At 53.0% G+C, this 275,495-nt stretch overlaps 15 protein-coding genes and 1 pseudogene across 32 annotated transcripts; 7 read left to right on the top strand and 9 right to left on the bottom strand.

Moving 5' to 3' along the window:
- The first annotated feature begins 19,389 nt into the window (after positions 1 to 19,389).
- On the top strand, positions 19,390 to 21,528 carry EIF1 (eukaryotic translation initiation factor 1). The gene is made up of 4 exons (XM_045781704.1): positions 19,390 to 19,564; positions 20,285 to 20,448; positions 20,595 to 20,696; positions 21,310 to 21,528. Exons 1-4 carry the CDS (start codon positions 19,534 to 19,536, stop codon positions 21,352 to 21,354), a joined length of 342 nt encoding a protein of 113 aa, XP_045637660.1. The 5' UTR covers positions 19,390 to 19,533; the 3' UTR covers positions 21,355 to 21,528.
- Positions 21,529 to 37,666: 16,138 nt separating this feature from the next.
- On the top strand, positions 37,667 to 39,431 carry GAST (gastrin). The gene is made up of 3 exons (XM_045781566.2): positions 37,667 to 37,710; positions 38,891 to 39,106; positions 39,228 to 39,431. The coding sequence occupies exons 2-3, from the start codon at positions 38,896 to 38,898 to the stop codon at positions 39,329 to 39,331; spliced, it is 315 nt and encodes a 104-aa protein (XP_045637522.1). The 5' UTR covers positions 37,667 to 37,710; positions 38,891 to 38,895; the 3' UTR covers positions 39,332 to 39,431.
- Positions 39,432 to 43,693: 4,262 nt separating this feature from the next.
- On the bottom strand, positions 43,694 to 53,030 carry HAP1 (huntingtin associated protein 1). 3 transcript variants are annotated; one of them, XM_087854394.1, is made up of 13 exons: positions 52,300 to 53,029; positions 51,222 to 51,298; positions 50,719 to 50,835; positions 50,375 to 50,595; positions 50,067 to 50,166; positions 49,702 to 49,768; positions 48,285 to 48,415; positions 47,856 to 47,930; positions 47,368 to 47,502; positions 47,126 to 47,217; positions 46,823 to 46,861; positions 45,726 to 46,084; positions 43,694 to 44,525 (listed from the first exon to the last, which is right to left on the bottom strand). In XM_087854394.1, the coding sequence occupies exons 1-13, from the start codon at positions 52,769 to 52,771 to the stop codon at positions 44,479 to 44,481; spliced, it is 1,932 nt and encodes a 643-aa protein (XP_087710520.1). In that variant the 5' UTR covers positions 52,772 to 53,029; the 3' UTR covers positions 43,694 to 44,478. The 3 variants fall into 3 exon arrangements, with proteins under 3 accessions (XP_087710520.1, XP_087710519.1, XP_087710518.1); XM_087854393.1 differs by having other exon boundaries at positions 43,694 to 44,940; positions 52,300 to 53,028; XM_087854392.1 differs by having other exon boundaries at positions 43,694 to 46,084; positions 52,300 to 53,030.
- Positions 53,031 to 64,197: 11,167 nt separating this feature from the next.
- Positions 64,198 to 87,360, bottom strand: JUP (junction plakoglobin). Of its 4 annotated transcripts, none has more exons than XM_087854390.1 (16): positions 87,084 to 87,360; positions 86,463 to 86,608; positions 76,909 to 77,121; positions 75,003 to 75,262; positions 74,549 to 74,787; positions 73,645 to 73,846; positions 72,705 to 72,849; positions 72,479 to 72,582; positions 71,038 to 71,376; positions 69,666 to 69,821; positions 69,349 to 69,468; positions 66,557 to 66,707; positions 66,325 to 66,446; positions 65,740 to 65,779; positions 65,331 to 65,495; positions 64,198 to 65,035 (listed from the first exon to the last, which is right to left on the bottom strand). In XM_087854390.1, the coding sequence occupies exons 1-15, from the start codon at positions 87,335 to 87,337 to the stop codon at positions 65,344 to 65,346; spliced, it is 2,643 nt and encodes an 880-aa protein (XP_087710516.1). In that variant the 5' UTR covers positions 87,338 to 87,360; the 3' UTR covers positions 64,198 to 65,035; positions 65,331 to 65,343. The 4 variants fall into 4 exon arrangements, with proteins under 4 accessions (XP_087710516.1, XP_087710517.1, XP_045637557.1 ...); XM_087854391.1 differs by having other exon boundaries at positions 86,514 to 86,608; XM_045781601.2 differs by lacking the exon at positions 86,463 to 86,608 and having other exon boundaries at positions 87,084 to 87,220.
- A 9,953-nt stretch (positions 87,361 to 97,313) lies between these two features.
- Positions 97,314 to 103,503, bottom strand: P3H4 (prolyl 3-hydroxylase family member 4 (inactive)). The gene is made up of 8 exons (XM_045781720.2): positions 102,974 to 103,503; positions 102,483 to 102,635; positions 102,223 to 102,394; positions 101,461 to 101,589; positions 100,401 to 100,546; positions 99,698 to 99,781; positions 98,075 to 98,219; positions 97,314 to 97,762 (listed from the first exon to the last, which is right to left on the bottom strand). Exons 1-8 carry the CDS (start codon positions 103,451 to 103,453, stop codon positions 97,740 to 97,742), a joined length of 1,332 nt encoding a protein of 443 aa, XP_045637676.1. The 5' UTR covers positions 103,454 to 103,503; the 3' UTR covers positions 97,314 to 97,739.
- Positions 103,504 to 104,568: 1,065 nt separating this feature from the next.
- Positions 104,569 to 112,555, top strand: FKBP10 (FKBP prolyl isomerase 10). Its single transcript, XM_045781712.2, has 10 exons — positions 104,569 to 104,884; positions 107,621 to 107,766; positions 108,179 to 108,368; positions 108,485 to 108,630; positions 109,007 to 109,196; positions 109,354 to 109,499; positions 110,090 to 110,282; positions 110,709 to 110,851; positions 111,048 to 111,211; positions 111,503 to 112,555. The coding sequence occupies exons 1-10, from the start codon at positions 104,634 to 104,636 to the stop codon at positions 111,686 to 111,688; spliced, it is 1,755 nt and encodes a 584-aa protein (XP_045637668.2). The 5' UTR covers positions 104,569 to 104,633; the 3' UTR covers positions 111,689 to 112,555.
- Positions 112,556 to 114,236: 1,681 nt separating this feature from the next.
- NT5C3B (5'-nucleotidase, cytosolic IIIB) lies at positions 114,237 to 123,545 on the bottom strand. Of its 4 annotated transcripts, XM_045781670.2 has the most exons (9): positions 123,412 to 123,545; positions 123,069 to 123,167; positions 122,400 to 122,469; positions 122,267 to 122,313; positions 119,711 to 119,796; positions 119,042 to 119,131; positions 116,664 to 116,826; positions 115,593 to 115,793; positions 114,237 to 114,735 (listed from the first exon to the last, which is right to left on the bottom strand). In XM_045781670.2, exons 1-9 carry the CDS (start codon positions 123,421 to 123,423, stop codon positions 114,601 to 114,603), a joined length of 903 nt encoding a protein of 300 aa, XP_045637626.1. In that variant the 5' UTR covers positions 123,424 to 123,545; the 3' UTR covers positions 114,237 to 114,600. The 4 variants fall into 4 exon arrangements, with proteins under 4 accessions (XP_045637626.1, XP_045637628.1, XP_045637627.1 ...); XM_045781672.2 differs by lacking the exon at positions 123,069 to 123,167 and having other exon boundaries at positions 122,267 to 122,332; positions 123,168 to 123,437; XM_045781671.2 differs by lacking the exon at positions 123,069 to 123,167 and having other exon boundaries at positions 123,168 to 123,436.
- Positions 123,546 to 124,313: 768 nt separating this feature from the next.
- Positions 124,314 to 130,297, top strand: KLHL10 (kelch like family member 10). The gene is made up of 5 exons (XM_087854389.1): positions 124,314 to 124,507; positions 127,316 to 127,826; positions 128,528 to 129,145; positions 129,463 to 129,612; positions 129,859 to 130,297. Exons 1-5 carry the CDS (start codon positions 124,314 to 124,316, stop codon positions 130,231 to 130,233), a joined length of 1,848 nt encoding a protein of 615 aa, XP_087710515.1. The 3' UTR covers positions 130,234 to 130,297.
- Positions 130,298 to 130,434: 137 nt separating this feature from the next.
- On the bottom strand, positions 130,435 to 140,335 carry KLHL11 (kelch like family member 11). 3 transcript variants are annotated; one of them, XR_006776834.2, is made up of 3 exons: positions 139,727 to 140,335; positions 134,194 to 135,852; positions 130,435 to 132,298 (listed from the first exon to the last, which is right to left on the bottom strand). XR_006776834.2 is itself a non-coding variant. In XM_045781663.2 (2 exons), exons 1-2 carry the CDS (start codon positions 140,269 to 140,271, stop codon positions 134,271 to 134,273), a joined length of 2,127 nt encoding a protein of 708 aa, XP_045637619.1. In that variant the 5' UTR covers positions 140,272 to 140,335; the 3' UTR covers positions 130,435 to 134,270. The 3 variants fall into 3 exon arrangements, 1 of the variants encoding a protein (XP_045637619.1); XR_015721291.1 differs by having other exon boundaries at positions 130,435 to 132,295; XM_045781663.2 differs by having other exon boundaries at positions 130,435 to 135,852.
- Positions 140,336 to 141,408: 1,073 nt separating this feature from the next.
- Positions 141,409 to 181,411, bottom strand: ACLY (ATP citrate lyase). 4 transcript variants are annotated; one of them, XM_045781515.2, is made up of 30 exons: positions 181,282 to 181,411; positions 180,695 to 180,742; positions 176,860 to 177,034; positions 175,597 to 175,719; positions 173,892 to 173,954; positions 173,228 to 173,418; positions 172,694 to 172,773; positions 170,756 to 170,886; positions 169,839 to 169,957; positions 168,875 to 169,011; positions 168,079 to 168,140; positions 166,720 to 166,837; positions 164,791 to 164,945; positions 164,113 to 164,203; positions 162,987 to 163,016; positions 160,319 to 160,460; positions 159,866 to 160,034; positions 157,275 to 157,379; positions 156,270 to 156,466; positions 154,496 to 154,577; positions 153,758 to 153,868; positions 149,750 to 149,877; positions 149,032 to 149,125; positions 147,058 to 147,212; positions 145,644 to 145,794; positions 145,309 to 145,452; positions 144,219 to 144,332; positions 143,349 to 143,431; positions 142,988 to 143,064; positions 141,409 to 142,390 (listed from the first exon to the last, which is right to left on the bottom strand). In XM_045781515.2, exons 1-30 carry the CDS (start codon positions 181,377 to 181,379, stop codon positions 142,296 to 142,298), a joined length of 3,468 nt encoding a protein of 1,155 aa, XP_045637471.1. In that variant the 5' UTR covers positions 181,380 to 181,411; the 3' UTR covers positions 141,409 to 142,295. The 4 variants fall into 4 exon arrangements, with proteins under 4 accessions (XP_045637471.1, XP_045637472.1, XP_045637468.1 ...); XM_045781516.2 differs by lacking the exon at positions 162,987 to 163,016; XM_045781512.2 differs by lacking the exon at positions 180,695 to 180,742 and having other exon boundaries at positions 176,860 to 177,040; positions 181,242 to 181,379.
- LOC148107948 (NADH dehydrogenase [ubiquinone] iron-sulfur protein 5 pseudogene) lies at positions 170,998 to 172,686 on the bottom strand (annotated as a pseudogene).
- An 8,081-nt stretch (positions 181,412 to 189,492) lies between the features above and the next one.
- On the top strand, positions 189,493 to 211,872 carry ODAD4 (outer dynein arm docking complex subunit 4). Of its 2 annotated transcripts, XM_045781644.2 has the most exons (12): positions 189,493 to 189,719; positions 191,859 to 191,990; positions 192,231 to 192,381; positions 193,076 to 193,137; positions 193,426 to 193,591; positions 194,904 to 195,128; positions 195,298 to 195,505; positions 201,081 to 201,167; positions 202,749 to 202,945; positions 205,721 to 205,821; positions 208,549 to 208,633; positions 210,094 to 211,872. In XM_045781644.2, the coding sequence occupies exons 1-12, from the start codon at positions 189,606 to 189,608 to the stop codon at positions 210,654 to 210,656; spliced, it is 2,091 nt and encodes a 696-aa protein (XP_045637600.2). In that variant the 5' UTR covers positions 189,493 to 189,605; the 3' UTR covers positions 210,657 to 211,872. The 2 variants fall into 2 exon arrangements, with proteins under 2 accessions (XP_045637600.2, XP_045637603.2); XM_045781647.2 differs by lacking the exon at positions 189,493 to 189,719 and having other exon boundaries at positions 191,977 to 192,075.
- Positions 211,873 to 212,029: 157 nt separating this feature from the next.
- On the top strand, positions 212,030 to 218,939 carry CNP (2',3'-cyclic nucleotide 3' phosphodiesterase). Of its 2 annotated transcripts, none has more exons than XM_045781561.2 (4): positions 212,030 to 212,178; positions 213,333 to 214,002; positions 216,060 to 216,199; positions 217,496 to 218,939. In XM_045781561.2, exons 1-4 carry the CDS (start codon positions 212,176 to 212,178, stop codon positions 217,943 to 217,945), a joined length of 1,263 nt encoding a protein of 420 aa, XP_045637517.1. In that variant the 5' UTR covers positions 212,030 to 212,175; the 3' UTR covers positions 217,946 to 218,939. The 2 variants fall into 2 exon arrangements, with proteins under 2 accessions (XP_045637517.1, XP_045637518.1); XM_045781562.2 differs by lacking the exon at positions 212,030 to 212,178 and adding an exon at positions 212,222 to 212,346.
- Positions 218,940 to 220,159: 1,220 nt separating this feature from the next.
- On the bottom strand, positions 220,160 to 248,515 carry DNAJC7 (DnaJ heat shock protein family (Hsp40) member C7). 3 transcript variants are annotated; one of them, XM_087854387.1, is made up of 15 exons: positions 248,363 to 248,483; positions 239,939 to 239,977; positions 236,653 to 236,741; positions 235,811 to 235,935; positions 235,317 to 235,430; positions 234,580 to 234,654; positions 229,474 to 229,592; positions 228,602 to 228,755; positions 227,897 to 228,061; positions 226,966 to 227,057; positions 223,840 to 223,913; positions 223,274 to 223,420; positions 222,933 to 223,085; positions 220,896 to 220,958; positions 220,160 to 220,501 (listed from the first exon to the last, which is right to left on the bottom strand). In XM_087854387.1, exons 1-15 carry the CDS (start codon positions 248,437 to 248,439, stop codon positions 220,464 to 220,466), a joined length of 1,524 nt encoding a protein of 507 aa, XP_087710513.1. In that variant the 5' UTR covers positions 248,440 to 248,483; the 3' UTR covers positions 220,160 to 220,463. The 3 variants fall into 3 exon arrangements, with proteins under 3 accessions (XP_087710513.1, XP_045637514.1, XP_087710514.1); XM_045781558.2 differs by lacking the exon at positions 239,939 to 239,977 and having other exon boundaries at positions 248,363 to 248,515; XM_087854388.1 differs by lacking the exons at positions 239,939 to 239,977; positions 248,363 to 248,483 and adding an exon at positions 239,779 to 239,932.
- A 2,649-nt stretch (positions 248,516 to 251,164) lies between these two features.
- Positions 251,165 to 255,315, top strand: NKIRAS2 (NFKB inhibitor interacting Ras like 2). The gene is made up of 4 exons (XM_045781659.2): positions 251,165 to 251,302; positions 252,294 to 252,401; positions 252,823 to 253,064; positions 253,653 to 255,315. Exons 2-4 carry the CDS (start codon positions 252,308 to 252,310, stop codon positions 253,890 to 253,892), a joined length of 576 nt encoding a protein of 191 aa, XP_045637615.1. The 5' UTR covers positions 251,165 to 251,302; positions 252,294 to 252,307; the 3' UTR covers positions 253,893 to 255,315.
- Positions 255,316 to 255,434: 119 nt separating this feature from the next.
- LOC123781889 (uncharacterized protein C17orf113) lies at positions 255,435 to 273,446 on the bottom strand. Its single transcript, XM_087854386.1, is given in 11 exon segments — positions 255,435 to 256,658; positions 257,151 to 257,261; positions 257,529 to 257,722; positions 258,240 to 258,533; positions 260,171 to 260,336; positions 261,926 to 262,036; positions 263,878 to 263,907; positions 263,909 to 264,027; positions 266,147 to 266,939; positions 267,977 to 268,712; positions 273,103 to 273,446. Coding segments are annotated over 10 exon segments (2,598 nt in total). The 5' UTR covers positions 268,520 to 268,712; positions 273,103 to 273,446; the 3' UTR covers positions 255,435 to 256,421.
- Between the last annotated feature and the right edge of the window lie 2,049 nt (positions 273,447 to 275,495).

The following is a 275,495-nucleotide window of genomic DNA, read 5'->3' as shown; positions in this document are numbered from 1 at the left end:
GGGCATTGTTAGATGAAAAGGACTAGGGTGTCCTTAAGAGGACAGCAAGGTCACAGCAGGGGCGTGGGTGTAAAAATGCCACCAGTATAACGCCAAGGAAGAGAGGTGACAGACACCCTTCACTGAGTGCTTCTGTGAGGAGTGGAGGAGATTCAGGGCCTAAAACTGGAAGGAGAGTGTCCCGCCCCACTCCAAGGGCTGCTGGACGCAGGGGTCCATGGAGACCCGGCTGAGTGCTCCTAATGGGGGACCCCAATTAGGACTGAGTACTTACTCTATGCCAGGCACTGGTTTGGGACTTTACCTGGACCAGGGGTGGCCCCGCCTAACAGCAAAGCATGGTTTTTACATTTTTAAGTAGCTTTAAAAAAATTAAAAAGCACAGTATTTCATGACACTGTGAAAACTGCATGAAATTCAAATTTCAGTGTCCATAAAGATTGATGGGAACATGACCACGCCCACTTGTCCAGGAGTTGTTTCACACCTCAAGGACCGAGTTGAGGACTTGCAACAGAGACCATATGGCTAGCGAAACCTAAAGTATTTGCCATCCGGCCCTTTCCAAATCAAGTTTGCCTACAAAGCTTTTAAAGCCGAGGTTAAGAACGCACAGTACGAATGAGGAAGAATGAGGGTGCCACCCGGGCCTTGCTCCCCAGCTGCGGTTTGGACCCACTCCCGGCTGACCCCGCCTCCCTCTCCCAGCTGATAAACCTGAGCGACCTCAGCCCTGCACCTGGCCGAGCAGCAGTGCCCCCTGCCGACGGTCAGGGGCCGGCCGGGGTGCGCTGAGCCCCGACTCTTATCGTCTGCCGCCATCTGGTGGTCTTCTCCGGAAATGCATCCAGGAGCAAGGCTGGCGTTGCGTCTGAGAGAAGGCGGGGCCGGTGGGTATGGCAAGGTCCCCCGACCAAGGTGCGAAGTATTCAGGCAGGGATTGGGGCCTACAAGCTAATGTCTGCTGGAATTGTTTCGCCTTGCCTCTGCTTATCTGATGGGTGAGAATACAGGTGAGCCTCTGCTTATCTGATGGGTGAGAATACAGGTGACAGTGCCCAGCAGGGTGCCTAGATGCTTATCAAATGTTTGCTGACTGTGGCTCTGAATCTCCAGGTCCTGGGGAGTTGAGCAAAGAGCAAGCTGCGGCCGCAGGGTGATAGGAGAGGACTGGGTGAACTGGGTAGACTGCTGGACGCTGGACGCTGGAGAAACAGCTGAGAACAAGACAGTGTGGTCCCTGCCACGGAGGTGCCAGTGTCATGGAAGAGACCAGTATTTTCAGTATGGCGTGACGAGGCACATTTCAGGGTAGCAGAGAAGCCTAAATGAGCAGCACTTAAGGCGACCTGACCTTGTGGGGCATCAGGAAAGGCTTCCAGTGCCTGCAGAATGGGTGAGCTTGCCAGACAGAGGGGATAGGCACGTGCAAAGGCCCAGTATGCCCAGCAAGTTGCTGAAAAAAGGCTGAGAGGCAGAAACACAGAAGGTAATGGGGGGAGTGGGGGGGGAGGAGGCTGGAGGGAGACAGGAACTGTGCCAGCAAAGCTTCAATGCAGAGTGAACGCCAAGTTCAACAGGAAGCCACTGAAACATCTGGGAAGAGGCAGGCCACTTCTGTTCCCCAGGCTCACCCATTCTATGACTGGGCATCTCTGGTTGCTGGAAAGTTCTCCCTCATTCTGGGATGAAATCAGACTCCCTGGAATCTCCCCTGCCCACAGGCTCCTGTCCTGCTGGGGGCAGGCACAGACGGAGTAGCCTCCCTGCCCCCAGCCCAGCCCCTCACCTGGCCAGCCCCAGGACAAGTGGAAGGGCTGGAACCAGGTCTTCCTGGTGCTCATCCCTTACTGGCTGTGTGGCCTTGGGCTGGTTCCTTAACCTGTCTGAACCTCGATTCTCTCCTCTGTGAAAAGAGTGGAGCATTGCTCAGGGTTCACGCCTCAGAGATGGTGCCGTCGAGAGGGACGACAGTGGGAAGTGCCCAGCCCCTCCTCCGTGCTCCCCCAGCGCCCTAGGCCGACCTCTGTCACCTGGATCATGGGAGGTGGTGACCTGGACGTGCTCCGTATTTGCCACTTTACTCGCCGTGCAGTGCCCCATACTTGGTGGGTGCCCAACAGCGTTAGCGGAATGCATGAGCGGTGACTGCGGTGATTACAGGCAAACCCACACTGGCCCCTTGGGACACCGGCCGACAATCACAGATGGTGCAATACCCACAGCTCCCCAACTTGGCCAGCAGTACCCTCCCCCCCACCGCATCCCAGGCGAACCTGCAGAGGCCCACAGCTCAGGAAGACAAATCCACTCATCCACTCGGATAAGGAGCTGGAGGAAACCCAGAACGGAGCCCTGCGCGCTCGCGGCGCCCTCTGCTGGGCGGGCTCGGCGCCGCCTCTCCCTCCCTTCCCCACCGCCACCTCCCCACCGCCCCGACGAGGAGCCCCGCCTGGGAGAGAGCCTCCATCTCCGGGCGACCCCCTTCCCCACACACCCCCTCGCCCAGGGAAGCCACCAACCATCCCCGACCCTCCATGGGCATCTCTGTCCTTCCCGTCTCCTCTCTCCTCTTCAGCAAACATGCTTCGGGCATCCCTAAATCCCCCCACCCCCCCCCACCCCCCACCCCGCTATCTCACTGGGTCTCAGAATAGTCAAATGTTGGCGCAGGAAGGGACATTTAGTATTACTTTATTATTATTATTAATTGCAGCTACCACTGACTAGGTACTTGTAATTTGCCAGGCCCTGTTACCCTGCAGCCTCCCACCTTCCAGGAAGGGCAGCCGATCCCTCTAGAGGTGGAAGGCTTTCCTCAAGGTCACAGCGCAAGAGTTTTTAGAAACCTGGTGTTATTTATCAGCCTGGATGGCGCTCATCCTGCCTCAGTAAGGGGGATAAGTTGGGCCTCGAGATGGGGGCAGGACCCTCTGGAGCCCCATGAACCTCATCTTGCCCCTCCTCTGGGCCACAGTGAATCCCAGGAAGGGAGACAAGGTGGTGAGCCCCCCATCAGTAGTGCAAACATTTGGGGAAACTGCAGGAAGTCTGGGAGAGAACAGAAAGAGAAAGCTTTATGTGCATTTGGACTCCATGATCGGCCTTTTCCTGGTACACAGACGACCCTTGCCCAAGGCTGCAATGCAGGCCCAGGACCCAGACCTGCCGACTGCCCACCCAGTGCTCCTTCCACCCCACCAGGGTCTCTCCAGGAAAAGGAATGGCAGAGTAAACCTTGGGATGGGGCCGGCTAGGAAACACGGGCACACAGTGCAAGCCCCCAGCTGGTGCCCCCCCACCTCAGAACTACGGCCCCCAGCCCTACAGAGAGGACCCTCCTCCAGCACCTCAAGAGGACCGGGTCACCTGTCGGGGCTTTGGCCCCTGGGGAGTCGGAACTCGGGGTAGCACGTCTGTCCCGAAGCCCGGTCTATGCTGCCATCTTGTGGCCACTTCAGGAAGTGCGCCTGTTCCACCCTTAATTGGAAGGCACTCTTGAGCAAAACTGGACATTGTTCTGGGACTTCGTGGGATGTAGAATGGAACGAAGCACAGCCCGTGCCCTGAAGCTCGCAGTCTGGCAGAGGAGCCTCCAAATGACGTGTCCAAAGCTGAACTCAGCGCCAGATACCCACCAGAACAGATCATGCAAAAGGTTCCAAAAGATGGAACCTAGGCCACCCTGGGGAGTATTCATTTTTCCTGGGTATCCATGAAGTATGCACGATGATCAACTTGCTTGTTTTTCTCTTGTTAACCTTTTGCTACAGGGTCTCAGCCAAGACCCTAGAAGGGTAGAGGGAAAATTATGATTTCCTCCCCTATAAGACTTTGGGAAAGAAAGCCATGCGACTATCTGGGGAGAAGCCTCCAGAACCCAAGGTGGGAGCAATTGTGGCACGTGGTAGGCCCAGCAAGGGAGCTGGTGTGGCTGGAATGGAGAGTGCAGGGTAGTGTATTGAGATGAACCGAGAAAGGTAACAAGGACGGAGACTGGGTCACAGAAGTTGGAGAAAAGTTTGAGAAGTTGCTGAGAGAAGATACGCTTTTCTGTTGACCTGGAAAATCCAATTAGAGGAATTTCTCCTAAGAAATACTGAGAGATGTGACGTCGAATTATCCACAAGGATGGTCATCCCGTGCTGGTGAGAACAGAGAACTGGAAACAGTTTAGATGTTCAACAAAAGGGGACGGGTTACGTTATTTATGCCACATCCGTAGGAAAGTTACATTGTCATCCAAAATGTTGTGGTAGAATTCTGTTTATCAGCACAGAAAGAGACTCAGAGCATGTATTTTATTATGGAAATTTGAAAACATGCACCAAAGTAGGAAAAAAATGATGTAACCTCCCCCGATGCACCCATTCACGAAGTCAATAATTATCAACTCATAGTCTTGAACTGCGCCCCCGAGCTCCCCCTCCCTTCTCCCACATCATTTTCTTTCTTTCTTTTTAAAGATTTTATTTATTTATTTATTTATTTATTTATTTATTTATTTATTTATTTGAGAGAGGGAAAGAGAGAGAGCACGAGAGGGGGAAGGGTCAGAGGGAGAAACAGACTCCCCACTGAGCAGGGAGCCGGTAGAGGGACTCGATCCTGGGACTCTAGGATCATAACCTGAGCCGACTGAGTCACCCAGGCTCCCTCACCATTTTCAAACAAATCCCAAACATCATAGCATTTCATTCATAAATATTTCGCTATGTAGCTAACAGATAAGAGCTCTTTTTCTTTTCTTTTCTTTTTTTAAAAGATTTTATTTATTTGACAGAGAGACAGCGAGAGAAGGAACACAAGCAAGGCGTGTGGGAGAGGAAGAAGCAGGCTCCCCACTGCACAGGGAGCCCGACACAGGGCTTGATCTCAGGACCCTGGGATCATGACCTGAGCCGAAGGCAGCCGCTGAACAGCTGAGCCACCAGGCGCCCCAAGAGCTCTTTTTCTTTAACATAACCACATGCAATTATCACACCCAAAATAATGAGTAATAATTTCTTAACGAAGGAAAATTATGTCTCTGCTCACAATACTTCTGACACCAAATGTGTGGATTTTCCATGCCAAGCAATTCTGATGCTATCTGATGTAGGAAAGACGATAGGGTTCAAAGCCTATGGCCAAGAAAGAATTCTTGAGACATCTTTGGTGCAAAAAGGTGATTTTATTAGAGCATGGGGACAGGACCCGTGGTGCCCTGGAGTCACAAGGAGTGGCCCATTATATACTTTCAAGTTGGGAGGGGATCAGGGATAGCCTAAGTCCCTGAAGAATTTGGAAGCAAGGTTTCCAGGACCTTGAGGGGACTAGTAATTGTTAGGAAAAGGTCATTTATTACCATCTAATAGTCTAATAAAACCTTGGTCATGAGGCCCTTCAGACTCTTGGGGGATGATCTTGGGGGGCGGTTTAGAGATAAAGGAAGCTTCCAAAGGACTTTTGATATGTTAAAGGAGACTTACAGGATCCTGGTGCGGGGGTGGGGGGGTCAGGCCAGGACTGCCTTTTGCCCTTAGTGAAGTATTAACATTGAGGCAGTCGAGTCCCTAGAGGAATGTCACTCTGCCTGTTTCAAGGACTTGTCAATGGCCTTTGCTAGGAAGGAAATTTAACAATTTTTCTTCTGCCTGTGTTTCCCACCTCACTAACTACCCAGAGTTTGCACAGACCGCACAGGCTAAGCGATCTGGTCCCACAAGTCCCACTGCCCTGCGTTGCAGACGTCGAGCCCAAGCGGTGGGTCCTAAGGTTACTGTAGCAGAGGTTACCATGGCTTTTAGGCCACAAGCTTGAGCAGAATCAGGTGAAAGGGCCCCAGCCTCGCAATGTAAACAGCTCATGAAGGGACCCAACCTCAAATAACCACAGGCCCTAACCGACCAATTACAACCAGGCACAGCTCCTAAGATTGCCGAAAAAGGGGACATTCCAAACGTCCCCATACTCCCTCGCTCTGCCCTGTAACCTTGGCCCCTCACCACCTCCTCCTCCTCCCCCTCCCCTTCCCCCCCCCCCCCCCCCGCCTCCTCCCCATCCTTCTCCTCCTCCCAGACTGTCCTTTGCTCTCCCTTGAGGTGCGTACAATACACTTCTGTCTCTTTTGTCCTGCCTTCGGTGAATTCTTTTACCACCAGCACTATTAGCCCCCACCCACTTGAAACACCCAACGTTTGGTGCCCCCCTATCCGATTGGAGTACCCCACAGTTACCCACAGTTGTCCCATCTGGATCCCTACAAATCAGGGGTTCTCACAAGCCCCTCCTAGGGTTCCATAATTTGCTATAATGGCTCGCAGAACTCAGGGACACACTTAACTATGACCAGTTTCTTCTACAGGACAGAGATGAAAAGCCAGACAAACAGGTACAGGGTGCACAATCTGGAAGTGTCCCCACACTCGGGAGTTTTTGCTCTTGTGGAGTTGGGGTACACCTCCCTCCCAGCACATGGGCATGTTCACCCACCTGCAAGCTCCCCCGAGCCCCATGGTTTAAAAAGTTTTGATGGAACAAACTGAGGACTTCAGAGGGGAGGGGGGTGGGGGAATGGGATAGACCGGTGATGGGTAGTAAGGAGGGCACGTATTGCATGGTGCACTGGGTGTTATACACAACTAATGAATCATCGAGCCTTACATCGGAAACCGGGGATGTACTGTATGGTGACTAACATAATATAATAAAAAATCATTAAAAAAAAAATAATAAAATAAAAAGTTTTGATGGAAGTTTCGCCATTGGTAGGCGTGATGGATTAGCTCATTGACCACTGGTAACTCAACCTCCAACCCTCTGCCCCTAGCACCTTTATCACTCAGGGAATGACGGGTAGTTTAGGATCTCTGTGCCAGGACCCAGGGGCAGAGATCAAATACGTATTTCTCCTAGAGCACAAAATCACACTTCGTATAATCAAATCCCTGGTCAGTGTTTACATGTCTACATCTCAAAAACGTAAATAAATAAATAAATAAATGTCTATGTCTCACAAATGACAATTTTTTTTAATGCCTGTAGGATGACATCTTTACTAGGTAATTTTATTGTACAGAACTAGAAAGATTCATATGATTTTAAAATCATGAATGCTGGTGTTTCCAATTTTGTTCCAACATGACAGAATGACTTCATTTCTTTGATTTGATTCTTTTAATTTTTTTTTCTGTCTGCTTACAGCTTGATCCTTTTTAAATTCTTTTTTCTCAAATTTTTTATTTAAATTCAATTAATTAACATATAATGTATTGTCAGTTTCAGAGGTAGCTGTCAGTGATTCGTCAGTCTTACATAACCCCCAGTGCTCATTGCAACACGTGCCCTCCTCAGTGTCCCTCACCCAGTTGCCCCATCCCCCCACTCCCCTCCCCTCCAGCAACCCTCAGTTTGTTTCCTATGATTAACAGTCTGTTATGGTTTGTCTCCCTCTCTCATTTCGTCTTGATTTATTTTTCTCTCCCTTCCCCTATGATCCTCTGTTTTATCTCTTAAATTTCACATGTGAGTGAGGTCATGTGATAATTGTGTTTCCCTGATTGACTTATTTTGCTTAGCATAGTACCCTCTAGTTCCATCCATGTTGTTGCAAATGGCAAGATTTCATTGGTTTTTTTGATGACTGAGTAATATTCCGTTATATATATATATATATATATATACCACATCTTTATCCATCATCTGTCGATGGACATCCATACTGTTTTCCATGACTGTTTTTGATGACTGAGTAATATTCCGTTATATATATATATATATATATATATATATATATACCACATCTTTATCCATTCATCTGTCGATGGACATCTGGGCTCTTCCCATAGTTTGGCTATTGTGGACATTGCTGCTATAAACATTGGGGTGCAGGTACCCCTTCAGATCACGACATCTGTATCTTTGAGGTAAATACCCAGTAGTGTATTGATGGGTCATAGGCTAGTTCTATTTTCAACTTTTTGAGGAAATTCCATACTGTTTTCCAGAGTGGCTGCACCAGTTGCATTCCCTCCAACAGTGTAAGAGGGTTCCCCTTTCTCCACATCCTCGACAACATCTGTGGTTTCCTGCCTTGTTCATTTTAGCCATTCTGACAGGTGTGAGGTGGTATCTCATTGTGGTTTTGATTTGTATTTCCCTGATGCCAAGTGATGTGGAGCATTTTTTCATATGTTTGTTGGCCAACTGGATGTCTTCTTTGGAGAAATGTCTGTTCATGTCTTCTGCCCATTTCTTGATTGGATTATTTGTTCTTTGGGTGTTGAATTTGATAAGTTCTTTATATATCTCGGATACTAGCCCTTTATCTGATGCCATTGGCAAATATGTTCTCCCATTCTGTCGGCTGTCTTTTGGTTTTGTCTACTGTCTCCTTTGCTGTGCAAAAGCTTTTTATCTTGATTCAGTCCCAATAGTTCATTCTTGCCTTTGTTTCTCTTGCCTTTGGAGATGTGTCTAGCCAGAAGTCACTGTGGCTGAGGTCACAGAGGTTGTTGCCTGTGTTCTCCTCTAGGATTTTGATGGATTCCTATCTCACATTTAGGTCTTTCATCCATTTTGAGTCTATTTTTGGGTATGGTGTAAGAAAGTGGTCCACTTTCATTCTTCTGCATGTGGCTGTCCAATTTTCCCAACACCATTTGTTGAAGAGACTGTCTTTTTTCCATTGGATATTCTTTCCTGCTTTGATAAATGACATTTTTTTTTTTAATTTGGGGTCTATCATGGGTCTTGGGATGGAACACTGCCTCGGGCTCACACTCAGCAAGGCGTCTACTAGAGATTCCCTCCCTCAGCCCCTCCCCACCTAAATCAATAAATAAATCTTTAATAAAAAATTGGGATCCACATAAAACCCACAACCCGGGGCGCCTGGGTAGCGCAGTCCTTAAGCGTCTGCCTTCGGCTCAGGGCGTGATCCTGGCGTTCCGGGATCGAGTCCCACATCAGGCTCCTCCGCTGGGAGCCTGCTTCTTCCTCTCCCACTCCCCCTGCTTGTGTTCCCTCTCTTGCTGGCTGTCTCTCTGTCACGTAAATAAATAAAATCTTAAAAAAAAAAAAAACCCACAACCCATGGTCATATGTATCTTAAGTCTTTCAAATTGTAAGTACCTCCTCCCTCTCTTTTCTTTCCCCCTCCCCATTTATTCATTGTAGAAAACATCATTTATCCTGCAGAGTTTCCCATCTGGACTTTAGGATTGCACTCCCCTGTAGAGTTTCCCATCTGGGACTGCATTCCCATGAGGTAGTTGGACATGTTCCTCTGTCCTCTGCATTGCCTGAAACTTGCTAGTTAGATCTAAAGTCTCTATCAGATTCAGGGTTTCCTCCTCCTTCCCAGCAGGGGCAATTCATAGATGGTGCCGGAGAGATGTGTTGTTTCTCCTTTGGTGGCTTTAGAGGTTGGTGATCAATGTGCAGATCCGTTCGTTGATCAGGGCTTGCAGAACGGTAGTATTCTAATTATATCACTCCCTCCTCGTTTATTACCTGGACTGCTGCTTCTATAAAAAAGGAATCTGCCCCTCCCCCCTCATCTGCAGTTTGGTTCCACTTTGCAGGAAAAGCATAGATCTTACAGGAAAGGCAAAGTGAATTTCCTATTTTTTTTTTTAGTTTGTTTGTTTGTTTATTTCTTTATTTCTTTATGTAATCTCCACACCCAGCGTGGGGCTCAAACTCACAACCCCGAGATCAAGAGTTGCACACCCTTCCAACGGAGCCAGTCAGGGGCCCCAGTGGATCCTTAGGGGGAAACTTGAAGAGATGCCAAGGGTGCCAGCGGCTAACATGGCACAAAGCAGGGGGAACACTCAGCAGTACTCAGCTTTACAAATATCCACATCAAGAGATGGAAACATGCCAAAATGGATCTTGGTCATTCTTAGGTGGTAACTGATTTAATAGGTGATTTTTTTTTTTTGGTGACTTCTGTGCTTTCAGAATTTTTACGCAATAAGAATATATCATATTTTAAAAATAATATATTCTCATTGCGTAAAAAATTTAAGTAAAAAAACAAGAATATAGTATTTTACAACAGGGGAAATATAATCATTATTTTTGAATAAAATAAAACTGAAGAAAATGAGTTCACTCAAGGCCACACCAGACCATCCCACCCTGGGCAGGGGTGTCTCCTCCCAGCTCTACGAGGGGAAGCCAGCAGTGCCTGGGGTTGAGGGGGGCCAGCATGGACAGCCCTTCAGGGCAGGGGCCCCTTCAAAGTCAAGGTCACAGGCTGGGCCCGAAGCCAACCCTACAGCTTACCAGCTGTGATCTTGCAAAAACAATGCCACCATTCTAAACTCCAGTGTCCTCATCTGTAGAAGGGAATGGCTCCTCCCGGTTGCTGGGGTGTCAGGAGGATTCAAGGAGACGATAAATATGAAGTGCTTAACGCCAGGCCCTTGGAAGCAGGTAATAAACAGAGGCTCTACAATGAGCCATGGACTCCCTATAACCTAACCAAGGCGTCCCAGTTTCTGCCACACACAGCCCAGGCCAGGGTTGAAGCAGAACCCAAAACCTCACTCTGTCCCCAGGAGAAAATGCTCTCTGCAAGAGCACCAGTGAGCAATGGCTAGGTTACTAAAGATTCTGCAGGAGCAATGTGGATGGGGTAGGTAGGTCACGGGGTGCCAGGCTTCCCCCACAAGACCCCCAGAGAGCTACCATCCCTCCCAGCCACACCACCCGCCCGAGCTTCATTTCATTGCCCCCAGCTGCCCTTGGCTGCACTTCTTGTCCCCTCAAGTCTCCCCTGGGGTCTCCATCCTCCCTCCAGCACCTTAGCTCCACCCAGCCTTTCCCCTCTGACAAAGAAGGCCCCCGGGGCACCTGCAGTTGCTCTCCTTAGAAGGTGAGTTGGGGGCTATAGTTAATAAGTCATGATACATACAGGGAAGGACACAGGCTCAGAGAGATTATGCAAGGTGCCTGAACACAGAGCAGTCAAGTAACAGGACAGCATCTCAAACAGTCCGTTGACCCAAAATCCCAATCATGCCAGCAAGGCCTCCCCGCAGGGACCGAGATCCCTCCCCTGGGCCCGGTTGGCCCCAGGAAGTTCTCTGGGGCATCTGGGAAGGAACAGGACCATACACGTATATCCACGCTCCCACTGGCTCAGATCTGCAAACACGTATAGCTCGGACACTCACCCCATCTATTCACACCACCCACACATTCGCATACTCACGCGCGTGTGCACACGTCTCTGTTCCCACAACACCCACTCCTCTTGAACCACAGTGGTCTCTGTCCATCTCCCTGACACGCCAGGGGCCAGGCATGCACCCACCTCAGCGCCGATCAGAGTGGGAGCTCAGCTGTTGTTCAGAGAACAAAATTAAGTATCCGTTTCTGAAAATCCGAGTCTGTGTGCTGCAATGGCTGCCTGTCCACAGCATCACTGGTCACCCAGACTCACTCCTCAGACATGTCCTCACACCCCCAGCTCTGGCAGAGAACTGGGTGCACTCCCAGGGGCTGGACCCCACCGAGGGACCCCACCGAGGGCTAACCCCCTTACAAGGACAGAAGCAGGTCAGACAGGAAGGCTGTTGCCACCCCAGCCAGTGTCCCTGTCCAAGCCCAGGCACCTCACCTGCAGAAGACAATGACATCTGCTTTGTCAGGACCCCATGGGACGCGAGTGGGAGATACTCAGCACATCACCCAGAATGTAGTGGGTACTCAATAAAAAAAGAAAAAAAATTTTATTACCGTCCAGAATTCCTTTCTGGAAGAGTCCTCTCTATAGATACAGAGAACAATTGCTGAGTTCTAGGGGCAAAAGTTGGGGTTGGCACCCCCACCACCCTGGAATGTTCCCAGACACCCTTGGACACTAGCCAATTGGAGGGTTAGCTTGGGCTAGGCAAGTGAGAAAGAAAGGGAAGGACGTCACCTTCTTGGTGGTAGAACTCTCCCTCCGCCCGGGAAGAGACCTAGTTTGGGTGGATGAAGGGTCATAAGGCCCTCCGGGGAGGGAAAGATCCCGGATACCCCTGGCCGGCCTCAGTAGGACGCAACCATCGCTGAGCAGAGAGCAATTTGCAAGCTCATGGCAGAGGGAACCAGAGAGGCTGGGGGAGGGAGTAAGAGACAGAGGTAAGGCTGCTGTTGGTGAGGAGAAGGCTGTGGCAAGTCGTGTGTATGAGGGTGGGTTTGCAGGTGCTGAGCCATGGACCCGCTCTGGAATTACCTAGAGCATCTGGAATTACCTAGAGCAGCGCCACCCAGTGGAAATATAGTGCATGCCATCTATATAATTTGAAATGTCCTAGTAGCCACATTTTTTAAAAAGTAAAAAGAGACAGGTGAAATTAATTTTTTTAAAGATTTTATTCATTTCTTTGAGAGAGAGAGAGACAGACAGCATGAGCGGAGAGAGGGGCAGAGGGAGAGGGAGAAGCAGACTCCCCACCAAGCAGGGAGCCCAACGCATGGCTCAATCCCAGGACCCTGAGATCATGACCTAAGCCGAAGACAGCCACTTAACCGACTGAGCCACCCAGGCACCTGCAGGCGAAATTAATTTTTAAAATATTTTTTATTTAATCCAATATGTCCAGAGTATTATTATTTCAATAAGGAGTCGAGATGAAAATTACTGAGATATTTTACAATTGTTTTTTCATGCTAAGCCTTCAAAACTCCGTGTGTGTGGAATGCAAACTGGGAGTGCAAACTTGGTGGGAATGCAGACTGGTGCAAGCTCTGGAAAACAGTATGGAGGTTCCTCAAAAAGTTGAAAATAGAGCTACCCTGCAACCCAGCAATTGCACTACTAAGCATTTATCCAAAGGACACAAACATAGTGATTCGAAGGGTCACATGCACCCCAATGTTCATAGCAGCAGTGTCCACAATAGCCAAACTATGGGAAAATCCCAAATGTCCATCAACAGATGAATGGATAAAGATGTGGTATATATGCAATGGAATATTACTCAGCCATCAAAAAGAATGAAATTTTGCCATTTGCAATGATGTGGATGGAACTAGAGGGTATTATGCTAAGGGAAATAAGTCAGAGAAAGACAAATACCATATGATTTCACTCATATATGGAATTTAAGAAGCAAAACAGATAAACATAGGGGAAAGGACAGAAAAATAAAATAAGATGAAAACAGAGAGGGGGGCAAACCATAAAAGACTCAATCATAGGAAACAAACTGAGGGTTGCCGGAGGGGAGGTGGGGGGATGGAGTAACTGGGTGATGGGCGTTAAGGAGGGCACTTGATGGAATCAGCACTGGGTGTTGTATGAAACTGATGAATTGCTGAATTCTACCTCTGAAACTAATAATTAACAGTATATGTTAATTAGTGAATTTAAATTAAAAATTTTTTAAAAACACTCCATGTGTGTTTTATACTTCTAGCACATCTGTGTTCAGACTAGCCCCATTTCCAGGGCTCACGAGCCACATGTGGCCCATGGCTGCTGTGGCCCTTTGTGAGTTGGATTTAATTTAGGGAAGGTGGGTGGGTGCAGGGGAGAGCAGAGGCCACCCAGAGTGGCCCGGGCACCTCCAGGTGACACGCGGAGGAGAGCTGGGTGTTGGGGGCAGGGCTCAGAGGTGTGGCTGAAAGGGGGCAAGTGGCGTGGAGGGGTGGGAACACCTGGTCGTGCTCTGTCAGCCCTCTCTGTGTTTCCTCCCGGATCCTCAGCACAAACCACCCGCTCTCTCCCAGTTGACAAGAGAGCTCTCCCCTTGAGAGAAGGGAAGGACTCGAGGAATCTTGCTGCCCTTCTGGAGTGGGCCCTGACGTGAGTTACATTAGCTTTAAAAATAATAAAAATAAAATAGGAGGAGGTTGGAGGAGCTCAGTGGAAGCCAGGTCTGAGCTGATTTCCATAACGACACGTCCACTGCTCTTCCCATGGTCTGGATTATTCACCCTGCCTCGCCCCCCACCCCACCTAGCGGACTCCTACTCCAGTGCCCCGTCAGAATGCAGGGCCCTCTGTGCACCTGCACCGGGCAGCACCTCCAGCATCTGAAGCCTTGCTGGGCTCTCAGCTCCATGAGGACAGGTGCCAGGTTTGGCCCGTCACTTCCTCCACGAGCCCAGGCTGCCCCTATCCTTCCCCCCAGCAGCTCCTGAGTCTGCAGTTTGGCCAGCCAGGTAGCCCTGCCCAGGAGAGGGGAACCAGGGGCTCTGGCTGTATCCCCTGCCCAAGCAAGGCCACCTCTCCCTCATCCCATCTACAGGGGACTCCCTGGAGGAGGAGAAAGAGGAGGAGGAAGAGAGAGAAGAGGGGAAAGAGCAGAAGGTGGGGTAGAGGGACGCCTGGGTGACTCTGTCAGTTAAGCGTCTGCCTTTGGCTCAGGTCATGATCCCAGGGTCCTGGGATCAAGCCCCCTGTTGGGCTCCCTGCTCAGTGGGGAGCCTGCTTCTCCCTCTGCCTGCTGTACCCCTGCTTGTGCTCTTTCTCTAATAAATAAAAATCTCATTAAAAAAAAAAAAGGCAAGGTAGAGAGGGAAGATGCTTGGGCTGGCAGAAGTGAGTCCCTGGCAAGGGCAGGAAACACAGGAGCAAGAAGGAAACCGGCCTGAACTGGGGCGGGGGGTGGGGTGCAGATTGGAGCGAAGTAAAGCAGACCTGACATATATACAAAAGCATGTTAGCTCTAAGGGTCCAGCTCGATGAGTTTTTACCACCTGGATCAAGATGGAGATCCCTTCCAGCACCCCATAATGTTCCCTCGTGTCTCTTCCCAGTCATCACCCTGGGGACAAGGGCTGGGGAGGGGAGAGAATCCCAGCCTACTCCAAGCATGCACATCTTACAGTAATCACATGCGATCCGGGTCAGAGCCGCAGCAAGCCCAGCTCTGCCTTCATTCCCAAGTGGTAACAATAGCAGACTTCATTCACTGGGGAGGGGTGAGGGGTGGACACCATCCCAGCCATTTGCGTGCGTGGGTGGTGGCTCCCCAAATAAGGAATGCAAAAAATATCGCAGTTATTTGACTTTCTTCAAATCAAGTGAAGTCCCGTGCCAGTGAACATCGCACCGAGCTGCCCGGAAAACCGATCCGGGGCGTGACCACGGCTCGCATGCCCCAGGAGTCTCACTAGGTCACGGGGTGTCCCATAGCATCAGAGCTACAGGAAGGCCCCTTGGACCAGATCATCCATCTGCCCGAGTTATTAAGCAGACACCTATTTCCCCAGATGATGTGACTCATTCTTGGTGGGAGATTCTGCTGTTTCCACTCCAAGTTTGGGGCCCTGGGGAATTCTTCTTGCGGCCGAGGGTCCCCAGCAGTCCCACACGGCCTAAGGAGATGACCGTGAAGAAGCACCCACCTCTGTCCCATCCCCATTCTGAGGGACTTGCTCCTGTCCCCTGCTGCTCTCAGGGGGTCTCTCTCTCCCCTTCTACTGCTGGGTCTCTGGCGTGAATTCTTCAGCGATTTAGTAACACTACATGTCTAGCCCGTCACACAGAGTCTCCTCTCGAAATCCTCTCAAAAGAGGGCAAGAGAAAGTCATCCTTATCCCTTTGTACAGATAAGAGAATGGAGGCTGCGCGAGAGGGAGTCGTCCCCTCCTCCCCTGCAGGAAGAGATGACAGGTCACACTCAGGTTCGGGTACTCCGTGCACTGTCCCCTGCCCCTGGCTGCCGAAGCAGGACCCGAAGTGGGAGCACAGTAACCAACAAGCCAGTGGTCACAGTAGGCACAGATGTCACTTTCAGACAAGTCTGTCCTGGCCCCATCATGACTCCCCAGGCTCCCAGGGCTGGGACAACCTCCGCACTGGACTGTGGACTCTTGCAGACCCTCCTTGGAAATGCTCCCAGCCTGGAAACACAGAGCTTCGGACTTTAGACCTGGCAAAAGCCTTAGAAATCACCCACTCCTCCTCTTATGGGGATAAAACGGAAGCCCTGAGAGGTGAACAGGATCACCCAGGACACTGGTGGTCATCAAGAACAGGGTCTCCTGCTTCCCTGACCACTCGCTCTGGGCCTGCCCTCTGCACTGCCTCCTGCCCGGGGCAAAGCCTGTGTGTGTATGTGGTGATAGCTGTTTACAGAGCACTGAGGTCAGGTCTGGCACTGGGCACCGCAGCCCTGCAAGAGAAGCTAGGGGATGTGGCTGACCTAGGATTATCCTCCCTGCCTGAGCCAGGAGGCCAGATCCGGAAGCTTTCTGTGGAGCCCAGAGTCAGACCTCTCAAAAGAATTTTTTCTCAATCCTCCACCCCAGGAATCTCTAATACGGTAGCAGAGGTTACAGCCTGGAGTCAGGGATCGGCCATTCCAAGTAACTGAGCACCTACAGCGTATGTCCACGTGTTTATTCAACAAGCATGGGGCACCCACTGTGTGCCAGGAATCTACCACACATAGACTACAGAGGAGACAGGCATGCACCCTGCTCTTTGAGCTCACAGCCCAGCAGGAGCCAAATAAGGGAAGAGGCAGAGCCAGATTCAAGGGCATGTAACCTGCATAGTCACATGGGGCCCCATGCTTGGTTTAATGCTCTGCTGTCACTGTCCTGAAATTCTTAACCATTTTTGAGCAAAGGGCCTCACATTTTTTATTTTGTACTGGGTCCAGCAAATTAAGTAGACAGTTCAAGGAGCAGGCAAGCCAAATCAGTGTGATAAATGCCAAAACAGAGGAAGTGGGGGCACAGAAAAGGCTCCAAACACAGTCTTCTCAAAGGAACTGATAATCCCAGCTGAGTCCTGACAGATGAGTGGGAGACATCACACAAAAAAGACAGAGGAATGTAGGAAGCAAAGGGAGAGCCTTTGTGCAAACACCCTGAGATGAGAAAGTTCAGGGTGCTTCACAGAACTGCAGTGGTGTGGAATGTGGGGAGTGGTGATAGGTCACAAGGCTGAAAGGGGAACTAGGACCAAGAGCCAAGGTCATTCTGAAGACGAAGAAAATGGAGGAGTTCATCCTATTGGACATCAAGACTTTTGGTAGATCTCCTATCGTGAAGGGAGTATGGCTTTGGGATAAACAGACCAGTGCAAAAGAACAAAGACTCCAAAAACAAACCCACACACAAATGGAAACATGAGTATGACAAAGAAGGCATGAATCAGTGGGGAAATTATCTGTTATTCAATAAATGGTGCTGGAGCAAGGCTATCCATGTAGGAAATAAAAATCAGATCCCTGTCTCACACCACACACACAAATCAATTCCAGGTGGCTTAAAGACCTAAAAGGTAAAAGTAGGGGCGCCTGGTGGCTCAGTCTCTTAAGCGTCTGCCTTCAGCTCTGGTCATGATCTCAGGGTCCTGGGATTGAGCCCCATGTTGTTGGGCTCCCTGCTCAGCAGGGAGTCTGCTTCTCCCTCTCCCTCTGCCCGTCCCCACCCTCATGCTCTCTCTCCCACATGCATGCTCTCTCTTTCTCTCAAATAAATAAATAAGTAAATCTTTTAAAAAATAAAATAAATGAAAGGTAAAAGTAAAGCTTTAAAACTTTCAAAGCAAACAGGAGCACCTGGGTGGCTCAGTTGGTTAAGTGTCCGAGCTTAGGTCATGATCTCAGGGTCTCGAGATCAAGCCCCATGCTGGGTGTGGAGCCTGTTTAAGATTCTTTCTCTCCCTCTCCCTCTGCCCTTCCCCCCACTCTTTCTATATATATATATATATATATATATATATATATATATATATATATATATATATACATATATAAAATAAAATAGGGGCGCCTGGGTGGCCCACTCGGTTAAGCCACTGCCTCTTGGTTTCAACTCGGGTCATGATCTCAGGGTTGTGGGATGGAGCCCTGCGTAAGGCTCCGAGCTCAGTGCAGAATCTGCTTCAGATTCTTTCTCCCTCCCCATCTGCCCCTCCCCACTCACGCTCTCTCTCTCTCAAATAAATAAAATCTATAAAAAATAATAATAAAGCTTTTGAAACAAACAACAACAAAAACAGTATCTTTATAAACTCAAATCAGAGAAAGGATTTCTCTAAAATGGTGCAGAAAGGGTCTTTTCCTAAAAGGGAAGATTGGTAAGTGAGACCATATTAATTTAAAAGTTTGTATAACAAAATACGTGCACATACTGGGAAGGCTAGCTCTGACTCATTCACAGTCTCTCTCTTCAAACCCCTTTCAAGCACAGCCACGTCTATGAGGTAGAGGTTCCCAGGTGGAGGGCAGGTTGGGATGGACATCAGAATGAGACGCCCATCACTTCTAGCTATGGTCCCCCTTCCTGGTATCAAGGAAGCCAAATTATTAATCAAAAGGTTACTTAGTAAAGATGCAATCAAAACAAACTATCAAGTACACCTAGCTTTTCTTTCCTTGGGGTTTCTCATCTGGTAGGCTCTCACCCTGCCCCACAAATGGGCTCTTTCGCACCCTCTAAGTGTCAGCTGGGGCTCATATTGCCCATCGGTACTATAGCCTCTAGTTCTCACCCCGGCCCCCTCCACACCCTGTCACATCACACTTGGCTGTCTGCATTCCTTTATCATACCCACCTGGCCCCTGGAAGCCTTCGGTGTCTAAATCCACTCTATTCACCCTTGCCACGGAGACCATTTCAATTTATATACTGAAAGAGCAAGAAAGGTTGACTGTTTTGAAGAATATATTTTGACTCCTCTCTGCGAAGGTTCTACCCCACACAATTTGGAGGACACACAGGACACCCTTCGGGTGCCTGAATTCTTCTTAGCCCCTAGAACCAGCATCACTCTCCCTTGAACCCAGGCTAATGAGCTGGGCATTCTTTCTTTAGATTCTATAAAGGATGTGTTTAAAGTAGATTAATCCATTTTTCGATTGGCTGCATCTAAATACTAACTTAATCTAAAGGGTGAAGTTAAGGCTTGGATTATATTATTCCGTGTTGATTAAATACAAGTGCTCCCCTAAATCCATAAGAAAGACTACGTGGGTAACTGGTTGAGTATGAGATGGTGGGAATTCGTCGTGTTTGGGAGTTCAGCATCTAAATCTCATTTAAGAGGTGCCGATCTATCCTACGAAAACGCTCTTTTCCAAGCAGGGAGGGCTGCAATAGCATCAAAAAGGTGGAATGTGCCACAGAACATAAGAGGCAAGGCGCTCCCAAGACCTCCGCCAGTTTTCAGCGCCACCCTGACACCTTCCTCCTGCACCGCGCAGGCGCCTAGACGGACCAACCTTTCCCTCCTCCTTCCACCTCTCCCGGAATCCAGAGGACGCCCTCCTGCAGCGCAGAGTTCCTGCGCAAGCGCCGTCCCGCCTCACCGCCCCCGGACCAATCAGAAGCGGCGGCGCCAGGGCGCGGAGGCCACGACGCCGTGGGTGGGGCCGGGACGTGAGGGCAGCGCGCTGGCGTCACAGGGGCGGCTATATAAGTGAATACAGGCACCGCCCCTCCGCCCCAGTCACTGAGCCGCCGCCGAGGACTCAGCAGCCTCCCCCTTGAGCCCCCTCGCTTCCCGACGCTCCGTCCCCCCCGCCCGCCTTCTCCCGCCGCCGCCTTCCGCAGGCCGTTTCCACCGAGGAAAAGGAATCGTATCGTATGTCCGCTATCCAGAACCTCCACTCTTTCGGTAAGCTGCGGAAAGGTCCCGTGGGGAGAAAGGCCTGGGTGGGGGGGCGAATCGCTCCAGGTCCGGAGACAGGGCCCGGAAACGTGCAAGGTGCTCCGGGCTTTCGTAAACTTAGACTGAGGGAAGGTGTCCGGGCTCGCAGGAAGCGGGGCCTCGACCCGGACCCTGGGATCGGCTCTTAAAGCGCGACCGGAAGGAGCGGGCAGGGAGGCAGCCCTTGGGCGGGCCCGGCCTCTCGGGTGGCGCATTTACTAATGGCTCCCGGGCCGCCTTGGGCCACACCCGCCCCCTCCCGCCACCCCTGCGTCACGTCCGTTACGTCACCGCGGTTGTCACGGACCCGGGAGTAAGAGGCGGCGCCAGCCCTAAGTGACAAACGTTCGCGCCAATGGGGCGGGAAGCTTGGCCCCGCCTTGGAGGTCGGGTTCCGGCCTGTTGCATCAGCCGGGTGGGGCACGGCCTGCCAGCCCAGGCTCCCCCGGCACGTGATCGGCTTCTGAGGGCGGGCCTGGGGTAGGAGGCCCAGGCTGTCCCCAGCGCCGGGGAAGCTGGCCGTCCCGGACTGACCCGTTCGCGGACAGCCAGCAAGGACAGATGTGATGTGACCTAAGCCCTGGAGATTTCAGTATTAGTTTCCGCGCATGCAAAAAGATCCGTTGGGAGGGTGGCAGTGGCACCTGAGCCCCCGCAGCTCTAAACGAGCCTGATGTTTCTTCCCAGACCCCTTTGCTGATGCAAGTAAGGGTGATGATCTGCTTCCTGCTGGCACTGAGGATTATATCCATATAAGAATTCAACAGAGAAACGGCAGGAAGACCCTTACTACTGTCCAAGGGATCGCTGATGATTACGATAAAAAGAAACTAGTGAAGGCGTTTAAGAAGGTAGGTCTTCAATGAAGTTGTAGGGAAATCACGTTTAACTTGCTCAGGTGGGGGTGTGCTGATTTGTATTGCCTCTCATTAGGGATTGTTAGTGTACTGGGACTGTTGCTTGGCCTAATTTTATTTTGCTTAATTGGTGCTTACAGAAATTTGCCTGCAATGGTACTGTAATTGAGCATCCAGAATATGGAGAAGTAATTCAGCTACAGGGTGACCAGCGCAAGAACATATGCCAGTTCCTGGTAGAGGTGAGTTCAGTCACTTCTTCATAATCCATTTGTGCCTCTATCCTGGCCACTGTCAGATCCTGCCTAGTCTGTTCAGGCTTTTCGGGGACATAGAAGTTTGTTTTGTAAAGCTAAGCAAAACAACAGTTGAGTTTTGGAATCCGTACGCTAGCATTTCTTTCTTTTTTTTAAAGGATTGTCTGTCTTAAGTCACTGTTCACGTGGATCTACTTTTTTTTACCCCCTAAGATGTTACTTAAGTAACCTCTGGTTAGACCCAACGTGGGGTCTGAACTCAAAACCCCAGGGTGGAGAGTTGTATGCTCCACAACTGAGCCAGCTAGATGCCCTGTACATGGACTTACTCTAAAGATGCCATTGTAAATTGCACACACACACTGAAATAAACAGGATGTCTGGCTGGCTGCTCCTAAGTGCTGAAATCCTCTTACATCATTGCTTCTTAACTGCATACCCTGAGTTAAGAACCATGGGCTCATAGTGGTCAAAGCCTTGGCTCTTGGACTTTTCTTGCCCGGTGTAGAAGCAAGCAGACAAAGTTGTTGCCATCGGAAATGGGGACTTGAACACCTTTCACATCCCTTATTATAACTTTGTCCTTTTTTCTTTGCAGATTGGACTGGCTAAGGACGACCAGCTGAAGGTTCATGGGTTTTAAGTGCTTTTGGCTCACTGAAGCTTAAGTGAGGATTTCCTTGCAATGAGTAGAATTTCCCTTCTGTCCCTTGTCACAAGTTTAAAAACCTCACAGCTTGTATAATGTAACCATTTGGGGTCTGCTTTTAACTTGGACTAGTGTAACTCCTTCATGCAATAAACTGAAAAGAGCCATGCTGTCTAGTCTTGAAGTCCCTCATTTAAACAGAGGTCAAGCAGTAGGCGCCTGGCAGTGTCCGGCCTGAAACCAAGCAGTAATGTGATGTTTCGGTCCAGTCCAGAGCCCCAAGATCGCAGACGGCTATGTCTGGCCAGAAGCTCCTCGGCTCTCCCTCTTCAGAGTTCCCTGCCCCAAGACAATGTCACCACCTGAACAGCCCACGGTGAAGCTGAGAGGACAGGATGGGGTAAGACAGCAACAGCAGCTGTGCTGCTACAGGGAGTCTTTGGTAGTCAAATCCCTGGTGTCTCCAACCTGACCCGGTGGGCAGAGCTTAGAGCGGCCACCTTCCCTCTAGTGAGGCGTGATAGGACGTCTGACTTGCCACCAAGGTCTTTTTGACCAGACATACCCTAGCTACGATGTCCAAACACCAGAATGTGAGGCCAACCTTCTATCTGAGTTAAACTTTTGACAAGGGAACAAACTTCAAACTGATGTATCAGTCATGTAGCTAGCTGTAGAGCTCGCAACTTACTAGCAACAGCTGCCCAATGCCATGTGAAGTAACAGACTGGTTTTTGGTTTATTTTTTCCTTCAGTTTTAATGTTATGTAATGTATTTAAACCCTTATTTAAATAAAACTTGTTTTCAGAAACACCTGACTTGCAGATTGTATTTTATGTATAATCAGTCTCGTATGTGTGAAGGAACCACAGAAATGGGCAGTGAAGGATAGTCTACAACCAGAGCTCAATTGGGGCCTCAACCTCTTGGCCTAGAAAATCTTTAGTGAGCTTGTCCCTCCCAAGTTGCCCACAGGTAGCTGTGTTGCAGGCATGGTGGACAGATTCAGAGGTGACGGGGTTGTCCCTGCTCGGTGGCTATGGAGGAACTTGCCCTGTGAGCTGGTGGAGCAGTTTGGTTGGAAACCCTTGAGTCCCCTCAGTGACGGGATCTTGGCTTAAAGGCTGTAACAAAGGGACGGACCTGGTGCAGGACTTGATCTAATCCGCACAGCCCTAAGAGGTACACAGAAGTGCCTTTTCTAGGGAATAGGTTTAGAGTGTGTGACAGTTCAATGACGAGTGTTTGGAGAAGCTGAAGTTAACTGTCCAGAGGCCATCCCTCGACAGGACAATTATGTGGAAGTCTCTTCCTGGCGCCGTTAACTGTACTGAAATTCTCCCAGCATGTGAATCTTGAATTGGTACCAATTTCAGATCATAAAATTCTCTGCAGAGAATAGTCCTGAAGAATCAACACTTGCTGTTGGCCATCCTCTTGGAGCTGGTCGGCCTCGTGAGTGAGTGTACAGAGGCCAAGCCAGAAGGCAGAGATGCGGCAGCTGCCCTGGGAGATTGTAATCTGGGAGGTAGACGTGTAACACAAGGTCCTAGGAAACATCTGTTTAGCAAACAGGAAAACTTCAATTGGCACTGAACATAACGGCCATTGTTACAACATTTGGGTGATGGTTGTAAATATAAGACCAGTAGGGCTATTCTCAGAAACTTCTAGAAGCAACCTTGGAGGCCAAACCCACAGAAGACCACAGTCAGAAAACAGAATAAAACAATAAGGGAATCATGTAGGTTGATGTGTAGGTCCTGTGCTAGCTTATTGAGAAAACTCTTGCCTTTTAAGGACTGAGGTTTTCTGGAATGAAATGATTCTGAGTTAAGCTAGCAGTATCAGTATTAAGTCAACCATGTGTAGAACCAATCAAAACAACTACCTGTGAGCCTGGCAGGACGTTTGTGAACACATTCAGTATCTCAGGCCCGAAATAAAGCATGGTTGTGCCCATTCGATAAGGGAAATTCGCAGGGCTAACCAGTGGTAGAGTTTCATCTAGAACCCAGCATCTGTCTTCTGCCCTTACCACCAGATAACCTCCACATTCACAATTTAAATAGCTCATTTTACAGAGGCTGGTATGTGCAGTGTAGAGCGTGGGGAATCACCGGGCACGCAAAAGCAATCGGGACACCCTGTGTTCAGGAAGCAGATGGTGGGGTAGCAGGGAGGACCCACACACAGCCTTGAACATGAGGCAGAAAGGAGCCAGTGCTGCCCCTGGCTTGGCCAAAGAGCTACAGGTTTGGGGTATAGGGAAATCCCCACCCCATCTACACCCAAGGGGGCCAGGAAGGCTTCATAAAAGATGTGCCATCTGGGGGCGCCTGGGTGGCTCAGTCGTTAAGCATCAGCCTTCGGCTCAGGGCGTGATCCCGGCGTTCTGGGATCAAGCCCCACATCGGGCTCCTCTGCTGGGAGCCTGCTTCCTCTCCCACTCCCCCTGCTTGTGTTCCCTCTCTCACTGGCTGTCTCTCTCTCTCTGTATAAAATAAAATCTTAAAAAAAAAAAAAAGTGCCATCTGAAGTCGGGCATTCCGGTCAGAGGAGTCAAGACCCAGAGGTGGGAGCACCCAGGGTCTACGAGGGCTGCAAGGTAGGACAGTTTGGCTGGAACAAAGGCCTTATATAGGGCAGAAATAATATAGCGTTGTCTCGGTATGTGCCAGGCCTGTGCTAAGCGCCTATAGCAGACACTGGCCTCTTTATTCAACAGTAGGGACTCAGCCCCATGGGAAAGCCGATTCCGAGAAGGGATGCAACAGAGCCAGCAAGTAGGCGATGAGAGGGGAGCAGAGGGGAAGGAGGGCTGGAAGGTTGGTGTGAGGTCGCAGCGGGCTGAGCCACAAGCTGAAAACATTCAGAGGTTAGTCCGCGTAAGAGTCACAGAGAAGAGGAGAACATGGTGAGGAGTGTCTCCCAGCTCTGGGCTGCTGGTTCCTCTCTCCCGCCCCAGTCTCCTCTCTGCCTCCTCACTCCCTCTGGCTGCCCTTCTCCCCTTCCCTTTCTTCTGTTGCCTCCTTTCTCTCCGCTCACTCTCCCTGCCCCGACCCAGGCCCACACTCTGCCACAGGGACAAGACACGGACCCAACCTTCCTTAAAATTGTGTTAGCAAGACAAAACGAATACTGGCCAGCTAAAACTGCACAGGAATCCACAAAAACTACTTTAAAGCCTATTCAAAGTTTACCTATAAATAGGACAAAGAAACACGATGTATTTGGGAACTAAACATTCTACCGACTATCTCTGGCATTGACCGGCTTCCCTATTTACCACCCTGGGTGCTGCCCCCTTGTGGCACGAGTGTCAAAACACAGTTTTCTGTTCATAAGGCTTTGAAAAGAAGAGAATTCCCTAACTTTTCAGGAGGTATGTATTGTTTCAGAATTAGCAAATAGTGTGAGGCTTTGGCCATTTCTTTGCTTGGACTCTCTGAAATCCTCCTAATTCAAATAGTCATAAAACACACTGTTCTTGGGAAGCTTGTTAAAAATTCAGATTCTAGGCCCCACCCAGGATCGTTAGACTCTGAGTGTTAGCTGAACAATTCCACCTGCTTTTCAAGGGCCTACAAAAACGTCTAGGCACTGAAAGAAATTGATCTCCAAAATTTGACCCCAAAACTACAAAACTCAGACTGGATAAGTGTTTAACACTAGAAGATATAACACTGGCTATCACTGCAATATAATTCTTGTATAACTATATGTAAATGTAATAAAAATTTCTAGAGAAAGAACAATTTTTTTTAAGTAGGCTCCATGCCCAGCGTGGAGCCCGATGCAAGGCTTGAACTCACAACCCTGAGATCAAGGCTTCAGCTGAGATGGAGTCAGATGTTTAACCGACTTAGCCACCCAGGCACCCCAATAATATATTATTTTTAACAAAACTCGGATTTATAAAATGTATACGTCTCTCTAAAAATACTACAGAAAATGTCTGTTTGGCCTGTGGATGCATTTTATTCACTTGGTATGAGGTACAACGGAGCCTCTGAGGTCAGAATGCTTGGCCCACAATGCTCCAGGAAATGCCCCACCCGCACCCCCAGAGCCAGAGACTCTGATCCAGAAAGTTTGATGTGGGTCCCAGGAACCTGTCATTTTAACCAGCATCAGCATCAGCCAATTCATATGGGAGGGCCACAAACCACACCGGGGAAACACTGCTGTAGCTAATGGGGAGCTATTGAGGAAATGTGCGTGGGAGAGAGCATTATCAGAGCTAAGCTTCAGGGAAAGCAATCAGGAGTATTGTATTTAAGATGGTTTGAGAAGGGGGTGGCCAAGGGTCAGGACTTGGTTATCAGCACATGAGAAAAACCAGCCCCTGAGGTTTCGTGTGTAACTTACATGTGGGCATTTTCTGGCAAGACTGTCCACAGCTTTTATCAGATCCTTAAAAGACCCCACTACCCAAACCAGCTAAGAATCACGGGTCTGTGGTTTCCGCCCCAGGCTTACAAAGCCCCAGGACTAACAAAGTTTTTCCAGGCACAGCCCTGCAAGCAGAAACGTGCCTATTCCGATATCGACTTGGAAAATGAATAACTATTTAAAGATATTTGTAAACAGCTCCAGAACTGAGTGTGTGTTGGGAAGAAGGTACACACAGCAGCCAGACCACAGCCTCAGAAGGCCGTGCATGACTCACTCGCTCCCTAGCCGCTGTCGCCAGCCACCTCCCGGCCTCAGCTGCCCAGGCCGTTGCCCAGTTTAAATTGTCTTTAATCTTAGTCCTTGATGGTCAATTTATACCCAGAATGGACAATTGGCTAAAAACAGGAAGCACGGGGAGCACGGAGGTTGAAAGCATTAATGTGGAGCGTTAACGCAACCGTCATTCTATGTGTGTCAAATCATTGATTCTCCATTTCTGTGCAACAGGAGAAAACAAGCCCAAGGACGAGGTCAGTGCAGAGAGCTGTGACCTACCTAGGTTCCATAGTCCACCTTAGGGACAGAACTATAGACTCTTGCTGCTCAGTATCCCCTGAGAGCTCGTTGGAAGGACAGAAATTCGAGCCCGACCCCGAACCTCCTGAACCCACCTTCATTTTAACAATGGGCATTTAACAAAGCTTGAGAAGCACCGGTTTGAACCATAACACGAGCAGACCTCACATTGTGCTCTGCAAGCTGGTTAAAAAAGGACAGTAACGTTATGACTTTTATTTTTTTTTTTTTTTTTAGATTTTATTTATTTATGTGACAGAGAGACAGCCAGTGAGAGAGGGAACACAGCAGGGGAGTGAGAGAGGAAGAAGCAGGCTCCCAGCGGAGGAGCCCGATGTGGGACTCGATCCCGGAACGCCGGGATCACGCCCTGAGCCAAAGGCAGACGCTTTAACGACTGCGCTACCCAGGCGCCCCTATGACTTTTATTTTTTAAGATATGATTTTTAAGTCATCTCTACACCCAACATGGGGCTTGAACTCACAGCCCCGAGATCAAGAGTCACATACTCCACCGACTGAGCCAGCTGGGCGCCCCATGACTTTTAATTTTTATAAGTGCATTTTCCATTATGGTTTCAGATGTGCATTTAAAACACAAAAAAATTGTCGAGGTGTGGAAAGCAAGAGTTATGAGCTGAATATGGACTGAGTTCATTGCTAAGAGGTGCAGAAACCTTGCTGTCACGGGGATCAGCTGGGGGGGCCCTTCAGTGGTACCAAGCCTGGGCTTAGGCCCCAGAGTCTCAGGACAGAACCACTGGGGGTGGCCCATGAGTGATGATGGTCTAGCCATTCACCCCCATCGAAGCCCACCATCCATTAAGAGGTCTCCAGGATGTCAGGGCGCCTGGGTGGCTTAGTTGGTTAAGCGTCTGCCTTCGACTTAGGTCATGATCCCAGGGTCCTGGCCTGGAATCAAGCCCCGCGTCCTCGGGGAGTCTGCTTCTCCCTCTCCCTCTCTCCCTCTGCCCCTTCCCCTGCTCATGCTCTCCTCATGCTCTCTCGAATAAATAAATAAATAAAATATTAAAAAAAAAAAGAGGTCTCCAGGATGTCAAAAACAACGCTGAAGGAGAAAATACAGTGCTTCTAGAACTAATTTGACTTTTCCTTCATCGGAACCAAAGACAGCCTACATCTCGCAAGTGCATTTGCAACATGCCTGCGTGTGAGTAGCCTGAAACTCTCTTCTATCGCCCCCTAGGAAAAATAATACAAAAGCTATAGCAAACCTAAGGGGGTCCCAATGAACATCGGGTTGTTTTTAAGCACATAACGAAATCTAAAGCTGCATTTTAATAGACATCTGTTCTCAGAACCAAACACGATGCAATACCCCTTTTTAATTTATCTGAAGTCCTGCTTTTCCTTCTAATTAAATCTAAACAGTGTTTTGTCATTTTTTTACTGGGGAAAGTCGAAAGGTGTCTTTGAACGATATGATTATTACAGATTATATTTTAAGCTGAACTTTAAAGGAACCGATCTTCATATACCAACTTCAAATTATTTTTTACTTAAAATGCCGGGCATACAGCTGGCATATGATGTAAAGATCAAATTTCCCAAGTCGGTCCTCTAGATTATTGATATGACAGGGATTTTGAATCCAAAAGAGTCAAGACTCACTGAGACAGAGCTCAGTTGCTCTGCTGTTGGATACAGGACAGAAGACATTCACATGGGCAGCTTCACGAAGAGCTTGCCCAGGCTTATGACAACTCCCAGTGGGTTAGGAGGCTTCACTTAGCACTATTAATATTCGGGCCCAGATAATTATGTGTTGGGGAGGAGGGGCTGACCTGTGTATCATAGGGTGTTCAGCAGTATCTCAGACCTCCACCCACTACTTACTTGGTCGTAGCACTCCTTCCCATGCACGCCCGACAACCAAAATTATCTCCAGACATTGTCAAATGCCCCTGGGAGGCAAAACCACATCCCCCTTTCGAGAACCACTGGTGTAATTCATCTTTCCCCCCCTGCTCTGCCAAGCAGAAACGCAAAGGAAGGAGAGCAAATCATGATGTTACAAAACCCAAGGCTGGTAATTTTATTTATTTTTTTTAAGATTTTTTATTTACTTATTGGACAGAGAGAGAGACAGCCAGCGAGAGAGGGAACACAAGCAGCAGGGGTGGGAGAGGAAGAAGCAGGCTCCCAGCAGAGGAGCCCGATGCGGGGCTCGATCCCAGGACCCTGGGATCAGGCCCTGAGCCGAAGGCAGATGCTTAACGACTGAGCCACCCAGGCGCCCCAAAGGCTGGTAATTTTAAACTTCTGATAGCATGCACCATTCATTCATTCACTAAACCTTTATTCAGCATTTCACACGTGCCGGCCACCCTTTGAGGCGCTGGGATGTGGCACCGAACAGAGATCCCTGCCCGTATGGACGCTACGTTCCAATAGGGGAAGACGGACAGGCCCTTGGATGTCCTCGTGTCCTACAATTGTTTCCTGTGGCACTGGGCACCATACTCCAGCCCTCTCTGCTTCTCAGAGAAGGTCTCCTACTTGCCACCCTATGACCTCTCCACCTGCTTGGAGCTTCCTTCCCTCCATTCTCCAAGAGTAGGAGTTCCAAAGGGAGGAAGACAGTCTTGGCCTTTGGTGCCTCTCCCATGGTGGCCTGACCCTGGGTCACAACTGATTATGCCTTCAGTGTTCATGATCCTAACACTGTTTCCAGCCTCAACTTCTCTTTCAAGCCCAGAGTCCCCTGCCAACTCTTCGCCGTGTTCACTCATCCTTTCGCATTTCTGGAGGACTCCCTCAGTACAGGTCAGCAACGAACAAGGCAAAGCCCGCCTTCTTCCTCCTGGACTCTATCCTCCAGCTGGGGACTCAGATGCTAAACCAACCAGTACAAACCCCTAAATCACTTCAGCCATGCTTAGGCAAGGGGTCACACTCAGCCTGTGACAGGGAGCGCCTGGACAAGTCTACAATTTATCTTTGCTTTTGACCATCTTCTCCCATCTCTTAGAATTCTCGTGGCTGTAATGTTCTAGTACCCTGTGGTTCGGGCTTCCTTTCTGCATGCTATTTGAGAGAGCAGCTTTAAATTTCGAACAGTCAATGAGGAGGGAGTTCCTCGTTAGGAGATCGTGGTGCTGCCAGCTCCCCGAACAGTTACTGGCAAACCTCTCTTCCATTTCCTAGTCATTCCCTGGGGAGGGATAGGGAGGAATGAGAAGTGACTGCAAATGGGTATGGTTTTTCCTTTTGGGCTGATGCAAATATTCTGGAACTAGATAAAGGCCATGGTTGTGCCACTTTGTGGACGTGCTGAAAGCCACGGGCTTGTGTACTTTGAAACAGTGGATAGTGTGAAAAAAAGAAAAGAGTGAACTGAACTATTCAGACGCCCCTTAGGTATGTAGTTTTAATTGTATCATGTCAGAGCTGGCTGGGTGGGCAAATTATGAGCAGGGGTTTCGCCCTTACCGCATGGAAGTACCACTCTGGGCTGGTGAACAGAAATGTCCTTACCCCTGCCAGGGAGAGTTCGGAATTAGGCAGGTTTATAAACCAGAAAGAACTTCAATAAAGCCTAAAGAAATGCACCACCCCTTCTCCCCTCACTGAAACAGCTTTTTACACTAGCCAAGCAAGATTACAGGTGAAATCAGCTGCCGAAACCTTCCTCATTTCCCTGGCCTGAGTCTGCCACTCCAACCCAGCCGTTCACTGACTCCACAGATTCCGGAGTGCAGGGAAGAGAAGGTTCACTGTAGAGGAAGCAGGACAGCAGCAAGGAAAGGCTTTTCTTCATGCTTACAGAATCCAGCTGTCTAGGTTCAAGCCTCAACTAAGCGTCTGATGGGCTCTGTGTCCCAAGCTAGTCACTGGGTTGAGTCTGGGGTTTTGACTTTACCCTACTCACAAGCAGATAAGCTATCCTATTACTCTTTCATCAATGAGGGCAGAAGACACACGACTCGTGGATCAGACACAAATAACATTATTATTCACAACCCAGCTAGCTGTATACCTTGCATCCATCCCCCTTGGCCCCCAAGTTCCTTGGTGTAACACGATACGGATCTACACGGAGGCTACACGGGTCATAGCTGGGAGGCAGCTGAGGACACGGAGGCTGGGGAGCTCCTGCCTCTGCAGGAAGAAGTAAGCAAGGCTGCTCTACGTCCCCTAGGGAGACATGACCCCATCCCTCAAGGTCACTCACTGCAAACACAACCCTGAGAAATGGCCCCAGGAAAGAGTGGCATACTCAGCAAGAAGACTCAGGGATGCTTGAAGCCCCTGGTGAACTGCTTCATTGCTTCACCAATTTCTCTGTGCCTCAGTTTCCTCAGCTAAACTAGGGGCAATAGAATTACCCTACTCGTGCGGTTGTGGTAAGGACTCCAAGACCTAATGCCCGGGGCGCCTGGGTGGCTCAGTCAGTTAAGCATCTGCCTTCGGCCCAGGTCTGATCTCGGGGGTCTTGGGATCGAGCCCTGAGTCAGGCTCTCTGCTCAGTGGAGAGTCTGCTTCCCCTCTCCCTTTGCCCCTCCCCCCTCTCATGCTCTCTCTAGCGCTCTCTCTCAAATAAATAAATAAAATCTTTAAAAAAAAAAAGACAAAAAAGACATAATGCCGGTAAAGTGCTTAGCAGGGAGGCCTGGCCATGGAAGGGCTCCCTAAATTTTAACCATCATTATTAGGGGAAGAGGGAGGTGAAAACGTGTTAGAGACATCAGAAAATTTGCATTTAAGAGAGCTTCAAGGGCCCGGGGCGGGGGAAGCCTTCCCCATCCACTTCCTCCCTCCCCCAACCATCCATGGTACCTTAAGCTCATCGTCACACTGTCTCTCCCCAAGAGAAAGGGAACAAAGACCGTCTTGATCAACATTGCGTTCCCAGGGTCAGCCCAGCGCCTGGCACAAAGTGGGCACTTAGGAATGAATGAACGACTGCATGAAAAGGGAAGGTGTTAGGTCTCTGAGCAGGCAGGAGGGTCTGGGACGGAGGGCCGTCATTGACGGGCTGACCTTGACAGGGCTACATACCCTCCAGCGATGCAGGAAAGGAGAAAAGAGCAGAAGGCTGACCCAGACCTCTGTGGTCCCAGCGGGGAGAACGCGGCTGACTCACTACGTTGCCAGGCAACCATCCAGCTGCAGAATATTAATTTGCAATTGAATCAGCTGGCCACTTTCAGGAACTTTCCTGTTTGCAGGGATGGAGAGGTGGGAGCTGAGGAAGGGGTGATGGCTGGGGACTAGCCTGGCAGGTTCTGAAGCAGGACAGGAGCAGCGATCTAGGTGCATAGCCCATAAATGAAGTAAAAAAAACAAAAAAAAAAAAAAAAAAAAAAAAAAAAAAAAAAACCATGGGGCCAGGCTGGGGAGGGAGGAAAGTGAGAGCAGGAGGGGTAGGTGGGTTGTGAGAACCAAGGCAGGTGGGGGAACTGGCAGTCACAGCAAAGGCAAATTCAGCAGGAGCAGGGCTTCCGGAGAGAGGGTGGGACAGAGGCTGTGGCCCAGGAGAGGCGGCAGCACACGGAGTCCAGAGAGGACCGGCCAGGCTCACAGCTCCACTGCCTCACCTGCCCCGCATGGGCAGCAGCTTCACCTGGCCGACCCTCAACTCTGAAATGCCCCTGAGTAAAGACTGCCCTCACATTGGTGCTTTTAGGATCCTCTTCCCTCTTAAAACCACTTACAGAACTAAACAAAATACTTTCTAATATTGTATCATAAAAATGTTCAAATAGGGACGCCTGGGTGGCTCAGTCGGTTGGGCATCTGCCTTCGGCTCAGGTTGTGATCCCAGGGTCCTGGAATCGAGTCCTGTGTCCAGCTCCTTGCTCGGTGGGAAGCCTGCTTCTCCCTCTGCCTGCCACTCCCCCTGCTTGTGCTCTCTCTCTCTCTCTCTGAGACAAATAGATGAATGAAATCTTTAAAAAATAAGAAAAATTTTGGGGCGCCTGGGTGGCTCAGTCGTTAAGCGTCTGCCTTTGGCTCAGGGCGTGATCCTGGAGTCCTGGGATCGAGCCCCACGTCAGGCTCCTCTGCTGGGAGCCTGCTTCTCCCTCTCCCACTCCCCCTGCTTGTGTTCCCTCTCTCGCTGGCTGTCTCTCTCTGTCAAATAAATAAATAAAATCCTAAAAAATATAAAAATAAAAAATAAGAAAAATTTTAAAAATAAGAAAATAAAAAAAAATTTTTAATGTTCAAATACACAGAGAAGTTGAATTTTAAAGTGAAGACTCATATACCTACCACCTAGAGTCTATGATTTTATTATTGTCCATCTCCTATCTATCCATCTTCTTTTTATGCATTTCAAAATGAATACGATACACTTCGCCCTAAATACTTTATTAACTAGAGTTTGACTTTATTACGATTCTTTTTTTTAAATAGAATATATGTACAATGAAATGCACAATCCTAAGTGCGCCCTCAATGGGTTTTGACAAAAGTGTGCATTCAAGGAGTGTTGACAGTCTGCAAACAGGGTTCTGGGCTTGATTTTGATTGTTAAGTGAGATAATAGGCTATGTCAGCACTCATGCAACCTTGGAAGGTGTTGCTGTTAAGATATGGGAGGCAAAACAATCCCCAGGGGGAAGCCAGGCTGAGGGAGGCAGAAGGTGGGTGGACCTGAGGAGCTAGGGGGAGGCCTGCATGGAGGAGGTAGCATTAACCTGTGAGGAAAGACTCCAGGGACTATTATAGGAAAGAGTGGAGAAGAAAATATTCAAGGAAAGCGGGGTAGAATATTCTGGAAGTCAGCAGGATGCAGCAACATGGATGAGGGGCACGTAAGGCTGTGGTGCTGAAAATACCAGTGATAGCAGCAGACCCTTAGGGAGAACTCAGCATGCTGCAGAGACCAGGTGAATGCTGCAGGTGTCTCATCTACCCCTCACGGAGGTCCCCCCGGGCAAGTACGGGAGCGTGCTAAGTCTGCAACTTGCCTGGGATCACAGCTAGGAAGTGCCAAAGCTGGGCTTCGGCCCAGGGTGGCAGAGCCTCCTTGTCCTGGCCTTCCACGTCCACAAACCAGTCCCGCACACAGACTCCAGCCACCCCCTGGTCTCACCCCCACTTCTGACTGGAGAAGACTTCCGATTAGCGCCCAGCTATGGGGGTGGGTTTAGAGCCCCACAGCTGATCCTAAGGCCAGGTGTGGGTTGAGAGCCGCTGATCAAAGGCACAGGTGGGCATCAGATGAGAAGGGGAGAGAGGGGGCCAGGGAGAGGAGGCCAAGGCTGGAACACGGGGGTCCCCTCTGCTCTCCTTCCAAGGCAGCCGGGCAGGTCACCTGGCCCCTGAGCTCACCCCAGGGCACCCTCTCCAGCTCCGCCTGAGAGCAGCCTGCGGGCTGTCCTCTTGGTCCTGCTCCCTGATCGCCCTGGAGAGCAGGTAAAGCCGAAGTCGTGAACCCACTTCTTCCTCTGCAGCCCCCCACCCGGGGAGGGACCACGGATGCCCACACTGACAGAGCACCTCCCAGGTGTCACTGTTCCCCACCACCACCTTCACCCCTCCACAGGCTGCATTGCCTGGGGCAGAGAGGGCCTCCTTAGCCTCTCCCCCAATAAACCATGAGGAGGCCGGCGGCCTCTGACAGCAGTTTGCAGCTCCCCAATTCGTCTGCTTGCCTGGGCCAGCCCTGGCCGATGGGAGTGTGGTCAGGCGTGCAGAGTTGCCCCCGGGGAGTCCCCCTTCCCAGGGAACATCCTCCCCATGTTGTTATGATGTCTATTTTTTGTGCCCCTCGCCTGGACTCTACGTGCCAGCGAGCCATGAAAGGGCCCATCACATTCACCTCTTACCCCGGGGCCTCGCCCTACCCCTGGCTTCCGGCAGGCGCTACTTACCGGAAGGAAAATGGAACGGATGAACGCCCGGTATCTGACGAACACCCTCCTTACCTGTATTTGAAAAATCACATGCAAATTCCCGCAGGGCCAGTTCTCACCGACAGAGCCCTTCCTGAGGCCAGAACCCCTTGCATCTGTGTTCTGCTGCAGCCAAGATAAATGACCACAGACTGCAGAAGCTTAAGACCCCGCCGACTCATGCCCCGACGGTTCCGTAGGCCAGGAGTCCCGGCGACAGCGTGGGTCCCTGGGCCAAAATGAAGGCGTCCCCAGGCCTGCGCTCCTTTCTAAGGGCTCTGGGAATGAACCCGCTTCCAAGCTCACCCAGACTGTGGGCTGAATTCAGTTCTTTGCGGTCCGGGGCCTCAGCTGGGGGCCTCTCTGAGCTGCTGAAGGCCACCTGCTCCCCTCAGCTGCTGCCCTCCGTCTCCCATCTTCAAACCAGCAAGGGCAGGTGGAATCCTCCTCATTCTTCAAATCTCTGATTCATCCTTCGGCCACATCACTTCTGCCTTTAGCCAAAGGACATTTTAGCCAAAGAATGTTTTCTTTATTTTGTTTTATTTTTTTTTTATTTGTTAGAGAGAGAGAGAGAGAGAAAGCACACAGCAGGGACAGAAGCAGAGGCAGAGGGAGAAGCAGGCTCCCTGCTGAGCAAGGAGCCCAACTCAACTCGGGACTTGATCCCAGGACCCCGGGATCATGACCTGAACCGAACGCAGACGCTCAGCAGACTGAGCCACCCAGGCGTCCCGCCAAAGAACGTTTTAAGGGCTCATCTGATTAAATGGGGCCCATTCAGATAATCCAGAATAAGCTCTCTACTTAGAAGTCTATAATTACATCTGCAAAGTCCCTTTTGCCATGTAACCTCAGATATTCACAGGACCCAGGAATTGGGGTATGGACATCTTTGGGGCACCAGTATTCACACCCCTCCTGGGAGGAGAAAGATCCCAGAATCAGGATTTCAGATCCAGGTCTCCTTGGTCCTGTAAACTCAGGACAGGGATTGCTCACCTGTGCGAGCCTCAGTTTCCTCATCTGTGGAATAGGAACACACTAGGACTTACGTCCAAGGACCACGATGAAGAGCAGCAACATTTATTCATGCAAAGAGCCTGGCACTCAGTGTTGTCACTATTGTGAGAACAAGCACAGGGGCCACAGAGAGAGGGAGGGGGCGGGCCCCAGGGACTGGGATCTCGTCTTCAATTTGGTAGACTCAGAAACTGGATTTTCTGGTCACCCTGCGAGTCAGTGTTGGAGCCAGGAGTCTATCCTGGCCTCACCAGTTCCCAGATCCTCTGTACGGCCATCGGTGCTGGCCTCTGAGAGGTCCAGCCTCCTTAGGCTCCATCCCTGCCACCTCTTTCAGTGGCAACCCAGGACAAGTGTCCCTCTGAGTTATGGCCAGCAGGAGGGAGAACCTTAGATTCACAGATGATGCTTTTTAGGGAATTGCCCTCCTAAGTCTTGGGAAAGGAGAAACTTTCCAATGTGTGCAAAGTGCGTGCACAGACCTTGTTACATTTCCCCTTCACAGCAGCCCAATGAAGTAGGAATGAATGATTCCCATTTCACAGATGAGGTTAACTGAGGCCTGAAGAGGATAAGGGAGAAGGTGCAAACAAATTAGGTACTTGCGATGTTCTGGACACTGCGCATGGTGTTTTATGTACATCACCTTCACAAGACTCCCCCCCGACCCAAGTTATTTTCCTCATTTCTTGAAGAATAGCTCAGAGAGGAGGAGAGATCTGCCTAAAGTTCAACCTCTGGAAAAGGGCAGGGCCCGGAAACCCTTCCCTTTCCCAATGGACGAGGTTCCCCTGAGAGCAAATCATGCAGGTTCGTGACTGTGAGCACCTTGGGAGGACTGCTGTCTCCCGACTCTGAGCAGAGCCCTCCCTGCATGCCCACCGGTGCCCGCAGTCTGTAGGGACCCACCATCACCTGTTGAGTGGGTACCCGCTTCTGTTTGCTGCTGTCACCAGCCCTGGTGTGACCAGCCTGCCAAGAACAGCGGGGCAGCTGGGGTGGGGGTGCATAACCCCCTCCATAGCAGAAATCTTGGCTTCTGGTACAGCTAAGGCTCCGCAGAAAGCTTATCGTTTCCCGTCACCATGGTAACGCGAACATCTCTATTCCTCCAGCATGTGCACAGAGCTGCTCCCCACACCACCGTCCCCCAAACCCCCTTCCATCTCTAAGATTCTGGATTCAGTTCATTATCCCCAGTGCCTGCACTGCTTTTGTCGTTTTCACTCAATTCCATCTGCTGAGTCACCGAGCACTGCCCTGGATTAGAGTGGTTATTCACCAGAACATTCGGCTGTGGGTTGCCATGGACACCTCGCTGCCTGCTCCATCACCTGTTAATTCTCAGCAGGCTGGCTGTAAGCGTGGGTACCACTGCCCCTTATCCAGGGCCCAAGGAGCATCAAGACTCCCCCAGACAAGGAGGGGCCCTGATGAAGCGTGAACAAGAGCAAAACCTCTAATGCAAACCGTGGAAAAACCAGAAGCAGCCTAGAGCTAGTTACATCCGTCCAAACCAGGTCGGGGGGAGGCAATTTATCAAATAAGTCAACAAGCACACTCTTTGGTTTTTCTGGCACATCTTGGGCAAACCCTTTAGTCTCCTTGTTAACCACTTGAAGATGTATTTTTATATTGAAAAGTGGTGAATGTGTGGCACAGATTGCTATCTCCCCTTGAAAACAAAAAGAGGGAGCCTCCAACTGCAGGAGGAATTGGCCCTGGGTGGAGGGTTTGCAAGAGGCAGGGAGTAAAGGGCGGACCTGATGTGGAGGGGAGCTGCAAGCCAACCCCAGCTGGCACAGAGGGCACAAGGAGGGGGAGACGCTCGGGGTTTTCCAGGCAGGGGAGGTGAGGAGGTAACCAGGCTGCAGCCCCCAGGCAGAGAGAGCGGGGCCATCAGCCCACGGCCCATTGCCCCCGATAACCACCTCGCGTCCTGTTTGCAGAGCCGGGCAGAGGGGACAGGGGATCGATACTGCCCTCCACATCCACACACTCCCTGCTCTTCAAACACCAGTGTGCGGTGAAATACACCTCCTCTGAATCCAAGGTCATTCGGTGCATCCGCTTCCCCTGCCCCGCAGTGGGGACATAGTCAGAGGGCTGATGCACACCAGGACTCTGACCCCAGGGACTGGGTGGGGGGCACTGTTCCTGACCCCAGGGAGCCTGTCTCCTGCCTGCCCTCATGCCCAGCTGAAGACCTGCCCCGACCCCGCCCCTGCCCCTCACTGAAGGTCAACTTCCTTCCCTCCCCCATGTGGGTGACTGACTGAATGAATGGCAGGGCAGGGTAGGGCAGGGCAGGGCAGGGGTGATACACCTGTACCCGCCCCCTTTTGTCTTGCTGTGGTGGAGGCTGGCCCCATGGGCGTTTGGGAGGGGCGTTGAGGGCTTTATAAGGCAGGGCCGGGGCACCAAGCGGTGCAGGGACTGGAAAGGCACCAGGCCGGCTACAGCATCACCCACCTCCCAGCTCTGCAGGTGAGAGTACCCAGGAGGGCAGAGGCAGGGGAAGAGGGTTGATGGGGCGACCCCCTGCATCAAGGTACCAGGCTCACACCTCGGTATCTCCAGGGCTGCCCCCCTTCTCTTAGCTCAGGGCCAGACTAGGTCTCAGCTCTAGAACCCACCCTGGCACTCCCAACCCTCTCCTTTGAGCCAACCTGCTGCTTCAACCCTCTTACTCCATGCTCACCCCAGTCCTGCGAGGTGAGAAAGACAAAGGCTGTTCTCCCATCCCTTGGGTGAACAAACTGAGGCCCAGAAGAATGTGATTTGCCCAAAGTCCCACAAATTATTGGGAAGGGCTGGAACTGGAACCCAGGGATCTGGGTTCTGGATCCCATCTCAAGCTCTTTCCTGGACCAGCGCTGTCTGAGAGAACTTTCCATGATGATGGGGTCTGTATCTGCACCGTCCAATATGGTAGCCACCAGCCACAGATGCACTGGAAAGGTGGCTAGCCTGGGGGAAGAATTTTTAATTTTAATTAATTTAAATGTGAAGGACCACATGTGGCTAGCAGCTACCACATTGGACAAGCCATGCGGCTCGTACGGGCCAGCATAGCTCTAAATCACTGGTTTTTCTACCTTGTTTCTTTAGTACCAAGAACCCTTTCTCTTCCAAAGGAACGCTAACGGAGAATCCCACTAGGGAAAACAGATAAGAGTAGTATTTTATTCATATAAGTGTGTTCCTGGAAGGTAAAGCCAATCAGAATAATGAGGCTGGAAGAACACCAATGCTGAGACTAGAATTTTAGATTTGAATTTTAGATTCATTTGAGTATCCAGTTTATTTCTGTGTTATGGCTTCCCCAAACTCAGGTCCCCCGACACACAGGTGCAAATGGTAACAGCTTCATTTTTAACTACTTAACTACAATCACAGGATGTTCCCCAGTTAAGCAAAAATGGCAGGAGAAGCTTGACTCCATGGGTGACGCAGAAACAGGGGGACCCAACCACATAGTGAAAACGCTGGCGGTCTCCACAGAGATACCGGGCTGTCTCTACTGTGCCCTTTGGTATTCCTACTGAAAAGCTCACTTTGAATTACCTGCCTGCAGGGAGGGATCCAGAGTCCATCCGGTCCGGGCCCCTGCCTCTGGGTGCCTGGACCGCGACGTCTTTCAGCTCTGCCCCTCTTTCCTTTGCAGACAAGATGCAGCGACTGTGTGTGTACGTGCTGGTCCTGGCACTGGCTCTGGCCACCTTCTCTGAAGCTTCTTGGAAGCCCCACTCCCAGCTGCAGGATGCACCCTCGGGTGCAGGGGCAAATAGGGGCCTGGAGCCACACTGGCTGGACCGGCTGGGCGCAGCCCCTCACCAGCGAAGGCAGCTAGGGCTCCAGGGTCCCCCACAGCCGGTGGCAGGTAGGAGCTGTGACAGCCATCCCTGCTTGTCTCACCCAGCCAGGCTTGGCCCCGGCCTTGGTTTCCAGCGGCTAGAGGTCCTTCCCATAGCCTCACATCCTCTCCGCCCTCTGCCCCTCAGACCTGTCCAAGAAGCAGGGACCGTGGCTGGAGGAGGAAGAAGCAGCATATGGATGGATGGACTTCGGCCGCCGCAGCGCTGAGGAAGGGGACCGACGTCCCTAGCACAGAGCTTCAGCGCCCAGCCATCTCTCAGCCCACCCCAGCCCCATGACAAACCACTCCAAATAAACTAGCTTCCAGTGGATCCCATTGTGTTGAGTGTGGGGCAGGAGAGGGGAGCTGGTGGGGACAGGGTTGAGGCAGCGGGGAGAACGGAGCACTCTCCTGGGGGCAGGGACCATGACTCCATCTTCTGGGTGTCCCTGGAGCCTCACATGGACCCCGAATCCACTCGTGCAGGTGGAAAGTGGTGGTGGGGTCACAACCAGAGTCCACTTTCTAAAAGATAAATCAAATTGTGCCACTTCAGGTTCTAACCCTCCAATGCTTCCTGTCACACTTAGAATAAGACCTAAACTCCTGGCCAAAGCCCTAAGCCCGCCCTGCTGTCCTCCCTCCTGGCAGGTGTCACGTTCCTTCCTCCCCTTTCCTTACACTAACGCGCTGTGCTTGGTCCTGCTCAGAACATTTGTCCTCGCCGTTCCTGTGCCCCGAAGGCTTTTCCCAGGCACACACATGGCTGGCTCCCCTTTTTCTCCTTGGGGTCCTGGTTGACATGCCTCTTCTGAGAGACCCACAGGTTTTGCTCCTCCTGCTTCGTATGCGGTGCCCAGTACTCTCTAACGGCCCCCGAGGGCCCCAGAGTCCCTGGCACTGCTCCCTGTCCTTGTCTCATTAACTAGCTTATTGCCCGCCTCCCCAGTTAGAAGGGCACCTCTGTAAGAGTGGGGACCACATGTTCCTCTTCCCTGTGCTGTGTCCCCGGTTCCAAGAACAGGAGGTATCCAAAAATATTCGTCAGATGGGCGGGTGAGTGGCCGGCACAGGCTCTGCTGATGTTTCACCCATATTCCCTCATAGCTCTCTGCCTGTCAGCAGCATCCTCCCACAAGCACGTGCTACCGTTCCCCAGGGGGTTCCGAGTGCAAGGCAGGCTGCACACGCTGCAGTTAGTGCCTCCAGAAGCAGCTCTGAGTCCGTGACAGGTGAGACCAGGAGCATCACTACCCCAGCTCCCTCACCCTAGGGCGGGGTAATGCTGAGGTGTTCAGCTCTGTCTCCCAGAATTCCCCGGCAGGACTGAGACCCCCTTCCCCACAGCAGGAACCTGCTCGAGGACATCCTTTGGTGACGGGCCTCCCTACCCTGTGTCGCACACTCACGCTCCCACTGGTGTTCCTTGGGATCACCACCCAAATAAACTACTTGCACTCAAATCCTTATTTCCAAGTCTGCCTCTGGGCAGGGAGACTCATCTGAAAACACTTGGTCCTAGAAGGGTTGTAGAAAGCAACACTGCCATCTTGGGATTCTGGAATTTGACCCTTCACTAGCCAGACAATTGCTAGTATTAAGCAGGGTGCTGATAACCCCTGGAGTGTTGTGGCCACAGCCTTCCTAAGATTCTCATCGCTGGTGCACCGGCATGGGGTACGCGGATGTAGCCAACGGCCTCAGCATCTGAGACAGAAGAGCTATGATGATGCTGGCTGCGGTGTTCGTTGGCTACCACTAATCATCAGAGAATCTCTGAAGGAAGAAAATGTTAGGCTCAGGTCAGCCAACCATTAACTCAAGCCCAAGATCCCCAAATGTAAGTGGTGAGATAACAAAGGAAGCTGATTGGAACCCCAGCAAGTCTCCTCCGGTCAGAGTCCTAGAATGAAAAGCATGGGACCATGACACCTTGCGTGGGACATTTGAGAAGATGCCCTAAAGAATTTTGAACTCCCAGGTTTCCAGGAACTTTCTGGGCTGGAGGAAGTGCCTCCCCCTTGCCAGAAGAAAGCAGCTTCCCCTTCCCTGGAGACCGTGCCAGGATCTCCTTGAGGCACAGGCCTTGCAAAGTGATGCTTCTCAAGATCTCCCCCACCTCCCTTCGGGGCTTCCACGCCAAAAACTAGGGTCCAGTCTTGGGGTGTGCAGAAGCACCGTCCCAGGGGCGCCTGGGTAGCGCAGTGGTTGAGCGTCTGCCTTCGGCTCAGGGCGTGATCCCAGCGTTCTGGGATCGAGCCCCACATCAGGCTCCTCCACTAGGAGCCTGCTTCTTCCTCTCCCACTCCCCCTGCTTGTGTTCCCTCTCACTGGCTGTCACTCTCTGTCAAATAAATAAATAAAATCTTAAAAAAAAAAAAAAAAGAACCATCCCAAACATGGGGGGAAGGGATTATTCACCCAGAATACTGCAGGACCTGAATAAGCCAGGAAAGAGCCGGAACCAGGAGAGCACCCACAGGAGGGGATTTTCGAGGCCAGCAGACCAGGGAGGCGGGCTAGAGAACGGCGGAGCAACCAGATAGGCAGTTTGTTGATAGGGGAGAGGAGGACAGTCTCCCACAACTCAGGCTTTCGGCTCCTGGCAAGGACATGTGGAGCCGGTCCTAACGCCTTGCTGGGAGTGACTCCCTGAAAGTCCATAGCAGGTGAAGGCAAGCGCCCGAACCACCCCAGCAGAGGACCGAGGAAGGAGCCAGAAGACGGGTAGGCACGTTAGAACGAACTGCCGTGTGAGACAGAGCCACCACCACATGATCACGGTCCCTGCAAGCGTCCAAAGAACAGTCCTTTCCCGGAGGACGGAAGGAACGTGTTAGTGAGGACAAGGAAGCGGGCCGGGGTGATGTAGGAGATGCTGCTATGGGCCCAGGCTACTGAGTGTCGGTGGGGATGACAGCACTGCAGGACAGAGGGGACCAGGTGGCAGCACTTAACCATCAGAGGCAAGGTGGACCTAATTAGCAGGGTTTGCAGGATTGGTGGCCGCGGCTCAGGCCATGGTGCTCCCAAACTCGAGATCTATGGGTGGCCAAGAAGGGCACTGTTTGCCTTATGCAAGGAGAACGGATCAAGAGCAAAGGAGCCCAAGGCTGATGTCCGCTGCCAAAATGGAAAACCATGATCCGTTGCCTGGTTTACAAACTGCACCAGTTCTCAGAAGCTGCCATTTATCATTGTAATTGCACACTGGGGAAGGAGGTACACCCAGATGTTTCAAAAGCTGTTGTGTGCAGGGCCTGAGCCGCCGCACCAGAGGACCCCAAAGGCCATCACGCCTCCACCCACGTAAAAGAGACAGTGCATGGCGGCTCAGTCAGTAGAGCAGGCGACTCTTGATCTCCACGTCGTGAGTTCGAGCCCCACACTGGGCTCCGTGCTGGGCATGGACGCTACTACATACATACACACATGAAGTGTAACCACTTAAAAATATCTATTCCAGCATGTGCTGTCCGTGCTCCACTAGAACCCTCCATGTTCTTGGGGCGCCTGGGTGGCTCAGTCGGTTAGGCATCTGACTCTTGGTTTCCGCTGTCATCAGACTCTGCCCTCAGCAGGGAGTCTGCTTCTCTCTCTCTCTCTGCCCCTCCCCCTGCTCTCTCTCTCTCTCTCTCTCTAAAATAAATAAATAAATTTTTTAAAAAAGAGTTCTCTGCCAGGAGGCTTTTCCTTACCCACGCACGGGGCACAGAGTGCAACGTTAATGCCCAAGGCTGTCAGTGACAAATGTCAGCGGGGCAATGCGTGCCCAGCTTCCCCACCCCCTGGGTGGCATAACTGAGATGGGCTCCATCTCACTGGGTCCCGAACTTTACCATGCATGTGCAGTCCCCGGGGTCCTGTGACCACACAGGTCCTGACTCTATAGGTCTGGGGCGGGACCTGAGAATCTGCATTTCTGACAAGCTCCCAGGAGATGTCAATGATGCTGGTCCACAGACCAGCCAAGTTGCAAAGGGCTACACTTCTTCCCAGAGTTCCCCAGTAAGATTAAACCTCAGTGCCTAGCACACCCTTTAGCTTCCTTCCTTCTCAATTCCCCACCTCCCCCAGGAGTGCTTCCTGGACCAGCTTCAGAACAACTTGTTTTCAAATGCTGTTGCAGATCTGACCCCAGGTCTGAGGGACCTCTGCCTAAGACAGTGGGTGACTCTAGCCCGTGCCTTACCCTTTGCAGCCAGGGCTCCGGGCCAGAATCCCTGGAGCAGACAAATAGGGAAGGGAGTCTGTCTGAGCATGGCTCTGGAGGCCCGAGGGCTTGGGTTCACATCCCAGTTCTGCAGCTAGCTCTTAGACCCTTGGGAGGGTCACTTAACCTGCCTGGGCCTGTTTCACCCTCCAACAACCCTTTATCAGGTCACCCACCACTCCACGGGGTTTGAATGTGACTACGTGATGTATTAACCAAAAGCCTGTGGCACGTGATTCAGTATTGGAGCCCATCGTCTCTCCACAACCTTGCCCCAGCAAAGCTGCATGCATGAGCACGCACGCACGCACACACGCACACACACACCTGTGTGCATACACACACACACACATACACGCACGTGCACACACTCGCAGAGAAAGACGCGGGAGTCCGGGCCAGGTAGCACACACGTCCTTTATTTTCTGCAGCGACAGGTGTACGGGCTGACACGCAACAGAAGAACAGAAGAGAGAGCAGCAGAGCAGGGAGCAGGCCCAGGCCGACGGGGGTCCTGAGCCCCAGACTCCGGCTGTTTAGGAGTAAAGAGTGGGGAAGGGCAGAACAGCCAGAATGAAGAAACGAGGGGCGCTGCAGGGAGGACAGCAGGGAGGGAGTGACTTAGGCGGAGAGCCTGGATACTCAAGGGCCGCAGGCGGGGCGGTAGGGAGGAGGCCCCCAGTGGACAGAGGGACCCCTCACCCACCCATAGAGACACTCCTGGTTACCAACAGTAGTGAGGGACCGAGAAGAAAGGGCCAAGAATGGAGGAAGAGGGCCAGGTCCCTAAAAGTCAGCAAGGACTCGGGGGTCACCTTTAACTTGGGGGTCAGGGGATGTTGTTAGGAGGGTCATCAGAACACCTTCCCTCACCAAGGCCCGAGCCCCAGCCCCAGCCCAGCTCAGAGCCAGGTCTGGCCGCTGACAGGCCTCCCCTGGGGCTTCCACCACCCCCTGGGCTAGCACGTGACTCCGGGCCCAGCTGCCGCAGCTTTTGCCCCAGCTGCAGAGCCAAGGCCAGGGTCCCCTATCTCAGAAAAGCGTGGAGGCTTGGGTCTTCAAGCCCCAGCCCAGGTTCATCAGGACAGAAGGTGGCTGGTGACACCGGAGGGTCCTGTTTGGAAGGATGGGAAGGAGGTTTCTGGGGCAGGTGGGACTTGGTCAGGCAGCTGAAGGAGGGGCCTCAGGCTGTCTGTGGGGCCTCTGCAGGCTGCTGGGACACAGCAAAGCCTGGAAGAGAAGGGGAGTGGATGTGAACTCCGGGCCTGGACAGTGGGCAGGGGCTGAGGCCTTGTCGGCTATATCAGAAAGATGGCCACGACTGACTGCTGTGCAGGCTGCCCTGGCCGGCCACAGAGGTCACTGTTCAGTATACAAACTGCACAACCTTCCATGGCAACCCTGATGAGGCTGCGGGTGACCAAAGGGCCATCAGAATGGGGGCAGGCCACTTATGACGGTGAGACTAGCAACGGGCTCTAACTTTCACAGCTGAGAGCAGGCGAGGCAGGCACCAGGACAGGGTCAGACGTGAGCGATAGGCCAGGAACGTCATTATGGCGTAGTAGTGAACAGGCTCAGATCCGCGGCCGCTGAGTTACTTTAGCTCTGTTCTCACCTAACAAAGGGGCGTAGGAACTCCTCCCTATGGGGTGTGAGAATTAAAGGAAACAATGCGAGTCACTAAACCACCTTTGGTATCCCTGGGAGCTCCTTGAAGGCAGGACTCACACACTAAGCAGGTGTAGCTCCCCAAACCTGGGGGTTTCTAGCTAGGGAGAGGAGACCTTGACCCACCCCCCCACTCTGCAGGAGACCCTAGCCCATCTTCAGACTCACCCAGGGGACTGGTCCGACTATAACCCTTGCTGGCAGAGGCCTTTGTCCCAATGGCCTGGAGGGCCCCAGAACACCCCCCTCTCCCTCCCAGGCCCTGGGAGGGTGGTTGGCCCTGTCCTCCTCCAGTCTCTGAAAGTCCTGGGTCAGCACCCCAGGCTGCTGCTCTCTGATCCCGCCCCCCACATTGTTTTGGCCTGCTATTGCCACTGCTGTAGGGTTGGGGAGGCTTGGGGATGGGGGAGGTGGAGTGGGGAGAGGGGAAGGGGGCAGCAGAGAGAGGCAGCTAAGGCGCAATGGAGGGCGGCAGTCTTAACTCCCAGCCCAGCCCTCCAGAACAGGGGGGTAGAGCTCTGGAATCTTATGCAAATTCCACATAAATGAACACCGGGGCCACAGTTCCTGCTTGAGGGATCCCAGAGATGCCTATGCAAATGATATGCAAAGCCCATGCAAATCAGCACACTGGGTGGGGCCAGGGTGAGGTAAGCGAGCACTTGGGGGGCTCAACTACCCTCACATTTCATTGGCTTGATGATCTGCAGCTTGTCCTCCTCCGGCTGGCCAGAGGGAGGCCCCCGCGGGAGCACGCACCTTTCTGGAGCGTCTTCTGCCTCAGCTGCCGCCTGTACCCCGAGTCCTGCCAGTTAGCCAGCTGCTGGAGGACACGCTTCATGCTTAGGTGAGAGGGGCCCGCGCCGCCGGCCTCCAGGGTTGAGGGCACTGCGTTCGTCTGCGTCGCCTCCTCCAGCTCCGGCTCCACCTCCTCCCGGGCCTCAGCCTCCTCTGCCTCTTCTGTCAACCCCTCCTCGGATGGCACCCCCTCTTCTGTGGCCCCCAACTCCTCCGAAGGCACAAAATGTTCTGCCACAAAATCCTCTGCCGTCATTAACCCCTTCTCAGCCTCGAACCCGCGGTCCTGCTCTCGGGCCTCATTGCAGCACAGCTTGTACCTGGGCAGGGAGACAGGAGAGTCTTTCTGTGCCCTGAAAGCCAGCCCCAGCCAGAGCGCCCAGCCCCCTCCTTCGCTCCCCTGGGACTTCTCCAGCCACCAGGGCTGAGCAGCTCTCCTGCTCTCTGCCCCAGTCTACCCACAAGGCCCGACGGCTACTCCCCGCGTCAGTGCCATCCAGGCGAAAGGGAAGCTGGGTACCAGCCTCAAGGCTTCACACACCCAGCCCAGCCCGGGCACCAGGTAAGAAGGAGGGAGAATGGTCACCCACACTGCACAAGCCCCGCCTTCCCCTGGTACGCCCCCCCCCCCGCCCCATGCACAACCCAGAGCAGCAAGGATAATATTCCTCCCCTTATTTAACCTTCACAGCCCTGCCCACAACTAGTTGCTATTTTAGTAAGGCTCAGACAGGTCAAATGACTTGCCCAAGGACACACAGCCAATAAAGGGATCAAGCAGGAACTCAAGTCCCGGACGTTCCCAGCTCCTGGGCCAGTGCCCATTCTCCTCTCAGTCCCTGGTGAGGTGAAGGGAAGGCTTCAGCCCCCACCTGAACAGCCTAAGTCAGATGGCCAACTATGCGGCAAGTCGGAAGGAAAAAGGGGCAGCCCCTTCCCGGAACACCTCAACCCAGCCAGCCCAGAGAGCAGAGCCTTCTCCAGGGTGATAGGGTCATGGGTGGTTGTCTGGCTGCTAAAAGTTACGCTTGGTGACGGGGAGCCCCCGGCCAGCTTACCCCAGATGTGACATCTCCTCTGTAGTCGTTCTGTGATTCCTTCAACAGAGAAAAAGGCCATCATTGTCCCAAGGCAACATTAGCCGAAACTGCAAAGTCCCTGGGGCCCCAACATGGAAAAAATCCCAGGGAGAAATGAGGGGCTCATACACCGTGTGGACAGTGAAAAGGGCGGTGAGGGGGAGGGACCAGGGCAGCTAACAAGGGGTGCTGTGAGTGAAGGAAAGTCAGAAGTAAACCCCCTCCATACTCCGGGAAGGTGAGTGTGGGTCAGGCAAGGGCCTGGGGGTCCCAGCAGCGTACCTTTCCATAAAAAACACAGGGTCTGAGATAATCCTCCTCATAGACATTCTGAGCTCCTCCGCCAGGGTCTCCTGGAAACCAGGAAGGGCCTCCTGGGTGGAGAGGCGGATATTAGCAGGGGATCCCCACAGAACTCCAGCCCCTACTTCCAGGGACAGAGAAGGACGGGGGATGGAAATCAGCCAGCAGCACTGAGGCACGGGCACACAGAGGGCAGAAGGCGGGCGGCCGGGGGTCCTCACCAGGGGTACAGTGTATGTGTAGTGGGTGACCGGGCCAGTGGACACCGGGGTTCGCCGGCGGAGGGTCTCCACCTCCTCCTGGGCCTCGGTCAGCTCGCCCCCACACTCTGTGAACTTCTCCCGCAGGTCCTGCAGCTGGGAAGCCACCTGCAGGTTCTGTGGGGACCCAGGCACACCCGCCCGGCACACCTTGCCCACCCTCTCCCCTGTGCTGGGAAGCCTGGGCTAAGAGGCACACGGCCTAGGCTCTCGACCCACATAATGACATGCAGCGTGCCCCCGGGCAGGTCCCTGGACTCTACTCCACTCAGACCCCAAATGAACTGCCACCTGCCAGGCCCCAAGCCAGACACCAAGGCTGTGCAAAGGGACAGACCCAGAGCCTGCTCAAGGAGCTCGCCCTCCCAGGTCAGCCAGCTGAGTGAGGGCCTTGAGTTCCGGGCTCTGCGCCAAGCTCTCTCCCGGGCAGGAGCCAGGGGGGGCTTCACCTCATCCTGGAGCCGAATCTGGATTTCCTTCTCCGACGCCAGCTGCTGCTGCAACTTCTCCGTCTCGGCTCCATACTGAAAGGACCGAGACCCGAGACTGGTCAGCCCCAGCCGAGGCCTCCCCACCACCACCGGCAAGTCTTCCCAGGCCCACGGCTGAGCCTCTGGCAACTCTTGAAGCAAGAGGTCACATGGCATGAGGCGTCCTAGAACACTCCATGACCCTCTCTGGGCCTGGGTCCCCTCCCTGGGACAACGAGGGGGCAGAACGGGTGCTCTCTGAGATCTCCTCTCTGCCTCCACCGCACAGAGGGGCCGGGGCGTGGCCCAGCCCAGGGCTCCTTGAGGCGAGGGCAGGGAGGAGGGGGCTCGGGGTCCGTGGGGCCGGGACCAGAGGAGGGAGCCCTGCACACACTTCGAGGGACGCACCGTCTGGCAGCACCGCTGCAGTGTCAGGACCTGGGTCCTCAGCTGGGTGACCTCCCTCCGCTGCTGGTCGTGGGTCTCCATCCTGAGCGCCAGCACCTCCGACAGCTCGGCCATCTGCTGGCTGGCCTCGGCTGGGGGGAAGCGGGGCAAGTCAGCGCTGGCTGCCCTGGCCTTCGGGGACCAGTCTGGCCCTCCCGATGCCTCTGTCCGCCCCACCCCTCAGCTCGTGCAGGGGACCCTGGACTTCGTGTTCCTCCCTGGGTCTTCATGCCAATAAATGTTTGCAAGGCCCTGGGTGAGCGGTCTACAAGACCTGGTCTGGGCACACACAGAGCTCACGTCTAGCAGGGACGCTGATAAGCAAGGAAATCTCACCGGGGACGCTGATGGGCAAGGAAATCCCACCAGAGCCTACTCTGGGCTAGGACGAACCGTATAAAGGGCGCACTGGGAGTGACAGCGGCAGCACCTGGTCCTGCCTTACACGGTCTGCAAAGCTAGGACCTCTGCAGGGCAAGTGGGACTCGGCCAGGCCAAGAAGGCAAACGAGGCCCAGACAGGACATGGAGGGGCCCAGAGCCAATCACAAGACCCTGCAGGGAGGACTCAGGATCTTGGCAGCGCCCAGATCACAGGGGCTGGGGTGGGGGGCTGAGGTTTCCCTTTGGCCCATGGGAAGCTCGGGCTTTTAGGCAGAGGATGACATGGTCAGATTTGGTTTTAGAAAACTTATTTGGGCTGTGTGCAGAAGGACCTGAAAAGACAGCAGTACAGGGAGGGAGACCAGCTAAGACCCGGCCTGGGCTCAAGACAGGGGCGTGAGGAGGAGGAAAGAGACTTGAGCCTTTCTTAGGAGGTGGAAGTGACCGAATTTGTGGACCAGCTCCTACGCCAGGGGCCTGGCCCTTCGGGGAGCTGGGGAGCCCAGAGGGAAGGAAGGTCAGACCTGTGGGGCGGGGGCAGCAGGAGCTCAGCGGCTGCCAGCTTGCGCCTGCCTGTGGCAGGGAGACTTGAGCTTCTCAGAGACAAACACCGTGCCTCCCTCGTCTTCATAAACACACGGTACCCACACTGCCACTGCCCCAGCCCCGGCGCCTCGCCCGGTGTCTGGCAGCTCAGGGCTCCTTCTCTTCCTTGCTTCCAGGCCCCTCCTTCCCACGCCCCAAATGACAAAAGGAAACAGGCTTAGAGGGGCCCCACGGCTTCTGCACAGCTCTTCACAGCATGCAGGGAGCACGGTCCGCTGCGCTCTGGAGAGCTCTGCATCCCGTTCTAAAGATGAAGTTTCAGAGAGGTCAAGGAACTCGTCCAAGCTCATACAGCTAGGAAGTGCCAGAGCTGGGACTTGAACTCAGGTCTCCAGACTGTGAGTTCTGAGTTCTCCCCTCGGCTCCCCCCAGGTTACAGCTTCACGTACAAAACTGCTCCACGCAATCCAGGATGAGCATCTGCTCCTCTTCCTCCAGGGCGTCCAGGTGAGAGGCCTGCAGGGAGGGGGGAGGAAGTGGCAGGTGAGAGGCCTGCGGGGAGGGGGGAGGAAGTGGCAGGTGAGAGGCCTGCGGGGAGGGGGGAGGAAGTGGCAGGTGAGAGGCCTGCGGGGAGGGGGGAGGAAGCGTCAGGGGAGAGGCCTGCGGGGAGGGAGAGAGGAAGCATCCAGGTGAGAGGCCTGCAGGGAGGGGGGGAGGAAGCAACCAGGTGAGAGGCCTGCAGGGAGCGGGGGAGGAAGTGGCAGGGGAGCCAACAGCCCCTGCCTGTGGCCGTCCCCTCTTGCCACAGCCTCACCTCCTCTCTCAGCTGCTCGTTCTCTGCCTGCAGCCGCCGCAGCTGCTCCTGCAGGGTTTCCAGCTGCAGGCACTGGTGCCGCGACTCCCACACAGAAGTCCTAGCGGCGGGAGCAAGGAGCGTCAGGGCGCAGGGGTGGGGAACCCGGGTCCCAGCCCACCCAGGGTTTGCCCACCTGGGCTCAGTGGGGTGTTCTCATTGAGCCCCAGCAACCCTGCTGGCAGGTGCACCAGGTGTGTCGCAGTTTGCAAACAGGGAAACTGAGGCACAGAGCAGGGATGGCCCCGGTGAAAAGGCAGGACACTCACGGCTCAGAGGCTCCATAGAGATGATCACGCTGCCACTCCTCCTCTCCATCCTCCTCCTCCTCCTCCTCCTCCTCCTCCTCCTCCTCCTCCTCATCCTCTTCCTCTTCCTCTTCCTCCTCCTCCTCCTCTTCCACTTCCTCCTCCTCTTCCTCCTCATCCGAGTCGGAGTAGAGCTGGAGGAGATCATCTCGCAAGCTCACCTGGTGTCTGAGGTGTAAAATCTGCCGGTGGGGGGAGAGGATCCCTGTGGGAAGGCAGGCAGGGGCAGGCACAGGTCCTGGCACGAGGGGGACGGAGGTAGGTCTGAGATGGCGCACCCCCCACCCCTCGTCCCAGCCGGTTACCTCCTCCCTGGCTGAGCCCAGCATGGCTTCCAGCTTGCTGTTCTCCTCCATCAGAACACTGTTCCGTTTCGCCAGGGACTGGCCAATGCGAGCCGCCGTATGTAGGTCCCGCTCTCTCTGCAGAAGGACCCCCGTCCACGGGGAATACTTTCCTGTTTTCTGGGATCTCCCAGACAGATGGGAGAAGCTAGAGAGTACACAGGGCTCCAAGGGAAGCTAGGCCACTAAGGGAAACCCTTCCACACCCTAGTTTTCCAGGCTACTAGAAAAGAGTCTGCCATCAACCCACTGTGGGGCCTGACTCAGTTTCGTGCTCAGGAAAGAGGAAAACTGGCTCTAAGAGCAGTTTCAGCCTGGACATCCCACATATACCTGCCTTCCATAAAAGAGACCCCCAGCCTGACCCCCAGGGAAACAGTCAAGCCGGGAACAGACAGGACTCCTACCCCTCTGGGCAGAATTCAAACAGAGGCTCAAGCTGGCCCCAGGAAGGCAGTACACACCTCCTCTAGTAGCTTTAACATCAGTTTGACATCTTCTTGGGTGATCTTGACTGGCGGGGGTCGGTCAGGGCACAGCGCTGCAAAAGCAGGTAGTGCGACAGAATCAGGAAAAGGGGGGCATATTCCACCCCACATCCCACTGTTTCCTGCCCTGTCCCCAGTTCTCCCTCAGCAACAAGAGTCGGCGACAAGGGAGGAGAAGACTGAGCTCCCTTCCTGCCCCCAATACCCTCTCCACACACACCCCAGTACAGCACTCCATTCCCTGCTCCCAGGGCCAACTAGACTCTTTTTTTGTTCTGGAGGGGCCTGGGTGAGGTGAAGGATCCCAGTCCTCCAAGCTCAGGTGGAACTGAGTTCTCGGCCGTCTGGGTCCCTGGCGCCTAGGAGAAGGGAGGCGGCTAGATATTGACTCCACGCCTTACCCAGAGGGCAGCCTTGGCCTGGCCGACTCATGGGAGCCTTGTGGGTCATAAAACAGACACAGTCACCCACCCCGCACCTGTTGCGTGTGGAGGGAAGGAAGAGACTTTTCCAGCACTGCAGTAGGGGGGCCCGTGAGCTCTAGACCCAATCCCGAGATCTCGCGCTACCCAGGAGAGGCTACTAGGGGAAGAAACCTGAGGCCCCGCCCATCCCTAGGCTGGGGAAAAGCACCGCCTTGACGCCCGCAGCCAAAAGGTTGACCAAATCAACCCCTCCGCCCACCCACCTCCCCGGCGCGGGCGCTGCGGGCCAGCGCCGTCGCCGCGGGCCAGTGCAGGCTCGGGGCAGCGCCCTCTCGCAGCACCCCGCCCCTCTCCTGGCTCTGCGGTAGCCTGGGGACGGGTGCCCCGAGAGTGCGCAAATCTGCGGAGCAACGGGCGCTGAGAGCCCCTGGACCTGACCCCCCCGACAACGATCAGGAGACGACAGGCAAGAGGGGACCGGAGAGGCACCGCAGACAGTGACATCGCAAGTGGATAGAGCGAGAAGATTGAACGCCAATGGGAGCGGGGCGCCCGGAGCCGACTGGGCCCCCTTCTCCACGGAAATGTCTACGTCCCACCCGCTCTGGGGTTCCGGGGATCCAGTTTACCTTCCTCCATCTCCCGGATAAAGGCTGCGTGCTCCGGGCCAGACACCCCAGGCCGACGGCCGATGTAGGCGGCCGGGGTCTTCCAGATGCCCGCCGCCTTTCCAGTCCCCAGGCCAGTGGCCCGGGGACCAAAGGGCCCCTGGAACATGAAGCGGGTCCATGGCGCATCCGAGTTGCCGCGCACGGACTGGGCATTCCCCTGGGCGGCTGAGAATGCGGATGCGCGTGGGGGTCCTGCCGCCGATCCAGCCTTGGAGGTCGCGCGAGCTCCGGCGGGGCGTCCCGAGACGGATGGGGATCTGGATCCTGCTCCCTGTCTGGCCGCGGGTGCCCGCGCAGGGGCGGGTGCCACCTGTGCAGAGGGCTCTGGAGTGGGATTGGCTGCGAGTGGGGGTGCGAGGCTGACTCCCGCCGGATCCCGGGGTCTGAACCGGTGCCTCACATAGCCGGGCCCCGACCCCTTAGGACGCATCTTGAGTCCGCAGTCGGCTGCAGCCGCCCGGCCTTTATAACCAGCGCCCGGAGTGGGCGCCGGCGGGCCGTACCACGCGCGGGAGTGGGCGGCCGGGAGCAGCCAGTGGGGCCCGGGACTGCGGGTCGCGTGTGAGCGGAACTCTTGGTGGAGAAGCAGAGCGCAAAAATCAGAATGAGGAGAAGAGTCGAGCGGCGGTTCCAGCCGGTTCCGTGGGCTCGGGTTCCGAGCGCAGGGCCTCTCCTCCCCTCTCCACCTCCCAAGAATGGTTCTGCCCCAAATCTCCGCTTCCCCGGAACTCGGGTACAGAGACTTCGAGGTCCCTAGCTGGGGACACCCCGTCCCTCCGCTCCCGCGGGGGTTGCCGGCTGCACACGCCGGACCGGGAGTTAGGGCCGTATTGTGCTTTCCAGGGAGCTGGGAGATGAATCCAAACCCCAGTATGGTTTCAACGCGCCGCCCAGTCTGGCGCGTCCCACACCGGTCCCTGCGCTCACACCCCCGTGCTCCAGCCGCTCAACAGCCCTCTTTCTTATTTCTTTTTTTTTTTTTTAAGATTTTATTTATTTATTCGACAGAGATAGAGACAGCCAGCGAGAGAGGGAACACAAGCAGGGGGAGTGGGAGAGGAAGAAGCAGGCTCACAGTGGAGGAGCCCGATGTGGGGCTCGATCCCATAACACCGGGATCACGCCCTGAGCTGAAGGCAGACGCTTAACAACTGAGCCACCCAGGCGCCCCCCTCTTTCTTATTTCTTACTTTGTCTTATTACCTTTCCTTGTGCTTTACCTCCAGCCCTTATTCGCTTTGCCCACCTCCTTCCACCCCGGCAGACACCTGTTCTTCCTGGAGACCGTGCTTAGAGGTCTCCCCGGGGAAGACTCCTCCGACCTCGTCCCGCGGGGCCCCAGATCATCGCTTATCCGGCGGCCGGCAGTGCTCAGAGCGTGTCTGTCTCCAAGACCAGACCTGCGCCCCTTCAGCGTAGGGAGCGTGTCCCTCAGAGGGCGCCGCGGGAGGCGGTGCCTCCGAGAGTAGCCCGAAGTCCTGAAGGAGTTGGATGGGGCGGCAGAGGAGGCCGGTGGCCATTTCTGTCCCTTTAGACTGGAAGAACCTACCGCCAGAAAGAGATGGTTGTGGCACTAATTCTTTTAAGCCTTAGAATCATTCTTGGTGCCCCAATTTTCTTCCCTTCAATAACCAATCACCTGCTTGATTTGCCTCCTAAATATTTCTCAAACGTACAGTCCCCTTCAGCCCCTCTGCTGTTGAGGCCTCACCCTCCTTTCTAGACTTTTGTGATTTCCCCCTGCCCCCCTCCGCATGAATCCATCTCTAAGGAATTCCAGGAGCCCCTTCCCCACAGCCACCAACTTAAGCCTGAGCCCAGGACAGGGGCTGTTGCCCAAGGGCTGCATCTGGGACAGAGGCTCCTAGTGCTGACAACGTGCCTTGGAGGCCAGGTGTCTGTGACACAGCATGGAACAAGAGACGCAACCCAGGAACAAGGATCAGACTGCCCTGTCCACCCGCTTTCCCACGGAGAAGCATCGTGATAAGGATGTTTCCTTCCATCTGGGTCCATTCATTCATTTGACAAATATTTATTGAATCCCTATGATATATCTATATATATCTTGTCTGATAGGTGTGTGTGGATAGATAGATAGATAGATAGATAGATAGATAGATAGACAGACACAGTCTAGTGCAGTGCCTGATATATATATATGTATACATGTACGCGTGTGTGTGTGTGTGTGTGTGTGTGTGAGGCACTGTACTAGACTCTCAGACTAGAGCAGGGAACAAGAGAAACTAGACCCCTGCTCTCCTGGAGTTTAGTTTCTAGAAAGGGAAGCAAATAAACGAGAAAACAAGTAAGACAATTACAGAACGTAGTGAATTTTTTTTTTTTTAAACAAACAAAAGGAACTATGAGAAAAATGGAAAGTACCTACCTGACAGCGCGGTCTGGGTGGGAGGGGAGGAGAAATCATTAATGGCTTAGTAGTTTGCATCTCAGGCCACACCCCCAGGCTTCCCAGCCAACTCCTACCTGTCCCCCTCAAATGGCAGCCTCTCTCCTCAGGAGCCAGTGTTTCTCATTCCTGACTGGTGAGTGAACCCTGGTGCCGATTCACCTCCCAGACACATCAAATCCTCCGAGGAGCCCCAAGCCACGATTAGCCCCACAGGGAATTCTCTGCTTGTTTATCAGAGGGGCAGTCTTCATTAGTTATTTCTAAAATGTTGGCTCCACCCAGCGCCGTCTAGGCAGGGAAGTAAGAAGTGGTTCCTTTGCGGAATCCAGACCCCTCCCAACCTTTGCCCCCTGGCTCTGGCTCCCTCTTTTCCTCCCCTCCTCCCACCCAGACTCCAATATTCTTCCAAACTATTAAGGGGGAGGGCCTCAGGCCAGAGACTTGGAATAAGAAGAGGAGGCATCAAGCTCCATAACCACCCCCTACGCTTTTCACGTGCCGCCCTGTGTTACGGTGATAATCTTGAGCAACCTTATTATGGGCTGGCTTCATTTCTTCTTTTATCTCAACTGTTCTTTTTTTTAAATTTTTTTTATTTATTTTTTTTAAAGATTTTATTTATTTATGTGACAGAGAGAGAGATAGCCAGCGAGAGAGGGAACACAAGCAGGGAGAGTGGGAGAGGAAGAAGCAGGCTCCCAGCAGAGGAGCCCTATGCGGGACTCGATCCCACGACTCTGGGATCACGCCCTGAGCCGAAGGCAGATGCTTAATGACTGAGCCACCCAGGCGCCCCTGTTCTTTTTTTTAAAAGATTTTATTTTGTTTATTTGACAGAGAGAGAGAGACAGCCAGCGAGAGAGGGAATACAAGCAGGGGGAGTGGGAGAGGAAGAAGCAGGCTCCCAGCGGAGGAGCCCAATGTGGGGCTGGATACCAGGACCCTGGGATCACGCCCTGAGCCGAAGGCAGATGCTTAACAACTGAGCCACCCAGGCGCCCCTATCTCAACTGTTCTTGTCTCCCTAAATGATCCATCATTATTCCTTCAACAAACACGTACAAAGCACCTGAAGCCGGGCAATGTGACAGGTGTTGGGGACATATCAGTGGACAGAACACACAAAGGTCTTTGCCCTCCTAGGGCCCGCATGCAGTGGGGAGCTGCAAATACAACACGAAGAAGGAAATCACACAGTGTATTAGACAGAATGAGTACTGTGGAGGAAAAAGGACCAGGAGGGGCTGCCTGGGAGCGATGGGTGGGCAGTGGGCTGCAAGTTTAATGTTGGGGGGAAGAGTCACTTCAGTCCAAAGCTGAGGGAGGGAGGGAGCAGGGGAGGACAGGCACTGAAAGAGGGTAAGAGACAAGAGCAAAAGCAAAGGCTTGAGGTAGGAGAAAGAGGTCGGAGTGGCTGAAATGAGCAGAGAGGATTGCAGGGGAGGGTCAGAAAGGGAGCAGCAGGCCCGATGGACCAGACCTCGCCTGAGGGAGTGGAGGGCTTGTCATCAGAGAGATGTCATCATAAGTTGAACAGGACGGCTGTGGCTGAGAGCAGACAGACAGGAGGTGGTGTCTGAGTCGGCTCTGACTGTTTGAACAAGATCCCATAGTCTGAGTGGCTTATAAACTGTTTCTCAGCGCTCTGGAGGCTGGAAGTCCAAGATCACGGTGCCCACAAATTGTCTGGTGAGACCTCTAATTCCTGGTCCATAGACTGCTGTCTTGTCTTCTCTTGGTCCTCACATGGTGGAAGGGCCGAGGGAGGCCCTGAGGGCTCTTCTATGAGGGCCACCAGTTCCCATTCATGGGGGTTCCCATCTCAAGACCTAATCACTTCCCAAAGGCCCCACCTCCTAACACCATCACACTGGGGATTAGCATTTCATCATGAATTGCGGAGGGACACAAACATTTAGACCATAACAACCCTATTGCTCTTAAAAAAAGGAGGGGGACACCTGGGTGGCTCAGTCAGTTAAGAGTCTGCCTTTGGCTCAGGTCCTGGTCCGAGGGTCCTGGGATCAAGTCCCACAAATGGCTCCCTGCTCAACGGGGAGTCTGCCCCTCCCCCTGCTCATGCTTGCTCTCTCTCTCCCAAATAAATAAATAAATAAATAAATAAATAAATAAATAAATAAATAAACAAACAATCTATTATTTTTTATCTATTTAATCTATTATAAAGCACAAACAGGGGAAGCAGGAGAGGGAGAAGCAGGCTCCCCGTTGAGCAGGGAGCCCGATGGGGCTTTTCATTTATTTTTTTGAGAGAGAGAGAAGGCAGACGCTTAACCAGTTGAGCCACCCAAGCACCCTGGGCATTTTATTCTTACAGCACATCTCAGTTGGGACTCGAATTCATCCTTCTCTTTATTTCCCTGAATGTAATTTGTCTTTTTCCCCCCATACTTTAATTTTTTTCTTAAAGATTTATTCATTTAAGAGAGGGGACGCACGCAGAACAGGACATACAAAAGGGGTCTATTCCATTCCTGCTGAATGGACGTTTGCTGAATTGAATTATTCCTGCCCATGAGAAAGCAGCCCTGAGCACCCTGGGAAGGTTGGGGTGCAGAAGAAGAAAGTGGAGTGGAGAAGACAGAGCTGAAGGGGACCCAGCCGGCTCCCGGTAGACTGCACCCTTAGGTCCTGGCACCGTGCAAAGCAGCTCTAGCTGCAGCCACCAGAGGGCAGTGCCAGCCCACATACCCCCTACGCTCACCCAGCCAGCCCTTACCCATGGGATCAATGACCCCACAAAAAATGCAGAGTACGGATGACTTCATTCGACAGATGGAGAAGCCAAAGCTCAGACCCCTGGTCGCTCCACAAGTAAGCATTTTGGCCGGCTGATGAGCCCATGGCAGCCCGGGAGACCCCGAGGGCCCCTCTCCAGTGGCGTCCTTAAGCCGAGTTCTCCCCACTCTGCCGCTGCTCTAACCAGAGATGTCAGCGGAACAGAAACCCTAGACCTCCTTCTTCCCTCCCAGTGTGCACCCTCTGACCCCTGCTGAACCAGAGAGAGGACAGGAAGGGGCTTGTGACCCACCACAGCCATGAACTTGGGGCCAAGCACAGTCACTCTGACCCCAGCCTCAGTGCACCCCCAGCTCAGGCCACCTCTCCTGGCCTGATCCTGGAAAATTAACCTAGGACAGGCTCCCCATGGCAAGAGCCCCTGAGGGTCAGTGCCAGGGATCCGGGCGGGGCCAGACACCAGGACCCCTCTCTGCACCTGACTGGGGAACAGGGCAGAAGGGAGTGCCCTGGGCATGGGATAGGGGAGCGGCCTCCCCACCCCCACTCCTGCTCCTCTCTGGTAGGACTCCTGGGACCCCTCATCCCTCCCCAGGAGCCTCCTCCCCACCAGTGCCCAGGCCTCCTCCCCCCACCCCACCCCGCCCCACGCCCCACAACGTAAGGCTCCTCCTCCCCAGACCCTGGCCAGACTCCGGGCGCTGAGCACTCCAAGCCTCTCCCAGGCCTGGGCTGAGGAAGCGGGGATGCTGGGGACCCAGCCCTTCAGCCTGGTGTCCTCTGGGCTTCTAGGTCCCCTGCTGGTCAGGACCGGGAAAGGAGAGAAGCAAGGAGAGAAGGCAGAGGGGAAGTACCTGGGGTGATGGTGGGGGCCGGGCTCTAGAAGGGATGGCGAGGATCCTAGGGGATGGAGATTCCCTCCACCCCAAACCCCACCACGCTTTCTCCCACCTGGGGGCTCTTGACTTGCTGGATCACCCACCACCCGCCCCCCCCACAGCCTGCAGGCTCACGCCTGATCTTCTCGGCCTCCTCCTCTGAGAAGCCCTCCTTGCTCCCAGCAGGGGTGTCTCCCTGTTCTGCCCTGTCCTGGAATCTTCCTGCCTCCCACTGTTCACAGTGTCAGAGTCTGTTACTTGTTAGATGGTTGTTTAACCAAGAGAGCAGCGTGTTTGCTCACTTCTGTATCCTTAGGGCTCTAATTAGAGTAGGCACTCAGTATCTGTCCAACGAACATGGGATGGATTCTCTGGGTGAGTCTGGTTGTGGGCGGGGGGCAGGGAGTGGCCCCCAAAGCCTCCAGAGAGGCTTGCGTGGTCAGGGCGAGACCCTAGGGCTCTGGACCCTGGACAAGGCTCCGCATTCCCCAACACAGGAGAGCCCCACCAGGAACCCTCCCAGGGCACGAGGACGGCAGACCCTCAGGGGGTGGGGGTGTTAGGGGACTCCAGTACAGGCCTCTGCCCGCTGCTCACTTAGAGTTGCTCAGCTCAGCCCTCTCCCCCTTCCTGGAGCTCTCAGCAGGTGGCAGGTCACCGCCTGCCCAGGGCCTGGGAGTGTCTGTGGGAAGCACCTGGGAGCCCGGTGGGGGGAAACCACAGCGCCCAGTGTCAGGCAGGGCAGGGCTATCAGCCATGTCTAGCCTGCTGGGCAGGCGAAGGTGGTGAGCCTGGGAGGACCTTCTCCTGCACTTGGGCCTCTCTCAGCTACCTCCAGGTTCACGGAGAAGACCAAGGAACCCTTCACTCCCTGACTCTGTCCCTCGAGCCAGCAGCTCCTTCTGAACCTTGGGTCCATGTCCAGACTCTACACCTTTCCAGGAACAATTCATGGGGTTGGGGGACAGCAAAGCGGGGAGAAACACAAATTCACTGGGCCCTATGCTTTGTATATGTTGTTTCATTTTATCATCACGGGAAGGAAGAAAAAATAGTACTATTTTATAGAGGAGAAACAGGGGTTAACACCACTGAGCGAGGACTCCTGGGATTCCAGCCATTCCCGCAGAATAGTGTCCTGGGGTTCCCTTGTCACAGGCACCCCATCGCGCCACATGCCATGGAGACCTTTCACCAGTTTTGCTTCATTTTCCAGCCTGGTGCTCGCTCTCACCCCTCCAACCCACTGTCGTTTGTCTTAACTCTGGGCTCCGTTTCCCATTCTCACGTCTTTGCAGCTCCCACTGCCAGGAAATCCCAGGTACCTTCCAGGATTTCCATCGAACCCCTCCTTATTTGCAAGGCAACTCAAAGGTCAACCACTCCCTCCAGGGGCTCCTGAACCCGCTCAGACTCCTACAGACTCTTACACGCGTGCACACTCTCCTGCTACCATTGGGTGGGGTATCTCTATCCCCAGGGCCGTACACAAAGCCTGGCAGAAAGCTAGGAGGCTTTTGCTGATTGAATGAACGAATGACCCACAAATCTAGCCCATGAAGAGTGCCCCTGTTCCTTCCAGAGACATCACACTCCTGTTCCTACAGACCAGGACTGCGTTTGGACACATTTTCCACAGCTTCATTGTACTAGTAATTATTTGGGAACTGGGGTCAACTAACTGAACTTCTCAATTCTTTCCCACGTGTCTTGGGTGTTACCAAATTTCCCCATATTCTCTATTTGTGCACAGATGTTTTTGGATCCCGCATAGGATTTAGGATTCCATCTAATTATTTCCTACCTAGTTATTTTATCTTGTTGATAGCCAACTTACATGCTTTTTAGATGAGGTTGTGTAGACATGTTTTAAAAAATCTTTTAGTGCAAGACTTTATTTTTCATTTTTTAAATCAAAAATTTTTAAGATTTTATTTCTTTATTTTTTTTTTAATTTTATTGATTTATTTGACAGAGAGAGACAGCCAGCGAGAGAGGGAACACAGGCAGGGGGAGTGGGAGAGGAAGAAGCAGGCTCCCAGCAGAAGAGGCTGATGTGGGGCTCGATCCCATAACGCCGGGATCACGCCCTGGGCCGAAGGCAGACACTTAACTACTGAGCCACCCAGGTGCCCCCCTAAAGATTTTTTTTTTTTTTAAGATTTTATTTATCTATTTGACAGAGAGAGATAGCCAGTGAGAGAGGGAACACAAGCAGGGGGGTTGGGGGAGGAAGAAGCAGGCTCATAGCGGAAGAGCCTGATGTGGGGCTCGATCCCAGAACGCCGGGATCACGCCCTGAGCCAAAGGCAGACGCTTAACGACTGTGCTACCCAGGCGCCCCTAAAGATTTTGTTTTTAAGTAATCTCTACATAGTGTCGGGCTTGAACTTAGAACCCTGCGATCAAGAGTCACATGCTCTACTGACTGGGCCAGTGAGTCACCCTGGTAATACTTTAAAAATATTTTTAGGGGCACCTGGGTGGCTTAGTCAGTTAAGCATCTGCCTTCGGCTCAGGTCAGGATCCCAGAGTCCTGGGATCAAGCCCCACATCAGGCTCCCTGCTCAGCGCAGAGCCTACTTCTCCCTCTCCCTCAGCCGCTCCCCCTGCTTGTGCTCTCTGTCTCTCTGTCAAATAAATAAGTTATTAAAAAATTTAAAAAATAGAGATTTTTAATTTTTTAATAACTTTTTAAATTGACAGACTGTATTTTTAACAGTAGTTTTAGGTTCACAAATGATAGCTTACTTTGGATTTATTTTGATAATTTGATTTTTTTTAAAGATATTATTTAAGTAATCCCTACGCCCAACGTGGAGCTCAAACTCCAAGATCAACAGAGTCGCATATCTACCGACTGAGCCAACCAGGTGCCCCCTGATAACTTGATATTGAAATCCCACTGTAAGGGCCAAGGGCAGGCCCAAGATGGGCCACTTGGGCCCAAAGATTATTTCGAAGTAAAAGTAATCAAAGTCCAGCAGATGCAGGAAAAACTCTCTGCCTCCCCTTTTCAGCTACCAAAATTTGCATTGGGAAGGAGAGCCTGTGCCAGGAAGAGAGCTGTTAACAGACTCCCCTTTACCTAAGAACCTGCAGAATTGGGCAAGCTTGTTTTTCCAAACCTCTCCTCTCATCCTCCTGCTAGGGAGCTTTCTCCCCTTTGTAGCCTCAGACCCTTCCCCTCTCCTTAGCTCAGAAAAGCTCCCCATTGCCTCATTGTCTTTGGAAGTTCATGTCCGCGTGGATTCTCCATAGGTACAGCTATTAAATTTGATTTTCCTGTTAATCTGTCTCGTGTCGATTTGATTCTAAGACCAGCTAGCAGGACGTAGGGCAGAGGAGGGTCTTCCGCCCACCACCACCCTGTTGGATTCTGCCCCTCATTCTGGCTCATGGCCATTTCTGGGGGGCGCTTGGTGCTGCCTCCCTTGTCTTCAGCATGGCACCTGCCATTGTGATAGGTGGGTATTGGTCTCCATTGGTACTGGTGATACGGAGGTAGACCTGTTGTCTGTGGTTGGTGACAGACATTGACATTCCCCCAGACCACCTCGGCTGGGCTTCCTGTTCCTTGGGCGTGGCCGCTCCCATCGGGTCTGCCCACATCACTTAAGCCAGCACCTCCCCTTCTGGGGGGCTCCTACGTGGAAACCCAGGCACTCAGAATTTCTGCTGCCTCCCTCGAATAAGCCTACCTAAGAGGAAGAGGCCAGCAGGAGGAGACTAGTTCCAAGTCACAGCAGACATGACGGGAGATCTACCCCGCCTTCCACACCTGCTTCCTTTCTTACCATCAGAACCCTGATTTTATCAAGGGGGCAATGCGTGCAATAAAATATCCTCAATTTCCCAGCCTCCCTTGCGGCAAGGTAGGGTCATGTGGCAGTTTCCTGCCAATGTCCCTGGGGGGTAGATGTCCCTTCTGGAAAACAGAAAGGCAAAACTCCTCTGGGAAAAAGCCTTTTGCCTTTTCCCCTTCCTCCTGCCTGGAATCCCTGTGCTCTCATTCCGTCTTCACGTGCAGTATGCGAAACAGGCATTATCCCCATCGTACAGAGGAAGAAACCGAGGTTGAGAGACATGAGTTGATTTTTTTCAAGGTTATGAGGCTCAGCTCCTACACGAAAACTTGAAGTGTCAACTCACTTCATGAACCAGCTTAACTTTCCCTTTTTGTCCGGGCTGCCAGGAAGCTCAGCGCCTCATGTGAAGCTCAATCGCGGCTAGTACTAACCCTTAACACCGATGCTTCACTTCCCCTCCCAACCCTTGCCTCATTGCCTCTTATGAGATTTGAGAGGACGATCCTTTCTGGCAAGAGTCCTCTTCTGCAAAGCGTGGGGTTGGTCAGCTTATCCTTCCTTGGTGCCTGTACATCCCTCCAGCCCGCTCTGGGCAACAGCGATGGAAATGGATGGGTTCTCTGGTTTCTGCTTGGGTTTGGTCCCAAGTCCTAGCCCCCAAGGTGATATTTAGAGGTGGGGCCTTTGGAATGTAATTAGGTCTTGAGGGGGCTATGAGGGTGGGGCCCTGTGATGGGATTAGCACCCCTCTAAGAGGGAGAGATCTCTCCCGGAGCTTGCACCAGAGAACTCAGTAGGAGGTGGCCGTCTACGGGCCAAGGGGCCGGCTTTTGCTGGGTGTCAATCTGCTGGGACCTTGATCTTAAGACTTCCAGCCCCCAGAACTGTGAGATAAATGCCTGATGTTTAAGCCCCCGCCTATGGTACTCTGTTACAGCAGCCCGAGCAGAATAAGACAGCCCCGGACACAGTGTGCAGAGGAAGTGCATTGTGAAAAGTCCTGGTGATCCTGAAAACTCTGCCCTGTGCCCTCCCCTCAGCAGGGCTCGGCTTGGCATCTAACATCTTGTCACCCCTTGCCTGCACCCCACACCTGCCTCTCCAGTGGGCTCCCCGCGCCTGCCCCCAGCACAACCGTCCCAGTGCCAGAGATCCTGCGAGGAGAGGCCATGGCCTCCCTCCACCACCCGACCTCAGGCAGGTGAGGAAATGGAAGCCATGGCAGGCTCACAGGTGCCACAGATCCTCAGACTTGGCAGGCCCTTGCAACTGGCCCTCCCTGGGAAGGGGGGTGGGGGCTGTGCATGGGGAACCATCATGTAAGCTGAAGTCACGACAACGGGATGGGTGGAACGATGGTGTACACAGGGCATTATGGAGCAGAGAACGGGGGCCAGCTCGGCCTGGCTGGAACAGTGGGCGGTCACAGGAAGCGCTCCGGGAGGGAGGTCTGAGTTGGATCCCAGAGAGTGAGCAGGTGAGAGCGTCCTGGGCAGAAGGAACAGCATGGACAGAGACTGGGGGCAAGAGCCAGCAAGGAGGATGCTGGCTGAGCAGACAGACGGGATGGGCAGGGGCTCAGACGCCAAGCCAGAGGCCCCAAGGAATGTTCTGCCCAAGAGAAATCCACCACGTGCACACGAAGGCTGGACGGGGCAGGGCTGGAGGCTGAGGCCGGCAAGGAGGTCACCCCTTGGACAGACACACGAGGCCTGGTGTCCCTGAAGGCGGGACTCATGCCCAGCTGTCCCTCCACCCCTCCCACCTCCTAAGGTTCCGACGTTCCAAGCTGGAGGCCTGCGAGTGTGTGTGTATTGAATTCAATCTACTCCAGATCCTTAAACATTCCTTTCTCCCTGACTCCCCTCTCTGTGTCTTTGCTACACGCAAGGTGGAGGTGGCCACGAGTGCACGTGGGACCCAGGCAAGGAGGCACCGGGCTGCTAAGCGAGCCCCCAACTCCCCACCTCCCCCCCAACACAGCCTCCTTAGATCTGTGTGTTAGTTTTATTTTCTTTGCTTTGGTCTATACAAAAAAAACCAATAACCAAAAACATAAAGCGAGAATAATAAAACTCTCTGCTGGGACCTCCCCCAGCCCCCCACACCCAGGTGCAGGAGGTGGTGGTGGGTTTGAAACAGGAAGGGGAAGAGAAAGCCCCTCACCGCACACCAGAGGGGTCAGCCAAGAGCACTTCTCAGGAGTCAGCCAGGGCGGTTGTGGGTGGGACTGGGTGGGGCGGGGCAGGCTGTGAGGGAGCCATCCCCAGAGCTCCCAGGAAGGGGCCAAAGCCGGCTGAGCGTCCTGGAGAGAGGAGCAGGGGTGTCCTGGAGTGGGGGACTCCCTCTCCGCATCTCCGTCCCATCTCTCTGGTCCGTCCCTGAACTTTTCAAAACAAGCTTTGGATTCTGGGGCTTTGGGCCTTGAACCTGGGTCCTGGACACCTAGGGGCTCGAACAGCCGGTTGGTTGGAGTTCGGTGAGAAAATCAGGCCCAGAGAAGGAACCAAAGCTCTGTGGAGTCAGGCCACCCGGGGTGGGAGTGAGGTGGGGGTGGGAGGGGTGACTGCTGGGTGGGGGAAGAGAGAGGGTGGTCGAGTCTAAAGCTTTAGGGCCGGGGCCACAGAGGTGGGGAAGGGGTGCTGGGCCCCGGACCCCACAGCCCAAGACAGAAAAGCAGGAGCAGATCACCATCCCAAGAAAGACCCTACAGAGGACCTCTGGAGGCGTGGGGTTCGGCGAGAAGTCGCGGCCCTGCTCCCCTGGGCTCAGGCACTTCTCTGTCTCGCCCCATCACCTGGACGGAGAGCCTCTCAGATGAGGAACCGCACCTGAGGGCGGGGGAGACACAGAGCGGTCAGGGCAGGCCTCCGGCCCCTAGGAGCCCCTAGGAGCCTGTCACCCACCCACTACCCACAGGAGGGGCAGGACCCCCTGCCCCCAGCAAGATAAGGGAGTAAGGCAGGCCAACAAAAGGCCCCACACTCGCTCCCCCCAGGAAAGAGCCAGGGTTTCAGAGGAAACATGACAGGGCCTCCGTGAGAAGCAGGTTCGAGAGGGGAGGAAAAGCGTGTCTCAGCAGCCCGCAGGCGTGAGGGAGGGCTGCGAAGCGGGAGGGCGCCGTACTGGACTGGGCCAGCTAGGCCAGCATGTGGTCCGCCGTGGGGTAGGGGGGCCGCAGGCCGTCGCTGTAGGTGTCGATGGGATAGTCCCCGTCCATGTCCATGTGCATGTCCAGGGGGTCCAGGGGCACGTCGCTCGAGTACATGGGGCGGTAGGTGGCATCCATGTCTGGGAAGGAGAAGGCAAGAGGACCTTCTACGGTCTGCAGACCACCCTGCCGGACCCTCTAGCTCCCGTGGGCCTGACCCCCTCTCCAAATTCCCACATCAGGGGCCCACACGTGAGGATACTACACAGGGGCCGCCACGGGGCCTCTGGCCCTGGAGACACAAAGCCTCTCCCTCGCTCACATCCACACCGACCCCACACCCCAGGCTCTCGGCGGTCCCTGAGGGACTCTGCACACACTTACCATCTGCATAGGGTTCATTGATGGGGATCATGTTCTGGGCCTAAGGAAAGGGACAGAGAAACATTGGGGGAGGGGAGAAGGGTGGAAAATGTAGGCTCTGGGCTGGGGGTGGGCAGCTAGAGAGGCTGCTAGAAAGAGGGCCAGGGAAAAGCAAAGACCCCCTCGAAGGAACAGAAAATGAAATGGGGTGACACAGTGCCCCAATGGACTCCTCTCCTCAGGCACCCCCCTAGGATGGAAGGTCCCACCATTCATGCTTGGGGACACCCACACAACTAGAGCAGTCCTGGGGACAGCAGAGCACGGGATGACTTGAGAGCAGGTACCAGGAGCTAACCACCACCACTCCCTCCCCCCCCCCGCCCCCACTAGGATCAGACAAAATAAAATTGGCATTCTGGCAGGTCAAAAACAGATACAGTTTAACCTACTACTTCCATCCGCTAGAAATTGTCATCAATGATCCAATTAAAAAATGAAAATCTATGAAGTTGATAGTGTAGTAGGAGCCCCCTTAAGAGTGCTGTCCTTGTGCAGTGTGCAACTTGCACAACCATACTTTGCAGTCCAACCCAGGATACTCACAGCCTCCCAGGCAGCTGGGTCATGCTTGAAGAGGGAGTTGGTGAGCTCCACAGACACACGCTTACGGTAATCTGGGTTCTTGTCCTCGGAGATACGGAACAGGACAGCAGCCGCGTAGGTGGCTGAGCGGAGAGGAAAGGAAAAACCAGTTCAGGCGCCTGCCTCCACCCTGGCTGGAGGACCAAGACCAGCCCTCCTCTGCCACCTCCTTGCCCACAGCACAGCCCCTCACCGGTGCCCTCATTGCGGGAGTGCAGGAGCTCCATGAGCGGGGCCGAGGCCCCCTCAGCGTCGATGGCATCAGCGGCCTCCTTATCCTGGGCCAGCTCACACAGGACCCCGGCAGCCACACGCTGGATGTTCTCCACTGAGGAGTACAGGAGCTAGGGAGAGGGTGCGTGGGGTGGGGAAGGGGTGCAGATGGGTGAGGTGTAAGGCGGCTGGGCAGCCCGCCTCCCAACCCTGTCAATCTCTGCCTCCCTTCTCTGGATTTAACACAAGCTCCTACCAGAAAGTGTGGAAAAGTCTGAGAACAGTATAAAGAAACAGGAAAGAACACCTGCCATAAGTTCCTACCCACATAAGGCCTCTGTTAATGCACTGGCATGTTCCCATCAGGTTTTGATTATAGTCATATTTTATATCATATCTCTCTATATATTTTGATTCTTGCTTTTTTTTTAAAGATTTTATTTATTTATTCGACAGAGATAGAGACAGCCAGCGAGAGAGGGAACACAAGCAGGGGGAGTGGGAGAGGAAGAAGCAGGTTCCTAGTGGAGGAGCCTGATGTGGGGCTCGATCCCATAATGCTGGGATCACGCCCTGCGCCGAAGGCAGACGCTTAACGATTGCGCCACCCAGGCGCCCTGATTCTTGCTTTTTTTAAAGCATTTTTTGGTTAAGATTTTATTTTTTAATGGGGTGCCTGGGTGGCTCAGATGGTTAAGCATCTGCCTTCGGCTCAGGTCATGATCTCTATGTCCTGGGATCGAATCCCGCATCGGACTCCCTGCTCAGCGGGGAGGAGTCTGCTTCTCTCTCTGCCTCTGCCTCTCCCCCTGCTTGTGCTCTCTCTGTCTCTGTCTCAAATGAATAAATAAAATCTTAAAAAAAGAAAAAAGATTTTATTTTTTAAGTAGGGGCACCTGGGTGGCTTAGACGGCTGAGCCCCACATTGGGCTCTGTCCTCAGCATGGAGTCTGCTTAAGACTCTCTCTGCCCCTCCCCCTACATGCTCACTCACGCTCTCTCTCTCTTAAATTAATAAATCTTTAAAAAAAATTTTTTTTTATTTTTAAGAAATCTGTACACCCTGGCGCCTGGGTGGCTCAGTCAGTCAAGCATCTGCCTTCAGCTCAGGTCATGATCCTAGGGTCCTGGGATCGAGTCCTACGTCAGGCTCCCTGCTCAGTGGAGAGCCTGCTTCTCCCTCTGTCTCTCTCTCTCTCCTTCCATCTCTCATGAATAAATAAATAAAAATCTTTAAAAAACAAAAGTCATCTGTATACCCCATGGGGCTCAAACTCACAACCCCAAGACCTGTTCCGTCAACAGAGCCAGCCCGGCACCCTGTAGCATATATTTTGATATTCTGATTCCTGTTTGGATTTTTTTTTTAACCTCATACTGTAACATAAGGCATTTTCCTACATTATTAAAAAAACTTTTCCTAGAAATCTGAGTCCATACTGGTAAGAGAAAAAGAGAGTGCTAAAAAGTCAAATAATAACAACAAGAACGAACGAACGAACGAAAGAAAGAAAGAAAGAAAGAAAGAACCCTCATTGGTCACAATTGGAGGTCCCAATGGCACCGATCCCTCACTCTGAACTCTAGTAATTAAAGGGAAAAAATTTCAAAAGCAAAAAATTCTTCCACCTCACTGTATGCAGCCATATGATAGAACAGATCATTCTTTTTTTTTTTTTTTTTTTTTACCGTTCCCTTATCATTGGCTATTCATCTTGTTTTCAATTATTGTAAGTAGCATTGTGATTGCTGGCTGGAGGCATACATTTTTGCCATATTTTAAATTATGTTAAAATTATTTCACAAGGAGAAAGTCGCAGACTTGCATGGAGCCCGACGCGGGGCTAGATCCCACGACCCTGAGATCATGACCTGAGCCAAAATCGAGAATCAGAGGTGCCCCCGGGCACCCTGGATATGAACATCTCCAAGGCTCTCCTTACAGACTGCAGAATCGTCTCCTTCTCTTCTCACTGGTGAGGTACAGGGCTGCCTATTTCATCATATCTTTGCCAGCCGAGGGCACGCCCCCCCTTTTATTCCCCATTTGACAGTGGAAAATGGGGTCTCACGGGGGGCATCCGTTTCATTTCTTTCAACTCTTAGGGTTGAACCCTGCTTGTTCATGAGTGACCTGGGGATTGCGTCTGCCTCTGCCCATCTAACCACTGGTGTCTAGTCTTGGTGAGCTCTTTTACATGAAGGATATTAAACTCTTGTCTATTGTGATACTTGCAAACATTCTCCCAGTTTGCTACTGACTTTTTCATACTTTTTTAGGCTGTTTCTGACATACAGAGGATTTTAATGCTTATGTAGTTGAATCTGGAGATATTTTTCTTATCTGTGATCTCTTTCCTTGCTTTTTTATTAAATTTCTTTTAAAGTTTTATTTATTTATTTGAGAGAGAAAGAGAGTGCACAAGCAGGGGAATGGGAGAGGAAGGAGGAGGCTCCCCGCTGAGCAGGGCGCCGACGTGGTGCTGGATCCCAAGACCCCGGGATCATGACCTGAGCTGAAGGCAGACGCTTAAACCGACTGAGCCAGCCAGGTGCCCCTCTTTCCTTGCTTTTGAGCTTGGAAAGCCATTCCCATGCAGGGATTTGCTAAGTGGTCACTCCCGGTGTGGCCACTTTTCTCCAAACTCCTCCAAAGACCTCTTGCTGCCTGGCCCAGACCCACCAAGCCCATGCCAGCCAACCGTCCCCTTTCAGCAATGGGGATAAGCAGGGGTGGGAGGGACCTCTCCTGTCCACCTGCCCCAGACTCACCTGTACGAACAGGGGAATGGTGTTGAGTCGGAAGATCTCCATGCGGTTCATGGGATCCCGGGCCAGGATGTGCAGGGCCCCGGTGCAGCCCTCCACAATCTCCTCCATCCTCACACCGTCCTGCACAAGAGGAGACACTGGGATGCAGCAACCACTGGCCCTTGGACCTGGCCACACACGCCCCCACCACGACAATCTGACAAACCTCACTGGTCCTCTGAGTTCGCCCCAGAGACAGCTTGCCTGCCCGCTTACACACACGCGCACACATACATTCACAAACAGGACAACCCCAACCAGGGGGGAGGGCTCCCTACCGTGTAGGGCTGCTGTGTGCCCGCAGCCACGTGGCGCTGGGCATCCTGGTGAGCCTTGACCAGCAACTGGACGAGGCGGGGGATGACCGCGGCCTCCTGCAGCGGGGCATGGTTTGCTGGGCACAGGGCCAGGTTCCTGATCAGGCCAATGGTTGCCTGATGAGAAAAAGGACAATGATAGGGGGACGTTTCTTGGGCATCTGAAGAATTCTAACTTCCCAGCATCGTCTCCTCCTTCCCTTGTCATCTGTCCATCCCCCAGGCCAGACACAGACATGCCGGAAGATCTCCAGACCATGAGACCACTCCCAGCCCATGTCCCTTATTCCACACGATCTGTGGGTCCTCATGTCTAACTCTAATAGCCCCTGCCAAAAATGATACCCCATTCCAGAACATTCTACCAGCCCCATGCCCTGACCCTCACCCTGTCCCTTCTCTCAACAATCCGCTCCCCCCAGACACCAGAGTCTTACTTGTTTTCCTGATAATTCCCAAACCCTGATCATCAGGGAGTCCTTGCTATGGTTGACCCCAAAGCTTCCTGCTTTAGTGATACTCATAATGCCTATCAATCTCCAGCAAGGCAGCTCTGGGAAGCAGTCTCCTCCTCAGGGCACCCCATCTCCCAGGGGCCACTCTGGCCCCCCAGGGTCCTCAGGCTCTTGCAAAGCAAGCTCTCCGCTCAGTTGACCCTCAAAACAAGAAGCCAGGAGGGCAGGGACAAAAATCCTGAGCGATGAGGATGTGGGCACAAGGTGGATGACCTTGTCATTTAGCTGCTAGGTCAAACCCTGCCCCCACCTCAGGCTTGCAGTAGGGACCAACCCCAAGGAGGGACCACATGCTCTTTTTTTTTTCTCACTATGGATTTAAAAAATTCAACGTATAACTCCTCAGAGTCACTCTTATCTGTACTGTCAAACTGTCTAAAATTTCGCCAGTGGGGGCCCCGCCAGCTGGCTCTCCTCTACCCAGGCAGCCCCCCTGCGGAGAAGGCTCCGCCCCTTCACACCCTTAACAGACACCAAATGTCCCCCCAGAACCCTTTCTACTTTTTGTCTTGTTAGTATCCGTCCTGAATTTTAGCAGGACACGTGGCCTTCTGACACACGACACTTCGCCAGCCTCGTTGTATCTAGGTGCGGCGACATGAGCAGGACCCGAAGCGTGAGCGCAAGTACGTGGCCCACGGACCAGCAACATCACCAGGGAGCCCGTCAGGGAGGCAGCGTCTCGAGCCCGCCCCAGCCGACGGGCCTCAGAGCCTCTCTGTCACAGCAGCGTTGCCTGTGCCAACACAGCCCCGAATCCCGCCCACGGGGAGCTCCTTCCCCACCCGGCCGAGCCCCCCTGCGGCCCCTGTCAGTACCTTGACCAGCGGCCACTGGTTGGGCTGGTTGAGCAGCTTGACGATGGCCGGGATGCCGTAGTTGAGGCGCACGGAGTTCTGGGCCATCTCAGCCTCGGGGTGGCGGCTGGTGAGGTGGCGCAGGGCGCAGACGGCGGGCTCCGTGATGTCGTCCTTGTCGCCGGCTCGCAGGATGGCGTGGATGAGCGCCTCCACGCCGCTGTTCTGGGTCACCAGCGTCTTGTTCTTGCTGCTGTTGCACGTCAGGTTGGACAGAGTGCCCGTGGCACAGGTGAGGACGTTGACGTCATCCACGCTCAGCTGGTTCACCAGAATCTTCAGCACGCTCTCCAGGCCCTCCTGGGGGGGGTGGGGGAGGCAGCGGAGAGTGAGGAAGGCTCCCCACTCCCAGAAGTCTTCCCAGACACGTCCGAGGGGAGCAAGAGGGCCTCGCGGGGTCTGACGCCCTCTCAGCTGAGAGTTCACGGGCCCGCGGAGCCTTCAGCCCTGCGCTTCTGCCGACGACACCCCGGGGGAAGGGGGTACTATCCCCCCGGGCAACGGCCACCAGTGGGCCAGCTGTGAACTCAGGCCTGCCTCGAAGCCTGTGCTCTTCCCTCCAACCCCCCTGCCCCTCTGCGTCCTCAGACCCGGGCAGGGCCAGGAGGGAATTGCTGAGGAGGCCACGTGCTTCAGTGGCCCAGCTGGCCTGCTCTCCCCAGCTTCTCATCTTTCTGGGCCTTCATGCTGTCCTCTCAGTGATCCCCGGACCAAATCCAGTTTCAGGGAACGTCACTGGCCCAGACACCTCCCTTCTCCCAGGGGGGGCCACGTGGGCCTTGTGCTGGAACAGGAAGACTCCAGGCTCGGGGATGACACTGCTGAGTCCCATCTCTGCCGTTTACTAGCTGTGACCAAGGGCCATTACGTAATTCCCTGGGCCCCTGCTTCTTCAGCTAGCCACCTGGGTCCCACATGCCACCTCTAGCTGTTGAAAGGGACAGGCGAGCCAACGTCCACAAGTGCCTCGCAGAGTCCAGCCTATTGATGGGGGGTGTGGGGGCCTCTTAGGAATGGTAGTCGGGTTGGAAGGAAGGACCCGGAGTCTTGTTCCAAAACCATTTTTCCTTAAACTACATTTTTAGCCACCAGAGCCCTCACGCTGTCTCTTGGTTCATTACTGCAGCTCGTCGCAGGATCTAGGGCCAAACGCTCCCCCTGGTACCCCCTGAACTCCGGCTCAGGAACATCAGCCCCTCCCGTATTTCCCTTCCTGAATCCTTAAGCTAAAGGGACGAGGGATTTCAGGGTATTTCCGGCCTCGGCCACAAAGGGGCAAGATCTAAAGGGCTCGGGCTCCCACGGCTCCTAAGGTCAGAGTCGCAGACAGGAGCCTGCATGTGGCAAAAGGGGAGGACGAGGGGGCTGGAGAGGTGGACCGAGGCCCAGTCGCCTCCCTCACCTGTTTGGTGGCCACGTCCGAGAGGTTGCGCAGGGTCCAGAGGCAGTTCTGTACGAGGCGGGGGCTGTTGCTTGTCAGGTGTTTGCCCAAGGCCTGCATCCCACCTGGGGCAAGGGACGGGGGCACGTCAGCCACAGGGAACACCGCTCACCAAGCCTGGCGGCTGGACAAGGCCCGGACCCCAACCCTCCTGGCCCCGTGGACCATCCTCACAGGCCACACTCACCGGCCTCCACAATGGCAGGCTTATTGCTGGGACACACGGACAGCACTTTGAGCACACGGCTGGTGGTCCAAAGCAGCTTCTCATAACTGTAGTTACGCATGATCTGCACGAGGGCCTGGGGTCCTCCGTTGGCCAGGATGATGAGCTGACGGGGAGACGGTGGAGAACGAGTGTAAGACAGACAGGAAGTAGGACAAGGAACCAGGAAAGGAGGGGGTGACAGAGATGTCACTACTAAACTTCAGCGAAAACCTGAATAGCTTTGGGGACTATCGAAAAAAGCCAAAAAAATTTGAAAAAAGGGTAATACACAATGCTGACAAGGATGAGGTGAAAGTGTACTCACAGACACCACCACCACCACCAACGCTGTAAGTAATACAAGCCTTCTGGAAGGCATTTGGCCATCTGGGTAAAAGCCCAGAAGTATTAAAAACCCTTAGCCCCACTGATGAAAAAATGTCTTTGGGAAAAGCTGTGTGCCCAAAGATACTCATTACAGCGTTGTTTATAAAGGCAGAAAATTGAGAGCAATCTAAATGTCCTCCCTAAGAATAACATCTGGGGGCCCCCGCTTCATGAAATGCTATTTGCCACGATAGAGGTTAATTTTGAGGACACAGAAAAAAAAAATAAAAATACACAGAAAACAGATGCAACGTTGTACATCTGCCATGGCCACAACCGCGTACAAATACACCCACAGGACGGGCCCTGCAGGAAGCACATGCAAACAGCTGTGGTTGCATGAGGATGGTGACTTTTTTTTCCTTTCCCTTATCCTCAAAATATTCGGCTCTATGATGAACGACGTGCCGCTGCGTATACTCATATATTTAACCTAAAGAGGGTAAGGAGGCCGTGGCCGGAGGCTGCAGCTGGACGGAAGGCGAGGCACTGCAGGACTGCGGGGCAGGGTTGGGGGCGGGGCGCAGCCCACCTTGCTCTCCTGGTTGCCGTAGGCCAGGAGCTGCAGGCAGTCCGTGGTGATGGCCAGGAACTTGGGGTTGTTCTTGTTCAGCAGGGGCACCATCTTCTGCAGCCCGTCTGCCAGGCGCACCGCCATCTTGGCGCCCTCCTGGTACAGCAGCAGGTTGTGCAGCGTGGTGATGGCATAGAACAGGACCGACTCCACGGGGGAGCTGGGATGGTGGGCAGGGGGTTAATGCGAGCCGGGTCCCAAGGGGTCTGGTGTGAACATGGGCTGCCTCCCCCAGGAGGCCTTCCCCATACCAACGTCCCTGTGCCAACAGCCCTTTTCTAAAGTCTCCTCATCGCTGGAGGCCAGCCCCCGCTCTCAGGCACGGAGCACACAGCGGGTACCACTCCTCTCCCCGCCGGGACCACGTCTCCTCCTGTTTCTGGGCTCATAGCCCGGGGCTGAGCACGTAGTAGGTCTCCTAAGGAACTACCACATGGGAGGCCATGTGCTCGAGAGGTCCTGTGAGGGGGTCAGGAACTCACAGCCTGGCACGGATATAAGGAGAAAGACCAATGACCCTCACAAGGCAGGGAGGCAAGGGACTCTCTGCTGTTCCCTCTGCCTGGGATATCCTTCCCTTCATGTACACGGGCCAAAGCCCACTCATCCGCCAGCACCCAGCTGTCAGAGTGCACAGCTGCTCGGAGCAATCTTGGGCAGACCGTGCCCTAGTCCATACCGTACCCTGGGAAGTGACCTGCTGGTCCCTTACGTGCCTGTCTCCCCTGCTAGGCTGTGAGGAGCTGAGCCCCGGGACTGGGCACGGGGCTGCACCTGGCACACAGTACGTCCTCAGTAACTGTTGTATGGAAGCCCAAGGGAGGGGAGTCCGCAGGATCCAACAGTGAGTAGGGGTGGGTACCTGAGCATGCGGACAAGGGCAGGGATGCCGCCTGACTTGAAGATGGCAAGAAGCCCCTCGCGGTGGTGGGACAGGTTGTGCAGGATGCTGGTGGTGCACCGGGCCGTGTCCAGGTCACTCGTGTTCTGCATGGTGCGTACCACGGCCGCCACCAGCTGGGGCGAGCCCATCAGTGCCCGCCGCGACGCCTCTTTCTTGGACAGCTGGTTCACAATCATGGCTGCCTTGGTCACTACCACCTGCGGGGGAGGCGGAGGGATGGGAAAAAGTGACCAGATGGGCCAGGCCAGCTGCCCCTGTGAGATGGAGGGGCCCGGTGACCCCCTCCACAGAGTTCAGAGGGACCCTGCTCAGACTCCCCAGCTGATGGGGCCCAGGGTAGGGCTGTCCCCTGTAGACACCTGACCTCTCCCCTCTCGGCCCCGCCCCCACCCTGGCCAGGCCCCCCACGGACCGGGTCCTCATCGTTGAGCAGTTTGGTGAGTTCAGGCAGGGCCCGGGTGGCCAGCTCGGCATCGTCCTGGTAGTTGATGAGATGCACGATGGCCGACTTGAGCAGCTGGGATGGCTCGGCCAGCCGCTGCAGGTTGGTGCTCTGGCCCTCCACCTGGGTGGCCAGAAGCAGCGAGCTGTCTTCCCCTGTCACGCCAGGACACATGGCCTCCCGCACCCGCTTGGCTCTGGCCGTCGTGGACATCTGGTACTCCAGGTCACCTGGGGGGTGGGGGCAAGGGGCAGGGACTGAGCTGCGGGAGGTGTATGGTGGGCGGGGGGGGGGGACACTGGGGACAGAGCAGGCCTTGTAGACAGCCCACCTGGGTTCTCTGGGCTGGCTCCCACCCCGACCAAGGCCCCAGCAACACCCATCACGCGGTTCTGCCTCTAACCAGGGGACGCCACCACTGCCTCAGTTACGTCAGCTGTAAAATGGGGCGCCACCTGTCCATCACAGGGAATTCTTAGCGGAATTAAATACGAGTTGTAAATCGCTCTGAAAAGAAAGGATGCAGCACGCACATCACTACAAGAGTGGTAGGGAGTGTTACTAGTCACAGGAATTGTTAACATTTTTTGAGTACTTACCATGTGCTTAGCAGTAAGTCAAATGCTTTTCTTATATTTCCTCATTTATCTCATAATAACCCTACAAGACAAGTACTATTATACTCTCCATTTTACAGATGGGGAAACTGAGGCAGCACGCTTCTAGGAGCCCAAGCTGGGGTCTGAACTCAGACAGCCTGATTCCAGAGCCCAAACCCCAACCCTACGCCCCTCCCTTAACAATCAGGTTGGGGTAGCCGGAGACAACCTAGGTCTCCTTTCAACTCTGAAATCTCAGGATTCTAATTATATCCTTATCATCTCCAAAGGAGGCAACTCTCCCATTACATAGGCAAGCAAATAGAGGCCCAGAGGGCCACCCAGTATCACACGCAGATCAGAGGGAAAGGCGGGAGTGTGGGTTTCAGAAAGCAGGGGGTGGGTTCTCAGCTCAGACTCTGGGTTCCACCCCCTGGGTGGGTCCAGGAGTCCCACAAATAGGTGTCCAAACTTCCCAGGCAGCCCTGCCCTGGCAAGTGTCCCAATGCCCTGGGGAGAGAGAGGCCGAGGTTCCACCCTCCAATTAGTGGGGAAGGAGAAGACACCCACAGAGCTTTCCCACCTGAATGCCATACTTTGAGCTACCAACACAATGCCTGGCACTGCCAAGAAGCCTCTGCCTGCCGTCAGGAAGGAGAGCCCCGGGCGCCAAGGCTGAGTTCTGCAGGGCCTCCACCTGTCACACACCCCCCCAACCCCGTACCTGTCCCAGCTCCCACAGCTCATCCTGCTCCGTGTTTGGGGCCCTGGAGGCCCCTGTAGACAGCGGTCCTCGGTCCCACATACTCCAGCCCCAGCCGGAAGCCCGAGGGCTGGGAGCCAGCAGCTGGGTCGTCAGGCCACCACTGGCCTCAGTTTATCTGTAGGTCTCCTCCTACACCCATCAGGAGTCCCACCTCCCTGTCAAACTTGAGGCTCCTGGAGCAAAAGGACCATCTTCCCCAATAATCCATGGGTCCCCTAAGGGCAAGAGTGATGCCTCAACATTATACCGTAAGTTCATCGAGGGCCAGGGCCGTGCCTTCAGACTGGCAGGAAGGGTCTCGGCGTCCCCCTCCATCTGAGAGGTTCCAGGAAGAGGAATCTGCCTCCCTCTCAGATGGGGGCAGCCTCAAGTCGCTGTGCCTCCTCCCTCAGACAGGGGCCGCCTAAAGTCTGCCTCCTTTTGCCCCGACCTCCCTCCAGGGCCCAGGCTGGTTTTCTGCTAAGTGCTTCCGTGGAACAGTTTCCACGCAACAGTCCCCAGAGACCCTGACCTTGGCTCTGGGGCACCTGCGTGTAGGTGGTGGTCTTCCTGAGTGTGTACTGGCGCCCGCAGGCCTCATCCTCTTCCATGATGCCCTTGCTGCTGACCGAGGGCACACAGGTGTTGGCACCCGAGTGGATGCCAGAGTCATAGGTGTATGTCTGCTGCCACTCAGTCACCTTGATGGGCTGTTCGACCAGGTTCATCACTTCCATGGCGGCTGCTGGGGACACAAAGGAGAGACAGGAGATCAGCGGGCTCCGGTGAGGTATCCCACGACCTGGCCCGGTCCCCAGCTTCAGCCCATCCCCAGGCCCAGGGAGGGACTGCCCACAGTGGGATCCCCAAGCGTGGGTCCTGGGCCTAGATCTCTAACCTCCAGCCCAGGGTGGAGGGAGCCCCATGGGCAGCGGGGCAGTAAAGAGTCAGATGCCCTAACCCAGCCCTGGGCTCGCCCACCTTACTGTCCCCACCCAACACTCCCAGAGCAAAAGGCACTCAGGGCCTCTAGCAGCTTCTGGGGTCCTGCAGACCCACCCCCATGCACTGGGGTTCCCTGGGAAAGTCTCTGGTGAGGCATGTACACCCCAAGCATTGGACAGGAAACTGGGCGGGGCAGGGAAGCAGTCCAACGGGTTTCTCTGGAGAGCCCCGGAGGCTGCTGGGAGCCGTCAAAGGCTCCCTTGGAGACTCCAGGATCTCAGGATCTTTCCTGAAGATGGGGCAGGGTCACAAGTGACCCCAGGGGCCCAAACCCTGAGATCCCTGTTTCTCCAGCACCCCAGCTCCTAGAAGCCTTTTCCAGAATTCTGAGCCCCACTGACCGGCTGCAGTATCAGCCACATACTACTGGGCTAGTTCACCTCTCCGCAGAGCCCAACCCTCATTTGCAAAATGGGGTAACGCCCCGTCCCTTGCAGGTTGTCGTGAAGGCTAGATTGGTAAAGGACCCAGCACGGTGACGGGCACATAGTAGGTACTCAATGTTGGTGGCCATGGCCGTGGATCAGGGCCACCTCTCCCTGGGGGGGGGGCAGTTCTCACTTCCTGTCTTCCTAGAACCCAGGCGGGGGCAGGCCTCGGGAGGGTGGTCACTGCTACTCAGGCACCCCTCCCTCTCCCTGCAGACTTGGGGGCACTTGAGGTTCATGAATTGCTGGGCCCTACTGTGGACCAGGGTGGTGAATTCTCACTTGGTCTGTTTGGCTTCCGGGTCGTGGGAGCTGACCCCCAGAGTCCGGCCCCTGGAAGGAGAGGCAAGGGAAGCGGTGCTCCAGAGAAGGCCTACCCCGTGCCAGACCGTTCACGAACGCCGTCATCCACACAAGCAGGGGCTCCCCCCTTGACGGACAGGGAAACTGAGGCTCTGCCAGGGGAGGTGGCACAGCAGAGAAATGGCAGAGCTGGGACCAGGCAGAGGCGTGAGGGACACCCCTGCCTGTGGCCTCTGCACACTCAGTGTGGCCTCAGACAGCAAACAGACCACAGCCCGGTCCACCCATGTAGGTGGACACGATGCAGCCCCTCAAATGGGACTCATGATGGGGGACCGGGTCAGGCCCAAGGTGGTTCAGCAGGCTCAGCCTGGCCCCAGCCCAGGAACCAAGATCCCAGGGCCACCCTCAAGGAGGATGAAGGAGCCTCGGGCCTTCCTGCCTTTTATGGTGACACCGGCTCCTTCCCCGCCCGTAAGCGCACCTGGAACAGGTGGAGGCAGGAGCCGGCCCGGTTGAAGCCGCCTCCTTCCTCTCCTCCCTTCACCCCAAGTGACTCAGAGTTTCGAGCTGATAAACAGAAGCAGGCCCAGAACGCTCCAGACAGCAGGCTCCGTGCCACCAGCTGCACCCAGCTGCTTCCCAGGCCCCGGCCAAGCTCAGCTATTTCAGGACGAGCCCCCCGCCCCCGCCCTCACCACACACTGGAGGTGGGAGAGAGAAAGAATAGAGAAGTTTGGAGGAGCAAGCCTCAGAGTCACAGAGCCGCCCCTGGGGAGGAGACAACCCCGGGGAGGAGGCCTTGGACATCCCAGTGCTGCAGAAGGGAGGTCAGACTCTACCAGGATACACAGCTGCTTCGACCCTGTAAATGCCACCACGCCAGGCACAGGGCTGAGCCGACATCTGGGCGCTGAGCCTTACAGGCAGATCTGCTCAGGACGGACTGGAAATCTCCAGCCCCGATCAGTAAGAACACCCCATCCAAGCCAGGAAGAGCCCCTCCCCAGCACAGACCGCCACCTACTCCTGGGACTTCTCAGCCCAGCCAGAGGGGCACAGGCCTCACCCTGAACCTTAGGGATCACCCCCCCACCCCTGGCTGGCCCCATATCCACAGGGACCACCGAGGTCAAGGCTGGCCGCAGGAGGGGCATTTTCCCAGCAGGCCCTTCACACCCCCCCCCCACCAGCCCAGGCCTGGAGCCAAGAGAAGCTGAGGGCTGGCAGCTGCCCAGGGCAAGACAGAGACCACACCGAGGTCAAAGGATCCATGGGGGAGGGGACACTCAGCTGCTTTACTGTCAAATGAATCTCACGCTTCCCTCGAAGCCGCTCTGGCCGGCATTTTATCATGCCCAACTTCCAGCTGAGAAGACTGAGACACCCTCTGAGAACAGGGCAGCGCTCTGCTCACACCCTTGCTCCACACCGGCCTCCGGCCCGCTAAACAGGGCTGCTCCCCTGGCTCCTAACAGGGAATGCCCTGCAGTCAAGGAGGGGGGTGGCCGGGGCCTGGGTAGAGCTGAGCCCCTTGCCAGAGGGTGGAGAGGCTGGAGAGGCCAAGGGCGCTCACAGTTGGAGGCAGAGCACTGGCTGCGAAATCGGGAGTCCCATGTCCTGGTCCTGGTCCCAGCTCTGCCACAAGCTTACTGGTGTCCTTAGACGATTACCTGCCCCCCTGTGCTTTGTCCATAGAAAGCGTGGCCCAGCTGATCTCAGAGGAATGTTACTATCTAAGACTCAGGCTTCCCACAACCGACCAGAGAAGGCCGAGGGTGGGCCAGGGGAGAGACAGCACACAGTTTAGAGAGGACACACACCAGAACGCTTCTCGAGGAAAGGATCCCGGGGTGAGCTCCTCCTGCAGCAGGAAGGCGAGGAGTCAGACCTCAGGCAGGACTGTCAGGCCGCCCCACCTTTCTCCTCACCGGCTCCCAGGAGAACCAGGGGAATTCTCTCACCAAGAAACAAAGTGCTGTTTTGGCAGTTCCCAGGGTGGAGGGGGCCGCACCCAGCTGGGTCTCACCCCTCTCCACCCTGGACCCGGAGCGGGACCTGCCACAATGCCCCCGGACAGGGCCAGGGTGGAAGTGGGCGAGACGGGCGCGGCCCTGCCCACGCTCCGGCCAGAGCCGGGCAGAGCAGACACGGGGCGGCTTTCCGCCTTGCACGGGGGGCCTTTGTTTCGCAGTCTGCTCTGACTGCCGGCGACACAGGAGGCCGAAGCCTGCTCGAGAGCTCACAGGGTGGGGTGGGGACAGTACCAGGGACAGGAAGAGGAGCCTGGGCCCTGGAGAAGGAATGCCAAGGGGCCTCCCCACGGAGGTCCACACTGGGTAGGAGCATGCAGGCAAGCTCTGGACATACCCTGCCCTTCATTCCCACTTCCTCCCCAGCAGGGGCACCCCAAGTCCGAGGTGTCCCGGCACAGTGTGCTCCAGTCCTGACATTCAGAATCACGGCCACCAGGGCGCCTGGCCGGGGGGTCGGAGGAGCAGGCAGCTCCTGGTGCCGGGGTTGTAGTTTCTAGCCCCACACTGGGTGCAGCAATCGCTTAAAAATAAATTTTTTTTAAAAAAACGAAATAAACCAATACAAAAACCCTGCCACCAGACCTACCTACCTCAGGCCCCTGCCCCCAGCAGCACCGCGGTCAGTGCTGGGCACAGCTGGGCCGGGCTGCAGGATGCCAAGTGTCATTGAAACACCTGGAAACAAGGACGGAATGGGCCACCCAGGAGGCCTGCTGGAAGGAGGTTTAGACACATTGCACGAGAGCTGGAAGAGTAGGCAGGGCCCTCCAGAAGCTCCTTGGGCCAGAGGACAGCACCCTGTGCAGACGCCGATCACAGGCTCAGTGACAGAGGAAGGGGGCTGTGGGCCAGGCAGGAGAGCCTGGGTGTCAGGGGATGGGACCCATCCAGCCCCGCCACTCACTGGCTGCGTGCCCTCGGGCAAGTCACCCCATTTCCTTAAGCCCCATATTCCTCATCTGGAAAATCGAGTTGATCAAGGCACTTGTTTCTTCAGACTATATATGTGGATGGCGGATCTAACACAGCCAGGGCCCTGGAAGCCCTCTGTCAACAGTAAGAGCCCAGGCGAGCTTCCCTCTATTAGCCAAGCGAAGACATGGCAGAGAAGGCAGCCAGTAGAGTCAGGCCTGGCAAGTGGCCAGCAGCCAGCCTGCTTTTTGGGACCCAGGACCACGGAGGGTGTCTGCCTCCCAGCCCCAGGCTGGAGCCCCAGGAGTGGGGTGGGGTGTGGCTGGGGAGGATTTCTGTCTGCTCCGGAGGGGAGACACTGCTCTGCCCACTGCCCTCTCCCCTCTCCCCTCTCCCCAGTCACATGTGCTGCTTCCTGCAGCCAGGGGTGGCCAGGCCGGTCAGGCCGGGACATTCCCCACATAGCAGTCCCAGGAGAGAGGCTGGGTTGAGCAGGGTCACCAGCCCCCACCCTTCCCCGCTGTCTCTGACTCCAGCAGAGATTTGGCCAGCCGTCCCAAGAACAGACAGAAACAGACCCTAGAAAAGTAGAGACAGACTTGACTGCTTCCCTTGAGAGCCCTGTCTCCCCCATCAGGCTGGGGCTTCCCAACGAGGCCTCTCCCCTGAGACTGGTGGCTCCTGGAGGAAACACCCCACAGAGGAGAGGTTCCTCGACAGATTCGGTAGTCTCTCCTTTCAGAATGGTCATTCCAAGCAGGCAGACTGAAGTGGGCACCACATATGGCCAGGGCCCTGGGGACAGGAGAAGACAAGAGGAGCCCATCCTCCTGGATGCTTCCGGAGGAAAACCCTCACTTCCGGTCTGGAGAACAGCCCAAGCTGCTGCCCAGGACTGGCTGGGGGTGGGGGAGGCTCAGGTCAGGCCGTCCCAGCTGCTGTTTGTTTTCTTCCTTCTGGGCTCCTTCCCAAAGCAAACAAACCAGGGTGGGAAAATGAAGGGGACTCGGAGGAGAGGGAAATGCAGGGCCAGGTGGCTTGACCCTGAGAAGCCCCGGGCTCCCCTGGAGAGGGCTCCAGCTGGAGCTCCCGTCGCTGCTGCTGACCCTCTGTGGGCATAAACCCAAACCCAAACCAGGGCTCCTGAGAATGGAAAAACCCTGCACCCAGCCTCAGGAAACAGCAAAGGGCTGACTTGTGTCAGTGAGGCATCACAAGCCAGTGCCCCCAGGGGGGGCCTGGGCAGCCCTGACCCCAGCTGGTATCCCCTCCCAGGGTTTCACTCTCCAGGGATCTGCCTGACCCTCTCCCGGAAGTTCAGGGAAGAACCAACCCTGAGTTCCCTGTTCTGCATTTGCTGGAGAAAACTAGGATTCGGATAAAGGTTTGGTTCACATTTGTTGTTGTATACAGAGCATGAGATCATCAAGACAGAGGCTAAGAAACAAGAGAGAGGAAAGAAACGTTAGTGGCGGGATTATGGAGTGGGATTGTGGATGATTTTTTTTTTTCTTCTGTAAACTTTTCTAAACTTCCCAATTGTTTTTTACAATGATCAGATATTACTTTTTCAATCAAGAGGGAGGAGGAGTCATAGTCTAGCCTCCTCCTCACCCCCAAATAAGAAGTATACCGATTGCCCAGCCCCATCCCAACTCTGCCTGCCCCTGACACTCAGCCCAATGTCCCTACAGCGGAGAAGGAAAGCAGGCCTGTGAAGTCCACTCGGCAGACCACAGAGAATAGAGCTTCTTGTCCTGAGGTCCCCCAAAGCCTGAGGTGCCAGGAGGCTGAGCAAAGAGCTTTCTCTCCAGGCCTGGCCAAGGAAGTTGCTAGAAATTGGGGCAGTCCATGCCCCTAGACCTCCATCAGATTCAACCATGTCCCAGGAGAGAGGCCTCAAAATGTCACTTGCAGGGACACAAACGAGGGTGACCTCCCCCAGCCACACCTCTCTTTCTCTTCACAGGGGTCACTGGGCCACCCGGCTCATGGATACCTGTCCCTCTTACCGCCAGGACTCTCTTCTCCCAAAAGACACAAGACTGTGAGTTTCCCCAGGGACCCCAACAGACCTCAGACTGGCACCAAAGGTATGGACTCCTGCCTGCCGTCTCTCCTGGGCACGATGGCCCTCCTCCAGCTCCCGCAGACAGAGCCTGCTTCCTTCTCTTCAGAGAAAAGTCACCTCTGACCTTCCATCTCTCCCTCTTACTCAGCAACACAAGATCTCATCTCCAATAGACAGGAAGTTCTTCCTCCTGTCTGGCCTCCATTCCTTCCCTAACAGCATCAGTCCCAATGGCTCTTGTGTCCCCAGGGGTGATGGAAAACCACAAGCCCGACACCCTCTTTATAGCATCCGCCAGGACTGAGGTCACTCTCTTTCCTTCTCTGTCACATGAAGGCCCCTCAGCCTTCTCTTCTCCAGGATGAATAATCCCCATGCCCGGGGTCCCCTCTTGACCTCAAGGGATCTAAAAGCCCAGTGCTGACAGGCTCCGTGCCCAGGCTGCACCCCCACACACAGAGGCTCCGTTTCCCAGGCCCATTCTGGTATCAGGTGCCCACCTGCAAAGGCGCCAGAGCCAGGCAGGTCTGAGAGGACAGTGACACCAGCCCCTCCCTCAGGGACCAAAGCTCTGGCTGACCCCACCCCCATCACCGGAGAGGCCCTCCCAGTCTCCCCGGCTCCCGGGCTCCCGGGCTCCCAAGCAGAGGACAGCCAGCTCTTGGCCCCAGAGCAGCCCGGCAGTACGGACTGGTACAATCCTACAGCACAGTAGCCCTAAATCTGACTCTGATTTCTCTCTCCTCCCCAGGGACCAGGCTCCCCTTTATCTTGGCACAGCCCCAGCCCCCAGCAAAGCAGGAAGCCCCACTTCCTATGCAGGGACAAGCCCAGAACAGCCCAGGATCTGGCCCAGCGCAAGCCAGGAGGCAGCAGCAGCTTTGACCCCTGCCCTCCTCTCTCCCCCACCAGCCTCCTCCACACATGGCCACAGCCCCTGGCCTTGGGGAGATAGCCCCCTCCCCCAGGAACTAAAAACCAAGCCATGGAGGCTTCAGAGGGCTGGAGGCTAGGACATGAGTCACCCCCTCCTGACGAACCTGCCCCCACCTTCGCCACCCACACAAAACTTCCTGGGTCATCTAGAATTCTCTTCTCCCCAAACTCCCAAGCAGAGGCTCTCAGAGAGCAGTGGTAGGCTCTTTCCAGAACTGCAGTGGGGTGACACATGATACAGCAGGATGGGCTCTGGGCTTGGAACCAGAGGACCCAAAGGCTAGTCTTGCCTCTGCTTGGGTCTCGCTGTGCAACCTTGGGCAAGTTACTTGACTCTCCTGAGTTTCAGTTTCCTCATCTGCCGAATGGGGTAATGATACCTGCCTCTAGGGACTGTCGTAAGGAATAAGTGAGAAAGCTCGAAGAAAGTGCCTGGTATCTGTAACGTCCTCCCGTGCCTTTTTAGTTACCATTTGTCAAGTACTTACTGGGTAGTGGGTATTACTTCCATTTTGCAAGGTCACTGAGCCTCAGAGAGATGAAGGGAACTGACCAAAGCCACCCAGGTAATGAGTGGCAGAGCTGAGATTCAAACCCAGCTCAGTCCACGCCCATTTCACTGTGCTCAGAACCGGCCCTTGGTGACATCTCTCCAACTAAACAGCGCTTCCACTGAAGGTCAATCACCCGTCTCATTCTCAGGTGGCTCTTCTCCCCAACCCCTCATCAGGACCTGCCCCTGGAGCCTCCAGGAGGGAATCCTTCCTACACATTCTCAAAGCCGGGGCCCTGGCAGCCCAAACAGAGGTTCCAGAGGGAATGGGGGTGGGACAGGGTGGAGAGGGCTCCTGTCACCCAAGCTGGTGCTTGATCTAGCAAGAAATGACTCATTGGATCCTACCTTTTCCCCCTTCCGCCTCCCGTCCCGAGAACCACCAGTTGCCACCAGGCACCTCCTAGCAATACCGCCTCAGTATTATCTTTTGATCACAGCCACAAACCCGATTAGCTAAACTAATTATTTAACCAATGTAATTACAATGCCTTCCCCTCCTCCACTTTGGCACACAGAAGAGGGAAAACAGGTTATTTTTGCCCAAATTCCATGACCTCTTGGCTCCTCAGAGGTACACTACCCATTAGAGAAGAAGGATGGGGTCCCTCCTCAGCCTCCCCCTAACCCAGGGCACTTCATGGGGACGGGTCTGACCCCTCCCCGCTCCCCCAACTACAGCGTTGAAGAGGTGGTAGGGTCTTCCCAACTGAGTCAGGCCAAGCAGCCCTGATTCCCTCCAACACTCCCTTCACCCCTGGACTGAGGGACAGCCTGGCTCTTATATTTCCCCTCTGGTCCCCAAGGAGGCTGGCATCCAAATCCCTGCAGAAAGACCACATTTCAGATTTTTAAAAACCCGGTGCTGAAAGCCTGGTGATCTCCAACTCTGCCCAGGGAAGGGGCTCTTAGGAAATTGGGGTGAAGGGGGCCCTCGTGCAGCTCTCCAGAAACCTTCTCCCCCATAGCCTGTCCCACTCGCCCCACCCAGCTCTCAGGAAGGGGTGACTGGGTGACTGACGGCAAAAGCCTCCAGAAGGAATGCACCTTCAAAATCCAGAAATCAAATGGAAACCAAACCCCAGGCTCCACACTCATCGGCCTCAAAGACCAGCCAGCTATATAACCTTGGGGGATGGGGTAGAGGGGAAAAAAGGCCAGAACAATCGCTCCCCCCACCCTCGTCAGTTTGGCCGGGCCCTGCCCCACCCCCATTCCTGGGGAGGGGGCAAAGCTTGGGAGAGAGCCACCGGCGCAGGCCTCAAGCGAGGGGGTGTGGTGGTCCCCGGAGGCAGGAAGAGAAGGAAGAAGCTGCTTCCCCTTTGGCCCACCCCCGCACCCCTGCCCCCACCTCGGGCCCCAGGGGCCCAGCAAACAGGATGGAGGTGGGGGCAGGGAGGACAGGGTCAGACGCAGGCACTGGCCCTGGCTCAGCCGGGCCGCCTGGGGGAGGGGGCTTTGCCCCAAGACGCACCCCCTAAGCCTGGGGGAAAGCCCTCGGGCAAGCAGGCAGGAAAATCCGCAGAGAAAGCTGCCGTGAATACTTCCTCCTAGAAAGTTTGTTTGGGGTGATTTTTTTTCAACAATAAGAGGTTAGAGAAGAGTAGTCCCGTTCCCCTATCGACGCTCGGGAAGCAGCAGCTACTGGAAACTGGGCCAGGGAATTCTCCCACCAGGCACGACCCCTGCGCTCAGACCCCAGTCCGAGCCACGGGTGCCAGACACCAGCTGGGCGCGCAGCCGGGCCCTGCGCCAGTCCCGCTGTCATCCCATCCCACCTCCTATGGCAGAGCCCTAGCCCGGCACCCACCCGGGCGGAGGGAGGCGCCGCAGGTACAGTACCGACGAGGCCAGGGAGCTGGAGGGCTGGGTCTCTGGACTCCGAGTGCTCACCTGCTCCGCAGGTGGGGCCCGCGTCGCTGGGAAAATATGAGCTCGGCCCCCACGGTTGGGCAAGCCGGGCGCAGACAATAGGGCCCCACCCAAGCCTGGGGGAGTAGAGAGGGAGGGAAAGCGAAGATGACGCGTGAGGTGGGGTGAGGGTGGCCCCAAAGATACCAGCGGCAGCAAGTTTCCCAAACTGTACATTCCTGACTACAGAGTGAGCCCTGGGACGCAGAAGAGCAGGGCAAAGTCTCCCTCGCAGGAGTCAGGGCGAGAGTCGGGGACGCAGCGTCGGGCGAGCTCCACGGGCCGCGGGTCAGGCGCGACCCCAGAGTCACCTGCCCTCATCCTTCCCCGCCCTTCTCAGATCTCCAGCTCACGCAGCCCCCAGCGCACTCGGCCCGAACCTCGCGCCCCCAGAGTCGCTGCGCCCAAGGACCCCAGCGCGCCCCCTGCCGCCGGTGCAGGGTGGCGCTCCCTGGCTCGCTCCCTCACCTGCCCGGGGACGGCGGGGATCGGCCTCGCGGCCGCTCGCCGCCCTTCCCTCGCCCCAGCGATCCCTGCCCCGATCGTCCGCACCTGCTTGTGGAGCCTGGCCGGGCTGGGTGTAGGGGTCGGGCCGGGCTGGGAGCCGGCGCGGGCAGCGATCTGAGCTCGGCGCGCTCGGGCGGCGGCTGCTCCGGACTCTGGCCAAGGCAGCAACTCAGTAACCGAACAAAAGGCGAAGGGACCTGACAGCCAAGCCACGCCTCTCGCCCCTCGAAGCTCCGCCCCTGAGGGAAACGCCCACCCACTGATGAAGGTTCACTGGATGCCTCTCCCGGCAGTCCCATCGAGGGGCGGAGCCTCGCGCCCAGTTCTCTTCCACCGCCGTCTCTGTTTATCCGCTGGCCATTGGCCCCAGGGACTGCTAGTCGGCTCTGGGGACGGCCCCCAACTTGAGGTTCCATCCTCACTCCTTACCTATTGGCAGATAGAAGGTTACTTCCTCCTGATTGGACAAGGGATTGTCAGTAAGACTAAGGAAAGAACCAATGGGAAGGATGGGGTGTGTCTTGCCCCACCCTAGCTCTGAGCAGGTGAGACTCATTACTCTCCCCTTCCCCCCTACCTGTCCAACAGGTGAGTCAGGAGGCGCCATGGGAAAGGACAGACGCCTTTAGAGAGCAGCCAACTCAGCGTCAGGCATGATGCTTCTTTGGGCTTATTCACCCTTGCCACAGAGGGATAATAACATATTTGTATAGCACTTCATAGGCTTTTTTTTTCTGGGTTGGGATTTTTTCCCCAAAGATGGAGTGCTCATGAGATTTCGAATCAGAAGGCCTGAGTTTGGGTTCTGCCACTTAGTAACTATATGATCTCAGCCAGTTACTTCATCTTTCATCCTGTTTCTCCTCATCTGTAAAATGGGTACATTAGCTGTATCTGTCTCATGGGAGGGGGTGCGGGAATAAAATTAAGGTTTGTGAAATCACTTGTTAAATATTAGAATTTAAAGACATGGAGGTGGGTTTTTTTTAATTCTCATGAAAATTCTGAAAAAAATTTCAGGACAACGAAATAAGCCTCATTTCAATGATGGGGAAGCTGAAATTCAGAGAAGTCATAAAACAACAAAATGGCATATCCTACACTAGAACCCCTTTCTTCTCATTTCAAGGCCCACCAAACCCATGTTCTCCTGGTGGAATAATATGTCAAAGCAGCAGGGAGGGGTGGGGGGAAAGGCAAAAACAAATATTCTGGGCAGAGACAGAAGAGCAATGATTTGGGACAAAGATAGGGAAAGTAGTAGTGGGTTTGGGAAAAAAATCAGACATCGGATCTAAAGGAAATCAACACTAGCATAAAAGAAATGGGGCAGCAGCCCCCTCATTAGCGGAAGATTGTGGCTTAGTTATCAGAAAGAACTTACCAATAGGCAAGCAAGTGAAGAAGACGGGGTCTTTCCCTTCTGTGGTTAATGAAATGGATGCCTCCTCCTCATGGACATATAGTATGCTGAGGTTACTACGGATATCCGTTCATCAACACTTAAGTATTGAGCACCAACTGTATGCTAGGTACCAGATTAGACCCTGGTAACACAGAAAACCAAAATGATCCCAACCTTCGAAGGGTTCCCAGAGAGCTAAGAGTAAATAGGTCACCTTAGCCACTCCGAGTGTGTGGGAATCGGGGGAGTGCTTGTCATGAAAAGGTCCTCCCTCAAACAAGTTCTATAGTCCCAAAGCTAGCACCCAGGGTGGGCTGGGTGAAGACAGCCCAGCAGTATCCTTGACTACTTTCCCACCAGAGAAAGGAATGATGGCCAAAACATTCTCACTCCTGAGGCCTGTGCCATCCAGGAAGCCTTCCTGGAGGGGGCCAGGGAGACATCAACATCCCTAACCAGGTATCATCCCACATGCCAGGGCCACTGTCCTTCACTTAGTTTCCTTGACTCCCCCTCCTCTTGCTTTCCTGAGGATCTTCCTCCCCACCTTATCCCTGCCCACCCCTCCACCTGCTCCCCCCAGCCCCCAGCCAGGCAGTATAGTGGCCAGCCCTCAGCTTGGGAGGAATAGCGCTCCCAAGCCTAGGGTTTCACTTCCTCCCTCTCCCTGCTCTCTCCATCCCCTGCCCATCTCCCCACTGCCACCCCTGCACACAGACACACACACTTCCCAGATCCAAGCCTGACTTCACTCTTTCCTTCCTCTCTCCCTCTCTCTGCATACGGGCTGGTTGATGACAGGAGTGGAAGAGCCTGGTGGAGTAGAGGGGCACAAATAGGGCTTCAGAATAAAGCCTGTGTGTGTGTGTGTGTGTGTGTGTGTGTGTGTGTGTGTGTGTCTCCCCAGAATGTTCCCTGCACGTCAGCCTGGAACAAGCTGCAACAGGCTGGCCTCAAAGCCAAGCATCAGGCTGGGACTGGGTGGAGGCACCACCCACAGCATCAGGAAAGACTGGAATAAGAGCTGTGACTTCTCCCAGATCAAGGGATTTTGGGCACATTTATTAAGCACCTACTGTGCGCCTGCCAGGCACTGAGGATTCATCTGTAGGATACAGAAAAGAATCAGAAAATGATGTTTACTGCAATGAGCTGCCTGTGCAGAGGATTTGGTCTCAAGGGGCGAGGACGTGCCTAGGGACAGGGATGAGAGTCACTGGCCACAGTCTCCCCAGTAACTTGAACTTGAAGAAAAAGCCACAGGAGCATCTTACCCAGTCCCCTTCCTCCACGCCTTTAAAGGCAGGGATTTCTCTGACAAATCTCCAGGAATTTTCACCTCCCTTCTATGAATACCCTTGTCTCCTTTTATTCTAAGTTCCTTATTATGCCTAGCTTCACTTCGTATTCCTGAATTTTAAGCTCATTTCTCTTGCCCAGAGCTCAATGGAAGCAGAGTCCTTGGGCCATGAAGAACACAAAGGGTTAATGCAAACTTGCAGCTTTCTGGGTTTGCAGAGTAACGAAGGAAAGGGCACCAAGGGGCTCATCCCAAGCTGCCCTAGAGACAGAAGTTACCAGCAAACAGGTGTATGATGAGGGTCCAATGTTGGGGCGGGGGAGTTGGTGGGGCCCAGAGAGGTGCTCCCTGGGGGAAGGTGAACAACAGCCAGGCTGCTCTCCTCAGCTCATCCTCCGCAGGCCTCTGGGCCATATAAGGAGGTGGGAGAGATGCTGTTGTCTTCCTTCTCAGCCCCCTCTCTGTCAGGGATTTAGATGTGCAAAAGCCACACACACACACACACACACACACACACACACACGTCTGCACTCATACCTCCGGGATACACACTGATGGGCCCAGATTCAGATATCCAAACGCCAGGAACGTCAGCACGCTCTCCCCAGCACATGCATGCGCGCGCGCACACACACACACATACACGTACACACACGCCCTTTTCCCCTCCTCTTTGACCCAAGGTGGCCTCAGATATGGCCACCTCTATAACGGAAGATGGGGGGGCACCTGAGTGGCTCAATCGGTTAAGCATCTGACTTCAGCAGGTCATGATCTCGGGGTCCTGGGATCGAACCCCACAACAGACTTCCCGAGGAGTGGGGAATCTGCTTGTCCTTCTCCCTCTGCCCCTCCCCCCACTTGTGCTCACCCGAGCTCGCACTCTCTCTCTCTCTCTCTCTCTCTCAAATACATAATTATAAAAAAAATCTTACAAAGGAAAGTGGGGTGAACAGATGGGTGGCTAAACTTCGGGCTGATGACGTTGCCTTTCCACAGCAGGAAAGAAACACAGGAACTGGAAGTTATTCCTGCAGGGGGAGCAGAGCGGAATCAAAGGCAATGCAAAGAGCGGGAAGCATCTTAAACGTGGCCCTACTCTTGGTCCTGGGGCAGAGCCATCCACAGGCGTGGGGAAGGGGCCTCTGCCCTGGTCCTCTCACGGGGCAGAGTGAGGGGGAGGACCCCCTCCATACAGGAACAAGGGGAGGCGTCTACACAGCGTTCATACCTCTCCCCTTTGAGACCACACTCTGGACGGGGAAAGTGGAATTCCCTTCCTGGAGCTGACCCTGCTTTGGCGGCCTGTAGTTCTCTTGTTCTGGCTCCTTCTGCTGAGAATGGACACACCAGCATGCATGTTATGTGCACACCTGGGCCAAGGGTGACAGGGGCAGGTATGGCGGAGGGATGCACGCCGCGGACATGCCGCTGGGGAACCTACACACACGTGCTGGAAGCCGTTTGTCGTGTGCTGGTGAGTGGGGAGTCAGGGGTACAGAGGGAAGGGGAGATGGCCCAGGACTGGGGGTCAGGGAACAGTTATCCCCAGGCCGCTATGTTCTGAGAAGGAATCAACTCTCGATTCCATCTTGGCCTTTCAGGTCGCCGTGGGGGTATACTTGTCAAGGTGTATCTTCCTTAACAATTTGTGAACTCGATTTGTGACTAATTTAGATCTCTGCCTGTGGGCCTCCATCTGCACTCCGACCCCTGCCCGCTGGTGTCGGGGTGGGGGGGATTGCTCAGTGAGATCCCTTCGGGGCTGGGGTGACTGCGGCAGAAGAGCCCAGGGCTCCCAAGCTCGCCTGGGTGGAGGAGGGCCAGGCCTTCCTGGGAGCAGGAGCACAGAGGAGGGTGCAAGTCCCCTGGGAGGGGGGTTGCTCCTGCTTTTTGTGCTGCCCTTTGTCCAGGGGAGGAGCCTGGAGGACAGAGACGGCCCACAACCTGGTCCTGAGGGTGTGTGCCCAGCCAGCCCGGGAGGGCTCTTAATTATAGAGGTCGCTCCCTAGACACTTCCCTGCAAGGCGTGTGGGCGGGGATGGAATGTCAAAAGGAAAACAGGGAGACAAGAAAACAGAGATAGGACAGCCAGGAATAGCACAGGCCAGGGGGAGATACCAGGGGCCCCGAGGTGGTGGTGGATAGAGAGGCTGGAAGAGGGTCAGGACCTCTCCAGAGAGTGACTATCCCCCACTAGGTACCCCCTTTACCTACCCCAACCCCCCAAGAAGGTACGATTCCAGAATTTCAGGAACGCAACAGGATGGGCTCCGAACTTTGGGATTGATTCTTGAGCTGTGTCTCCCTGGCTTTCTGCGCAACCCCCTCCCTCTGCTGAGAGTTTGGGTGGGGGGACGCAGCAGGGGGAACCTTGCCACCTGAGTCACCCCTCTTGCTGCTCCTGGCCTGGGCGATTCCTGGAACAGGCTGACACAGCTGAGGCCCCACCCGCCCCCCGCCTGCCTGCCCTTCCCTCTCCCAAGGAGCCAGGAGAGATGCCTGCCCTGACAGGAAAGAGAGCCTGCCCCTCCCCTGGCACACGCGTGTGCAAGCATGCGTGCGCACGCGCAAACACACACACACACCAATGACAGGATTTCTCCACCTGTGGAGAGTCCTTGGGAAAAGGAAGAAGAAACAATCAGAGCCTCCTTCCTTGTATATATAGGGAAACTGAGGCTAGAACCAGGAAAGGAACATCCCCAAGGTCACACAAGAAAATTCCCAGCGGGGCTGGAACTGGAACCTTGTCTCCTGCCCACCAAGCCCACTGGTCCCACCAGTCTAGGTCTTTTCTATCTCAGCAAAGTTGGGGTGCGGTGTATGTGTTAGGGGGAGGTGACAACGAGTTTTGTGGGAAGTCACGTCGTGGTGGGACTTCAGGAGAAAAACTTTGGGATTCAGGAGCCAGGGCTGGGGGGCCAGTGGGGCCTTGCTGGGCTGGCCGGCCCTCCCAGGGGTGGAGTTCGGTAACCTCTGCTCACTGCGGCTCGAGCCTCCACACCAAGAGGGCACCACCCAGAGCCACCGCTGTGGATTTCGCAGGGACCTTCCCCCACCCCCCCACCCCCCGCCTCCCGGGTCTCCAGGCCCCAGACTCCAGCTGGGCGGGACCTGCTACGTGAATCCCTTCTTCCCCAGTCCCATCCTGCGGCCACCAGGGAATTTGAGAGTTGAGATCCCTGAATATTTCATCGGCACCAACTTACAGCTCATGGATAATTTATGGCGCGGCTGAGAACCTAGAAGTGGGGAGGGGGAGGGGCACCGAGCGTGGGGGCGGGTGAAGCCCGGCCTGGGCTGGCGCGGAGGGTGCTGGAGAGAGGCCAGGTCTGTGAAAAGTGTGTGTGTGCGTGCGTGTGTGTGTGTGTGTGTGTGTGTGTGTGGCGGAAGGGCGCCCCAAAGCCTGGGACACTTCCATGCTTGAGGACACCAATGTATCACCAAAAAAAAAAAAAAAAAAAAAGCAAAAACCCACAACCACCACCAACAACCAGGTTTGTCAAAATAATTGTGCTAAAGGTTAAAGTCATGCGACAAGCATTTTCTGACTTCATTCCTATCCCTGTGTCTCTGTAACTGTGAGCATAACCTCATTTGGAGATACAGAAAGCGTTTCTATTTTCTTTTTTTTTATTTTACTTTTAAGTAATCTTTACATGCAAGGTGGGGCTCGAATTTACAACCCCGAGATCAAGAGTCACCTGCTCCTCTGACTGAGCCAGCCAGGCGCCCCCCAAAAGCTTAATGGGATGTCTTTCGTGGCTGTGAGGTCTCTAAAAGGCCCCCTGCTCCCCACATCCACCAGGGCAAGGGAGAGAGGCCAGACTCCCCACTCAGACTGGCTGAATTGTGCTCCTTCCTAGCTTCCTCCAGGAAGGCCACCAGGATTTAGACAAGTGGTGAAGGGAAAAGGAAGGCACCTTACGTGGCCGCTCCTTACTGTGCTCCAAGAACATAATAGCCCACTCTTCTCCTAAAACGAAAGATGAAAAAGGTGACCCCAAATGGAAAATGTCAAGTTCTCCTTGACTCTTCATTGGGAGTGACTTACCTTAGTGAGTTCTTCCCCAGATTCAGAGGATTAAGTACATGTGTCTGGGGGGGGAGATAAGAAAGCAGGCATGTTCTCCCCCTTACCTCAGTTTCCCCACCTGAATCAGGGGTGTGAGAGGCGCTCCCACCCCAAGGGCTGTTTGGGGGACAGAAGCGATGCTATCCAGGTGCCTGGCGCCAAGTGGGACCCAGGCAGGTGGTGATTACAGGTGAGGCGTCCATAGGTCAGCCTGGGGCTGGCTCTGGTGGGCAGCCCCAGGCCCCGACAAACTCCCACCTAATCTCTGAGTCATCTTGGGGCTCAGCCAGACTTCTAGCCTCTCTGGGCCTCAGTTTCCCCATCCATGAAGGTGGGGCCATCTGCCAGGGCTGTCCTTGGAGAGGAGTGGGAGAGCTGGATGAAGACCCCAGAGTAGGGAAGCGGCAGGGGGCATGGGCCCTGCAGCTGCTAGAATGTTTCCAGTCAGGTTATGCTGCTGGTGCGAGGGCCAACTGGACACACACAGCCTTCCAACACAGGGGAGACCCTACTCTCCTGGAGAGAGGGGAACACCAGGGTGAGACTTTAAGAACTATTGCTCAAGCCTAAGGGGGTTTTGAATTTACTGGAATTTTGGAAGAGCCTGTGGGACTTTCCCCCTCCACTGGCCCTCACTTCTCAGGACTCAAGAAGGTGCTGGTCTAAGTGACCCCAGCAAGTCTGTCCCCAGGCTCCCTAACATGGGCCCGATGCCATGGAGCTGACAATGGCGGGAGGCGGGTGGAGGGCAGGCTCTGGAATTGGGGCTGAGATGCAGAACTTGACTGCCTGCTCTTCCTTGCCGCTCCCAACCCCCCCTCCCTTCTAGAACTCCTTGCCTCCCTGGGTGGGCTGTGTAATGTGGGGGCTCTGTCACACATCTGGCCCCTAAGCCAGCACCTCTCTCTCCTTTCTCTGAGCAGCATCGCTTTTGGGGAGAAGAGTTTCAAACCCAGCTCAGCTGCCACTCAATTTGAGGAACCTTCGACAAGCTGCTTCTCACTCCTCAGCTGTAGCAGAAGGGAACTGATGCCTACGTCACAAGACTGTCTGAGACCAAGTGCCCAGCATATGGTAGGTTCTCAGCGCACTGTGGTAGTGACGCTCGCTTCAGGATGGGGTCTTTCTGGGTCTGGGGACCTTTGTGGCCTCTGAGACTGGCCCTATTGTGTGAGGTCTCCATTCCCAGTCCCTTTTAGGCCTTCTCTGACTTCTACCCATTATACCACAGATGCTATGACTGATGAGGTGCTGGGTGCGGTGTTGGGGGGCGGGGTAAGGAGGGACCAGGTGAGACAGATGTGGGGGAGGCGAAGGTGTCTGCAATGGGTGGGGTTGGGAGAATGGGCTGGAGGGTGCACGCTGGGACTCGGTCTCACCGGTTTGGGGACCTAGCCTGGCAATGGGGAGACGCTGGCATCAGGGAGAGGCGGGAGGGGCTGGTGGCTGCCTGGAAGAGGAGAGCTGAGTAAGGGACACGGGGCTGCGGGCCAGGGCAACGGCGTGGAGGTGGGGAGAGGGCCTAGGCAGGGGCTGGAGGTCGGCCCCCAGGGGATGCCCCCCCCCACACTCTGTCTCACCACCACACTCTCAGAGACGCCACTCTCAGATGCACGACTCAGACACACACAACACGCTTCTTAAATAGCATCCCCTCCGCTCTCCCCATCCCTCCTCCCCAGCTCTATTTTTCTGTCTGATTGATCAGACTAACCATATAATTTATTTATTGTAACATTTAGTGTTGGGGCAACTGGGTGGCTCAGTCGGTGAAGCGTCTGCCTTCAGCTCAGGTCCTGATCCTGGGTCCTGGGATCAAATCCCTTGTTGGGCTCCCTGCTCAGCAGGGAGCCTGCTTCTCCCTCTGCCTCTGCCCCTCCCCACCACTCCTGTGCACTCTCTCTCTCTAATAAATAAATAAAATCTTTAAAAAAAAATAACATTTATTGTTTACTGCAGGTCCCCCTACTGGGACACGAGCTCCGTGAAGGCGGGGTACTTGGCCTGCTTTGCCCGCTATTGTACGCCCGGCACCTACAGAGTGCTTAGCACATGCTAGGGGCTCAATAAAAATGTGCTGAGGGAGCGAACCCCTCCAGAAACACATCCATGAATGCACGCGCGCTCCTGGACCACGTGCAGAAACGCCCAGTCACCCGTGAAACCGCCACAGACATTCTCAGACGCGGGCACGCAGGCTCACACCCAGACCCACGCATGCACGCAACACACGGGCCCACAGACCTTCTTGCTGCTGCACACGCACCCTTTCAGGCTCACACCCAGCTGTCCAGATTCCAAAGCTCCTACTCACGGCAGGCACGCTCCAGCACATCCCGGCTCCCCACCCTCTCCAGTGCCAGCCCCAAGGGCAGCCCCGCCCAGAAACAGGGGGCGGGGCATCAGAGCAAGCTGACAGCACAGCAGCTAGAAAGGGGTGGGGCAGGACAGGCCCGCCCTGGCACCTGGGAGCTCTGACGAGAGACGCTACCACCGCAGACCCACCTACGGCAGAGGGAGTGAGGTCACCGGTGCCCTCAGCCTTGACCCAGCCCTGCTCGACTGACTCTGGCCTTCTTGTCCTCGTCCCCACTAGAGACCTAGGGGAGGGGTTCGGGGGGAGGCAGAGAGTCCTCCTGGGCACAGAGAGGGGGAGGGCCCAGGCCAGGTCACCTGGCACATCTGCGGGGAGGGCAGGGCGGTGGGCTTCCCAGCATGAGCTCTACTCTCCAGTAGGAAGAGAAGCCGCCTACACCACCTGCCCCCTGGGAGGCCCGAAATACAGGGAGTCGGGCAGAACTGTCACCTGCCTGGCCCTGGCCCAGGGTCCCTCTCTAGAGAGGCCCCTTTTGCCCCCCGCACTGTGGAACATGGGGAAGGACACTGGTGAGTCACAGCACTAAACAGTAGCCACCTGGCATCACCCCTACCTCTGCAGCTCCGGACTCCGCCCCCTAGAGCTGAAGAGTGGGCAAGAGGCTCTGGCAGCTCCACTGCCACCATGAGGTCTCATGTCATCAAGCTGTATCCCCAGGGCCCCTCTGGCTGCTGAGATGGGAGTCCAACCTCTGCTGAAGAATGGGAGAATGGGCAGAGAGCAGGGCAGGGCATGCTTCTCAGACCCCGGAGAACCTGGGTCAGGAAATGCCTAGAAAGTAAGAACCGGAAATGTCCTTAGCCCCCTCCCCATGCTCCACCACACTCCTGAGGGAAGCAATGCTGAACCAGGAAAATAGGGGACATCTCATCTTAGAAATCTGAAACCACCTTCCAGGGACTGGGGAAGGAACTGTGTGCTCACGCCCCCTGGTGGGCAGATCTGCAATTGCATTCTGCTCTCCAAAAAAAAAAAAAAACAAACCGTTCAGGGTCCCATGAGGCCAAACTGTGCCCCCTTGTCCACCCCATATTTACACAGGAGGGGAGATAGACGCTGAAAGGGGGAGGGAACGACCCGCACCCTCAGCCCAGGGGAGACTGGACCCCAGGTACTGCAGTTCATTCAACAAGAAACATTTATTGAGCACCCACTGCCAGTGTACCAGGAACCACTGGACTCCTGGTCCAGTGCTCTTCATGACACCAGCTGCCCTTCTGCTGTCTCTGAAATCCAGGCTGAGACCCAGCTTGGATGAGCAGGAACCTTCTCCTCCAGGAGGCCGTCCAGGTGAGGGAGCACCAGGGAGGAGGACGAGCCGTCAGCAGCCGGAGCACCAGCATCCTTTGGCCAGAGAGCCTGAGAGGACACAGGAGGGACCTGGGGAGCAGCGCTCACAGGTGGGATGGGATGGGGCCTGGTCAGCTATGTCCATTTTACATTTTTAATAAATAGTTCTTGCTGCTGCCCAGGCTGGTGGGGGCGGTACCATTGGGCCCAGGCTTTCCCAGCTCTTGAGGGGTGCAAGGGTGGCCCTCTTCTCATGCTAGTTCAGGCTCCAGCTCTGGAAGGGAGAGGAGGGGGCACCGGGTTAGGCCCTCACCCACTCCCAACAAGCATCTGGGTGCTGTCCTGGGGGAATGGGGGCAGGCAGGAGGGAGGCTCCCTGCGACAGGTCTCAGCTGGGTCCCAGCTCCGGAGAGGATGCCACCCCCTCACACACAAGGTGGGACAGGGTTGGCTAACAGGCTAGAACCCCCCAGAGGAGGGGTCCCAGCACGCCAACCACCTCTGCCCCACAGGCCGCAGATCCTTCTGTGGCCAACCTCCATCCCAGGTTGCAGCCCCACCCTCCGCCAGGACTCGAGTCACTGACCGGCCTCTGCCTCATCACCCTTGGCATCCGGCTCCTGCCACCAGTCAGCATAGATGCCCTCCTCGTAGTCCCCGTCCCCCTCGAACTCGGCATCAGACGGCGGATCCTTGGGCCCCACAGGTGGCACTGTCTCCTCCAGCTCCATCTAGAGCAGCCCCAGGGTAGGGAGAGAAAGGAGGTCACAGCAGGTGCACACCCAGACGGGCTCCCTTCCTGGACGAGGCACCTCCCCAATCCCATCTCAGTCCCCAAAGCCCCTCCTTCCCCAGCCTCAAGATCCCACCAGGGACTGATCTGAGGGTTTCTCCCACAAGGTCCCCCTCCCAAACTGCGGCTCCCGGAGCCAGTGCTCCCCCAGCAAAAATTCAATGTCCGCATAAGCGGTCCCTCTCCAAGGCCCTCCTTTTAAGCATGAATTCCACAGCGAACAGTGCGAGTCCACGCATACTGTCTGTTCATGCAGTTTTCTGGCCAGGAACATGATTGCCTCCCCCAGCAACCCCCCCCCCCCCCCGTGCCTGGACAGCTCTTGTTGACCCTGCCAACGCCAGGCGCTCCAGGATGCGACCCTGGCCCATGAGCCCAGCTGCAACTGCAGCCCTCCTCCAGTGGCCTGTGCTGACCTCCCCTGAGCGCTGTTTGTGCCTCCCCCACTAGACTATGAGCTGTTTGGGAAAAGGGCTGTGCCTTTCATCGGCTCACCCCAGCCCCACACAGTGTCTGCGAACAGCAGGCCACGAGTAACAGTAATCAAAATGGCACCATTCACGGAGCGCCTGTACCAAGTGCTTTCCATACTTGATCTCATTTCACCGCCACCACAACGGCGTGACGTGGGCATCATCCTCCCCATTCGAGACGCAGGAACGGAAGTTCAAGAGCTACCTAAGACTTGCCTGGAGGCTGCCCACCCAGTAAGTGGCAGGGCCAAGTCTGGCTGTCGCCAAAGCCGGGGTGCCAACGGTGTACCCCCTGCCCCCATATGTGACGAGTAGGGGCATGGGTGAGTGAACAAAGGGGGGAATGGATAAATCAGCACTGAGCGCAACGCCTCACTGAAATTCAGACTCTCAAGCCCTCATTCAGAATCAAGGTACCACGCTGCAGTCCTTCCTTCCTGGCATCCTGCATTCCTTCGTTCGCTGGTTCCACTCCAACTCCGTTTCCCAATGCCAGTTCTGTGGCCAGTGTTGTGGGAAAGCTGGGAATAACCTGGTCTCCCACCCCAGAGCACAGTCCTCTGGGAGACTGGCCGGAGAAGGGGGCTGGGGGTGAGATGGACCAGGGCTGCAAATCACTCCAGGTCCGGGGAGGCACAGAGGGTCAGAGCTGGGACTGCAAGCCCAGGAGACAGAGCCAGGGCATGCAGGGAGGGCTTCCTGGAGGAGCTGCCACTTGAGCTGGGCTGAAGAATTACTGGGCAAGATTCAGACACGTAGCAAAGGGGAGCATGGGAATACTGAGCGGGGAAAGAAGGGCGGGTATAGAGAGGGACAGGTGAGTCTCCCCTGCTTCACAGCAGCTGACTGCCAGGCGGTGGGGCTGGGCTTTGGCGCAGCGGCCCCCCGGAAAAGATCAAGGGTCTCCATCATGGCCCAGCCTAGAGAACAGGGGGCCACTTACCTCATCATCCGACTGCAGGTACATATGTGCAAACTCCAGCAGCTCCCGAAGCTCCGAGGTCTGGTTGTGGTAGAGCATGGCCTCCTGAAAGGAGGGGAGGAAGTTGGGGTAAGCCAGACCCTGCCGCCAGATGGGGGAGGAGCCAAGTGGTTAGGATCTGGGTCCTCCCACCGTTTCTCAGCTCTACAGGTAATGAAAAAATCAAGGCTGCTCGGAGTGCCTGGGTTAAGGAGGATTCTGAGGGCTTTATTAGAAAGAGTTCCCTAATCCATTAGCAACGTCTGCCACGAGTAAGGAAATCGAGGGTGGCACCATGTGCCCCATGACGGCCAGTCTTGCCCTAGATTCCCAGGGGTTCCTTAGTTGGTCCAAACTAGGCGGCCCCTGGGGAAGAAGGGCGAAGGACAGCGGTGAGAGTGATGAGGGTGGGGTGGGGAGCAGGCAGGGAGGGACGGGTATTTTGGGCCTCCCACAGCTGGGCAGTGCTGTCGCGGTAGGTGGTACCACTCCCATTTCGCAGGTGAGGCCACATACTCAGAAAGGATCAGTAATGTTCCCAGGCCCATTCAGCTGGTGGGGCTGGTTCTGAACCCAGGACGCCAACCACAACCCATAGTCTTTGTTTGCCCTTCCCATCCTGCCTTCCAAACAGGCCAGGATTTTTTTTTATTAAACCAAGAGTGCCTCCAAAGGCAATGCCCACCTCCCGGGGCTGGAAGTCCTCCTCCTCCAGGCCCCAGCGAGCCCGGTGGAAGCGGTAATACACCAGGTTCTGCTGCATGACGCTGTCCTTGGGGTCGAAGAGCATGTAGCTGGCGGCGCTGCGGGCGGCCTGGCGCACGTCGTTCACTGCGGGCAGGACAGGAGTGAGGAGTAGCCCCGGCACCTCCCCACCTTCAGGGACAACACCTTCCTAGCCCATCCCCATCTCCCAACTCAGTCCAGTGCTCCCGGCTGCCCAGCTGCCTCCCCGAAGATCTTTTGGCCACCTCACCCCACCCAAATAATAATAACGCAAGCTAGAATGTACTGGGCACTTGCCATGTGCCAGGCCCGTGTAACTCATTTCAGCCTCACTGTTATTATCATCCCCATTTTATAGACAAGAAACCCGAGGCACAGAGAGGTTAGGTAGGTTTTTCAAGCTCACACAGCTGGAGCATAATGGCACTGGGGAATGAGAGCCCGGCAGCCTGGCCCTCGAGCTCTGCCACCTGGACCCATGAAGGGTCTCCTGGCTCCTTGGTCCTCAGCTCCTGTACTCCAGCCTCCACCTGAATCTTGGCATCTCAGCATTGCAGGAACGCTGGAGATCATGCACCCCAGTCCCAGCTGAGGCCCAGGATCTCCCCCAGACAAGGAGAGCAGTAAGTCCTGGTGCTACTTCTCATTGGCCATGTGACCCATGGCCCCATTGCACTGTATGAACCTCAGTTTCTCATCTGAAAAATGGGTCCAGTCATGTCAGCTGCTGGGGGGGGTTGGTGAAAGCATCACGTGAGATAAACAGACATGGCAGGGGTCTGTAAACTGTGAAGTGCCGTGCAGTTGGTGGCTACCCAGTCATTTACCCAAGGGGTCCCTGAATTCTCCTAAGGCTGCTCTCTGTTCCTTCCCACCCTCTCACCTGCCCACCACCCCCAGCCTTCCCTCCTGTTACCCAGGGTCCTCACTTCCAGGGACGGCTCCCCATGACTCTGTGACACTCCCAGCACAGTGCTCTCCCCCCCTGCCCCCCATCCCAAGCCCGGCAGGAGGCTCACACTTGTAGTAGGCAAACTGCAGGTAGTGATACATGGTGGCCACGAACTTCTCCACGAAATAGCCGCCCACATTGGGGGTCAAGTTGGCCTCACAGTCCACCTTGCACTGCAGGGACTCTGCGAAGAGATCTAGGGGCGGGAGGCAGTGGTGAGGAGCTGGGGTCCCCCCAGCCTGTGCGATCGCAGGAGGTGATGCCAGTGAAGACCGCTCAGCGTCCTAAGGGCAGTGCTCAGCACAACCCGTGTGGCTGACTTACCACCCCCTCCGCTCAGCCCCCGCCCCAAAACCAGAGGGAGCAGGGGCATCCCGAGGCAGATGAGGTTTGGAGGTGGGACTGAAGCCTAGAGAGAGAAGCTCAGGACAGTCCTTTCTGCCCCTGCTGAGGGACCCTGCAGTTAGGGATCCCCAGACTAGGTGTGATTTCTGGCCACAAACTGCCTTCTGCCCACACCTGCTGGGCTGTTTCTGCACACACCACCTTGGCACTTTAGCCCTCTGCCTGGAAGGCCTGTGAACCCAATGTCCCCAGACCCTTTGGGGATGTCCCCACCTCTCTGCACCCATGCCCACACAGTGGACAGTCAGGACTGTAGCCTGTCCCTCTCAGCCCACCTTACTCCTGCCCACCTCCCAAGAACTTGCTGGGTGCTTCATAAGTGTATGGGATGGATACCTGTGTGAAGAGGCCTTAGGGGTTCTGGGAAGCAGGGCTCCGTGGATGAGAGGGACACCCACAGGGGGCTGCAGGGGCTGGGGAGTACCTGCTATGGCTGGGTAGAAGTCCTTGAAGTCCACCTGCTCGTGGGCCCCCTCGCAGCCGGCCAGGCACCGGGCAAAGACGGCCAGGTACTCGGCCAGGGCCCGCTCCATGTCCTCCGTGCTGCTGCGGAAGTCCCCGCTGTTGTACAGCTTCACGGCCCTGAGGAACACGGCCTGCAGGGGAGCGGGTAAGGGTCAGGGAGACGCCCCAACACCTCCCCTCCCCCACAAGCGGCAGGGTCAGCCCTACCCTCCACCCCACCTCGTAGGGCTGCGCCTCCAAGTCTGTGAGCGGCTCGTCGGCCGCGTCCAGCAGCCCCCGGTAGTAGCTGAGATACTTGGCGGTTAGCTCGTGCTTCGGGTTCCTCTGCAGGAAGGTGTAGGCCGCGGCTGCCGCCTTCTCCAGCCGGTTAGCCTGTGGCGCGGGGACGGAGGGTGTCGGAAGGGCCGGAGCCCGCAGCCCGGAGCGCACGAGTGGGCTTGGCTGTCCCGGGTTGTGCGAGCGACTCTGCTGCCGACCGGACAGAACCCGACGCCGGCTCGGAACGACACGCCCCAGCCGGGCCCCGGGGGCGAGGCAGGGCAGGGGCGCCAGGGGTGAGGGGCGCCCGGGTTGGGGGCGACCGAGGTGGGGTGGGGGGACTCCGGGACTGGGGGCGAGGCGGGGCTGGGGGGTCGCGGCGGGAGCGGAGGGAGAGCGCGGCGGGACAGGGGGCACCGGAGAGGGCCGGGGGGCGCCGGGCCGGGGCCCACCTTGAACAGCGCGTAGTGCAGGTACTGGTAGGGCAGGCGGCTCTGGAAGTCGCGCAGCAGCTGCCGCGGCGGGTAGGGCACCTGGAAGGCGGGCAGCGTCCGCTTGCAGCGTCGCAGGCAGGCGGCACGTTCCAGGACGTGGCCGAAGAGCTGCAGCTCGCGGGCCCACTCGTCGCCGCGGCCGCCGTCGGGGCCGAGCGCGGGCCCCGAGGGCGAGGCCGCGGGAGGCGCGGGGCCGCTGCAGTTGGCGTGGCAGAAGGCCTCGCTGTCCCGCAGCAGCCGGTGCAGCCGCAGCGCCGCCTCGAGGTAGCGCGCGCTCTCGCGCCAGCTCTCTCCCTCGTACTGCTCGAGCGCGTGCCCGTAGGCCGCGGCCAGGGGCATCAGGTCCTCGGGCGGGAAGCCCCGGAAGCTGTACTTTTCGTACTGCGCCGCGGCGCTGCCCAGCAGCAGCCACAGCAGCCCCCACGCCGGCCGCCCCATGGCCGCGCCGAGCCGGCCACCTCTCCCGGGCGGAGCAGGCTTCAGGGCCGGGCGGGCCGGCGGCGGCAGCGGGGGCCGGGCGGGCGCGCCCGCTGGGTCTTAGCGCCCGGCACCCGGGGCAGGAAGGCGGGGTCGCGGTCTGGGTCAGCTCCCCCGAGGGGCAGAGGGCCCACTGGTGTCCGGAGTCCCCTCCGTAGGCCGACCTCCTGCCCTAGCGGGGTCTTCCCCTTGGCAGATGGTAAGTGGGTGGAGGAACGCTTCCCGCCGGGATGGGAGCCCGCAAAGCCCCTCCCCACACAAGGACAATCCCCCACCTTAAGTTAAGATCAAGAAATTGAGGGAGCGCCGCCTCCTCCACTCTGCCCAAACCGTGGCACCTGGTCTTCTTTCCATTACAGAGTCCCTTCTGCTTCCTCTCCGCCCCTAGCCCTGATGAAGTCACCCCTCGTGTCCCCTCCCCCCGAACCCCACCCGGGTCCGCTACGGGGATGCGCACACCTGGTTTCACCCCTCACTCGGCACTCTCGCCGCCGCCCACCCATCTCCATCCCCGCGCGGGAGAGTCTTGGCCTGCCAGCTTTTGCGGGCCTCCGCGGCTCGGCTCGTCCCTAGAAAGGCCATCCTTGGGACGGTGGGGTGGTGCGGGGTGGGGGGAATACCGAGATACCCCCTCAGATTCTGGAGCCCCACCAGCCACCTGGAGAGGCCTAGATTTGGGGGTGCCGGAGAAAGAAGCAAGGGATGCTTCAGCCCGGCTTTAGGACCCGGGGGCTCCGGAAAAAAGACGCTGAACTTTTTTCTTTTCTTTTTCTTTTCTTTTTTTTTTTAAACGGGAGTCAGCTCCGACTTCTCCGCTTTCCCGAACCTCCCTCCCCGGCCGGGCCCCTGGACGCTGAGCCCCGGGAGAGCGGGAGGGGGGAAAGCGGGAGTTCTCAGTGGCGCATTCCTGTGACTGCAACACTCAGCCTTGCCCCCTCCTCCTAGTCCACCCACCGTCTCCCGCCCCCGGCCCCGCCAGCTCAGTCTCCCCAGCCCCCATTCCACGTGGACCAGCCAGGGCGGGGGTGGGGACGGAGGACAGGAAGGGGGGGAGCCTGCTCCGGGAGGAGGGGGGGAAGGAGGTTGGCGGCGGCGACTCCCTCGCTCGGCCTCACTGCCGGCCGTCCCAGCACCAGGCACCATGTTCCGCGCGGTGTCCCCCAGCCACACCTTCCTTGGGCTCCCCCTGCTGCAGCTGCTGCTGCTGCTGCTGCTGCTGCAGGCCGTGGGGAGGGGGCTGGGCCGTGCTAGCCCGGCCGGGGGCCCCCTGGAAGATGTAGTCATCGAGAGGTACCACATCCCCAAGACCTGTCCCCGGGAAGTGCAGATGGGGGATTTTGTGCGCTACCACTACAACGGCACTTTCGAGGACGGCAAGAAGTTTGACTCGAGGTAATGGGTTGGGTGCCCCCAGACTCGCCACTCCTCTTAGGGCCAGATTTTCTTAATCCTGGGGATCCCTTGTAGCCCCTTAGGCTGTGCCTGCATCCCCTACTCCATGGTCTTCTGACCCCTAACACAGCACCCTGGGAACGGGGACTCCCAGACATCCATCTTCCCAAAGACATTCTTGCCCTCGATTGCAAACCCTCACCTCTCAAAGGACCCGTTTCTTTTACAACACGCTCCCCGTTTTCCTCCAAGTGTTTGTTGATCAAGGTGAACTGCTCTGTTTACTTACCGGTGCTTTATTTAAAGGCCTGCCCGGGAGGAGGTTCTGGTCCCCATTGTTGGGGGGAAGGGCATGGACCCTGCTGCATGTGAATCCTCCAGGGGTCTCAGCCTGGGACCCCGCCCTTTCTTTCCAGCCTGGATCCCTTCTGGTTCCAGCCCCAGGGTTCAGTGCCTTTGTAACCAGAGAAGAGACAGTAGAACCTTTTTGGAGGTGGTGGGGGTTATGAAGAGCTAGCGTGGTGAAGCAGTGTGAGCACTATAATGAGACGGCCCGAGGGATCCAGGAGCAGAGGGCATAGCCCTGTGTAGGGACCCTATCTGTCTACGTGTCACATGGCCGGGCATTGACCCCTGGGCTCCTCGGAGGGTTCTCTTACCTCTCTCTCCGGGTCTCCCTGCACCCCCACCTTCCTCCATCTTAGCTTACCAGGCCAGGGCTGCCGCCCATCTTGCCAGCCTTGGGGTTTGAGAGATGGGCTTCTGGTTTGATCAGGCCTTTGGTCAGCTCTGGCCAGTCACTTTTGTTGGTGGAGGCAGGGCAGGGCTGACACCAGCCTTGGTTAAACCTCAGGTCCCAGCCACACACCATTATCCACAGAAGTCGGTCCCTCTTAGACCCCTTCCCAAAACACACAACTCAGCCCACGGGAAATTAGTGGCCTTGGCTTTGGAAGGCAGGCAGTAGACTGAGTAAGAACATGAACTCCAGAGTCCAAGACCCTGGGTTCCAATCCAGCCTGTGGCCATGGACAAGGAATTTTGCCCCTTTAAGCTTCATGTTCCTTATCTGAAAAATGGAGGTTAAAAACAAGCTGGAAAATTAAGTCCTCCCTTCCTAAGGCTGGTAACAGGGCTCAAGGAAGGTGATGAATGAAAGCAAACTTCGCACAGTGCTTGCCAGTCTGAAAGCCAGTTGAGAGTGCGTTAGCCTTGACTCTGGGGAGGACTGGGTGCTCTGAGAGTTTTTAACTGGTAGAAACTTTGTGCAGGCTTGGGCCCTCACAACAGCAGTGTGAAGGCAGCAGCTCAGTAGGCAGAATGAGGTATGGCCCATGGCCAGGAGTCCAGCCCAAGTCAGGGAGGGGTGGGGAGCAGGGGATGACTTCCTTGGTGGGACTCTGGGAGCCTGGCTGGCGCTAGTCCATGGAGTGCTGAGCTTGGAAAACTTTCCTAACCCATGGTTCTTCACCCCTTTGATCAAAATAAAAATCTCGGGGCACCTGGCTGGCTCAGTTGGAAGAGCATGCAACTCTTAATCTTCGGGTCATGAGTTCGAATCCCACGTTGGAGGTAGAGATCACTAAAAAAAATTAAATAAACTTAAAAAACAAAGTGATTTAAAAGTTTTTTTTGGAATGAAAATCTCTGGGGGCGCCTGGGTGGCTCAGTCGGTGAAGCGTCTGCCTTCAGCTCAGGTCGTGATCCCAGGGTCCTGGGATCGAGCTCAGGGAGGAGCCTGCTTCTCCCTCTCCCTCTGCCACTCCGCCTGCTTGTGCTCGCTCTCTCTGTCACATAAATGAGTGGAATCTTAAAAATAAGTAAGTAAATAAATAAAATAAAAAAATAAAAATCTCCCAACCTCCCTTAACTTCCGAAAACTTAAAACTGTGAGAAAAAGCAAATAGAAGTCAAGAGGTACAAAGTTCGAATTACAAGTAAATACATCACGGGGGTGTAAGGTAAAGCACGGGGAGTACGGACAACGGTATTGTATTAACCTTGTGTGGTGACAGGTGCTGACTCGACTTACTATTCCGATCTTCTCGGAACGCATGTAAATGTCGAATCACCATGTTATACACCTGAATCTCCTATCATCTCGTATGTCAATTATACTTCAATAAAAAAAATAAAAGTAAAAGAAAAACAAAGGCCAGGGCAATTTTAAAACAGGCCTTTCCAAAATTGGAAACCAGTGTCTATCCTCAGTGAGCTCTGCCGCCCCCTCCTTTCCTTGGAAAATTGATGGTGTGGCGTTCACTAGACCGCATGTCAGCGTGTGACCTTGGGCAAGTCCGCTAGTCTCTTGTCTCAGTTTTTGTCAGGAGAAAAATGAAAACCCTAAGGCCCACTTCACAGGGGAAAGACTGAAATAAGGTGGTGAAAGCAAAAGGCCGAGGATTTCATTGGCCTCGCAAATGCTCTATGTTCCTCCTCCCCTCCAAGCAGGACTCAGCCCTCCGCGGCTGTCCGCAGGTGGTCGGAGCACACAGAGCCTGCGCAGACAGCCCCCCACCCCCATCCCAGGAAAATGAAAGCCCCTGGCCTCCTGTGGGGGGGTTTCCCTTGTGTAACAGCCCCTCCGCTTAAGGTGGGGAGGGAGGCTTGAAGAGGAGACAGGAGCGTGTGGACGCACGGCTGTGTAGCGGGAGGGGGCCTGAGTGTGTGTGTGCACCTGTGTGTGTGGCCATGGGCAGAGGCCGCTGTACCCTGTCTGTCTCCTCCCTCCCCCAGCTATGACCGAAGCACCTTGGTGGCCATCGTGGTGGGCGTGGGGCGCCTCATCACCGGCATGGACCGGGGCCTCATGGGCATGTGCGTCAACGAGCGGCGACGTCTCATCGTGCCCCCCCACCTGGGCTACGGCAGCATCGGTGTGGGTGAGAAGGGCTGGGGCCCAGGCGTGGGGATGGAGGGGACCCAGAGGCAGAATCAAGGACCCCAGGGCCAGAAAACTGAAGCTCAGAGTGGGAGAGGGACTTGCCCACGGTGACACCGCACGCGCAGCGTGAGTCGCGGCAGGTCTGGGACTGCAGAGGGAGGAAAGGAAATGACAGGGCCCTGGATAGAATCCCAGCTTGATGGGGGAGAAGGGGAACTAGGGGTGGGGGAGGGGGTGGCCTAGCAGGACATTCAGTGTCCATTTAACCCGCCACGCTGGGGCTGCAGCAAATATGGCAGCAGCTTTGACATCACGTAAGGCTAGAGGGAGTCCTGGGGCCCTGGGGACTGGCATACTGAGGGGTCTGGAAGCTGCACCAAACATGAGCTGTGGCTGCCGGACTCTCACAGCGGGGCTCATTCCGCCGGATGCCACCCTCTACTTCGATGTGGTCCTGCTGGATGTGTGGAACAAGGCAGACACCGTGCAGGTGAGCACCTTGCAGCACCCAGCCCACTGCCCCCGAACGGTCCAGGACAGCGACTTTGTCCGCTACCACTACAATGGCACGCTGCTGGATGGCACCGCCTTTGACACCAGGTAAGGGCTGAAGGGAGTCCTGGGGCCCTGGGGGCTCTGTAGGATGGGGATGGTGTCAGGGGCCCATCCTGCTTCTCCCATCTCCGGCAGCATCACCTCTACCTCATTCTCTGCAGCTACAGTAGGGGCGGAACTTATGACACCTACGTCGGCTCCGGCTGGCTGATCAAGGGCATGGATCAGGGGCTGCTGGGCATGTGTCCTGGAGAGAGAAGGAAGATCATCATCCCTCCGTTCCTGGCCTATGGCGAGAAAGGCTATGGTGAGGGCAGACAGGGACTCGGGGATTCCCCCTAGAAAAGGGCTGCCACATACAGTTGTTCAGGTTGTGTACTGCACAAGGGCGCTCAGCCAAGGAGTCAAATAGAGATGAAGTCTGTCTTGGTGGTGATCTCACTAAGAAAGGGTGCTTTATTCTGTTTCACACACGCATTCAGTATGGGCTGGTGATGGCCCTGGGGAAGATCCAGCTCACGCCTCACAGGGGGAGCAAGAAACAGGGCTGCTGAGGGTAAGGAAGGGTCTCTGGAGAGCAGAATTAGCACCTTTTTTGCAGGGTGCTCACATGGGCCTTCCTGAGTGGAGAAGGAGCCCTGGTTTGCTCTCCACTTTATGGTTCAAGCCTATCCCTTCCCCAGGGACTGTGATCCCCCCGCAGGCCTCCCTGGTCTTCCACGTGCTCCTGATTGACGTCCATAACCCCAAGGACACCGTCCAGCTGGAGACGCTGGAGCTACCTCCTGGCTGTGTCCGGAGAGCGGTGGCTGGAGACTTCATGCGTTACCACTACAATGGCTCGCTGATGGATGGCACCCTCTTTGATTCCAGGTCTGGGGCGGGGAGGGGCGTGGGCTCATTGGGAGGGAGGTGGAAGAGGCTGAGGCAGGATCTGGGGTCGCCCTAGGCAGCACCCGGGGGGTGGCTCTGAGCTGCGGGGGGGGGGGCCTTTGACTCACTTGCTGGCCCTCCCTGCCTTGTCTTACAGCTACTCCCGCAATCACACCTACAACACCTACGTGGGGCAGGGTTACATCATCCCCGGGATGGACCAGGGGCTGCAGGGCGCCTGCATGGGGGAGCGCCGGAGGATCACCATTCCCCCCCACCTGGCCTACGGGGAGAACGGGACTGGTAGGCGTGTCCCCTGTGCTCCCAGTCACCATGGCAGCCCCTCTGCGGACTGTTCCCTGACTTCCCAACCACAGGGCCATCCTAGCACCTGCTCCGCCCCTCTCATCACGAAAACCGTCACCCACCCACCTGCCACACAGACTCCGCCCTTTCCTCCAGGGGCAGCCCTCCAACTTTTCCCTTCCATACTGGAGAAGGGCAGCCGACTCCTGAGTTTGGGGAGGCGGGGTGGTTATGGAAGAACAGAAACAGTGTAGCCCTAGGAAGCAAAGAGACCTGGACTTGAGCCCCAGCTTTGCTGGAAGCCTCAGTGTCCTCAGCGGTAAAATGGGACTAATCACATTGACCAGCAGGGTAAGTTACTGGGAGGTTGCAGGATGATATGTGTAAAGGGCTTTCTCACTGGGATGGCCCTCCCCTCCCCCGCCCCGCACCCCACAAGAGGGTATTAGAAGAATTGACCCTGGGGACAAACACCCTGTCCCATCCTGGCTTAAAAACACAGGGCTGGGGAGGTCTAGGGGCCTCTGTGGAGGCCTGAGCAGCCCCTGCTGGATTCCAAGCCGATCCACTCCCTGTTCTGGCCCCAGGAGACAAGATCCCTGGCTCCGCTGTGCTGATCTTCGACGTCCATGTCATTGACTTCCACAACCCTGGAGATCCGGTGGAAATCAAGGTTCTGTCCCCGCCCCCAGAGACCTGCAATGAGACGGCCCAGCCCGGGGACTTCATTCGCTACCACTACAACTGCTCCCTTCTGGATGGCACTAAGCTCTTCTCCTCGTGGGTCCGGGGCAGGGCCAGGGCTGGGCAGGTGGGTGGGCCCAGGTGCAGGGGGGAGTCCTGACAGCCCCCTGACGGGGGCTTCGTCCATAAGTTCCCATCCAGCGAGCGCGGGGGAGCCCGAGGAGCTGAGATTCTTGACTTGCGGGCGCAGGGAGGGTGAAGCCGGCCATCGAGGCGAGCCAGGGCTCCATTTGTGGAGGGGAAACCAAAGCAGGGGGAGATGAGCCCCCCAGGCCACACTACAGGGGCAGCAGCACCATGAGGAGTGGGTCCTATCTCTGAACTGTTGGGCCCGGCCCTCGGCTGTGTGGGGCGGGCACCAGGAGGAGTGACTGGGAAACTGGGCCCGCCCCGGGGACAACGGGATGCCAACTGGCCTGGGACAAGGATGGATGCTGACCTGGGGATCTGCTCTCCCCCCAGCCACGACTACGGCGACCCCCAGGAGGCTACTCTGGGGGCCAACAAGGTGATCGAAGGCCTGGACACGGGCCTGCAGGGCATGTGTGTGGGGGAGAGGCGGCAGCTCGTGGTGCCCCCCCACCTGGCACACGGAGAGAGCGGAGGTGAGGGCCGACTGGCCTTGCTGGCTGGTGGGAGGAGTGAGGGAAGCCTTCCCAAGGGTTCTGCAAACATCCCATGTGACCAACATGGGAAACTGAGGCCTCTGGACTGGGGAGCACCCAGGGCAGGCTGGGAGTCGGGTCCAGACCTGGGCCTAATGGCGACGCCTTCCTTCTCTTCTCTTCTCGCTCCCTGCAGCCCGGGGTGTCCCTGGCAGTGCGGTGCTGCTCTTTGAAGTGGAGCTGGTGTCCCGGGAGGAGGGGCTGCCCACAGGCTACCTGTTTGTGTGGCACGAGGACCCTCCTGTCAACCTGTTCGAAGGCCTGGACCTAAACAAGGATGGCGAGGTCCCCCCGGAGGAGGTGGGTGAGGAGTTCAGTTCTTCTAAGAACCATTCCCATGCTGTCACCCCAACAGGAGCCACTGTGTGTGGTGGCATCAAGCAACACAGTCCATCCGCTGTCCCCTCCGCACCTGTTTCTGCCCCTGTGCTGGGTCCCTGGGCCTTATAGGTCCCTTGTCCCTGCCTCTTCCTCATGCAGCCCATCCCCCCTATAGCTGGCCGGCCGGTGCCTGGGGCCCTTCCCCAGGCCACCCACAGCCCTCAGGCGAGACCCTCACTCCCCTCTCCCCTTGGCTCTCTTGGCTCCCAGTTCTCCACCTTCATCAAGGCTCAAGTCAGTGAGGGCAAAGGACGCCTCATGCCTGGGCAGGACCCGGAGAAAACCATAGCAGACATGTTCCAGAACCAGGACCGCAACCAGGATGGCAAGATCACTGTGGAGGAGCTGAAACTGAAGTCAGATGAAGACCAAGAGCGGGTCCATGAGGAGCTCTGAGGGCAGGGGCCCGGGCCGGGGCCCAAATGCAAAGGCCCACTTCTGGGAGGACAGTGGGCAGTGGGGCTGACCTTCTAAGAGTCATCCTCCCCTGTGCTGGCATGGTGTCTAGAAACATCTAAAACGTGGTCACAGGAGACGACGGCCCCAGAGTAAAGTCCATAGCACAGACCTCTATTCAGTTTTTCTCTTCTGACCCCAAACCCCTCCCTTACAAGTTTTGGAGTCACAAAGCCAAGCCGGCCATGCTGGCACTTGCTGGCGCCTCACCCATACCTCCCCCTCCACGGCACCAGACACTGAACAAGGCCGAGCTTGTCATTTCTTTATTTCCCCTAACTTCCCTTTTTTCCATACTTTTCCTTGCCGTCCTCAGCCACCCCCCCGCCCCCGTCCCTATTCCTGTGTCGTGGAAGCTCCCTAGGAGCACGAACCAGGACTGACCGGACCCTCAGCCTTCCTCCCTCAGCTCTGGCTGGCTTCTCGGGAGGGCAGCGCCCCACCTGTCACACGCCCCTCCTGTGTCCCCACACCTATGCTGTCCGCCCCTCCCTGTGGCCAGTAGGGGCTGAGGCAACCGTGGGGTGCTGCATTCAGGGCTGGGCTTGGCGTTGCCTTTCATCCCTGAAGAGAAGGCTGCTTTCTCTAAGGGACAGAAAAGAGGAAGAGTGTGAAGGGGGCGGGGGTGAGGATAACTACTTAAATGGATCTTACGGCTACAACGTTTGTTGGTTCGGGGCTGAGATAAACTTGGAAGAAGGGCTCACTTGGGGGTCAGAGGGGGGTAGGCAGAGCTCTGCACACTCAAAAGGCTAAATTGGTGTCAGATCCCTTTCTCCTTTGTACCAAATAAACGACTAAACCAAAGGCCTCAGGGTGTGCTCTTTCGGTGGGGGGAAGGCCCTTAGACCCAAACACTGGGGAATAAAGGGGCACAAAGCAGGAGCTCAAGATACTGTGTCCCTGGATCTCTGCCTCCTGAGGCCTAAGGAGGGCCCTCCCCATGGCAAGGGAGCCCCCTGTCCGCTGGAGGGAAGATGGGGAGCGGGTGTCTCCAGAGGGGCCTGCGGGGAGGTTGGAGAGATGATCCCTGTCTCCTAAATGTCCCAACTGAATGGAAGGATGAGGTTCCTGACCTCAAACAGGACAAAGAAACTCAAGGATTAAATTAAGCTGCACAGGAAGAGTTCCTCTCTTCCATGTAGATTTGTTCCAGTGCTAGGCTATCCCCACCTCTCCCTGCTCCTGGCTGCCAGCCATTCCTCCCTGCCCCATCCTCCCTCCTGTCCAAAGGAAAGGTAACAGGGCTCCAGTCTCCTGTGTCTTGAGGGAGGAGTTGCTTCAGCCAGCAGGCAGGCCATCTGCCCCTCACCCTCCCAGCTGGACTCTGGCCACAGCAACAAAGGTGGCCTAAGGCAGGAGAGGACAGGAGAGCAGGGGAGGCTTGGGAGAGAGACTGATGGTCCGGGACTCTCTGGACTGACCTGTCCCCCACGAGCACCCACTTCCTGCCCAGGATCCTGAGACACGGCTTTTCCCCACAGCCGATCAGACATTCCCGGCCCCAAAGCATCCCGAAGGCGCTGCAGGGTCTGGCAGTGACTGCCACCCGGCCTCAGATGATAACACCCGCTCCCCAGAAGCGAACAGAGCCCGAGGCAGGTATGCAGGTGTGAAGCCGAAGAAATGCTACAGCTTCGGGCGGAAACACTGAAATCCTGGCCGAGCTCCAGAGTTGGAGCAAGTTTCTGGTCTTTTCCAAGCCACCCGTAAACGGGAACTACGCCTACTTTCAGGACGCTCGCGAAGGAGCCGCAGGGAAACGCGCACGTCCCACAGCCAGGCACCCTCCGCGGGAGAATGAGGGGGTGCGTTCCTCTGAGGACAGGCGGCAAAATGCCAGGTGAAACTGGTGCTTTACCTTTTTTCTTCAAAAGGTGCCCTAGAGAGAATCCAGCTCGTTCTTGCCCATCCAAGTCGACAGGGGAGGGAGAAGGCAAAGAAACTCGGAAGGAAGCCCAGTGACGTGAGGCAACGGAACAGAAATCACTCCCACTTTACTGCGTCCCGGAGCGCCTTCTCCCTTCAGGTCCCGGTCTTGACCCCCCTGAACTCACCCATCGTCGTGGCCCTGGGCCCACATAAGGAAGAGAAGACAGGGCAGGAGCCAAGGGCACAAGAGAAAATCAGCCCCCAAATGGATCCCTTTGGGGATCCATCACCAGGGAACTCTGCACACAGGGCTGGCCAGACCCGACTGACCCCAACGGGACTTCGAGGTTAGCGGCCACCTCGGCATCGAGTGAAACCATTCCAGGTCAGAGACACACCTTCCAACCCCGCCTGCCCACCTCGGCCCCCAGGCACATTTAGGGTATGCTCAGAGGGTCTTGGAGTGAATTGGGGGTTTGTTTTTTTTCTAAGATTTTATTTTCTAAGTAATCTCTACACCCAATGTGGGGCTCGAACTCATAAGCCTGAGATCAAGAGTCACATACCCCGCCGACTGAGCCCACCAGCCAGCCCTGCACCCCCAAATCAGAAGAGCTGTTTTTTCCTTTTTTTTATTTTGATCTGTTTCACACATTAGATTTCTTTGAAGACTAGCTTCCCATGTTTAAAAACTGGGGGGCAAAGAACCCCTGTCTAGATGGTCCCTAGAGACCCTGTAGGGCCCATGTTCGTCTGGTTGGCCCTCCCATCTGGCAGGCCCTCCCGCCAGCCTCTGGAGGACACCGCAGAAGACGCTGGGCAAGGAGGGAGAGGCCTGGGCTCAGTGGCTGCCCCCGCCCCGGACTCTGCGCACACACGGACACACACGGACGAGCAGCGAGCAGCGCTCCCAGCGGGCGGTCTCCTGGTGAGGCTCCCCCCTCCGCAGCCTGCGGCGCCTGGCCCCCACCCGCCCGCACTCAGGAGCCCTGCATCTCTCTCCAGTCCCCGCGGTGCAGGATGTGCTGCAGCAGCCCGTTGACCACGTCCAGCGTCTCGTCCTTCTCCAGCACAATGTCGTAGGAGTCCATGTAGCGCTCCCGCCGCTCTTCCACCTGCCCGGGGGAGGGGGGAGGGAGTCCCCAGAACGCCCTGCCTTCTGCCTCTGCCTCTTGGGCACCCGGGGCAGGGGGAGGAGGGCATGCGAGCTGCAACTCCCCAAGAGCAGCTCCAGGTCACAGGGACCTGCCCTTCGGATGGCAACGGGTGCTGGGAGCCGGCATTAACTCTTGGGCCAATGGCAAAAGGACAGGACGAGGATTAAAATTTAAAAACCAGATGTTACTTCTAATCTATCTGGACTGAATTTTCACATGGCTCAGGCATTCTGGAGGTCTTCAGCACCTGCTGGCTGAGGTGGGCGGGTGGGGAGGGACTGGTGGCCTTCTCATTTGACACCATACTGTGCCCCTTTACGACTACAGTGTTTTCACCCCTGTCAGCCTCTGGTCTGTTCTTGTGTTTTTGTTCTCTGAATTGTAAACCCGCCTCCTGAATACTGACCATCTCCCACTTCTATCATGCTTTATAGCTATGATTTAGGAGGACTGTAATCAGCGCCACCACTTCCTACACTATGTACCATGGGTAGAGAAAGCTCCTTGCCTCAGTTTCCCCATCTGTAAAATGAGGCGTAAGAGTCACTACCTCAAAAGGCTGCTGCAAGGACTAAATGAGTCAATATGCCTGGTACGTGGTGAGCACCCAGTAGTGTCTCTGAACTCCACTGTCACTCCGTGTGCCCAACACAGCCGTCATCGCTGTTTTCCTATGACAATATAGCTCGTGGCTTACCTCAGTGCCTCTAAGACTTGACCACGACCAGTATATACAGGTGTTCACTATGCATTAGTTAACAGGCACTGAAACAGAAGCAAGCCACTAAGACAGGAAGCCCTGGTCCCACACCTACCTTGTCGTTTAAGAAGCCAATCTTGAGAATGTTCTCCACACCAGGCACCCCATCAGCCATAGTGAGGTCCCCCATGGAGTCTCCCAGCAGGAGGATGTTGGTTTTTCCCTGAAGCTGCTGGAAGTACCCGGAGTTCTCGCAAACGGAGCTGTTCTTGTTGTATGTGTGTATGAGCTGGCCCTTGAATCCCCGGAGGAAACCCTAAATAATCAAGAGACACACAGAAGGGCTGCAGGGACCGCCTAGAGCCAGTTTGCCACTGTCTCTGTCACAGGGGAAAGGGAATCCTGACAGCCAGAGAAATGCCAAAACCTCCTCCTAGTCTAAACTCAGGGCCCACCAAGTAGGTCCTACAGCCAGATTTGTGCTATTTTTATAAATTCAGTTTGACCGGAACGCGGCCAGGCTCGTTTGCTCGCGTCGTGTCCGTGGTGGCTTTTTTCTCCACAGCAGAGTCGAGTGGCTGTGACAGATCGGAGTCCATCCCCCAAAGTCTAAAATATTCACTACCCAGCCTTTTACAAAAAAAGTGTGTAAGCGCTGACTTAAACTCACAAGGACCCTCTGACACCACTGATCAGAGGCTCCAGTGGGAGCACGCAGCCGTGACGCGAGCACTGTCCCGGCCACACGGGCGCTCACCCTCGGCTGCAGGTGCACACCGCCCCCCCCCAACGCGACCGGGTGAGAAGTCCAGCCATTGGTGTAAAGGGAAGAAGTCAGAGCACAGGTGAGTCGGAGCGGCCCGCCTCGGGCTCCAGGAAAACAAGTCAAAGTCTAAGCCCTGGAGTACCTACGATGGCACATGACCTGGGACGGTGACATGGGGCCTGGCTGAACCCTAAATCAGGTACCCCAGGGTAGGGAGCTGTCAGTCAAACGCCAAAGGGCCAGTCCTTCAGAGGTAACTGTCTTTAGCCGGCATCAAGAAATAAATACCTGCCCGAGGGCAAGAAGTCAGTACGCCTTCCCTCCCTCTCCTCCCCCAGGGTTTAGGGTTTCGGGTGCTGCCTGGGGGGCTGCTGGTCCCCACCCCTCTTCTACTCCCAGCCTAAAGGAGATGCGGCTCACGTCTTCATCGAAGTCCATGTAGTTAGACATGATGTGGATGTTGGGGTGGAGCACCGTCATCTGTCGGATAATCTCCTCCAGGATGTCACCGATGCCCGCGGAGAAGATGAAGAGGGGAATGTTGTTCTGGTAGAGGGTGTTGAAGAACGTCTTGTATCCCTCCCTGAAAAGAGACGGATGGATTCCGCAATGGCACTGCCTCTGCCCCCCGTCTTTTCTACTTGGGTGATGTATTTTTAAATTTTTTCTTTTTAAATATTTATTTGGGGCGCCTGGGTGGCTCAGTCGGTTAAGCGTCTGCCTTCGGCTCAGGTCATGATCTCGGGGACCTGGGATTGAGCCCCGAGTCGGGCTCCCTGCTCAGTGGGGAGTCTGCTGCTCCCTCTGCCCTTTCCCCTGTTTGTGCTCTCTTTCTCTCTCATGCTCTCTTTCTCTCAAATAAATAAAATCTTTTAAAAAAAATAGAGATTTGTTTGTTTATTTGAGAGAGAGTATGGGGCGGGGAGGGAGGGGCAGAGGGAGACAGAGTCTTAAGCAGACTCCCCACTGAGCACAGAGCCCGACATGGGGCTCTATCTTAGGACCCTGAGATCACGACCTGAGCTGAAATCAAGAGTCGGAGGCTTAACCGACTGAGCCACCCAGGTGCCCCTAAATTTTTTCTTTTTAAAAACATTTTATTTTATTATTTCATTTTTTAAAAAGATTTTATTTGAGAGAGAGAGAGCACGAGCAGGGGAGAGGAAAAGAGGGAGAGGGAAAAGCAGACTTCCAGCTCAGCAGGAAGCCCGACCCAGGGCTCGATCCCAGGACCCCGAGATCATGACCTAAGCTGAAGCTAGACGCCTAACCCCAGTAAGCCACCCAGGTGCCCCTTTAAAAACATTTTAAATTGAGGTCTAAAATACATACAATAAATGGTTAACGCGCACTGATCTTAAGTGGTCAACTCAATTAATATTTACATACGTATACACCCATGTAATTACTAACCAGATCAAGGTTCCCTTCCCAACCAACACCATCCCCTCCCATTATGACTTCATATCACTGCTGATTAGCTTTGCCTATCCCTGAACTTCATATAAGTGGGCTGTTGTTTGCTTGTTTGTTTCTGCCTTATTTTGCTCAAGCAAAATAGAACCAGGAAGCTATCTGGGGCAGCTTCACTGAGGAAACACTCCAACCCCACGCTGCTACTTACTGGGTCTGCACGTGTCTCTACTTTCTTGGCTTTTCATGGCTCTCCCCAGTTGGGACACCCAATCCTTGAGAGCAGGCACAATGTTGCCTCCTTCCTCTATGTGCCCATATCCCTCCACCAGTAAAGAATATGGCAGCAGAACCTTACAACCCAGCAATTGCACTACTGGGTATTTACCCCAAAGATACAAAGGTAGTGATCTGAAGGGGTATCTGCACCCCAATGTTTATAGCAGCAATGTCCACAATAGCCAAACTATGCAAAGAGCCTAGATGTCCATCGACAGATGAATGGATAAAGAAGATGTGGTGTGTGTACACACACACACACACACACACACACACACACACACACACACACGGAATATTACACAGCCATCAAAAAGAATGAAATTTTGTCATTTGCAAATGACATGGCTAGAACTACAGGGTATTATGCTAAGCGAAATAAGACAATCAGAAAAAGACAATTATCATATGATCTCACTGATATGCAGAATTTAAGAAACAAGGCAGAGATCATGGGGAAGAGAGGAAAAAATAAAACAAGACGAAACCAGAGAGTGAGACAAACCATAAGAGACTCTTAATCTTAGGAAACAAACTGAGGATTGTTGGAGGGAAGGTGGGTGGGGGGTTGGGGTGGCTGGGTGATGGGTATTGGGGAGAGTATATGTTGTTACGAGCACTAGCTATTATATAAGACTGATGAATCACAGACCTGTACCCCTGAAACAAATAATACATTATATGTTAATAAATAATAATAATAATAAGACAGCAGAGAGAGCAGCACTGGGAAGGGCGCTGATGATCAAGGATCCCAGGCCAGCCAACAGCCATGTCTGGGTTAATCCAGAACACCAGTCATCATGGCGACCCCGAAGTCTTTTTACCAGTGGGGAAAATGAGCTCGATGCTATTTGTTCTAGAAGATGAAGGCTTGGTCACATTCATACGACACCCACTAGCAGCAGACAGCTTCCTAGGAAGTACTCAAGGGTGAGAAATCCTTTAGCTGTATTCAGAGAGGAAAAGCAAGACCTTCTTCACATCAGCCACTTACAGGGCTTTGTCTCTTCTGACCCCGCTAGCCACGAACTCCCCTCCACTCCTTCCCAGCCTCTTTCTGTGAGCAAACCAGTTTCAAATGTTCTCCAGAGCAAGCAGCTTACCTAAGCATTGCATTGGACTCTCTAACCACCTGGGCAATCTGGACCTTCTGAATCCTCTGTTGGCACAGGAGGTCGTGGGCTTTGGTCCACCTAGAAACAGACACCCCGCAAAAGCCCACATGCCAATCACTAAGTGGGAAAGTGTCCTTTCCCTTTAAAAAGGGAAAAAGTCACCTTGGCCCTAAAGGGCCAAGTCCCCCAATGAAGGCCACTCATCCTTTTCCACCAAGCCACTTCCTGAAGGACTCCGGCTGTCCTTAAAAGGAAGAGGGTGAGAAAGCCACACCACAGCCACAGGAACAAGGACTGGGTGAGCTAACCGCTGAGGCCAAACCTCTTCTGAACCCCTCCCTCGGTGACCCCATGTTCTGGAGAACTGGGGCTCTGTCCAGCAATACCGGTTCCTATAGGAGAGTCATCTCCCCAAAGCACTTACCCCCCCCAAACCCAGGGGCTTCTCCCTCCTTCCCAGGATTCTCAGTGGGCCCCCACTCTAGCAGCAGCCACCAGCAGTCCCTCTGTGGCTGGACGGTTGGTTCTAACAGGTGGACCAGGGGAATTCAGTAAGGTAAGCGGGCCTGCACCTCGTTCAAGCTCAGGAGAAACATACCCCCTCCTGGACCAGTCCATCGTGGGGGCCAGGAGCGGTTCAAAACCACCGTCACGTACCATTCCACCATATGAGGTAACTTCTCTTTGATGGTCCGGTGTGGGTCAATCTCAATTGGGTAATAGTGGTGAAGGAGCGCTTTGAGCTGGGACATCCAAATAAAGAGAAAAGCCGTTAGTCTGCATCAAGTTTTCCCCAGCGAAGTCCCACCGTTTAGCGTGAGCAAAGAATCACCTAGAAGGATGCAACTCTGTGTTAGGGAGTGACTGATCTGTAGAGCCGGTCAGCCCTTCATTCGCACCCTCCGAGTGGGAGGCCTAACAATCAACAAAGACCTTTGGCTCTCAGGTGAGAGGTTACTGGGATTTTGCTACCCACTAGCTCAGCCAGCAGCGCTTAACCAGCAAGAAGGGATTAATGCTGTATTTCCCCAAATGGGGTACACTTTCTCAGGGTTAGGCAAAGTAACTTCAGGGGCCCATGGATAAACACTTTTCATTTTAGTAGTCTTAGATTCATTTTAATGCATATTAAGAAAAAAACTAGCACACCAAATTCATGCTTTCACAAAGATTGTTTCTTTCTAATTGCAGTCAGATGTTTTTTAAAAATATTTTATTTATTTGGCAGACAGAGACAGAGAGAGCACAAGCAGGGGGAGCAGCAGGCAGAGGGAGAGGGAGATGCAGACTCCCCGCAGAACAGGGAGCCCACATGGGACTCGATCCCAGGACCCTGGGATCATGACCTGAGCCAAAGGCAGAGGCTCAACTGACTGAGCCACCCAGGTGCCCCACATTCAGATTTTTAATAGTAACCCAACTTTAAGTAAAATATGTAGTAAAAATCACCACAGATATGGCAAAAATCATTAAAGTGGAAGTAGAAAAATCATGGATGTGAGTTGGGGACCCCGCGTGTTAGTGGATAGCCATCACGACGCCAACATCGGGGGAACGACCCCATCTACGTGTACCTCCTTCTGCTAAGATTTCCTTCCACGTCTGGGGAGACCACTTCAGGGACCATGTGTCACACAGGCCCAGTCAGTCAGTAACAGCGCCCAGTAAAAATGGGAACTGATTGGGTAAAGAATTGTCACTTTAATACAAGCACAGTCTCAGAATTATTATGAGATCAAATGCGGAGTCCCCGACCATGGGTCCAAAAGAGAGTTAAAGGCAAAGATCACACGCTGACAAAGGGAGAAAGCTCCTGAAATGTACTAAGATTCTCAATGTGTGTGTTTTTTTGGGGAGGGAGGGAGGTGTGAGAACATTTTTCTAAAAAGTATAAGAGAATTCAACAGAAGATATACTTTTTTGAAAAGAAAAAAGATTTCATACCTAAACTTCGTTTATTTATTAATTTTTATTAATTTTTTATTAATTTTTTAAATTAATTTTTTTCGGGAGCTCATCAACACCTAGAGGCTTAGTTTGCCCTAGCTTCGTTATCCCAGAGCAGGCACCCAAACGTGCTGTCTTACTTGTGGATGCAGCTTCCTGGAAGCTGGTAAGATCAGATATGTGAGGAACCATTAAAAGTGACTTAAAGGCAATTACTTAGTCCTGGAGGCAGAACTTATGTTAAGCCGAAAGTACATCTCCAGAGAGATGGGTTTTAGAAATATAAGAGCTATCTATAATTTGCTGCCCATCTTAATAACAACTATGAGAGTATTGGAAGGGCTGAACAATATGACAGACTGAAAGACCGCTTAGTATGTAATTTCGTGAATTTCATAATGAAGTGAAACTAAATGATACAGTTGTTCAGCAGAAAGCGCTCAGCAAACTGCAAAGAATCGTGCAACCGGCAGGGCTCTCCTCCGGCAAAGTGGAACAACGTAAAATGAACTGCGAGGCTGCAGGATTTGTAATATTTGTATGTATCTCATGGAAACGGGCGTTATCATATATTGATATTAATTCAGAAGTCTTTCTTGATACCTGTTACCCTGCCAAAAAATTATATATTTTTAAAAGACGTATTTATTTTATTTTAGAGAGAGAGAAGGGTGCGCAGAATCTCAAGCAAACTCCCTGCTGAGCAGAGAGTCCCTCGCAGGGCTCCATCCCAGATCCCACCACCCTGAGCCAAAACCAAGGGTCAGACGCTCACCCCACTGAGCCACCCAGGTGCCACCCCCCAATTTTATTATTAAAGAAATAGCACAATGTAGTGAAAAGAGTTTGGGACAGAATCAGATCTATGGGAAAACCAAGCTCTCTGTGTCTTGCCTGTGTGACCCTTGAAGGAGTTGCTTATCCTCTTCAAGCCTGTTTTCTCATCTGTTAAATGGAGATAATAGTGGTTCTATCCACCCACTGGAGTTGCTGGAGGGTTAAACAGCAAATGTTGAAGTCTCTTGTACACTCTATAGCTAGCGGTCTGCATAACATTCATATTCTAACCACCAATCGTCACATGCCTTGAACAAAAAGGAAACACTGCCCCAGTGTAGGAGACTAGGTCCATCTGAACCTAAGAACGACAATTTTTAAAAATATTAATCTTCTAAGGTCTCTATCCTGGAATCTTTGGTCCTAACCAAGAACTATCTGAAGTAGGACATGACAGCCGTCTGTGAACAAAGAAGGGGAGTAACCCACCTCGTTCCGGCACTCCTCACTAATGATCTTGCTGTTATCCAGAATATCTGCAAACACACAAAACTCCTTTCACTGGCCACTCAGAAGCCACCATCTTGTCAAGCCCCACAAAGCCAGCTAGTATGTGACTTACTGTAAGAAGAAGGGCATCGCTTTCCATTATATGCAAACCTGCTCAAGGTCATGTCAAAATCAGAAATGACCTAAAATGCAAAAGAGAGATGCTATCCATACAGGCTCCTTCCGGTGTGGCCCTGTGGGGGGGGGGCGGATTATGAAAGGCAAACCAGCTCAGTACCCAGCCAGTGGGCAAAGCCCTGCAGGAGTTAGGAAAGGCCAGGGGCGGAAGGGAGAACTAATCTTAGCGTGCTAAGCCTGAGGACGCCCAGCCTCTTGCTGGTCGGTCGGTCGCTGGCAGAACCGGGACTGAAGAACAGGACCCCCTTTGACTCTTAGCCTTGTCATCTCATTGCCTCGGGTCCCACCCAAGGTGACCCATCTCCACATTGCAACTTCCTGGGGAGCCCGCTGACCGGGCTAGTGTGGAAACAAGGCCCCAGGGCCTGGTGCTGGGTGCTTTCTACCTGGTAAGAGGAAGCAGCAGCTGGTCATGACCGACACATTTGAAATGTAGGTTTTCCGGCAGGTGGGCTCTAACCCAGGGCCATCGGGCGGAGCAACCTGCTTGCCCTCCGGCCGCTGGCCATTTCTAGGGGCTCAGGGCCCGCAGCGTCCGCGGCAGCGCGGGCAGGCCCCTCGGGCCGGTCGCCTCCCCAGCCGCCCCACCTCGCCCGGGCCGTACCTGCAAGCGGTCTCCCCCGCCCCTGCGGAGGGCGCCCACGATCTCCTGCACCCGCCCGGGCTGTCGCATCAGGACCGTGGCCTTCATCAGGGTGCTCACCTGTCCCGAGACCCGAGAGAAGCGCTGACCCCGGCACCGCGCTGGGCCCAGGGGGAGCCCGGGGCCGGCTCGGCAGCCCTGCGAGGCTGGGCCGGGGCGCGCGGGGCGCGCAGGGGGGCTCCGGGCCAGCCCGGGGCGCCTACTGGCCGGGGTGGCGCGGCGGGGCCCAGGCGGCCCGCTGGGGGCCTCGGAGCGCCCCGGGGATGGGGGCCCGCCCCACGTCGGACGCTTCCTCCCGCCTCACCTCCTCCGCCATGGCGCTCGCGGCCGGGACGACGGCGCCGGGACAACGACCTCCCCGCGGCCGCACTGCGCAGGCGTCGCCCGCCGCCAGGGGGCCGGGGGACAGCGGGCCGGGGGCCGGGGGCCGGGAGAGGGCGGTGCCCGCGCTGGGCAAGACCCCGGCTGCGGGCTCTGTGTTGAGGAGGGCGAGGGTCCCAAGAGTCGGGGTTACCGGGTGCCACCGGCTGCCACCGTCGAGAACTAAAGCACTGGCCAGAGGGGTCATTTCCAGACGTAAAGTTCGCCTGACAAAAAAAGCCGCAGGAAGGGAGGGGATATGGAAAACATCCAGAAGGGGTTTAACTGGGCCCACTCCTCATCACAGAAGGAAATGAGCGACTAACACAAGTCCGCGGGGCAGGAAGGCCCTGGACAGCTGGGCCAGCATGAATTCTAATCAGCTTTCCTTCCTTCTGCCTCCTCTGCCTTGGTTTCCTTGAATTCAGTGTCTCGGGAGCCGAGCGCCCAGCAGTGGAAGAAGGTAGATGATGCTACAGGGATACAGAACTGGGCAACCGAGGTGGGCAACAGGAGCTAGAATGGATAAAAACTCTTATATGGTGTCGGTGGTCACAGTCCTGCTCCAGATTCAAGGGCTTGGAAGGTGTGGGGTGGTCTTCAGCCTGAATTGTGGGGGGAGGGGGGAAGAAAGGAGGACAGGGACAGGAGAGAGTTCCAGAACCTGAGAGCACAATCCTGAGAGTGATCTCACTGCGGGCCCAGGATTCTGGAACTTGGGCTGCCTGATGGGCCCTATATGAAAGATGTAGTAGGGAAAAGGAGCGACAGCAGGCTAAAGGGGCCCCCCACAACCCTCCCCGACACCCTAGGAGAGCAGCCTCTCTCCGCTGGTCCCAGGGTGCCATGGAGATGGAGAGCGCGGCGGCCTCCACACGTTTCCACCAGCCTCACATGGAGAGGAAGATGAGTGCGATGACCTGTGAGATCTTCAACGAGCTTAGGCTAGAGGGCAAGCTCTGCGACGTGGTCATCAAGGTCAATGGCTTTGAGTTCAATGCCCACAAGAACATCCTCTGTAGCTGCAGTTCCTACTTTAGGTATGACAGGGTTGCCAGACTAAGCCAAAGGGGGACGTGGGCTCATTCGGACACATTCTGGTTCATTTCCTGTTTCCCACCCCATCATCTTAAGTTAGGGACACTGTCAAAACTCTGGGCTCCTGTAGCCTGGCTCCTTTGTCTTCTGAAGAGGCATAACTAGGGCTGGAGCCTCCTCTCTGCTTTTCAACTGGATTTCAACCAACTGTTGGTGGGCCAGGTGCTTTTTTCCTTTGATTCTCACCCAAACCAACCTTTGGGAAGGCTGGACAACCATACTGGATTTCCTCCTTAAACCCAGATGACAGCGTGCCACCTCGGCCGCCCCTTGTGCCCCCATCCCGGTAGAGACTATCTCAAACAGGGTGATGAATTAACAAGGATTGAGCAGATGGGAAGGAGGATGCGAGACAGCACCAAGGAAGTGTTCATCAGAAGATAAAGGGAGTTTGGGCCACAAGCATTGTGACCCAGGAAGTGGCAGAGCTATTTTGTTCATGAGCTGAAAATGTTTGAGGTATCAATTCCAGTGAACATGTGATAAATATGTCCCATCTGTTGCTAAAAATTCTCATTCACCTAGACCTACAATGGGGTATACAAAAGACCAGATAGTGAATATTTTAAGCCTTGCAGGCCATATAGCCTCTGTCACAATGACGCACTCTGCCTTTACAGGGGGAAAGCAGCCATAGACAATGCTAAATGAGAGGGCATGGCTGTGTTCCAATAAAATGATTTATGGATGCTGAAATTTGAATTTATTATAATATCTAGGTGTCACAAAATCTTTCCATTTTTCCCCCCCACTTAAACATGTGAAAAACAAGGTCATCTGGGCGGCTCAGTCAGTTAAGCGGTTTAAACTCTTTTTTTTTTTTTAATTTTTTTTTTTTAAAGATTTTATTTATTCGACAGAGATAGAGACAGCCAGCGAGAGAGGGAACACAAGCAGGGGGAGTGGGAGAGGAAGAAGCAGGCTCATAGCAGAGGAGCCTGATGTGGGGCTCGATCCCATAACGCCGGGATCACGCCCTGAGCCGAAGGCAGACGCTTAACCGCTGTGCCACCCAGGTGCCCCAGCGGTTTAAACTCTTGATTTCAGCTCAGGTCATGACCTCAGGGTTGTGAGATCGAGCCCTGCATGGGGCTCCACATTAGGCATGGAGCCTGCTTAAGATTCTCTCCTTCTCCTTCTGTTTCTCCCCCACCCCACTGCCCCACCCCCCGCAAAAAAAAAAAAAAGTAAAAAAACATTCTCAGCTTGTAGGTGGTACAAAAACGAGAGGTGGGCCAAATCTGGCCCAGAAGCTGTAGGTTTGCAGACCCCGGCTGTAGAGTTGAATCCGATTTCCAAGCCCTTATTTCCTTACACCACCTAGAAAAAGGAAGCAAAAATTTGTTAGGGCAGGTTCTTCTGTCTTGTTCAACACCTAAAAAAGTACCTAGCTATACAGTGGGAGCCCAATAAATAGTTCTGGACTAGTACACTGTCAATAATTACTTATTGAGTGCCTATTTTGTGACAGGCACTATCCAAGGTACTAGAAATAAAACAATGAGTAAAGAGATAAATATTTGTGTTCTCATAATGTTTACCTTTTAGTAGGAGGAATAGGCATTCAATAAATAAAAACATAGCAGATCATAAGTGCTAGGGGGAAAAAAGGAAGGTAGGGAGATTTATTTATTTTTGAAGATTTTATTTATTTATGAGAGACAGAGCTTGCAAGCGGAGGGGGGGTCGGGGGCGGGGAGAGGCAGAGGGAGCAGCAGACTCCCCGATGAACAGGGAGCCCAATGCGGGACTCAATCCCAGGACCCTGGGATCATGATCTGAGCTGAAGGCAGACGCTTAACCGACTAAGCCACACAGGCGCCCCAGGTAGGGAGATTTTAAATAAGAAGGTGGCGATTTTAAATAGTATGGTTTGCTGACAAACCACACTATTTGACATTTGAGCAAAGACTTTAAGGGGGAGGTGGGGGTGAGAAATATGGAGATCTGTGGGGAGCCTCCCAGGCAGAGGCCACAGCATGTACAAAAGACCAAAAATGAAGCACCTCTGGTGTGTTCAAGGAAAGCAAGGCCAGTGGGACTGGAATGGAATGGGGGGGGGGTGGGAGGAAGTGGCTGGAGAGGTATTACTGGTCCAGATCTCAGACGACCTTTGCACTCCCTGGCAAGCACTTTGTATTTTACTCTGAGCAAGAAGGGATGTCAGTGGAAGGTTTGGGTGGAAGGGGTACTCATAAGGTGGTTGGGGGGTGACTGTAAACTCTGGCAGCATCAAGGGCGGAAGCAGGGGCATCAGTTAGAAGGTTACTCCCAATCATCTAGGCCGGAGATGGTGGTGGCTTGGACCAAGAAGGCGGCAGTAAGAGGTGACCGGTGACCAGAGTCTGGGTGTGTGTCGACTGAACGGTACATACTAAAAAAATGTATTGCTGAAGTTTAATTTCCTTAAGCAAGGTTGAGATAGAAGAGACCTAGGTCATACTCCTGCCTCTAGACCCCAGTTCCCCCCCTCCCCCCAACGAAACAGGGAAAAGTTCTAGTTATCATGAGGATTAGAAGAAGAGTGACCAAAGTCAAAGTTCTTGGCAAGGTTCTCTTGCCCACTATATAAATATGCCCACAGTCTACTCCCCGCTCTCCCTCCCCATGCCAATTTATTTCCAGCATACTCACCGTGCACTACTTGGGAAATGTCCAAACTCTCCTGGACCAAAAAAAAAAAAAAAAAAAAAAAAAAAGGTGGGGGGAGAGCCTGGCAAACTGGAGAGAAATGTTTCAGTGGCTGCTAGTTTCTTTCTTTTTTTTCCCAGAGCTTTGTTTACAAGTGGCTGGAACAACACTGAAAAGAAGGTATACAACATTCCTGGCATTTCCCCTGACATGATGAAGCTAATTATTGAATATGCATACACCCGGACCGTCCCTATCACACCGGACAATGTGGAGAAGCTGCTGGCTGCTGCAGACCAGTTTAACATCATGGGTATTGTCAGGGGCTGCTGTGAGTTCCTCAAGTCGGAGCTGTGTTTGGATAACTGTATCGGCATCTGCAAGTTCACGGACTACTACTACTGTCCCGAGCTGAGGCAGAAGGCCTACATGTTCATACTGCACAACTTTGAGGAGATGGTGAAGGTCTCGGCCGAGTTTTTAGAGCTCTCAGTCACTGAACTGAAGGATATCATTGAGAAAGATGAGCTCAACGTCAAACAAGAAGATGCTGTATTTGAGGCCATTTTAAAATGGATTTCTCATGACCCCCAAAATAGGAAGCAGCATATTTCAGTTTTGCTTCCCAAGGTCAAGTTTAGTTATTTTTTGTGGGAGGCTTAATTGCTCATATTCAGTTCATTTATCCCGGAGGGACTGTGCGAAGCGCCAGATTCAGATGTTTGGCAGATTCCGGGGCTGTATTTACATACTTATATAGAAGGCATCTCCTATTCTGTGGGATTTTGCAGTTTTTTTCTTTCTTGACATTGCTAGTTCCTTCTACCCCACTTAAATTTTTGACCAAAATTCTCCCTGGCAGTGGGGGAAGGAGATGGCAAGGCCTTCAAAAGAATTCTAAAGGGCCTTCCTCTCACCCTTGCTTATTCTCTGGGTTTCCCCAAGCCCCAGGTAGAAGTGGGATAGACACCAAACCGTGAGTATTATACACAATTACAGCCATCTGGTGCTCATCTGTGTTACTTTATACAGAGACACATAGATGTGCAATGACTGAACAATCACCACAGCTTTCTCTGGTTTAATAGTCCTGCCCAGTGGCCAAGGACGGGGCTAGCTCTGCGAGCATTTGAGGTGCCTTCTATCTAGCTCTTTCTCAGCATCCAAATGTATACCACCTCCGAAAAACAAGTATTTAAACCGTGAGCTGTAAATTTCGAACACAAAATACGACCCTGCCGCCATGCAAAGGCAGAATGTAAACAGGGAGTTATGGATGCGGGTTTTCCAGGTACCCTCACCTCATCTGACTTTCTGTATTTCTTTCTTAGGTTCGCCTGGCCCTAATGCACGCTGAGTACTTCATGAACAATGTGAAGATGAACGACTATGTCAAAGACAGTGAGGAATGCAAGCCAGTCATCATCAATGCCCTAAAGGCCATGTATGACCTCAACATGAATGGACCCTCTAATTCTGACTTCACCAACCCGCTCACCAGGCCCCGCCTGCCCTATGCCATCCTATTTGCAATTGGTGGCTGGAGTGGTGGGAGCCCCACCAATGCCATTGAGGCATACGATGCTCGGGCAGACAGATGGGTGAATGTCACTTGTGAGGAAGAGAGTCCCCGTGCCTACCACGGGGCAGCCTATTTGAAAGGCTACGTTTATATCATTGGGGGGTTCGATAGTGTAGACTATTTCAATAGCGTTAAGCGTTTTGACCCAGTCAAGAAAACGTGGCATCAGGTGGCCCCGATGCACTCCCGACGTTGCTACGTCAGCGTGACAGTCCTCAGCAATTTTATTTACGCCATGGGAGGATTTGACGGCTACGTGCGTCTCAACACTGCTGAACGTTACGAGCCGGAGACCAACCAGTGGACGCTCATCGCCCCTATGCATGAGCAGAGGAGCGACGCAAGTGCCACAACGCTCTACGGGAAGGTAGGAATGGGGAGCGGGGAAAGAACACGGCCAGAAGTAACGCTCTTCTTTGTTTTTTGCGAGTGGATGGAAAATAGAAGAGGCAGTACTCACTTTGCAGGACTAACTCTGTCCTCAGATGACAAAGTGGCCCTTTGTAAATGTCCTTTAAAATTTTACTCATTAAAAATTTAGGGAAGTATGCACACATGGAAAAAAAGAAACCGATTGTTCAGGCTGGCATCGGATGGGTGCCCTTCTCACCACTGTATACACACCCTTTCTTTCTACTCCCCAGAGGTAGTGATTTTAATAACCTTGCGCCCCTCCTCACACAGGTCTACATATGTGGTGGTTTTAACGGAAATGAGTGTCTGTTTACAGCGGAAGTGTACAACACTGAGAGTAATCAGTGGACAGTCATAGCACCCATGAGAAGCAGGAGGAGTGGAATAGGTGTGATTGCTTATGGAGAACACGTATATGCGGTGAGTTCACCTTGCGCCACACAAAAACGGTAACGCTGGATTCTTTGGTTCGCAAATAGGGTTACACTATCATTGGTAAGCATTTGAAAAGCATTTTTTTCCCGTGGAAAATAGTGGAAAGAGGGAGGTATGAAATCACTGGTTCCCTCACCCCCAACCCACCCCACCCCACCCCACCGGCGGCCGCTTCCTCCAAGAACAGAAGCCATGGCTAACAGTCAACCGTGTTTCCCTTACTGTCCACAGGTAGGTGGCTTTGATGGAGCAAATCGACTTAGGAGTGCAGAAGCCTACAGCCCCGTGGCTAATACTTGGCGCACAATCCCCACTATGTTTAATCCTCGTAGCAATTTTGGCATCGAGGTGGTGGACGACCTCTTGTTTGTGGTGGGCGGCTTTAACGGCTTCACAACCACCTTCAACGTGGAGTGCTACGACGAAAAGACGGACGAGTGGTATGACGCCCATGACATGAGCATCTACCGCAGCGCTCTGAGCTGCTGTGTGGTGCCAGGGCTGGCCAACGTCGGGGAGTATGCGGCGAGACGGGACAACTTCACAGGGCTAGCACTGCGAGATGAAGTAAAGTACTCCGCTTCGACAAGTACCCTACCTGTATGAGCCTCTTCATTTAGCTAATAAAGAGTCTAAGCAATAAGAATTACTTCTTTTTTTAAATAAATGCAGTGTTTAAACTTGTAAGAGTACTGGCAAATGTTCAACTTAAGGGAGCCAAGGGTTGGATGAATGAGGGAATAAGAGGGAAGGAAGAAAGATCCAACAGCGCATCATTAAAAGAAAAATCACACAGTGCAAACCAGCTCTAAAGAAATATGTTTATTTAAAACTTACATCGAGACAATTAATAGCTTCGACACAGAACAAGATAGCTTTAGGGACATAAAACAAGCTATTTTACAATGTAATGTCTCAAAGCGTCCTAAATTCTACATCTCCTCTGACTTAAAGGGGGAGAGCCGAGATTATGCTCTCAGTAGAGTAGGGGCTTGGATACTGATAGCCCCAAAAACGCACTGTGTATCGACTTGAACTAAGCATGTATTTTACAAATAACTCAATGAGCCCTAGCACATGGATCCTAATCTTCAAACATCTAGCAAGCTTAATTTTTCACAAGTGCGTTATGCAGGAGGGTGAGGTTAACAACAAGCGCTCTACTGTATGTGCTTCAACGTCAGGCATTCGTAGTGGTGCTCGGAGAGTAGGACAAAACGCCCTACCAAGGTCATCGACAAAGCCGTTATTTGGCTATCTAGTTAAATTCCTTGAAGCAAGAGGACTACTACATTATGTTACTATTATTGTATTACTCAACTATGAGCTGTTTTGTCTCTAATGACCAGAACACGTTATAATGTAGGCATTATAACAGCAACAAAAATGGACTATTCTCAAGAAAGTGACAAACTGGAGTGATAGACCGTGCCAAAATTTTGACAATTAAAGGAGAGACTGAACTGTTTCTCATATATTCTACAGTTAAATGGCAACTATAAATACCCTATTTTTCTAGTGGAGGCAGAGAACTTGCTTCATAATTCTGTGGACTTTCAAAAGACAGGAAGTGTGGCCAACATATCCTTTTTAAGCTTAATTTGATGAAAGTACAAAAAATTCCCTTTAGTTACGCTTGATTAGGCCAAGTAACTAAAATAATACAATTTAGCTTGTCTACCTACAGAAGTGTCTTATTAGAATTACGAAGCAGAGAATGAAGTAGTTAAACATACCACATGCTACACTAGTCAAGAAACAAAGAAGAAAACAGTGTGCCCTAGGAACTGCCTTACCAGCAGCCGGAAGAGTTTAAAAAACAAAAGCACACAAATCTTTGATAAACACTATCTTTCCAGCTTCAAACCTCTGTTCTATATATATATATAAAAGTCAGTATTTTAAAAGTTTTTGGTCCCAACAATACTATATAAAACTAAGTGATCAGAACAAAACTGATGTCAATGAATTGAGATTTTTAAGCAAAATCTCTCCGAACTGGCACAGCAAAAGCAAAGCTGGATTTCAAGATACACACGACTAACCATGCAAACAACTGCAAGTGGGATTACTTAAACTGTAAGCTCATGACTGACATTCTCAAGAGATGCCACAGATTTGTTTTTTAAAGCCATGGTGGGGTAGGTATAGTTAAAGGATATCCACTCTAAGATACAAGTAGCACTCAAAATTATGTGTAGGTGTTAGTTTTTGGTATAATCAATTCCGCTCTTTTCCTTCCACAAAACAACAACAACAGCAACAACAAGAACGAAAGGTCTGCTTGAATACATGTTAAGCTGTCCTTTTTAAAGCTATATTTTTAACTGCTTAAATTACCAAACACATTCTTTAAGTTTTCATCAAAAAGGCAATTTCTTTCCCAAAGAGCCATTTTAGGCTGGTTATCATAGTCAGAACCTTTCTAAATACTCTGGAAGTTATTTCCAGTTTAGATTTCAGAATGTCAGCCTTGAACAGATTTAAGCAAATCTGGTTTCCTTCCTTATTAACAAGTTAGTTAGGATATTTCAGAAACACGAGTTATTGATGTGAAGTCACACATGTGAATTCAAATATGAAAATTAGAAATTCAGTCGTCAGGAAAACCTGCACACATCATGCAAGGAAGGACTTACCCCTTCTTTTCAGCCATGGCCTAGGCTGCCTGCTAAGTTAAAAAAAACAACAGTTTCAATCAAGTTTTCAAAACCAGATTATATCTAAATCTTAGAGGAGGTAGAACTTGTCACATCACGTGAAAAAAGACCACCCCCCAAAATAACTTGGTAACAATGGTCTCAGACGACAACTCTGAGATAAGATTCAAAAACCATACATCACACGTTCTAGAGAGAAACATTGTAGTGAGCTACTGAATTATTTCACCACCACCAAGAAAAGGAACTTAGCTAGCAGGGTCTATCAGAGAGAACAGCACTCAGTGAGCTTTTCTGTCTCACTTGCATAGACCTCTCTCAACTCAGAACTAGCACTTCTCAGAAATGGCTTTTTTCAAAATAACTACAAACGGAAATTGATAAAATGGTAGAGGTGGCATAGGATAATAAATCCTCATACAAAAATAGGACTTGAAGTTTACTACCCCCACCCACCCCAATCTAAATGAAATGGTTTTAAAGCAGATTTCCAACACATTTATTGACAAACTTTGTCCTAGGCAGGGATACTAATTTAGAAATTTCAGGGAAGTTCTTGGTATAGAGTCCAAGGGCTAAATACTAATAGTCTTGCAGCAGACTGAGAGCCCAAATTTCTGGTTGTGCTTTTTCTCTTTTGATGTTTGATACAATAAGGAGGTTAATTATAATGGACTAGGGGAAAAAATAATCACTGCACTTGGAATTCAACTTCTAGAACAGTATTCTGGAATGTCTAAGGAGACAGACATTCTGAAAGAAAGAAGAAACTAAGCTAACTGAATGCTAATTCGTAAAAACCTTGGGAGTGTGTTAGAGAATCAAAAGAATGAATAAAATAAAAGGTAACTAAAGCAACACGTTTTTAAGAGCCATAATTGTGTACCTAAATTTGGTATTCTAGGCTCAAAGTTCCAATAAAAGTCTAGGGCAACTGGATAAAATAGAACCACCAGGACTGAGAAAAAATAAGGCTTCTCTTTAGCAACATTTCTCTAAATTGTCACTTCCTTCCCATTTTGAAAAGTTTCTTTTAGAAAGGAATGAGGATGCTATACAATACACATTAGGGCAAAATTTACAATCGAAGGCATTGAGTGTCGATTGTCATAGGCGTTATTCACACTTAGTAATTCATCCTCAAATAAGCCTGCAACTCCGGAGAAGAGTGTTTAAGTGTTTTAATGCCTTTGACTGCTCAGTCTACTCTAACAATACTATTCTCTTAGAGAAACGAATTTCACATATATAACCTCCTCTGTAGTACATCAATCAGCTAAAGATCAATACCCTTGTCAACTACCGTCCCCTCAGAACGACGGCTCCAAGTCTGTAATAGTTGCTGAAGAAATGAAATAATTCAAAAAATAATGAGCCAATCGCAAATTTCTCATCAGTCATCTCTTCTAGAAACGAAACAGAATTTCTAGATAAACACATACAACAAAATATCAATGCAATTATTCTGAAATCCTCTTGCTGAAATATTGTGCTTTTCCCTTCAAATCTCAGTCTCACGATTGCACAAACCTCCTGCAGACGAGGGCTCAGTGCATAAATCCTGCCCTTTCCAAAACCGGCCATTCAGGAAAAAATCAAAAGGAATATCAACGTAAATGTGCACGTAAACTGTTGCTTAAAGCATGTTCAAAACAGTAAGTCCCTAAGACAAAGGAGTTTTAACTTGTTGGCAGAAAAACAGCCAAGTGGCTATCCCTGGTTTTTCCACGTGCCATTAGTAAGATCTCAGTCAGCCAGCACATCCACACAAACCAGACAGAAAAAGACTACAAACCAACAAAATCACCACGTATTAAAACGACTCTCCCATTCTTCAGTTTTTTAACTATATTTCCTTTATATGGGGCAATAATCAGTTTAGGTAGAAAATAAGTTATCGACATACTTTTTCAAGTAACAGTCTGGGTATCCGCAGCCTCACGAAACAGGTACAACTGTTTTAAGCTGCACCTGTTAGGGAACCTAGCATTCAATCTGAGAGCTCGGCACTCGTCGCATGTTTAGGGCGTGCCGATGTATTTCTTGCATCTGTCTGATCCGGTCCTTCTGCCACATTAAGTTTTGAGGCATAGGGTATCTCTGTGTGCCATGCAAGTACCGGTATGGGATTCTTACGTGGCAAGCAGTGGCTCTACAACGCGGCTGTGGCATGGGAGGAAGAAGCATCCACCGCTTTCTTTCAGCACAGTATCGGTAGGCTTCTTTCCGATACTGTTTGTCAATATCGTCACTGTTTTTCCAGCCGCCAATAATGAAAACGTCATCTTTGTAATAGCAGATGGCTGCTCCTTCGATGCTTAGGACTTCTGGAGGTAAGCTTTCAAGGATCTCATCGGAAACTTGGCTGGCAATTTTTCTTACTGCCTCTTCATTTTCTAAAGAGTAACTCTTTGGACAGCATGATGCGGTCTGATAAAAGTTTGAATTGACCACAGACATTTGGAAAAAGCAGTAATTGTCAATAAGTGGCAAAGATTCCACATCTTGCCACTGTCGAGTCTCCGTATCATAGCACGTAATTACAGCCTTTAATCCGTCTTCTGTGTCCCGGTCCACAGGAGTGCGGGCAGCGATGTACACAAATCGGTCTTCAATGGCTAGCGCTTTGACATCTCGAAGAATCTTTGGTGCCGATTCCAAGTTGTGCCATTTATCAAGCTCAGGATTATAAACAGTCACGTCTTTAAAGCCAGGACTAAAGTTGCCATGTCCTCCAATGCTGTAGAGCTTCCCTTTGACTTCTGTTAACCCAAAAGAATGCTTCCTTGTCATCAGACTACAAACATGTTCCCACGTATTCAAGTTTGGGTTGTATCTTTCCACAGTTTTAGCAAACCCTGGTTCCATTGATCCAGCAACATACACGTAGGACTCTGTTACTGCAACAGCATGTCCATCAAGGTGATTATGAATATGGGGCAGGTTTACCCATCTGTCTTCATCGACAAAATATCCCACACATTCACTTAAATAATCCCCTCCTTCTGACACACCTCCAATAACCATGATCACGTCCATGTTTTGCCCATAGCGAGGTAATAATGAGACATGAGAGGCGGGATGCTGGAAGGTGCCAGACTGTATGTTTTCAGCCCTCAGAGCATGCCTCTCTACTGCATCGGCCACTAACTTGACGCAAACTTCATTATTGGCCACCAGCCTCTCTGGTTTGACATGCCGAGTAAGGTAAGTAGGTTTCATCTGGGACAATCTGAGCAATTTAAAAAGTTCTTCAAAGTATCTTTCTCTCTCTTCAGCATTTCTCTGAACCCACTTCAAAACTGTTTCAAAGAGAACCTCTTCAGAATCCACTGTAATTTCCAAGTCCGACAGCCAGTCTCGAATGAGATGGAAAGGTAAAGTATAAAATTCTTCATCCTGAATTACTTTGTGGAAATTTCTCCGTATCATATCGGCAGCTTTCAGAGCAAGTTGGCTCAAGGTATACATGTGAGCTAAGCTATGAATGGCCACACAATTAGAGAGATGAAGTTTTTTCTTGAGAAATTCTCCACAAAATTCTTTTAAACGAATTAAAAGGAACCTAAAATCAAGAAAAAGAAATTTTCAAATGTGCATATTTTTTGTGGTTGCATTTTAAGAACATCTGAATTATACAAATTAAAATGATAAGCTTCATCTCACTTTATGCCCAACATCTGAAAAAAAGGCAAATCCCCCCAAATTAAAAAGGATTATGCTGAAAAGTATATTTAAAAGCATAAAGTCATCTTTATATAGGCTATATTTTAAATTATTTGTATTATATAGTTTATGTATAATTATACATGATACATACAACACACAAACAATGGAGAGTTCTTCATAGTGTAAGGTTTCCTGGAACATATCCTTTAATAAAGTATAATAGAGAAAGACACATATGATTTCACTCATATGTGGAGCTTAAGAAACAAAACAAACGTGCAAAGGAAAAAAAAAGAGAGAGAGAGAGAGAGACAAACCAAGAAAGAGACTCTTAGAGAACTGATGGTTACAAAGGAGACGGGGGAGGATGAAATGGGTGATGTGGACTGAGCAGTGCACTTATCATGGTGAGCACTGGGTAATGTATAGAATCGCTGAATTACTGTGTTGTACACTTGAAACTAACATAACACTGTATGTTAACTATACTTTAATTAAAATAAAAAACTTAATGAAAAAAATAAAATACAACAGTCCCACACTTTATTTTTATTAGCAAAGGCAAATCCCAATCCCAACTTGTCTATGCCATTCCTGTCCTAAACCCCTGTCAATCACCAGCCTTTTCTTCAATGAGGCAGGGTCTCAGGGAAGAGACTTTATTAAGCCTTGAGTAGATGGTACAGGAACTGTGGCTCCTGGGAAGCTATGTCTGCTCAAATATCAGAAGGAACAGCAGTGGAAGCCTCGTGTCAGAGGTTTTAATCTCTTTACCAGTTTTCTCCTTGGGCAGCGGATGATGGGGGCAGGGGGTGGTGAGGCAGGGAGGGTGCGGCCTGAGCTGGGTTCTCATTAAAGCAAACTCAAACAACAACAACAAACATATGTAAGTGGTTTGGCATGTAGCTGACTAGAAGTTGTCTGCCCACCTAAATTCACTGACACATATTCCCTTGGAGAGGGTGTTTGAAACACTGCTCTATGAAAACAACATATATATACTAGGCATTTGCCATGTGCTGGGCAGTGTGCTGGACACTTCCTATTATTTCCTTGTAAGTACCCTTGAAGGAAGGTATGATCAACAGACAGTATATGGATGGCAGGGAGAGGGATGTTTTTCTCCGAGCTGATGGGTAAGATTAGATGTGATAGTTGCAAGGCACTTAGAACAGTGTCTAACACCAGGCAGCTGCTAAAGCAGCTGACAGATGGAGAGAAGTTAAAAGTTTTAAGTAAATTGCCTGGGGCATTCTCTCCTTACCTCCAACTTCCCTATAAAGCAGGGGCAAATCTGAAAAATAAGCCCACACGACAGACATAAACATAGCTTGAGTGATTGCAATGACCCTTCTCTACCCATTTTCATTCAACAAACTTCCCTCTCTCAAATCTATACCTGCCCCCATCCTTCTTCACCCTCTAATGAATGACCCAACCTTGGGCTTTGAGAAAACAGAAGCAATCAGGCAGAAACTCCATCTCTCCACCGCCCAATCTGCCCACAGCTCTATCCTATACTCTGTCCTCCCAGTCCAACTTCTCCATTTTAAATACAGATTCTATCCCCTTCTTGGTTTTAAGGACTTTGCTCCTGCAATTATTCCCCCACTTCTGTAACATCAATTTCTCCTCTTCCACTGATTCCTTTTTTTCCCCCCAGTACACAAACAAGCTCTAGTATCTCCTATCTTAGAGGGGGGAAAAAGACCTCCCTGACTCTTCCCCAAACATTTCCATGTGTATCATCATTCTGCCCCTCTTTATAGGAAGACTTAAACGGCTCTTGTTAATGCCATCGAGGACCTCTATTATTGCCAAATCCAACAATCTATTATGGTTGACAGAGTTGACATGCTAAGGCTACTCCCTCCTCCACACTCTCTCCTCTACACCCTGAGAGACCCATCTCCTCTGCTGGTTTCTTAACATTTTGGAACCCCAGGGCTCAATCCTGCCCCTTCTCTGTCTACACTCTCTCCCTAAGTAATTTCATCCAGTCCCATGGCTTTAATTACCATCTATATGCCATATTCCTCCCAGTCTCTAGCTCCCAATGTTCTTATATCCAACTGCCTCCTCAGACATTCCCTGGACCAAAACCAAACTCCTCATCTTCCTCCCAAACTTGCTTTCCTACACTCTTCCACGTCTTAATAAATAAATAACCCTATCTTTCCAATTGCTTGGATCAAAAAACTAGCAGTCTTTTCCCTTATACTCTTCATCAAACCCACCAGTAAATTCGTCTCCTCTACCTTCAAAACATATCTAGAATTGAAGTGCTAATCACCTTTACTTTTCTTCAATCCAAGCCTCTACCACCATTCCAACCTCCTAATCTCTTTGCTTCTGCCCCAGGAGCGCCATCCTTTTCTCAACACAGCAGATTCCTCACATCAGACTGCATTGTTCCTCTGCCCCCAAAGCAAAATTCTTCAAATCAGACTGCATCATTCCTTTGCCCCCAAACCTTCCCATCTCACACTCATTCAGAGTAAGAGTTCCTTCCACAGGCTGCAAGCCCTTGGGAATCCAAGCTCCATGGAAACTAGATCCATCCCCAGCACCACCCTGAGGGGCCTCTCCCACCCGTCTCCACCTGCATCCATCTGATCCATCCACACTGGCCTCCTGCTATTCTCTAACATCCAGATAAGCTCCGCCTCCCGGCCTTTCCACCTGTGTTCCCTACCTGAAACACTCTTTACCTCATCTCCTTTGGTTCTTTGCAAAATGTCTTCTTCATTAGGCATTCTCTACGTACTCAATTAAAAAACACAGTTCCTCTCCACCAGCACTTCCTATCTGCCCTTACCATGCTGTATTTTTCATCAAAGCTGTAACAATCATCTGACATGCTGGTCTACTTATTTATTGTCCATTTACCAAAGTAAGTGCAAGGAGGAAAGGGACTTTGTTTTGTTCACCACTGAATTCCCAGCACCTCAGGACCCAGTGTCTGATCTGATACATAACAGGCACTCAATAGGTATTTGTTAAAATAATGTACCTGTAACACAATACTGCCAAAACAGACTCCTCCGTATATCTAAAAATGGCATTCACCTGTCTCCTAACCATTCTCTGAAGCATCCATTCCTACCCTTTACAGTCCATTTCTCACAGTAGCAGAATCGGCTTTTAAAATAATTACATCAAGAGACTTCCTTCACCCAGCTTCCCATCGCTCAGTTTAAAAAAAAAAAAATCAAACTCCTTATTTCAATGCATTTCACACACCCTTCACCTACGAGATCCAGCTCCACTGGGTATCTCCTTTAGTTCTTTACGCCAATGGGGTCCTGCCAGAAGACCTTTGCGCTATCTGCTCGGAATGTTCATTTCCCATCTTTGCACGGTAGGTCTTTCTTGCCGTTTGGAGGTCGGTTTAAATGTCACCTCCTCAGAAAGGTCTTTCCTCTATCCAATCACTATCCTTTCATCCTTTTTAAATGTCAACACAGCACTGATTACACGCAGACTTTCTTTTTCACTGCCTTTTGTCCCTCCACCTGGAATCTGAGCTCCCTAACAGCAGGGCGCCCTCGTCAGACCCGCCGGCTGCAACCTCAGTACCCAGTGCAGTGGCTGCCCCACAGCACACAGCAGGAGCTCAATAAGTATCAAACAAATGCATTTCCTCGGGGCTCCCTCCGGTCGCACCCCTAGGCATTGCCTCCCCGCCGCCGCCGCCCCCTCCCTGGAAGTGGCCCTCGGTGGGCGAGCATCTCCACCGCCCGGCGCGCGGCCCTCCGCATCCCGCCTACCTGTCGGCCAACTCCAGCACCTCGTGCACGCTGCCCGTGCTGACGCGGATGCGCCCGGTGTACATGTATTCGATAACGGCTTCCACCGTGTCGGGCTCGGGCCCAGGCTCGGAGCTCCACTTGCGCATCTCCACCCGGCCCGAGCGGGACTCCGAGAACTGACCCGAGAGTAGGGGCGTGAAGTACTCGGTGGCGGCGGCCAGCACCGAGCGGTGGGCCCGGAACTCGCGGCCTCCCGCGCCGCCGAAGCACAAGGTAATGTCGCAGAAGAGGCCCTGGCGCCGCTGCTCGTTCTGCCTCCAAGACAGCTCCGAACAGTGAGAGCTGCACTCGAAATCCTCGGCCTCCGGGCCCGGATCGCCCCCGCTCGCCTCCATTGCAGATATGCCGGGCCCAGACCCGAAGTCCACCGTGCCGCTGCCTCGGACTTCGGCGGCCAGCCCTGCCGAGCCGGCGGCGGCCGTCTCCATGCTCTCCATCTCCAGCACCTGAAGAGATGCGGCCGCTGCCGCCGCCGCCGCCGCCGCCACCGCCGCCGCCGCCATCTTGACGCCGCCGCGCCCGACCTCCACAGCCTCGGAACGATCCAGCCGTTCTGGTGCGACACAGAGGGATTCTGGGAATAAATAGTGGGCGCGGGGCGGAGCCGGGCGCCGCTGGTGTGCGCACGCGCGGCCGCGCCCGCTCGGAGGAGTCCCACCTTGGAGAGGGCTTAACGGTGAAGCTTCCCCAGAAGTCCTACACCCAAGTCTCAGTGGGAGGTTGGCTTGTCTCCTTCCCCTTAGAGTGGCATGCTCTTCGTGGTCATTTTGTACCAAAAGCCACCCTGGACCATCAACCCATTGTTAGTGCCTCGGGCGGCAACAGTGGACTTTAAGATTTAAAATTAATTTGGAGTAAACATTAAAAAAGAGAAAAGGCTTGAGACTGAAACCCAGCTAAGCAGATGAGGGTGAGCAAGTTACTTAGTATCTCTGAACCAATTTATGTTCTAAAAATGGGATATCTATTTTGGGAGATCGCTGTGAGGATTAAATGAGATTATTGTGTCTTAACGTAGTGCTGGAACCATAGTTACTGTTCCGTTCTTTAAAAGATGAATAGAAGCCACTTCGGGGGATTAAGCAAGGGAGTGGCTCTATTAGTGTTTTAAAATATCACTGGTGGCTCTAGAAATAATGAAAAAGTGGCATTAAGGGCACTAGTTAGACTAGATATGGATGGATCAGAGGGATAATGAAAGGGTACATGCATAGGAGGTGGCAACCAGAGAGAAGTGGAGGAAAGGACTCTCTTTGGCTTGAGTATCTGGGCAGAGCTTTGGTTCCTCTTCACTGAGAAAGGGAGAGGTACAGATATAGGGGTGAACATAGGGGTTTTGTTTGTTTTTAAATTTTATTTGTTCACTTTTTTAAAAGTTTATGTCTTAGTAATCTTTACACCCAAGGTGGGCCTCAAACTCACAACCCTGAGACAGAGTCGCAAGCTCCACTGACTGAGCCAGCCAGAAGCCCCCTTAGGGGGTTTTCTTTGAAGCTAGTGTTTTGATTAGTTCTTTCTCTCTCTCTCTCTCTCTGTGTGAAGAGGTGGATGAACGTTTAAAAAAATGACATGTAGTAAAACCGTAAGTATAGTTCAAAGAAATACAGAGGAAAGGATATGGAGGACATGAGACAGTAGTGTGTCTTGTTACTGGATAGTTTATTGAAACCAAACTGATAATACAGAGAAGAGACTGAGGTGGCAGCTGCCAGAATCTTGGAGGATTACAGATGCAAACTGGCTAGAGACGAGTCCTTGAACCCACACGTCAGTAACACACTGATAAATCAGTTGCATAAATACAGAGAACGAAAGACACGGGACATTTCACAGCTTTTCGCTTTGCATTTGTTTTAAACATGTATGTTACAACTTTACATTTTAAATTACCACTCCACGTATTTTGTGACAATGGCTAAGGATGCAATGGTCCCATCCCCCTGACATAAGCAGAGTTTGGTCTGCAACATACAACATTTCAGTGAGATACCAAACAAACCCTAAACACATAACACATAAAAAGATCTTTTAAAAAATCAGATGAACACAATGCTCTTCGGGTTATACGAGGAAGAAAGGGAAGTGGAAAAATAAGACATTAGGGATGCTTTCAATTGATAGTATCTTGAGGTCTTAAAAGTTTCATTCCCTTCCTCCAGGAGGGGAAAAAAATTTTTTTTTAACTAATGGAAAAAAGAAAGCAACATCATAACACCCTACAATGAGGAAAAACACTATCCTTACAGTGCTTAGATGCTTCCATATAATAAATACAGCAGGTAGCAGAGCAAATGTCACAATTTATTGGCTTGGTTTTTATTTCTATGCTTATAAAAAAAAATACTAAGCTTCTTTGTGTGGACTGAACAGTGTTAGCCTGGGGCTGTCTTCGGTGCCTGTACACCCGTGGCTGTTTACATTCCAGGCCCATCCTAGAGCAAGCTCCCGTGCCAGCTGTCTGCACGCTGTTTGTTTCCCAGGGGAGGAGTGCTTGTCTTCACTTTACTGCGGCGGGGTTCCTGGCTCATTACATGCTCATGTGTTCCGGAAGAACATATGAAATATCATCCCACGGGTGACGATACAGCCCCTGCTTCAGCCTCTTCTGATCGAGATAGTGTCCTGAAATATGGAGCAAAGGCATCTTTTTATTAAGAGTTGGTGAGTCTGTTAAAAGTTTGGCGAGGGGGAGAGGATAAGGATGAGAAATCATTCTAATACAAAAAAACTGAGGAAGTAAATCTAGATCCACTGCTTAGGTAGATGGCAGCCTGGGTGAAAGGCAACTGTTAGATTTCATTCTGTTTTCCTGGGCTGGCGGTCAGTCATTTCCAAGAACAAAGGAACAAAGATAAAGGGGGAAATTAAACTAAAAAGGAAGGATTAGGAACAATGATGAAGATAATGTGACATGTAGAAACTTGCCACATAGGTAAGTGTTATAGCTGAACCATCCGGGGAAACCAAACCAAAAAGAATTTTTTTTTTTTTAAGATTTTATTTATTTGAGAGTGAGAGCGCGCGTGCGTGCGAGCACGAGTGGTGGGGAGCAGCAGAGGGAGAGGGAGAAGCAGACTTTGTGCTGAGCGGGGAGCCCGATGCAGGGCTTGATCCAGGACCCTCGGATCATGACCTGAGCCGAAGGCAGATGCTTAACCACTGAGCCACCCAGACGCCCCCAAACTGAATTCTTAATCACAGCAACAACTTCCAACTCACCAATGAAGCCCATACTCCTTCCCAGCACAAAGATGCCATTGAGGGCTCCAATGTCAATATATTCATCAGCTTCCTCCCTGCAACACAAAATCAACCTGTGGTTTTAAAACGGCTCACGTGACTGCCCTCCTCCCCAGAAACGGTACAACTTCTGCCCTCAAACGAGAAGCGAGCTCTCTTTGGTTTCAAAGTAGAGAAAGGGTGCTCTGGGTGGTTAAGAGTAGAGTAGAGATTATTTTTGTTTTCTTTAAACCTCTCCCTATTTTCTAAATCCTCTGTAATGAGCACGCACTGCTTTTAGCACTGGAAGGTAACAACAAGCATCAGTAATTGTTAAGAAGAAAGTGGTCACAGAGCTCACCGGGTAAAGGACCCACAGTTTCTAAGCATGTCTACAAACGCAACTCCGATGAAACCGTCGACGTTCAGGATCAGATTTGGTTTCTGGGAAGGCAAAAAATTCAAAGCACTTATTATTTCTCATTTTTTCTTTATAATTTTCCACAGTTACTACTACTAACCTAACTACAAATTCTTTTTTTTTTTTTTTTAAAGATTTTATTTATTTATGTGACAGAGAGACAGCCAGCGAGAGAGGGAACACAAGCAGGGGGAGTGGGAGAGGAAGAAGCAGGCTCCCAGCGGAGGAGCCTGACGTGGGTTTGGATCCCAGGACTCCGGGATCACGCTCTCAGACGAAGGCAGACGCTTAACGACTGAGCCACCCAGGCGCCCCTAAATACAAATTCTTTTTTTTTTTTTTTTTAAAGATTTTATTTATTTATTCGACAGAGATAGAGACAGCCAGCGAGAGAGGGAACACAACCAGGAGGAGTGGGAGAGGAAGAAGCAGGCTCATAGCAGAAGAGCCTGATGTGGGGCTCGATCCCATAACGCCAGGATCATGCCCTGAGCCGAGGGCAGATGCTTAACCGCTGTGCCACCCAGGCGCCCCCCCTAACTACAAAGTCTGACCATAATTTACAAACCTCCCACCAAAATATCCCAGCTGGTTAGGAAAGTTCAACTCCCAATGTCTAGCAGAGGACCCAATTCCTAGTTGACACGGGAGATGTATCTGTTGAACTTAGCAGTGCAACAGAAACAGAATTTCCCAGAAAACCTGGTTTGATTTTGGCTGCACAGTCAAAATGTGGGCTGGCTCTTGTTTTCCCCCAAATAATGCACCCACAAGCCATGATGTGGGAATTAGGGCCATTTTCTCCTTTACCTTCGAGGTGGTAATCTTCTCGACCTCCAGCGCATAGTCAAGCAGAGGGGTGGCGGGGAAGTGCTGTTTGACGTAATCTTTGAGGATCTGCACTCGCATGTCTGGGTTGTTTATCTAGAAAGTGACCCAAAGTTACAGAGGAACCTACCCTAACATCACTATTAAGAGACACGTTTGCGCTCCTGCCACAGACGGACACAAATGTATGCGTCATATCCGGGAGATGTGTTTCCGGGACCTGATCCACGTGTCTGATCCCATGCGGCACAGATGATGACACTGCTGTGGGACTTAAGGTTTCCAAAGTCTTTATGTCACCAACAAGGAACTGAGACCTGGAGATGTTAACTGCACTCGCCACAGGCCATGGGCCTCGGCTGAAGCAGCAGGGCCGGGGCTCACCTCCTCTCCAACCAAAAGTCTTAGGTTCTGGCCACTAACCAGCTGCCCGCTAGTTCAGCAGCCTCCTCCAACTGTAACAAAGCTCAACAGAGTTCTTTCTTTTCAAACTGGCAAGGACTTATTGGTGTGGGGCACCAGAGCACCCCTGAAATTTTCAGGAAAGCCCTGGACCTGTCATGCGTGAGGCTGCACCACCCGCTAAGAGACCCCTGCTAAGCAAGAATTGGTCAGCGGGGCAGGGAGGTGGTTCAGGCACCAGCCAACGCCCAGTACTACAGTGACCTCTGCCACCGCCGGCCCCCAAGCAGACAGCACTGCTCCAGTCCATAGCGCAGAGCCTCTTCCGGAGAGTATGTCAGACCTGGGCTGCCACACTCAGGCTTTTGGGTTCCTCCCTTTCTGGAGTCCATACTGACCCAGAGTGTCTCTTTGCTAAGGGAGGAGGTCACTGTGGCTGCAAAGCCTGGAGGGAATGTTTCCCAGAACTAACACTAATGTAAAGCTATTTAAGGGCATTCTGTATTAAAAGGGAAAAATAGCAGCCTTATCTTTGACATCTGTCAACACAGCCAAAGCCTTGCAGGTTAAGAGTCAGAAGCCTGGGTGTTCCCAGCTAGAACAGTGCTGTCTTGTCACCACCCACCTGCCTCCACCTGCTGATGGGTCCTTAAGGAGGGCCGCAACTTACTGATTTCACTCGGTGACCGATGCCCATGATCAGCTTTCCTTCCTTCTTCATCTTGTTCACAAACTCCATGGGGATAATACCACTGTCAAAGGCTTTGCTGAACATCTTGGCAGCAGCATCCAGGGCACCCCCAAACCGGTCCCCCTGTAGGACAAGCAAGCCCATGTTGGGAAGAGCCTCCTTCAGCTTTGCAGTCCAATCTGGCATGCCCCAAACTGCCTTGTCACGGGGTTCTACACTCCAAGGCTCCTTCTAGGACCCTGCGGCAGCTGAGGGCATGTTGCCAAAGCCGTGTGTCCCCTGCAGTCCTCACCTCCCAGGATGCAAGTACTCACAATAGTGAGCAGCCCCGAGGTGAGGCTGGAAACCAGGTCCTTCCCAGCCCGAGCGCAGATGATGGTGTTGTGAGCCCCAGACACAGCTGGCCCGTGATCTGCCGTCACCATCAGGCACATCTCAATGAACTGGCAGGCATACTTGGGCAACCTGGAGTGGGAGGAAAGGGGCACTAAGAGGAGGGTCAGAACAGAGGCGAGCAGCCGAACAGGAGCTATGCTGACCTGAAGAGCCAAGCTCCTACTTGCTCCCATTTCCCTCAATAAGGCACTCACGTTCAAGAAGGGCAGCAAGTTCACAACCCACGTCTAATACTGTATCAAGCAGTCCCACAGCAAAACCTCCTGATGCTTGAGCAGCTCCTAACTTGCTGATAGCAAATACTGCTTTTAAAGAGTTTTAAAAATTCATTTGAGAGAGTGCATAAGCACGAGCACGGGGGAGGGGCGGGGGGGAGAGGGAGAAGCAGACTCCTCGCTGAGCAGGTAGCCCAATACCAGGCTTGATCCCAGGACCCCAGGACCATGACCTGAGCTGAAGGCAGAGGCTTAACCAACTGAACCACCCAGGCGCTCTGCAAATACTGCTTTTAAAACTGTTAGCCACCAGGGTTGGAAAATCTCTTCTTTAGACAATGGCTTTCAGCATGAGTTGCTGCAAGAGAATGTAACCTGTATTTGTGGCTTCCCTCATGTGCCGGAGGGAGAAGTGAGACTCCTGTCCCCTTCTCCATGTAGGAGGCCCCAGGTCTCCTGCAGGGTTCAACCCCACAACTGATGATTAAGAGCAAATCTGGAAACATGGGGATACAAGAGCAGACAGGGAAACACCGCTCAGGTGTTAAGACCTGTCAATTCGTCGTAAGAGGGGCCTAAAGCAGGACCAAGATCCATCTCTGTAGCTGAGGGCATGACACAAAACAAGACTTCCACCTGGCCTTCTGCCCAGTGCCACCCCAAACCAGGGCTCTGTGAATCAGTACTCACTGGCCCCCTTGCCCTGCTGACAGTCCCAGGGGAGGGCTAAGTTTGGGAATTGCAGAGAAACCAATTTTTTGTGCCGCCAGGCCTGCACTCTTTGAGCTACCAGAGCCATCCAGACCTCTCTCCCAAGAGGCCTGCATTTACTCTGTCTCATTTCTTTAAGAGCAGCAAGAACAGGGGCTGATCCAAGATCCCTGATGAGGTCATTGCTTTCTACTTCTCTTAGTTGAGACTGGCCTTTCCGTCCTTGGAAGACCTAGGAACAGCCGGTATCTCTTTCCTCTGGCCTTGCAATTGATCTGTGGCCATAAAGATTGATCCTGGACATATTCCCCGAGGCTGCCCACCCCCACTCCCTGGTCAGGGGAAAATCCTTAACTCTGAGTCACAGATGGAGGGGTCCTGCCATCTTTTGTCCGGCACACCTCACCTTCTCTGGAACCACAGGAGGCCAAGGACCCCACCAATGCCCATCTCCTCCTTGAAGACCTCGGTGATGGGCATGCCCGCATAGATGAGCTCCTGTCCTCGCTCGTCACAGATGCTGGTCATGAATGAGGCAGGTTTGCGGATCAAACCCAGCTCCTGAGCAGAGACGGGGGAGGGGGAAGCAGCACAACGTGACCACAGAACCACAGTGTCTCAGGTCTTAAATTCTGACTGCCAAGTACCAACCCTCAGACCAACGCATCCCAAGAAAGAAGTACAAAAGCCCTTCTATTATCTGGTTTTCATTGTAGAAAACAGGAGGGCCATGCCCACGGCAGCCACAGTTCGCTTCCACAGGTTCGTTTTCACCTCACAAACATGTCCTAGCGAGAGGGAATGAAGCTCAGAAACCAACCCAAGGTCACCTGGCTAAGAAATGCAAGACTGAACCCAAAGGGAAATTTTTCTAACACTCCACCTTTAGCTGCCAACCCCCCACCAAAATGTAATGAGGCATGTGGCTGTGGAAACAGGGGATCCCTTCAAGATGTCCTTCACCCAGGGAAAGGGATTGGGGCGTCGCTGCCAACTCTGCCTACGCCCATTTCTCCAATTATCCCCTATCAACTTTAAGATTTAAAAAAAATTTTTTTTGGAATTTTAAAATAATAAACGTGTGTTCCAAGTCCAGAGCACACACTGCAATCTCAGCACTAACCACTGGGGAGAAGGGCCCTATTGATTTTAATTTAAAAACGCCTTTCTGCCTTAATGTTTGTCAGTTTAGTGGACATCTATCTGGCCTTTCTTTCTCTACTTTTATTTATATATATAGACACATGGAGACTATACAACACTGTTTTGTGTACATACATTTTTTCATAATCATGATATACTGTCCCATAATGTCCTATTTACTCAATGAACTTGAGCTCCACAAATGTCGGCACATACATAGATCTAGCTCCTTCCTTTTAACTGCTGTATAGTATCCCATCATCATATGACAAAACCACAACTGAGCCATTCTTCCACTGATAACCCTCAACTGGAAAAATCTTGAACACATTTGTGTGAATGCATAAGCATTCCCCTGAAGTAGCTTTCTAGATACGGAATCACTATGCCATCAGGTGTGAACACTCATTTTTTTTTGGTAGTAATCTCCATACCCAATGTGGGGCTTGAACTCACGACCCCAAGATCAGGAGTCACATGTTCCACGGACTGAGCCAGCCGGGCGCCCCAGGGGTGAGCACTTTTAAATCTGATATTACCCAATTGCCTTTCAGAAAGGTTGTGCCCGGTTCCACTCCCACCACCAGTGGACAAACGCACCAGTGTCCTTACACCCACAGAGACACAACATATTATCAAAGAATTTTTTCCTTGTTGACCCAAAAGGGGAAAATTGGTATCACAATTGAGCATTTATTTTTTCATGTTGAAAGGTCACTTCCTACCCATTTTTCTAGTGGTCTTTTAAAAACGGATTTCAGAGAGTTCTTGGGTCTTAAGAATATTAGCTTTTCATCTCTGTCGCTTAGACGAGCAGGCAGAGCGGACTCTCTGCTTCGCCCTGAAGCCCCTTCAAGCAAGTGCAAACAATTCTAGGGGACGCTGTCTGTCTGCAGACCCCCGTTTCCAGGCCAGGCCACGTGGCCGTGGGAGAGACATGCTGCCCTTCGCCCTCTTGGGCCCTGAATTTGTTTTCCCCGTTGGTTGGAAGGGGCAAGCTCACAAGCTCCAGCACACAAGGAGGGGCTGGAGTCCAAGTATCATCGTCAAGGTTCCTTCCGATGCCCTTGGAGTGAGCCTCAGGGGCATGGTTTGGAGGCCAGAGCAGCGATTTGTAGGGTTGCCGCAACTAGTAGGGCAGGCCTGGCTTCCAGGGATTTGAGCCAGGTCAACTCAAAACCCACCCCAGCGGCCCCCCAGTCTGCCTCACCCACAGGCGAGGCGTGGCGGCACCTACCCTGGCCCAGGAGTAGTCCATGGGCACGGTTGGAGGCGGCACCTCCTGAGCAGGGACAATGACTCCTCTGGCCACAAGATCTTCATACACAGACCTGGGAGGCGGGGGAAGGGACGAGAGAAGACAGCCATGGATTTCATGCTTCTGGGTGCTTCGAAGCCATCCCAGGAACGCTCCTCCATCTAACCCCAAAACTCCAGGTTTTCTGGCTCTGCCCCCCCTCCTGGCAATGCCTTACTCCAGGGGATGCCTCACACCAGCTGGATTCCTGAGAACTGAAGGAAATCCGGGTCTGGCCAAGACCCACCCACCAACCCCATGGGACTTTACAGAAAGCTGAATCTGGAGGCTAAGGAAGGACAGAGGGGAGGGATGGGAAGACACACGGGTTATCCAATAACTGTTCATCGATCACGTAGAGGTGACACCTTCTAACCGTTTCTGTGCGCATTTCTTATTTACAGAACAGCCAAGTAGGTACGCTCAGAAACCGAACATGTTTTACTACCAGTCTGAACGGCCTGTAACTGCTGTGTCTACAAACAAAATAAAACAAAAACCGAAAAGAAAGAAGAGATTTCGGACCACCTGTACAATTGCACTCGTCACTTAAAAGGGACCAGGAATGTCAGACACCTCTGTGTCAGAGAGGCTGCAGTCCTCATGGGGGAGCTGGAAAGGGAGCGGGAGGCTGGCGTCCTCCCCATCGTCCACTTACTGGATGATTTCTCCAAGTTCATCAAAGCTCGGGGGCACAAACACTCCTGCCTCCTTCAAAGCCTGGTTCTTGGCTACTGCAGTTTCGGAAGCCTGGTTGGCGCAAGCTCCGGCATGGCCGAACTGTACCTGGAAGGCAAAGGGGAGAGGCTTTACTGGGCCTGTTAATCCCCGGAGGGAGAGAACAAAGGCTCCTGGGAACGTCTGTACCCATTACAGGCGGGACCCTGCTAAACGCTCTGCGCGAATCACTTCAGGCCTCACAGAGCCGCACTTAGCAGGTATGCCAAATGACTTTCTACTTAGAGATGAAGGGACTGCAGCACCGAGAAGCTCAGGAGCTTACCAGAGGTCACAAAGCTGTTGTGTACCGGAGCCAGGACACAAAGCCTGGTGGCCCATCTCTCTGAGCCAACGGTGGGGTGGGGGTAGGGGTGGGGGTGGGACGGAGAACAGCAGGTAGTTGCGAGCCACCGTGAGAAGTGAAATTACACGGTGGCAACCTGAGGCTGAGCTGACCTCACAGACAGGGTCTGATTACCTGCACATGCTTTTTATAAAATAGGTCCAATATTTAAAAAAAAAAAAAAAATCTCATGTCAAAATACAAGTGTCTAGCTTATTTATTTATTTACTAAAGATTTATTAAAAAAAGATTTATTTATTTATTTGCGAAAGAGAGAGAGAGACAAGCAGGGGGAAGGGCAGAAGGAGAGGAGAGAGAGAATCTCAAAAGCAGACTCTGCTGAGTGCGGAGCCAGACAAGGGGCTCGATCCCATGACCCTGAGATCATGACCTGAGCCGAAATCAAGAGTCAAATGCCTAAGCGACTGAACCACCCAGGCACCCCTCCTAGCTTCTTTTTAAAAAGTCAGACTGTATGGGGCATCTGGGTGGCTCAGTCGGTTAAGTGTCTGCCTTCGGCTCAGGTCATGATCCCAGGGTCCTGGGATCAAGCCCCATATCGGGCTCCCTGCTCAGCGGGGGGTCAGCTTTTCCCTCCCTCTGCCTCTTCCCCTGCTTGTGTATGCTCTTGCTTGTGCTCACTTTCTCAAATAAATAAAATCTTAAAAAAAAAATAGTCAGATTGTAGGTGGCTCAGTCGGTTGGGCGTCCAACTCCTGGTTTCAGCTCAGGTCATAATCTCAGGGTCATGGGATGGAGAGAGAAAGAGTTTATTTATTTATTTATTAAGTAAATAAATCTTAATAAAAATTTTAAAAGATACAAACTCGTATTGTCTGTAGGCCTATATTCCCACATGGCAACAATCACCTGGAGCCAAGTAGCACCAGCCCCCTTCCACCTGACGGTGCAGTAAGAGAAACGCTAAATCCAATGGCACGGGGGTGACTGGCTACGGGAAGCGAGCATCAGGGAAGAGAAAACCTCTGGAAAGAGCTACATGGTAACCGTGTCTTTGACCACGCAATGCGGGAAATGAGGTAACCAAATGAGATGTGGTACAAAACCCCGATCAGGGCGGCATGAGGTGGGTCATCGCAGTAACATCGAACCTGTTTGCGTAAGACTACACACAGACACTTTTCTGTGCACTTGACTCACTTCATCTTTCAACAGCTATGAATGGCTACTTCCAACAAGAAGGGAAACAGAACGCCAGAGGGGTAACGTAACTTGCCCAAGGCCACACAGGTAGGATGCCGTAGCATCGGAACCCAGGCAATGTGGCCTCTCCCTGTGTTCTTACCCACTACATATAACAAAAGGGGCCTTAAGTGTCAGAAAGGTCAGGAACCGCTGCTCTGGTTAGAGACCCTTGAAAACACATGCTCTAAAGCACAGGCTCCCGATGCGTTCTTTATAGGACCGAATCTGCATGGGTGCATGGGGTGGGAAGGAGAAGAGATTCTGTACTCAAATGCATGGAAATACATGGAAAATGCTGAGCCACCGAGGTGCCCTTTATTTATTTGAGAGAGAGAGAGAGAGGCAGGAGGAGGAAGAGCAGAGAGAGGGACAAGCAGACTCTGTGCTGAGTAGTGTAGAGCCCGACACAGGACTCGATCCCATGACCCTGAGATCATGACCTGAGCTGAAATCATGAGTCAGATGCTTAACTGACTGAGCCACCCAGGCGTCCCCAAAAACCAAAATTTTAAAAGGCAGATAGATTATGCATGTTCATAATTTATAGACGCTCCCCTTTCTGTTTGCTTGGGTTTGTTTTTGTTTTGAGGACCATTGCTACGGGACCAGTGTTTTGTGGAACCCAGTTCTGAAAAATGTCACCTATACAAACACCTCTGGTGTCTACTCCCATTGCTCAGTTCTTAATTCTGTTTTCCTGAGGAGCTCTCTCTGCTTGCCAACAGGTGGGGATTTTGTTGCATACCTATCTTACCTCCTATATAGGGCAGAAAGTTCTGCAAGGTCATGTGACCTGCTTAAGACATAAAAAATCACCCATTAGCTGGGCAGTCACTGTATATACTCTACTACATTTGTGAATGCTTGACATTTTATAATGTTTTAAAAAATTAATTGAAAGACAGAAAACACTGTGAGGACTTGTCCCATCTCTGGGGTGATGATGGGTGCCCAGCCAGGAAAGAAAGAGTGAGGTCCTTGCCCTGTTGGGAAGTGTCCCCCAACACAGCAGGGGTGGGGAGGTGGAGGGCTTTAATGCACAGCTGGTTAAGAGAAACAATGCAGGGGTAGGGAGGAATTATTTTTGGCTGCTGTGGTGGAGGGGAGAGCAGTCAAGAAGAAAGAAATCAGGAAGAGCTTCACAGAATCGGTGAACTGGGGAATGGAATGGAGCATTTGCTAAGACCTGTAGCTGCCATTTTCTTTTCTTTTTAAAAAGATTTTATTTATTTATTTGAGAGAGAGCACGCACACAAGCACAGGGAGGGGCAGAGGAAGAAGGAGAAATAGGCTCCCCGCTGAGCTGGAGCCCAATGGGCGGCCTGATGCTAGGACCCTGACATCATGACCTGAGCTGAAGGCAGAAGCTTAACTGACTGAGCCACCCAGATGCCCCTGGGTTTTCTATTGTATGGCTGTGTCGTGATGACATATCCCCTTCTGACCTGCATTTGGGTTGTTCCATTTTCTGCCATTACAACGTCATGAGTTTCCTTGCATACACACGGAAATATTTTCACGCATAGACCCCTACAGTAAATTTGTAGAAACGGAACTGCTGGTCCAAAGGACAGGTGCATTTTCCAACTGCACAAGTATTGCCACCGTGAGGTGGGCAGGAATCTCAGCGGGGAAGGCAAGCATCGCAGAGAGGAAGAACAGGGTGACAGGCTTACTGGCAGGAAGGGTGGGGGCTCAGCGTACGGATTAGCACTGTGGCGGGAAGCCTCATGGCCCAGTCTTGTCTTCATCCGTACACAGCACGCATGCTGCCCGTACAAGGCCTCACGCTCGGAGCCTGCCCAGCTATTGATCACTGATCAGTGACAAGTCTTTGCTTCCCCGGTTTCGTCACCACTGATAGGCCATCTTCACGACAGAGGGTCCGCTAAGTTGGAGTCCCAGGGCTGCGGTCTGGCTTGCCAAACCCACAGGAGCAGGCTGCCTGTCCCGGCTGCGGTCCTTGTATGCCTCCGGGCACTTTCACGTCCAGAACAAACCTGGCTTTCTTCTACAGCCCCTCCCCAGTTCTGCACCTGGTGCGTGTCCTCTCCCTTCTCTGCCTCCCTTTGGCTCAGCAAACCCCTCTCTCATCCCTTAGATGCAGCACAAGCCTCACCTTCCCTGCAGAGCCATCTCAGCTCCTCCGGACAGAGGCGCGCCGACTCCAAGCAGGGACTCCGAGCCTTGCTCTGGCCTTCATCTGCTGATGACTGCCCCCCCACCCTCCAGGGGACTTAACCTCCCAGAAAGCAGGGCCCCGGCTGGACCTTGCAGTAACCCAGCAAGTAATAAATGATCATCGGAGGAACGAGCTGCTAAAGACGATGACCTCACAGTTCCCCTGGAACGCCCCCCTTGGCCTCCCTGTCCAGGAGTGAGCTGCCCCGACTGTACCTCAGAGGAGAACATGGTGGCACATGTCCCGATGCACCAGCAGACCACGGGCTTGGTGAGGCGGCCCTCCTGGATGCCCCGGCAGATCTTGTATTCCTCAGTGCCCCCTATCTGCCAAGGAACAGGGAACGAGAAAAAGCCCGCAAGTTAGTAGAACCCACTGCAGCAGGAAAAGCTCCCCCAAATCCGGCTGGGGTCAGAGGCACCAGCAGTCCTGAGTTACAGCTTGGCTAGAAAACGAAGAGGCCTGGGCTCTGGCCGAATAACAGCCTGTGAGACTGAGACTGGACGCAAGGAAGAACTGTGACGGGGGAGTGGGCAACCTCTGGAGTCCCTGGGACTCTCCCCTCCCCGATCTAAGGGTATAAGATGATTTCGGATCAGACCTGCTTAGGTGCACAAGCAAGGAATGGGGTTAAAGAACTCTCCCGAACTAAAAAAAGTGCGCTCCTTACTCCAGCTATGCACTGCTCAAGAGACCAAGGTCAGCGAAAAGCTGCTTCTTTATTGCTACTAAAATGTCTTGTGCCACCAAGAGGCAAGAAGTTTTTCTGGAACAAACATGGCAGTGTTAACGGTGACAGCCTCTATGCCCCAGAGCGCAGGGAGCGGGACTACCAGGGACTGTCACGTTAAGTTATAAATAACCAAAACACATGCATTTTTTTTTTTTAATGGAGATCATGCATTACTTTTAGAGTCAGAAAAATAAAATAAACAAAACAAAACAAAACTCACCTCTCCAAGAACCACAATCATTTTTACTCCTGGAGTATCCTGGTAACGTAACACGTGATCCATAAATGTTGAGCCAGGGTACCTGGTGGGAGCAGAGAGAACACATGGGATCAAGGAGGCCTGGGGAGGAATGTACAGGTGGAGGAAACTACCAGGAACACGAGAGGCTTCTCGTGAGTGTGGGTGTCCTGTGAGGGCCCAGAGATGCCTCAAGTGTTGGGGGGTAATGAATGAAGCACAAGGGAAGGCAAGGAGGAGAAGGGAGGTTTGCCTGGCAGTAAGAGATGATTACAGAACACGTGTGCGGTGGTTTTAAAATATGGCTGCAGGGGCGCCTGGGTGGCACAGCGGTTAGGCGTCTGCCTTCGGCTCAGGGCGTGATCCCGGCGTTCTGGGATCGAGCCCCACATGAGGCTCCTCCGCTGGCAGCCTGCTTCTTCCTCTCCCACTCCCCCTGCTTGTGTTCCCTCTCTCGCTGGCTGTCTCTATCTCTGTCAAATAAATAAATAAAATCTTTAAAAAAAATAAAAATAAAAAAATAAAAAAATAAAATATGGCTGCAGATTCTTCTAACAAGGTGCAACCTCATGTCTCTCTTGCATATGGGTCCGACTTGATGATCAGTTTCTAACAAACAAAAGGGGGCAGGGTTTTAGAAAGAACAGCTTCTGTCTGGCCTCTCTCTTGAACCGCTCACTCTCGGGGACGCTGGCCACGAGGCCCTGAAGACACTGAGCAGCCTGTGGAGAAGCCCACAAGAAAGCCCCTTGCCAGCCTGCGGATGGGCCCTGTCCAGCCCCGGGCAGGCCTTCAGATGACAGCACCACTGTAGCCAGCTAGTAAGGTGAGAGAGGGTGGTGTGCCCACAGAGGGCACAGAAGCGCCATGCACTGCCCCCCATAACTTGCCACATGTGTTTCCTTCCTCTGGTTGTTCCGGGGTTCTGCGAGACATTCTAGTAAATTATCAAACCCAAGAAGGGAGGTCTGGAGACCCCCCCCAAGGTATAGCCAGTCGGTCAGGAGCATCGGAAGCCTGGACTTTGCCATTGGCATCTTGTGAGGCTGGGCCCTTCACCTGTGGGATCTGGTACAAACTCCAGATAGATACTGCCAGAATTGAAATGCATCGTAGGACACCCAGCAGAGAACTGGAGAACTGCTTGGCAAGGGGGAAAAAAGAAAATCCCAACATCCGCTAGCCAGAAGGGTCAGTGAGGCCATGGTAGAGAGTAGAGAAACAGTTCTTCCTTTCACTATTACGGACTACAGTTAACACCTGCCGAGTACCGGCTAAGTGCCAGGCCCTGTATGAGCCGCCTTCTATAAATATCACCCTCACTTAATCCTCGCAACAGCCCCATGAGGTGGCTGCTATTATTTTACCCATTTGATCTGTAAGGATGGTGGAGTCTACAGAGGGTAAGTGACCTGCCCAAGACACCTCCCTGGTCAATACAGAAACTGGGATTTGAGGCCCTTTCTCTGATTTCAGACTTAGTCCTACCAACTGCTGCCCTCTGCTGCCTCCCTATGGCCACAACTCTGACAACAAACAGAATTACCCCCAAAGCCCAAACACCTTTGAAAAACATTTCCCTGGTTTTGTTTTTCTTTCTGATTTCACGCCGATGTCAGTCCCGAGACGGGGTAGAAATGCCCTGTTTTATGGACTTCCCTCGGTGGCAGCAAGCAGAGATTGGAGGACCCAGTGCCCCCTTTCTCCCAGCCCACCACTCCCCAGCGTGGAGGCCCACCCTGGCCCAGCCGATCACCTGTCCCCGCCGATGGCCACGCCCTCGTAGACGCCATCTGTGGTCCGAGAGATGATGTTGTTGAGCTCATTTGACATGCCCCCCGAGCGCGAGACGTAGGCCACGCTGCCAGGGCGATACAACTTGGAGGCCAGAATGTTGTCCAGCATCCCGCCTGTATTCCCGATCTTAAAGCACCCGGGCTTGATGCCTCCAACCTGTGACGGCAGAAACAGCAGTCAGGGAGGAAGTGTAAGCTCCTGACTGACCACGGAGCTCAGGGGAATCACGAGGCCCAATGCCACCTCCTCAACTGCCCGCTGGCCAGGATGGGAAGAAAACGGTCCGAGAGAGCTAACACCTGCACACTGGGTTTCCGGCTTAGGAAGAATCTCACCTCTCCCTCGCGAGCCATGACGCAGAAAAAAAGAGAACCTTACTTGGAAAACATGGCTTCTACTGTAGATTCAAATATGTATACTCAGGATTAAGTCCTCTCTCCCTTGCTCTAAAAGGGTGACAGCACCCAGGAAAAGTGGAAAACACAGGTGTGCCCCTCTGCTCAACATCACCCCCAGCCTCAGAGAGGAAAGAAAGGCCCCTTGCTTAACTCAACAATCTGACTGTCAGACAAATTTTTAATGCAACGACTAAGGAAGAAGAACAACAAAATATTTCCAGAGCAAGTTCTTTCTATGTGAAGACCTGTGGGCCAAGAAAACCTCGAAGCGGATTCCTCTTCAGTTCATAATTAAAGGAATAATCAAAAACTATGCTATGGTTGTATGAAGGTGGGCAAACACACAAAAAATTCTTCCCGTTAGCCCCCTAAAATTATAAAGGTGATAAGGACCGGGGAGAGAGCACTTTAAGTAACTAGATATGAACAGACTGACTTTCAATGGGTACTCTCTGAATTTTTTCAACCTAAGAGGGAACCAGAGAGTCAACAAGTTCGCTTTCTATGGGCCCAGAACTTCGAACAACAGCCTTGAACTTAAAAGGCTTTCCGGAAAGGACACTCACAGTGGCAGGTCCAATGATGGTCACTCCCTTCTGGTCCGCCTTCTTGATCAGCTTCCTTGTGAGGGCCTCAGGGATGCCTTCAGCTATGATGGCAATGGTCCGGATCTAAAGAACAGTCCCTTTCTGTTAACTTTGTGCCTCAGATGAAGCAATGAGGCGGCACCCTTTATAGGACCCACCTCCCACACCTCCTTCCAGGCTCTAAGAACGAAGTATGTTAACAGTATGCAACCCCTTCTTCCCATAGGCCTCTGTCCCTAGTCTGACCATTCCAACCCTCTCCCAAAAAGGGAGAGGTGTAGACATCCAAAGCCAATCTCCATCAGTTAACACCACAGTAACTCAGTAACGAAGCAAGAACAAATGTTTCTGAAAATCCACTACTATCAAAAGTAGCTATATTTTCTCCCATCTAAAAACCCACAAGACTCAGACCCACCTGCTCCCCACCTGTCCTGGTGCCTAACATAAAGCAGGTATCTATGGGCTTTTTCCACTGTGTCCTCTGAGTCTCTGACTCTATGTCCCACAGTCAGTATGGGACGCAAATGAGCTGCTTACGCACTCAGACCAGAGTGGGCTGGGGGAGAAAGCCAGAAGGAATGGGAGTGGGCAGGAAAGATTGAGAACTATCTCCCTCTGGCTCTAGACCAGGGGCCAGCAAACATTTCTGGCTTTTTTTGGTCATGTGGTCTCTGCAGTAACTACTAAACTTTGCCTCTATAGCATGAGGGCAGCCAAGAACAATACATAAATGAACACAGCCTGGCTGTGTTTCAATAAAACTTTACTTATAAAAACAGACACTGAGCTAGGTTTGACCCTTAGGCTATAGTTTGCTAAACTTTGCTCTAGAATAAAAAAGCTGCTCATTTTCAGCAGGTATGCTTTTGTTTTTGCTTCACTGAGATGGCAAAACAAGCTGACATTCTCCAGTCATACACTGAGCTAAGCCAGTCTGGAATCAGTAATTTTGAACAGAAGAATCAATATCTTAATCTACAAAGACTCATACAAATCAGTAACAAAAAAGACAAATACCTCCACAGGGGGAAAAAAAAAAAAAAAAGAAAGGGGAGAGCAAGTCACAAAATATAAACGGTCAATAAATGTTTTTAAAAGCTCATCTTAGGGGCGCCTGGGTGGCACAGAGGTTAAGCGTCTGCCTTCAGCTCAGGGCGTGATCCTGGCGTTATGGGATCGAGCCCCACATCGGGCTCCTCTGCTATGAGCCTGCTTCTTCCTCTCCCACTCCCCCTGCTGTGTTCCCTCTCTCGCTGGCTGTCTCTCTCTCTGTCAAATAAATAAATAAAATCTTTGAAAAAATAAAAAAAAATAAAAAATAAAAGCTCATCTTAGTTAATAATATGCAGATTAGGGATGACTGGCTGGCTCAGTTGGTTAATCATCTGCCTTCAGCTCGGGTGGTGATCCCACAGTCCAGGGATCAAGCCCCAAGAAGGGCTCCTTGCTCAGCAGGAAGTCTGCTTCTCCCTCTCCCCCTGCCCCTCCCCCCACTTGTGTGCGCACACGCGCACGCAATCTCTCTAATAAATAAAATCTTTAAAAAAAGATGCAAATTAAATAAAATGCCTATCACTTATCAACTACCTGCTTGTTTATCTTAGAGAGACAGAGTGCGCATGTGGAAGCAAGGGTGGAAAGGCACAGGAAGAGGGAGAAAGAGAATCTTAAGCAGGCTCTCCCCCCAGCGCAGAACCCAACTCGGGGCTCCGTCTCATGACCCTAAGATCAGGACCTGAGCTGAAATCAAGAGTCAGATGCTTCACCGAAGGAGCCACCCCGGCGCCCCCATACACGTTTTTAAAATGCAAACATTCAGTGTTGGCCAGGGTACAGGGAAGCAGGCATTCTTGAATCACTGATGGAGTTTATGTCCTTACAACTTTTCTGGAGGGCACCTGGGCAGGACAGATCAAAGGCTTTCAAACCCGCACATTCTGATGCGGCAGTCTGATGTCCAGACATTGATGCTGGGGAAATAATTAAGGACATACACAAATGTCCATCTAAGATGCTCACCACAAGACCTGAGAAAGTGTCACGGATGCTGCTGGTGAACATTTATGGATGTGGAAAGAGTAACTGAAGAAAAGGGACTACAAAACAATCACGGACAGTGTGATTCCACAGGTTCCAATCCAGAAAAAGGAACGGAGGAGGATATATTCAAATGTTGGCAACTGTGTTTCTGGGAAACAGGAATTGACTGAGGTATTCTTTTTTTTTTCTTTTTACTTAATAGTATTTGAGTTTCCTCTATAATAAACATGTAATAATTTTGTAATAAGAAGTTGCTTTTGATCCTGTTGTGAAAGCCGGTCTTAGCAGCACAGGGAGGACCTGGTGGGGGCAGATGATGCTGAAGGGACTGTTAGCCTGGGTAAGCAGCCCCGTGCAGCCTGCCGGCCCTCAGTTACCCCTCGACCTTCTAAAGATCGTGTGTATCCAACCGCTTCCTCCTGCTCCACGGGCCGGTCCTGAGTGCCAAGCCCTTCGCCCCCGGTGGCAGTGCCGGTAGACAGCATTCAGCTTTCCCCACTTCCCCACCCCCGCGCCCACTGACCTACCTGCGCGTAATTCATGGTCTCAATGGTACTGTCGTAGGCTGAGCGAAGAGAGGCAAAGTTGATTAGCACGTCTACTTCTGGGTGTTTCTTCATGGCGTCAGCCATGTTCTTGAAGACAGGGATCAGGATCTCCTTGTGGCCCCAGTAAAACTTCTGCTTGTGGTCCCCGCTGTGAGAAAGGAGGAGGAGGGGTCAGGATAACCCCAAACTGTCAGGGCTGGGGAGGGGGAAGCCGAGGGGAAGAGCTTCATCGAGAAGGTGGAGAGAAAGGGACCCATGTGTGGGAAACAGATCCCCCAGGAATATGGATCGCCCCCAGTCTGGGAGGACAGACGCTTCCCCAGCAAAAGGGATAATCTTGCTGGCTCCCCCAGGTCTGTCTTAGTGAGGGAGAAGAGATGAGGAAATCCTACTTGGCAGCCATCTCTAGCTTCCCACCGTGGTGGGACTCACGTGAAAGGGTACACCATGGCGGCCACCGAAGGCTCATCTCGGGAACAGACGTAGTCGAAGTCCAGCATGCCCTGTACGGCCCGGGTCTGCATGCCCCACACGATGGCCTTGGTGTGGCGGCTGAAGAGGGTGGCACTCTTTCCTGGTGGGCAAAGACACAGCGAGTGCACCCAGAACACACACTCCCGGGAGACGGCCAGGGCTGCCACAACCCTCCACACCCTGGTCCAGGGAAGGGGGCTCATCACCATGGCAAAGGGACGTCAAGAGGCTGGGACTCCGAGAACTGGGGGAAGATGTGGCTTGGTTTCTTTGCAAAGAGGTGACACAGACAGCAAAAAGAGCTAAGAGGGCCTGCCTCGCTGCTAAAGGCTAGCAATGAACGCAGAAAGGAGTCCCGTGCAGAGGAAAGACCCACAGGCGGAGAACCCCTATAGGACCTGCTCCGTTTCACAGGAAAGGCATATAATCAGCATTTTGCTTACATGCAAATGAAGGCTTGATCAATTATTTTTAAAGACTCTGAGAAAACACCTCAAGCTCTTCCAATTCTGGTGGCCGCACGACTTGAAACAACCCAACACTCATCACCTCTAAATCCGGATATAAACCAGCCCAGCTCAGGATCCGAGTCCTCGGGATTCTAGGTCAGTGGAGGTCCGAAGAAGAGGGTGGCTGCAGCCTTATTTTTACCGGAGGTTCTGACCAGAGCATACTGGCTTCACGGCACCCCCCCAACATTCTCTGTGGGGTCCCCTCCTGCCCGCCGCCCTCTAGCAGGTGGCCTTCTCCTGCTCAGAACAGGGCTCTTGGGCAGTTCTCCAGTGGGCAGAAGAGTGAGGGGCAAAAGAAGGGGGGAGAAAAGCTGTCAGAGGTGCTTGCACGGCCTGAAGGGAAAGGCCCCTTCACCACCCTGCAGACAAGTGACCTGTCCCTCCCCTTCTGTGCAAGTCGCTGGAGGAAAGAAGGCCCCCGGGAGGTTCTCCGCTCCCCCAGGGAGAACAAGGCCCTGAGCTCAGGAGACATCTGGTATTAATTAACCTAGTGTACTAGTGCAGGCTTGGCTAGTCAGGTTCAAGGTCTGAATGAATAAATTCGAGATCACTCCCCCAAGGCACGCAGGGTTCTCATCCCTACACAGGCTGGCTTCTTCCTTCTCAGCTGAAAGCTTCTCATACCAGAACACTCCTGCTACTCCCAATACCTGGGACTTGCTGTCACCAGACCCATCTGGGTTCTCACGAGACATGAGATCACAGAACAAAGATAGCCACCTAATCCAGTACCCTCACTTCCCAGGCCCGGGAACCTGAAGCTCAGAGATGCCAGAGGACAGAGATCCTGTCCTCTGGCATCAGGGCCAGATTACAGACTAAATTACAATGCAGCTCAACTGTGCAAGGGAGGTGGGTGGGATACAAGCCAGGAGGCCCTGGCCTCTCCCCACCCTCAGGGGGAGCCCACACCTCCCTCCCCACGTCAGAGTGTAAGCAAGCACACAAACATGCATCTGTCTACCCAAGAGCGTACAGAAAGGGGACAAAGCCTGGAATCTCTCCAAGCCCCTGTGCACCTCCAGCATCAACAGGGCAGAATTCAAGAGTGCTCCTCCTCGAGCACAGAGATGGCAAAGCCGAGGGCCGTCATCCTCAGCCCACCAGCGGCAGGGGCTGACGTTCCCCAGCAGGCTCCTCTGCAGCCTCAGGGACTAATAGTAAGAGAACCCCAGCCCTTGGGCGGAAGGGCTCTCCGAACTGGGGTAGGCCCCTGTTCTCTCAGCACAGGGCTCAGCCTCAGCTCTGGTCTTTCAGGTAACAAGGGCTATTTCCAGAGACAGGAAACATAGGGATTACAGGCAGATGGTGAGAGGGCTGCATTCCTGACCTTTCTAGGGGCATATCTGATCCTAGCCTAGATGCCCCTTCCCCTCTCCTTAGCACGGGATCAAAGGTCATCATCAGAAGCTTCCCCTTGCCCAGGGAAAAATCTCCCACAGCTGTAAATGTCAAAAAGTTAAGTGGAAGCCCTGATGCTTTGAAGGGACAGGGGAGCATGTGTTTGCGTGAACGTGTGAGTGCGCGCGGCAAATGTCCCTTGCAAGTGGTGACCTCCTAAAGCAAGGCCCAGATCCCCGCTTAGATTTACTGCACCATCCCTCCGGGCTTCCACCTCTCTCCTTGTCTAGCCTGCCTTCCAACCAAAACCCAGAGAAATCTGAACCTGCTGCTGGCACTGAGAGCTCAGGAATGCAGGAGGCAGTGGTGAGGCTAGGTGGGGGAAGTAGGAAAAGAAGAGATCAGGAGACCCAGATGGGAATCCGGAGGGCTAGGCTGCCCTCCTTGCCCCTGCGCTGCCACTCCCCCTTCAGTTTCCATGGCTCCCTCCTTCCCAGGACGCCCCTCCCTCCTCAGCAGACACCACTCCACTCTCCAAGGCTGGGAGCCTGGCTCTTGCTCCCACGCTCCCTACCCTGTCCTGTCTTGTCCGGAGTGTGGAGCCAGAGACAGCAGACCAGGAGAGCGCTGAGTGGGGATGGGAGCGACTAAGCAGGGTTGGGAAAGCGAGGGAGAGCAAAGACTAGGACTTGGGGAGAAACAAAGCACACGGTAAGACTATAACCCGCTAACAAAGCCACACACAGAGCTGGGGCGGGGCGGGGGCATCCTACCTTGCAGGGATCTTGGACTTGGGACTGAATCTGTCAAAGAAAATGACCAAGGCAGCTGAGTCACCTGCTGGTGGCTGGAGGCTTTGGAGGGAGAGGGTGGGAAGAGGGAAGGGTCCCAAGGACAAGTCTCACAGGGCTAATGCCCTCACTGTCTCTCATCTATTCCACAATAGACAGGAGTGAAGCCAATAGAAGAGAAGAGGGCACTGATCAGCAGAGCAGAAGCAAGAAAGGCCAAAGGGCCAGAGAGGGGATGGGAGAGGCAAGAAGGCTTGGAGGGGGTGCAGAACACCAGAGGCCCCCAGGCCTGGTAGAGGGGCAGCTGGTCAGACCCCACCCTCATAATGCCAATCCCATGTTTGTCCCCACAAAGCACAATAAGATGATTAGGACACTGTGGGACTGGACCTGTCACTGTGCTGTAGACACAGCTGCTGGTGTGGGGACTGCAGGGAAACAGCTTACAATCTCGAGTGCCTGGAGCCCATGGAACTATTTCACGAAAAGCCTCAAACGCACGCTGTCTGTACCAGGAAGAGGCTGCAACAGCCCCGTGCTGACCAATGTCTATTATCTCATGCTGGCTGCAAGGGCTGGCTGGCAGGGGTCGCGTCTGATGAACCAGAGAACGGACAGACAAGGGAGGCGAAATGCAGATAGGCTGGTATCGATGTGTGCTCTTAAGGTGGGCTCACAGGAAGAGCCCCAGGAGTTGGGATGGCCAGGAACTACCATGTGGGTGCTTGCTCTGCTGTCCCAGCTCCAGGCTCCTGCTCTCCACGGAGAAGCAGAGTCTGGGAGACCTTGCCACCTCCGGGTATTTCTGTCGCCCTGTCTCCTCCACAGCTTCCCTGCCCAGCTCACAGGCCCCCACAGGAAGTAAGGGGGTAGAAGATAGTGGGGAGGAGGGTGACCCTGGTGCAGGATGGGTCCGCAGTGCCAGGAGAGCCCACAGGAAGGCTTGGGAAGGCCTGAGTCTTCATGTCCTCATGTCCATTTTGGCCCATGTGCCACGCCCACTCTCAAAGGAAAGCCCAAACCCCGTGCCAGTGCCCCAGCAGGGCCTGGACAGGGCAGGCGAGGGGGGGGGGGGGCGGCGGCGGGTGCTGAGCCTGCTGGCAGTTACCTTGGGGCATGGCAGGCTTGGCCTTCTTTGCGGGTGCCACCTCATCGGCCCTGGACTCAGAAAAAGACGCCGTCCTGCTAGGGGCTGGAGTCTGGGGTGGGACAAGGAGACAGGGTAAGAGTCACAGGTAGCAACTGGGAAAAAGAGCTATTGGTCCTTAAGCTTTGGGTTCTTAAGGCTCAAAGAAATCAGGTAACAAGAACCACGTACAGAACTATCCTCTGCAAAGTGCTTCCAAAAGTATTATTCTAACAACCCTCTTGAGATAGGAATTAGTATTGAGGCTCCGAGAGGGTATAACACCAGCCAAGGTCTTGTTCTCAACACGATTTGAACTCTGGTCTGATTTTAAACCCCCTGGTCTAGGGGCACCTTGCTGGCTTAGTCAGTGGAACGTGCGACTCTTGATCTTGGCGTTGTGAGTTCAAGCCCCACGCTGGGCGTAGAGCTTACTTAAAAAACTAAACTAAAGTCATAAAAACCTCTGGTCTTTCCATTATACTACCTTGATTGGGCAGGAAAAGACTGGCAGCAATACAGAAACCACCCTGTCTTTCCCCAGTGCCCCCAGATGGTGAGGCTTAGAGTAGGGGCGCTGTGTTCTGGATGGGAGGGATATAGGAGGGGGAGCTAAGGATGACACGGCGTGCTCTAAGGTGGACGACGGGGTGCACCTACCGATGTACTCCCGCTGGCATTGAGGAGGAAGTTTGCAGTGTGAGCGGCTGTGGGTGGCTGGTTGGGGATGGGCCGGTGGCCCAGAGCCATGCCCACAATGGCCGTCATGTGAGTCTCAGTGCCAAAGACATGGATGGGGATCCCAGTGGTCTTCCCTGTGAGGGCAAGAAAAGAATCCATCATTCAAGTCTTCAAGTAACCACTCAAGTCTACATGACTCTGCAAAGGCCCCTGCCTGGCATCCAGTGCTTTCTTCTGCACAAGACCAATGATCCAGGACAGACCAACTACCCTATTTTCACCAACAAACAACTCTTTCCAAAGACCACCTGCTGATAAGAGCCAGAAAGAGCTTTCCTGATATCCTGAAGCAGCTGCGAACACAATTAGGGTCTGCGCTGTCCTGCTGACCACTGGACCCCTTCAACTGTCGACCTTGATGTCTGCCTGGCCTGGCCTCTGTTCCCGAGCTCCCGGGCTCACTTCCTCGGGGCTCTGGCCCTTCTCCTCCCTCTGTGCGGAGCCCCCCCATCACTCGGCTCAGCCTGACTGCCGCCTCCCAAGGAAGGCCTTCCCTGACTTCCTCCCTCCCCCCCTCCCCCTGCCTTACGCATGCCCATCGGACAGCAACTTCTTTTAGTAACCATTTACTTATTTAATGTCTCTGAGTTTAACGATGATGAACCTTCACTGTGCCGTCCCCACGGCAGGAACTCAGTCGCAGTGAAAATGTAGGTGGGTTACTGTTTGCCAAATCCACCGGATTTGGGAACATGGGAGGATGGAAAGCTTCTGCCCTTCCAATCAAAGGGCACGGCACGCGCCCTGAGCAAGAGCATCTTGTCACCCCTCTTGACACTTTGCTTGAACCCCTGCCCCACACGTAACTGCTCTTGGCAATGGGGGCTGCACTAAAGACCAAAGCTGCTGGTGACAAGTTCACGTGTCTCAGGCTCCGTAAGGTCAACGTAGGGAGACACACTCTTAGTCCAGACAGAAGAGGTCCCCAGCTTCTGGAAAGCTCTAAACGTGAGTCTCATGAACCTGCCTGAGACACTCAAAATACAGAACGGAGAAAGGAAACCAAAACAGATGCCCCCACCCTCTTGCCCCTCATCTCAGCCAGGCACAATGCTCTCCCATCCTACTACCCGCCCTTCCTCTCCTCTCCCCCACAGGAGGTCTCCACCCTCCCGCCTCTGAACCTGCTGTCCCCCTGGCAGCCAGACAACCCTTCCAGCCCGAAGTCAAGGTGTGCCCCTCCCTCAAAGTCTTCCACAGACTGCCCGCCCTGAGGCATGGCCAAGTGCTCCCGGCACCTGGACCAGCTCCACATGGCTCCCGCCACCTCCGTGCCTTGACTGCCAACACCCAGCCCTGCCCACTGGTCCCCGCGCAGCAGCACGCTCCCATTCAGGGCCTTGGAACTTGCTCTTCCCTCCGCAGTCACCACTGAGCCGCTCCTTCCTCTCCTCCAGCTCACTGCTCAAATGTCACCTTTTCGGTGAAGCATTCTTGGATCACCCCATTAAAACTGGCCCCAGCCCCTCCCACACACGCTACCCCTTTCTTCGGCTTTGCTTGCTTTCACGGCACCTCACGCTAGCTGACACAACAGCCCATGTTCTCAAGAGCACAAGGGCTTGCTGTCATGTGCACGGCTGTCACCACGGAGCTCGGCACAGAACGGGTGTTCCACAAATATTTGGTCAATGAATAGCTGAATGGCAATGCTTTATGAACCATTCTGAAGTTTAGGCCAAGGGCCCTGCATCACAGGAGCACAGCGAGTGGAAGCTGAAGCAAGCCGCAGTCCAGAAAGGGGGATGCATGAGCACACAAGTGTCTGCAGACCGACCCGCTTCTAGGACGCCCGAGGAGGCAGGCTGCCACAAAGTGGCGGGCAGAGAAAAGGTCCCCCCATCTTACCGACTTCTCCCATCACCCGCAAGCCCTCCTGATAGTTGGGGCCACCTCTTCGGACAAAGATGGTGACCTCATGCTCCTTCAGGGGGCCCTGGTAATCTCGAATTGCTCTCACGATGCCCTGGAAGCATGAAGGGCCGACAGACATGTGACTAAAAATCAGGCAGTGCTAAGTCAATTATTCTTCATCATGATAAACATACCAGGGTGTAGGTCACGAGGGCGGCTTCTCACGAAGAAGCATGGCGGGCCCTGGGCGTCAGGATTTCACGCGTGTGGACTAGACTACCCACCAGCAACCGAAAGGCCTAGCGCTCGCAGGCACTCGTGCTGTTGCTGAGGGAGACACCCCTCAATGCGCGGGGGGCTGGCTCCCGCCGCCCTTGTTATCTCTTACTGCAGTCTGGAGGGGACATCGAGGCCAGGGTCCTATGCAAGAGTTCTCAGAGCTATCAGGACATGATCCACTTCAACATCCAAGTCCTACTGAAACCCCTTCCAGCAATTTCGGGGATCAGCGCTTGCAATGAGTATCAACTCTGGAAACGATTTGGGAGAACGCACAGGTGCGTACGAATTCCGTCTCTCCAGACAGGAGGCTAGTTTACGGAGTCCTAAGGGTGATGTCTCTCACCCAAGGCATTCCGCCTGAGGCTCCACACCCAGGTCCTGCCCCAGACCCGAGCACCCGACCAACACCAGTGCTTTCCTACAGGGCTGCTCCAAAACGAGCATAAAGCTGTCAAGATTCACCTGCATCAGATCCGTCTGTGGAATCAAGACCAATTAAGGGAAGCCTGTTTTAGGCAAGACTGACAAGGCCTGGGCCCCCACTTCAGAGATCACCTTCCAGGCTGACATTTATACTTATTCATTATTCTCAAAACTTAGACATGACTACCAGGTGGGACACCTTCTTCTGAACAGCCTCACTGCTCAGCACTGGACAGTTTGGAGCAAGATGTGGCCTCCTGAGGCGGCTGCTCGGAAGGGGACGACTCTCGAGCCACGTTAGTGCTATTGTCCTTCCTGACCAGTGGTCACGCTCTGAACTGTGTGCCCACGCCCCTGACCTGTGCACAGGGACCCAGGCTGACAGGCCCTGGCTGGGCGTTGGCTGGATGAACAAGAGCCCCTGATTATCGAACCATTTTCCTCACTCTGACCTTTTGGAGAAGACCCGGATCTATCCCAGTGTCTTCTGCATCCCCAACAGGGGACCCCGGGACAAGAGCCCCTACTGAGCTGGGTAAGTCATGAGAACCCGCTTCTGCCTCAAACCTTGCTTACGGAAACCTCCCTTCCTGGCTTCCCCCAAACCCACTTTCCCCAGAAACTGCACGGTCCCCTGTGGCTGGTTACCTTGAACGTGGCGGCCACATTGGTGAAATTTGCGATGCTGCCTCCAATGATGAGGATCTTGCCTGTGTTTGGAGTAGACGGGTTATTAGAAAGGTAGACTAGAACATACCAGAAATCCAACGGAGAGAGTTCTCTCCTCAGTAAGCAAAGGTCCCCCACACGTTAGGAGGTATCAGTGCAGAGGCTGGGTGGGGCGGGGAGCAGGCTGGCCTCCCCTGACGTCCGTTCAGTCTTAACCAACTCAGCTCTCCGTCACCTGTGCCGCCGAGCAGGTGGTTCATCCAAACCCACCGAACCGCTACATCGTTTCCGGCTGGCGCTCAGAAACCCAGTTTGGTTTCTGGATACCCCCAGTAGGAACCTCTTCTGACTCAAGGGAAGGGGAACTGGCACGCATAATCCGCAAACCCTGGACAGGTGGTAAAGGGAAGCTGGGGATCCCACAGCCCAGACCGTACACGCGGAAGCGGGCCACTGAGATCTGAGTTCACAGCAGTCAGAGCGCACTGCTACCTCCTCCCTCGCACCTACTCAGAGGGCTTGATGTACTCATCACCTCCTTGCCTCCCCGGAGCTCCCCCGTCATGCACACATCACCTCCTTGCCTCCCCGGAGCTCCTCCGTCCGACAGAGGTCACGCTGCCCATTGTATAGTTGGAGAAACAGAGATCCAGAAGCTAGATGACTAACCCCAGGCTACAAAGGACCGGGACCACCACCTCAGTGTGTCCTCGCCCAAAGCTGCTCCCACTGCAGCACAAGGGGCCGTCCCGGGGAAGGAGTGTGTGTGTCTCACCATCTGGGTGCTTCTCCCGGGTCATGAGGGAGAGGATCGTCTTGGCGTAGTCATAGGTCTGCTGCTCGCTGGGGGCGCCCGAGTACTCCCCGTAGTTTGCCAGTTCGTTGACACCCCCTAAGTCACAGATGGTGTCACTGCCGGGAGACACAGAAGTCGGTGCTGGCTCTGACTCTAGTGGCAGAGGGTGGCAGCCTGGTGCCGAGGACACGCAGATGCCCCCAGAGCCCTGTAGTCAGCCTACAGGACTGAGCCCTTGGGCCTCAGACGCTCCAGGGTCCACAAAAGTCACACTAGGAGGTTAACTGCACTGCATCAGGCTCTGCCGGCCCCAGGCCATGGCGGGGCTCTGGACTGACACTGGTAGGTAAAGGGAATAAGGAGGGCTTCCAGACACAAAGAAAAATCACGCATTCCAGGAGCCCCTGCCAGGCCGCCCAATGCAGAAGTGAAATGGTTGCAGCCAGAGGAGGGCCCAGCCAGGCACAGAAGGGAACGCGGCAGATTACTGCCTGGAAACAAGCAGATGCCTACTGTGTTTTAAGTGAAAAACTACCAATTATCACACGGAGTATGGAATATGAGCCCAATATTCCTATAAAGTGTGAAAGTGTGAAGACTTATACAGGCACTAAAACAGCTGGAAGGAGGAAAGGAGGGGTGGGGAAACAGCCAGGCAAGGTTCACTTGTAGGTTCTTCTCCGTATTTACAGTACCTCTGCCTGAAGAGTGTATCGTTAACTATACAGATTAAACTAATAAAAGTAACCTCCTTCGGAAGCGAACAAGAAAGCTGCAGAAGACAGTGTACAGGGCAGGCTTTCACCAGAGCCTCTGCTCTGCACCGAGGGGAGAAAATGAAGAGCCCCACCCCCACTCCAAGGTGAAGCCATCTGATCCAGACCACGCACACATGGACTACAAGCAGACCTCGCCGCCATCCCTTCAGCAGCCCCTCAGTCACCTGTACACAACCGAGGCACCACCTCCGGCCACCATGGTCCAGATCCTCCCCTTGGGGTTCAGCAAGGTCAGCTTCAGGCTCGCCCCACTTTTGGCATCCAGGTCTGCAATGTAAGCTTCCTAGGGACCAGACAACAACAGGTGGGTCCTGGGGGTACCCCCTTCACTGGGTCCCAGCTCCCAGGACCCTACCCCTTTCCCTGGAGATACATGAAAAGGTCCTGAAGCCTTACTAGGGTCAGGGAGAGGAGCGGTGCAGGGTCCTACGTGCCTGGGACAAAAACATGACGATGTCCTCAAGTACCAAAACCACCCGTGGCCGTAGTCACTGCCTAGGGGCAAATCTCCCAACTCCTTTGTCTCTGACCTCAAGTCCCTGGCCATCTGCCCAAGTCCCAAGCCTCACTAAGTCACCCTGCTACTACCACAGCCCCCCACTCCCAACGTCTGCCTGCCTGGCTCATCACAAGCCCCTCCACCTGCAGGCCCTATCCCTTCTCCCGGCCCAGCCTCTTCCCCTGGCCTGGGTTATGACTCACAGGCCTCATCCTGCTGTGAGCACCTCTCAAGAGGATGGGGTGGGAAAGAGCAATTAAAATTCTCAGCAAGTGGCCAAGAGAACTACCTTCCTCTGGCAGGATTAGCAAAAGCCACTCGGAATTATCAACAAATCAAGTTAAGAGCCCAGGGAGGTTGATTGAGAGAGGAGTCTGAAAGGATTTCTGGCTGGGATTCAGAGGCTTGGCTGACTCCCACCCCCACCTCCTTTGGGGTTTTAAGAAAATTAAATGGTTCTCAACCTTCCTTTCCTGCCAAATATACAGCCCACGGGGGGGGGGGGTGCCGATGCTCCTCTGAGATCAGTCCCCCCCTCCCAGGTCCCCCTCACCCTCCATTTCTAACCCCGAGCAGCCTTACCTCTGGGTAAGCCTCCCGTCCGAAGGGAGGAGGGAACTCTATATCACCCCACTTCACTTTGCAGATGTAGTCGGCTGTGGCATCTATCTTGGCCGCCAAGTCAAGGACATAGACGCCATCTTTGGTCACAACTGCAAGAAAAGAAGAGGCAATCAGATGCAGGCTCCAGGCAGAGGCGACCACCGACCTCCAAACCCCTCCACAGGCTTCCCCACCCACCACCCACCCACCCCAGGGTCCCACCCAGACTCTATAACTGCCCAGCTCCACAAAAAACCAGATGGCCCTTCCACACAACTTTCACCCCATTAAAAGAAAAATAAATTATTTAAGACCACTCCCCCCAATCTCTGACCTATAGGTAATGTGACAGCAAAGTCTGTTTTCGTTGTCATGACAATTTTTTAAGTTTATTTATTTAGTTAGTTATTGGAGGGGGGCATGCAAGTCGGGGGAGGAGAAGGAGAAGGAAAGAAGCAGACTCCCCGCTGAGCGCAGAGCCCCTCATCCCCCGACCTATGAGCTCACGACCTTAGCAGAAGTCAGGAGCTGGGTGCTTAACCGACTGATCCACCCAGGTGCCACTGTGCCACTACATTTTTTTTTTTTTAAACACGATAGAGCAATCCTTTATTTTTAGACACGTTCACAAAGAGGTTTTCAGTAACTCAACTTTCCAGTGAAGAGAGCATGAGCATCAGCCTCCAGCCATCAGCAGCTGCTCTGCTCAGGGCCTAGGATCCCCCTTGCCCAAGTGGTGAGGTGGAGGAGCGAACCCCCCCCCCTTTATTAGTTCATCCCACTGCCTCCTGACGTCGCCCAGATGTTCCATCGCTTTCTGCCGAAGCAGACGTTCTACGAAATCATCCACTTCCACCTTGCTCTCTTTCTCGGCACGGGTACCACCGATTCCAGGCGCCCATTCTATCCACTCTTTTTCGAAAGCATGGCATCGACCTGGAATCTTGCGAGGCTGCTCAGCACCTTGGACTGTCATCCAACCATCTAAGTTAAGGCCCAGGCTTTTCTGCAGAAAGGCACGACATCGCGCCGCCACGCCCTTGTCTCCTCGCTGGCCACCGCTACTGGATAATCTCACCATGGCGGTTTCTAAACTTTTTTTAAAATGCTACATTCCATGGCTTCGATCTAACCACTCACCCTTCCACAGCCTTGCCCTTAAAACAAGAAGTGTTAAACTACAGGCTGCCGTCGGAAGACCCCTCCCACCAGGTGTGTCCATGTGGGCTTCCTGAGGTCAGCTAGGGGAAGCCTTAAGTGTCTGGGGGAGTGAGAAGCCACGGGGTGCACTGGGCCCCCGGCCAGGATTCATTTACTACCAACTAACTGGACATCCACCTTCCCTTTAGCCCAGGGCCATTAGCTAATGAAGGTAGCACAGAGCCATCTGGTTCATTAGAGGGGTTGCATCCCCAGCTGGAACCTGGAATGGGACTTTGCCCTGAGCAGCCCTGGCCATAGCTGGCTCATATCGCTCTCCTCCCTCACAGGCGGAGAGGCTTGCACCAACATCTTCCCAGCCTTGGGGCTCAATGATGGACCAACTCCTGGGTGAGGGCTCGCTCCAGGGGCACTGGGAAGAATGAAGGGCCTGAGTGGTCACATCGGTGCAGAGGCAGCTTAACCCACAGGCAGCCACTAACCAGAGTGTCAGGTCAACATCGGGACTTCCCCATCACAGAACAAATTAAAACCAAAGAAAGCTGGAGTTGGTTTAAAAGAGGAATAACCATTGTCTTCTGAGAGCTCAGAAACAGGACACTGCAGTCCGAGAGCCCAGACACCCCTCTGCAAACATACACCTGTCTGTACCGCCCTCTATGAGTGGTGTTCCGAAGGCCAAGGCCGGGGTTACCACAGGCACCGGGACCCTGTTATAACTGCCCCTTGCCCAGCCCCCCCAGCACAGCCAATTACCAAGGGGGTTGATCTCGAGGTAGGTGAAGTACAGATCCTCATAGAAATTGAAGAGGCCGGAGATAAAACTGGCCAGAATCCTAGAGGGGGTGGGGGAGAGGGACAGTCAATCCTCAGGGAGCCAGCAGGGCACGGCTCAGCAGCACCCCCAAACACCCCCTCCCCATGGCAGTCTCTCACTGCCATGGACAGCTCCACTTCCCATCCTCTCGCCTTCCTCTGTGAACCCTGTTCCCTGGACATCACTCTTCAGCCACTGAGGTGGAAAGGAGCTGTCAGGCATGAATCTGGAAGCGGTGGCGCCAGACAGATAGGGGCAACGAGGTGAGGGACGCTGACGGCATATTTCAGTCTGAGCCGGCCTCCTGTCCGCCCCCAGCTCCCCTCCCTGGGACAGGGAAGGACTGTGCCTACCCTCCCACCCAGATGTGGGGGCGGGGCAGTGTGGATGCCCACACAGGGAAGACTGTGCCCAGAGCTGTCAGCATTCCCCACTCCCCCGCTGCCACCTGCTGGCCCTCCCTCTCACTCAACTCTTTCTTGTCTCCAGGAGCATGGACCAACAGGTGTTTCTTGATGTCCTCAGGATTCAGTTTCTTGTCCACGCCAACAAGCAGTTTCTGGGCTTTGGCGTCCACGTCGCCCACATCCACCCCACCTTCATGGTGGAACAGGACATAGTCCCCTTCTCGGGTAGCATAGATGCAGACGTAGAACTCCTCCGCCTTGAAGGAGAAGACAGTACCACGTGGGGTGAGGGGCACTGAATTGGCGAGCCCGACCCCTGTGGTTTCACTTCTAAAACCCTAGTAGAGAACACTCACCGGAGGAGGCCTGTCCCACCATCTTCCCCTCGGGGACAAGAGGAGAGAAGAGGCCACTGCCTAGCTGGCTGACAGTCCAGCCTCGGTCACGGTGACCTGACCTGGGGTAGGGTGCCTGCCTTCAAGTCTTACTCACCCCAGCACTGGGAGAGGTCCCCTCTGCCACCAGCCCCGATTCCTCCCTGCTACAGACTAAGCCCTTTCCTTCATCTCTGGACTCCCTGCTCTATGGCACCCTCAGACCCTCCCTGCGGCTTCAGAGACTCTGGTCCCTCTGACTTTCCTCCAGCAGCTTGCTTTCTTCCTTTAGCATTTTAGGGTCGACAAACACAAAGGGAGGGAGAAGACCCAGCCTGGAGCCATCTCACACATACCTGACTGTGGGGGACGAAGGGTTCAATCAGAAAGTTCTTGAGGAAGCCTCTGGCCTTGCCCACCTATGGGGACGGAGGAAGCTAAAGTTTAGAGGGACAGCATGCCTTGTTCCCCACAGCAGGAGGATGGCCCTCTGCTCCCTCCATAGGGCCGTCCCATCGGAGGTGGGGCCCAAGTACTTCTGCCACAACGTCTGACAGAGAGAGATTTCCCAGAAACCAGGGCAATGCGGTCACAGACCCCTAAGCTACCGAAGTCTCCATGAGATCCCCTCTTCCGTCCACGGCCCTCATGCCAGCCGCACTTTGAAGTGTTCGGACCTCACACGTTCTTGTTCTGCCTCCTCTGGAGGGGGACAGACGAGCTGGGCTGCCTGCACTGCCCCAGCCCCCAAAGCACAGACAGCAGGAGTCATCTCCCTCCTGCCGTCAGTCGCACAACTTAAAGAGCCCAGACAAATCAAGGCTCTCCATCGCAGAGCTCACACAGAGAGACCCAGCCCAAGGATGCAAGTCCAGGCCCAGGGAATTAGCAGGGATGGGGGGGAAGTGAGAGCTTGATGGGGAGAACTTCACGCACACATTCCTGGCTGAGGACAACAGGCCTGCAGAGTTAATCAGTTTGAGTGTGTTCCTGGCGGCCGCTGAGGCGAGACAGCCCTCATCCCAGTGTGTCCCGAAGCCCCCGCCAGCCCGCGTGCGTCACTGCTGAGTCAGGGACCAGACAGTGATCCATCAGAGGTAATGAGGCGCTCCTGCCGGCAATGACATCCCCCTCCCGACAGCCAGCCGCGGGGAAGGGCGCATGAGGACCTCCCTGAGAATACCACTCAGCCCCCAACCCTGCCGTCCTCTCCCCGAAGGCCTGCAAGCACAAAGGCCCGTCCAGACCCTCTGCCCCCAAGTCCACGTGCGACTTTGAGCAGCCCTCTTTACTCCGAGAGCCAGAAACTAGGAAATTACCACAAAGAACGGATTTGAGAAAGCCCAGCAGGAGAGGAAGACGGCCCCGTCACCACCCTCATCCTACCTCCAGGACTGCCAAGGAAGAGAACACCTCACCCCTGGTCACAGTCCCCCAAGACGGGACAGCACACCCTCCCCGGTCTCAGGGACACCTCCGCCCCCTCCCCTTCTCCTGTTCCCCAGCCCCTTCTAGCAGCAAGAAGGAGAACTGCAGTTTTCTCTCTGAGCCTCTCCTAGCCTTCCCGAACCGTATCTCACTTTAGCTCTCATCTCCGGAGCGGACATTAATCACCAAGCTGGGAGAAGCCAAGAACCAAATTTACTCTTCAATATTAACAGTCTCATCCAAGGCTCTTGGCTCAATAACATCTTTGCCTAAAGGAGATGCAGACTCGTCTTATGTATACATGTCACAAGCTTCCATGCCCTTTCTGGAAACTGAAAAGAATGGAATTCCCAGAATGGGCCTCAGAGACCCATCTCTGCACTTGCCTTTAAAGAAACAGACCATGTCCACCCAGCCATGAACTGTTCTGGGGTGACTTTTGCAGCCCACCTTGCCATTCCCTGATGGCAGAGCTGGGAATGAGCACCACGCTTGGCCCCACTGCTCAAGTCAGCTCCGCAGGACCCTCGCCCTCCCCAGGCTGCAGTGTGGTTGGCTGCGGGCTGACCCTCAGGGCCGCTGGTCTGCTTCTGTTACCACGGCGCCTCCACCCCGACCTGTCCCTGTACTCACGGTGGCCTCCTGTCCCAGCCGTGGTTTCAGCCAGGACTTAACGCCTTCCAGAGTGAGGTTGACTCCCACGAGGCCTAGCTTTCCACGCCGTTTGATCAGCTGGTCTGGCTTGACCACCAAGCTCTGGAATGAGAGGAGTTTGTACTTAGAGCAAGGAAAGAAAGAGGAGACTCGAAGGCTATAGTTCGGGGACCCAAAGCACAGGACAGACTGCATGGCTTCCAATCCACCCATCCATTCTTCAGGGTCAACTCCTAGAAGCTTCCCTCACCTATCCCAGACTACACCTTTCTTTTGACAACCAGGAGTCTAGAGCCATCCATGCCCAGGATAGGGCCTGGCACAGAGTAGGTGCTTACCAAATACCTGCTCAATGAGCGATTCCCTACCCTCCCTATGGGCTCTCTTAGCTTCGCTGAACCACGAACTCCTCAGAATATGGACCAGCACCTGCGCTCCAAAAGGAGGAGCAGAGAGACAGAGCCCTGGGGTGACAAAGGACCTTAGAGATCTGGTCAATCCCATCCCGGTGCTCGATCCTGCCTATAAGCCCAGCAAGCAGCCCCTAAGCTCTGCTCGCACACGGCCGGCCAGGAAAGGCACCTCCTCCTGAGGCAGCGGGAGGAAACGTGCACCCCGGAAGCCGCCATGGGTCCTGGTCCTGCTCTCCGGGCCCTGCCTGGGAAGTCTGCCCTTCCCAACAATGGCCCTGCAGGGAACCGGACAGAGGAGCCTCGACTCCAGGCTAGCCGCCCAAGGCTATCGGCCACTCTACACACAGTCCCAGGCATACTCCCTCGTGGACCTGACACAATCCTGCTATGCTCCCCCTCGGGGGAGGGGGGCACACACGTACTTTTACTGAGCATCGACCAAGTATCAGGTGGCCCACTAAATACTTTCCAGACATTACTGCTAATTCTTACAGCTCGCAGGGTGAGTGTCCTGCCCATCTCACAGATGGGGAACCTGACACTCAAGAAAGGTAAAACGGCTTGCTCCAGGCCACATGGTTAATCAACAGAGAGCTTCGATCTGGACTCCAGTTTGTCTGGTTCCAAGCCCACGCGCTGTCCCCTGCCAGGGCACCTCGACATGTGGGACCCACAGCAGAACACAAAACCCCGCTCAGCCCACTGCATGCTGCCCATGGATGGGGACAGTCTGCCATCACGTGACCCGTTGTGCCGTCTCCACCAAACTGACCCTTTCTCTTCCTCTGACCCTGGGCCTGGAAGAAGGGCCCAGGCAGGGCGTGCTCACCTGGCTGAGCAGCCAAGGGTGGTCCTGCAGCAGGCGGGCCCAGTCTGTGTCAGGGGTGACCCGGGCATACTTGAACCGGTTCTGGATGGCCGAGGTGGTGCAGATGTATTTGTAAAGGAGTTCTTTGCCGGTCTGCTCCGAAATCGCCTTGGCTGACATAGCTGCCGAGGGAATGCTCTACCTGTTGGGGGAACAGGAGCTGGTGGGAAGGGGCAGAGGAAACAGACCGATGTCCAATTGCCCCCAGACAATAAAACCAGATCTCCGTGCTCCTCAAGAGAGAGAAAGAGGACTGGCCCAGCGGGAGGGAGGGCAGGGAGATCTCAATGAGCGCTTCAGACAGCAGGGAAGGGGGATCGGGAAATGATGGGAGAAAAACAAAGGTGGCATTTTCCCCCGGGACTCTTGGCCTCAACCCTGTGTCTGCTTCTCCTCAGCAAACCAGCTCACATTTGTCTTGGAGCTAAAGGCAGCTGGATGGGGAGACAGGAATACCAGTGGTGTGACCCAAACCCGAGCACTGGTCCCACCCGAGGTCCCACACAGACACCGAAACACACCCTTTGGTTTTGTGACCTACGGGGCACCCAGCCAGAATTGTGCAATGCTGCCTTTATTCCCCTACAGGTTTCGTCTCCCCCACACCCAGACTCACCCGCTTTACACACTTACAGTCACCACCAGGCTGAGGGCCAGGCGGGTGAGTTTACTTAACCCCAGGCAGGATCAAGCCCCCGAGGAGCCAAGAGGAAGCGTCATCTCAGAGTTCATTTCTTCCAGGACCCTAGACTCCCACCCCTGAGTTCAGAGCAGACGCAGGGCAGGGGAACGGTGACCTTCGGTGCATCCCACCCGCCCCACTGAGTCACCCAGCTGCTGATTTAGAGCAAAACATTGGCCTCTCGAAGGACCGCCCTGTACTGGTCAATTCTAACTGAGCCAGAGCTGGGGGAGGGGGCAGAAGTCATCCTCTGTCACATGTATGGAGATGCTCATCTTCTATGAACCCTGTGAGGTGAACTGAAATGCACCTATTTCTTAGATGAGGAATAAAAGCTCAGAGGAATTAAGGTAACTTGCCCAAAAAATCAAACTAATAAGCAGGGGAGCCAGGACTTGAACCCAAATCCTCTTATTCCTGGTCCCCAGAAAACCCCACACTCAGCCTGAGGGTTTTTCTCCAAGGACCAGGCCGTGCCCCCCTTCACCTCACAGAAGGGTCTGTGAAGACAATTTCTTTATCTCCCCTCCTCCCCCACTGCCCTGACACATCCATTCTCTCATGAGTAGTGAGAGGAGCAAGTTGGGGAGAAGAACAGGGGCAAGGGGAGGGAAACGAAACCGTCATTCATGCTAAGAGTTTGGCCAGATTAGGAAAAGTCACTCCAGTCTCTCCCACAAAGATCCATAACTGAAGTTGCTGAATTTGCTGGGGAAGAAAAGTCAAGTTCAAATAAAGGAGGGCGGGGTTAGAGGCCTGGCTCCTTTATACACCCAGGAAGGTTGGTCTCCATCTCCAGCTCAGGGAAGGCCAAAGTTCCAGAGGCCACACTCCACCTCCCTCCCAACTGGCCAGGCCAGGGCTTCAGGTTCTAACCCTGGCTTGGCCGGCCCCCTCAGCCTCCCAGCTAGTCTCCAGCTCAGCACAATGGGTGCTTTCAGTCTGGTGTCTGGCCCAAAGTGGGGTAGCTGGGAAGGGGCTCAAAAGAAATGTTCCCCTTTCTGGCCTTCCCCTGGGATGACTTCAGGCTCCAACTCAACAGGAGTTTCTGAAGGCGATGCCTCAACCAGCCCCTATGTCCCACAGTCCTCCACCCCTACCCACTCCAGCTCCATTTCCCAACCTTCTTGACTTCAGACCAGAAAAACTGGTCTTGAAATCAGATGGGTACACCTGCCCCCACCTCCCTCCCAAACAGAGTGCAACCCAGGGCAGATCGAGCGGGGAAAGGAGGCAGCAGCTGCTGACCACCCTCAACAGTTCAGACACATCAAGCACCTGTGACCAAAAACTCCAGAAGGAGCCCCTCAGCTAAGCCTCCCCGGCAGAGAGCAGTCTGAGAGACACTACCAGAACAACGACCCCCCCAGACCTGGCACCTCCCAAAGCAGACAAAGGATAAGGCCGAGGAAAGGGATGTTCTGTGCTGAAAAAAATCACAACTTTCTTGAGGCCCAGATCAAATCTCAGACCCAAGAGTTCATTTCAACACAGTGGGGGGGGGGGTTGGGGAGACACAACACGGGGATGATATAGGATAGAAGAGATTTGCCAGCTTACCAAAACAACAGATATGCCACCAGAGCACTTTGTCTTAGAGGGGGCAGGCCCTTTCAAGGCCAAGGCAGGATTTATGATAGAATAACAGTGGGGAAAGAATCTGCCTCTGCATATTCACCAATGCAGGGTAAGACTCACAAACCTTTCATGGAGTAGCCGGGGTGGAGAAAACTCGCAAATGTAATCATTCAGAGGGGTCTCAGAAGTCTAAGGCAGTGGCTCTTAATCTATTTGAGGTCTCAGACTCCTAATCACCTGAAGCCTAAAAAATGTGCTCCAACCTCACTGTGCATATCATTTCAAGGTGCTTATGATTATGACCACAGGCCACCAGTTAAGAGCATCTGCTCTAGTGACACTGGGACTTAAAGTGTAAAAGAAAAAAAAAAGTGTATACCAATCTGGGTCTGGGGATCCACCCCACCAAAGTCTTAGGCTGCCTCCCCAGGAACTGAGTATGCTGTCAAACTGATGATAGGTGGTTTTAGGACACAGCTAAGCCCCCAGGGGTCTGCTTTGGGGCCCGAGGAACTGTCACCTAATAACAAGTAAAAGTGTAAATCATTTAGGGGTAAACATGCCAAGGAACTTAACCACTCTCTCTCTCTCTCTCTCTCTCTCTCTCTCTCTCTCTCTCTCGCAATCACCCCAAGGGAAGGGCTTTATAAGCTGAATGGGGTCTTTTCTGCAGACAGGTAAGTGACCCAGGATTGTAGCCACTGAGGGCTGAAGCAGCCCACAGCAAGGCTGAATGAAAGGAGCCTGTTCCCTAGGAATGTACCCCTGGGACACAGCCAGTGCAGAGGAGCCACTGGGGATGCCACTTAGGGTCTTTCTCTAGGAAAGACAAAGAGCACTCATTTTTAGGTTAGTTTCCATAGGATTGGTGTGGTTTTTGTTTTTCAGAGGAGAAGCAATTCGCAGAGTAAAGGGGAGAGGCAGAATTCTGTGAGGGTCCCCTACTGCAGCAAGCATAGTGCCAGAATACCGGTGGAGCCACCAGCTGCTCCATGTCCCAGGGCTCTTCTCGTCACCCTGGCCCAAGCTTTTGAAGTTCCCTCAGAGATGAAAATGACCCGCCCTGGGCAGTCGGGGTCTACCAGCTTTTCCTCACCCGATATTTCAGATATTCAAGGACCTGAGCTGGCTGAAAGAGTGGAAGGAGTGGGCTGGCTGGCCAAACTGTGCCATGCACTGCTCCTCCCCGCTCTCCGAAATCCTCCTGCCAGGCAGACCCCAGGGGACCACCCCAATGGCAGAAGTCCTCGGTACTGCACAGTATCTGCCAAGGTTGGAGAGGGCAGCCGGCGCTGGGTCTGGCCCTCTGCCAGGCCCTCCAGGAGGGCGGCGGCAGCATCCTCCGGTTCCTTCAGGATCTAGCCTTGGCCGCGTCAGCGCCAGAGGTGGGGCGGGAGACTGGCACCCCGGCCATCTGTCGCTCAGACGCTGGGCCCGACGGCACCTCCAGGGCGAGGAGGGTCCTTCCCGCGCCGCTGCCCCACGGGCAGGTCCTCGCGGCGAGGCCAGGCCTCGAGCACCCTGGAACAGCCCGGCCCCGCGTGGCCCGCCAAGGCTGAGCGCCCCGCTCGCTCCCTCCACTTTCTACGCGCAGAACTCAGTCGACTCTCCGTAAAAAATAGAGGAAGGGCCTGAGCCCGCGGAGGAGTGGGGCGAGTGGCCACCACTCTTTCTACTTCCCGTCCCCCGCATCCGGTGGGGAGACCCGGATGGGGACAAGACGGAGCCCGGTAAAGCCCGAAGAGGCTCGAGGACTGGCTCCGGGCGGGGTGAGGGGCGCCTGGATGGTGCAAATGCAGTTTGGCGGAGGGAAGAGAAGCCACGACGGCACACCCTGTGCAAACTCCCAGAAACTGTAATGTGGGAGAGTGGGGGTGGGGTAGTCGACACGCGGCCACCGGCCGGGGGTTCCGAGCGAAGGCTAACCTAAAGCGAAGACCCCGGAAACTTCTAAGCAGGTGCAGGGAGGGCACGTGAGCACCAAGCCGGCGTCGGGGAAGGCGGTTCCGGGTTGGGGGAGGGAGGCGGGAAGCTCCTGGGGCAGGTGGGGTCTCTCCCGCGAAGGCAGCTGCCCGCTACTAACCTCTCTGCGAAAGTCCGTGCGCCGCGCTCCCTCCGCAGGCCCCGCCTCACCGCCCAATGCCCGGAGCGCCCCAGCCTCAAGCAGCCGCCCGGGATCCGGCTTTTGTCCGGGCCCCTGCGGGCTTCTCCCCGCCCCCATCGGCACACGGGGCGAGTGGCCCCCCGATTGGTCACACGCGTTCCCTAGCCTGAGCGCCAGGGCTCCTCCCAATTCGCTGCTCGGTATAGCTCCGCCCCCAGGGGCGGGACTAAAAGGCTGCTGGGACTTGTAGTCCACCTGGAGCGTCCGTCCAGAAGGCTGGCAGGCACCGCCTCTCCGGAGGCCGCAGGCCTGGGGCGGGGCCGGGGGCGGGGCCTCGATGTGGGGAGATGGGCCGGGCTACGCTGGGAGGAGAACGTACGGGGCGGGGGTCCGTGGCCTGATCACTTAGAGGCTGGGCCGATGGTCGCTCGGAAGGTAGCGTTGGGGGTGGGGTTGGCAGAACAGGCTGTAGCAGTGTTGGGGACCTGGAGTCTCCCGTTTTCTCTCCCCTTGGGAGCAACTAACGTCCGTATCCCGGCTACCTAAAATCGGCCACTCTGAACCCAGTTGCTTAGACCGGCTTTTTACGTAGCGGTGGCAGACTGCTTTTGCGTTTGCACGTGGGCCCTCTCCATTGAGCCGGTGGGGCAAGGCAGAGATCAGATCAGACCTCCTGATGTGGGATAGGACGGGAATGGAGTGAGTCGATGGGGCTAGGTGGGTGCCAGTCACACCGCTTTGCGTCCCATTCACCTCACCTCGCGGAGCTGAGATTTTAGCACAGGGCCGGGACCATCTCTGCAGGTCTCCTGCTTCACCCCTACCTCCCATCCCAAGCTTCCACACTGGAATGAATGAACTGTTGCCTCCCCTTTCTCCATTACCTGTGAGACAGGCTATTTTCCAAAACAAAAACTGGGACACCCGGTCTGACGGGTGCCAGTGAACTAATGGGGCAGAATATTTGAAATCAGGCAATCCTGGAAACCAGGACATATATTTACTGCTCCGACATTCTGGAGCTTTCACCCCAGTCCTGTAGGTCTCCTGAGCAGCTCTTTGACCCTAAGAGCTACCTAGCTCCAGGAAGGAGAACCAATGGAGCACTGACCAGATCAGGTGAAAGGGTCAGCCCAGTATGTAGAGAATCACCATGCGTGTGCCCCTGCCAAGCACCCGGGTCATACTGACACTGCAACAGTGTTGCAACATTTTTGTGGACAAAAACTTGAGGAAGCCCTCCTTCCTCCAATCCAGTTGTAGTCAGGAGTGGGGCAGCTAAACTTGCTGCCCATGCCTGAACCAAATGATCCCTGATGTCACTTTCTGGTCCCTTTCCTCCCAACCATCCTTTTGAAAGAACAACTCTTCACCTCCTCTCTGCTGTTGGTCCTTGAGAGTCTTCTACTCCTGTATGGATTGAGCTCCAACCCTATCAAGAATCTCTCCCAAAAGCACAAATCTCAAAGGGTCACCTCTCTGTAGATAAAGAAAACATCTCCTATGAAGAGGTACTCCAAAAAGAAAAGAAAAGAAGGAAAGAAGGAGAAAGAAAGAAAGAAAAGAAAAGAAAAGAAAAGAAAAGAAAAGAAAAGAAAAGAAAAGAAAAAGAGAAAGAAAAGGTACTCTATTTCTGGCCTTGGGGGGATAGCAACTCCAGGTGTTCAGAGGCCAGCAGGAAGACTGTAGTCAGGAGGAATCACTTGTGTAGCAATTATCCCTCTGGTTAGAAAGATCCACTCATCCAGAAACCAATAAAAATTTTCAATGCACAAGCTTTTGCCCCAGCAATTCCAGTTCTAACAATTTATCCTTCAGCTATACGTGCATATGTACATGAGATGAGGCTCTTTGTTTTCTTCACTGCTGTGTCTCCAGCACTTTGAATAGGGCCTGGTACATAGTAAACAATAAATATTTGCTGAGAGATTAAGTCCCCCACATAGGTGTTGCCAGGCCCAAATATGACTAGTCCTGGGTGGGGGCAACAAGAAAGGAGCTGTCCAGGGAGTGAGGGAGGAGAGGGGCTGGCCAGAGGGTCCACGAGCCAGCCAAGCACTGGGATTTTTCAGTTCTCTGAGTGGTTCCATCCCAGGTCTTTCCCCACAGCTCTCAAGCCCACCAGGAAAAACTCTCTCATTACTCCACCATGCTCCTACAGAAGCTCTTCTGCTCCGAAATGATCAATCTGGGCCCCATTTTCTTACCTTCCTGACTTAAAAGCTCTAAACCCTTTTGTTTTTGCCATTTGAATCACCTCCCCCCTCTTTTAGATTGGGCTGGAAGATAAGTCCATGTGCCCGGATACAGGAGGATATAGGTGCTGTCCCTGTGCCCAGGCTACAGGCATTCCACCATAGTGGCACTGGATGACCCAGTGACTCCCTCCTAGATTTGAATGCACTTTAGTTAACATTCATTGAACACCTACTATGTGAAAGGTACGGGTGCTAATGCAGACTCTTCATGGCAACCCCTTGAGCCAAGTGTCATCATCGTTACGCAGATGAGCAACTGACCCTCTGCTGCCAGGTCCCTCACCCTGTCCTCTACCACCTAGTAGGTGAGGAGGAGGAAATAAAATCATATCCAGTGAGTCTCCCCCACTTGGCTGGAAGCTCCTCAAGACCCAGAACTGTGCTGGGGCTAGGCACACATTAGGCACTCACTGTATACGTGATGAAATAAATGCTGGAATGAACATGTGAAAGAAGGAAAGAAATTCTAGAAGGACAGAAGAGGAATGAGGAGCTGTAGCCAGGATAAGGGTCTACCTGAGTGTGCAGTTCTGAACCCACTTGTCTCCTGGCCGCAACCAGAGACAAGGGCTTAAACCAAAGACCCATCATGACTTGCCCTGGGAAAAACTGGGGAGGTTCTCACTCTTGCAACTTTCACTTTTTGTCCAGTACTGACCAGTCTCCAATTGGAGCCAAGGGTCAAGAGCCCGTGGTGTCCTGGGGAAGCTCCCCAGGGAGGTATGGCCAGACCCAGCTTCTGGGTATAGGAAACATTCTCTAGCCAGACCAAGAAGCTCCTGTCTGGCCTCTTCCCAGAGTCTGCCCCCAGCCCTACCCTCACCGTGTTTTAAAAATAGCCACTGCCTCATCCTCACCAGGTGTGTTCCTGGGACATTCTCTCCTCTTTTCCTCTTTCAGGATGCCTTCCCCTAGGAAGACAGCACACCATTTCCTGTCCTGAGACAGAACACATCACTTCCCCTTGACTTTGACTTGACATGGTTAATTTCATCTCTGAATGAATTCATTACTTTTGCCTCTCTTTGCCATGTTCTGTGTTTGGAAATTCTCACAAGGGCAGGCAGAAGCGGAAGTCGTGTATGAATGAGAATTGCCAGCCTCCATGAGGGCCAGAGTCGCTACATTGACACCAGTCTTTAGAGTTTAGTGCCTCACCCAAGGGGGCTTGAAGGCCTCCTCCCATGCACGGGGGTGCCCTTGCCTCTATCCCTGAGAACTTAGGTGCTGCCTCAAGGATGTGGTGTTGCTTATTTAGGCCTCCTTGATCACAGAATCACAGAACATAGACTCCAAAGAGACCTCAGAAATCCCTTAGTCCAATCCTCTTATTTTACAAAGGAAATACAGGGGACACAGAGGCCCAAAGGGGTGACCAGACTGCAGATGGACAGATGCATGCATCACTCTGGAAACCATCTGGCATTATCTCATAAACCTGAAGAGACACACATACGAAGACCATGCAGCCCCACTCCTAGGTATGCAGCCCCACTCCTAGGTATGCCCAGGAGAATGTCATATACTCATGTGCTCAGAGCTACATGGGAAATTGTCCAAAAATTGGGCAGAGCCCAGACTTCCTCCAACAGTTGAACGGTTGGATGGGTTGTGGTATCATTCGCACAAGGAAAAATGTGACAGCAGGGGAAAATGAATGAATTGCAGCCACACACAACATGAATGAATCTCAAAAACATAATGTTGAGCAAAAGAAAATGGAACATAAAAAGTACATGTACAGTATGATTCAATTTACATAGAGTTCAAACAAACAAACCTAAATTCTATTATTTGGAATGAATACATAGGTGGGAAAACTACCAAGAAAAGCAATGGTTATCACAAAAAAACTGGACTCTAGTTCTTTCATTCAACCCATATTTACTGAACACCTGCAATTGCCAGGCACTATTTTAGGCACTGGAACAATAATGAATGAAACAAGCAAAGATGCTCAGCTTTGTGTAACCCACATTTTATCAGGGCAAACAGCAATAAACAAGGGCAAAGGGGTTGCAGTTTAAATAGGGTGTTTGGGTGAAGAGGAGAAATTTGAACAAATACATGGAGGAGGGGAGAGGGTCAGTTAAGTCGCCAGAAGGGAGCATTCCAGACCAATTCCAAGCCATTCTGGGCTGAGAGAACACCCAGAGCGAAGGCCCCTCATGAGTTGGAGGCTGTCTGCTATTTTCCTATTCAAGGAAAAGTTCAGAGGCCAGGTGGCCAGAGCACAGGGAGTGATGGGGAGAGTAGCTTTTATTCTGCATGAAATGGGGGACCATTGTAGTGTTTTGAACACAAGATGACAGGATCTGACTTGCATTTTAAAAGGAATATTTTTTTTTAATAGGGCAATTTTATTTTTTTGACATCTTTTTTTTTTTTTTTTTTTTTTTCCCTAAAGTAAGTTCTAGGGGCACCTGGGTGGCTCAGTCGTTAAGCGTCTGCCTTCGGCTCAGGGCGTGATCCCCGGGTCCTGGGACTGAGTCCCGCATCAGGCTCCCTGCTCCGGTGGGAGCCTGCTTCTTCCTCTCCCACTCCCCCTGCTTGTGTTCCCTCTCTCGCTGGCTGTCTCTCTCTCTGTCAACTAAATAAATAAAATATTTAAAAAAAATAAATAAATAATAAAGTAAGTTCTACACCCAACACAGGGCTTGGACTCATGACCTGGAGATCAAGTCACATACTCTACCACTGAGCCAGGCAGGTGCCCCTTAAAAGGAATATTCTAACTGTTATGCTGAGAAGGAAGGAGGCAGGGGTAGAATAAAGAGAATTAGAAGGATATTGCAGTAATCCTGGAGGGAGCCAAAGAGGGCTCAGACAAGGGTAGTAACCAAGAAGGTGGTGGTTACCTGGGGAGGGGGTAGGGCAGGGATGAGATTGTGATTGGGGAGTCTCACAGGGGGCCCCCAGTTGGCAATGTCTCTTGACTTACCTGTGAGATGATTGCATGGGTGTTCATTATTTAATAAGCTGTACATGTACATTTCATATATGTTTGTGCACCTCTGTTATATTTCACAATTGAAGGAAATACAAAGACAAATAAGGAGATATAAAGAGGTAACATAAGGAACCCAGCTAATAAATTGCTGGGACAGGTTGGGAACAAATTCCAGTACTTTTTACCCTAACCAATCCAACCTAGGCATGGACCCCAGCCCGGCTCACCTGTTTCCTAATGATGTGGCTTCAGGCAAGCCCTGTTACTTCTCTCAGCTTCAGTGTTTCATCCATCATTAGGATGCTGTCAAGATCACAAAGTGCTTTGTAATCTGCCAAAAAGCACACAATATTATTGCTATTTAACTGTGCTTTTTTAAATAAAGATTTTATTTATTTATTTTTGAGAGAGAGAGAGGATGTGAACAGGGGGAGAGGCAGAGGGAGAGAGAGAATCTCAAGCAGATTGCCTGTTGAGGGCAGAGCCCATGACCCTGAGATCATGACCTGAGCCGAAATCAAATCGGACGCTTAACTGACTGAGCCACCTAGAGGCCCTTAACTGTGCTTTTTTTTAAACAGCTTTACTGATACTTAATTGATGTACAATAAGCTGTACACATTTAATGTGTACAATCGGATGAGTTTGAACACAGGTATACATAGTGAAAACATTACCACAGTCAAGATAATGCATATATCCTTCACCCCCGACCCCCCAAATCCTCTTGTATGCCTTTCTATTTTATCCCTCCTTGCCCTACTTCCATATTGCTAGGAGGCACTGTTTTGCTTTTGGGCACCATAGATTTAGTGTATATTTTCTAGAATTGTATTATTTTTTATTTTTTTTAAACAGATATTATTTTTAAGGGTTTTTTTTAACTTATTTATTTGAGAGAGAGAAAGCAGAGTGAGAGAAAGAGAACACCAGTGGTTGACAGAGAGAGACAGCCAGCGAGAGAGGGAACACAAGCAGGGGGAGTGGGAGAGGAAGAAGCAGGCTCCCACCGGAGCAGGGCGCCTGATGCGGGACTCAATCCCAGGACCCTGGGATCAGGCCCTGAGCCGAAGGCAGACACTTATCGACTGAGCCACCCAGGCGCCCCTATATTTAAGTCTATTGAATTAATTTTTGTATATAGTGTGAGGTAAGGTTTTTTCTGTTTTATTTTGGCATATGGGTATCCAGTTGTTCCAGTGCCATGTGTTGAAAAGATCATCCTTTCTGCACTGAATTTCTTTGGCAACTTTGTTGAACATTAATTGATCATATATGTGTGGGTTTATGAACTCTCTATTCTGTTCCATTGATCTGCGTATCAATCTTTATGCTACTATCATTCTATGGCTTTAAAATAAGTCTCGACAGCACAGCATGACTTCTCTTTTGTATTTCTTCTTCGAAATTGTTTTGGCTGTTCTAGGTCCTTTGCATCTCCACATAGACTTTAGAATCAGCCTGTCAATTATTTTTAAAATATTTTTAACTTATTTGAGAGAGAGAGCACGCACGTGTGCGTGCACATGGGTGGGGAGGGGCAGAGGGAGAAGCTGACTCACCACTCAGCAGGGAGCCTGATTCCGGGCTTGATCCTAGGCCGCTGGGATCACCAACTGAGCTGAAGGCAGACACGCAACCCACTGAGCCACCCAGGTGCCCCTCAGCTTGTCAATTATTTAAAAAAAATTCTGCTGGGATTTTGATTGGGATTGAATTAACTCTATAGATTTCCTCTTTGCAGGAGGATTTTCCAATTAACTGCTGGTCCTTTCAGCAATGTGTTCAACTCACCTATGTGCCCATCTTAATAACGTAGAACAGGATGAATTTCACTGTAGTGGTGGGGTTGCTGCTCCTTACACACCTCTGGCCTTTGGTTACCTCCTTCCCTACTTAGGTCTCTTGGGCACCATTCCTACTCACCCTCAGCTCAAATGTGACTCCTTCTGTGACGCTGTCTCTAATGCAGCCCCGGCCCTGACTGAATTTTTCACTCATCGGTCCTCATCTCCTTCACAGGCACACAGAACTTCTAATAACTCAACATCACTTTGGGAAGTCATTATTGCTTATGCATCTCACTCTCTGCTCCAAGGAAGGAACCATATTATTTTTTTTATCTTGGCATTAAACTTGGCATTCTTTTCTTAATTACACTTTTATTTTGAGTTAATTGTAGATTCATAGTCAGTTGTAAGAAATAATAAAAAGATCCCATGTACCCTTCACCCAGTTTACCCCAATGGTAACATCTTGAAAAACTTGAGTACAATAACACAACAGAAGATAGACACTGATAAGATCCACTGATCTTACTCAGATTTCTCTAGTTTTACATATACTCATTGGTGTGTACATGTATGTAGGTAGGGCCATCTTTTAACTATTTAAACTTTAACAACCATTTATTTAGCTTTTACTACATGCCAGACAGTCGAATTCTGGAAACACATGGTTATGACAGGGTCCCTGCCTTAACTGAGGTCACGATCTCATTAGCGTGGAAGTTGACGTTTTAAAGCAGTATCGCAAGCACAAGGCGTTCGCTGGAGCCTAGAAGAATCTAGCCTACCTTTTTGGCAGAAGAGAGTGAGGCAATGAGGAAAGTCGTCAGGAGAGGCCTCCGTCAGAGCCTACCACTAGCACGTGCTCAATAAATGTGTTAAATTAAGGTCGAACCCAACCTTGTCTTCCACGAAATCTCTTGCAAATCCTCACATCCTGGATGTGGCGGAACACGGTGCACACACCCTTGCCACGTATGCCTTATCCCTATTTGGAATTCTGCCCCAATCCTCTTCCAACTTTACGGGCTGTATATTCTGGACACAGTGCACGGTTCTCAGGAGAGAATCGACGGAGCGTGCAACAGCAAACACCTTCCAGTGCAGCCGCTTTGCAGCCACCAGCCACGCGCCTGTCACGCCCTAGCCCACAGGCTGCTGGGCCGGCGCATGCGCACGCTGGCGGCGGATGTACCGCGGGCTCCCGCCCCGAAGGAGCGAAGGGAGGGGCCGGAAGCAACCCTACGCCTCTCGGTTGCTAAGAGACGGGGCTTCCACAAGCCAGAGAGAGGTTCTCGGGCTTCTTTTGCTCGCTTTTTCTGCTTCAGCGTCACCGAATACGGCCACCATGTCGGACCCAGAAGCTGACAGCTTGCGAAGCACATTTCCTTCTTACATGGCGGAGGGCGAGCGGCTGTATCTGTGCGGAGAGTTCTCTAAAGCTGCCCATAGCTTCAGCAACGTGAGTCGGGCTCTGAACCTACCAATCACCCATCACCACTTCCGATTCCTGATAACACTGAGGTCCCCTTGGTGCCTGGAGGACCCTATTGTTTCTGTTATTCATCTGTTCCTGATTGACGCAGTACTGTCAACTACTGTCACTGCTTCGCCATTTTCTACCATTTCCCACTTATCTTCTGCCTGTTAATAACCGTTCTCTGCATTACCAGTGACTTCTACTTTTTTACTTAAGTATTTTGTGACTGGCCCCTTCCCACAGTGCAGCCTTCATTTGCCATCATTGGCTGGGAAATGGGCTTGGAGGTTGCACGCACAAGTAGTGAAATCCCAAGCACACAGTTGCTCACAGAAGATGGCCAGTAAATAACGTTATTACATATAATCTTAGTACCAGTTGCTCAACCTCACGCTATGGGGATTGAGTGCTGTTTTAGGATATTATACTGCTGCTAAATGTAGTACAACCCTATGAGGGAGGTTCCGTTATTACTCCATTTTATACATGAGGAAACTGATAGAGAAGTTGAGTACATGGCCGAGATCACTGAACTGGCAAGAGAAAGTTTTCAGACCCAGGCACTCAGATTCCAGTGCTGAGGTGCTAACCACCATACATACTCCTTCACAAGTAAGCTATTAGATGTTCTTTTTTAAAACAGATTTATTTATTTATTTATTTATTTATTTATTTATTTATTTAAGAGAAAGTGGGCAGAGGGAGAGACAGTCCCAAGCAGACTCGTCCTGAGTGTGGATCCCCACTCGAGTCCGATCTCAAGACCCTGAGATCACGACCTGAGCTGAAATCAAGAGTCGGTTGCTCAACTGACCATGCCACCTAGGCACCCCAAGCTATTAGATGTTCTTACCACAATTTCTTTTACAACATATAGCCCTCTTCTTATTCCAGAGGGAGTGGTAGGATAGCCCTCCTACCATTCCAAGGCTCCTCCTTAAGTCAAGCTTCTCCACTGCTACCCAAAGTCTTGTCCCTTTCAATCACCAATCACACCCTAAAACCAGAATGGTTGGCCAGATGGGTCAACAGTTGAGTTCAGGAGCCCTGCCCCCACCCATTCTCCTCTTTCTGGATAGTGTTTCATTGTGGAGAAGCTCAGGCAGAGAGAAAAGAACACCCTGAGGGAAAATAACTTTGGGTGAGAGAAGTAGCCTTCTTCCACAAAAGCCAGTAGCTACTTCCTCTTCCTGGAAAAGCAGAAAGGTCTTAGAAAGGTGTGAGTACAGTCTGATGCCTGAGCAAGGACAGTACATCACAGCTCCAATGATGATTTTCTTTTCTTTTTTTAAAGATTTATTTATTTACTTATTTTGAGAGAGAGAGAGTGCATGTGCACTCCTGGGGTGGGTGGAGGGACAGAGGGAGAGGGAGAAAGAAGCAGACTCCCCTCTGAGTGCTGGAGGGGGGGGTCTCGATCTCTGGACCCTGAGATCATAACCTGAGCCGAAATCAAGAGGCAGTCGCCTAACTGACTGAGCCACCAGGTGCCCCTCCAATGATGATTTCAAACAAAAGAGAGGACACAGAGAGCAGAAGTGTTCCATTCCCACTTTACCATCCAAATCCCAGTTTCGGTTTTGCTAGAATTTTCATCTTGTTCTCCTGAAATAGCGACTCATTCTCAACAAACTATGTAAAAAGAGAGAGTTAGGGGAATGGATAACTCAAGTTGTAGATGTCCTAAAACCCATTCCGTTAGCCTTCAGAATGCTTAGCCTCTGAAATGTATTTTGAGTGCTGTGCAGCCATTTGAGGTTTGCAGTTGAACTGGGTATGCGCTAAAAATCCTAAGGTCCTAATGCCTGAGCAGACGGGAGGAATCCAGACATTTGGGAAAATTCAGTATATCCACCGAGTGGTATATTCACACATCTCCCTCAGTAGCTTTCACAGGAGCTAGTGATTCGACCTTGTTCAAGATGAGCTCCGTGCAGACAATCAGTGGACTGAGCAAAGATCAATGTTGTGCTGCTTGTGGTCTCAAAAGATCCAGAGACCTGTTTGCTGGCCTGAGGAGTCCCCTGGAAACTCTGGCAGGAGGGTTTGGGATGCTCTTTCCGGTCAAGCCTCGACCTTGTGCTGCCTGGTGCCAGGCAACATGGGTGGTTCCTTTCTTAGGCTCTTCACCTTCAGAATGGAGATAAGAACTGCCTGGTTGCCCGATCCAAGTGCTTCCTGAAGATGGGAGAGCTGGAGAAATCCCTGGAGGATGCTGAGGCTTCACTCCAGGGTGACCCAACTTTCTGCAAGGTGACTCAATCTGGCTTTCACCACTGCCATTGCCTGTCGCGGCCTCTGATGAGAAGAAGCTGAAGAACCAGCCAGACCGCCCAGGGTTTGATGCTTTTTTCTCTGCCTAGGTCACTTTCCTAGGTAGCTACCAGCCCCTGTATCCCAGTCTTGATCCTCAACCCAGGACCCTCCGCTCTGCCACACCTAAGTCCTGTAAGGCCTTGTCTGCCACCTCAATTTGACTTCCTCTCATTTCAGGGAATTTTACAAAAGGCTGAGACCCTGTATACCATGGGAGACTTTGAGTTTGCCCTGGTGTTCTATCATCGAGGCTACAAGCTGCGGCCTGACCGAGAATTCAAAGTTGGAATTCAGAAAGCCCAGGAAGCCATCAACAACTCAGTGGGAAGTGAGCGACCCTCAGACCTATGTCCTTATCCAGGGGGGCTGTTGGAATCCTTGGGCTTGGATGTCCAATGAGTGAGCAGCCTCCAGCAGGCCTGCAGGGAGTCTCATGCTTGGATTTGGTTGCTTCTGATTTTTTTGAAGATTAGGAACTAATTTTTCTACCCAGGGGACCAGCCCCTGATCCACTGTGCTCAGCTCTGCAACTTCTGGTTCTCCTCTAAGCCAGATGCGAAGGCTGTTCACATTAAGCCTGTCTTTGGCCTAGTTTCATAGGATAGAATGGGGTCCTGAGCCTAGCCTTCCCTAGTTCCTGGCTTCCTCTCTTACGCGAATGCACCAAGGACTGGCTTTACCCATTGGCTTAGTGGCAGGGGGAGGAGGGAAGAGAGCAAGAGTTTGCCACTGTGAGTGGCAGAGTGTGGAAATGGCTGGGGATGGAGAGCTCCCCCAGTGCTCAGGGACGGCCTTCGTTTGGAAATCTGGCTGCCATGGCCATGGGCTAGCACAGGCTACCTAGCTCTTAGGAGAGTATTATTCCAAACATCCTGTGCCATCAACCTGCTGGGCTGGCTCAGAGCCAGCTTTGCCACAGCCTCTACCACCCCCTGCCAAAGGCAGCCATTTCTACATAAAAATATGCAATAAGTCATGCTTGAGGGCCTGGCACACCTGAGCCCCAGCCTCTTTCCTTGCAGGTCCTTCTTCAATTAAGCTAGAGAACAAAGGGGACCTCTCCTTCTTAAGCAAGCAGGCTGAGGTAAGGGCCTTGGTTCTAATACCACACCCATCCCAAGGAAGTGTCCACTTGTGCCTGAGGTCTCAGTGGCCCTCTTACCTGGGGGGCTCCTGCCCATTATGGGCAGCTGTGGGATTCTGCCCCAGCTCCAGGGGGGTCTTGGGAATCTAGCTGTTCCCAGACCAGACACACTCCATGGTTCTTAACCCACAGAGAGTTCCTGGGGGAGATGTCTGGGATCACAGACTCTGGGGCCATGTCTGTGTACTCTGTGCTCCTTGTTGAGGCTCTATTGCTCCACCTTTCCAGAGTATGAAAGCCCAGCAGAAGCCTCATCCCATGAGACACCTCTTACATCACCCCAAGAGAGAGTCCAAGCGGAAGGGCTCGCTCAAGAGTGAGAAGATTGTCCGCCAGCTCCTGGGCGAGCTCTACGTGGACAAGGAATACCTGGAGAAGCTCCTATTGGATGAAGGTTTCAGATACTTTGTTTGCAACAGGGAACTTGGGGCAAAGGAAATCTGGGACAGGTGCTTAATATAAGAGCTGGAGAGAGAGCCTGTCATGTAACATTAGCCTATGGACAGGATTTCCTAGTATTCTCATTTACAGATGAGGAAACTCAGGTGCAGAAAGATTAAGTAACTCACCGAAGGTTACACATCGGTAAACAGTGACATGGCTCTTGGGTTTGAATCTAGAATGTCCAGTTTCAGAACCAGTGCCCTTAGCACTATGGTACCCCTGGGAGGGAACCTTAGAGATCGGGGTCCCTTTATCACCGAGGTCCCTTGGACGGGCATCCCCTGAGCCTTCAGTTTGTAGGAAGGGCAAAGGAGTCCAGCTGGAACCTGCCAGAAGCGGAATCCTAGTACTAGCACTAGTATGTTCTGAAATCTCATCTGGTCTAATCCCTCCTTGTATAGATAAGGAAAGAGAGACCTTGAATGGGGAGCAACTTGTCCAAGATGACAAGCAAGTTCGTGGTGAAGTTGACCCCAGGGGCCAGCCTCCAAACCTCCAGTCTCACGTTCTTTCCACTATTCCGTGCTGGTGGTGGCCTCAAATAGGGCAGAGCCTTGAAATGAAACGGGAGGGTGGGAGTATTGCCATTAGCTGGTAAGCCTAAGCAGGGATCATCCTTGAATCAAATGCCTTTTCTCCAGAACTGGCACCCTGAGGTCATCTGCAGGATTCCTTGCAGGGCCGTGTCTCAGGAGCAGCTCCACCACTGCCACTTGTCCGTAAGGGCCCCAAACACTTCCTTCCAGAGGAGCTTCTGTGGAGGAAGGGGGAGCCTGAACTTCAGCACTTTTGCGACCGGCTCTAACCTCTGGTCAGGCAGGAGGGCAGAACTCGGGCACGCCCCTCCAGCTCCCTGCCAGCCCTGGCCCACTTGGCGCCTAGGGAATCCCTTGGCACTGGCAAGCAGGGCCAGGTTGTGCATTCATACTCAGTCTTCTCAGAGGACACAACCTGAAATAAGGAGGCCCAGGGGTTGTGGTCCCTTCAGACAGCTCTCGGCCAGCTCCCCTACTGCTAGCTCCTTGTATCTTGCCAGAAGAGGCCCGTGTGCTAAGTTCTACACCGTGGGAGTGCCTGAAAAAGGGGCTCCGGCCTCACCTGGGTCCGCATAGAGCCACTCTGCTACCTGTGTGCTCTTGCTTTCCTCAGCTCAAAGCAGAGCTCCCCACAGGGGACACCCACAGCGGGAATCCCCAGCCAAGAGGAGGCGGCTCCTTCAGTCGCCGGTTCTAGTCGGTTTCTCCTCACACCATTCTTCCCAGATCTGATCAAAGGCACCGTCAAGCATGGCCTGACCGTGGAGGACCTCATCATGACAGGCATCAACTACCTAGACACCCGCAGTAACTTCTGGAGACAGCAGAAGCCCATTTATGCCAGGGAGCGGGACCGGAAGCTGATGCAAGAGAAATGGCTGCGGGACCGCAAGCGCCGTCCCTCACAGACGGCCCATTACATCCTCAAGAGCCTCGAGGACATCGACATGTGTGGGTAGTGTTCTCAGAAGGGCAGGGCCTTTGCCGGGTAGTGGGAGAGCAACACAGGGCCCAAGCCCCTGGTTTCACTGGCCTGTGGATGGTATCTGGGGGGAGGCAGGTTCTCCCCTCAGCCCGAGGAGACTGCTCCCGCCTCCATGTCCCCCATTTCCCTTCCTAGTGCTGACCAGTGGCAGTGCTGACGGGAGCCTTCAGAAAGCCGAGAAAGTGCTGAAGAAAGTGCTGGAATGGAACAAAGAGGAGGTGCCCAACAAGGACGAGCTGGTTGGAAACTTGTACAGCTGCATAGGGAATGCCCAGATTGAGCTGGGGCAGATGGTTGCAGCACTGCAGAGCCACAGAAAGGACTTGGAGATCGCCAAGGAATAGTGAGTGCCCAGGGAAGGCTGAGCGGCTGGGGCCTGTGGGCCTGCAGATGAGCGGGGCGGGGGCTGCACACCAGCCTTTTGCCAGGGCTGCTGGTGGATGAGCTCCCAGGACCGAGCCTGAGAGGCAGAACTAGACTGTCAGCTTTTTTGCCACAAAGAGGAAGTCAGTGGCCCCAAACGCCAAAAAGCTCCCAGAGGTTTGGTTCTGAGGGGATAGGCCTAGTCCTAAACCATTTCAGCAAGTACACGTCAACCCCAGCCCCGCCTGCTGCTGCTAGCCTCGGGAACACCACAGGGACCAGACACAAGGGGCGAAAAGTGACGCAGCTAGTAAATGGTGATTGTGGGAAGTGTCATGAAGGACAGATACAGGGCGCTGTGCTGAGGGCAGTATATTCCAGGAGGACACACTCAGTCTTTGGAAGGGCCCTGAAGCAGGCAGGAGGAAGCTCAATGCCTGAGATCAGAGTATTGGCAAGGGAAGAGTGGCCAAGAGGAAGCCAGACCAAATGGCAGGGGTCAGATCAAGCAGGGCCTCGGATACTCCGGTGCTGACTGAGAGCATGGGCTCTAGAGTCAGACTGACCTGTGCTTCAGAATTGTACCCCACAGCCGAGGGGAAAGGCACTTCACCTTTCCCAGCCAGGTCTCTTCTGTCCAGTGGGCATAACAATAGCCCCTTCCTGAGAGAGCGGCAGGGGAGAGGACAGGCAGAAGTCCAGGTAAAACTCTCAGGACAGTGCCGGGTATCCATAATAATACTAATACCAACTTACCAGCTCTTCCCCAGACTTGAGGGCCCCTCTCAAAGGTACCATCACTTTCCCGGCATCCTGGTTCTAATCTTTGGTGTCCTCCACAACTTTCTGCTGCTCAGTTTCCACTTGCCCCACAGTCCAAGCCTCTCCCTACCTCCCATCATCTTGTTTACACTCAAAGGTCGGGTCCCGGCCCTCCGCACCACCTAAACAGACCTGTGTTTTACCCAGCAGCTCCTCCCCTGGTGACCCACGGGCTCTGGCCCCTCGTTGCCTGCAGGTTACAGCCACACACTTTCACCCGGCGCTCAAGGCCCCCTCCGAACCCGCTTCCGCACAGCCCTCCCACGTCACTCCTCCGTTTGAGTCAAACCATATTCTTTTGCTTTTTGAAGATTGGATTGATTGATTGATTGATTGACTGATAGAGAGAGAGAGCACACGAGTTGGGGGGAGGAGCAGAAGGGAAGGGAAAGAGAGGGGGAAAGAATCTCAAGCAGACTCCACACTGAGTGCAGAGCCTGATGTGGGGCTCGGTCTCACAACCCCGAGATCCTGACCTGTGCTGATATCGAGAGTCAGACGCTTAACCGACTGAGTCACCCAGGTGCCCCCAAACCGTATTTCTTAAACCCCCTACCTCCTGCCCTCTCCTCACTCTCCTGAGCCGCACGTGCTATTTATTCCCAGTTCATTTCTCACTGGCCTTTGCCATGCTGAGCAGAAGTATCTCGTGTTGGCCATTCCAGAAGTAGGAAACAAGCAAGAGCTTTGGAGACAGAGCTGACTTTGATTCCTGGCTTTGGCGCTCGGAAGATGTGTGGATTTGATTAAATTGTTTGTCTTCTCAGTTTGCTCTTCTTCTCTAATGAGGGTATATTAATATGGATTTGTAGAGATTATAGGGATTATACAAGATATGTATGCACAGTACCACGGATCCAACCATCTTCCGAGCCCTAGGCCTGCATATCCCACTGATTCCACGGCATTTCCACTTGGATGTCCCACAGGAACCCCAAATTTAACATGTCCAAAGTGGAATCTCTTATCTTCCTCCCAAACCTCTTGCTCCAGGGTTCCCTATCTGTGAGCATGGCACCATTATTGGCCACTCAGTCCCCAAGAAGGAGCCCAGGCAAGCTTCCCAGAGCCCTCCCTCCTTGCTCAAACCGAGCCAGCCTACATGTTGTCTGGGCCTCTTCCTTCCTGTCTCCATGGTGCGTTTCTGTCTCCATCCCACAGCTCAGTCCAGACCCTTCTCACTTCTTGCCTGATTTCCTCTGACCTGGGTTTCCTGCAGCCCAGCTGGCCCCTCGGTGCCGAACAAGTCCAGTGGTAGGACTGGGATAAAGTTCCAGCTCCCAATTCTGCTCAATGCGGGCTGCCCTTCCTGACCCGACTTCTCTCGGCCCCAGTGGACCCAATTCTGTCCAGGCCCCTGGGCATCCTGTGCCCCAGGCAACACCTTGTGGCTCTGCTCCTGCAGCCCCTAAAAACAGGACTCCCTTCTCTTTCTTCATCAACGCCTTCCTTTCTGTCCTTCACAATTGTAAATGTGTCTCCCTTCAGGAAAGTTCCAAGTGTCCCCCGGGTAATTTAGAAATTCCCCTCTTTGGTGTTCCCTCTCTACCTTCCACGTGGATCCTGGCTCCCCTGTTAGACTTTGGATTTCGGAAGGGGTTATCTTATATCTCTCTCTCTTTCCAGCACCTGCCGCGTAGTGGGCATGTGTTAAACGCATGCCAAGTGCTAAATACACAAAGGTGTTCCTTAGACAACGTTAGTCCCTTTTTACCATCCACGAACGGGCCTCAGGCCTTGTTTGTTCAGGTACTCCCTCATTCTAATCAGTCATGCCCCCTCCATTGGCCCCCCCACCTCCACAGCCTGCTGGCCCTCAAGGCACAGATCAAACCCCAGCCTGTCTCAGCAGCATCTCCGGCGGCCCCAGCCCTCATTTTTTCCTCCACATATTCTAGATGATTTGATTGCATGCTTTCTCATTGCTATTGTTATTTCTCATTACATAGTATTATGGATACATTAACATATTACAACTCATTCATTCATCACACTTCAACAGAGCATGCGCCCTAGAAGGGGAGGCCGCCGTCGGAGGTGCTGTCAGAGCACCAGGCGCACAGTATGGCTGTGGGTCCAAGGAGAGAGGCAGGTGGGAGCACTGCTGGGAGCTGAGAGATTTCAGAGAGGACAGGTCAGCCAAGTGGACGAGGGAGAGGAAGAAGGGTACCCCAAGCAGAGAGAAGTGGCAGGGATGGGAGATGCAGGGCGGGGGCAAGACCTGTTGGAGCGGCAGTCTGGGTCCCAGGCTGGGGAGGACTGAAGACGGAGGAGGCGTCTGTTTTTACAGAAGTGCTGGTGTTCGTGTTGTAATTGGTCTAGAACTCTGGCGCTGAGGGCAGAACTTGGAATTTCCCACCACTCCCAGCACCACACTCCGCTCATTTACCTGGGGCCTGTGTGACGTGTGTCCTTCTGGCCCCTTTTCAAAGTATTTACCTACATATTTACATACATATGCACATTCCTAGGATTCTTAAAAGCGGCTCATTTTTATGATTTTTAAGAAACGTGTGTCTTGGAAAGGGTCTCATTCTTTAAATGGCTCCAGAGAAAGGAATTTCAGCGTGCATAGTAATTTCTTTAGCTATATCCCTGTGGGACACTTGGGCTGTTCCGCTTTTGCCATCAAACACAGCAACGTTGTATGCGTGTTTCTGTGGGAAGAGGAATGGCTTGTTGAGATGTGCATGTCGGAAAGGCAGGTTCAGCCACGGCGCGGGGAGAATGAGTCCAAGGAGTAGAGTTTCATGGGGGACATAGGAACCTGTCGGGTGGCAGGGCCCTGAGGGATGAGGAGGAGGGAAAGAGTGGGAGGAGATGCTGGGTGCAGGGGAGGGAGGATTGGGGGACTGCTTTCTTATTTTATTTGTTGGGGAACAATATGGATAAATGGGTAGTTTCCCTCATCTCTCGTTTCCCTTGGAAAATCATTGTTAATAGCCAGACTTACATCCTCTCTACTTTTAAAAATGCCTGTTTTGGGCAGTGGCTGGCTGGCTTAGTCAGTGGAGTACGTGACTCTTGATCTCAGCGTTATGAGTTCGAGCCCGACATTGGGAGTAGAGATTGCTTGAAAATAAATTCTTTAATAAAAATGCCCACTTTTTATTCATTTATTTCTTTATTGGTGAGTTAAAAGAAAACAGGTTCATTTTTTTAAAAATATTTTATTTATTTATTCATTTGAGAGAGAGAGAGTGAGCGAGCAGGGGGAGGATGAGGGAGAAGGGGAGAGAGAGAGACAGAGAATCCCAAGCAGACTCCGCACAGAGCGTGGAGCTTGACGTGGGGCTTAATCTCACAACCCTGAGATCAGGACCCTGAGATCATGACCTGAGCTGAAATGAAGAGTCAGACGCCTGACTGACTGTGCCCCCCGGACGCCCCACATGCGTTCTCTTGTGGTTCTGAAGGTTAGAAGTCTGAAGGCATTCTCACTGGGCCAGAACCAAGGTGTCGGCAAGGCTGTGCTCCCTTCACAGGCTCCAAGGAGAATCTGTTTCCAGACTTTTCCACCTTCTAGACGCGCACTCAGTGCACTGCGCGCCTCTTGTGTGGCCCCTTCCTCGTCAGGCCGGGAACACAGCATCGTGCGTCAGGCCTGCATATTAATTTTTAGCACAAACGGGGTAACAGTTATAGTATACGCTCCTGTAATCTGACCTTAACTTAATGTGTCAGGGACTTTTTTATACATAAAAATGGTCAGCGCTGGGGCACGGGTTTCCGTTGTTGCTAATGTTTCATATTACAAACACTGCTTTAACGAGTGTTCTTGTCAAATTATCTTCTCCAGGTAAATCCCTGGAAGGGGAATTGCCGCATCAAAGGGACGTGTGTGTAAACTCCCGAGTGATTGCTCTCTGGAAAGGTTCTCATGGTGTTCTTCACGCCACAGGGTGTGAGAGGACCTGTGCACCACAGCCATGCCTCCTGGGCATCGTCCCTCCAACCGGACTGGACGCCCCGGCCCTGAGGCCAGCGCCCCTGTCTGCTTCCCTGCAGTTTCCACAGTGCCTAGAATGGCCAATTTCTTTTTCTTTTCTTTCTTTTCTTCCCTTTTCTCTCTTTCTTTCTTTCTTTCTTTCTTTCTTTTTCTTTCTTTCTTTCTTTCTTTCTTTCTTTCTTTCTTTCTTTCTCTCTCTCTCTCTCTTTCTCTTTCTCTTTCTCTTTCTCTTTCTCTTTCTCTTTCTCTTTCTTTCTTCTTTTTTTTAAGTAGGCTCCACACCTAGCATGGGGCTTGAACTCATGACCTGGAGATGAAGACCTGAGCTGAGGGGCTCCTGGGTGGCTCAGTTGGTTAAGCCTCTGACTCTTGGTTTCAGCTTGGGTCATGATCCTATGGGTTATGGGATCGAGCCCCGTGTCTGGCTCCTCGCTCGACGAGGAGTCTGCTTGAAAGATTCTCTCCCTCTGCCCCTCTCCGCCAAGTAAATAAATAAATCTTTTTTAAAAATTTATTTATTAGAGAGAGAGCAAGCACAAGTGGAGGTGCGGGGCAGGGGCAGAGGGAGAGGGACAAGCAGATGCCCCACTAAGCAGGGGGCTCAATGCAGAAGGCAGATGCTTAACCAACTGAGCCACCCAGGTCCCCCAATAAATAAATCTTAAAAAAAAAAAAAAAAAGACCTGAGCTGAGATCAGGAGTTGGATGCTTAACCAACTGAGCCACCTAGGTGCTCCTAGGATGGCCAATTTCTAGTGAACCATATCCTGCTTCTTCCCCACAGTGACCTTCCTGATGCAAAGTCGAGAGCCCTTGACAACATTGGCAGAGTTTTTGCCAGAGTTGGGAAATACCAGCAAGCCATTGACACGTGAGTGACCCTGGACTGCCCCACCTGAGGGCAAGGACTTCCCACCCTCACACCGGACTCTCAGCCTGGGGTTAGCATGCCAGGCAAAGAAGCGTCAGAAGACCTGAGTTTGGCTCCGTGGTCTGCTAGGGGACAGTGGGCAAGCCACTGTGTAAACTGTGAGGCTCATCTGTTAAATTGATTGACTAGACTCCGATCTGTTCACAATTTCCCAGTGACAGGAATCACCTGGAGGTGAATGAATTACAGGGGTCTCTGCACCGAAATTCTGATTCTACAGGTCTGGGTTGGAGCCCAGGAACCTGTGTTTTAAAGATTTTATTTATTTATTTATTTGAGAGAGAGAGAGCACGAGTGGGGTGGGGAGGGGCAGAGGGAGAGGGCAAAGCAGACTCCCCGTGAGCAGGGAGCCCAACAACACAGGGCTCCATCCCAGGACCCTGGGGTCATGACCTGAGCTGAAGACAAATGCTTAACAAATTGAGCCAGCCAGCCTCCTTCAGGAACATATTTCTAACAAGCACTACCAGATGTTCCCTACCTTGAGCAAGTTCAGGAGTTGATAGACTAACTGACCTTGGGGCCCTCTTCTGAGGCTCTTCTCTGAGTCTGTGCGGTCATGGGCTCACTGGGAAGGGACGCTGAGCTCTCCAGAAGGCCCAACTGCTGAATTTTTGATATCCAACCCTGGGGCTGGTGATCTGCTCCAGTGGCACAACTCAGCCCCGGAGAGACTCAGGGCTGGGCCTGACCTGGCCGCCAGCCTGCACTGGGAGGGCCGGCTCCGCGGGCGCCCTTGCTCAGCACCGAGAGCAAATGTGCTCCAGGCTGCCCAGTGCAGGATCCAATTAGACTCATTCGCTGGGACCCTTCTGCTCCACATCACTTGGCTTCTTGAACGGCCCTGGTGTCTATGTGCCGAAAGACAGACAAGTTTGAGAATTCACCCACCTGTTTGTATCTTTTTATAAGAAAAGAAAAGAAAGCCTCGCATCGGGCTCCCTACTCAGTGGGGAGCCTGCTTCTCCCTCTGCCTGTCCCTGTGCTCATGCTTTCTCTGTCTCTCTCAAATAAATAAATAAATAAATAAATAAATAAATAAATAAATAAAATCTTAAAAAAAAAAAGAAAATGTTTCATAGAAAATTTGTGCTTATTGTTAAAATATTAATTTGGAAAATACAGAAGAGTAGCAGGAAAATTGTCTTACCACCTGAAGACAATGACTAGATCTAATCCTAATCTTACTTTATTGATGTCTCTTTTTTTTTCTAATCTTTTGTGTGTGGATTTTGTCTTCTATATACTTAATGATATTTTTCAATGTTATTTTTATGTTATTTGAAATGCAGGTCTATAAACATGATTTTCAATTATTGTATCAGTTCTGTAAACCGTACCAAATAGCTTTGGTCGTTTTAAAATATCTTACTGTGGCTTACTGGCTCCACTCCCGTGTCAGAAAGAACTGGTAGTTAGAGAACGAGTTCTGCTCTGCGGCCGGGTGAGAAGGCTTGGCCTCCTGTGGCCGAGTACAGGGTTTGAGCGGAAAGAACTGACCCTGGCTCTTCACGTTCCCAGGTGGGAGGAGAAGATCCCTCTGGCAAAAACCACCCTGGAGAAGACCTGGCTGTTCCACGAGATCGGCCGCTGCTACTTGGAGCTGGACCAGGCCTGGCAGGCCCAGCATTATGGTGAAAAGTCCCAGCAGTGTGCCGAGGAAGAAGGGGACATTGAGTGGCAGCTGAATGCCAGCGTTCTGGTGGCACAGGCACAAGGTATGGGCACGGAGAGAGGACCACCCTACCTTTCCCAGCCCTCAGGCCGAGCTGCCAGGCCAGGGCTGGGGACCCTTAGCATCCCGGTGTGTCCCTGGCCAGATGAATGTGGACTCAGAGTGGAGGACAAAGCCCTCCATCCTGACCAGTGTGTGGTAAGCACCTTCTTTAAGCCACACTCAGTGAGAGCCCGGGGCACCCGAAGCCCAGCTGCACATCAGCACGGCATTGCGTCATCAGAACTGCGCCAATTCCTCTGACCTTGGTACCCTTCTTGCGTGCGTTCCTGCATCTAATCACCGTGGGAACCGTGACGAAGGTGTTACTGTCCCCCTTTCACGGATGGGGAAACTGAGGCACTGAGTGGTTCAGCTGACTGCCCCAGCTCACATGAGGACGTTTACAGAGTGATGAAGATGTTCTTTTTTTTTTTTTTTAAGATTTTATTTATTTGACAGCACAAGTAGGGGGAGTGGGAGAGGGAGAAGCTGGCTCCCCACTAAGCAGGGAGCCTGATGTTGGGGCTCAATCCCAGGACCCTGGAATCATGACCTGAGCCAAAGGCAGCCAGTTAAGCAATTCAGCCATCCAGGTGCTTGATGGGAATGTTCTAAAACTGGGTCGTGGGGATCATTGTACAGCTCCATAAAGTTACTAAAAGTCATTGAACTATATAGTCACAAAGGGTGTGTTTTATAATATCTAAATTACACCCTGATAAAGTTGTAAAAACTAACCCAGCAAGGGGCAGGGGTGAGCAGGAATAGATGAACCAGGGTTGGTGGTATTTTGATAATTGTTGGAGCTGGGCGATGAGTTGTAGGGCCTCACTGTACTCCATCGGTGTTTCTGTATATCTGAAATATTTCGTAATACAAAGTTAGGAAATGGCTGGAGGTCACAGGTTAGTAAGCAGTGAGGCTGGGACTGGAGCCCAGTCCCCTGCCCCAGGGGCGCAGAGGACTACCAATGAGGGAGGCCATGTGGCAGGGGCTGTGGTCAAGGGTGTCATCATTTGTTATTCTTACCACAAATACTTTCTTGGCACCTTTGAGGCACCAAGCGGAGCAAACAGTAGGGATAAACATTGGTAACCATGTCCCGCTTCCATGTCTGAGGGAGTCACTTCGAAGCAGAAACCTTAAGGAGGAGAAGGCACCAAATACTCTAAAAGCTGTGCACAGCGCTTTCCAGCCAAAGGAACAGCGTGTGGAAGGTGGGGAGGAGTTTGGGGGATTTAAGAAGCGGAGGGAGAGGAGCGGCAGCCCGGGCCCTTGGGGGCCTGGGAAGTCTGGATGGGGGAGGGCGATGAGGGGCCAGATCCTCAGGGCTTCGTGGGCCTCGTTACAGGGAGACAACCACTGGAAGCTTTAAGCTGGGGGAAGGCGTGAGTACTGGAGCTCTTCCTACAACTCTTTCCTGTTCTCAGGAGGGCGTAGGATAAGCTCAAGGGGAAATGCGATGTACCGCTCAGGGCCGATGTTGTCCTCAGTCTACTCTTTTTTTTTTTTTTTTTAAGATTTATTTATTGGGGGTACCTGGGTGGTGCAGTCAGTTAAGCATCCAACTCTTGGTTTCAGCTCAGGTCCTGATCTCAGGGGTGTGAGATGGAGCCCCGTGTAGGGCTCCACGCTCAGCATGAAGTCTGCTGAAGTTTCTCTCTCCCTCTCCCCCTGCCCCTCCCCACTGTGCGCTTTCTCTCTAAAATAAAGAAATAAATAAATCTTTTAAAAAGAGAGATTTATTTATTTATTTTAATGGGGGCAGGGAGAAACTTAGCAGATTCCGTGCTGAGTGCAGAGCCGGACATGGGGCTCGATCTCAGGCCCCTGAGGTCAGGACCTGAGCTGAAACCAAGAGTCAGTCACTTAACCGACTGCACCCGCCAGACACCCTTCTCAGTCTTACTCTTGAGGACTTACTTGGCCCCAAGGGCCCCTGGAGAGCCAGGCAGTCATTGCTGCTCTCAGTTTCCCCACTCTGGGATAGAAAAATGAAATGCAGCCGCCTGGGAGCTGCTGGGTTCTAGAGGCCACACAGCCTCGCAGGCAGAGCTTGGGCTCCAGGTCCTCCTGGCTCCGAAACCTTGGGCAGCCCGTCAGTCAGGCAATGATGAGGTCACGGCGGCAGCACTACCTGGCTGCGGCACTGAGCTCGGACTGTGCCAGTGTGGGGGCTGGGCTCCAGCTGCTGGCCTGTGAGTCACAGCCGGCCCTTTGATATCTCTGTCGGTCTTCACAGCGTGGTCGGGCAATTGGAATGAACGGTTTTAAAATATGGGTTTCCAGGGGCACCTCGGTGTTTCAGTCGGTTAAGCGTCCGACTCTTGTTCTCAGCTCAGGCTTGATCTCAGGGCTGTGAGTTCAAGTCCCGCATGGGGCTCCACATACGTGGAGCCTACTTAAAAATATCTATAGATAGATATAGATATAGATATAGATATAGATATAGATATAGATATAGATATAGATATAGATATAGATATAGATATAGGTATATCCGGATTTCCACTTCTGGAACAATCGTAAGTTGGGGCAGGATGGAATTGCCCCCTGCCCTAGAGACACATGATGCGTGCACAGGCCCTACTCCAGACCCTTCTTTCCTCTCTGACCTCTCTGAATGGCCTGCTCTCCAAGACGCAGGCTCCCAGGTTCTGGTCCTCAAAGGTGAGCTGGTCCAGGAATGTGATGGAAAGGGTGGTGCCAGGCAGCCGCATTGTCCAACACACCGTGTCACAGTCTACCTGTGCTATGCCTCCCCTCTGCTCTCCAGTCAAGCTGAGAGACTTCGAGTCGGCCGTGAGCAACTTTGAGAAAGCCCTGGAGAGAGCGAAGCTGGTCCACAACAACGAGGCTCAGCAGGCCATCGTCAGCGTGAGCTGCCCACCCCCGGGGCCCCGGCTGCGGGGAGGGCGAGGGTGGGTCCTCAGCCCCTCAGTCAGCCAGTCCCCGGGGATTTATTACCCACCAACCGCAGGCCGCGTTCGAGGTGGGGTAGTAGCTTTCAAAAGCTCGCTGCTGCTCTCGGTCTATACAGCAAGCCGATACACCTATTCTTATTCGAAATAATAGAAACGAAAGTTTTACAAAGCATTTTACCTTTACTATGTATGCAGATACTTCCTATTATATTCTCCTATAGTTTTCATTTTCTTTTCTTTTGTTTAATGCTGGCTGAAACCTTTTTTTTTTTTTTAAGATTTTATTTATTTATTCGACAGAGATAGAGAAAGCCAGCGAGAGAGGGAACACAAGCAGGGGGAGTGGGAGAGGAAGAAGCAGGCTCATAGCGGAGGAGCCTGATGTGGGGCTCGATCCCAGATCGCCGGGACCACGCCCTGAGCCAAAGGCAGACGCCTAACCGCTGTGCCACCCAGGCGCCCCTGGCTGAAACCTTCTTAACCGATGTTAGGACTTGCCTTTTGGAAGATAATGCTGCCTCCTCCAGGAGACAAGCATGTGTGTGACTGCCTCCCTCCCAGGCCTAGGGAGGCACCACGCAGCCCAGCAAGGTCGCCCGCCACGGGCTGCTATTTAGACTCAAATGAACTCGAAGTAAATAAAATGTCAGTTTCTCAGTCACACAGCCACGTTTCCGGTGCCCAACAGCCACGTGTGGCTCGTGGGTTCCAGAGAGTGCAGCTCTAGAGGAATCTCATGGTGGCAGAAAGTTCTGTTGGACAGTGCTGGCCTAAGCGTCGGGAGGCAGAGACCAGAGGTGAAGCCGGGGAAGCCCGCAGGTGCACAGCCTTGCCGCTGCTCCCGGAGCCGCTGCAGGCCGTTGTCCGCCCTCAGCAGGGTCAGCGCACTGACCTCGACGACGCACAGGCAGTTGGCATGAATCCCCTGGCCTCCCCCCTCCCACTACCCCCCTGGGCAGCCCCATGTTGAGATTCCAGAGCTTCCCACCAGCATGTGGTGGGACCCCAGTATGCATCTACTGGCATGAGTGAAGCAGGCCCCCTGTCCTTGGGGAGCTGGCCCTGTGGTTAAGAGAGGCCAGACATAATGAGGGGGCCCACGAAGGGCATGGCCTTGGGGACCAGACTGAAGTTTCAGCCGGTACTCGGGAAAGGGAGCAGAGACCCTGGGAAGTGACAGCCAAGGACGCTCCAGTTGGAGGTGGACTTCATGCTGGCCTTCGAGGGACTGGGACAGAAGGCTTTGGCCAGGCTGAGAAGGAGCAAGAGCACCGAAGGTGCAGGAGGCCATGGGCACTGAAGGGTCTGTGGGAGTCAGGAAAGAGCCCCTGGGCCTGGATGCGAGAGCTGGCTCACGATGGCAGAAGGAGTAGGGCCAAAGGTCCCCAGGCAGTCGGTCAACCAGCTGGGACTTGAAGGGCTGGGAATGGCAGAGGAGCGACCTGACCTGCTCAGATTTTTAGGATGTGAGCTCATGGTTTGTGAGGACCCTGGTGAGGCTATCCCTTTCCTGTCATGGTGGGGAAATCGCTCCCGAGAGATTCCACCATGTGGCAGTCGGTGCCCTCCTCTCACCCGTCCCAGGGCCGCTTAGGCCTGTTGCACTGCCCTCGTCTTCCTCTCTGGAGGGGGTCAGCTCCCCAGACGTGCACCTTGCCCTCCAGAGGAAGAGCGCTCCTTCAGTGAAGCCCTGTAGCTGCCGCTCATTCACACCCACCATCTCTCCCCCTCTCTCCCCCTTAATGCCCTTCTGCAGGATGGCCCTGCAACCGGAGAGGGACAGCTCCACAGCTCAACCCAGTAAATATTTGCTGGCCACGGGTTGGCTCTGAGCTGTCCAGCCCAAAGGTGCAGCTGTGGTCCTGGCCCACAGGAAGATTGCTGTCAGCGGGAAGGTTAAAACAAAAACCGCTTCTTCCTGACCAGGGCAATAGGGACAAGGGGATCCACAGTGAGAGCGCCCGAGCAGGCGAGGCGGGGCTGGGCGTTACCATCAAGGGGAAATCTGGGGTCGCCTTGAAGGCTGGGCAGGGTTTTGAAAATGAGAGGCAGAGAGAAAAGGCCCCACGGCCTTGGTGACCCCTGGTGAGACCAGGTCCCGGCCACCTCGCCCTCCTGGACTGGCGGCTCCGGGCAGGAAGGTGCTCTGTTGGGCAGATCGGCACTCCAAGAGCATCCAGGCCCCCTGGTCTCTCCGTGGATGGTTCCCGAGGGCTCACTGCGGGCTCTGCCCGAAACAACATGCACACAGCCTGAGCCCCGGGCCTCCAGGGAGGCCCCTCTTGGGACAGGCCAGCACCCCGTGCCACCCGGCAGTGTGTTTCCAAGTCCCCTCCGTGGCTTGCTGCCTTGCTCAGTGCTTAGGGGCTTCACTGTCTCTACATTGACTGGAGCCCAAAGAAGCTTCTAGCAAAGAGGTCGCAATGAGCAGACAAGAGACAACTCTGAAGCCCAGGGGAGATAAGTCCGAGTTAGCTGCAGTCGTGCGTCTGCTACCACCCAGTGTGGCCACTAGTCTAAATTAGCCCTGGGGTGGGAGCTGCCCAGGAGCCCAGAGGAAAGGGAGGACGGCTAGGCTGGTGCAGGGCCCTGCCTTCTGGACGTGGGGCTCGGTTGAAGAAAGGGAAGGTGTGGGTGCCAACAGGGGTTAAGAGAGGTCACAATTGCTCTCCACCCACAGGCCTTGGATGATGCCAACAAGGGCATCATCGAAGAGCTGAAGAAGACGGACTACAGGGAGACGCTGAGAGAAAAGAGAGAGAGAGGTGAGTGCCAGGGTGAGGTCCAGGGTCCCCATCTGTGCTCTCCAGCCGCTCTTCCAGGCCCAGGGTTGGGTTCCGTGGGGCAGGAGAAGGAGGTCCAGCCCATGCCCACTGCCCTGAGAAGCCCGCTCCTGTATTTCTCCAATGAACTCATCAGATACTAGTGAAGGACTGGTCATGTGCTGGGAAGGTGTGGGATTTGGGGGAGACAGAGGTTTGGCCCCTGCCCCGGAGGACCCCACAGCCCAGGGGTAAAGCCAGGAGAGCTGAGTTGTCAGGAAGGGGGCTCCTGCGTGTGAGCGGGAGCAGCAGGGGTGAAGACACGGGGGCGGGGGTGGAGGGGCCGCAGAATGACAGTCTGCACAGCTTCTGTCTGCCCCGCTGTGGTGTATGACTCCAGCAGCGCGCCCGTGAAAGCCAGTGAGGCCAGGCTCCGTGTCCCCGGGGAGGACAGCGCCCCCTAGGGGCACCGAGGCTGAAGTCCTCTCTGACCCAGGCACAGGGGGAAATGGGTTGTGAGGTTTTTGGGTGCCCCAGCAGCCAGAGGACAGCCCTTTATTATCCAGCACCCGCCATGTGGTGGCTGGATCTCCTCAGGGAGGGCGTCTGCCTCTGCTCCCACAGGCCCTTGGAGCTGCTCTCGGGAGCCACGGGGGCAATAGAGGTGAAGAGATACAGCAGGGAGAGGGCAGAAGCTCCTAGCGGCCTCCCATCCCTTCCGCCAGCTACGTTCTGGGGAGGCCCTGCAGCCCGCGGCAGCTGCCGGGCACTTCCCTCCCGGACCGGCAGGCGGCAGCATTGCCTAGGTCTTCCCTGCCCCATTCCTGCTAGGAACCTAAGGCCCCTGCAGGCACCTTAGAGACCAGGGGCTTCCAGAGAGTACTGGGGGGACTCAGGAGGGCACTGTGACTTTTCTCTATAGCTCATAAAAACATGGAGCAAGGATCCCTTTGATCATACAAACAGCTCTCCAGCTGAACTTCCTGCTGACAGTCTGCTCATATTTGGATAGGGAACCTCCCAGTAAATGATGAATGTGCTTCCTAGGGACAAAGCTCAATGCAGAATGAGGATGCTGGAGAAAAGAACCCCTCTGTCCCTTCCCAGCACCTGTTATTTCTCATAGGGAAAGAATGTGCTCGGAGGGCTGACCGTCCTGGGTTTCAATTCTGGCCCTGCCGTTTATTTACCGGCAGTGCGACCACTGGCTGTGATCTCTCCGTCATCAGTCTCAGGTCCTTTGACGACAAACTCAGATCACTGACACTATGCCGTTAATTCCATGACAACTGCATGACATCACCGCTGCAGCCCGCTAGATGCCTGGACCAGGGCTGGTGCTCAGGAAACAATGACTCGCTGTCTCTCGGAAGCACAGGCCCCCGGGGGGTTGAGGCCCCCCCCCCCAGGCCCAGAGATGGACCAACTTTTACTTTTCTTCCTTCCTTTCTCTTGTTTTGCAGAAGAGGCCGCTGAATCAGAAACTTTGAGAGCGGCAGCGGCAGGGAAGGAGAAGGATAGCACGAGAAGAGGGAGAGACGAGCCTGAGAAGGTGGTGAAGCACTGGGAGCGAGAGCCCACTGACAGTGAGAAAGAGACAGAAGATGAGTTGTCTCAGGAAACTCTGAAGGTCACAGCGAGTGGACAAGAAGAAAACAGGCAGAGAGAAGTAGGGGAAGCTGGCTCCTTGAGGAGAACAGGGCTGGGAGCCGCAGGGCGAGACTCAGGAGATGCTGCCAGGAGAGTGTCCGGAGACTTGGACGCAGGAAACGAGGGAGAGGAGGAGGGGAAACCGTTAGACCTGGGCAGAATGGAATCAAGGGAAATTTACAGGAGGCCTTCAAAGCTGGACCAGAAACCCTTGGGAGAATTAAGCAGAAGGGAATCGGAAGGACTGGAGAGTCAAGTTTCAGAAGACAGCAGAAGAGAGTCAGAAGAAATAGGGAAAACAGAACTGGGAGAAGCAGCAGAAGTGACAAAGGCAGAAAATGGTGAAAACGTGGAAGAAGGTGAAAAAGATGAATGAAGCAGCAGGCCTCAGGACCAGGGGCCTCAGGGATCTTATTCAACTGTACTTGAAATTTCAAGCTGAGATTTGTCTGTCATAGGAGAACACGTGGACTGGGCTCCGCAGGTCGCCTCTGCCTCTTTCCGTTACTGTTTTCCCTTTCAATAGATACCTTTCACTCTTACAAACCCTGAGTCTGTCATTTTGCCTCCGTGCTCACCCACAAGAGCCTTAGAGAATGAGGACCCGGCTTGGAGTACCACTCTCCAAGCAGAACACGGACCTTCCTCTGGCCAGGTGACAAACACAGACTCCAAGCAAGGCCTGACCCAGAGTGGGAAAGGTGGGAAATGTGTTCCTCTCCCTGGGGCCTGTCCGAGGACCTCGTGGAAGAAATGACGGGGTGCTAAGCAGAAAGCGTTTCGGGATGGTGAAGAAACAGGCGCGCTCCAAGGGGACCGGGCTCGCTTGAAGAGGGGAAGCAAAGGAAAGGCCTGGGAGTAGAGATACATCTTCTCAGCCACTGGCCATCGGTTCATGTTGCCGAGAGCCTGCTGTGGTCAGGGCACTGTGGGAGGCTTGAGGGAAGTGGTGACGATGGGACACACGCTGAAGCCTGGCAGGCACAATGAAGTGAATGCTGGCACTGATAGGGGCTTTGTGCTCGAGGAGCAGAGAGGAAGCGAGTTCCTGCCCGAGAACAGGGAGCAGTTTCCAGCAGGCGTGGCGGCTGGACTCCACCTGTGCCACCTCCAGACAGTACAGCCAAGTAAGTCAGGCTCCGCAAGCTGGTTTCCTCCTCCGTAGAACCGGTATCCGCCTCCGAGTGCTCAGCGCAGGACTCGGTACACGGGAAGCTCTCCAAAATCCGACGAGCTTTCGGTGGCTTCGCAGAGGAGGTGGCGGCTGAACAGCTGCCTCAGAGGACGAGCTAGGATTGAACATTATTCATCTGTGCCCCGGCTATTGCCATCCCGGTTCCATCTCCACAGTCCTTGGAAGGGTTAGGGCTGAAGTTAGGCTAGCTAGAACCAGACCCCGACTAATGTGAGGCGAGTGAGGCATTATCTGCAATATTTCACGGGGCGCCATGAAACTCACTAAGCAACATACAGTATTTTAATGCAATATTGTAAAACACGCACACAACGCAAAACCCCGCGATGAAATAATATCACACTTTTAAATAAAGACAGGATCTGATCTTGCAGTTGCATGACCCTGCCTCCCCGGCCTCACCCCCACCCTGCGCGGGACCGGCGACGCCTTCCGTCTTTCTAGAGTTCCTCAGGAACTCTCGAGGGCACACGTGCGCCGCTTCCTCACCGCGCGAAGTCAGTTTAGGGTTTCGATTCGCCGCGCCTGCGCGAGAGCCCCCGCCCCGCCCCCGGCCCGCCGCGCGCGCCCCGCCCCCGGGCTATGTAAGGCGGCCCTGCGGGGGGTCGGGCCACCTCTGGGCTCCGTGTCCCTCCGCGCAGGCGGGCGGCCCCGGAGAGGTAGTGCCTGCCCAGGCGGCCGCGGCGGCGCCCCCCTCATCATGGTGAGCGGGCGCGGGGAGGCGGGAGGGGAGGGAGCGGGCCGGGCCAGGGAAGCACCCTTACGGAAAACGGGAGTTCGGGGAGATTTTCGGGAGGAAGTGGCATGCAAATGAGGACCTGAGGTTCCGGAGTTGAGCGCTGGCTTTCTGGGCCGTGGGGTGCAGCCTGAGGTAGGGGAGACCCGGGGAGCGGGCACGGCCCCTGGAGGAGGGCGGGATCGCGCGCCGCGGGAGCTCGGCGCAGAGGCTGGGCCGGGGGTAGTGCGGGGCGGGCATTCCTCGCCTTCTCCCGCCCGAGGGCCTTATCTGAGAAAAGCCAGTGCCAGCGCCGCGCTCGGGGTGCTGCCGGGAGGTGGAGCCTCTTTAGAGGAGTCCGCTTTCAGCAACAGGTGGTGTCACTTGTGGCTTTTAGCAGGCGGGAAAACAAGTGGCTCAGAGAGGTGCTGCTGACACACAGCAAAGCGGGGGGCAGGGCCGGACCCTGGACGCAGGTGCCCTGGGCCACCCAGTCCTGGGGCAGGCACAAAGACCACGACTTTGTGGGGGGCCGAGGGCAGAGGAGGAGGTGGCAGGCGTGGTGAATGAGGCCCTTTGTCCCGCGCTCTCCTGCCCTGCCCCCCACCAGCCCTTCTGTGGGACCATTGTCCCCCCCCATCCCAGACAAGAGAGTATTATCTGTTGCTGCCCTTGTGGGGGGAGGGCAGGCAGTCTTTGGGTAACCCTTCTCCACCCCCAGCCTCCTCTGCACACCCAGAGCCGGGGCAGCTGTGGCTTTGCCCAGACATAGCAGCCCCACCTCGGAAGAGGTCGTCCTTAGTAGGTGCCAGGAATATAAAGTTCGGTCCCCTCCTAGGACCACGGGCATGCGCTTCCAGCGCACTTCCCCTCCAGACGCAGCAGTGGGGGGTCCTTGAAGCTACAGCTCTGACCAGAGGGAATTAAGAGTTTAGGACAAGCTCTCCTCTCCCTCCTCCGCCAGACGCTGGCGGCTACCCCGACGGAGGACGGAGGAAGAGGAGGTCCAGTCCCCGGCTTGGGAAGGCGCCCACCGCACCCGGGGGTGCTTCCAACTCAGGGCTGGGGGCCCCGAGGGGGAGGAGGCTAGAGTCAAGGGGGCGAGCCAGCTGACTTCTGCTCTCCCCCCTCCTCACACACAGAACAGAAGCTTCTCCCGAAAGAGCCACACGTTCCTGCCCAAGATCTTCTTCCGCAAGATGTCGTCGTCAGGGGCCAAGGACAAGCCTGAGCTGCAGTTTCCTTTCCTGCAGGACGAGGAGACCGTGGCCGCGCTGCAGGAGTGCAAGACGCTCTTCCTCCTGCGCGGCCTGCCGGGCAGCGGCAAGTCCACCCTGGCGCGCGCCATCGTGGACAGGTACCGCGACGGCACGAAGATGGTGTCGGCCGACGCCTACAAGATCACCCCCGGGGGCCGCGGAGACTTCTCGGAGGAGTACAAGCGGCTGGACGACGAGCTGGCCGCCTACTGCCGGCGGGACGTGCGCGTCCTGGTGCTGGACGACACCAACCACGAGCGGGAGCGGCTGGAGCAGCTCTTCGACCTGGCCGACCAGTACCAGTACCAGGTGGTGCTGGTGGAGCCCAAGACGGCGTGGCGGCTGGACTGCGCCCAGCTCAAGGAGAAGAACCAGTGGCAGCTGTCGGCCGACGAGCTCAAGAAGCTGAAGCCGGGGCTGGAGAAGGACTTCCTGCCGCTCTACTTCGGCTGGTTCCTGACCAAGAAGAGCTCCGAGAGCCTCCGCAAAGCCGGCCAGGCCTTCCTGGAGGAGCTGGGCAACCACAAGGCCTTCAAGAAGGAGCTGCGACACTGTAAGTGGCGGGGGCAGGGTGCGGGCGCTTAGCGGCACGGGGTGGGAGTGTGGGGGGGGGGGGAGGTGCTTCCCAGGGCCCCCTCTTCTCTCGCTGCACCCCTCCTCCCCGCCGTGCCCCCCTGGATGGAGAGCACCGGCCCGTTCGTGGATCAGGGAACACCAATTCCTAGCACCCTAGGAAGCATGCGCACCTGATGCGAGGTTTCTACCCTGTGTTCAGCAGCAGAGCCGTTTTTCTGAAGGAAAAGCTTCCCTGGAGGGGCCCGGGGCTGGCTGTGGGTAGAGCCTGCGACTGTGGATCTCGGGGTGGTGAACCCCAGCCCCATGTGGGGTGTAGAGATCACTAAGAGAATAAGGTGCTCCGGGGTGGCCCAGTCGGTAAGAATCCTGCTCTGGATTTTGGCTCCGGTCATGATCTCAGGATCGGTGAGATCCAGCGTCACTTTGGAGCCTGCTTAAGATCCTTTCTCCCCTCTCCCTCTGCCTCTTTCCACCTCCCTCTCTAAATAGATAAATAATAAAATAACCTAAGAAAAATATTCCACAGAATCCTAAGCTGAAAAAAAAAAAAAAAATCCCAACTAGGATTAATGTGACTTCACTGGGTGTGGTTCCCAAGTCTCGGGGTGCCCAGTGCACATCCTGTGGCTTGCTCAGCTCCAGAGAACAGCCTCACGCCTAGTCCAGAAGCCGCATTTTGCAGAGGGGAACACGCCCAGGAGGGATATGGATTTGCCCAGAGTCCTGGAGAGAGCCCTGGACTCCGTCAGCTCTAGCAGGGGCCTTCGCATATTGGGTGCGACCTCTCCTGGCAAGGGCTGTTTGCTCCAGGGCTAGAGTAGGTTTGGGATAAGGGAGGCCTTCATTTTCCAACAGTGGGCTGTTAGGGGTGTGTCACCCACTAATTCATCTATTCCTTTAACCCATTTCTGGTATCCCCAAATGTTGGATTATCTTCCTACTTGGAATATCCCCACCCATATTTCTGTGTGTTCGGAGGCAAAATTTGTGCCTGGGTGTGTGCTTAGGGATCTCTTCTTGGCTCCTGAAGCTGAACACTGGGGAACTAGGGAACCGTGACACCCGCAGTGACGTTGTCGGGGTGTGAGCCCTTTACCTGGAATTGCTTGGCAGAAAAGCACCGTTCAGGCAGGGCTCTTGGTTAGAGCTGCTCTGCCTCCTGATGCTGCCTTTACCATTAAAAACTGCACCACTTTCCTGCCTGGGACGCAGCCGGAGAAATGTAACGGGCCTGCTCTCAGCAGAGCTCTCCCTCCCCTGTCAAGGGTGAGAGACATCCTTGTGGGAACTCAACTCTGGGAGTAAATACGACAGATCTAGTGACTCTGAAAGGAGCCCCAAGGCCTGGAGTCTGGAAGTTGAAATCAGACACCCCTGGTCTCTCCATGTTGTATCATCTCATTATATCCCAAGACCCTTCCTACTCTAGGCCCTTTATAGGCTCTCGTCCACCAAACAGGCCTGCACGGTACATGTTACGGTGACCAGGGAACTTCTGGTCCAGGTACGCCCGAGTGAAAGGGGGCACTGCTAAGAGTCCCCCCGATGGTCCTGAGAAGATGGGTGTATGGTCACCCTGATGGTACTTGATTGACAGAAAAGGGTCAAGCACTTGCCGTAGGCTGAAGGACTCATGCTCTGACTCCTTCCACCGTACCATAACAGTTCCAACACTGTTCTGCCTTTCTACCCCGTTTCTCGTGACCTGCTTCCCTCTTCCAGATGTGTAGCTGATAAAGCCGAGATTCCCTTGGCCTGTGCTGCCTGTCCCCAGGTTACGAGTGCGTTAGTTTTCAAATCTGGAAAAGAGATGTAAACGTTTGCATAACGTGAAACCAGGGAATTTAGACACCTTTCTGTAGCTCTGACGTGGCTATTAGTTTGACCAGCTAATGAAGGAGTGGATTATAGTGGATCGCTGAAGAACTTATGCTCCATGTCCGGTTTTTTACCCTCCGAGCCTCCGTGGTCTTGGTGATGGGGATCAGGATGGGCCTGCTCTCCTGCCCTGACAGCCCCACTCTCTCCCTGCAGTTGTCTCTGGGGATGAGCCCAGGGAGAAGATCGAACTGGTCACCTACTTTGGGAAGAGACCCCCAGGCGTGCTGCACTGCACAACCAAGTTCTGTGACTACGGGAAGGCCGCGGGGGCAGACGAGTACGCCCAGCAGGATGTGAGTGCTCCCTGGGGACACTGGGCTGAGGTGGGGAAGAGGGCAGGCTCAAGGCAGGGACCAGAAACCAGACAGCCTCTCCAGAAAAATGGCATCTCCTGCTCTGGCTCGCCCCGTCCACAGGCTTAGTCGCACAGATGTCAGCTGCCCTTTCTACCCGCCCACCCCCAGCACTGCCACCAGCCTGCACGCTTGCCCCCAAGGCCTGCCCGCCAGTGCCTTTTCCTCCTGCAGACTGATGGCCTCTTGAAGCCTGGGTGGAGTCCCAAAGGTTAGGTGACCCCACCCCCGGGGAGCCTGGTGCTGACTCCTTGTCCCCAGGTTCCAGGCCCAGCCGTGCCCTGGGCTAAGCGCAGGACGGGATAGTGCGGCTTCTTGGCGCCACACCTTTCCCTCCTCCCACTTGCCGCTGTCTGGCGCCCGCAGCCTCTGATGTGCGGTCCTTAGGCCGCAGGCACGCAGCCCGGCTGCGCACAGTCTCCAGCCTCTGGGGTGGCCTTCTCAAAGAGGCCTCCCTCCAACCTCCACCCATCTCCCCCACTTGTCTGCCCCGGTTAATGCAGCAGCCATGTGACAGATTGTTCTCTGGTCCCTCCCACCTGCATTTGTCCATTGGGTTTACTGGTGTATCCGTGGCCCCTCGCGTGGCCCCGTGAGCACATAGGTAACGTCCACACCGTCTCCAGCATTCACGTGCCTAGCAGTATTAAACATCTGCTAGGCACCAGGCACGAGGGACTGTGAGCAAAAATGAGAGACGCTTCTATGGTGGAGTGGGAGAGATGGTCTGAGAATCAGATAGAATCAGAAAGAACCAGATGTAAACCAGGGTGTACGAGGTCGATTTTGATCTGAGGCATTTATTTCTGACCTCTGGCTTTTACCAGGATGAGCTGAGTAGCAGGGACAGTAGCACTTGTCACGTGCCTGTCATTGTTCTAGAACCTTCACTCAGAACACTCGTTGAATGTGGGCACTGAGGTAGGTTCTAGCATCATCCCTCAGAACAGGTGAATGAGCCAACACAGAGAGGGTGAACGGCCGCTGGTAGGTGGGGAGCCAGGCCTGGGTTGGGGAAGTCTGGCCTTCAGCTCCGCTGTGTCCGGCACCTCTGCTGTCTCCCGTCAACCTGACCAGTTAAGCGGGAAGATGTCCTCCCACGACACACGGGCTGCGCGCGGCCGTTCCCCAAGGGTCCTGCTCGGTGGTGCTCAGCTCTGCTAGGCCCACCCTGGGTCAGCTGCCTGCTCCAGCGGCCACCACGTGCAGCTTAATGCCGTCGCTCCGTCCCCGCAGGTGGTGAAGAAGTCTTACTGCAAGGCCTTCACGCTGACCATCACTGCCCTCTTCGTGACGCCCAAGACTACGGGAGCGCGGGTGCAGCTGAGCGAGCAGGAGCTGCCGTTGTGGCCCAATGACGTGGACAAGCTGTCCCCCTCCGACAGCCTGCCCCGGGGCAGCCGCGCCCACATCACCCTCGGCTGCGCGGGTGACGTGGAGCCCGTGCAGACAGGCATTGACCTCCTGGAGATTGTGCGGCAGGAGAAGGGGGGCAGCCGAGGCGAGGAGGTGGGTGAGCTACACCGGGGCAAACTCTACTCCTTGGGCAACGGGCGCTGGCTGCTGAGCCTGGCCAAGAAGCTGGAGGTCAGGGCCATCTTCACGGGATACTACGGGAAGGGCAAACCTGTGCCCGCGCACGGCAGCCGCAAGGGGGGCGCCTTACAGTCCTGCACCATCATCTGAGCGTTCCCGCCGCCAGCCCCCCGCTCCTCAGAAGGGGGGGACAGGGAAGCATGCCTTCTGCTTGATCTTTAAGATTTTTTTTTTTAAAGTTAACCTTTCTGTAACTTTTTAAAAACTTGTAAAGTAACTTTTCCTGCCCTCCCTCGTCCCCTCTAACACCCAAGCTTTCGACACAAGAGGGGTGTGGGGAGCGCCAGTCAGGAACCCAGAGCAAAGCTGACGAGGCTGAGCCAAGCTGGGCCTGGAGCCGCAGCCACAACCCCAAGCCCTGCCGTCTGTCCCAGGTCCCCTGTCCCCGCCCCGAGCTGGCCAGCGGGGAGACACCCCAGAGCTGCATGTCCCCACCGGGTGGTCACGGTGGCCGCGGGAAACTGGCTGTGGATTGGAGAGGGTGGGGGAATCCCTGGGCTTTGACCCTGTGTCTTAATCACTGCAGCCCCATGAGGTAGGCTGGGGCTTTTACCAGGGCTTAGAAGGGGCTTTACGTCCCACCTTTGGCCCTAAGTGCCTGTCCCCTCCTCCTTTACACTGTGACTAGGGACAGCTGGACAGCCACATCCCAGCTGGCTGCAGGTCTCACCCCAGACAGAGGATGGGCTGCCATCCTTTCCGGCAGGGTGGCTCTGCTGTGGGGATGGGGAGATCGAAGCCAGAGAAAGTACCGTCTGCCCAGTCCAGCTTGCCTCCTCGGTGCCCCGGGAGGCCCCTGCGCCGCCTCGACAGGGAGTCAGTCGGTGGGGACCAAGAGCCAACGGAGTGGACCCCTGGCTGGTGAGGGCCAAGCCCCAGCTGGTGCCTCTGAGAAGGGGTTTTTAACATTGGTACATGTGCTGTGGTTCCTGGGGTGCCCTCCGCTGCCCCCCTGCTCAGTAACAGGGCCTTGCTAATCGGGTTGTCACTGGACGAAAGTGCTTGAGATTTAAGTTACTATCCTGGCTTCGCCCGACCTCAGTGACTTGTAAGACTGACCGTGAAATAAACCGTGTTAATCCTAGCCGTGTGCAGTCTCTCTCACCCTTCTGTGCCCAGCTCAGTCTCCCCTGAGGCCAGGGCTGGTGTATCAGGACTGGCTTTGTCCCGCAGCTTGGGGCCATCGGTCCTGTCTCCCCTCTGCTGGCTGGGCACAGCTGTGGTGAGGTTGGGCAGCCGAACAGTGTTGGCTTTCATGAGGCGGCAGAAAGGAGGGCGGCTGATCTTAGACGCACACAGAAAGTGGGGGTGGCTGGGTCTGAGGCACGTGGAGCAGAGCCTGTCGTCCCCCATTAACTGCGGCAACAGGCCCACAGGTGTGCCAGCCCCAAGCAATCAGACCCACGGTTCCCGGTCTGGGCTTCCGCCCGTTCTCAGGTCAGCGTACTGCAAACACAAGGGAAGACCTGACTTGCAGGAGTTCCGTTCGGGCCAACGGGGGAGCTTCTCAGGCCTAACTCAGTCATCCTATCGCCATGGCCTTGGTGCCAGTGGGGGAAGACTGGAAAGAAAGGGGCCAGGGCTCAGAATAAAGAGAAGCAGGGTTCCCTGTTTGGTCGATGGTCCTTTCCCAGCCAGCCTTACCACCAAAAGCGCCAAAAATCTAAGTGCCAAGTCTCCAATCCCTCTGCCCGGAACTCCTAAGACAATTACCTGCCACGAACACTATGCTTGACTTGAACAGCAGGACACTGGCCACCGCGCCCTCCCCCAGCTTGTCTCCCACACATGGGACAGCAGTGCAGAAGGCGAGCGGTATTTACTAAGAATGGTGCTTCTGACCAGGTGAGCTTAAGGTCTGTGCCCCGGACCCTGGGGCCCAGGAACTGCGTGTCCTACCTGGAAAGGGCCTGGGGTCAAGGAGGCAGGATTCTGTCCCTGTCCCCATGTCTCTTAGCCTGCAGTGGCCGCAGGGCTGTGAGGGCCTGGGTAAACCTCCTCTGTCCCAGCCACACTCCACGTGCGCTCTGGACACATGCAGCTTCTAGTGAGTTCTGGTGGCCCTTACCATCAAATCACCTGGACTGATGCCGGACGGGGCCCCACAGCATGCTCAGGCCCGCGCAGCACTCAGGCCGAATAGGATCAGGAGCAGTGGGCAGCATCGCCCTGCCACCAGGCCCCGGGTGCCCAGAGCCCTCTGGGCGGGCGCTGAGCCTACGACCACGTCCGCGCCCGCCCCACACGGGGGGCTCTGCTCCGGCCTACCGACTGCAGTGGCACAAAGCAGCTGCCAGAGCGAGGTGCCGGAAAGGTCAAAACATTTTATTCTCTTTTTTTCTTTTTTAATAAAGTTAAACAGTAAAACAAAAATTCACAAGCTGCCTCCCTGTCCACCCCCCGCCTCCCTCCCCTCCCCTCCCCGCAGTCTTCGGCGCTGGCTCCCTTTCCTTCCCCCCCACTCACACAGACACAGGGTATCCAACTAAGAGAACGAAACTGCTCTAAGGACAGGGAGACGCGATGAAGGGAGGAGGTGAACCGTGCCCACGTTCAAGGCTACACTGAGCAAGTCTGCGCTTTCTGGGCTCTGGACGGTCTCCTCTCATTAGCCAAACTGAAAAAAGAAATTCCCCGGACCAGATGCTGGAAGGCAAGAGAAGGGCTTGTTAGTTGGCTCTGGGTGGGAAGATCACTGCTCTGATTAGGGGGAGTCTTCAAGGGCGGCTTTGAACTCACACAGAAAAACCGCCAAGAGCACCAACGGCCTAGGCCCTTGGGGCTTGGGAGCACGGGAGCAGCTGTGTGTGTGTAGCCTCCAGCTTCGCTCTTGCAGAGAAGCCCGGGCACTAGACAGCCTAGACACACCTCCCCGACCCCGCGGAGATGTGTGGAGCCTCCCTGCCTCCATCCTCAGCAGCACCTGGGCGGACCCGGACCCCGCTGGCTGGGCGCTCCGACTCCCACAGAGCTCCCTAAGTGGGGAGTCGCGTTACGGGCCTGTGAGCTGGGAACTCCCGAGAGCGGGAGGCTTACTCACCTTCAAAGCTGAAGCCCCCAGGACCGCCAAAGAATGCCTTGAAGATGTTGTTTGCGTCAAAATCTGTGGAACAGAGCAAGAAACAGGGCAGGGACCGAAAGTTGAAAAAGTTAGACACGTCTGAAGAGAACTTATGATGACACTGAGAATGGGTCTCGAAGCTTTCCCAGACGCATCCCTTACCTCCCCGCCAAAACCTCGCCGACGCGGTGGGCACATCTGCGCCCACTCCCCATGCCTACCGCTGCTCATCCCACTCGTAGAACACGCCCCCTCCTCCTTCCCAGCTCAGCCGAAGGAAAGCTTTCTTTGCCTCAACCTACTTTGCCGGACCTCCTTCTACAACTGGGATGCCACCTGCACTTCCGAGACTCACCCCACGCTGTCTCCCTATAATGCTGGGGCTGCCAGTGAGAGGGCGAAAATCCATCCCTTCACTGCTAACAACACTAAATATAGAAACGAGATCTACGGTTGATTGTATTCATTCAATTCCATGCTGTCTAGACTGTAGGCCAGAAAAAAAAAAGCAAGCCACGGTTTGTTCACCTACTAGGTGCCGGTCACGGTGCTGGGTACTCTGCATACCTGACATCGTCCCCGATTCATACTCAACAGAACCTAAGGGAGCTCAGGTAACTTGCTCAAGACCGTGCGGCCGGTGACGGCAGGAGACCCGAACATTCCAGCTCCTGCCTGACTCCAGCGCTGTGGCCTTATCACCAGACCACGGCAGGGCTGCTGCCCCCACCCCCACCCGACTTCCTAAGCTCCACAGAGGACTCATCTCCACCAGCTGATCCAACAGGCACATCGTGTCCGAAAGCGAATTCTTCCTTGCCTGTGTACCTGCTCGTCCTGGGTCCCCTAGTTCGGGGACTGCCTCCAAGTCAGCCGTCCAGCGCCACCCAGCCTCATCCTTCCCTGCGTCCAACACATCAGCAACCGCCTCCTGCTACGTCTCCCACTGTGCCCTCCAATCCTTTCCTACCCGTCATGCCTTCCGCCATCTCTCACCCCCTTCGCTGCGCCAACCCCCCTCCGCGCTGCCATCACGGATACACTTCAGGAGCCGAACTCTGGTCCGGAGCTCCCCTACTCACAGCCCTTCAAGGGCTTTTGACTGCTCGTTGCTCCTCTCAACCGCTGGGCAGAGCGATGTTCGCTATCGTGAAAACCTACGTTTTTAAAGCAAGCGCACACACGCAAGCGCACACCCCCTGAACCAGAAATAAGGATTATCTAGGTAACATCATCAATCCTATTTTAAATTCCAACAGATGGTCTTAATGGGGGAGAGAGGGCTAGCACTAGACAGTGGTCTGAGAGCCGCACGGAGTCCCTGGCCCCTCCCATCTCCCACCGAGCTCGTGGGGAGCAGCAACACCGACCGATCTGCTTTATTTTGTTTTAAGTCTTTCGGGGAAACAACTCTGTGAAGGCTGCCGGGAATGGGTGACACACGTAGATGCCAGTCAGCATACACTCTGCAGCAGGGGAGAACTTCCGCCGATACGAGAAAGCCCGTATTCCCTACTCCGGCCACGAAGGCCTTCTGAGGGGGTATCCAGCTACTTTGGGGCCTCGTGTCTCACCTTCCCCTGCTTCGAGCACCCTCTATCCTCCCACACTCAGCCCCTCACGGCTCCCCAAAAGTATTATTTCTGCATTTCCAAGCCTTCCCTCCCTAGTGCTCACCTCCTGAGTACCCACTCTGCATCCTGAGCACCCGTTCCCCTTGACCGTCCTCACTGGGACTCCACATCCAGGAGTCGGGGTCAGATGCGGCCTGTGGGTCAGTCTGCAAAGCCCAAGACTGGGTTCTCGGAGCTCAGGGAACCTGTCTGATTTACCTTTGTTATTTCCAGCGCCCATCACGTGCCGCACACATTACAGGTGTTTATCCGGGGGGGCTGGGGGGGCTTACACGGCACTGTGCTACACTGGCTGTCACAGACTCCCCTCTGGAGTGGCTTCAGAAGAATTCTGACAGTCCACAGCTGCCGGGTTCATCCCAGGCCGCCCCAAGCCACTCACCGCCCATATTCATGCCCTCCTCATCCAGGTCCTGTCCACTGTCGTAGCGAGTCTTTTTCTTGGGATCAGAGAGGATGGTAAAAGCTTCTCCAACTTCCTTGAACTTTTTCTCCTCCTCCTTCTGCACTTCGGCACTGGCTCCACTGTGCCGGTCTAAAGGGAGGAGGACGGGAACAACTCAGAATCACAAGAAAACAAGGTTTAAGACAGACAGCACTTCGTGTCTGATTTTAGAATCTGGAACTTCCAAAGTCCGGAGGGGAGAAACTTTCACTCTGGCCTGAGTTTGGCAGGGCCGGCCTGGTTCATTCTTCCGCGTGCCCTCCCCGCACCGGCTGTACCTGGATGGTGCATCAAGGCCCGTTTCCGGTAAGCTTTCTTGATCTCGTCCTCGGAGGCATTCTTGTCCACTCCCAGAATCTTGTAGTAATCTTTCCTCTTACTCTTCTTCAGTTCCACCTGTGCATTTTTTAGGAGCTGTTTGTGTTCTAGGAGGAGACAACTAGAGTCAGTGGACAGGTCTGACTCTGGTCCCCTTACCGGGTCCTCACCCGGATACAGATGCCTTACAGTCACAAGCTTGTTACCCATACCAGGCGCGTTAATGGTGTTTTCTTCTGAAGATTAAAAAACAAAACAAAACAAAACAAAAAAAACACTACTCATACTTTGGTTCCTCACATCAGCCTAACTACACAGAAAAGGAAGTGAAAGTAACAGAGAGGATTGAGGGCCAGAAAAGTGCCTTATCCTGCACTTGGCGTTTCTGTTCACTTCTTCCGGGCGGCGATCAAATAAGCTCCAGGGATACCCCGATCTCTGAATCAAACGATCCCGTGTCCAGTTCTAAGGGCCTAAGAGTAAGACTTCACAGTCCCCTGAGAAAGATGCTCTCAGACCCCTTTACCTTTAGTTTTCTCCGTCTGATACACTTTCTCATAGTCCCGCACTGCTTCTTCATACTGTTCTGTGTCCATGTAACTGAGAAGGAAATACAGGGAGGTACAGCAACATAAATAGCAATGGCCTTCGGTGTCGCTCTGGAAGAGGCACAGCTCAAGCAAGAGACACACACTTTTGGTTGAGATGCTTCCTGAAACAGGAGTCCTTAAGCCCGCCGTGAGAAAGAACTAACTACCGATTTCTCAAGTAAAAAGAGAGCGAGATCTCATGCCACTTGCACCCAACCAGCAAAGTGAAAGTCTGCTCTGAGCAGAAAGCAACCAATGCGAGAAGGTTCCTTCTGATTTCACAGAGCCCCCAGGAGGCATCTGGACCGCCTTAGGAAAGGCAATGTGACCACACCTACCTGAATGGTTACTTGGGATTGAAACGCAAAAGAAAATTATCAAGCGAGAGCAATGGATATGGAAAAGCTTTGAAACCTGCAGTGCCATGAACATGCAGGGCCAGCTCCAATCCAGAGCAGAAGTGGGATTAGTGAGCCACTAGAAGGATCAAGTTCAAGGTGGTGGCTGCTGGCATATGCTTCCACTAAGACTCATCAATCTGAGAGATGGAGGTGAGCGAGAGAAAAGGAGACTCTGAACACAGGCTTGCTTCTATTTCAATAGTGCAGAAGAAAAAGGGGAGGGGCTGGCCCAAGATGGGAGGAATCTAGCTTGACAGGCTGATTGCCAAATCTTTAAAGACCTTCTCTTCCACAGAAGCAAAGTGGCATCTTCCATGTCCTGATAAGACCACTGGTGCCAAGACTGGCCTACCACTTAAACAGGCTGTGGTAGAAGTTCCAGAGACAGACCCCATCAGCTGGGTACAGCACAGCCGGCCACTGCACAGGAAACCAAATTTACTACACGGCCCTACACCAACCCATCTTCACAAACACCAGAGCTCCGCCGGGCTGAGAGGCCAGAGCAGGGCAGTGCTACTGATGTGGCTGGCAAGACGGATGCCCAACTTCGTAAGCATCTCTCATTTTTCAGCGACATCTTAATTTACAACTTTAATTTTTAAAATGGTGAGAAAAGTCAGTGCCCTGCACACAGAGGGCACAAGGGCTACCAGGAGCTCAGAGAATCCATTTACAGGATGAAGAGTAATGGAAGCTGGTAGCCCAGGTGCAGTAGAATGATCTGACAGATAAGCAATCTTAATGAACATTCCATGACCTTTTGGAATGTTTTAAACTTATTATAGTAATTTCTATTTTTATTTAACGTGTTTCTAAAATCCAGGGACATCTTTACATTTAAATTTTTTTCTGTGCTGTATACCCGAAACAATATAACACTGTATGTCAACTATATGTCTATTAAAAAAGTATTTTTTTTAAGTTGAAGAAAAAGTAGAGAAGTAGAGCCTCAGGGAAAATGGGAAATTGCAGCCCATGACAGGAGATGTCGCAAAGATCTGGCATTCCCCCCAACTTCAAGGGTAAGTTGAGGCAGATTGGGGCAGCAAAGCCCCTGGTTAGGCTTTGGCCTGAACTAATCTCCACTACTTCATGTCAATCCCAGCTACATGACGGGACCACTGGCCAAATTTTGGCCAACTGTGCCCAAAAGTGCATGTTGGACCCTAGTGGGATCACAAAGGCAGAGCCCCTCGGAGGACAGTTCTGTTTCTACCACAAAGATAAGGAGTTGTCTGATTAAAGCCAGTTGATTTTTCCTTATTGAACACATACAGAGTATAACTGTCCACCCCATTATCCTCCTAACAAGCCAAGAATTTCTCTTCTCTCCCCATTCCTTGTTCAAACACTGCAGTGTGTCCACTGAGTTGACATGGGCTCATGTACCAGCCACCCCCGCCCCACTAGACACTTGGGGGACCCTGTTTGCTGGCTATTACACATAACACCACAGAAAATTTGCAGGTAGCATTTTGTATCTGTTGGAATGAGTCATTAGCTGGGTCAGAGGGTATGGGTTGTCTTCCAAAGCTTCCATGTTTGCCAGTGGTTTGCAAACAAGAGATGACTGACAGCGGGTCTCAGAGTCTGTAATACAATTCCGTAGATGCTTCTGTTTGACAGACTTACTCATCTACTTAGAAATCCACTTAAAAACAAACAAAAAGCACCACACACGGTAGCAATTTTCCTATTCTTAAAAAATGCGGATAATTTGGGGAACACTAAATGGGAGGCAGGCCACGCCCTGCACCACTGATGACACGGAGGAGCCTGACGAATGACAGGCCTTGCAGGCATCAGTAACAGCACCAGTTCCCTGGATCTGACACTTCGTAACAAGAAATGGAACGAGTGGTGGAGGATTAGTAAACAACAAATAGGTCTTCTTTCCGGAACTTTAAAGGTAGGCTGTTTTTCTGTCTGGGAAATAATCTGGAAGAAGAAGAGATGGATTTGGGGGAGTCTCTCCTAGCCCTTGCTGAGCTTCCGGTCTGCAGAGAAGAGTCTGGATGGACAAGGTAAGCCGGGCAGCGCCCTGACTCCGAAGGCAAACCCGGGCATTGGATCTAGGTAGGCCGCCTGGCCCCCCATCACCGAGCCCCAGGAGCTACTTCAACAGGGGCTTCCTTACACTGCTGGGCGGCTGAGCCAGAGGCAATCCCTTCCAACCAAAAGGCAGTCTTCCCTAACCCAGAACAAGCAGGATAAGCACAACTCTCAGCTGTCTCCAAGAGATACTTTATTTCTTCCTCTTCCAAGCACCATACATTCATTCCACAGAACATTTACGGAGTGAGCACCTACTGTGTGCCAAGCACTGTGCCAAGTTAGAGCAAAAGTGTACAACACAAAATACAATCTCCAAAGGAAATGGATTTAAACTTTAACAAAAGGAATTTGGGTCAGGCATCAGAGGAAACTTACTGACCGTGGGGCGTAAGACACAGGCATGGGAGACTGAGGGAGCTTGTGCAAGGTCCTCCGCTGGAGGTCTATAAAGAGAGTCTAGGGCTGGAGCAATCCCACCTAGAGGCAGGGGGAAGGACCGAATGACCTCACAACGTCCCTGGGTCTGCTTCCGCATCCACACTGCAAATCCCCTGGCAGGCCAGCAGCAACGCCCTCTTCCCCTCGCCCGCCGGAGGCACTCACCACTGAGCTCTTCTCAAGTAGGCTTTTATATAAGTGGCATCGAGCTTCACTGCACTCGAGCAGTCTTCTATTGCATCATCTAGTTTCCTAAGCTTCAGGAGAGAGAGAGCAGTCATACTTCACATCTCTGCGGACCGAGGGAGCCCGGAGGCCGTGAGCACGGCTTCAAAATTCTAAGAGGATCAGTCCTGCTGGCTCCCCTGTCACACTCACTCTCGGTCACTGAGAAAGCCAGTGTCTCAGAGGGCTAAGGATACCAGGTTCGAAACTGGTTTCTCTTCTACGGGATGGAAGCCAGGCACACTTACGTGCAGGGGTAGACCACCGCTACCATTCCAGGGTAGTGCCCAAACAAGACACGGAGATAGTAACGGTGGTTCCTGCCCTCCATTCTCCCAAAGGCCAAGGAGACGGGTAAGAATTGCTCTGCTTTCTAACCACTGGAACGCTGTAAGAGCAAGGAGCCTGCTGTTCTTACGGGAGGCAGGACTACAGTGGGCCCGCAGACCGTTTCCCGTCGAGCATGGTGACCATCAGTTACGCTAGACAAAAAACTAAGCCTGCCTCATACTCTAATTTCCTCCAAATCACTCCTAAGAAAGAAATAATCACTTGCTTAGGCCAAAAGCAGCAATAATATTTGCTTTAAAAATTATCCCACAGGCTCTAGGCATTCTCTTACTGGAGGAAAAGGATCTTGAGGAAGAACAGGTAGGAATACCCTTCCGAACTGTCGCTCAAGTGCCCTTGAATTCCACAGGAAAGGTAAAAGCTTGCCTCTCAGAAGGAAGTCCCTAACAGGCTGAGCCTTCCACCAAAACCACCTTTTCTCCTTTCATCTGGCCTACCCTCATTAGGCAGAATCCCAAGACCTCTTTGATGTCCCTTAAACATACCTCCATGGGCCCCGAGACCCAGACCGAGTGCTTACCTTGGAATTCACCGTGCCCCGATTACAGTAGAGTTTAGCATTGGTTTTTATATTGTTGGGGTCTATCCCCAGGGCTTCTGTGTACAGTTCATAAGCTAGCTTGTAATTTCCTTCTTTAAATGCTTTATTCCCATCTTCTTTCTTTGCTTTAAGTGCTTTGGCATTCTACAGGAAAAAGCAAGGGGACGTTAGCTCACATCCAGAAAACCTCAGACCACGGTAGAGAGGCCCAAGTCTATTTTCGATTTCTCACACCCCAGCTGTTTAGCATCACACGGACCCTGACCACCACCACCCACCCCCTGCCCTGCCCCCACTACCTGGGCTGTTTGCTGCTCACTGGTACTTCCTACAGAGTGGACAGGGGAAACCAAGATATACAACAGAATACCAGTGAGACCTGTTTACCCAGGGTTTACCTCCACTCCCTAGGATAAACATTACTATTTTTTCTTCACTGGAGGAAGAAAGAAAGAAAAAACACACTTAGGTATTAGAAGGAACTGACCCTATATGATCACATTTACCTTTAGGCAAATAAAAGTAGTTCTGAAATAATTTCTAACGAAAGGACCAAGCATCCCGGCAAGGTGGGGAAAGGAGCGATCACACTGCATGTGATCCTCGAACCTTCCAGTCTTGATTCTCTTAGAGGCTCAAAAAGGAAGCTTTCTTTCCTACTCAGATCTGGGGCCTAGCACTTACTCTGCAAGCAATGCAGGCCTTCTCATGGTCAGGAGCCATCCTGAGAGCCTGTACAAAAAACTGCACCGCCTTCTCGATACAATCTTCATAATAAAGGCAAAGACCTCGTACATACAGAGCATCCGCATTGGTAGAATCCATTCGTAAAATGTCGCTGCAAGAGCCGGAAAGGGGCACGTTCAGCGGTGGTTTGGATCTCCTCACCATCACCACCATTCACGATTACTGCCACCAGTTTTTCTCTTGACCAAGTGTCTAGTATGGAACGTATCCCAAAGTAGACAGATCCCAATGAGCCCTTCCCATACCTTCCCCAAAGAAACCACCTTTATTTATTTACCTTTAACACACTTCATGAGTCTCAGTCTTTATTAGAACAGAGACCGGCAAATGACAGCCCACAGGGCTGAATCCTGCCTGCCACTGTTTAGGTAAATGAAATGGTACTGAAATCTAGCCACATCGCCCGCTTATCTATTATCAATGGCTGCTTCTGCTCCACGGTAGCACAGGGGCATAGCTGCGACGGAGACTATATGACCTACAAAGCCTAAAATATTTACTACCTGGCCCTTTACAGAGCTCGCAAACCTGTGATGTAGAACGAAAATGACATTCAAACAAACAAAACACCGAAACCAAAAACCACCTCACACATCTGTTCTTCCACACCCAGCTGAAGTACCCGCTGTACTTCTACGTATCTGGCAGGTGTTCAAGTCCGGTCTAACTTTGGCTTTAAGTCCCAGGAAGGTCTGATCGGCTCTACTGATCTACCTACAGGACATATGGTAGCTCCTGCTATAGAGAGCTCCCGACGGTGCCTGTCCGGTGGTAGGGCATTTCAACGCGGAACTGGCCTCACTTCATACCTGGCCACAGACTGTGCTTCCGGGTAACGACCTAGCATTGCTAAACACTCTGCTTTGAGGATTTTGAAGCGATGGCAGGCGGGGGCAAATTCTAGGGCACGGTCCATGCAGAAAACCACCTATGGGGAGAAGAAAGCAAATAAGACTCTTCATTCTGGACTCTAGAAATATCTTCATTTATAAATGTCTGGCCGTAGGCAACAGACAGATTCAAAGGGAAGTAATATCAGAGCTTAGGAACATACCTAATTCATTTGATTAAACCACTGAAACGAGGAGAGCAATTGATCTGGATGATAATGACATGCCAACAGCAAACATTTAAGCACTTTATATACTGATCCATTTAATGCTCATGATTTTATAAAGTAATTTTATGAAGCACCTTATTTTATTAATGAGAAACCAAACTAAAATGCAGAGATTAAGGAAATGTGTTCGAGGTCATCAAAGCCAGTAAGTGACAGAAACAGGATTTGGTCTCAGACATTACGACTCCAGAGCCTGTTACTTTCATCACCATGTTAAGCTGCCTCCACAGGGACTGTGATCAAAATTCACTTTCTTCTAGTGTAGAAATATGATGATTTGCTACTCTGCATAACTCACCATGCTTCGCCTATTACATAAGACAAGGATACCCAAAATAACCTGATACAGAATCGCTGCTCCCCATATTATTCAAATTGCTGACAGTTCCATTCTCCCTGTGCCATAAGCCTCACATCTCACTAAGTACTGTGGCGGCCACCTTTCCACTTTTATTTTATTTTTATTTATTTTTTTAAAGATTTACTTATTTATTTTGGGGGGTGTGTGTGAGTGGGGGGAGGAGGAGGGGGAAGAGAGAATCCTCAAGCAGACTCCCTGCTGAGCATGGAGCCTGACACAGGGCTCAATCCCAGGACCCTGAGATCATGACCTGAGCCAAAATCAAGTGTTGGCTGCTCAACCAACTGAGCCACCCAGGTGCCCCCCCTTCTATTTCAGTAGAAATATACCAATAAAATGGTTCGTTTTAAATGGTCCTAAATAGACTATATCAGATTACTATATTCAACATATTAATACATAAACCAAAAGGCAAGTTTCTCTCTCTCACACAGACGCGCACAGATGGGATTTCTTGTCTTTCAGCTTGATAAGGCCTCTCCATACATTCCCATTTTCTCTTTTCAGAAGTCTGTTCTCTAAGCCTTCATTTTTGGTTTAGCTGCTATTGCTGGGAGATCCTTGCTGAATCATACTCTTGTCAAGGATAAATGCCCCGAAGGAGCAATGTGGAATTAAGAGACACCCATTTCATCTAAGAATCTGGCCATGGGGATCATGAAGAAATGAAGTCTGAAAACTCAAAAGCAATAATAGGTCAAATTCCAGCACCAGGCAACTGGTCAGACATTCATATAACGGAAAGCCGCACGGCTCTAAAACAGAATGAAGCAACTTTCCATGTGTCAGTACAGAAAGATCCCGGGGTGCCTGGGTGGCGCAGTCGTGAAGCGTCTGCCTGCGGCTCAGGGCGTGAGCCCAGCGTTCTGGGATCGAGCCCCACATCGGGCTCCTCCGCTGGGAGCCTGCTTCTTCCTCTCCCACTCCCCCTGCTGTGTTCCCTCTCTCGCTGGCTGTCTGTCACATAAATAAATAAAATCGAAAGGAAAGGAAAGGAAAGGAAAGGAAAGGAAAGGAAAGGAAAGGAAAGGAAAGGAAAGGAAAGGAAGAAAGAAAGAAAGATTTCCAAGGTCTCCCAAGGGAAAAAAGGCAAGGTACAGAACAGTGAAGAGCGTATGACCTTTCATGTAAAAAAAGGAAAACCAGGACTCTGTATTTCTATCTGCTTATATATGTGCAACCAAACTGGAGGGGAACAGAAGAAACAAGACCAGAGATTACTTTAGGGGGTGAGAACTAGGCAGAGAGAAGTTTAGGGGAATACCTATCACTGAGTATCTGTTTATACTTCCAGCTTCTCCCCCGCACCAATACTTCTAACTTTTGAACAATGAATAGCACCTACTCAAAAATTTAAATTTGAGGGGCGCCTGGGTGGCACAGCAGTTAAGCGTCTGCCTTCGGCTCAGGGCGTGATCCTGGCGTGATGGGATCGAGCCCCACGTCAGGCTCCTGCGCTATGAGCCTGCTTCTTCCTCTCCCACTCCCCCTGCTTGTGTTCCCTCTCTCGCTGGCTGTCTCTGTCAAATAAATAAAATCTTTAAAAAAAAAAAAAATTTAAATTTGAAAATACGCAGAAGTAGGGAAACACCAAGGGCTGCTCCACTGTTCGTAGAACAGTGGTGGGGAGAATTCTCTTCAGGGCACAGGTTACCATCCTACAAGTTCTAAGGATTCTATGAAAGTTCAGGTATCATGTAGAGTCATGGTGCTAATTCCCCCCCTTAAAGAGAAAAAGAATGGGGGGGGGATCAGTCAGATGTAAGCAGCCACACCCTGTTGCCTTCGCAACGTTCTCTGTGGAGATGGTTCTGCTCATCGGGTCAGTGGCGTGTCAGCTGAAGGCTCAGTGCTTCACTTCCCACCCCCCACTCCCCATGACTAGGGACAGCTGCAGGCAAAGAAGATCTTTGTTTCTTCCAAGTTCATCTGTTTCCCCTGCCAGGATCATAATTCTTCATTTGTGACATCACCATGAGCTACAGTGGGGGGGCTGGGATGTCACAAACAGAGGATTCTGTCACAAACTGGGGATTCTGGCTCCACAGTGGGCAAGAGAGAAAAGAAACTCAAAAGACTGCCTTTTGAGACAAAGCTTTTGCCTATGTAAACCTCAGAAAACATGACAGAAGGCAGAATCGCTTTCCAAACACACACACACCCCCCCAAAAAACTTATGAATCACAGTACAAAGACAGTGGTTATTAAAACCAATGGACAGAAGAGGGATGCTCCTAGGTTAATGCCGGGACTCTGCATAAGCTAATCAAATATTTATTACCAAATAAAAGACCTGCACAGTTTGTGACTTAAGAATAATTAAGAATAATTCTTAACAGTGCCCTTTTATCAAATGTTAATTGAGTACATTCTACAGAAAGCACTGAGCAAATTCCCACATGTGGAGTAACAACTCTGTTCCTTGGATGATACAAACCTCTTTTACGTGACCCTGAAAACTGACCCTAATCCACGTTTTTCACCTTTTTAGGGGGCCATTCACCTCCCTTTTGAAACTCTAATGAAAGCTACTTCCAAGTATCGTCTAAAGCAGAGAATTAGAAATTACACAGATGAGGCATAACCACTATAAACAAGACCTAGAAAGGTATTTAGAACTTTTACACCCTTCCCATGTTTTCAGATAGGGTCGACCCCTCTGGTGCGTAAATTTTCATGGACCATCACAGCGCCATAAATGAGAGCAGCTGCTTTCACAGAAAGGCCTAACATCAAAACGGAAGTGACGACAGGTTACATACACTGGTCAAAAATCTAAAAAGAGCCTCTATTTTTTTTTTTTTTTAAGATTTTATTTATTTATGTGACAGAGAGACAGCCAGCGAGAGAGGGAACACAGCAGGGGAGTGGGAGAGGAAGAAGCAGGCTCCCAGCGGAGGAGCCCGATGTGGGACTCGATCCCGGAACGCCAAGATCACGCCCTGAGCCGAAGGCAGACGCTTAACGACTGCGCTACCCAGGTGCCCCCGAAAGAGCCTCTATTTTTTATTTAGACCTGCATCTAGTTCACATAAAGCAGCAGTTAAAGCTAGCTCTCATTATTCAAATTAAAATGGATTATCCCAACCTAATAATTCCAACTAGTATTCCCTCTATGACCCAGCACTTTTAGGCTACTATCTTTTTTTTTTTTTTTTTTAAAGATTTTATTTTATTTATTTATGTGACAGAGAGACAGCCAGCGAGAGAGGGAACACAAGCAGGGGGAGTGGGAGAGGAAGAAGCAGGCTCCCAGCAGAGGAGCCCGATGTGGGACTCGATCCCGGAACGCCGGGATCACGCCCTGAGCCGAAGGCAGACGCTTTAACGACTGCGCTACCCAGGCGCCCCTTTAGGCTACTATCTTATATCAAAAGCAGGAACAAACTCAAGTAAACTCACATTGCTTTTTATCATAAAGCCAAATATAATTAAGAAAGTAAATACGTTGGCAAAAAACATTTTTAGATGCTGGGGATGATGGGAGTAACAGGAATTCTCATTCCTTGCTGGCGGGAATGCAAAAATGGTACGGCCATTTTGGTAGTTTCTTGCAAAACTTAACATACTTTTACCACACGATCCAGCAACTGCACTTCTTGGTACTTGCCCAAAAGAGGTGAAAACTTACGTCCACACAAAAACTTGTACACAGATGTTTATAGCAGCTCTATTCATAACTGTCAAAAACGTGACTGTAACATATGTGCCTCTGGGGGCGCCTGGGTGGCTCAGTCAGTTAAGCATCTGCCTTCATCTGCCTTCAGCTCAGCTCATGATCCCAGGGTCCTGGGTTCAAGTCCCACATCGGGCTCCCTGCCCAGGGGGAGTCTGTTTCTCCCTCTGCCCCTCCCTCTTACTCCCGCTCTCTCTGGTGCACGCTCTCTCAAGTAAATAAATAAAATCTTAAAAACAAAAAGTGCCTCTGGTGGGGAATGTTGATAATGGGGGAGGCTATGCAAGTGTGGGGGCAGGGGGATATGAGAACTCTCTGTACCTTCCTCTCAATTTTTCTGTGAACCTATTCTTAAAGAAATAGTCTTTAAAAAAAAAAAAAAAAAAAAAAGAAAGGAGGGGCGCCTGGGTGGCACAGCGGTTAAGCGTCTGCCTTCGGCTCAGGGCGTGATCCCGGCGTTCTGGGATCGAGCCCCACATCGGGCTCCTCCGCGGGGAGCCTGCTTCTTCCTCTCCCACTCCCCCTGCTGTGTTCCCTCTCTCGCTGGCTGTCTCTCTGTCAAATAAATAAATAAAATCTTTAAAAAAAAAAAAAAAAAAGAAAGGAAAGAGGCAAAGCCAAACTGAAGTGGTACTACACACACACACACACACACACACACACACACACCCCCACACCCCTTCTGTACCATATTACACACACGTGCGCACAGCCTTGTGATAAAGGGTAGATGAGATCTCCCCATAGTTGTACTTTACCTTTCGAAAATCGCGCTTCTCAAAATCCGTTTCTGCTATTTTCTCATATTCTATGACTGCATTAGCATTCTTGAACTATACCAGAAAATCAGATAAGGGAAAGTTTTAATGAAGTTGTAGATTCAACAACCACAAAAATCAAGGCTTTGATGAATTATGAGTTCAAGAAAATCAGAACCACAGACTTCTCACTAATCAGGTTCGTGAAGATACAGCCCAGACCCCTAACAGGCCGGCTAACGCCCTATCTGCCACCTCAAGGCAGGATACCAGAGATGTGCCTGATAGACATAAATTAAAGGCACGGCATCGTCAGAGGTTGAGTAGAAGTTTCTAGACTCTCACTAAAACACATCCAGGGGTAAACGGGGTATATATGGAAATGGAACTGAAACACATTTTAGCTGCTACTGATGTAGTCAGGATTTGAATTTACCCAAGTTCTTTAACTGCACTCAAACCAGTCCCTTGCAGCATCTGCCCGCTCCTCGGCCATCTCAGAAACCCTCCATTTCACAGACTTCTAAAGCTATAAATCATATTCACAACTCTGTCTACAAGTAAGAAACTGAGGCTCGGACAGGCCATGAGACTTGCCTACAGTTACCCAGGTGTGGTGATGGCAGAAGTGAGACTAGGTCTCAGTTCTTATTTATTTTTTTTGTAGCTCTCAGTTCTGACTTTCAGGTCACTATACCACAGCGTCCCCTTCCAGGCGGACACCACCAGAACCGTACCTCCTGCTGTGCCTGAGCGTTTTTGTGATCCAGTTCTAGGGCTCTCTGGAAACTACGACACGCCGCCATGGCATTCCCTAGAGATAGGTGGCATTTGCCCTCTCGTAGATGGCCCTAGAAGAAATGCAAAGAGGGAAGAAAAGGAGCATGACTGGCCAAGCAGAGAGCAATCAGCAGCGGTAACAAACACCCACACAAAGCCCACACGGGATGAAAGTGGCCAGAGCAGTGGTTCTCACCCAGGGGAGAGTCCACCCTCCAGGGGACGGTTAGCCATGTTGGAGACATGTCTGGCGCTCAGCCAGGGAGGAAGGGGTGCTACCTACACCTACCGATGAAAGAGATGCTGCTAAACACCACACAACGCACAGGACAGCCCCCACAACAAAGAATTACCTGGTCCCAAATGTCTACAGTGTCCAAGGCTGAGAAGCCTTGGGCTAGAGGAACTCAACGGCAGCAACTGGTCCCCCCCAAATGGCCGCATTACGTACCCGGACGAAACTGTCATCCAGCCTCACTGACTGCTGTGCGTCTCCAAGAGCTTCCCGGAACTTTCCAAGCATCATCAAAGTGGCTGCTCGATTCCCGTAATAGCTAGCATTCTTAGGACACATATCTACAGGGAGGGTGGAAGAAAGTAAAATAAAGCCTAGCACGGGGCACTGCTTCAAAAACTCAGGGGCCATCTCCCCGCAGAACTACATCAAGGTAATCAAATTGTAATAGGAATGCTGACATTCTCTCTAAGGCCATGGCCACATTTTTGACTACCTGTGCAAACAGACAGCAGCAATGGTATGACCAATTAAAACATAAAAGTCACTTAAATGTAACAGCTTTAAAGTGCGCTGACTGCCCTTTCAAGGGAAGGGGTCAGCATATTCACCTCCTGAATGAATTGCATTATATATAATAAGAGAGGAAAATGAATTTGCATTTGTTGAATCAGGGGTGGGGAGCCTGTAAGCAAGTTAGGTGAGAAACATGCCGACACGGGATTCAAACATGCTGGCAGCTGGAGCACGAAGTTAAGACTTGATAATTAATATCTACAAGAGCCATTTTCTAACATGGTTAAATGAACTGGAGATGGCTGAGGTGCATTTAGGGGGTTATCTTTTTGCCATATCTAGAATTTCTGGAATTGCCTTTGTCAAACGAAGAACTACCCATTTATAAGCCATCCCTCGTAAGCCAATTAAGTCCAAAAGAGTTCGCACAGTTAAGTTATGAACCCGCTAAGCCAAAGGCTACTTTTCCAAGAGGCGTTACTTATCATAGTATTTATATTTAGCAAATTTATCTTCCAACATAAGCAGCAGGTCCTTCTCACCTATGGCTTTTGTATAATAGTTATAAGCTTCATTGTAATCTTTCTTGGCATAGTATGCGTTTCCTTGTTCCTTGAAAGACTCTGCTTCCCTGAAAAGGAAAGAGAAAGACCAGCGTGTTAGACCCAGGGAATAACCTCTGTAATCTCACGGGAGCGATCTCTGGTCTAGAGCCCCGGGCATATTGAGCTGAAAGTCAGTGCGATGTACTTGAAGGAATTTCTAGATTTGTTCAATGCTATTTTTTGGTCACTTAGATACATTCAAACTAAATCAAGAAAACCTCTCTCATGTTGCCTGACCTTCCTCGCTATTCCTGTCTATGGTCATATCCCACACAACAAGCAAATTTTGACACCCTCTCACAGAGACTGAAATTTTTTAAGTTTACTTATTTATTCATTAAGTAATCTCTACATCCAACATGGGGCTCAACTCATGACCCCGAGATCAAGAGTTGCGTGTTCCTCCATCAGAGCCAGCCAGGTGCCCCTGAATTTTTATATTTATTTCCTTTCCACTGCGTCACAGCTGCTGCCTCTTCAGCAAACATAAAAAATCAGTTAGACATCACTCCATTCAGGGGCAATGATTCCTAAATGTGAAATGGGTCACATCCTTAGAGTTCTAATGATTTATTCTCTTGAAACTCGACTGGCTCATGCATTTGTCACTAACAGGACAAGCAGAGCAAAAGCAGGTGGCAAAGGAGTTAAAAGCATAGCATATTGTTGTTTAAGATGGAGGACGGAGTTGAGTGACAGCAGAGACCAAGAACTTAGATAACAGGGACGTCTGAGGTATAGCAGCCTGCCAGTGCCATGCTGAGTACCCATCTACTGATGTTCTCTCTGCCTATCCCATCTACGTGGGTACTTACTGCCCCCTCTATCGTTCCTATAGTACCCTGTATAACCACCAAGTGGCTAATATCAGAATTCCTGCCCTACTCCAAGATCCATTTTTGAAGCTGTGCCATTAGACAAATTGTACTTTCCGAAAGGAACAATGTTATGTAAGGAGAATTATATGCCAGATAAAGGAACTAGAATTGAATAAGACATGACCAACAATGTCTTAAAAGAACTAGTAACCTCTACCAAAGATACCCCAAATCATTCCAATCACCACTTTGAGTGACAAAGATAATTCTTTACCCAACTGATTCCTGTAACATAACTAAATATCTGAGCATTTTTGTTATAAGGAAGAATCTTTGTTTCTTTTTCTGTCCTCTACATATCCAAAAAAGAATCTAGTTCAAGGGAAGTAAGGACAAAAGTACCTAATTCTTAACATGGTGATGGTATGGGAGCTCACAGCTTGATTCTATGGACATCAGCACTGAGAAGATTTGTGATTTATTTACTTACGTATTTTAAACTACAAAGTGGTAAAGCCGCCCTCCTTTTATTTAGGCGATCTCCCTTTCCATTCTTCTCCAGCACTGTCCTGGCAAGCCCTACTAACATGAAAAGGCTGCTAGAAGAAAGGAGAAGGAAAATGGCAATGATCTATAAATGCTGACAGATCTGAACTGTGATGGACACAAATCTGCCTGAGTAATTTACACCAACTGGTATAATGCTATAAAGAGAACATCTGCTATTAGAAGTCCTCAAGAAGGATCCCCCAACTGCAAGATTTATAGGACCAACTGCAATCTTTCTACATGGTGTACACCATACTTTAACTCTAAATTAAGCAAGGCACTATAAAAACTATGAGGAGCCTATCCTTTCAGAGCAGACATGCCAAGAGATCTGAAGAAAGGGCTTTCCAACACTGGATGTCAGAAGTCAAACAGCCGTGAAGAAATGGAGTGGTAGGGGCGCCTGGGTGGCACAGCGGTTAAGCGTCTGCCTTCGGCTCAGGGCGTGATCCCAGCGTTCTGGGATCGAGCCCCACATCAGGCTCCTCCGCTATGAGCCTGCTTCTTCCTCTCCCACTCCCCCTGCTTGTGTTCCCTCTCTCGCTGGCTGTCTCTATCTCTGTCGAATAAATAAATAAAATCTTTAAAAAAAAAAAAAAGAAATGGAGTGGTAAATTCAAAAGAAACATTGGGCCCACAATGCACCTGAGAAGATCTGGTTTTCTCTGCGGTTGGCTAGTGGCTAAGAATACACAAATCCTTGAGGAAAACCAAGGGTATCCAGGCACTTGGACAGACACCATATTAGCAGTAGAAAGCCTGTTAATCAAAGGTGAAGCGATCTGTAGAGCTACAGAAAGGTGCCCTTTCTTTACTAAAACACCAACTTCCGTGGAGGTGAGGGGCTTCACCACCAGCTTCTATAAAAACACAACCGATGCTTTCTGTGGAAAGTCAGAAATAATTACTGAAGCCAGGTACTTTCCATGCATTATCTTCCTACCAGGTGTTTCATTATTCCCATTTCTCAGAGGAGTAAAATAAGGGGTAGAGATTAAAAACTGGCCCACCGTCAGGATGTCAAGCCACACCTGTCACATTCCAAAGCCTGTGCACTGTCTACTATGCTGAGCTTTCTCTCCAATGCACGTCTCTATCTAGTGCTTAAGACTTTAAAAATTAATCTGTCCTGCTAGGAATAAGACATGGGCAATGAACATGAATTTCTTCAAACTAAGACCTAAAATAGCCCCAGCATATAAAATCCAACTCCAGAACGACAATCTGGATTTAAACAAGCTAAATGGCATTCCTAACAATCAGTCGCACAGACAGCAGGGCTCCTTTCTCTTTAAGACGGAAGACCTAGTGAACTGGACTTTGCTTCCCCCAAGAAATGCATTTCATTTTAGTAAATGGTGAGTAGATTCCATTCTAGAGCAAACAAAGCGAGTAATGTAGAGTCAGCCCACAGCAGAAAGAACAAGAAGAATTGTGTTGTGACAAGTTACCATGTTTTTAACCTCACACTGCACAGCATCAGGCCAGAATTAGCTATTCCCACACAACTGCCTCATGAAAAGGACTTATTTTCATAGAAACATGGTTGATTAACAGCTGCCTAAACAATGGGCACTTAGTGCTTTTACGCTGAATGCTTATTTTTTGCCTCCAGGTCCAACTCCCAAAGTGGAGTCCCTCCTTCATTTGAACCTCCCCACCAAACACGCGACAAGCTTTAACCAATGGGCCTGACCCTGTGAGACCAGCCGAGGAAAAAGCGGATCTTTGGAATCCAGCATGGCAGCAGCAAGAACTGAACAAGGCTGCGTCAGGAACAATTCCAGGGTCAAATCCATTCAAGTCCTGCCCTGGGAGTCTGAGAAAGGGCTGAAGCTTGTTCAAGTTGCCCTTACAGCAAAGGGACTGAAGGATGAGATGTCAGAGGCGTGGGACTGGAAAAGAAGGAGAAGAGCTGGTTAACACCGGAATTGAGGGCAGTCTGGCGCTGGTATCTGTCACTCCACTCACCGCCAGGGTCAACTGATTTGATAACCAAGTGAGGTTACAACACGTACCTGCCAAAACACATCAGCACTGAGAAAGGAAGGACTGGAATTAATTAGGTCCACTTGGACCAACCAAAAAGAGGAAAGGAGTCCAAAAGGGACTAAATTACACTACGGGTTATTTTCTAGGGCTACAAAATAAAATTCAGACTAAACCCTGAAATATAATACCACATCAAAATATAGACATGGCCATGACTGACCTGCTGGAGCTATAAATAGCTACACTACGTCTCTAGTGCTTTTTCAGATTCTCAAAGGCATTCCTACGGAAGGTCTGGGCCTCTTGAAGGGTTATGGCGATACTATCACAAGCCCTTCAACAGAGGAAGAGCCAGTGAGGTACCCAAGGCAGCCGCACACAGGCTGCCTAACTCTAACAGTCCCAGGTTTTTTTCCCCACCAGACCCTGTTAACCAACGTCAAGGTTTTTAGATTAAAAATAATTTATCTAGTTTCCCATCCAATCTCTAAGCAGAATAAGCTTTACCCCTGACTCTCCAGGAGATGCTGGGAAAGACTCTACCCTCCACCAAACCAGTCCTTTTAACAGTGAGCAACAAACTCCTGTGAAAAGAGCTACTGAAAGATTTTCAAAGACTTCTATCCTCTTTGGAGGTCTGGGGGAGGGTCCACCACAACAGGATCAGTGCTGGAGGGCCTGGGCGGCCTTCCCTCCGACAGATACAGGTAAGGAGACTACATTCCACTCTTGGTCTGCTTTGCTATTTTAAAATGTATTTATTTTTTGGAAATAACTTCATCAATCAGAAAACTGCAACCGGACACCTGCTCTTCTACATTACACGTTAAAGATCTGTGTATCCTCTGATCACACAGTTACACTCTCTCTCCCCCAACGCAGCACTCATTCATCACGGATGCTCATTACTCCAACGAACAGTGCCAAGGGAATCATTTGGTATCACACAGGTCTTAGCAGGGCTCAGCATCATGTGATCAATTCAGACAACTTGGGCTGATGATCACCAGTCAACTCTGCACATTTACAGCTCAGCTAAATTAAACATACATCAGAACACCACAGTTCACGTTGCGACGTGACCCAAATTAGATGCCCTATAAAAATCTCCATTTTCTCTCTAAATACTTCCAAGTTGAATGGTAAAGCAAGATCTTCGCCTTAAGCCAACCAGTCTATCTCTTAGCAATGAAAGGGAATTTTATTCTGAGCTTTCATTAATGCAGGATTCACTGGGTGGCAAGTTTTTTGTGTGTTTTTTTTTTTTAAGATTTTATTTATTTATTTGAGAGAGAGACAGCCAGCGAGAGACGGAACACAAACAGGGGGAGTGGGAGAGGAAGAAGCAGGCTCCCAGCGGAGGAGCCCGATGCGGGGCTCGATCCCAGAACCCCCTGAGCCGAAGGCAGACGCTTTATGACTGAGCCACCCAGGCGCCCCCTGGGTGGCAGTTTTTAAAACGCCCTCAATATGACTGAGTTCTCTTTGGAAATGCTTCACATTTCATGTATTTGTGAATTATTAAATAGGAATGAGATGCTTCAGTAATCGTACAGTATCAGTTTAAGATTTAGTTTATCTGTGCATAAAAATAAAGGCTAGTGGGTGCCTGGGTGGCTCAGTCAGTTAAGTGTCTGCCTTTGGCTCAAGTCATGGTCCCAGGGTCCTGGGATGGAGCCACTGCACTGAGTTCCCTGCTCTGTGGGGGAGCCTGCTTCTCCCTCTCCCTCTGCCTGCTGCTCCCCACTGCTTGTGCTATCAAATAAGTAAATTTTAAAAAAAAAAAGAAAGAAAAAAGAAAAAGACTAGCACAGTTCACTATTCCATAACATTTGCAACCTAGGAAATGTGGATTAGATTTTTGTATGACAAAAACATACCTGACTGCTTTTACTTATTTCAAGTATTTGGGTAGAGTAATATATTTTTCATAAAGTTCAGCTCTTCTAATAGCCATTAATAATATTTTAAATCAAAAGAGATGGAGAAGCTTGAATGAGAGCTTCTTTTTTCTTCTTTTTGTGCATTTTCTTGATGTATTCGGCTACTCCTGATGTGGAAGAAAAATCTAACTGCTAAAAATACAACTCAGGGGGCGCCTGGGTGGCACAGTGGTTGAGCGTCTGCCTTCGGCTCAGGGCGTGATCCCCGCGTTGTGGGATCGAGCCCCACATCAGGCTCCTCTGCTATGAGCCTGCTTCTTCCTCTCCCACTCCCCCTGCTTGTGTTCCCTCTCTCGCTAGCTGTCTCTATCTCTGTCTAATAAATAAATAAAATCTTTAAAAAAATAAAATAAAAAAAATAAAAATACAACTCAGGACAAGATGATTTCTTTTGTTAGAGCAAAGGAGTGTTTCAGGGCCTCTGCTTCTGGAGACTACTTTACTGGCAGGAAGAATCTCGGAAGAAGATACCTATTAACAATAAAAATTTATACTGCCCCTGAGTCAAATATCCTTTATGCATTCTTACTATACTTACTACTTCCAAAATGTCGCCTTCACTCTATGACTGGTGCACCCATTTCTTTTATTCAGCCAAGTTTACTAGTTGTCTGTTGATCTAGAAACATCCTCCACCCTTTAGAATTTACGGGATCTTGGCCAGTCTCAGAGTAAATTCCTCCCTCCTTCCCACAGTCCAAGACCTCTTGTCCCCAAAGGCATGTCACAGGGCCTGTTTCATGTTGTACTCCCTCTGGCCTCCATGAGAGAATGAAGTCAAAGAAGCCTGGGAGCCTTTTATTCCATCTTACGAAATGCATACTACTCGTTCTTTTCTAACTAGTCTAGGGAAGAAATGACAAGTTTTATACAGGTAGGTGGAGCAACTCCACGGATTTAGTGCTTGCTGAATGCAAGGTGCCACATGCTGGGTGTGAATAAAGGCTTCATAACGGTCCAAAGAAAACAGACAGAGGGCTCTCCAACTGCTACCGGGTGATAAAAGTGGGCTACCCAGCTTCCTTTACCCAATTTGCTTTAGAATAAACAGCTTCTGCTTTCACTTTAAAGCACAATTAAAATACCCACCCTTCTCCCAAAAAGAGGGGAGGAGATGAAGATGAAGAAAACTCATTAATGTACCAGTTCAAACTGTTCTCTTTCTGGACATTCGGGGGGTGGGGGGGGGGGAGCCTCAACAGGGGCAGAGCTAGAAAGGACCATGTGGAGTCACAGATACAGTCTACACAACACAGTAGCACTCTCTACTGCTCGAGTAGGGAAGGACACCAGGCAACACACTGGAGTTGGCGATGTCATATTCAGTGGGGGGGGAAGCAACCAACTCATCACTCGACCCAGACAGAAATCCTATTATTGCACACACAAAGATATTCACACAAAACAGGTGACTCAACCACGATAAATTTATGCTAGTTCCTTAAATGGGAGGTGTCATGATCTGTGGCATTGGTATACCTAAGCTTTACTCCAGGGGAAAGGAGACCCAACCATAAAGCTGATTCTGAGCAACAAGCTTCTCAGAAGCCACTCTGAGGACATAAGTCACTGGCCTTTTAGCAACAGCCAGAGGCTTGCTTTCATAACATACCCCAAAACCCACCATTTTCTATCCCTTAGTTCCCCATTCTGTGACATCTCCTACTACCCTCGTCGGGACATTAGCACCCAACAAAAATCTAGAACTAAGGAACTATAATTAAGAAAAAGGCTGCTTTCTGAGTTTTTTGGGGAGGTGGGGGTGGAGGTGGGAACCAGAGTGGGGAGTCTAGACTGTCAACTGGTATGTGGCTTCTAAAGTTCTTACAAAAATAAAGTTCTCTTGGGTTCCTTACTTTAACAGGTGGTTGACTATCAGAGCAAACTGCCAGAGTAAGAACTCTCAGGATAGAAACTCCCCAAGAATTAGAGAAAATGTTGCTTGCCTCACACACCCTCCCCAAAAACCTAGTAACAAAATCAGAAGAGATGGTTAACACTTTGCTTATCTGACAATCTGGCCTCCCCACAAAAACTTTAAGTCCTACGACAATAGATTAGGGGTCAGAATTAGACTCTGAAAGTCAAATACTCCTCTTCATATTTTCATTCTCTAAAGTCTCAACCACTCATACCCCTGCCGATGGTGGATAAAACACAGGAACTGCTATTCTGATTTAGATGGGGAAGAAAAACTATTGTCAATCCAATAAAATGAACAGATAGTGGGATAACTTGTGTCATGAATCCTGCTCTTACTGCTGAAATTCAGACAGTTTAAAAGAATACCTGGAACGACCTCTAAGTAACTTCCACATCACTCAGCACTGGAGAAAAGGGACCAAACATTAGTGGAGTAAGGGAGAAATGGGCTCTCAGAGGGACTGTGCATCAGACCACAAGGCACCTAGGCAGCCGCTGACCATTGTTCTCCAATCTTCTAAAGTCCTAGAGAAGAAAAGCAAAGGCAAGTGCCCAGTACTCAGCTTTTAAAAACTTTTAAAATAGTAGCTTCAATGACTACACTAATTCCTGATTGGCCGGAATGTTCAATAAGCCTGGGTTTTAAGCCAATCAGATTTCTGGTCGTTGGGAATGGACTAGACACTAGAGCAACTGCCATTCAACTTGGCTCAATTTGGTTTCTGGTTCTGGTTAGTATGTGGACCTGAATTAAAGCAGCAAGGACAGAGAGACCCTTCCTCTGTACCTTAACTCCAGTTATAATTATTTAAAAGATTTTTAAGTAATCTCTACACCCAACGTGGGGCTTGAACTCACAACCCCAAGATCAAGGGTGTATGCTCTATCGACTGAGCCAGCCAGGCACCCCTGATTTAACAATCTTGCTACTTGCTAATATCAGGTTCAATTAATCAAGTAACTAACCAAATTCAATCCTGGTGTTCAGGATTCTGTATTCCCAGCTTTATCCTTAACCATGACTTATTTGTCCCATCTCCCATTTCTTCACCTCTGACCCCACACTTCAACTATATCAAAATGAAAATGAAGGCTGAAAGCAGTGTTTTCACTGATGTGAATTTAAGGTCAAAGATAATATCCCATTCAGCTTGTGGGCTTACTGAAATGTCTAGCTGTCTACCCTGGAACTTCAAGAGAAAGTTTAGAGAGACAAATACCTAAGAATTTAAAACAGAGGAAGAAGAGCCGGGGAAGGCATCCGCACAAGCTCTTCCGGTTATGGCCATGAACTTCAAAATGTCCCAGGAAGTTGTAGTAAATCAACAGCAACGGCAGCAGACCCTGAGATATGGATTCAGGGTTCGGTGCTTCCCACCACCGATATGAATAGAGAAACAAAAAGCAAACTCTACAGAGTTTACTACACCTGGATACTGAGAAAGGATCTAGTGTTCTTGCTTGAGTCCCCCGTGAAAACAGATACAGAGATCATCAGATCAAGGAATCAGATAAAGATGTTCTACTTCCTAAACCTACGCTTCCATTGGTTCCTTTAGGCCCTATTGTTCAGTCACACCGGATACATGCTGAGACACAGAAGTGTTTCCTCTATTGATGAGGAACTCGAAATCCTTCGATTTTACCATAATAAAGACTACCTACAGACACTTCCCCACCCCAGGAAAGGTGACCAGAGAGCCTTCGCTGGAGACAGGTATTCACATATCAGATACAGCAATCAGCAACTTCCCAGGAAAGTGAGGCCTGAAATTAAATTAAATTAAATTAGCTGAATTGTAAAACCTCTGAAATTTAGCTCTCTGGCTCCCCAAGCAGCTTTTTCTGTTCTGGTGGGCAAAGAGAAATAAATAATCTTCACGTTCAGAACCCTGATCTATTTTGGAGTGCCAACTAATACATCTTTTATTTTAGCCTCTCAGCTGCTATGGGGGAAAAAGAACTTTGTCAGAGTGACAGGCAAAAAAAAAAAAAAAAAAAGTCCATTCTTTTCTCTTTAGAGACACTAAAGCTAATGAAATAAAACATGCAGCCATTTAAAATGCTGCAACCATGAGGCCCCGCGTCTTGAAAGCTCTTCTCACTTTGCCCCCCCACCCCCGTGGGACTGTAACAATTTAGTAGCAGCAGCATGCCCTTGAGCCAAGACGCAAGGAAGGAAGGACTCCTTGCTGGACTTCACAAAAACAACCCAAGAGACCCATTAACTCCCATGTCCCCAAGTGAACTGGTAGTAGGACTGTAACAAAAGACACAAACTTGGCCAAATGACTAAAGGGCATCTGAAGGGATGTCCCTATCCCTGCCCTCTGCTATGGCTACACAGGATTACAGAATACATGAAAAATGTAAAACCACCTTCCTCCAAAACTTCTACATCATCACCGCATTTTCAGCATTGGAAAACCATACATAAACAAGGTTTTTTTCTTACTAACAGAGCCCAGCGTTTACTCTCCTAAGGATGACTTATACGGCAGAAAGTCAAACTGATTTTGTTTATTTCACTATATTTTCCTTTTGATTTGCTCACATAAGTGATATATCAGTATCTGTTTTATTTTAACTAAAAGAGATCTATATAAATATGTATTACGTATAAGTCTATTTAGCAACGATGTATTTTTTCACAGTTAAATTTACAGTATTTTTTCTCAGCGGTAGATAAAACAACTGTGCATTTTACAATCAATGACATCTTAAATTCCACGAAATAAGGCAGTTAACCCAAGTCAACACCCCTCCCTCCTCATTCTGCTGCACTGCTACCAAATATTACGTTTTTGTGTCATGTGATCATGTTACAGCATCACCTATTTTGCATTTCTTAATATATCTTCAGGTTCATTTACTATAATTTTATGAGGCCGTGTTTCTTTGTTTGTTTGTTTAAAGAGGGACCTGCTATAGATAGAGGGCTTTGAAGTAAAACCCCAATTAGGGACAAACTAAGCGGGAGAAGGTTTTTTCAAATTACTACATAGAGCCCAAGTCCCTATTTATGGCACACACAAAAAAACCCCACTGAACTCTTTACAATACCAAGTAAATCCTTGTAATTAATATAAGCTCTGTCTGTTTGGGGTTAGGGGTGTGGGAGGTGTGTTTCCCATTTTGCAGTTCCTTAATGATGCTTAATCCCAAATACCTGAGAAGCACTAGGTATGTGAAAACTCAAAACTAAGAACAGTGACTAGACTCTGGTATCCTGCCGTCTCTATTATTCCGGGTACTCACTACACACTTTGTCAAGCCTCTCTGTTCTCAACAGATCTTGGGACACAGGCTGCAGTGAACTACCCTGAAGCTTGATAGCTATTCATTCTGCCATAGTGAGTACCTCCTGTATTTCTAACTTGGATAGTAAAAAAAATTCTCAGAATCCTGGTTTCAGATCTCATGAAAGGCAGACTGAAGCCATACAGGGTTTAGAACAAAGATATGAAAGATGAGGGAAGGAGACTGAGGGAACTGTAGCCAATTAATCTGCAGTTGATAAGGAAAGTGCTCCGGGCTTCCAGAACTTTTTCCTTAATTCTCCTTCAGGATCAGCACAAGTATGACTACCCACAACTGTGTTCCAACCCACTTCCAATAACCTGCCTTAGCTGTAGCCAGAATCCAGAGTGTTCTCGAAAACCACTCACTCAGCAGCTCCCTTGGCTAGTCCAGACTGGCAATCTCGAGCCACTGCGGCCGCCCAACAGTGCCAACAGCGCCCAAGCAGCTGCCTTCCTCTCTGCTTAACTTAAGAAAGAACAGTACTGGGAAGAATGAGGATCTTCCTCCGGAAGGACGGAGGGGCAGGAGTTTGACGTGTAGAGCATGAGACAGGGCCCTCACTCTTCCTTCTTTCTTCCTCATCTCCGACTTCTGGGGTACGGAGAAGGGGCGCCAGGTCAATAATGGAGACACACTCGGACCCAGGCTAGTGGTCACTGGGGGTACGTTACTGAGCAACGGGGGTGAGGAGAACAGGGGGCAAGGAGAACAAGGGCTTTGTAGATGCAAAGTGCTGATAGACAACAATGCATAGAAGTTAACAAGAGAAGGGGGGGACGGGGGCGATGTCGTTATCGTCGTTATCGTCGCCGCGCAGCCTCCCCCACCCCACAACAGACCTCTGAAATCCCCTCAGAGACCCGGCCTCTACAATAAGAGCGACGTTCCTCCTGGCCGAAGAACGGAGGCTGTGCCTCCGCTTCCCAGCCAGGCGGAAGCAGGAGGGGAGGGCCGACCTCCGGGAGCGCCCCTTCAGGGGGTCTATCCGGACTTATATCAGTTGGGGGGGTCGCGGAGGGCGGGGCATCGCCTCAACAGGGGCTGCATCATGGCAGGGACGGGTTTCCCGGGGTCACGGAGCTGAAGCTCACCCCTTCCACTCCCCCACTACCCGGCTACCTCTTCGCTTCCTCGTCGTCGTGCAGCTCTGGCTCGGTCGCCGCCATTACCACATCGCACTCCGCGGCAGCCGCCATCTTACCGCCGGGACCAGAGAGGCGGGTGGGAGGCAGGCGGTGAAGAGCACTTCCGGCTGGAGCATCGAGCAGCTCAGCGGCGCTGCGCCCAGAGAGGCTCCCTCGGGCCCGTCTACCAGCGAGAGGCTCCTCTTGGGGCCAGAGCGGCCTCCCGCCCCCGGAGGTCCACGGTGGTCTCCGCGCCGGGGCGGGGGCCCAGGGACGGTTCCTGTGCGTAGGGGGCGCCACTTTATCCGCGGGTCCGAAGTGGGGGGTTACAAGAGGGTGACGCCTCTCTAGGCCTGAGTTGTCCTCAGTATGCTGAGAGCTTCGTTGCCATAGCAACTTCCAATCCTAGAGAGTCTCCAGTAAGGTTCAGGAGAGTCGAGTTGGGTCGAGGGCTCGATGACCCAGGACTCCGGAGGAAAAGATCCCCCACTACTACCTTCCCGACCTGTCCACAGCTTCCTCCCGGGAAAGGCAAGAAGACACTTTGAGCCCAGTTCCTCCAGCTTTCATCGGCCCTTGGAAGCCCTGCCCAACCAAGCCAGGAGAACGCAGGGCGTCTTCACCCCGCGCCTTTCATCCCCTCTGGATCTCCAAGCAGCAACTGGTTCATCACCCTAATGACGCTGATCCTTTTATGAGGCTGCTTTCATGTCAGCTGCCTGGGAGTGCCATCTCAGCATTAAGCCTAGGGAGGGTGGCACGGCGCCCCAGACCCTGCCCTAGAGTTTATAAGGCAGCTTGCAGGGTGAGGTCCCTGCTCCGTAGTGTCCCCAGTACTCTCACCCTTTATAGAAACACCCTGCTCAGCACGCTTGCCTTGCCGAATGCAGTCTGAACTGGGAACTCAGGGCAAGAACACAGCCCAATCATCTTTGTAGTAACTCGCTCACCCAAACCGATAGTATTTGTGGGTATGAATTAAACTGGAGTTTTCTGAGGTTAAATTGGGTGAGTTTGAGGTTAAAATTTTAGAGTTAAGGGCTCCTGGGTGGCTCAGTCGTTAAGCCTCTGTCTTCGGCTCAGGGCGTGATCCCAGAGCCCTGGGATTGAGCCCCGCATTGGGCTCCCTGCTCCGCTAGGAGCCTGCTTCCTCTCCCACTCCCCTGCTTGTGTTCCCTCTCTCACTGGCTGTCACGCTCTCTGTCAAATAAATAAAATCTTAAAAAAAAATTTTTTTTTAGAGTTAAGAGGAACTAAAATAAGGGGGCAAGTGAATTTAAAAAGGCTGGACTCCTTTCCTCCATTCTTCCATTGTATGCTCCATTCTCAGTAGGCTTCTTGCAAGGTCCTGCCAATCACAGTGCTAAGGGAGCAGAAACCACACCCACCACTGGGTAGGGAAGGATGGGAGAGTCTCAGTGGGTGGGAAGAGAGAAGTCATTCATCCAGCCAATCATTCACTAGCCTCTCCAAAGTGCCTACTTTGTGCTAGGTTGGGAGGGCACAGACTCACAGACCACCTGCCCTGCCTGCTAATGGCTCGCTGTCTACCGTCTACTGCAGGAAGCTAACCTGTCTTTAGACTGTCTTCCCACTGTGTTCTTTGCATCTAAGCCAACTCATTTACTCTCATAGCTTTAATTTTAGCTGTAAATGACGCTGAACTCCGTTGATACCTCCAACCTAGACTTCTCAGTTGTGAGTTCTAGATCTCCATATCCAACTATCTACTGGATCACTTGGGTGTTTCACAAATCCTGGAGACATAACATATTTAAGTTGACCTTGTCATTCTCTCCCCACTTTTCAACAAAAGAAAAAAACAAATGCAGTACTTGATTCTCTTTTCCTGAATTCCTTGTCAAATCGATTCACCATTCAACTGGTCACCAAATTAGAAGGATAGCAGACATCACAAACTCCCTCTTTCTCACTCCTGACTCCCAACTTATCACCAAGTCTTGATTCTCCTACCAAATGTCTTCTAAATCTCTCTCTGTTCCATCCCAATTCAGGCTCTTATCATTGTTATTCTTAAAACTTGGAATACTACCATAGTCTCCTAACTGGGTCCCCGTCTCATCTCTCTCCATTCTTTACTCTTCTGCCAATGACTTTCTTAAAAGCAAAAACTGATCATGTCACTTCATGGGCATAAAATCTATCAATGGCTTTCTACTGCTGTTAGGATACAGTTTGAACTCTTTGACCTACCACACAAGGTCTTTGATTATTTGCCTCCTTTCCACAATCAATATCACCCCAAATACTTGTAGTTCTAGAAAATGCCATGACTTTTGCCCGTTTCCTCCCACACCCTTCAAATCTCAAAACAGACATAACCTCCTTCAGGAAGTTATCCATGATGCCCGCTGTTCCTGAAGTGAAATGCCCTTTGCTGTGCTCCCATAGCACCGCGGTAAGACTTCTCACCGTGCTGTGCTGTAATTGTTGGTTTAGGTGTCCAGGTCCTCTGGACAGTGAGTTCTAACGAGCAGCTACCTTGTCTAATTCATCCATTTTTTCCTCAGCATGTGGTTTTGTACCTGGCACAGAGTAGGTGCTCAGAAGACATCTGACGAATAAACGACTGAACAAAAAAAGTGTTACTACGCTATGGTAGCCTTTAGAGAAAGAACATTTGGGCATCAGAGACACCAGCACCCCGCATCCAGAGAGCCTAGAACCGTGTGCTCAGGTGCACAGGCAGCCCAGCTCCTGTCATTCTCCCCGCCTGCCTCTGGGGGCGCTGCGTGTTCGGCTCCTGCTGGCCGCCGCCGGAATTGGTCATGCCGGACGGAAGCTGGGGGGCGGGGCCAGACGGAGCCTGGAAGGAACCGGGAGGAGAAGCAGAGAACTTGTGGCTGTGCTGCCCCTCCCCTGGTCCCGGCGCGGCTGGAGGGGCCCGGCCGGGGTGCTGCGAAGGCTCCGGGAGGTACGGAATTGGGAGGCCACCGCGTCCGGGCCGCCTTAGGTGGAGGGGCTCTGCCTCCGATTCCTTCTGGGCCTCCCCCCTCCGGGGGAAATCGGTGGCGGAAGCCCTCTGGCAGTCGTCTCTCTTAAGGGTATCCCTTACTTGCGGGCCCCGCAGGCGGGAGGAGGGGTCTGTATCAGGAGTTTACTTGAGAGGTCACTGTTTGGGACGCCTTTTGGGAGCACATCTGTATCTGCTCTCTGGGGCAATCTTGGTCTGGGGTTCCTTCCGGGAAGCCTGTGTTCGGGATGCCTTCGACGAGATCTCTGCCTGGGGTCTCTTCGGGGAAGGGGTTTCTTTGTCTGAGCCTCCTCATCCTGCTTTGTCAGTTCAAGGGCAACACAGATTTTCTCCTTTCCGAAGCCCTTTCCCCTTAGATTCTTTCACTCTTTTCCTTGTTGTCTGATGTTCTTCGTCTTAACCATGGACTTGACTGGGAATTAGAGGGAATTAATTCTTGTCCGGATAAATCACACACGAAAATAAAATACCCTCCTTATTTGCTCCATCTCCCGGTGAAGAGTAGCTTAGGACAGATCCACACAAAACAGCATTCCTGCTTATTTCTCCATGGAGTCCTGGTTCAGGACTGGAGGCTGGGCCAGAGCTCCTTCAGCAACTGGTCTTCCACATCTTGTGCACAGAAGGGAACCTGGGCAGTGGTTCCTTTAAACCAGAGACTCTCTTCCCCCTTTATGGCAACATTTACGGACAACCTGCCCTGAGCCAGTTACTGGTCCTGTACTGGTTATAATAAAGATGAATAAAGTATAGCTCACTGTCTAGTAGCCAACATAGACACATCATTCCAATACCCCAGACCCGAGCAGGGGACAGGCAGTGCTGAATCCCTGGGGCTGTGTATTCTGTCCAGAATCTGGGCTCTCAGTGACGGGGGGTCTGCCCTCTGTTTTTTCATCCCATTTCACCCATTGTGCTTCTGTTTTTCAAGGTTGAAGGCTAAGCATGGGGAAGAGCTGCAAGGTGGTCGTGTGTGGCCAAGCATCTGTGGGCAAAACTTCAATCCTGGAGCAGCTTCTGTATGGGAACCATGTAGTAGGTGAGTGTTGTTGGGCGGGGGTGTGGTGGGAGAAGTTGAAAAATAAGTAGGATTTGATCACAACACGAAAAGGCTAAAAGCTGCTGGTGGTGGTGATTGTACCTCACAGAGTAAAATCTGCATAATGACCCCAACCCTAACATTGAAATTACGAGAGAGGAAACCCAATACTTGAGATAGGGAAGAAAAGCTCTCAAGTCACACTTTTGCTTAGCATGGGATTAGCATGAGATTAATATCTGTTCCTCCCACACCCAAGTCATCCAGTCCTCCCGGACTGTCAGTCCCTGGCCCTCTCTCCTCGGCCCCACATTCCTCTCTCTCTCTCTGGCTGGTAAGCCTGTTAGGATATACTCAGTCACTCATGTTTCCCATCTTCCTTCTCTCTATAAACAAGTTTTCTCTCTTCATTTCGTTCCAGGTTCTGAGATGATTGAGACCCAGGAAGACATCTACGTGGGCTCCATTGAGACCGACCGGGGGGTGCGGGAGCAGGTGCGTTTCTACGACACCCGGGGGCTCCGAGATGGGGCTGAACTGCCCCGGCACTGCTTCTCCTGCACTGACGGCTATGTCCTGGTCTACAGCACGGACAGCCGAGAGTCCTTTCAGCGGGTGGAGCTGCTCAAGAAGGAGATCGACAAATCCAAGGACAAGAAGGAGGTGTGTGTGTTGGGGGGACACTGGTGATAAAAGGGATTGGGCCCTGGCATGGGGAGCCTGGCATGGCTCTGGAGCTGGAGTGGGAATGGAGGCCACTGAAGGCGGTCTTCCCCCTGGAGGCGGCCGTGTGTTGAGGCAGCTCAACCAGAGAGGCTTTTCTTTAGTTTCAGAGGTTACTGATCTAACTCTGGAAGCCCTCACCAGTCTTTCTTGATGATTGTTCCTTGTTCTTAGCTGTGAAGGCCCTTCTGTTCCCAAATCCCCCGGTAAACTGCAGGCATTTGGGGCTGCTCCCTCACGAGTTGCTTAGACAGACAGACTGATTGCTAGTAATGAGCAGGCGTAGGTGATACAGGGCTTGTAAGGGAACTCCCGGAGGGAGGGCCAGATGGAGGCCAGAATTTGAGCAGGGGAAGGAGACAAAGCGACCATCTTCCTCTCCCCATTGTTTCTAATATAGGAAGAGGTGAAACGTTAGCCGTTGAGACTTTCCTTTCTCTTAGGACTCCTAGGTAGGTGCCAGCCGTCACACCCAGGCCTGAGGTCCATGGCGCATCCTCAGGTCTCTGCTCTGTCCGTCTTCCCCAGGTCACCATCGTGGTCCTGGGCAACAAGTGTGACCTGCAGGAGCAGCGGCGTGTCGACCCCGACGTGGCTCAGCACTGGGCCAAGTCCGAGAAGGTGAAGCTCTGGGAGGTATCTGTGGCCGACCGCCGTTCTCTGCTGGAGCCCTTCATCTACCTGGCCAGCAAGATGACCCAGCCCCAGAGCAAGTCTGCTTTCCCCCTCAGCCGCAAGAACAAGGGCAGTGGCTCCTTGGATGGCTGAAGAGCTGCCGTCCCTTCTCCACCTTCCCAGCCTCACTCCAGCGTCTCGGGCTCTGCCAGATGTGTCCGGGGTGGGGTTAGGCAAGTTGTCCTTCCCAGGCCAGGCAGCTGGGCTGTCCCAGGCTCAGGTCACTTTCACTCCCTCTTGACTCTGGGAAGTGCAGATAATCTAGGCTAGTGCCCCCAAGTCCTCCCCCCACCTCCAGCTCTCATCATCCCCGCCCTGCTGTGACCGGGGGCAGTTGTGGGTCAGTGTGGCCGGGAAGCAGCGCTGCCATGCAGAAGTGCCCGGTCCAGGCTCTGGTTCCTGTCAAGGGTCCCCGTGCCTGTGGGTTTCCTGCCACTGACAGACACACGCACACGCTCACACAGTTAAACTTATGGCATCAGCCTGGACGCCGGAGAAAGGCGTCCGGGCCTCGCATATGTGCGTGTACACGTGTGCACTCGTGCATGTGTGTGCCTGCTGGTGTCCAGCTCTGACACCCTGATCTTGTGTCCTCTCCTTGGCTGGAGGAAGCCAGCCTCCTGGGAAGTGTAATTATCCGCTTTCACTCTCCCCTCCAGTTGTTCTGGTTCCTCTTCTGGCTCAGGGAGCACACGGCCCTTGTTGGCTGAGATGGGTGGCATGATGGCCGGGCTTTACCAGCTGGCTTTGGGAACCTGCAAAGCTTTCCCCTCTCTGGGTTTCAGTTTTCTCATCTGTAAGGTGATGGGAGTTGCTTAGGTGATCTTCTGGACCCTCTCCAGCCCTCAGATTTTATCATGCCTGTGGCTTCGGGCTGGCTGTTACTGTGCCCTTTGGCTTCTCCCTCCTTCAAGGTGCTATGCCCCCTGGCCCTGGAGGCTGAGACACTGCTCCCCCCCAACCACCAGGGGGCAGGAGTGCACTGTCCGCTCTAGTCGCCAGAGTGGCCGCCCAGTGCCCAATCAGCGGACCTCACACCGATGGGGCCTGGTCTTCACCCCTTCCTGTGGTTGTTTTCAGCTAATAGCTGGACTTCTATTTATAAATTACTTGTGTTTCTCTGCCTGCTGCCATGGTGAAGGCTGGACAAGGTGCTCCTCTCGCCCTTTCTTACCTCAGATGCCTGAACAAAACAAGGCAAACCAGTAGCAGCTTCTCAGGAGCTGACAGATCTGTCGGGACTCGGAAGGATGGTTACACTTTCAACATGCTGTAAAGCGCGCTTGTCACCCACCACTTCCCGTGTCCACTTCATGCTTCTAATGTGCACACCCATCACAGATGAGACGCTAGAGCCAGGTGACCTCTAGTACCTGCCCCTTCTCCCCGAGATGGGAGAGGTGAGCAGGACAGGCCGCCCAGCACTGGGTGAGTCGAATTAGGGCATATACAGGCTCGGGCTTGAATTCATTTATTGATGCGTTGGACACAATAAAACCACAACTGTTATCAAAAAGTTTCCCTCCCCTCCCCCCTTCTTGTCCTCCCACTGGAAATATCTAAAAAAAGAAAAGATACAGGTGGATACTGGCAAAGTCCCATATTGTGGGGTGAAGGAGCAGTGCCGGGGGTGGGATGGAGGTTGTGACATTGACTTTGACAGCATGAATAGGGGTCTTGAGAGTGTGTCATCCCGGATCCCAACGCACAGCTTCACAGTGAGGGGGGCTGGGTGCTGGTTGGAAGGAGGGGAAGCTGGGTTTAGTGCTAAGGAGCAGTTTGGGGTGAGGAGCTGGAGGGGAGTTGATGTTTGCTGGGTCCAGAGTCTGAGAGAGACCCAGTGCTTTCCTCCACACACACCCAGCTGGGGCTCACAAGGAATCAATGAAAGGCTGAAGAGAGAGCTTGTGTGGGGTTGATCGCCTCTGTTAAAACTGGGCCCAGCCAGAAAATCACTCTCACCTACCCCTCTTCCTAGCCCATCTTCTCAGAGCAGAGGAGCCCCAAAAGCTTTCAGCCCCAGCCCCATCTTGGCTTTGCCCCCACTTAGCACTGCTCCCTGTCTCCTCCACAGTCTTCTTCCACTCCCCCAGGGTCACCTTGTCCAGATAGCCTTGAACCCTTTCCAGCTTGAGTCCCCATCTGCCACCTCCAGTCTCCGGAGAATCCAGTGAATGGGGAGGGCCTCCCCCCGAAGACTTGTCCCCAGGCTCAAAGTTAAGATTCCTAGGGCCTCTGGCCATGGGGGTATAGGTCTCAAGTAGGGGAAATGCGAGCACCGTGGGGTTGGGGCTAGGATTTTTGCATAGATCTTTGGGATTTCTCAGTTTGCTCCCCATAGATCAGGCTGGGTAATGCAGGAGAGCCCAGCCCTAGCCTGAGGTTGGAGAAAGGAGGGTGGGGATGGAAGGTCCTTGGGCCAGGAGGGTAGTAGTGGAATCCCCAGTCCAGACTGGGTAAAGGGTAGGTGCCCTTGAAACTACCCCAGCTCTTCCTAGGTTGGGCAGGAAGCCCTCGGCTGTAAAAGGCAGTCTCCTGGGGATGGAGGAAACTGAGGCATCTTGGGAAGAGGAGGTGGGGACAGAGACTGCGGGGAAATGAGCCCTGGCCTCCCCAGTAAGCCTAGTAGGGGGCAAAGACGATGGGCCCCGTGGCAGGGCGGATGGCTCCTGCTGGGGTACGAAACAGAGCTGGGCCCAGGATGGGAGCTGGAAAGAGGGTGGTGGCTGCTGTGGGGGCAGGCCGGAGGGCCAGGGGCCCAGGCAGGGCACAGATGGCAGTGGCCGCAGCAGGGATCGGGTTGGGCAGGAAGCGGGCCGCCAGCGTCTTGGTGAGTTGCTTCTGCAAGGCCAGTTTTGACTGCAGAGAGGAGAGAGAGGAATGGACACAGTCTGACCCAGAAAACTCCCACCCCTCCCGGGGCTCCATCCTTGGGCTTTCTGCTGCAGGAAAGACGTGCCTTTTAGGGTTCCAAACCTAAATCCTCCCTTCCCACCCCCAAACACTCATTCCAAAGGGCTTTCTTCACCACCTGTCTTCCTGCCCAGAGGAAGGAGGCCATGGGGGGTGGAGGGAAAGATGGTCTCTAGGAGATGCACGCCCACCCCTTGCTCTTGACCCTGAGCTTACTATCTCAGCCCACCTCCCCGGAAATTTCTCTGGGCAGATTCCAAGATGGCCAAAAACCCCAGCCCAGCTCTCACTGGGCCCAGGCACCCTTGAAGGGGGGAGATGGGGGTGGCTTCCTTCCTGCCCCACCTCCTCCCCCTCCAGTCTCCCCAGCTTGCCCTTCTGGCCCACCCTCTCCCCCCTCCAGTCCCGGGCCCAGCCCTGTTGCCTGGAGACAGATACCTTGAGGATGCTCACAGCCAGCGCTGCATGCTTCTGCAGCTTGCTGTGCTGGCTGGAGGGCTTGGGGGGCTTCCCAGCCAGGCGGTCTCTGTGCCTCCTGCTGCTCAGGTGCTAACGGAGAAACAGACAGACTGGCAACAGGAGGGGGAAGCCCACGGACCCCCACGCTACCTATCATCCTCGACTAGCTAACCCTTCCACCCCACATTTACGGGGTGTAGCCCTGGGAAGGGGAGGTGAGACTTGGCCTTGGCCCTCCAGGAGCCCACTGTCCCTCCGGCCTTGCTCCTCTGCCTCCACTGGCTCCTTCCCGGTGCCCGACACCTGTCCCACCCCGTCAGCCCTGCTCAGCCCCAGTCCCGGCCCCACTTCTCCCACCTGCTTGAGTTGGGTCTCTGAATTGACCTGGAGCTGACACAGAGCACAGTGAAAAGGGGGGCTGGGGCCCTGTCGGCCCCCCTGGCCCCCTGCCATTCTCTTGGCCTTGTGTCCAGCTCCCCGGGGCACTGGGCGGCCCCGGCCCCTTCGGGGAGCACCTCGCTGACCTTCCACCATCCACCGGTGCTTGGCTCCTGAGGGAGGAGGGAAGATAGCCCATCAGCACCAAAGAGGGCTGCAAGGGCCATGGAGACCCCCTCCGAACGAGGTCAGTCTGGCTGCCCCGCCGAGCCTCCAGGCTGCTCGCATGTGCTCTCCCCACCAGCCACCTGAGAATTCTCTTCCCCACTTCCGCAAGGTGCTCCCAGCTTCTGTCCTTCCCCGCCAGCCGCCCCCGACCCCCAAGGTCTTCTTGTGGTGGAACTGCTTCCCTTTGATCTCATCTCCTGCCTCCCTTCTGGGTCTGACCTAAGGACAGACGGAGGAGGTGTTTCCCGCCTTCTCCCAGTGACCCTTCAGTTCTTGCTGCCCCAGACTTCTCTTCTCAATTCTCCCCCCTCAAACGTCAGCTGGAGGAGTGCCCATGCAATCACCGCTAAACACAATGCCTTTGTCACCAAGCCCTTGCGCAAAATACCCAGGAACTCCAGCCCGCAGCTGGGGAGGGCAGTCTGCCTGTCCCTCTCCTCCCCTAGACCCCAGCGCACTGACCTGTGTTGTGAGCCTGAAGCTGGGACGCAGAGTTCACTGTCACCTTGCACGTGGGGCAATAGAGGCACCCCTTCTCGCTCTTGCCCTCCCCACTCACACCGCTTCCCACAGCAGCTGCTGCTGGCTCAGGCCCTGGCACCTCTCTCCCAGGCTCTGGGGAGCACGGTGGGCAGGAGGAAGAAGAGGAAGAGGAGGCAGCATCCAAGAGGTCTGAGTGGGCCGGCTCCCTGGGCGTGGGGTCCGGAGTCAGTGGTGGCTGGAGTTGGGGGCCAGGAGGAGGGGTCGCAGGAACTGCTGGGGAGATGGAAGACATCGCTAAGAATCATCTTGAGACCATGATTTTAAGTAGTGATATATTGGGGGTGGCATGGCAGAGTAGAAGTGTCCCTGAGGTCGGGGTGACCAGCAGTGAAATCCAGACTCCACTCTCCCACCAACTCACTGCGCAGAGTTGGGCCTCTTTGGGTCTCAGCCTCCCCATCTGAAAATACAAAGCTGGACACGGGGGTCTCAGAAAGCCCTCACAGCCGCGATACTTTAGAGTCATTAGCTAACTGTTAAGTAAGTGGAAGTCACAAAAAAGGTGCCCTGGAATGTTCCTAGAGCACTAGTCATACTAGCATACAACCGGAAACTGTCCAGGACGCCTGGGTGGCTTGGTCGGCTGAGCATCTGCCTTCAATTCAAGTCATGATCTCAGGGTCTTGGGATCGAGCCCTGCGTCCAGCTCTGTGCTTAGTGGGGGGAGTCTGCTTTTCCCTCTCCCTCTGCCTCTCCCCCCACTCATGCTCTCTCTTTCTCAAGTAAATAAGCTCTTAAAAAAAAAAAAAGATAAAACTGGAAACTAACCAAATGTCCTCAACAGGAGAGTAGATTTAAAAAAAGAGTTGTATGGTCACGCAAGGGGGCACTACACAGCTACACACAGCACTGAAGAGGCCAGGCACAAAACTTCCAAACCACGGGCAACTGATGGATGGCAAGAAAAGTCAAGATCACTCAGGTGAGGGGTACGTAGTTGAACAGTGTTGCCCCCAAATTCACATCTGCCTGAAGCCTCAGAATGTGATTTTATTTGGAACCAGAGTCTTTGCAGATGTAAGTAGTTAAGATGAGATCATGGTGGACCAAGGTGGGCCCTAATCCAATGGCTGGTGTCCTTATAAGAAGACTGTGTGGAAATAAAATAGGATAAAAACAGAGAGGGAGACAGACCACAAGAGACTCTTAACTCTAGGAAACAAGCAGGGTTGCTGGAAGGGTGGGCGTGGGGGTAACTGGGTGATGGGCATGAAGGAGAGCACGTGATGTGACGAGCACTGGGGGTTATATGCAACTGATGAATCCCTAAATTCTACCCGGAAATCAGTAATACACTATATGTTAACTAATTCAAATTTAAACAAAACAAAACAAGGCCAGAGAGACGGGGAGAGTGGGATATGAAGACAGAGGGAGAGATTGGAGAGATGCAGCTACAAGCCACGGAGCACCAAGGATGGCCAGTAACCACCAGAAGCCCGATGAGAGGCATGGGACAGAGTCTCCATCTGAGACCCTGCGAAGGAACCAACCCCACTGACGCCTTGATTTCAAACTTTTCACCTCCAGAACGGCGAGAAAATAAATGTCCGCTGTTTTCAGCCACCCACTGTGTGGTCATTCACTGTGGTAGCCCTGGGAAGCTAATACAACGGAGGTAGGGACTGGGGGGAGGCACCTAGGAGGGCTTCTGGGTGCTGGTGTCATGTTTGCTGATCTCAGTATATCCAGAACGGGAAGGCTCGTTGAGGTCAACACTTGTGATGTGTGCCTTCTTCGGTATGTATGGGCTACCCCAACATAGGAAAAATAATCAACAGAAATCTCCCAACCCCTCACCAGAAACCAGATGTGAATTGGGGAGTTGGGGGGCGGGGTTCAGGACTGACCTTTGCTCTGCGGCTCTCCAGGGGATCCACTGGCTGGAGTCGGGGTTGGGGACACCAGCACCCCATCCCGGGCCAGGGTTTGTGGCCTCTGCTTGCTCTTGGCAGCTTCGACAGCCTTGAGTTTTCTGGCGTGTTTGTGGCCTTTGTAATGGGCTTCGGCTTGGTTCTGGGGAGGGGAGGGCTTGGGGTCACCATTTATTTGCTGAGTCTGCATGCCTCCTCCATGAGCGGGCGCTGCGCAGGGGGCAGGTCAGAGGGGGCAGGGCTCTAGCCGGACAAGAGGGGAATCTTGTCATCACAGCGTGTGTGTGGCCCTGAGGTTACAGAATTCCTTCTCACACATGAGCCTCCAGGCAAGCAGCCTCTGGCTTCAAATTCTGTCTCAGCCACTTATTAGCCGTGCGTCTCTGGGCAAGTCGCCTCACCTCCCTGAGCCTCAGTTTGCTGACTCGTAAACAATACTGACCTCACAGGGTTGTGAGAATTAAAAAAAACATGAAGGGCGCCTGGCTGGTTCAGTCAGTTAAGCAACTTACTCTTTGATTTTGGCTCAGGTCATGATCTCAGGGTTGTGAGATGGAGCCCCGCATTGGGCTCTGCGCTCAGCCAGGAGTCTGCTTGAGATTCTTTCTCCCTCTGCCCCTCCCCTCGCTCTCTCTCAAATAAATAAATAAAATCTTAAATAAATAAATAAATCGAACATGAATGACAAGGGCCTAGTACGTACAGCAGGTGCTCAACAAATGTTAGTTACCACATTTATAAATGCACAAATGGAAAAAAAAGAGCAGTCCTCATAATTGGGGTATGTGCACCCCAGAACATTCATCCCTTTGTTCATTTTTTTCAGCAAATCGTTTTTGAGCATTTGCTCTTTGCCCGGCTCTCTGCCAGGGGCCCAGCATGGAGAAGCCATGGGCCCTCCCTCAGAGTGAAGTCTTTCTGTCCATCTCTTGCAAGACTCATAGAACCTGAAAACCTGGAGAGAACCCCTGAATCTAGCCTGGTAGTGTTCTCCCTCCTTCAACCAGGAGTCCCTGCTTATTGCTTCTAAGTGTAGGAAAGACAGGCCCCTGTGGCTCCTCCCTAGACCCTTTCAGCAGAGTCGATCTCCCCAAGCCCCAGAGCTGTCCAGACAGAAGGTACCTATTCCCTGGGAAGCCAGAATGAGGCTTCTCCACTATCTAAGGGTAGACTGTGGTAGAAAGTACGTGGACCTTGGGGTCAGCCAGGCCTGCGTTCAAATCCCAGCTCTGCTACTCACCAGCTGTGTGGCCTCAGGCAAGTCACTTAACCTCTCTGAGGCTGTTTCTTCGTGTGAAAAGTGGGCGTGATGATAGCGCCTCTATCCTTCTCACAAGGTCTCATGAGAACTAATTAGTACGATGGGCACGCACACACTCAACACATTAACTCTCCGGTGCTTTAAGAACTCAGCTCCAGACCAGGAACTGATAGGGGCCCCTGGGACCCAGAGCAGGGAAGGGCAAACTTTTCTCTTGCAGAAGGATCCAGAACACAGGAGAGAAGCAGAAGGGAGGAAAATGGAGGCCCCAGGACCACTAGAGATGAGGCAGAGGAATTTGGAGAGAGGAGAGGGCAGGATGGGTAAAGGATCAGGAGTGCCTCTTCGGCACCCAGGGACAGAAAATAAAGACCCCAGCCCTATTCCTCCAGGAAAGACCCCAGAAGCCAGTGTCCAGCCCTCTCCCTGCCCAGCCCCCTCCCCAGCCTGTTTCCACTACTCCCTCTCACCGCTGAGTTGAACCTCAGGTGACAGATGTTACAGGAAATGAAGAGCTTCTTCTTCAGAGGGGAGGGGACCCCAAACGTGTGGCTGATGACAGCTTTCTGGATCGGGTCCATCTGTGAAGGGGGTGGGAGGGCACAATAACGCTGGGGTCGGCTCTGGCAGGGGGGCAGTACAAAATGCCGAAAACTGAAGACTATTGAGGAACGCAGGCAGCGGGGTGTAGGAAGGACTTCCCCATCCTTGTGGAGAGGAGACACACGAAAGAAAGTTTCTTCCCTGGTTGACTTTCTCTGTTTGCCCAGCCTTCAGCTTAGAGGCAAGTGGGATGGCCAGGGTGACCTCTGTGATCGTGAGAAACACAACCATGTCCCAGTGATCACCTTGGCATCTCTTGCTGTCCCTCTGGTCTCTGGTTTGATTTTTTTTTTTTCCCTCTCTTATTCACAAGAATCACAACTATTGGGACAGAGTTGGGGGCAGGGAGAAGCAGGGACGGGACAAAGAGTTTCTCTGTTGGAAATCCTCTCCCATAACCCAGCCTTGTGCTGGGCCTGTGGGCTGGGGGAAAGAAGGCTTATCTTTTCAGCTCTGCCACTGTCACAGGGCCTGAGAGGGGGGAGTGAGGGCATGGCCAGGGCAGGTGGGGGGCTGGGAAGGGGCAGGTGGCAGCACGTGCAAGCCAGAAGGTTCCTTGAGTCGTAGGATTGTTTCTTTGGTATATTAATTTATGTGGGTTTTCTTTTTTCCCTCTTCCTTATTTTAACCTTTTTTTTTCCTTCTATCAAACCAAGCCTTTATGTTCCCTTTTCTCAGGGGCTTCTTGTTGGACCAAAAGCAGTTGTCTGGGCTTGTTTGTCAAGAGGAACTTTCCAGACCTTTCTGAGAGAAGAGAACAGAGGCTTTGAGAGAAAAGCACGATTTCAGAAACTTCCTAGGGAGCAGAATGAGGTTCTAACCCTCACCTAACAGCACCTGGGGCCAGGGACAGGCAGGCGACAGGAGCACGGCCTGCAGGGCCCCCAGTGATGCGGACAACAGAAGCTGTACCCACTCCCAAGGGACCGTGTGCATGGTGTGTCAGCAAGTGACAGAGGGGACCAAACAGGGGACACTCCCCAAATGGCTCAGGCTCCTTTGGACCTCGGTGCGACCCTGGAGGTTGGAAAGGAAGGGACTCCTAAGGATGACTGACACTGAATTTCCCCACCATCTTGTCAGGATGGGCTGGGGTTCCTTGAGGATTGATGTTTCAGAATTAAAGAAAGGGGGGTACTTCTTATAGTGAAGTAAAATTCATGCTCCCTGCACTTGTCATCACACACACACACACACACGCACATGTGGAAATACACGCAGAGCACATAAGCCTACAGGCAGGTGCCGCAGACCCACAGGAGTACAAACGGCACGCTTCAGAGACACACTCACAATCCCCCAAACCACACACACACACTCAGAGGTCAGACACACACCAAACACATACAGAGTCGACACAAAGACACAAAAAATCTCTCAGAGACACAGGCACATACATTAATTACATACAGTTACCAAGTCACAAAGAGTTGTTTACAAATACCCACACACATCCACACATTGACATCCACAGTAGCACACAAAGACCCACAGAGACATAAACTAAAACAGAAGGGCACACCCCCCAATGCACTCAGACACACACAGATCATCCACGGATGTCCCGCTACAAAAATGCAAGTGTAACCTCCGGGCCACAGGCCCAGCAGTCGTTACCAGGGGAAGGGGTGACACCATCCTCATTCCTTGGCTTCCGGGAAAGCTGGACCCAGGGGTCCCTGTTTCGGGAGTGCCTAGTCACTCTTGGGGATGCTGCTGCTACTTACACCCCGCTTCCAAAAGCCAGCCCCTCTGCGCCCCCCTTCCTGCCCTCCCCCAAGCTCAGCTGCATGCCCCTCCACACCAGCCCAGCCCGTACCGTGCTGAAGTTGGGGGTGAGACTGAGCGGGGGTGGCGCCATTGAAGTGGACGGCGAGCAAGTGCTTGAAGTCCAGCGGGGGCTGCAGAGGCCTGGCAGGCAGGGGCAGGGAGGCCAGCAGGGGGCTGGGGGCACTGGAGGCCGGGCCTGCTGCAGGAGGAAGAAGGGCAGGGTCTGAAATGGGGAGTCACAGGGCTCGCAGCGACCTCCACGGCCAGAGAAAGAGGCTGATGGGCTTCTTGGGTGCGGAGCCAGGGCAGAAACTCCCATCTCCCTCTCCACGAAGCAGCACTGGCTAAGCCCTGGGCACTCACAGCCCATTTCTGTGCCTCTGTTCTCCACCACCGGGGGAACAGAAGCAGGGAGACCATAGTTCTCAGTTCCCAGCCCTGAAGGATGCCCCTCCCATCCCCTCCAGAGGCAGCCAGAGGGCCCCCATGAACACCAGCAGGGAATCAGGCCAAGGGAGGGGACAGAGGAGTCCTGACACACACACACACCACCATGGAGACTGCGTGATGTACTGGGTTTCCATTTATTGCAAGTTAAACCCAAACCCAGGAGTCCTGGGGAAAGGCCAGCCCCCTCCCTTCTCACTAACTGCCCCCCTTCTGATCTCCACATCATTCACAGCAGAGGCTGACAGAGAGGACAGGAAACCCATCGGAATCTGAAAGGATGTGTTCCCCCCTCTGGTGAGGCCCCAACTCCTCCCAGAAGGCAAAAAATCCCTCCAACCCCTGGGTCAGGCCTGAGACTGGTCCATAGAGTTGGCCAGTCCAGCCCTGTGGTTTTACAGTCTTTGGTCTTAAAGGTCTGAGGCAAGGGCAGGGGAGGAATTTTGGGGAGCAACCAGACTCTGAAGAAGAAAAGAACTAGAAATAAATCCAATCCCTCAGGACTTTTCTGGACCCTGTCATTGCAAAACTGTAAGTCCCTTTAGATTTTGTGTGTTAACAATACACAAGATAGGTTTATTTTACATTTATAGATGTGTATGTCTATACACACAACCATATACAGAAGAGCCTCAGGCAGCCTATGGGTAGGGGAGGTAGGCCACCACTACCTCCCTTGAACTGGTAGCTTGTGCACAGAGAGGGTGCTGTGCTGTGTGTCAAAAACAAGGAAGTCATCTGCTCTCCAGTTCTATCTGAAGAGAAGAGATGCTGCCAGGAGGGGAGTTAACAGCCAAGACCCCGCTCTCCTTTCCCTCAATCCCGGAGACCCAGTCTTCCTCTCTCCCTCCAACCAAGACGCCTCAGCTTTTCTAGGGACCAAATCTGGGCTGGGTCCAGAGGGGGAAAGGTGAGCTACTCCTCACCAAACTCCGGCAAGGGCAGGAGCGCTATTGAGGGTGCCCCCAAACCTAACATCTCTGCCCGCTCGCCCAGGCGCCCCTTGCCGCAGCCCTTCCTCCACAGCCCACGGGGCGGGGTTAGTCCTCAGCGTGGAGCGGAGGAAGCACGAGGCAGGTGGGTGGGAGGCCACAGGTAGGCGGTCAGCTTGGGGGCAGCACGGTCAAATCCGCCTCGGGCCCTAGAGGGGCTGGCTGGGCGGAGGGAAGGCGGCCGCCCTCACGTGAGCTGCGACCCCAGGAGCCCCTCCGCCCACCCGCTCTCCAAGAACTCTACGGCCAGCGCAAAGTCAAACTCGTGCAGCGGGGGCCCATCCACGGCGATCTTCACCGCCGAGCCGCCCCGGCCCTCCCCGGCCCCGCTTTGCCCCCACCACCGCAGCTCCCGGCTGCGGCCCACCTTGTCCAGGAGGCCGGCGCCCGCGGGCAGCGCCAAAGCCAGGGCGGCAAGGGCGGCGAAGTCCGGGAAGAGCTCGTGCAGCTCCGAGCGCGCACACGCCAGCTTGGCGCACAGGGCCCGCGGGCCCAGCCGGCCCAGGCTGCACACCACGCGCTTGAAGAGCGCGAAGTCGCCCAGCGCCCGCTGCCGCACCACGGCGGGAGCAAAGGTGCGCAGCAGCACCCGCAGCGCTCCCTCGCCGTGCGCGCCCAGCTCCTCGGGGGCCTGCGGGTAGCCGCGCGGGTCGAAGATCGCTGCGAAGGCGGCCACGGCGTCCAGCGAGGGCCCGGGATAGGAGTCCCACAGGCCCTTCCGCATGGAGTCCAGGAAGGCCCCCCGCAGCCGTTCCAAGCCCCGCACGGCCGCGTCCGAGTAGCCGACCAGCTCCACGCCGCGGTAGGTGCAGCGCCCACCGCCCAGGTCGTGGCCCGAGGACGCCAACTCCTGCAGGAAGCCCTGGAGGCGCGCCCCACCCGAGCTGCGCTGCGCTTGGAGGGAGGCGGCGGCTGCCATCACCAGGGGCTGCAGCAAGGCCAAGTCCGGCTCTTCGGGCTGCAGCACAAGGGCGAGCTTCTGCACGGTGGGCAGAGTGTCCAGCAGCAGGTAGGTGAAGGCCACGAAGGTGAACTGGCGCAAGGCGAGGGCCAGTGCCCTAGCTGTAGGGGAAGCGAGGGCAGAGGCCTCCAGTGTGGGCACCAGGCAGGGCCAAGCCTCAGCCACTGCTTCCACGATAGGCAGCAAAGACGCCCAGGGCACTGGCCGTGGTCCTGCCAAGTCAATAGCTGCGAGGTCCAGGGCCGTCCGGAGCTCGGGGACCGTGTGGGAACTGGGGCCGCCATGGAGGCGGAACAGGGCATCCAGCACACTTTCATATTCACTTAGGTAGGCAGGGGGCTCGGGATCTATCCGGCCTGGGAGGCAGTGTAGCTCGGTGAGCAGTGGGCAGGCGGCCCGGAGTTGTGGGCCCACATGCCCAAGGCGGTCACTGGGGAGGCTCGAGCTGAGCCAGGCCAGCTTGGGTGCAGACACGCCGAAGGCCTGCAGGATGTCCAGGAGTTGGCCAGCAGTGGCCTCGCCCTCCTGTAGCTCCACACTGCCCAGGAAGGTGGTAGCCGGTTGGCCATCACTGGGGGACACCGAAGTGGCAAACAAGGCCAGACTGTGGGACTCAGGCCAGTCCCTGGTCTCGTCCAACACCAGCCCCACGTACGGGGATGCCTTCAGGCGCTGGCAGGCCTCTGTGTGCAAGACACTGGCAATGGCCACCTGGGACAGCCAGGGAGAGAAAGGGAGGGACAGAGTTAGGCTTGTCCTGAGCAGTGGAGGCAGCAGTACAGAAGACAGAAAGGGCACAGGCCTTGGGGGCAGACAGACAGACCAGTCCTGGCTTGGCCGCTTACTGGCTGTGTGACCTTGGGCAAATCATTTCACCTCTCTGAGCCTCAGTGTCCTCAGCTCTGAAATCAGGCTACTACCTGCCTCTCCGCTCCTTAAAAGGTTGTTGTCAACTATAAATGCAACTTTTGGGGCTGTGCTTGTAAGTATAAAAATGCTTGAGGAACCATAAAGATTCTGCAGCGTTTTGTGTGTGTTTCTACAGGATTGCCCCAGTCCCTATTCCTGGGGGTCCCCTCCACTCTGCTGCTCGGGGATTAACTGATAGACATGTTCCCTCCCAGTTACATAGAGCTCCAACTGTGTGCTCTATCATCTCCTGTAGGATAAGCTCTAACTCCCCCACCCTCACGCCAGTCTCTAGGACTCACACAAACCTGGTACCTAGGACCGAGCAGCAGCTTGCATGCCCCGAGGGGCCACGTGGGCAAGGGTTACACCAAAGGGAATGGAGGAGCCCTGGGTGGGGTCTTCACGCCCCGAGAGCACAGGGACCTAGCTTTTCAGAAGTCACAAATCCACATTTTTTATATGTAATCTCTCTGTTTTTTTAACTTGGAAACTAATTGAGGCTTTCCAAAAACACTGATTATCAACAAAATACATCTGTGGGCCAATCAAGGCCCAGGCTACCCAGCTTGCAACCTCTGGCCTTGGAGGTGAGGGAACACCCCTGTGCCCCCCTCCCACCTGGGGACAGGGCCCGGTCTGGCCTCTCCATGGCCGTGCCCCCAGCAGCTGGCCCAGGGCCTGGCACGCAGCACGCGTCCGTGAAAGATTCTGCTGGGTGACGGTATGAATGTAGCCCTCTGGCTGCTGCCCGGGGGCCTGGCATGGTGGCGCTGTGCCCAGACGGCTCGATGTCCTCCCTCCTCAAGCCCTCCCCCGCACCTCTGGCCGCCACCCACCTGCATGTCCCTCACCCTCCTGGGGCTGTAGCGGTCGCCGTGCTCCGTGCCCAGCAGGGCCTGGCACAGGTTGAACCTCTGCAGCTCGAGCAGGGCGGCGCAGCGGTCGTCGGGCACGTCCTCCTTGGCCATGCAGTACACCGTGGTCAGCACGGCCACTTTGGCCGGGTCCACCTCCACCTTGACGCCCCTGGAGGTGGGGGGCGTCTCCAAGTCTGGGTAGGCTCCTCCTCCCTCGGCTTGGCCCTCAAAAGTGGGCTGGCCCCGGTTGACGGCCAGAGCCTGGCGGTGGGCCCCCGAGGTCACGTGGCGCAGCAGAGCGTGGCGCTGGAAGTTGTCGGTGCCCACGGTGAAGGCGTTCTCGGCTTTGCCGTGCTTGTTCCGCACCAGGGCCTGGCGGCACTCGAGGCAGAACATCAGCTTGCGCTCGTAGTCAAAGTCCAGCCAGGGAAACTCCTCTTTCCAGTGCTCGTTGAAGTAACGCTTGCACTTCTTGTTGGAGTTGGAGGCCTCTCCCGCGGGTTTCTTCCCTGGGGGCACCATTCCTGCTCGAGGGGCAGGGCAGCCCCAACCCCCACCCAAGTGCTCTGGCCCCCAGCCTCGCCCTACACCCAGCGGCACCTCCCTTGACAAAAGAAGTTGGTGGGGAGGCCGGAGGGGAGCAGCACGCCGGGCTAATGGGGACCATCCATCTAACTTAGCTGGGAAAGTTTATTCCTGCTCGGCCGGTGGGAGACTAGAGATGAAAGAGACAAGGGAGAGGCGTCAGGGCATCCACCGTGGGTCCATGCTGCCCGCAGAGCACCCCCCAACTGACGGGTGGGTGGCACCTAACGGGGAAGGGCTACTGGAATGGGTGGGGTCAGGCAAAGGGCCACAGAGTGGCATCCAAAGTGGGGGAGGCCTGGGGGCCCCAGCCCACTCTGAGGGTCTCCCTCCATGCAGGACGAGGCCCTGATGAGCTCTGACTGTCGGAGCATGTCAGAACTCGGCTCTGGAAAGACTGGCGCCATCTGTGCAACCACATTTTATAGGCGGGGGCACTGAGTCCAGGCGACAGTGGTTCTCAGGGCTCGTGAATAATCTGTGACTGAGCCAGGATCGGACCTTGACTCCTCATTCACGGGATGGCCAGTCTCTCCAGTCCATAGTCATTTACTTCACCAGAATGAAGTTAGCCCAAAGCTGAACTCCCAGAGCCACGGGGCCCAAGAATGGCATTTGTTTTCCCTGGACCTCCCTTCCCTAAACCTATACATGGGCGCACTCACACGCACCCCGATAGTGTGGTTCTGGGAAGGAAGCCCACGAGTGGGGGCGGGCCCCAGGCTGACGGAGCTAGCTGGCCGCCTGTACCTTTGTCACTCTTCCACCATGCCAAGGACGAGGCCAGGTGAGCCGTTCAGGACCAGAGGCCACGTCCAGCCAACGGCCAAACCCAACCAACTCTACCTCTTTATTATCCCTCAACCCTGTCCCCTAGATGCCTGCTAGTAACAACAGCAGCTGTTGTCAGTGTGAACCGTGTCAGGCCTTGTGCTAGGGACCTTGCAGTGACTCCATGAGAAGACCAAGTTTACTCTTGCAAGTGCTCTCTGACAGTGGTATCATCCTCATTTTGGAGAGGAGGAAACCAAGGCTGGGGGACCTTAAGTGACTTGCCCAAGGTTCCACAAGCAGTAAGTGGCTGAGGCAGAGTTAGGACCTACGTCCAGGGGCACCTGGGTGGTTCCGTTGGCTAAGCATCTGCCTTTGGCTCGGCTCATGATCTCAGGGTCTGGAGATTGAGCCCCGCATCGGGCTCCCTGCTCAGTGGGGAGCCTGCTTCTCCCTCTCCCTCTGCACCCACCCCCCACTCATGCTCGGTCTCTCTCTCAAGTAAATAAAATAAAAATAAAATAAAATAAAATAAGGTACTCTTAAGAAAACGAAAAGTCTTTCAAAAAAAAAAAAAAAGAGTCTACGTCCACTTGGCCCCAAAGGCCACGCTGAGACTGGCCTGCACGGTCTCAGCGGGTTATGCATCCGCCTCTAACTCTGTAGCCATGCCCCCAAATCCATCTCAGCATCCAGAGAGCGGGCTCACACACGGGCCACTCCCTTGCTTCCGCCTCTTCACTGCTGCCCTAGGTGGTTGCCTGAATCTACACACCTCACCAGAGCCGGCAAGGTCCTGCCCAGCCTCCCGCTGCTCCTGGCTGCTCGGCCAGCTCCAGAGGCTCACCGTTCCCCCCCACACACACACCCAGCTGTTAACTCTGCTCCTGCCTTCAGCCTCGGTGCCCGGACTTTCCTATCCCTCCTCCCTGGCTAATTCCCATTCATTCCTGGAGAGCAGCTCTGCCTCCCCTCTGCCACCCCGATCCTCCCAATCCTACCAACTGGGGCTGAGGCCTGTGCTCTAGTCTCCCATAATTCTCTGGGTGTGGGTCCGGTGATACAATATGGTAAACACAGGGATTCTCTGCATATCTCTGCACTTGGTTCCTGGAAGGCCAAGATCACGTACGTTTGCTCATTTGGGGATCCCTAAGCCCCTGTACAGGGCTCAGCACGCAGATGCCTTTGAGCAAAATTTGTTTAAGAGAATGGAAGCACTGATTTGGGCTGTATGAAAGAACTTCCTGTTCTAAGGCTGTTGGTTAGAGGACTGGGCTCTGAGAAAGCAGGGACTGTCTCGTGCTCCTGATATGCCCAGCACCCTTCATGGGACATAGCACTTAGTGGATAGGTAAAACAAAGGGCAGATGAACAGAACTCCAGGGGCAGCCTGTTGAGTACAAGGGAAGGTGCTCCCTGTTGCCCGATGCAGTGAAACTCGTCAGTCTTCTTCCCTTAGGCTCTCAGCGGTATTTGGGACTGCTCACCCCACCCTCCTTGAAACATGCAATTCTCTTGGCTTCCAAGACCCCGCATCCCCCGGCTTTCCTTTCCCCCATCAGCACCCCTCTGCCTCTGATGTCATCTTCTCCTCCTCTTCCTAACCTAAAACTGTCCAAAAGGTCCAGAACCACATCTGCTGGTCACCCTGAAATAAACCACCCCAGCCCGAGCCATTCCTCTGGGTGCCACACCTCTCCATCCAACCACGTTCCTGGCTTGTCTAGATGGAACTGTCAGTGTGTCCCTACAAATATGCTCCTCTCCTAGTCATCCCCAGCTCAGGAAACACCCGCTCTCCGACCCAGGTGCTCTGGCCAGAAACCTTCCCCTGCAGCCCCTGCTCTCTTCCACATCCCAGACCTGGTCTATCCACAGGTGCTGTCGGTGCCACCTCCACAGTCTGCCTGTAACCTGTCTCTTCTTGCCATGCTGCCGCCACCTGCCTTGTCCAGGGCACCTGCATCTCTTACCTGGACTACGGCAGTCACTTCCTGATGGCACTCTGGGTTTCCACTCTTACCTTTCTCTGAGACATCTGGACCGATAGCAGCTGGAGGGGGCTTTTGGAAACATACTGCTTGAAACCTCTCTGTGACTGCTTGTCCTCAGTGCCAGGATCCCTTTCGAGGTCTGCCAAATGCCCAGGCATTGCTGACCTCTCTTCTGGCTACTTGTGCCTTTCTCCCCTTCCAGCTACATCAGCCTTCCCTCAGTTCCTCCAGAGTGCCAGGCTCCCATCCCCAGGGTCTTTGCACATGTTGTACCTTCTTACAGAAGGTCTCCACCTCCTCTCAACACTTTGCCTATTTCACGTCCCCTCTTCCAAGGAGACTTCTCTACCCCATTCCCAGGAGGTCCCTTTCTTTTCTTTAGCTACTTCCTGTTTGTTTCCTCCATTGTACTCCTCACAGTTTACAAATCAGTTTATTTTCTCAGCATTTCTATTGCTTGGCCCTCCCTCTCTCTCCTCCTCCTCCTTCTTCTCCCCCTCTCTCCAGAATGCAAGCTTCCTGAGGGCAGAAAGGTAACTAACTTGTTCACATCTGAACCCCACAGAAGGGAATGCTGCCTGGCACACAGCAGGTGTTCCACAAAACTTGGGGAGTGAATGAATAGGGAACCACCTGCTTTCAAGCAGAGAGAACAATGGAGTGGGGCCTCGGGCACCTGTTGGGTGGCTAAAACAGCTGCCTTTGACCTCCTTTCCTCCCAAGATCCCATGATTCTGTGACCCTGTCTAGCCCACCACCCAAAGGATCTTAGAATGGGGAGGGGGTGCAATTCCAAGGTGGTACTCTTTGGAAGTTTGTCACCTCCTTTCCATATACCTAGAAGCTGGTTATCCTGCCCCATTCTGCCAAGGGATAAAATTACCATGGGACCTAGGATGCTTTTGATAAAAGAACAAAAGAGTAGGAAGGGAGGATGCATGGGAAGAGGGATTCTGAAACTGCGCTGTCAGAGACGGTAGCTAGTAACCACATGTGGCTGCTTATGATTCATCAGAATTAGAAAAACATTTTAGAATTCCCCAGTCTCACTAGCCACATATCAAGTTCTTGATAGCCACATGTGGCTACTGGCTATTGTATGAAATGGCCCAGACAGAGACCATTTACTTCATCCCAGAAAGTTCTATCGGACAGCGCTGCTCTGAAACAACCCAGCCAAAGCCACTGACATTCCTCTACCTCAACCTGGGGGAACCAGGCTGGATGGGGTGGGGTGTAAATAAAATGTGACTATGGGACCAAGGCTGACCAGGGCGGCACACCTGTCAGACCCAGGTCCCTCACACCTTTCCACCCTGGCCACCTGCATGTGAACCGCCACAACTTGTGGGGCCCCTGGGGTGCCTGTGTCTTGGTCTGAGGTCCCCACTCCACCCTGGCAGGTCAGCCTCAAGCACAGCGCTTATGTCGTCCCAGGATGGCGGACCCCAGCCGCCTCCCCAGGGCCCTTTGGGCCCCTTCCTCCGGGGAGCCCCTAGGGGGATCCCCGCTCCAGAGCGGAGGACGGGCGAGGTGGGGGCTCCCTGCTCGCCCCGGACCAGAACACGGAGGGCTGGGGAACTTCCTCTGGGGGGCGCGTGGTGGGGGAGCCCTCGAAGGTCCCCGAGGCCCCCGCCTCCCCAGCGCTGCTGCTCCGCCCTCAGGGCCCCGCCCGCCCCCCCAGCCCCGCCGGAAGCTCCGGGAGGGGGCGCCCCACCCGGCCCGGGCATCGCGCCCGCCGCACACACTCACGGAGACTCGGGAGCCACCATCTTGCGTGGTGGACGCTCTGGCCGCGGTCTCCTTGGGCTCCACTGAGCGACAGCAGCCACTAGCGGTAACCGGGGCGAAGAGGCGCCAGCAGCCGGCGAGGGCCGGGGCGGTGGGCAGGGCGGCGGCACCCGGGGCTCACCTGCCCGGCCATCCCCCCCTGCGCGCGCGCTCTGCGGGCAGCGGGGGCGACGGAGCTGAGGCCGCCGGAGCGGTGTCCCGCCAGCGGGAGGGGCACGGTCGTTCAGGCATCGCGGGCACCCGCCAGTTCCTAGAGGAGCTCCCAGGTGAGAGCTCCCAGGTGAGAGCTCCCAGGTGAGAGCTAAACAGGCAGAGCGCTATCGAGGCGCCGGCAACGTGCTTCGGGATCACAGAGCAGCAGGGCGAACGCCGAAGGTCTGCGGGAGCGTCTATCAGGTTTCGCTGCGCGATAAGTGAGGTTTTACCAGGGGAAGAGCATCCCGGGCAGTGGGGCTGGCCCAACAACCACGGGGAACTTGAAAGCCCAGTGCGGGTTCAGGAAGGTCAAGGCAGAATGGAGGTGGGGGGGGGGGCGGTGCCTGCTGCTGGAACGCTCTGCAGTGAGTGCTGGGGAGTTTGACCTTCTGGCCTGGTGAGGAACCTCAGGAGAGGGGTTCCCTGTGTGGGTTCCCAGCGGAGCGGAGGAGAAGGTGGACGGGTGTGGAGTTGTAGCTGACCATCCTTCCCAGACCTGGAGTCCAGGGGCCTGCAGTAGAGCTCCAGGGACACTGAACTCTGAGGCCTCGGGCTAGACACTTACCTATGAGCCTCAGTTTCCTCCATCTGTGAAGTGGGAATTACAGCTGGGTGAGGAGGAAAGGGCAGGGCAGGGATGGGTCTGAGGAACAAATGAGCTAGGTGTGGAGGCCATTTGAAGAGGGGGTGCCGGGGCACTTGGTGATGTAGTCTCCCCTTCCCGTCAACATAGTCACCCAGAAGTGCCTTCCAGCCCCCCTCCCCAATTGGGTACACTTTGCTCCCACACAAGGCCTAGGGCCCACGTTGATTTGAGGTCAGGACCTCTTCAATGGCTTCTGGGAACTCCCCCAGCACCTTTCACACAGCACTGCTCTATGCCACCCACCGTCTGCTGCTGACATTCACCGTGAACCCTGGTCCCCCGGCTGCTGGGATGATGCATGAGTCATGGCACACGCACACACGCGTGACCGCCTGGCTATGGGTACACTCAAACGAAGGGACACACCGCAGACCCAAAACCTGCTCCAGGAGGGTACCCCACAGCCTGGCACCCATGCCAGGGTCAGGTATGTGGGTGTGGGGGGTCTTCTGTGATGGCATTTTGCAGCTGAACACCCTGGCTGAGTCCCTCCCTTTTCAACCCTGGCCAGGGTCCACAGCCGGGACCCACGGCTCATTGGACGGCTGCCTCCGGGGGGGGGGGGTTGTTGCTCTGGTCACACACAAGCGAGACTGAGCGGCAGAAAAGAGGCCACCGTCCGGGGTCCAACGGAAGCTGGGGCAGGGGCGCAGAGCAGGCGTATGAATTAACATCACTCTGGCTGCCACCCAGGGGAAAGGATCTGGGCAAACCACATCCTGCTGTTTTGCCGTCACTCGGAAAGCTACACGGACGAGCACAGGGACACACACCCTCGAGCCATAGGTGCCCACAGACGGCAGCAGGCGCAAAGGCCAAGGCACACACTTACACACATCTCCCCTTGATGAGCCCGTCTAGGCTCACTGGTGTGTGCAGAGACAGAGGTGGTGCCCACCGCAGAGATGGACAGACGCCCATGCCGGCGAGGGGCAAAGGCCGGCCCAGGGGCCACGCACAAGCATGCACGTACACAATGTGCGTACACACAGGCAGGATCAACAAAGACACACTCAGATCATATACGCCCAGAGGGACAGACACGCGGGGACTCCCAGACCACTGGTAGGCGTATACAGATAATAGGAAACTGCAGACAGGCAGCGGCCCAGGCCGTCACAAAGAGATGCACAGACGCCGAGATCCGTACACGGACACGGTCGCCCAGAGACAGGTGCGTGCACACACCCTCCCTTACCAAATGAAACGCACAGATAGACACACAAACTCCTGTAGCCAGAGCCAGAGTCTCTCTCTCGTCCCACCACAAGTCACAGGGGCAGATGGGAGGGTCCCCCCCGAGGCACACGCCCCACATCGCAAATAGTAAAGCTGCTCTCCTATCACAGAGGAAACCAAAACTCTGAAGAAAATAGGAGTCTAGGAGGAAGAGAGAGCCAAAGGGAGGGAATGGGGGTGGATCCAAGATCTGCTTGCTCACTTCCTGGTCGGCTTAGGGTTCCCACCATGGCTAGAGGGTGCCCCCCACACTCTCCAGAGCCCCCCTCACCAA

This window comes from Ursus americanus, chromosome 23 (assembly GCF_024610735.1).
Source record: "Ursus americanus isolate L20-20 chromosome 23, mUrsAme1.1.p, whole genome shotgun sequence".
NCBI lineage: Eukaryota > Metazoa > Chordata > Mammalia > Carnivora > Ursidae > Ursus > Ursus americanus.
Note: the sequence above shows the minus strand (reverse complement) of the source record. Positions and strands in the feature narration are given on the sequence as shown.

Excerpts from the sequence above, each read along its gene's own strand:
- ODAD4 (XM_045781644.2), top strand. The coding sequence starts at position 189,606 with ATGTCGGACCCAGAAGCTGACAGCTTGCGAAGCACATTTCCTTCTTAC. Across the intron at positions 193,592-194,903 it reads GAAGCTCCTATTGGATGAAG|ATCTGATCAAAGGCACCGTC; the intron begins GTTTCAGATACT and ends CATTCTTCCCAG. Across the intron at positions 201,168-202,748 it reads TACCAGCAAGCCATTGACAC|GTGGGAGGAGAAGATCCCTC; the intron begins GTGAGTGACCCT and ends TCACGTTCCCAG.
- KLHL10 (XM_087854389.1), top strand. The coding sequence starts at position 124,314 with ATGGAGATGGAGAGCGCGGCGGCCTCCACACGTTTCCACCAGCCTCAC. Across the intron at positions 127,827-128,527 it reads TTTCAGTTTTGCTTCCCAAG|GTTCGCCTGGCCCTAATGCA; the intron begins GTCAAGTTTAGT and ends TTTCTTTCTTAG. Across the intron at positions 129,613-129,858 it reads ATGGAGAACACGTATATGCG|GTAGGTGGCTTTGATGGAGC; the intron begins GTGAGTTCACCT and ends TACTGTCCACAG.
- GAST (XM_045781566.2), top strand. The coding sequence starts at position 38,896 with ATGCAGCGACTGTGTGTGTACGTGCTGGTCCTGGCACTGGCTCTGGCC. Across the intron at positions 39,107-39,227 it reads TCCCCCACAGCCGGTGGCAG|ACCTGTCCAAGAAGCAGGGA; the intron begins GTAGGAGCTGTG and ends TCTGCCCCTCAG.
- EIF1 (XM_045781704.1), top strand. The coding sequence starts at position 19,534 with ATGTCCGCTATCCAGAACCTCCACTCTTTCG. Across the intron at positions 19,565-20,284 it reads CCAGAACCTCCACTCTTTCG|ACCCCTTTGCTGATGCAAGT; the intron begins GTAAGCTGCGGA and ends GTTTCTTCCCAG. Across the intron at positions 20,697-21,309 it reads TATGCCAGTTCCTGGTAGAG|ATTGGACTGGCTAAGGACGA; the intron begins GTGAGTTCAGTC and ends TTTTCTTTGCAG.
- NT5C3B (XM_045781670.2), bottom strand. Across the intron at positions 116,827-119,041 it reads GAGTCCAATGCAATGCTTAG|GGAGGGATACAAGACGTTCT; the intron begins GTAAGCTGCTTG and ends GTCTCTTTTCAG. Across the intron at positions 114,736-115,592 it reads TTGGCTTCTTAAACGACAAG|GTGGAAGAGCGGCGGGAGCG; the intron begins GTAGGTGTGGGA and ends TCCCCCGGGCAG.
- JUP (XM_087854390.1), bottom strand. The coding sequence starts at position 87,337 with ATGGGACTGCCGGGAGAGGCATCCAGTGAACCTTCATCAGTGGGTGGG. Across the intron at positions 74,788-75,002 it reads TGCTCAACGATGAGGACCCG|GTGGTAGTGACCAAGGCAGC; the intron begins GTCCGTGGGGGG and ends CCTCCCCCGCAG. Across the intron at positions 66,708-69,348 it reads CCATTCCCCTGTTCGTACAG|CTCCTGTACTCCTCAGTGGA; the intron begins GTGAGTCTGGGG and ends CCCTCTCCCTAG.
- NKIRAS2 (XM_045781659.2), top strand. The coding sequence starts at position 252,308 with ATGGGGAAGAGCTGCAAGGTGGTCGTGTGTGGCCAAGCATCTGTGGGC. Across the intron at positions 252,402-252,822 it reads GTATGGGAACCATGTAGTAG|GTTCTGAGATGATTGAGACC; the intron begins GTGAGTGTTGTT and ends ATTTCGTTCCAG. Across the intron at positions 253,065-253,652 it reads AATCCAAGGACAAGAAGGAG|GTCACCATCGTGGTCCTGGG; the intron begins GTGTGTGTGTTG and ends CGTCTTCCCCAG.
- P3H4 (XM_045781720.2), bottom strand. The coding sequence starts at position 103,453 with ATGGGGCGGCCGGCGTGGGGGCTGCTGTGGCTGCTGCTGGGCAGCGCC. Across the intron at positions 102,636-102,973 it reads TGCACTACGCGCTGTTCAAG|GCTAACCGGCTGGAGAAGGC; the intron begins GTGGGCCCCGGC and ends CCCGCGCCACAG. Across the intron at positions 97,763-98,074 it reads GGGTGATGAGGCAGAGGCCG|AGCTGGAGCCTGAACTAGCA; the intron begins GTCAGTGACTCG and ends TCTCCCTTCCAG.
- KLHL11 (XM_045781663.2), bottom strand. The coding sequence starts at position 140,271 with ATGGCGGCGGCGGCGGTGGCGGCGGCGGCGGCGGCGGCAGCGGCCGCA. Across the intron at positions 135,853-139,726 it reads GTGCTGGAGTTGGCCGACAG|GTTCCTTTTAATTCGTTTAA; the intron begins GTAGGCGGGATG and ends TCTTGATTTTAG.
- CNP (XM_045781561.2), top strand. Across the intron at positions 214,003-216,059 it reads CAAGAAGGAGCTGCGACACT|TTGTCTCTGGGGATGAGCCC; the intron begins GTAAGTGGCGGG and ends CTCTCCCTGCAG. Across the intron at positions 216,200-217,495 it reads ACGAGTACGCCCAGCAGGAT|GTGGTGAAGAAGTCTTACTG; the intron begins GTGAGTGCTCCC and ends CCGTCCCCGCAG.
- DNAJC7 (XM_087854387.1), bottom strand. The coding sequence starts at position 248,439 with ATGGCGGCTGCCGCGGAGTGCGATGTGGTAATGGCGGCGACCGAGCCA. Across the intron at positions 239,978-248,362 it reads GACGACGAGGAAGCGAAGAG|TCCCACGCCTCTGACATCTC; the intron begins GTAGCCGGGTAG and ends CTTCTTTTCCAG. Across the intron at positions 234,655-235,316 it reads ACGCTCAGGCACAGCAGGAG|TTCAAGAATGCTAATGCAGT; the intron begins GTACGGTTCTGG and ends TTTCTGGTATAG.
- FKBP10 (XM_045781712.2), top strand. The coding sequence starts at position 104,634 with ATGTTCCGCGCGGTGTCCCCCAGCCACACCTTCCTTGGGCTCCCCCTG. Across the intron at positions 108,631-109,006 it reads CTATGGCGAGAAAGGCTATG|GGACTGTGATCCCCCCGCAG; the intron begins GTGAGGGCAGAC and ends TCCCTTCCCCAG. Across the intron at positions 111,212-111,502 it reads GCGAGGTCCCCCCGGAGGAG|TTCTCCACCTTCATCAAGGC; the intron begins GTGGGTGAGGAG and ends CTTGGCTCCCAG.
- HAP1 (XM_087854392.1), bottom strand. The coding sequence starts at position 52,771 with ATGCGTCCTAAGGGGTCGGGGCCCGGCTATGTGAGGCACCGGTTCAGA. Across the intron at positions 47,218-47,367 it reads ACACATACACTGTACCCCTG|GAGGCCCTTCCTGGTTTCCA; the intron begins GTGAGGACCCCC and ends CTCTCCACCCAG. Across the intron at positions 46,862-47,125 it reads CCTGTGTTTTTTATGGAAAG|GAATCACAGAACGACTACAG; the intron begins GTACGCTGCTGG and ends TCTCTGTTGAAG.
- ACLY (XM_045781515.2), bottom strand. The coding sequence starts at position 181,379 with ATGGGGGCGGGGAGAAGCCCGCAGGGGCCCGGACAAAAGCCGGATCCC. Across the intron at positions 144,333-145,308 it reads TCGGTCACCGAGTGAAATCA|ATAAACAACCCAGACATGCG; the intron begins GTAAGTTGCGGC and ends GTCACTTTCTAG. Across the intron at positions 142,391-142,987 it reads AAGGAGTATGGGCTTCATTG|GACACTATCTCGATCAGAAG; the intron begins GTGAGTTGGAAG and ends TCCATATTTCAG.